The sequence below is a fragment of the Homo sapiens genome, chromosome 3 (assembly GCF_000001405.40).
Source record: "Homo sapiens chromosome 3, GRCh38.p14 Primary Assembly".
Classification (NCBI taxonomy): domain Eukaryota; kingdom Metazoa; phylum Chordata; class Mammalia; order Primates; family Hominidae; genus Homo; species Homo sapiens.
Window position 1 is genome coordinate 55,120,935 of NC_000003.12, and position 288,358 is coordinate 55,409,292.

At 40.9% G+C, this 288,358-nt stretch overlaps 4 long non-coding RNA genes across 16 annotated transcripts, besides 2 other annotated features; 2 read left to right on the top strand and 2 right to left on the bottom strand.

Moving 5' to 3' along the window:
* Positions 1 to 22,873: 22,873 nt before the first annotated feature.
* LOC124906243 (uncharacterized) lies at positions 22,874 to 230,019 on the bottom strand. 2 transcript variants are annotated; one of them, XR_007095916.1, is made up of 4 exons: positions 229,921 to 230,019; positions 208,947 to 209,204; positions 206,209 to 206,477; positions 203,997 to 204,689 (listed from the first exon to the last, which is right to left on the bottom strand). It is a non-coding gene; the product is annotated as an uncharacterized LOC124906243 (long non-coding RNA). The 2 variants fall into 2 exon arrangements; XR_007095917.1 differs by lacking the exons at positions 203,997 to 204,689; positions 206,209 to 206,477; positions 208,947 to 209,204 and adding exons at positions 22,874 to 22,988; positions 145,928 to 145,986.
* Positions 28,083 to 28,247: a silencer, noted in NCBI's record as "fragment chr3:55183044-55183208 (GRCh37/hg19 assembly coordinates)". NCBI's record gives its function as "represses an EF-1alpha promoter that drives an FKBP-Casp9 reporter gene in an ReSE screen in K562 erythroleukemia cells {active_cell/tissue: K562}" and the evidence as "EXISTENCE:reporter gene assay evidence [ECO:0000049][PMID:32094911]".
* Positions 39,239 to 40,438: an enhancer, noted in NCBI's record as "BRD4-independent group 4 enhancer chr3:55194201-55195400 (GRCh37/hg19 assembly coordinates)". NCBI's record gives its function as "activates an origin of replication core promoter dependent on BRD2, P300/CBP, MED14 and CDK7 cofactors, and independent of BRD4, by STARR-seq in HCT116 cells {active_cell/tissue: HCT116}" and the evidence as "EXISTENCE:reporter gene assay evidence [ECO:0000049][PMID:35650434]".
* On the top strand, positions 57,238 to 68,280 carry LINC02017 (long intergenic non-protein coding RNA 2017). The gene is made up of 3 exons (NR_147142.1): positions 57,238 to 57,482; positions 65,784 to 65,893; positions 68,162 to 68,280. It is a non-coding gene; the product is annotated as a long intergenic non-protein coding RNA 2017 (long non-coding RNA).
* LINC02030 (long intergenic non-protein coding RNA 2030) lies at positions 105,921 to 180,013 on the top strand. 11 transcript variants are annotated; one of them, NR_183741.1, is made up of 9 exons: positions 105,921 to 106,034; positions 109,825 to 109,919; positions 112,266 to 112,425; positions 122,849 to 122,989; positions 125,191 to 125,321; positions 125,498 to 125,628; positions 165,384 to 165,510; positions 175,268 to 175,382; positions 178,320 to 180,013. It is a non-coding gene; the product is annotated as a long intergenic non-protein coding RNA 2030 (long non-coding RNA). The 11 variants fall into 11 exon arrangements; NR_183745.1 differs by lacking the exon at positions 125,191 to 125,321 and adding an exon at positions 163,802 to 163,858; NR_183748.1 differs by lacking the exons at positions 112,266 to 112,425; positions 125,191 to 125,321 and adding an exon at positions 163,802 to 163,858.
* A 9,489-nt stretch (positions 230,020 to 239,508) lies between the features above and the next one.
* On the bottom strand, positions 239,509 to 247,210 carry LOC124909383 (uncharacterized). Of its 2 annotated transcripts, none has more exons than XR_007095918.1 (2): positions 246,566 to 247,210; positions 239,509 to 239,781 (listed from the first exon to the last, which is right to left on the bottom strand). It is a non-coding gene; the product is annotated as an uncharacterized LOC124909383 (long non-coding RNA). The 2 variants fall into 2 exon arrangements; XR_007095919.1 differs by lacking the exon at positions 246,566 to 247,210 and adding an exon at positions 240,785 to 240,894.
* Positions 247,211 to 288,358: the final 41,148 nt, after the last annotated feature.

Here is a 288,358-nt window from a genome sequence, read left to right on the forward strand (position 1 = left end):
CCGGTAAAGAAGAATGGGATCCTACCAGGCTGTTTTCTTTCCTGGGATCTTACAGCCTGAGTAATATCATTTAAAGTTAAAACAAAATGCTGAAGCTTAGTTAATTTATGTCAACTTCCTACAGTCTGTTTAATACATGAACTACTTCTGTAACTTATTGGGTGATTTTGGAGACTGGCCACAGAGTGTATTGTCCAGATGACATTTCAGCTTTTTATTACCAGTTTTACTTTGAAAACAAGCAAAAAAAATATGATATTAAACCAATCAAAGATGAAAACTTTTATTAGTGGAAAAGGGATAAAGAAACCCACACAAGCATCTTTGTGACTTTTCTGCACTCATGAGCTGGCTATTTCAAGTGTTAGTTGTATATAAATGATTTGGTCTAAGATGCTCTAGATGGACCTCAAAACTGATTATAGTCTACGAAACAAGAAACGTTTCTACATTCTCTGAGTCCTGAGAAATGGTGTGCATAAGTTATTGGCCACTGTAATATATACAAATTTCAAGAGCAGATGGCTTGGAGTTAACTGCCTTAGTATTGTTGTCTGAGAAAGGTGATATCCATCAAGACCAATGGGAGGATTAAAGAGCCAATTTGATGAGTTTCAGAAAGGAAGGAGGGCTTGGAAGGCAGGAGCATGTGAGAACAATATGACTGCCATAACCATAAAGTTTAATCCATGGAAGGTTCATGTTCCATTGTAAATGTCTTGGGAATTGCTACTGCTTCAATAACACCCAGATACAGCGCTGTTAATTCTATGATTTTGAGCAAATCACTTTGCCTCTTCATCATTTTAACTTCTTTGTCTGCAAAATGGGCACAATGATAGTATTAACCTCAGAGAACCATTGTGAAGCACAAACAAAAATGTGAATGAAGGCCGGGCACAGTGGCACACATCTGTAAACCCAGCACTTTGGGAGGCCGAGGCGGGCAGATCACTTGAGGTCAGAAGTTTGAGACTAGCCTGAGCAACATGGTGAAACCCTGTTTCTACTAAATATACAAAAACTTAGCCGGGTGTGGTGGTATGTGCCTGTAGTCCCAGCTACTCAGGAGGCTGAGGCCGGAGAATAGCTTGAACTCGGAAGGTGGAGGTTGCAGTGAGCTGAGATTGTGCCACTGCACTCCCAGCTGGGTGACAGAGTGAGTCTCCGTCTCAAAAAGAAAAAAAAAAAGTGAATGTAACATGCATATTTACAGAAAAAGCAAGTCACAAACCCCCCTTTAACACAAGCTCTTTTGACTCTTATTATTAGAAATAATATAATTAGCCTAAAGTTAAGTAGACTTCAACCCTAAGCATAGATGACACATACTCTAATTCAGATCCAGATTAGATCAGTATATACCAGGCAGTATTGAATGCATCTCATTAATTCATTCCTAAAGCATGAACTTTCCATATCACATGGCAATTAAAGGATTATATGAAAGAAACTGTTCAGATTAGGGTCCAACCCCAAGCAGATGGCTAAGTGCATCCTGCTGTTAGGGAAGTGAGTGTACCCTCACTAAGCAGTAATGATTGATCTGTCCCATGGAAATAGGTAGGTTGGGTCCAATGATGCTACACAATGCAGAGGCTCAGTTGATTAATGATCTACCAAAGCCCATGAAGGGACCACTAATTAATCTTGATTGTTTTCATTGACGATAAGAGCATTGCCAATTCAGTTGGAAAAGACGACTGCAAAGGGGTGTGAAACATTGAAACAGAGACAAATGTTACATGCCCAGAAGCCAGCTTTCTTCAGCAAAAGGAAGATATTCATCATAGGATTGCAGTCACCCCAAGAGAAAGTCTTCAGTATAAGGGTTAAGAGAAAACTAGCTTTCTCACAAGTTCATAAAGCCATGCCCAAGGGGACAATAGAGACAACACTGTTCTCTAAAAAGACAGGGCCAAGAATTAATGAGGGATTCAGCTAGGGCCAATGGATCCAAAATGACGCAGGAACCATGGCAGTTAATTGACATTAACAATGCCTGGGAAGCAGCTCTGGAATTATCATGGAATAAGCCAAGAGAAAACACGAAATAGGAGCTCTATGTAGGTCTAGGTCTGGGCACATCATAAAAACTGGGGTATGTGAGAAAAAAATCTTATTTACTATGCCAAGGACAAGAATTCAGAAGCATTCTAGATTTCAAATCTGGAAAATAAACATTACATAAGAATCAATGGTTGAGCCAGCTGCCTAGAAGAAAAGATCAGATTTAGGGATGTTCATTCCTTCCCAGTTGGGCAAGATCAAAGTCTATTCATCACCTCTTTACAACATGACTAGAAAGTAGTGAACGGCTCATGTGAAGTCAGTATTGTACTGGCCTCTGGGTACCAGTTCAGATGAAGAATAATGCATTTATATTCACCCATGGAATAAATACTCACTGAGATATTTCTTGCATTTATATAAAGTTTTATATTAAGAACAATGCAATTGGAGAAATAAAGGGCCAAAAATCTGAAGTCAGTTTGATTGGAGCTTTATATAACCCCCAAACATTCACTCCTGTCACATTTCTGAGTGCACATTACTGACATACCACCCAATGAACAGTAATATTTGCATTAAAAAATTTTCATTCACAATCTCTTTGCCACTGGGGCTTGGAAAATCCTCAAGTCTAATCCAGATGCCTGCTCATCTAACTTGGAATGGAGCCTTTGAATCATCTCAATTATTTTAGAATCATTTGGGTTTTCTTTAAGACTTTTGCTAAAGAAAAAGGTCGAGGCAGGATCTAAAACCATTGAAGTAGTCATAGTCCCATGTGTTAGGTGGCCCAGATAAAGGCTGGGATATTGCAATACAACATCAGCGCTACTCCAACATCATTAGCTGACAAAGATAACATTGCTAGTTACTCAAGGACTTTAGGTGAAATCCATCAGAACAAACCAACTAACCTAAACATCTGAAATCCACAAATGAAAAGTGTCTAAACTTCCTTTCTAACCTAGCTGTGGATTCTTAGGAAAAATAATTCCTATTCTTACTGGAGTAAGTCAGGTAGACTTAGGACTGCACAGATAGCTGGGTGGAGGGCAAACATTTCTTCAAAGCTATAGCTATATAAATTAAGTATTTTCTTTTGTGGAAGACCTGGGAAGGTTATATCTACACTAACAAACAACCTGAGCCCAAAAAAATCTGCAAGATGGGAAAATTATATATATACACACATATAAATATATATATTATATATAATATAATATATGTATCCTCCCTTCCTGATTTTTTAATTGGCTTTAGGACTAGAAAAAGATTGCCACACATGTTGAAGATCTTGGAAACAGCCTCTATTGCCAAATTGAATTTGTGTACATAGGCAAAGCACACCAATCTTTATGTTTGCAATTTCGCTTGAAAAATCTGGGTACTTCAAATTATACCCAATATTTCCTCATGAATTTATATCTTGATGTGTTTAAAATGAATTGCAAAGAACAAACATCAAGGCAATGAACAGTCTTGTTTATTAAACATTGCTGAATTATATTTAAAATAAATATAATGGGCTGAAGGTGGAGAACTGCAAGTCTAAATCGCCTGGGTGGCTTTCCCCGCAGGGTGGTCATTGGTTGAAGGGGCTGCTGGGATGAACTGTTCTCCCACAGTCTCATCTAGATCGACACCAGCCAACTCCCTTCCTTGCCAGTGTCCCTCAGAGTTGTCTGGTGAGCATTTCTGACACTACTAACTTCAAAGGCATTTTCTTGAAAGCATGGGGAAAGAAACTACAGTGAGTGCGACTCCCTTAAAGGAAGGAGTTGTGCTTTTATCCCTGAGAAAAAGTTTCTAAATACTCTCCCTGTATGCGCAAATGTTCTGAGTTACTATTGAAAAAATGAGGTACATTTATTTTCTCTGCCTTTTTTGTTGCTTTCCTACAAATATTGGTTGTTTCTAGAAATCCTTATCCTGGTCATCATGACAGTAACCCAATGAAGGACCCAGCTCAAATATTTTTATACGTCCTTTACAGAGGAGGAAAGCAGAGCACACCAAGGGTCCATGGCTTGCTGAGGTTTCGAGCCTGAGGGACCAAAAATTAGTAAAAGAATCGAGTCTCCTGGCTAGTATTTTATGACACTGGCACAGCAATGACCCATCAAGACTCCCAGACTATAGTCAGGCTACAGTGAGACTCTTAACGTTCTCAGTTGCCTGTGGCTACTTTCAGAAGAGCACAGAGAAATGCACAGACAGCCTGGAAACCATTTGTTCCCTGGCTGCATTCTTTGAACACCACCATGGATGGATGCTCTGAGATGCCGTGGAACAGGCTTCAAACTATTGGTGATCTGATAGCCGGACCTCCAAATGAACTCTAAAAATAGTGTAAAGGTTTTTAATGAACTGTTTTAAATGAATTGCTTGCACATTTTGCATTCAGAATCATATGGGAATTTCTACAAAGTTTGCTTGCTTGCTTGATTGACTGATTCACTGAGACAGAGTCTCACCTTGTCGCCCAGGCTGGAGTGCAATGGCGTGATCACGGCTCACTCTATCCTACACCTCCTGGACTCAGGTGATTCTCCCACCTCAGCCTCCCGAGCAGCTGGGACCACAGGTGCACCACAATGCCCAGCTAATTTTTGTATTTTTTGTAGAGATGGGGTTTCGCCACATTGCCCAGGCTGGTCTCAAACTTCTGTGCTCAAGCCATACTTCCGCCTCGGTGTCCCAAAACGCTGGGGTTACACATGTAAGCCAAGGTGCCTAGCCTCACTTCATTTATTTAATACTGCAGTATTTTGTTTTGGCAGTGGAGGGGATCAAGTGTGTATCACACTTTGTGCTTAGAACTGGTGTATAATAAGTGTATAAGAACTGATGTGCAAGAATTGGCATAAACAATGTGGACCTGGTCCCTGACTCCATAAAGCTTGCCTTCCAAACCAGCAATGTCCAACAGAAATAAACTGCAAGCCACAAATGCAAGCCCCCACGCCCCCATGCAATTTTAAGTTAAAAAGCAAAAAGGAACAAGATAAATTAATTTTAAGAATATCTTTTATTTACCCCCAAATGTCCAAAATACTATCATTTCAATATATAATCAATATAAGAATGTTTAATAGAGTATATTATATATTTTGCTAGTAGCTCTTCAAAATCCAGTTTGCATTTTGCACTTATAGCACATCCCAGTGTAGACCAGGCACATTCCCAGTGCTCAGTAGCCACATCGCACAACACAGGTCTAGAGAGGGTATGGACAAATTAATTCAGAAACAGAATACCAAATACCATACGTTCTCACTTCTAAGTGGGATCTAAACATCAGGTACTCATGGACATAAAAATGGCAACAATAGAAACTGGAGGTTGGGCGTGGTGGCTCATGCCTGTAATCCCAGCACTTTGGGAGACCGAAGCGGGTGTATCACGAGGTCAAGAGATCAAGACCATCCTGGCCACCGTGGTGAAACCTCGTCTCTACTAAAAACACAAAAATTAGTTGGGTGTGGTGACGCGTGCCTGTAATCCCAGCTACTCGGGAGGCTGAGGCAGTAGAATCGCTTGAACCAGGGAGTCGGAGGCTGCAGTGAGCCGAGATGGCACCACAGCACTCCAGCCTGGTGACAGAGCGAGACTCCATCTCAAAAAAAAAAAAAAAAAAAAAAAAAGAAAGAAAGAAAAAAAATAAGAAAAAAAGAAACTGGGGACTACTAGTGGGGAAGGGAGGAAGAAGGGAAGGGTTGAAAAACTTAATTCAGTACCTGGGTGACGGGATCATTCGTATCTCAAACCTCAACATCATGCAATATACTCAGGTAACTAAGCTGCACATATACCCCTGAATCTAAAATAAAAATTGAAAATAAGTTAATTTGTTCCCGATGAAGTGCCAAAGCCTCAGAGTTAGATGTTTTATGTTTGTATTAAATTATTATATTTCCATTTGGAGGATGGAGGACGGTTAAGGTTGAAACGTAAAATGCTCAGAAAGATCACTGGGAGGGACGACTAACTACTCCAATAGATGTTTTAAATCAATGACTTGTTTTGTGATTTGGGAGGCTCCTGAGAGATAAATACACTGAAAACACATTCTCCCAAAAACCTTTGTTTTTCTTTCTCATGTTTGAAATGCTGAGACTCTAACAACTGTATTCAAATTTCTCCAAACTTTAAGATGTTAACATTCAATTAGTTTTCTAAGCTATCAGAGTTTTCCTTCCATTCAGCTCTCGGAGAGTAAATCGTATTCTAGAGAAAGCGGGATGTTTGTAAATGAGTCACCGTTTAAGCCATATTGTCACTACTCGTGCTAAGTGTGTACTTTTTTCCATAGCATGGGTTCAATCTTTCTAAATCCTATGTCATTTTATGAAATTTTATTAGCCATTCATTCAGGCATTAATTCATTCCATCAGTGCTAAGCGAGCATCTTCTCTTTGTCATGTGAAGTAAGGATTAGAGGAGCAGAGCAGATGCCAGGCAAATCCAAGCACCGGCCCTACAGAGTCTACATTCTCCCAAGAGAGACAAATGTTATACCAAGAGTTACACAAACAGATGCCCAAGGACCAGCAGTGCTAGAAGCTAAGGAGGAAAGTCCCAGGCTGCAGGCAGAATCACAGGGACATAGTTTAAATTGTGAGGAGAAGTCACCCAGGTCCCAGGTGATATTTAGGCTGGGACTTGAGCTATGACAAGGACAAGTCTGGCAAAGAGAGGGTGGGAGAGCACCGAGGGTGATGCAATGGCAGGAGTGGAGGGAGGTCTTAGGCAGACTAGAGTTCTGTGAGTTGAAGTAACAATGGAAACCATGCCGCCAGGGCAGTAGGGGCGGAAGGAAGAGTAGGAGAGAGGTCAGGCACTGGGTCATTCAGGGTCACGGGGACATAAGAGGCTTAGATGCCCTGTAAACACAATGGGGAGCCACCAAGGGTTAATCCAACTGATGGTTTAAAAAGATGGCTCAGAGGACAAGAAGTGTCAGAGGCTCTCAACTCTGGGGAGATTTTTTAAAAATACTGATGCCTGGGACCTTCCCTAAACCAATTAAATTGGGATCTGTGAGATAGAGCCAGTGTTCTTAGATCAATACCCAGGTGTTTCTCACATATAGCCAGTGCTGGGATCCACGGATTTTATGTGCGAGAAAAAGTGGATCTCCCGCAGCACGGGAACTGTTTTTTGTTGTGGTGGTGGTTGCTGTTGTTGTTTCCTCTGCTGGCTGGGCTGCGTTTACTACAAAGAAAAACAATTAACTTCTCACACCTATGTGGGTGTTCAGTTTACGCTGAGTAATTCAACCACAAAAACATTCTAATCAATGGCCAGAAATGCGATCACTTTAGTCTGACGGAAGTCAAAGGGGGAAAAATGTCTAAGTAATAGAAACAGCTGGTGATATTAATTACATACCAGCCAAAAATAACATTGTTCAGCGTGCCACACCTCCGCTGTGTACTTTTGGTTGGAAATATGTCATTTGCTATGTACACATCAAAATATTCCTGCTAAAGCCCTATTAGGAAACTATTCCGGGCCATGTGGAATCAGTTAAGTCCCACAGTGCTGTGAACTACTGTGTTGCTAAGCTGCATGAGCCGTCCTCCAGCTAATGAACCATATCATTAACTACAGATACCTCAAATAAAAATGCCTAAAAGGCAGGCATGATATACACAATAAATAAAAAGGTCATGATTTGCAAAGTGGCCAGCTCATTCTGAACCAATTGTCTCTTGTTTTCCTGGGCTGTAATTGGAGACATTAATTTGATTTATCACACTGGGCTGGGAAAGATCTTGCAGTGTGCAGAGATTAGAGAGTTGTGAAATCCACGACCCCCAGGTGCTTTCACCAAGTGCAGACAATGCATTTCAGATCGGGTTTATTATTGAAGTGACTATTTCCAAAGAGAAAGACAAATTGCAGCGAATAACACTCTCAAAAATATTTTCCATCCATTTTCCAAAATGACACTCTGGTTTAAAGGGAAGAGCTAATGAAGCAACTCCCGTTACTGCTAACAAAATCAAAGGAAAATGCGTGAATTATTTTATTTAATGATAGTAGTTGTCAAGTTCTTTAAGTAATGCTAACTTTTTAAAAGAAAAAACAGGCTGGGCACAGTGGCTCACGCCTGTAATCCCAGCACTTTGGGAGGCCGAGGTGGGCAGATCACCTGAGGTCAGGGGTTTGAGACCAGCCTAGCCAACATAGTGAAACCCTATCTCTACTGAAAATACAAAAAATTAGCTGGGCGTGGTGGAGCATGCCTGTAATCCCAGCTACTTGGGAGGCTGAGGCAAGAGAATCACCTGAACCCAGGAGGTGGAGGCTGCAGTGAGCCGAGATAGCGCCATTGCACTCCCGCCTGGGTGACAGAGTGAGATTCTGTCTCAAATAAGTAAATAAATAAAAGTAAAGAAAAAACAATCTCCATTGTTAATATATATTTTTAACAAAGATGTATGGATATTTATCTTTTCTTCTTTTCTATGGCTTTATGTATGTGTAGTTGACTTTTGGCTATATATATGTACGTATGTAACAAGACTCCCAAAACCAATTAAATGAAATTCCTTAATTCCTATCTATTAGGGATTAATAGAATTATAGAACAGAATTTCTGTTCTATAATTTCTAATTCCTTAATTTATCTATCTAAATATTCATAGGATGAAAATTAGCCTGTTAAATGTATCAGTGTAGCAACAGCAAATAAAAAAAAACATTGTAGTAGTCTGATGATTCTCATTTTATAAATGAGCATCAGCAGTCAAATATCAATTATTTACTGGTCATAAGAAAAAAGTAAGAGAAACAATATTAACCAGTTTGTTCAAAGTCAAGAGGCAGTCTGTACTAATGTCGGAAATGAATAACATTAATAATGACCTTTTTTTTTTTAATGACTACAGTGTGCTGGGGGCTTGGCATCTGGCAGCACCTCCAAAGCACCTCTTTACACCCTGTGCTAGCCCAAGCCGGGAGTTCTGGGAGGGCAAGGACCAACATCTGCTTTGTATACAGTGAATCCTTTTGCCCGGCACATCGTACGTGTTTAATAATATTTGTTGAATGATGGACTGAATAAATATCTTGGGTCCAAGGCTTTCCAGAGGTTGAGAGTGAGCTGGGGTGTTTTCATTTTTTTTCAGATTCCTTAAATCGTGAAAAGGTAGACAAGATGTCATGGTACCTAAGAACTTTTCATAAAATCTCCTGCATCCTCCGCCCTAGCTGTGAGGTTATATTTGTCTATGGTGGCAAAACTCTAAATGCATTATGCTTTATGACTATGAGACCTGAGCCCAAGTCCTCATCCCTCTCTGTTCTCCCACTGCCCCTGACCTGCCCCGTGACAGGGGTAGGGAGACTGACTTGGACTCCACCCAAGGGAGTTTTAGAGCAGCTCAATCCTGTAAACAGTCTTCCCAGAGGCCTGCCTTTGACCCAGGCCCTGTGCCTGATGTACCCCGCAGGGTTTTATGATCTGATAATCTGGAGCATTATCACCATTTCGAGGACAGCTTTAACCAAAAAGACATGATCTGTTTTAGCAGAAAGTCCCATTAAGCAGATGGACTGGGAAAAGGATGGTATTGGTGATTTGCAGAGAGGAGTGGGAACCTTATGCCAATAGAGTATGAACCAGGGTTATAAACAGGGAGACCACCCAAATGAGGACCTTTTGGATGGTAAAAGAAAGTGTTACTCATTCCACTGGGACAGGAGGCTAAACCAAGGCTGTCATCTGAGGAGGTCATATGGTGAGGTTTATTTTGTGTTTCAGTTCCTTTCCATTTAGTGTGTCTTGCTGTGATTTCCTGGGCACTGAAAATCACATTAGTTTGTTGGGTCATGAACTCCTTTGCAGATCTGGTGAAAGTCGTGACCCTTCTCCCCAGGAAAATGCACAAGTGCAAAGACCCGCAAAACGGTGCTTATGATGTCAAGGAGTGTGTGAGCCATCTGACCCCCATTCATGGTCCTGAAATCAAAGACCCTGTGGACTCTGATGCATCTTTAATGATTTTCAAAACAAGTCTTTTACACCATAGTTTGGCACTCCACTTCCCCTGTATTTTTTTTTCCTTTCCTTTGCTAAACCACAATGTTACCTTTGCAGACAGAATATTAGACCAACATACTAAGCCAAGGGATGCCAAGCCCGTGGTTTTCCAGAGAAAAGAGCCACATGAAAGTCCCCTGAGCTGCATCCCCTGTATTTCTAACTGTTTAGTGGTTGGGGAAGTGGAGAAAATAACAGCCAATAGGTATCCAAGCTAAATTTACAGAGGGGATAAAAGCGACCAAAATGATAAAATCTCTCCACTTTTGGAAATGAACAAATACTTGAATCCACTGAAGAACCCAATTATATTCATTTTGGTTTTATTAGAGGATTATATAATTTCCAAATGTACAAGGAAGCTTAACAAATAGTAAAAAAAAAAAAAAAAAAAAAAAAATTTGGGAAAAGGTTACCATCTCAGGGAGTCCTCCCAAGAATGCAGGGAACATTTCCATCGAGTTGAATTGGAATCAATAATTGCCTAGAAAATGTCTCCTGGAAGCACAGTGGTATTTAATTAACAGAGTCTTCATTCAAAAGGATAGTATGGGGCAGCTCTGCCAAGAGTCTTCCTCACAGAGGAGGAGGCAGTGACATTGACTGGGTGCAGAGTCCATGAAGAAGAGGGATCATCTGTCAGTTCAGCTTTTCTTTTGCCTTTCACGGGAAATATTTTCAGTTGCCACGAGCAAACTCTGGAGTCCCAAATTAGAACTTCCTTCCTTGCCCATAACCTTAGGGCCACATGAATCTTCTACCCATCATTCCTCCTCAGCTGGGTGCGCCCCATAAAGCAAACAGGAGATGGGCAATTGACTGCCCTTGTGACAGGGCCATGCGTGTGAGAGGGGGCCCCATGGGGGCCTTAAGCTTCCTGCCACCTCGGACACCTCTGCTCTTGGAAGTTGGCTGTCTGGCTACAATTCTGTCAGTAATTGAAAGACAACCTCAGTTGTTGTCTGGGTATGTGTGTGTATATGCATGGGCTGCAGAGAACAGAGGTCTGACAACCTTGAACATGTCTCTTCCGGACAACACCCAGAGAAGCAGGATTGTAAGAAAACGGGGGACATTAGAGGTTAGCTGGTCCTCCAAACAAAAGAGTTGGATCGTTCTCATGCTTAGCCCATCTCTGGATCAAAAAGCACATGATCATTTTGCAATCTGTGAAATAACTCTATTCAAATAAAAATAAAAATAGACATAAAAACCTTTAGGCAAACCGTTAGTGGAGAACTAGGTATACACATGGTGCCAATGAATTATTTCCATAGACTTGTATCTCATAAGAAGAAAACCTCTCACTGTCATTGTCTTAAGTAGAAATTAATCTTGACATATGTCATGGTGGGGCCACCAAATATGACATGCCCCAGCAAGATGCAGTACGAAGTACCTGGCATCACTTATAAAATGAGCATACTGAAAATGCTAAGGGGATTCTAATCAAGTGTATATATTTAATCTCCAGCTTATTGGAAACAGAGATAAGGGAGCAGAGGAAGAAGTTTATCAACACCGTGATGAACCAGTTAAACAAATCCAGAATGTGGGACAGTCTACAGCAGGGGTCCCCAACCCCTGGGCTGTGGCCTGATACCAGTCCGTGGCCTGTTAGGAACTGGGCTGCACAGCAGGAGGTGAGTGGCGAACCAGCGAGCATTACCATCTGAGTTCCACCTCCTGCCAGATCAGCCATAGCATTAGGTTCTCATAGGAGCAGGAGCCCTATTGTGAACTGCGCATGCCAGGGATCTAGGTTGTGTGTTTCTTATGAGAATCTAACTAATGCCTGACAATGTGAGGTGGAAGTTTCATCCTAAAACCATCCCCCTCAACACCCTGTCCCTCCAACCCCACTACCCCCAACCATCCCTGGAAAAATTGCCTTCCACGAAAACTGTCCCTGGTGCCACAAAGGTTGGGGACCACTGGTCTATAGGACAGTTGGCCTGGCCCCTTTAACAAGTTTAAATGTCTTGGGAAAATAAAGTAAAGAACCAGGCGTGGTGGCTCACGCCTGTAATCCTAGCACTTTGGGAGGCCAAGGCCAAGGTGAGTGGATCACCTGAGGTCAGGAGTTTGAGACTAGCCTGGCCAACATGGCAAAAACCCGTCTCTACCAAAAAATACAAAAATTAGCCAGGTGTGGTGGCAAGCACCTGTAATACCAGCTACTTGGGAGGCTGAGGCAGGAGAATTGCTTGAACTTGGGAGGTGGAGGTTGCAGTGAGCTGAGATCACACCACTGTACTCCAGCCTGGGTGACAGAGCAAGACTCCGTGTCAAAAAATTAAAATAAATAAATAAATAAATAAATAAATAAATAAGGGTGGTGGTGAGGGTCTGTTGCCATTAAAGGAAACTCAAGAGAAACAATAATCTAATAAAATACACGACTTTGATTGAGTCTTAAATGGAACAAAGCAGTTGTAAAGACATTTGGGGACAGTGGGGGAAATGGGAAGATAGACTTGGCTTAGATTATATTAAGCAACTGTTAATCTTGTTAGGAATTATACTGATCTGTGGTATATAGAACAATCCTCCAGGATTCGTACTTAACCATTTTAGGATAAAATGTCTTGATGTCTGTAATTTACTGCAACATACTACTGAACAAAAATTAGATGAATCAAACATGGTAAAATGTTAACAATTGTCAGAGGAAATGGTCTGTGAGTGTGAGTAATATCATGCTTGACTTTTCTGTTTGTCTGAAAAAATTTATAAGAAGTAAAAAAAAAAAAGTGCAGAAAAGTATAAGAGAAAAGTATAAGAATAGTGCGGGCAGCCCTGCCAAGGGTCTTCCTCACAGAGAAGGAGGCAGTGACATTGACTGGGTGCAGAGTCCGTTAAGAAGGGGGATCATCTGTCAGTTCAGCTTGTCTTTTGCCTTTCACAGGAAATATTTTCAATTGCCACGAGCAAACTCTGGAGGCCCAAATTAGAGCTTCCTTCCTTGCTTGTAACCTTAAGGCCACCTGAATCTCCTACCCACCATTCCTCCTCGGCTGGGTGCTCTTCTTCCCAGAAGGTCAAGATGTAGAGAGGGATGGGGAAGCTATTACATCTATGTTATAACCAGGGAATACTGCCGGAGAGAACACAATTAAGTGTGAGTCCCCTTCCCCTTTAAACCTTTCATAGCTCCTCATTGCCCTTTGGATGAGGTCCAAACTGCTAGCACAGCCCTATGGACCCTACACCAGCAGGTCCTGCCTGCTTCCCCAGTTTCCCTTTTGCCACCTGCAGCCCCATCCCTGTGTCAGACTCTGTGGTTTCCTCTCATGTTCTCTGTGCCCATGATTTCTATCTTCATTACTGGGATTTGCACACATAGTTCCTTCCTTATGGAACACATTGTCAATGGAGCTCTGCTCAGCTCCACTAAGTCCTGCCTCCTTTCACGTGAAAGAGGCTCAGACCACTGTCTTTGAGATCTGCAATACATGGGAAAATGAAGAAATGTTTCAAAAGGGTGACAAATCTTTGCAGCATTTAAATGTTTAACAAGTTGGATTATTTCATACACACAGATGTACTCATATTACAATGATCATATGTACATATATGGGCATTTGCCAATAAAGTCAAATTTAAATTTGAGGATCTTTTTGAAGGTGAAGCCAGGGTTAAATCACTCATCTCCCCTCCCCCACCCCACAGTCATACCCTGCTGATTTGTCATGGGCAATGTATGTTTTTGCTCCCTCTTTGGACTCTAAGCTATGTAGGGTGGCATAATCATTTTCTATTGCTATCGTAACAAATTACCGCAAACTTAGTGGTTTAAAACAACATAAATCTATTATCTTATAATTCTACAGGTCAGAAAGTTTGCACGGATCTCACTGGGCTAAAATCAAGGTGGAGGCAGGGTTGCCTTATTTTTCTGGAGGCTCAATCTGTTTCTTGCTCATTTGGGTTGTTGGCAGAATCCAGTTCCTTGAGGTTGTAGGATCAGTTGCTGGCTATAAATTGAAGACCATTCTCGGCCTTTTTTTTTTTTTTCCTATAGACAGGGTCTCTTCCTGTCATTCAGGCTGGAGTGCAGCAGTACAATTATGGCTCACTGAAGCCTTGACCTCCTGGGCTCAAGTGATTCTCCTGCCTCAGCTTCCCAAGTAGCTAGGACTACAGACCCACACCATCATGCCTGGCTAATTTTATTTTTATTTTTGTAGAGAAAGGGTCTTGCCATGTTGCCCAGGCTGGCCTCAAACTCTTGGCCTCAAGCAATCCTCCTGCCTTGGCCTTCCAAAGCACTGGGATTATAGGCATGAGCCACTATGCCCAGGCCTATTCTCAGTTTTTAGAGATGACCAAATTTCTTGGCTGGTGGTCCCATTCTTGCATTTCAATGCCAGAAATAGCAGGTTGAATCCTATTCATGTTCCATTTTTCTGTGTGAAGCTGAGACAGGTTCTCTACTCTTAAGGACACTGTGATTAGATTCAGCCTACCTGGAAAATCCAGGATAATCTCCTCATCTAAAGGACCAAAACCTTAATTGCATCTGCAAAGTTCTTTTTGCCATGTATGGTAGCATATTCACAGATTCCAGGGATTAGGATGTGGATATTTTTGAGGGACCCTTATTCTGCCTACCACAGGCAGAGACCAGAATTTTCTTGTACTATATGATAAAAGAATTACATAGAAAAACAACAAGTACAATAGAATTTAAAAATCCTAAAATATTTCCTTGAGAAGACTGATAAAATTGAATAAACTGCTACCAAGAAGAACTTTGAAAAAGAAAGGGAAACTATCAAGAAAGAGAAAATTTTCACCACAGACCCTACAGATATTAAAAAGCAAATAGTATGTTACAACAAACAGCCTTAGGCCAATACATTTGGAAATTTGGTTGAAATGGACACATTCTGTGAGATATGCAAATTATGTAAGATGACAAAAGAAGAAACAGAAATCTGAATGCTTTGGTATCTACTAAAGAAATGGAATTCATTATTAAAAACCTCTCCACAAACAAAACTCCCAGCACAGAAGACTTCATTGGTGCCTTTTTCCAAAATTCAGGAAAAGGTAAACTAATCTTGTACAAAGGCTTCTAGAAAGTAGAAAAAAAGAGACTCTTGCCTAATTCTTTTTATGAGGCCAGCATAAACTGATTCCAAAACCGAAGGAGTTGTAAGAAAGAAAAACGACAAACTCTTTCCTTCATATAAATGTAAAAATGTTACACAATATTAGCAAATAGAATCTAGCAGTATATGAAAAGGATAATATAGCATGACCAAGTGGGGTTTATTCCACATATGCAAGAGTATTTTAACATGTGAAAATAAATCAATGTAAAGTCGGGGGAGGAGCCAAGATGGCCGAATAGGAACAGCTCCAGTCTACAGCTCCCAGCGTCAGCGAGGCAGAAGACGGGTGATTTCTGCATTTCCATCTGAGGTACCGGGTTCATCTCACTAGGGAGTGCCAGACAGTGGACGCGGGTCAGTGGGTGCGCGCACCGTGCGCGAGCCGAAGCAGGGCGAGGCATTGCCTCACTTGGGAAGCTCAAGGGGTCTGGGAGTTCCCTTTCCGAGTCAAAGAAAGGGGTGACGGACGCACCTGGAAAATCGGGTCACTCCCACCCGAATATTGCACTTCTAGGACGGGCTTAAAAAACGGCGCACCACAAGATTATATCCCGCACCTGGCTCGGAGGGTCCTATGCCCACGGAGTCTCGCTGATTGCTAGCACAGCAGTCTGAGATCAAACTGCAAGGTGGCAGCGAGGCTGGGGGAGGGGCGCCCGCCATTGCCCAGGCTTGCTTAGGTAAACAAAGCAGCCCTTAAGCTCGAACTGGGTGGAGCCCACCACAGCTCAAGGAGGCCTGCCTGCCTCTGTAGGCTCCACCTCTGGGGGCAGGGCACAGACAAACAAAAAGACAGCAGTAACCTCTGCAGTCTTAAATGTCCCTGTCTGACAGCTTTGAAGAGAGCAGTGGTTCTCCCAGCACGCAGCTGGAGATCTGAGAAGGGGCAGACTGCCTCCTCAAGTGGGTCCCTGACACCTGACCCCAGAGCAGCCTAACTGGGAGGCAACCCCCAGCAGGGGCACACTGACACCTCACACGGTAGGGTATTCCAACAGACCTGCAGCTGAGGGTCCTGTGTGTTAGAAGGAAAACTAACAAACAGAAAGGACATCCACACCAAAAACCCATCTGTACATCACCATCATCAAAGACCAAAAGTAGATAAAACCACAAAGATGGGGAAAAAACAGAGCAGAAAAACTGGAAACTCTAAAACGCAGAGCACCTCTCCTCCTCCAAAGGAACGCAGTTCCTCACCAGCAATGGAACAAAACTGGACGGAGAATGACTTTGACGAGCTGAGAGAAGAAGGCTTCAGACGATCAAATTACTCTGAGCTACGGGAGGACATTCAAACCAGAGGCAAAGAAGTTGAAAACTTTGAAAAAAATTTAGAAGAATGTATAACTAGAATAATCAATACAGAGAAGTGCTTAAAGGAGCTGATGGAGCTGAAAACCAAGGCTTGAGAACTACGTGAAGAATGCAGAAGCCTCAGGAGCCCATGTGATCAACTGGAAGAAAGGGTATCAGCAATGCAAGATGAAATGAATGAAATGAAGCGAGAAGGGAAGTTTAAGAATAAAAAGAAATGAGCAAAGCCTCCAAGAAATATGGGACTATGTGAAAAGACCAAATCTACGTCTGATTGGTATACCTGAAAGTGATGGGGAGAATGGAACCAAGTTGGAAAACACTCTGCAGGATATTATCCAGGAGAACTTCCCCAATCTAGCAAGGCAGGCCAACGTTCAGATTCAGGAAATACAGAGAACGCCACAAAGATACTCCTCGAGAAGAGCAACTCCAAGACACATAATTGTCAGATTCACCAAAGTGGAAATGAAGGAAAAAATGTTAAGGGCAGCCAGAGAGAAAGGTCGGGTTACCCTCAAAGGGAAGCCCATCAGACTAACAGCGGATCTCTCGGCAGAAACCCTACAAGCCAGAAGAGAGTGGGGGCCAATATTCAACATTCTTAAAGAAAAGAATTTTCAACCCAGAATTTCATATCCAGCCAAACCAAACTTCATAAGCGAAGGAGAAATAAAATACTTTACAGACAAGCAAATGCTGAGAGATTTTGTCACCACCAGGCCTGCCTTAAAAGAGCTCCTGAAGGAAGCGCTAAACATGGAAAGGAACAACTGGTACCAGCCGCTGCAAAATCATGCCAAAATGTAAAGACCATGGAGACTAGGAAGAAACTGCATCAACTAACGAGCAAAATCACCAGCTAACATCATAATGACAGGATCAAATTCACACATAACAATATTAACTTTAAATGTAAATGGACTAAATGCTCCAATTAAAAGACACAGACTGGCAAATTGGATAAAGAGTCAAGACCCATCAGTGTGCTGTATTCAGGAAACCCATCTCACGTGCAGAGACACACATAGGCTCAAAATAAAGGGATGGAGGAAGATCTACCAAGCAAATGGAAAACAAAAAAAAGGCAGGGTTGCAATCCTAGTCTCTGATAAAACAGACTTTAAACCAACAAAGATCAAAAGAGACAAAGAAGGCCATTACATAATGGTAAAGGGATCAATTCAACAAGAAGAGCTAACTAACCTAAATATATATGCACCCAATACAGGAGCACCCAGATTCATAAAGCAAGTCCTCAGTGACCTACAAAGAGACTTAGACTCCCACACATTAATAATGGGAGACTTTAACACCCCACTGTCAACATTAGACAGATCAACGAGACAGAAAGTCAGCAAGGATACCCAGGAATTGAACTCAGCTCTGCACCAAGTGGACCTAATAGATATCTACAGAACTCTCCACCCCAGATCAACAGAATATACATTTTTTTCAGCACCACACCACACCTATTCCAAAATTGACCACATACTGGGAAGTAAAGCTCTCCTCAGCAAATGTAAAAGAACAGAGATTATAACAAACTATCTCTCAGACCACAGTGCAATCAAACTAGAACTCAGGATTAAGAATCTCACTCAAAACCGCTCAACTACATGGAAACTGAACAACCTGCTCCTGAATGACTACTGGGTACATAACGAAATGAAGGCAGAAATAAAGATGTTCTTTGAAACCAACGAGAACAAGGACACAACATACCAGAATCTCTGGGACGCATTCAAAGCAGTGTGTAGAGGGAAATTTATAGCACTAAATGCCCACAAGAGAAAGCAGGAAAGATCCAAAATTGACACCCTAACATCACAATTAAAAAAACTAGAAAAGCAAGAGCAAACACATTTAAAAGCTAGCAGAAGGCAAGAAATAACTAAAATCAGAGCAGAACTGAAGGAAATAGAGACACAAAAAACCCTTCAAAAAATCAATGAATCCAGGAGCTGGTTTTTTGAAAGGATCAACAAAACTGATAGACCGCTAGCAAGACTAATAAAGAAAAAAAGAGAGAAGAATCAAATAGATGCAATAAAAAATGATAAAGGGGATATCACCAGCAATCCCACAGAAATACAAACTACCATCAGAGAATACTACAAACACCTCTACGCAAATAAACTAGAAAATCCAGAAGAAATGGATAAATTCCTCGACACATACACTCTCTCAAGACTAAACCAGGAAGAAGTTGAATCTCTGAATAGACCAATAACAGGAGCTGAAATTGTGGCAATAATCAATAGTTTACCAACCAAAAAGAGTCCAGGACCAGATGGATTCACAGCCGAATTCTATCAGAGGTACAAGGAGGAACTGGTACCATTCCTTCTGAAACTATTCCAATCAATAGAAAAAGAGGGAGTCCTCCCTAGCTCATTTTATGAGGCCAGCATTATTCTGACACCAAAGCCTGGCAGAGACACAACCAAAAAAGAGAATTTTAGACCAATATCCTTGATGAACATTGATGCAAAAATCCTCAATCAAATACTGGCAAAACGAATCCAGCAGCACATCCAAAAGCTTATCCACCATGATCAAGTGGGCTTCATCCCTGGGATGCAAGGCTGGTTCAATATACGCAAATCAATAAATGTAATCCAGCATATAAACAGAGCCAAAGACAAAAACCACATGATTATCTCAATAGATGCAGAAAAAGCCTTTGACAAAAATTCAACAACCCTTCATGCTAAAAACTCTCAAGAAATTAGGTACTGATGGGACGTATTTCAAAATAATAAGAGCTATCTATGACAAACCCACAGCCAGTATCATACTGAATGGGCAAAAACTGGAAGCATTCCCTTTGAAAACTGGCACAAGACAGGGATGCCCTCTCTCACCACTCCTATTCAACATAGTGTTGGAAGTTCTGGCCAGGGCAATTAGGCAGGAGAAGGAAATAAAGGGTATTCAATTAGGAAAAGAGGAAGTCAAATTGTCCCTGTTAGCAGATGACATGATTGTATATATAGAAAACCCCATTGTCTCAGCCCCAAATCTCCTTAAGCTGATAAGCAACTTCAGCAAAGTCTCAGGATACAAAATCAATGTACAAAAATCACAAGGATTCTTATACACCAATAACAGACAAACAGAGAGCCAAATCATGAGTGAACTCCCATTCACAATTGCTTCAAAGAGAAGAAAATACCTAGGAATCCAACTTACAAGGGATGTGAAGGACCTCTTCAAGGAGAACTACAAACCACTGCTCAAGGAAATAAAAGAGGATACAAACAAACAGAAGAACATTCCATGCTCATGGGTAGGAAGAATCAATATCGTGAAAATGGCCATACTGCCCAAGGTAATTTACAGATTCAATGCCATCCCCATAAAGCTACCAATGACTTTCTTCAGAGAAGTGGAAAAAACTACTTTAAAGTTCGTATGGAACCAAAAAAGAGCCCACGTCACCAAGGCAATCCTAAGCCAAAAGAACAAAGCTGGAGGCATAACGCTACCTGACTTCAAACTATACTACAAGGCTACAGTAACCAAAACAGCATGGTACTGATACCAAAACAGAGATATAGATCAATGGAACAGAACAGAGCCCTCAGAAATAACGCCGCATATCTACAACTATCTGATCTTTGACAAACCTGAGAAAAACAAGCAATGGGGAAAGGATTCCCTATTTCATAAATGGTGCTGGGAAAACTGGCTAGCCATATGTAGAAAGCTGAAACTGGATCCCTTCCTTACACCTTATACAAAAATCAATTCAAGATGGATTAAAGACTTAAATGTTAGACCTAAAACCATAAAAACCCTAGAAGAAAACCTAGGCATTACCATTCAGGACATAGGCATGGGCAAGGACTTCATGTCCAAAACACCAAAAGCAATGGCAACAAAAGACAAAATTGACAAATGGGATCTAATTAAACTAAAGAGCTTCTGCACAGCAAAAGAAACTACCATCAGAGTGAACAGGCAACCTACAAAATGGGAGAAAATTTTTGCAACCTACTCATCTGACAAAGGGCTAATATCCAGAATCTACAATGAACTCAAACACATTTACAAGAAAAAAACAAACAACCCCATCAAACAGTGGGCAAAGGACATGAACAGACACTTCTCAAAAGAAGACATTTATGCAGCCAAAAAACACATGAAAAAATGCTCATCATCACTGGCCATCAGAGAAATGCAAATCAAAACCACAGTGAGATAGCATCTCACACCAGTTAGAATGGCAATCATTAAAAAGTCAGGATACAACAGGTGCTGGAGAGGATGTGGAGAAATAGGAACACTTTTACACTGTTGGTGGGACTGTAAACTAGTTCAACCATTGTGGAAGTCAGTGTGGTGATTCCTCAGGGATCTAGAACTAGAAATACTATTTGACCCAGCCATCCCATTACTGGGTATATACCCAAAGGACTATAAATCATGCTGCTATAAAGACACATGCACACGTATGTTTATTGCGGCATTATTCACAATAGCAAAGACTTGGAACCAACCCAAATGTCCAACGATAGACTGGATTAAGAAAATGTGGCACATATACACCATGGAATACTATGCAGCCATAAAAAATGATGAGTTCATGTCCTTTGTAGGGACATGGATGAAATTGGAAATCATCATTCTCAGTAAACTATCGCAAGAACAAAAAACCAAACACCGCATATTCTCACTCATAGGTGGGAATTGAACAATGAGGTCACATGGACACAGAAAGGGGAATATCACACTCTGGGGACTGTGGTGGGGTGGGGGAAGGGGGGAGGGATAGCATCGGGAGATATACCTAATGCTAGATGACGAGTTAGTGGGTGCAGCGCACCAGCATGGCACATGTATACATATGTAACTAACCTGCACAATGTGCACATGTACCCTAAAACTTAAAGTATAATTAAAAAAAAAGAAAAGAAAATAAATCAATGTAGTTCAGCACATAAACAGAAAGCAAAAACTAATTTAATCATCATCTCCATAGCTGTATGGAAAAATATTTGACAAAGTTTAACATCTATTCAATATGAGAAACTCTCTGCAAACTAAGAATAGAAGGAACTTCCTTGATTGGATAGAAAGAAATCTACGAAAACCTATGGGAGGCATCATGCTAAATGGTGAGATATTGGAAACATTTCCCCTAATATTGGGAAAGAGACCAGGTGATAGATTCTCAATTAAAAGGAAGGTGATAAAATGTATATATGCTTACATGGAAAAGGCTCCAAGGCATATTAATTTTTTTAAAAAGTTAACCTGATATGTGTAAGCTATAAGTATATGAAACAGAAAAACAAAAACATAAATATTTAGTTTAATTGAAAATATTCTGGAAGTGTATGTCAAAAACTGCCAACAGCAATATTCTTCCTGGAAATAGAGGGGATCCATGTTTGTGTATATGGAGAATGGCGATGTTTGAAGGGAATCTTTTTATTATGTTTCATGTACCCTGTATGATTTGAAACAACAGTATATTCATGTAATGCAATTATAATAAAATAATACAATATCAGGTCTTGCTCTAAAAAGAATGTTATTCCAATTTAGGGACTTCCAGGCAATTAATACTTCTGTCATCTATAAAAATGTTTCCTTGTGAGTATTGACTTTGGTGGAGGAAATTGAGAAACCAGCTGCTAATTTATGTAAATTGAACAAACAAAACCATGGTTGTGATGTTTCCAATTGAAGACACCTCCCGTCTTATGGGCATCTGGAATATGTAGCTAGTTATCTGTGATGGTTCTGGAATTATTCTATTTTAACCGATACGTGTTTTTATTACTGGTGGCAGCAAAGGGACTATGACAGCCAGAGCAGAGGGTGCATAGAGTCAAGTATTTGGGATAACCAAGCAAAATAACCCAGCCCTTGGTCTGATTCATTATAACACAGAAACATAGTCCAGGAACAAGTTCTTTTCCCCTCCATGCAGGTACAGCTACAGTCTGATTGGTTCAGAGGAGAGCAGATTCTAGCCATGAACGAATGGGGCTGTGGTTGCTCATCTCTAATTAGATTTGGCTTCAGAAGCCAGGACCCTGACAAGAGCTTCTATAATCAATTTCCAGGGACAGCCCTGGGGCCGTTGGAGCCACAAGCATAAGGAATGCTGGCTATTTGTGTTCTACCCAAAAGGTCACATTCATGCCTCTTCTTCCCAGACAAGCATGGCAGGTACCAGCTTTCAGAGTCCTGCTGGACAGCCAAACAAATTTCTCCCTTTTTCCCTTTAATGACTTCTAAATACAAGTCCAATTTTTAGTTGACCCATATCCATTAACCAAATGATTAACACAGAGTAGAGAAGACAACAAGAAGAAAATATGCTTTGTCTTCAAAGTATGTTTGAACATTTCATGTTCCTGTGCCTTCAGGGTTTCTTTTGGATGGTGTGACCAGATTATGGGTGACATGTCTTAGGATCTTAGGTTCAGAGGATGCCATGGACATCAATCTTCCATCCCTTTAAATGGATTCTGCCAAGAAGACAAGATTGGATTAAAATACTTTACAAAATTTTCCGAGTATGTGTTTTGCCATGGACATCAAACTAAACAATGGAAACAGTGATCCAGGTAATTTGACGTGAAGTTCTTTTCATTCTTCGCCGTTTGTGTAGATGTGAGCATTGCATTACCCCTTACATTCTAATCTAATAACGTCAGTCTGGAAATCATAAGAGCTTCCCACATCCTCTGTAGCTGCTCTGATGAAATTCAGGAGGGTGGGAATAAAAAAATCTCACTTCCTGGATCAAAATCTACCCTCCAGAGCCAGAATACATCTCCTTGTAGATTGAATATCTCAGCATATGTCTGTGGCTTTTGCAAGATGTGTACAAACCTGACCCACTATAGGACTGGATTAGGCAGAAGCACTGTTTGTCAGATGACATCTCCGAGAGCCTTCCTAAGGCTAAGTGTTTAAACTAAGGGACAGTAGAGGAAACTGAGGGTGGTCTTCCTAGGCATGAGTCAGCTTTGTGGTGATCTAATTGGTGTTCCTAGGGATATGAGGTGGTCCAACCAAATTGATCTAGACAGTCTTTTCCCACTGGCAAAAGCACAAAAACTAGATGACATAATTCACAGGATAGGAAATTAGGAGCAGATAGAAAACGCACACCAGACTACTGTATTCCTTCCAAAGGGAATGCACATATTGAATAGATTACTAAGGAGGATCCTCGAAGTTGGCAGAGTCAATTCATTCAAGAGATAGCAGCAGAGGACTGGAGAAGATGATGGCCAGAGCAGAAAGGCAAGGAACTTAACGAGTGGAATATGACCAGGGCTCATTTGTTTCTCTCCTTGACTTTCTGTCTCCACTGTATGTTTGGTAATACTGTAATTCAACATTGACATGTAGGTTAATGCAGCTTGCTGTCTGAACATCCAACACTGGGCTAATGTCTTAATTATTTTCCATTGCCTGTGACAGATTTTTTTTTCCAAAAACTTGAATGAAAGAAATTAAGTTGAAGCAAATTACTTGTAACCACCCAGAAATTTGGGCTTATGGAAACACTTCAGAGAAAAGTGGCAAGAGTAGGTTTTGTCTTTGTCTGTCAAGTCCCAGCACTTTTCTAGTGCAGTGGGGAACTGTTCCCTTCCCTTTTGAACCAGGAAAAAATATATGTTTTTGGAGCTTCATGACTACACCACACTGGCCAAAATTTACTCAGCAGTGTCCACAGGCAGCCATGTCTTTCAACACATCCTCTTTTCCCCTTCTTTGCAGAAACATTGGAAAAACTATAGATAGCCTTGTAATAGAGACTTTTTTTTCTTGAAAGTAAGGATGACAGATGTAGCATTTCCGCAACTACCCCACACCAGTGGAAGACAAAGTGAGAATGACATCCATTGCACAGCTGGAATTGTGAGCACTTGAATTTCCCATAAGGATCCAAGCATTGCTTGCTGCTGGGAGGGCTGTGACACCAGGCGAGCATGATCGAAATTCCCCAAATTGTCTCCTTTGAGATTAGCTCAAGTGCGGATGCAACAGAAGCTTATCCTGATGTGTGTGGGTGAAAACTTATGCCTGGGGGACACCTACTCTCTGGTGTTGTTCCTAAGGAGCATATAACCATAAAAGAGGGGAAGCAAAGGAACTGTGATTTCCAAGTCCTTCAATTCTTCAACAAACCATGTTGGGTTGATCGCAATGGCTCTGTGAATCCTCTTTTACTTCCTGAATTGCTTCCAGAGCATGGCACGGAGGAGTGGATTGTGGCTCAGATCTGGAATGGCAAAATATTAATATGTGGACTCGACCAGTAGACTAATCCTGGTTCCATCTGAGAGAGTGCTCTTTTTTGATTCACTGCAGCTGGAGGGCTCACAGGGGAGAGAGGTGTGATAGAGCCTCATTGTCTCTTTGGAGCCAATGCCTAGCCTGGGAGGTATTAGCACGTTGTGGTTAAAACTGAGCTAGTGTCAAGCCAACTAGGATTCTCATGTGCTCAGAAAAAAGAGAACCCTGGACAAATAATCACTTTAAGATTGGTTCCCTATTTATAAAATGAGGGTGTTAACTACCTCATAGGATTGTTCTTAACGTTAAAAGAGATCATTCTTAAGTGCCCAATTCATTACTTGACACAGTAATCGCTCAAAAGTTCTCTTGATTATCACCAAACCAGAAACCTGGAGAAGAAGCTGGGCTTTTGAATGAGCAACTCTACATTGCTCAAGCCTATGGGAATCAGATATTTTGAGCCCAATAGGGATGCCTATGTTTTGATACTGGGAAGGTTTTCTAAAGTCAGGACGATTTGTACAGGATGGGTTCCATAAATAGAGTCTAATATTTGGAGGCATGAGGTGCACAAGTTGCAGGTGATATTTTTCAAAAGAATCAGTGGTGCAGTCCAGGGCATGATTTGTAGCCTGTCAGTTGTAAGAAGCTACAGAGTGTCCCGAGTGGAGTCTCTGATAAGAGAGTGTAGTTAGAGGCTCATGAACATGATTAAGCACCTTCCACTTACTCTCAATAGAGACTTAATTAAATACGATGTTTATTTCCTTGACCACCTTTGCCAAAGCTGCAGAGATTCTGAATTGTTATTGCTGCAATTATTAGCAAGAATAAATGATTCTAAGAATGATGTTAGGCATTAAATTCGCACTTGCAGAAGCTAAAAAAAAAAAAAAACTATTACAACGCAGACATTAGTTTTTCTCCCATCTTCCTGAACTGGTGGTGGAGGCCAACTATTAATAGCTGTACCTCAACTGTATAAAAAATCCTCTCTCTATTCTATCCACCCTGTAACGAAAAGAAATCCTCCTACAATATTAGAATAATATAAAGAGGATGAACAGCATTATGCCAAAAGTGAGGTGGTAGCCTAGAGTCATTACTGTTTATCTCTGTTTCAAATTTTCCATAATGAAATTTTGGGGAGGAAAAGCTGTGGATCACAAAGATGTTCATTTAAACCCTCTGTGTGCTATTTTTTGTTATTTAATTTTTGTGTCTTAGGTTTTGCATCTGTACAATGGAGGAAGTAACACTCCTCACCTTGTGAGGATGACATGAGACCACAAAGATATTAGAAGTGCTTGATACAATGCCTGGCACATGGAAATGTGGTCTGTAAATGGTAATCATTATCATGTTTCAATTTATTATAATTATTAATTTACTTGAAGAAACAAATCTAAATGAACAAAATTGGAAAATAAATGCACTTTAAAATGTCAAAATAAGAATACATTAGGATGTAAAATGGGAAAACATTTTATTCTCTGAAACGTAAATGAGGGATGGCTTATTCAACATGGATAGTTTTACTCCTATACGATGGTGGGCAATTAACCCAGCCTTTCCCCATGAGTAAGCTCATCTGATCCTTCCCATTGGAGTAGGTCTGATGGGCACCACTTTCTCAATCCGCAGGGGAAGAAACTGAGCTCAGAGAGGTGAAGATTAGTTCAAAAATTAGAATGGGGAATACAATCCAATGCTTTTCCCCCAGACATTTTATGCAGAATTCCAGGGGGCCGGTGGGGTCCATTGTGAAATGTATGTCCTACTGCAAGGGGACCGGGGAGCTACAGTCCAGCACTTAGGCAGGGCTGCATTTCCTGGGAGGCAGACAACTTTCCTTAGCTGAAACCGACTCTTCAGATGTCAAGCCACATGTTCAAAGTGCTGAATCCACCCAGAGGGTGCCTTTTGCTAATTCAGACCAGGGAATGCTGTTGGCTAGCTGGGTCCTCAGCCAGTCTGTGCCCCACACTTTAGTTCCAAGGTTCCTCTTGTGGAGCAAGCAGGAAGAAATTTACTTTTTTTTTTTTTTTTTAAATAGCAATACAACTTTTCCTTTTTATTTTTTTCTTCTTGTTTTCCCTTGGGATACAAAATGGTGATGCAGGTTTCATGATTATATATATATGTGTGTGTGTGTGTGTGTGTGTGTGTGTATAATTTTTACATCCTGTCTTTAAATATTTTTATTAGGTTTTATCTAATATGAAATGCTTCTCCTATCAATTAGGGTACTTAAAAGATTCATTTTCCATCCACATGGTTCTTCATTATTTACAATTCTCTATGACTTGAGCTTATTTGAAAACTTTATCTCACTTCTCAGACCAACATCCAAGTTGTTTCTATAAATAAAAAGCCTGAGTCACTTAATTTTGCAGACTCCTCTACATGAAGTTAAATGGAATAATCTGAAGTTTTCTGGTATTAATCCATGATTTTATTTTAAATAGTAGTATTACATTGCCATCTTATTTTAATTTTTTTTACTGTTCCGGGATCACTCTTGAAATGAGCAAGGTTATCATAATAAATGATAACTCTTAAGAATGCTAAGGCTTCTCTAATTTCTGCTTATTTTTATGAACACTGGGGCAGTACTGTTTGGTTTTCCCAACCTTATCATTTCAAACCAGCTAAAGCCGCAATAGGCTATTTGCGATCCTGAGTGATGAAGCCAGGCATCCCGGAGCCTGGCGGGTCTTGACTTGGCCAGGAATGGAGTTATTCTACACTGAGCTTTGCTCTTGTTGAAGGATGTTGATGTAAGTCAGAATTCTCTTAGAAAAAAGCATGAAGTAGCATTCCCACTCTGTAAATGTACTTTCTCTTTCAAGGATCTGAGAGTCTGACGAGGGAGCTCGAGTGCGTTAGAGGTGAACTCACCAAAAGGGTTTGTGAAAACGTAAAGTGCAGAGACTGGACTGGGTTTTATCCACTGTTGCATTCCCCTCCCTACTCAGCATGGAACTCTGCAATAATAAAAATGCAATTAATGTCTTCTGAGTTGAATTCAAATAGCTACATAATAGCCAATAGAATATAACAACAACCACAAAACGCTTGGGAAAGAATTAGGGGGACAGAACATAGCTTTTAGGGGAAAACACCATTTGCCTATCTCTTCATTCATTCATCCATTCATTAATTTCTTGCTTTGTATCTGAAAAGTTTTAAGGCAATGATGATGAAAGACTTGAAGGAGGTAGCACATGAGCTAGGATCTGCAGAATCGGTAAGATTTGGGGTAAAGAGGTAAGAAAGAAAGGGCAGGGGGAACTGCATTTGAAGAGGCAGAGGCTGCATTTTGCAGGCTGGGCTTGAGGAAGTGTGAGAGATGTCCTTTGGCTGGAGATTGGAGGCCATAGAAGGAAGCAGTGAACAGAGTTTGGAAAAGGAGGCTGAAGCCAGTCACAGCAGCCCTTGTACGTGGTGCCACCCCAGGGAACTGATGATGAGTAAGGGGTACAGCACAGTCTACTAGACTCAGTGGTCAGGCAGTCCTAGGTGCAAATGGCAGCTCTGGAGACATAATATCACTTTTCTGACTCTTGATGCATTTGTAAAATAGGGTGCTAGTAAAGATGCGAGAGCATCGTGTGGGTTAAAGTTGGGTGCCATAGACAGTGATGCCAGTCACTGGATGCTCGTTAAGCATGAGTTTCCTGTTGTTCCTGACCCTAAGCAACTCTGATCAATATAATTGTGTTCTTAAATACATACAAGCTGTTTATTAAATACATAAAAGGTGCATGTTAAAAATACGTCTTAGATATGTTTCTACATAGCAAAATATTTTATTTAATTTCTTACAACTACAACATGCAGTTGGTTATTCTCAGAGCTTTCTGGTTATTTCTTGATTAGTGGTATTATGTTTCTTTTCTTAGCAAACTCCTTGCTTTTCTGTTGTTTGTCCTGCACCTGTGATCTTCCAAATTTATCAATCTGATCCATGTATGCTCACCCATCCCAATGCCTTCTACACAGCCTCCCTGAACATGTACAAACTTTTTCACACATGTCAGTTTCATTTTAAATTGACTACTTATGTCTTCAGATAGAAAAGCTACAGGTACGCTTTGACTACTTACGCCTTCAGCTAGAAAAGCTACATGTAAGCATTACTTCCATGAAAATTCAGTGGGCAAAAGGAGAAACTGTCTTTGTTACATGGGTGCATTTTAACTTACATTTTAGCATTTCACTTTTTCTGAAGAGTGAAACTCAGGCCCAGTACAAAGTTTTATCCACAGTGACAAGTGTAATATTTATTTTTGTATTTCCCTACATTCAATTTATTGCTAAATGGAAGATGCTTATTTAATTGGTCACATGATAATGGCATAAATGTTAAATGCTTTGTAAGTATTTTAACCATTTATATAATCTTAATCAACAGCTGTGACTGTGGTGCTTTTATCAATATTTTGATTATTTTATTTTCAGACACATAGCAAGGCTGAACTTCCCTGCTTCCTAGAAGTTAGTAAAGCCAGAGGATTTGCTTTGACCAATGAAACATGAGTGGAAATGATGTATGTTGCTTATAGCTGGAAGCCTTTAAGAGTCAGGGAGTACAGTCGTCCTTCGGCATCCACAGAGGATTGGTTCCAGAAACCCCTGCTGATACCAAAATCCATGAATGCTCAAGGTGCTTATATAAAATGGGGTTGTATTTGCATATAAACTATGCATATCCTCCCAAATATTTAAAATCAACTCTAGATTACCTATAATACCTAATACAATGTAAATGGTATGTAAGTAGTTCTTATCTTATATTATATTATATTATTTATTTATTTATTTGAGACAGAGTCTTACTCTGTCACCCAGGCTGGAATACAGTGGTGGGATCTCAGCTCATTGCAACCTCCACCTCCCAGGTTCAAGCGATTCTCCTGCCTCAGCCTCCCTAGTAGCTGGGATTACAGGCATGCACCACCACGCCTGGCTCATTTTTGTATTTTTAGTAGAGACAGGGTTTCACCATGTTGGCCAGGCTGGTGTCAAACTCCTGACCTCAGGTGATCTGCCCATCTCGGCCTCCCAAAGTGCTGGGATTACAGGTGTGAGCCACTGTGCCCAGCCTATATTATTTTAAAATTTGTATTATTTCCATTGTTGTTATTATTTTTTAATATTTTCCATCTGTGGTTGGTTGAGTTGGTGGATGTGGAACCCGTAGATACAGAGGGCTGACTGTAATTTGCCAAATCTCCTTCCCCTGGTGAGGTGACGGGTGAAGCTCCAGATGGCAGAAGCTCCAATGGCCTGTGTTATTTTCATGGGCGGGACCCCCAGCCACACCAAGGAGGACATATAGCTTGAGTGAGGAGTAAACCTGTGTTTTGTTGTTGCTTAATTTCTTTTGTGAGATATTTATACACTCATATGCAAGGAGATCCTATTACTTTTTATCCAGTTTTCCCCAGTGATAACATCTTGCATAACTATAATACAATAAGCAGAAAATAGACATTGATAAAATCCACTGACTTTATTCAGATGCCACCAGTTTTACATGTGCTCCTTTGTGCATGTGTGCTTGTGTGTACTTAGTTCCCCGAAATGTTATCACATGTGTGATAAAGAGCAGAGCAGTCCCCGCACAGGATCTCAAGTGCTACCCTTTAGTAATCACAGTCACCTCCCTCCCTTCCTCCCTCTCCCTGACTCCTGGCAACAACTAATCTGTTCTCCATATCTACGTGTTTGCCATTTCAAGAACAGATCAATAGAATCATACAGTATGTGACCTTGAAATTTTTTATTGTAGTAAAATATATACAACATAAAATTTGCCATTCTAACAACTTTTTTTTTGAGGTGGGGTTTCACTCTTGTTGCCCAGGCTGGAGTGCAAATGGCATGATCTCGGCTCACTGCTACCTCCACCACCCAGCTTTGAGCAATTCTCCTGCCTCAGCCTCGGAAATATCTGAGATTACAGGTGCCTGCCACCACGCCCAGCTAATTTTTTGTATTTTTAGTAGAGACGGGATTTCACTATGTTGGCCAGGCTGGTCTCAAACTCCTGACCTTAGGTGATCTACCTGCCTCAGTCTCCCAAAGTGCTGGGATTACTGGCATGAGCCACCATGCCTGGCCATCATTCTAACCATTTTTAAGCGTATTATTCAGTGGCATTAATTACATTCACAATGTTGTGCAAAAAAAATATGTAACCTTTTTTCCACTTGGCACAATTCCCTTGAGATATATTGAAGTTGTCGTGTGTATAGATAGTTGATCCCTTTTTCTTGTTTAGTAGTGTTCCATGGTATAGATACACCACAGTTTGTTTAACCATCTACCCATTGAAAGACATTTGAGTTGTTTCCAGTTTAGGGCTATTATGAATGGAGCTGCTATGAACATTTATGCACAGAATTTTGCATGAATATAAGTTTTCACTTCCCTGGGATAAATGCCCAAGAGTGCAATTGCTGGGTCATATGGTAAGCACGTGTTTAGTTTAGTAAGAAATTGCCTTGCGGTGCCATTTTACATTCCCAACAGAAGCTTTGTTGTTTGAACCCCCAAATTTTGGGGTTATTTGTTACTGTAGCATAACCTAGCCTGACTAATATATTACTAGATCATGTTCTTTGCAAGGTCAATATCTAATCACATTTAATTTCAATTATAAAATAAGAGTGCCTTAATGAGATTTTCTTTTATTCATTTACTCATTTACTCGTTTATTCAATGAATGAGTTGTTTATTAAATACATACTATTCTTGGGAACATGCTATGTGCTGAGGATACAATAGTGGCAAAAACACTTTTGATAGAGCTCAGTGTCTACCAGGAAAAGAGGATGAAATGGAGACAAAGAAAGCAGAAGACAAAACAAGGGAAGTGGTGCTACACAGGAGCAGCACACAACACCATGATGGCATTACAGCGGCACCGATGGAGGGGCCAGGTTGGGAAGACAGGGTTTTGGCCGGCAAAGGAGTTTCCTGAGTAGATGATGGCTGAGCTGAAATCTTAAGGTGAGTTAGCTAGGTAGAGGAGGCAGGTGAGGAGGTGAAGGCAGAGGGAGCATCCTAGACAGATGGAATACCTGATAAATGCTTTTTGGGGTCCAGAGTCTGGATAATTCATGAATATAAGGACGAAGGTGGCTGGAGCAGTGAGAACATGCATCGGAGAGGGGTAAGAGCAGACCAGTGACCTGCAAAAGTCAGAGTGCCCAGGACCACAGAGGCCACACTGGAGATATGGAGCTTGAGGGTCAGAGCAATAGGAATCTCTGAAGAGTTTAGAGCAATGGGAATCTCTGAAGAATTTTAAGCAATGAGGGTAATGTAGGCATATGTGAGCTTTTAAAATGTCACTCTGGTTATTGTGTGGAGAACAGATGTATGGGAGGCCAGTGTGGATGCATAGAAATGGCAAGTGTCTGAAATTACAGGATGCCATAAAGACAGAAGGGAGATCAGTATGGAATTCTCTCACAGCTCCTCTCCTCAAAATGAATCCCACCCTCCAGGCATGTAATATAATAGATAATAAATCTAGAATGTAATAGGATAAAAATAAGATGATAATGAACAGGAGATGATCCAGGGAGAGAGAAAATGCCTTATGGAATAGACCTGGGTCTGTTGCTAAGTACACTGAGCATGAACAAAAAAAAAAAAAAAACGTGGAGTCTGGGAGAGGCATGTAAAATAATAGTAGGATCGCGATGAACAACTGATCTTAGGTGGAAGGGATTTAATAGACCCGATACTCATCCTATACACTGTAGAGCACATAGTGAGTATTGTGGACCGAATGCTGTGTACCCCCCAGACTCTTACGTTGAAATCTTATGCCCTAATGTGATGTTAAGAGGTGGGGTCTTTGGGAGGTAATTAGGACTAGATGAAGTCATGAGGGTTGAGGCCCCATGAATGAGATTACTGTCCTTATAAGAGTTCCGAGAGAGCTTACTTCCTCCCTTCCATTAGGTGAGGACACAGCAAGAAAGTGCCATATATTAACCAGAAAGTGGGCATGAAATTAAAACTGCCAGTGCCTTGACCTTGGACTTCTCAGCTCCCAGATCTGTGAGAAATAAAGTTATGTTGTTTCAAAGCTATCCAGTTTGTAATTTAAAAAAAAAAAGCACACTCAAGCTGACTAAGACAATGAGTTGAATATGAAGAAATAGAAAATATGAATGTCTGGATGTGTTTGTGTGGGAAAGGTGGCCTTATGTCCCCCTTATTCAATGAACTTACTTTATCAATTGCTTTCTTTTTGGTGTTTCTCATGGAAATGTCAAGGATCAGGTATATTCTCTCTGGGATTCTATGTTATTTCTCCCTCAGAATGCTTAACAAAGCCTAAGCAAGTCTCTTTTTTATCAAAGCTCAGGAAAAATACTGGGATGATAACACCCAGTGCTTGGGTGTCTTAAAGGAAGAAGAAAAAGAAGATGATGCCTGAGAAGTTTGCCACCTGCAGCTTGGCACTTCCTCATCCTAAAATTTGGCTGCTAATTTCTGCTGATGCTCATGGAAAATTTCCCAAAGACCCTGCTCCTGAATGAATTGAAAGCCTTTGAGTTGAGTTTGTATTCCTTAACCTGTACCCTGTAAAAGACGGTAGCCAAGTAATGGAACTGTAGTTAATAAAACAGGAGACAGTCTCTCTTCTGGATAGATGGAAGACATTCCTGTTTGCCTCCAAAATAAGCCTCTTTTCCCATCACTGCCCTTGGAGGTTTGACAGTTCATGCCCAGCACGCCTCTCAGTAAGCACCGAGAGCAGAAGAAGATAATCACTTGGCGGGAATTGTGCAGACTGCAATTCTCTCTTCAAGGAACAATTTGCCAGGGGAGCTGCCCATGCTGGTCACATTTTGTTAGTTTCTACCCACCAAGCAGCCGCTTGTGACAAAGAAGCTCCTGTCCTTCACTGGATTTGGTTTCAGGCAAATGAAATGATGCCTTGCCACTCTCTGGCAGACAGAAGTAGTTTCTCAAGATAGAAATTCAGGCTGTAGAAATGGATTTAGAGGATTTAGGGTATGGGGTGTGTGTTGGGCTTTTGAGTGTGAGATGGAGCATGAAGGGTGTAAGAATGTGCGGACACTCAGGGCATTGAAGCCACTTGGAGCTCTGAGACCTGAGTATCTTGACTCTAGGAACATCTGGCATTTCTTACCCACTCATTCAACAATGTTTACTGAGTATCTACAACGTGAGCCAGACACTTTTCCAAACAAAAGAGACAAAAACTGTACCCTCACGTAGCTTGCATTATACAAGGGAAAGAAAGATAACCAAATAGTATAATATACAAGTAACTTTCTACACTATACTAGGAGGTGAGAAACACTACGGAAAAAAGAAAACATAGTACAGAGTGAGTAGAAGAGGGGTGTTGGCAGGTGGGCAAGTGGTGGCATGAGGAAGATGGTTTCAGCAAACCTCACTGAGACTTGGAAGGGTGATGAATTAGCCAAGTAGCATTTGCAGGAAAAACACTGTAGGCAGAGAGAAGTGCTAGAGCCAATATTCGAAGGTGGGAGCCTGCCTGGCATGTTCACTTGAATAGCAAGGAGGACAGGGAGTAATGGGAGGAGTATCAAGACATAAAGTCAGAGGACAAGTGGACCCCAAATCATGCCAGGCCTTGGAAAGAATCTGGCTTTTCCTTGTAGTGAAACTGGGAATCATTGGAGGGTCACAATCTGATAAAATATGTATCCTGAGGTCAGGCGCGGTGGGTCTTGCCTGTAATCCCAGCATTTTGGGAGGCCGAGGGGTGCAGATCATTTGAGGTCAGGGGTTCAATATCAGCCTGGCCAGCATGGTGAAACCCCATCTCTACCAAAATACAAAAAATAGCCGGGTGTCGTGGTGCGTGCCTGTAGTCTCAGCTACTCTAGTTTATACAGATTCTGGAATTCTCTCACACCTCCCCTCCTGGAAACAAACACTCCAGCCTGGGCAACAGAGTGACACTATATCCCAAAAAATAAATTATATATATATACTATGTATTTTATGTTGTTTTCTTGAGACCATTCCATCGGGCATGAGCAGAAGCAGCACAGAGCTCTATTGGGAGGGTATAGCTCTAACCTAGGAATGAGGTGAGCATGGATTGGACTGGAATTGTAGCCAGGGAAGTGGTGAGAAATGGCTGAATTCTGGATATATTTTGAAGATAAAGTCAGCAGGATTTTTTATGGGTTGGATGTAGGAGAAAAGAAGTAGAATGTAGAAGACTGTAAGGATTTTGGCCGGAGCCGCTGGAATGAGGGCACTGCCATCAATTGAGCTGGGAAAGGCAGCAGGTAGAGCAGCTTTTTCGGAAAGATAAAGAGTAAGTATTGGACATATTGAACTTGTGAAGTCTATTAGACTTCCAGGTGGAGGCAGTGGATATATAAGTTTGGAGTTTGGGAGAGAAATCTGGTCTCGTGAAATTGGGGGTCGGTGGCATATAGTTGACGTGAGACCATCAAGAGTATAGAGGCAGAAGAGGTGAAGACCAAGGGCTGAGCCCAGGGCACTCCAACATTAAGAGCCAAAGGAGATAACACATGGCAGAACACATGTTGCATCTGCACGACACAGCGTCAGTGTTCAATGAATATGACCTAGGATGGCTATAATTATTAGAGTATTTATTATATCCATAATGACTGCTTGTTTCGTTATGATCTAAATTAGAAAACAGTGGTCTCAAATATATTTTTTTTCAGGAGTATCAAGAGTGACAATTCAGTTCCCCCAAATTCCTTGCTGTAGCGTAAATGGATAATTATTAAAATTAGGAGGAAGGTTAAGATTACCTAGAGTGTTCGCTAACCATTTATCAAATTTTTTAAGTGCAGCAGGCTCTGTGCTGGTCTGAGAAAGGGCACAGAGAAGATTGCTGTCCTCAGGGAGTGTACAGTCTAATGGGGAGACACAGAACTGTGTATTAAGTGTTCTGGATACAAAAAAGTACTTTCAGAATAAAAGAAAATAAAATTTAATTATGGGTTTATGGCTTAGGATAAGGTAAGTGCAGGTGGATATGGGCAGTTATTCATATGTATAGGTCAGTACATATGTGTGGTCACTTGCTTTTGGAACACATAATCACCTAAGGAATTTCAGGATCAGATGATGGAACTAATGGAAGCTGAATAGGGGTTGTAGAGACTGGGGTGGGAGCACAGGGGCAAGTTCAATGATGTGTCAGACTGAAAAAGTCTGGGAAACAATAGAAAAGAGTTTTCAAAGAAAAGACTCAGGTCCCACCCAATTGTCTTTGATGTTCTGCCAGCTTCCTTCAGAATCCCACACTCATTCACTTTGACCTGAACCTCTGGCTTTCACCAGGATGAGGAAAATACTTTGATCTACTTGAAAACGGGGTCTTGGAAAGGTGATGAGTTTCCAAGGGGGTTCTTGGCAGACAGTTCTTGTGGGCTGCCAACCACAAAGGCAATTTGGGGTCCTGCTGCTATTGGCCCCAGCAGTAGCACCTCGGTGTGGTCTGTATAGACTTGTGCATTATTCTCAAGCCCTGAATCAAAGGGAGAATTTGATATCAGGGGTGGAAAGCGGCATTCCCATTGGAAACTCTGATGTCACAGTCAAATGCGCTACCGTTCACAGTTGGGTTCCCCATTTGACAGCTGAGGCTTGAAACAGAATCCTTTTTGAAATGAGAAAAAAAGGAAAATGTTGGGCTGAATTTCAGGAAATGCCCTAATGATGAAATCTGGGAAATGGCAAACGTGTATAACCAGGGAAGTGGTATGCGTCCCAAAGCTTGAGTCATTCAAAACCATGTTGGCGATATCATTGGAAAAAAGTTGGGGGAGAAGGAGACTGTCTTGGTGGAAAATCTGTGAAGTCCCCCCACAGCGTTGTAGTGGCACTTTTCTGAGTATTTGACAGGAACTGGCTTCTAAATATGCCTTGCTTTCCTCTGCATCATGCACTATCTAGAGCATAAATAAGGCACGCACAAACTTTCCATTTCGCTCATGTCCCAGGCATCATTCTCTCTTCAAGTATTGAAAAAAATAGCTTCAAGAACACAATATGATAAATATGACAGATAAAAATAAAGTATAGTTAGTTACAGATCAATTTTACAAAGTCAGACACATGTATTATCTCAGTTAAACCACAGTTCATCCTCTTGGTGGGCATTCTCCGTTTGTGGGTGAGATCACTGAGATTTAATGAGGTTATGACTGGTCTGAACTTCTGACTTCCAAACCACTCTTGTGGTTATTCCTGCTCCACTCTACTCAGCCTCTCAAGAGAGTTAAGGGAGAAAAATCCCTCCACATTGATAAAAACTTATGAAATCTCATTAAATTATTAAAGGAAAATCTATAGTTTATTAGAAGGCAAAGGTACACCAACATGAACTCCATCAGCTACCAAAGTAATTTTTTTTGTTTGCCTTTAAACCTAATCTTTCTTCCTTGCTCTGGAATCCACATAAGATGAGGTCTTTGTTTGCTCTGAAACGAACATCCTTATAAATCTGTAATTCACACATTTTCCTGACTCTCCTTAGATCAACAATAACCTCTTTCCTCTGGTGCATCTTTAATTTTTCTCCAGTGGATGTTTCCTCTACTCTACAAAACTGTTCAAATCGTTTCTACCCCAAACTCACATTTGTTTCAACGTCCTTACCTTTCTCTCTTACATTCCTTTAACTTCTGAACTTCTTTACAATGAAGCACACACCACATTTCCCCATTATTTTCTCTTTAATGCCTTACAAACTAGCTTCTTCCCTATACTCTCCTGAGATGCTCATGGAAGGTATAATCAAACTAATGACCTCATCTTTGTTTGCTGCGCTGACTACCACAGCCTGTTTGACACATCCATCACTTGGTTTTAGAAACATAGTAACTGCCTAGTAGTCTTCCATTTTTTTTCCTCTATCCTCTCTTATAAATAGACATTTAATAATGTCCATTTCCCAGCAACATTATTGCTCTTAAAGACCCTTTCAGGACCATTTATCATTCCAAAGGCTTGACTTTCACTTCTAAAGGCATGATCCTCCAGTCTAAGTCTCTTGTCCTAAAAATTCTACTGAAATTTGGATATTTGCCTTTGAAATCCCCAGGAAAAAGACCAATCTGAAGGATTTACCAGCCACCTTTGATTCAATACAGCCCAAACTGAGACATTTTCCATGACCTGAACTTGGTAACACCATTTCAAAACTCCTGGTCTCCAGGTTCAAATCCTTAAGTCATCCTTGCTCCCTTCTCACTTCTCATGCCCAATAGCCCTATTCACTTCCCTATTCTGCCTCTGAAAGGTGCATGCATTCCTCCTTTTTGCTTGGCACTGTCCTACCCCAGATGCTCACCATTTCTCCCTAAGCTATTGCAACAGCCTCTTGATTGCTGATGATGACAGCAATGGCTAATATTTATAAGACTGTACCATGCCGAGGAACAGTGCTGAGCAGCCTGTGCACATCCACAGTCCTGTGAGTGAACCACTGCTGTGAGCCCTTCTTTCTAGTGGGGAGACTGTGGTCCAGAGGGTGAAATGTTTTTCTCAGGTCACACCATGTGCACAAAGTATAGCCATGACTCAAATACATTTCAGAGTCAATGCCTGAGCTTCTATTCCCAAGGCATATTGTCTCCCAATATAAATAACAAAATCCGAATCTTTCAGCCTGACCATCAAAACTCTGCAGAATATGGTCTTCTCCAACCTCCTCAACTTTATCTTCCAGTTTATTCCTTTAGTCTACTCTAGGCTACTACTGTTGCAAAAGATGATCCCTTTATCTACATTGTTTACCTCCTCTTCACATCGACATTTGAGGTTCATCTCAAAACACATATCCTCCAAGAAGACTTCACAGATATTCCCACTCAGAATCAGTCTCTCCCCATGTGCCTTGCATGTAGTTTGTTTCGGCACTGGAGCAATGATTTGCTGCATGGTAGTTACTTGAGTGTACATATATTCATCTCACCTGTTCATGTCTTGAATACAGGGCCCATGTGTTACACCTCTCTGTTATATTCATGCCCCCACCTCCCCACCATGCCAGTAGTGCCTGGCATGTGACGAGCCTTCAATACATTTTGGTAGAACTGAAGAGCAAGCTTGGGTATGGTTGGGGGTTGGATTATTAATAGTGTTTCCAAGTGGGAAGTGAGACTGTCACCCTGGCCAGTCTATTCCTGAGTTACCACAGATCCCAAAAGGTCTTTAGGCTTAATCATTCACAGAACACAGCCGGTATTAGGAGCAAGGCTCTCTTCCAATTAATAACTGAAGTCCAGTGTTCAACTTCCACAAAGCATTTACTCTATAATTGGTATTAATTCCTTCAGAAGTAATTTCCACTGTTCTTCAGCTCCCATCACCAACTAAACTTGAGTATCAATGGTGGTAAAAATAACAACGACAAAAGCTAACATTTACCAAACTTTACATTTATAAATCTCCATTTGATCTTCGAAACCACTTAATGCAGTAGAGACTACTATCATTCCCTTTTTCTGAATGAAAAGATTGAGGTTCAGAGGGGCTGAGGAACTTCCCAAGATCACTAAGCCAATAGGAAGTGATGAAGCCGGATGCAATCTGACACCCACACTCTTAACCACTGAGCCTCACCATCTCTCTAGAGGCCTGAAGTTAATAAATTTCAGTTTCCTCTCCTCTCCCCACATGACCAGAAGACTTGAGACACAGAAGCCTTGGTGCAGTGCTGCTGAGTGTTACCCCCCCCCCGCTTTGTTTTTGCTTGCCTGTGCACGGCCAGTTTTACAGCCGGGCTGCTTATGTGAAGACGTCCACTCACATCCTGGTCATCATTAATCCCCTCATTAAGCAACCCATGAGGAAGAAGCAGTGGGAACGGCCGTGGCTCTGCACAGGTTGGGCTCTGTTGGAGATGGGACGTGAAATCTTTGCACGCCACTGGCCATGAGTCATTGGAAGACTGAGCTGTGTCCCAGAGAGGATGACAGGAAACCGCAGGCTCTGGCTTCACTCTTGCGGTGACAGTCTTTGAGAGGCTGGATGACCATGGTGGTTCAGCTGTTCCCCGATGGCTGCCTCCCTACCAGTGCTGGGCTGTGTTTTTCTTGGCCAGTTGGAATGTGGAATGCTTCCTAGCTCAGTCAGTGCTGTGGAAGGAGACAAATCTACTTCCCAAGTCTCCACCCCCCTGCTCCAGCTACTACAATCATTTTGTACAACTCCTTCCTGCTGTTTGGAGACATATTTATGGGCAGTTGGGACACAGGGACTCTTCTCCTTGGCAACAGCTTCCCACCAAGCCAAGCAAACTTTGAAGTGGTCTTGGTTCCTGAGTGAGCAGAACATCTATCGTCCAGCAACATATGCCCTTTTGTTTGGCTCCCAGTTTCATGACCTCTGTGATATAAGATGGGACCTTCAACAACAAGCCCAAACAGGAGTCTCTCATTCTTGTGTTGACAAAACTTCTTTCTTGATTCATTTCTGTCCCACTTCATGCATGGATCACACTCACCATCTGAAAAATCTAGTATTCTGCCTTTTTCATTAAGAAAAAGAAAAGGTTTCATCATGCATTTAGCTGTTAGTATGTACATTGCACTGTGTGATGCCCAAAGAAGGGCAAAACACAGCCCTGATCATCTAGAACCTAGGGGAGACTTAAACAAATATGTGAAAAGCTGGAGAGAATTGCATTACTGTAAGAATGGCTGGAGTTTGGCCTTTAACCAAGTCCTGAATACAAGTCTTGTTTCTGCTGCTGAATAACTGGATGTCTCCTTATTCGCATCCATAAAACAGATGAACAAGCACCTCTGCCTCTCAGGGTTGCTTGTGAAGACTAAATGAGACAATGTCCTATCAAGCACTTGTCAGAGTCTCTCACATGTAATTAACACTCCGTACGTGGAAGCTGTGATTACTTCTCATATTTAGGATGTGGGGGTATGTACAGGGCATTGTCTACTTTATAAATGTCTCTTCTTCCAAAATGGAACTGGACAAAGTCAAGACAGAAAACAGTTTCAGATATCCATTCAAAGCAAGGATAGGTACTTAGCACTGAAGCAAAATCTTTGCTGAGATATCTATAGGAATTGGTAAATGTAAATCATTCAGGGGGTCTTTTTAAAACGTGGCCTGAGTTTATCCCCTTTTGGGTCAAAGACAGATGTCAGAAAGCTTCTTCTTTACCCAGCTTTGCAACCTCCCATCTGCCTTCAATTAGGCAAGCGGTCAGCCTCTCCACATTTAGGGTACACCAAGGCAAGGCCCTGAGTTACACTCTTGTCGCAAACCCACTAGGAATGACTTCACAGCTGGACACGGTTTGTCCCACAGAAATTCCAGACACAACATTGCCCAAAGCATTTAGGCCTTGCAGACCACGACATTATATTTTAACATGTCACTCATAATCCTGATTCTTCCTCTCTCCCTATCTGGAAACTCACGTTTGCCTCTCAGATTGCATCCTCTATGCTTTGAAAACACTGAGTGATAACCACACTGACTCATCTGTTCTGAGAGGAGGCTTGCTCTGGCCAGGCCAATTTGAACTCTGAGCCACAGGCCCTGACTTCTGAACCTTCTCTAATGAGTCTGTTTTGTGCCTTACATATTTTTACCCAAAGATAAGATCTGTTCTCATTTTCTCTAGATCTATTTATGCATCCCTAATAAGCAAGTTGTTATAAAAAAGCAAGTTTAGATGTAGTCTAAACACTTGAATGTGTAGCAGCTGCAAGATTACCTGTTTGAAGTCTGTTGATGAGACTTCTCCCAGGGAGGACATAGCAAAGGGAAAGGCATTCAAATCATGAGAAGAACATAGAGGTGGGGTTTTTGGTTTTAGTTTTGGTTTTATTCCAAGCCAAAAGACTAAGCTCAGAGAGCATAATATCTCCATTCCTCAAGGTCATGGCCAGGCCCAGATGTTTTTTGCTTTGTCCAACATTTGTAGGCTCCTCATTTCTGGCAGTAGGTGCATACAGTATAGACTTGACTTCCTTTGAATTTCCTGCCATTAATAAGGCCCAGGGTCAATATAAAATATGTATTGAATATCTAGTCACATTTTTTCAGGCAGCATTAAAATTCTTCTCTATGGAACATAATGTTTGATGTACTTGGAAAAGGCTACTTTGTTTTATAATATGTACCTCTGAGGAAGTCAAATATTTTTATTCCTTGATTCCTTCCCTCCCTCCCTTCCTTCCTTTCTTCCTTCCTTCCTTCCTTCCTTCCTTCTTTCCTTCTACTCTTCTATCCTTTCATCTATTCATTCATTTCTCCATTAACACATTTTTTCACATTTATGTCAAGTATCTACTGTGGGCCAAGCAGTGAGCTAAGTATTAGAGATAAAAATAAATCGAACATCCAACTTGATTTTTAATCTTGTAGGGGAGAGAAAGTTAAACTGGGAAAATGATGTAACCAAAGTATAAGTAAAGTTCACTGGGAGAGTCAATAAAGTTCACTGGGAGACCCATGGGGGAAGAATTTGCTTCTAGAATAATTAGAGCTGGGCTTGAAACTGGCTCTCTCCCTAACTAGCTGTGTAACCTTGGGCTTTACTTAACTCCTGTGAGCCTTGGTTTCCTCATCTTAAAATGGGGATTATAGTAGAATCTATTTCATTGGATTGTAGTGAGGATTCAGTGAATGAATGAGGTAATCATAAAAAGGGTTCAGTGCAGTACTTGACTTCTCTATGATTAGAATTAGTGATCCTGTCTAGGAAAACCTTACAGAAGAGGTAACATTGGTCTTAATCCTGAAGAATGAGTAGGGACTTGAAAAGGGGGAAGAACATTGCAAGTAGAGGGAAAACCATGTCTAGGCCTGGAGTCATGCATATGTGTGACGTGTTAGGCAGCAGATGGTCAGTGTGGTCAGACAGAGGGGATGTGTGGGATGGGAGTTGAGACTGGACAAGTAGGACAGCTGGAAAAGGACTATGTATTCGATGGTGAACTACATGCTTCAGACAGGAAACAATGGAACGTAGCATGGTAGTTCTCACTCCAGAAACCAGAGACTGAATCCTGGAAGGAGAGAGACGGATAAGAAGCAGTTTCTTAGCTGTCCATCGGCCTCCTAAGGTTCGCATAGAGCTTTCAGCTCTGTTGTCCATCCAGTAACCCTAAGATATTTTCCAGTTTAGGCTAAGGTATTTGGCAAAAGATTCGGGAGACCTCCTGCCTTCCTCTTCTTCTGCCACTGGCACACCCTCATGGTCCACTCTGATGGTGAAGGGCTGGGAAGTGGGAATTCTTGGGTCTCCTCATTCATCATCATGGCTGAGTCTAATGGGATAATGGTTGAACAAGAGGGTCTTCAAGGTTACCCCCAGTTCTGAGTCATGATTCCAAGTTACAGGGATTCACTTAACCTCATAAGATAAGTAATGGGCCCAAGGTCATACAGCCAGGGAGTATGACCAGCAGAACCAGGATTTGAGCCTAAGCTGCCTAGCTCTAGACTCTGTACTCTTAGTTTTTGCCTTACACTGTCTCTATTCTGTGCTCAACCATTTTGCCCAGGCCAATGATCACATTTCCCTACTTTCTGTTGTTCTCAAGTTTAGACTTAGAATTTAACTTGGGAGCAAGTGGGTTTTGTGGTCTGTTTAATTAAAATTCTAGAACACAGAGTTCTCAGCAGAGGTCTTGCTCTGGAAAGCATCCTGGGGGCTGGACCTTAAGCAAGGCATGGGAACACTTGCAACAAATTTTTCCCTGTACTGGCTGGCCTTTAGGAATGGGGCTCCTGGAGAGGAACTTGATTGGCCTCACTGCTCCTCTTGCCACATGTGGGGTGGCCAGATTCCATTATTTTGCAGCACAGGTGAGGATGAGGAAGTGTGCATGTGTGTGTATGTCTTGTGTTGTGTTTGGAGGATTGTCCATAATGGAAGTGCATAAACATCAATCAAGGCTTCTTTTTCTTTTTGGGTGTTCAAAGTGTGGAGGTGATATATCCTGTTCTAAATTGTGAATGGTATTTTCAAATACTTTAAAACAACGCTTATTATCAAAGGGCAGAAGAGATGTGCTTAAAGGTAATAACACCTTATTGGCTTAGAGGCACCTTGCTGGCTTTAAAATGCTTTCTTGGCCTGGAGTGTAAATGTTATTGGCTTTGAACTCACTCCCAAATTATACAAAGGTTTTGTCCCTCTCTTGACTGCCAAATGTTTGAGCCCCACTTCAGCAGTGTCTTGCTGAGAGGCCACACTGCCATAGGCCCTCAGACAGCTGTAAAATCTGACAGCCTGAGTGAGGGAATCCAAATCTGTTTCTTATTGAGTAGCCAAGATGGCTGGGTAACACCACAGCCAGCTGTAGATCACTTTTATGGACAGCAAGGGATGTGTCATCTCAGTAGCATCTGCACAAAGTATCTTCTTGGATGATTCCAGGCTGAGGAAGGGCCAGGTGTGGCTGTACATTTTTGTAAAACCCCTCACATGTGAACAAAGTCCACTGCTCAGCACATCCTGCGCTTTTCCAGCATCTCTTAGATAGTGAATTTGGTACCTCTTGATCATTGAAATTCAGGAATCAACTTAAAAGGTAACTTTCTGGTGCTAAAGCACATCTCTCTCCTTCTAATGCCGAATTCACTTCATTATCCAAGCCCTTTGGTCTCTGACTTACAGTAAATAATTATCCACAGCTGTTGCAAGTTGGTTTATCCTCCAATAAAGGTCAGGATGACTGACTAGACATCAGAGGAAAAACTTCTAAAATTTGGTGTTTAGACTAACTTACATCTATGTTTATCTCTTTTGTGTTTGTTGTAACTAAATAGGCGAGTGCGGTTTGTGGTTAAAGCATGACCAGGCAACCTGGATGTCATGGTTTTCTCTCTAGTTCTTTAATTTTGATGCATGTGGAATTCTCTCCTCCTTTGATGCCTCAATTTCCCCAGCTGTCACACATAGATCAGCATTCAAGGGTTCCTCTCATAGACTTCCTCGGGGGTGATGGGGAGAGTAATGGGGATCTGCTTGTCCATACTCTAAAAAACCAAATTCTAGAAACCAATTCTCTTTATAAGACCCAGGGAAGGCCAATCCACCTCCATTGCTTGACAGACTTCACCTAAAGCTGAAATAGTCACAAACTAAAGTTTGCTGGACCATGCAATGAAGCTGCAAGTACTCCCCAGGGGAGTTTACCTTCAACACCAGGAGGCCAAAGAAACAAAAAGGCCCCATGTCCCAGCAGGAAATGGGACACACTGGTGCATTTCCATTCACCAGGAAAACTAGAAGGAGAGGGAAACTTCTGCCACGCACATTTCCAGATGGGATTTGTGGGCTTGGCTCATGGTGGGGCCCACACAAGCTCTCCAGCTGTGTCCTGGGATCTCTAGGAAGAGGCCTAACAGCAGGATGAGGCAGGAGACGTACTTCCAGGGATAAAAATTTATTAGGATAAAACCTAATGCAAACACAATTTTCTCTGGAAACACCAACAAGAGGAGCAAAAGAATAAGCAAAGATGATTCCAAAGAAAATGAAAGCGATTGCGATTAATGGTTGGGGAGGAAGGGAGGAAACTACAGGCCAAGAACAAAGAACAAGAAACCTCTGAAGCTTGCTACAAAGGGAGCTCTTGACCCCCTAGTTGAAGTCATTATTATTTCATGCCTACTAGGGCTGCCAAACGGGCCTCTCTGAACTTGAGCTCTGCTTTTTTGAATAATACACTCCCATCATCATGTTGATTAGAGTACAGGCTAGGAGCATGGTATAAGGTAGAACCTTTTGGGATCAGACAGACCTGGAGCTGTATGAGTTATTTAACCTCACTGTGCCACAATTTCCTTGTCTGTACAATGGGGATATGATACTACCTGCCTTAAATGCAATCATGCTTGTGAGGTACCTAACACACTTATCCCTCAATAAACGATATTATTACTTCTCTTAGCACTATACTTCTTTCACACCACTTCCCTGCTTAAAACCCTTTCATGACTCCTCATAGCCCATGGCATGCATAAAGGGTGAGCAATTTTTTTACAGTCAATGGCTCCACCTTGCTTTCTGGACCAGAGCTGTCCAATAGAACTCTCCACAACAATGGAAATGTTTTCTATCTGTGCTTTCCACTCTGGCAGCTATCAAGTCCAGGTAGCTATAAAAAGCAGATAATATAATTGACGAACAGATATTTCAATTGTATTGAATTTTAATTCATTGAAATTTAAATAGCCACGTGTGGTAAGGGGCTATTATATTGGACAGCACAAGTCTTAGACTTTTATATCTGCTTCAGAAAGCCTCCACTCTAGCCAAATGGAGTTTTTCACTTCTTGTTTTTTTGCCTCTGAGTCTTCATGCCTGCAGAGTGCTGCATATGGCTGAGTGGTTTGTGCACTGGAAAAAAAAGAAAAAAGAAAAAAAGAGTGGTGAGGGTGGCCCAGAGAGCCAGAAAGTGGAAGCTGAAATTAAGCCAGCTCTTGCAGGAAGGACAAGGCATTTTTTTTCTAATTCACCCACCCAGAAGGGAACCTTGCTCTAAGGTGCCTTTAGGTTGGCAGTGTGCCACTGCACCACTCCTCCTTCTTATCCCCTCTCTGGATGAAGCCAGCTTGCCTTTTGGGACTAGCCCAAACTCCTGCTTGCTTACAAAGCTTCTCCTTCCTCTGACCTTCCAGAACTTTCTTTCCTCTGTGAGACGTGGCAGAGGCCAGTAGTTAAGAGTTCAGTATGTGAAGCCACGTGCCTAGCTGGAATCCCAGCTCTCTCACTTACTTGGTGTGTAACCTTGGACACCTTTCATCTCTCTAAGCCTCAGTGCTCTCAACTATAAAATGGGAATGACAACAATAGTGTTTCTCTCATAGAAAGGAACTAAAGAGTTCTAATAAGTACATGAAAATATGGTTAGGTTCATAGCATGGTGTCTGGCACAAAGTGAGCATGGATTGCATGTTTATATACTCATTCTTTCTTTCAATAAATATTTACTGAGCATCTACCATATGCCAGATGCTTTGTCAAGCTCTGGAGATCCAATAGTGACTAAACATGGATAAGATCCCTCTCTATCTGGAGGTGTATCTTAAATGATGACTCAAACTGCAGAGCTGCAGCTGGGACAAGGCCAAAGGGAAGATCCTTAGTGCTATGAGAGCCTGTTGTAGGTTTTATCTGACACAAGGAGTTCAAAGAAGGCTTTGCTGAGGATGGCATGTTTGAAGTGAGAAAGGAAGGAAGATAAATAGGTGTTGAGTAATTGAAGAGAAGAGAAAAGGGTGTTTCAGACAGAGGGAACAGCATATGAAAAGGCCTTTGCTTGGTGGGGCTGGAAATTTCCCAAAAGGAAAGCAACAGAAAGAATTGGACGGGGCATGGCATAAGACCAGGGTATAGCGGTTGGAGGAACGCCCCAGGCAGAATCTTGTAGGCATGCAAGAAAGAGCAGAGGAATGACATGGTCTGCGTTGCTTCTCCACAAAATCTCTCTAGTTTCAGTGTGAAGAATCAATCTGACAGTAGACAGGGTGGAAGCAGATCTGGAAGTCACTGCAGCTCTCCAGGCAAAAGATGATGGTGGAGGAAAAAAAATAAGTCTGGATTTGAAAGTAATATGTTCCTCTCATCCAAGAATTAATGACATGCTAGCTTTTGATGGCTAACACAGTTTTGTATTTCTATTTATTCAAGTATCTTATCACCATCTGAAATGCCCTGCCCTGGTGCCCCAATTAGAGAATAAGATCACTGTAGGCAAGGGTTGTTTTCATGTTTCTTTGTAAAACTTGCATAAACAAAGCAGACCATGCTGTTCCTCTTCTCTTTCTTCCGTGCCTACACCCTGCTTATAGTAACTGCAAAAGGAATAATTGCTAACCCATTTTCTAAATTTCATGAACCAGTGAGAAGGACAATAGTATGAATGGATGAAGACATGACAGATTGTGAAGTACATAATAATGGAAACCTCTTTTTCTCTTTGTTGCCAGGGAAACCAGCGCAAAAACTAATAAGGGGAAAGAAAAAGACTCACAGCATCACTAGAAAAGGAGGAAAACTTCTTTTCCAGGTGGGCAAATCTTACCTGAGGGAGGTGAGCAAAGCAAGCATAACAGTACTCACCTCCCAGGGGTGTGTATACATACAATGAAAGACAGGATCTAACACTAATCTTCATGCATGTATTCTACATGCAAAAGTTGCTATTATTGTTGATAGAAACAACACAAAATAACTAACTGAGCTTTCTTCCTTATTCTCTTCTCAACTTCAGACTTTCACCTTAGCTTTTTGTTTTCAGGAGAGAGCAACAAAAATTCCAACATAAGGTAACCAGAAGGAAATTGCTCTGTCAAACAACAAGAGTGAAATCTGGTCCAGCATCCTGGTCTTCTCCAGGAATGTCCAGGAGCTCAACTATGTCATCAAGAATAAGATTGTTTTCTGCTCTCTGTTTTACACAGGACTAGGCTCAAATCCAAAATGATTCCCCTCAAGGTCATAAGGTAAATGGGGCAGCCCAGGCAGGATCTTGGCATGGAAGGGAAAAGCCCTAGAGCAGAAATAGGGTGACATCCCTTGTCTTTCCCCAGAGAAAAAAAAATGAAAAACTTCTTCCCATGCCATGGACTTAAAACTCATCCCCTTTAATCTGATTGGGCCAACAGAGGTCACATTGCATCTTCCCAGACCAATCATAGTCTCCATGAAAAAATGCCATGTTCTGATTAGCTTAGACTAAGAGTTACCACTGGGATTGAGGATACAGAGGTTTCCTGAACAAAATTGGGTGCATTCAGAAGTAGAAAAGGTAATCAAGTATGCCCTTATAGTAGTGAGCTACTTTCTAGAAAAATGAGATGCCTTATAACTGACCCAAGTTCCACTTCCTTCATCCATCCATTCACTCACTCACTCAGGGAATATTTATTGGGTGCTGACTCTGTGCCAGGGACCAGGCGAGCTTATTCAGGCACCTCAAGAATTTTTCAAATACCTCTGCACATATTTTTCATTCACTGGCCACATATGGAGGCAAGTAGCCATATAAATAGACAGATGTATTCATGTGGCACATTTTCAAAAATCCATGCTCCTAACACTCAGTTCTCACATTCAGATCTTCATAAATCTGGATTCCACTGGGACCAGGTCACGATATCATTTTGGGCCACTGTCAAGGAGGATTTACGATGGTTGTTTGCATGACCCAACCATATGCTGTGGCTGGGGAAATACTCTGGTTAGCCTGCTTTGACGTATGTATTGATGACAAAGAAAGTTACACCACACCACAGGAAAAAAACAACATGAAAACACTCCCAAATCTGTCCGTAAGCTCCCTGTAGAAATAATGACCTTCCTGGTAAAATCAAGAGATGATTAAAAGTAATTAATGGATACTTCTCAAAAAAGACATAACAATCAGAGGATCTGGAAGCCAGCTGTTGTAACATTTCTTGAGAACAAGGTGCATTTTATTGGCTTCATGAAATGCATGCCTTCGGCCCCACAGCAGAAGGCCAGGAAACGCAGATCTGACCCAGGGATAATGCCAGTTTTCTGTTCTTATATCCTTTCAGCACAGAGCTCAAGTCTTAGAAAACAAGGGGCAATTTTCTGAACTGACTTGATGTTTTCTTGTGTGTGACCTGACAAATGTGAGTGCCTTACTTGATGATCTGAGGGAACAGGCCCCTTATCTTCACAGACAGAGCAATCACTCAATTCTAGAAGGAAGCCAGGGAAAGAAGGAAGACAACAATCCATTGAGCCTTGGTTTCCTCATCTGTAAAGTAGAATACTACTATCTATACTGCACAGGTAGATATGAAGATTAAATAAAATACTGAACATACAGAATATTAGCAAGGGCAGGGAGTGGGGAGAGGGGTTGATCACAAAGCAGCAGCTTGAGGGAAGTTTTTTGAGTGATGAAACTATTCTCTATTGTGGTAATGGGGGTGGTTATATAGCTGCATGCATTGTCAGAGATCATAGATGTCTACATTGAAAAGAGTGAATTTTAATTTATACAAGTGAAAAAGTAAATAAGATGCCCTAACACGTACTTTTAAATTAATAAATCCCTAATGGAAAGCTAAGTGTTCATAATTTAAAAAAAATTACAGTGCCTAGCTTCAAAGATGTAATAGTTTTGGGGGACAGATGTATAAAACGTCAGCTTTCTCACCATTTCCATGAAAGGTCTCTTCATATACACTCAGCTCTCTTGACTGCAGACTTGTCTTGCTCCTGCTCCCAGGCTGTACAGATTTGCCTTGTCCCCTCCTCACATGCTGTTCCCATTGCCTGGCACAATTGTCTCTGCTATCCCCTTCATTTGGTTAGTCCTGACTTGCTTCTTATATCTCAGTTTAGCCACTTCCTCTTGGAAGCCTTCCTGGAGACCTCCTCCCCAGGCTCAGGTTCCTGCCTCTTTTCTGTGCTCCTCAGCACCTCCCACCTGGGACTCTGCTTACCTGCCTGGCATCTCCATAGATTGTGAGGTGGTGAGGGTGAGGAGCTCAAGTCTTGTTTGCTGTTGTATCCCAGCATCCAGGACAGTGCAGGGGCCATATGAGGGAGTAGAGAAATGCCTATTAGGTGGATGGATGTGTGGGCAGGTGAATGAAGGCTGGAGAGGTTATAAGTGAGGAACAGATAAGGCCCGCTTTGAGATCTCAACTTAATCAGGATTCTTTACCTTGACAAGGAACAGGAGCCGACTTGAACAAGCTTAAGCAAAATAGAAGATTTACTGACAGGATATTGAAAGAGTTCTGGAACTCATCATCAATGTGTTACATAAGAACCTGGAACCATAAACTAGATCGCCACTGGAAACCCAAGTGAATTGTGAATTGTTTTCTCCATCTCTAATTTTCATTTTTTTCCCCTGGAGATCACCTTCATCATTCTCTCTGTCCCAATTTTGTTCTGTCTTTCCCACGTGTACATTTTGGAAAAAGATCACCCAACAAATAGTTGTCTTCTCTTCCGTGAAGGAAAATAGCTCAGACTAACTGGCTGTTTGTAAACTCCAGTGCCCTAATCCTGGAAGGCAGAATTTGATTGCTTCACTTTGGGTTGGGTCTCTGCCTGCCCATCAATCAACTCTGGTCAGGGTACGGGGTCCCACAGCACACACATGGCTGCCACAGTTAACCCACGTCTTAGAGAAGTAGTGTTGTTTTGGGGTTGAGCAGACACTCTAATTAGTGATCACTGCTTTCACACACAAACTCATTAAGGTAATCCCCCTCAGGGTCATCTGGGGGTGCGCATGCCCTTGAATGTGGGCAAGACCTGTAATTTTTTTTTCTTTTTTGAGATGGAGTCTTGCTCTATTGCCCAGGCTGGAGTGCAGTGGCACAATCTCAGTTCACTGCAACCTCTGCCTCCCTGGTTCAAGCAATTCCCCTGCCTCAGCCTCCCAAGTAGCTGGGATTACAGGTGCGTGCCACCACACCCGGATATTTTTTTTTTTGTATTTTTAGTATAGATGGGGTTTTACCATGTTGGCCAGACTGGTCTCGAACTCCTGACCTCAGGCAATCTGCCCGCCTTGGCCTCCCAAAGTGCTGGGATTACAGGCATGAGCCACCGTGCCCAGCTCTGTGATTTTCTTTTAATCAAAAGAGCATGAAAAAGGGGACAAAATGTATGTGATTACATGTGTATGATTATATAATATAAGATTGTAGCACCAGTCTTGCTGGGGTCTCTCCCCAACTTGCTTGCTTTGATGTGCCATGTGATCATGTTGGAAGACCCATGTCAAGGAACTGAGGGTGGCCTCTGGTCAACAGCCATAAAAAATGGAAGTTCTCAGTTCTACAGCTTCAAGAAACTAAATTCTCTCAACAACCTCAATTAGTTAGAAAACAGATTCTTCCCCAGTCAAGACTCAGATGAGACCGTAGCCCCGGTCAACTCCTTGAATGCAGTTTTATGAGACTCTAGGCAGAGGACCCAGCTAAGTAGTTTCTGGACTTCTGACTTACAGAAATTGTGAGAAAATAAATGTGTGCTGCTTTGAGTGGCTAAGTTTGTGGTAATACTGTTACACAGCAATAGAAAACTAATAAAATTCCACAATACTTTTCAACTAAAAATACTCTGAGAAGATTCACAGGTTCTCAATAAAACCTGTATGGCAACTTCTGAATCAAGGTCACACTGCTCTTGGTAGTCAAAGGAAAGTATGGTAGCTATACCCAACAGTAAGTTGAAGGGGTGTCCGAAGCCCTAGGCAGGGAGTCTCCACTTATACAGTTTAGGAGATTTAGCTTTGATCCTCCAGCTGCTGCCAGGATACTAATATATTCTGTCGAGAAACTTGCTCTCAGGAGATCTAGAGGTGAGCTCATCTGGGGGCTTTAGGGTATCATATTTAAAGCGTTGACCTCAGGAATTCAAAAGAGCAGTGAGCCCAGAGGCAGCAAGTGAGTGGCTCAGAGAGGAATGTGAGAAGAGGAGGTGAGGAAGGGCAAGCAGACATCGACAACTGTGTCTACAGTGTAGCTTTGCTCTACCTGAACTAATTATGCCCCTAAAGATAATGAACTTTGGTGCTGCTAAGTTGGGTGCAGGGTAATGGGTCCTCATCTCTCATCCTCAACTTTAGTTACCATAGGTGGCTAGTACACCAGTCATGAAAGACACCTGGCTTCTTCTTCATGGGTAGGGAGCTTTGGCAATGCTGGAAACATCCACACCGTTGTTCCAGACTTTACTGATAAAAGTTGCCTGTGATGTTGGTCAAAAATCCAGATTTCTGGACATTTCATCTAGAATTTCTGCTTCAGTATTGCTAGATTGATCCCAGGAATCAGTTTTTTCACCATCAGGGAAGTTTGGGAAACTGCTGTACATTAGTGTTTGTAGAATCTGTCCCCTGTGATTGTAATAGTCCTTGCCAATGTTAGAGAGGCCACGGCACAGTGGTCTAAGATTGGGAAATGATTCATAACTGCATACTCTGCATTGAAGGCTCTGAGACTAGAAAAAGAACCCACTGATGCCCAAGCAATCATGTGGCTGGGCTCTCCAAGACTGGAACAACCTTGAAATCTTATTTGCTTTAGGGTGTTGATCAAGGACAGGCAGAACTTGAGAGTCTCTCTCAAACAAATGGGCCAGCAAGGTTCCTGGCAAATAGGTGTTCCATACCCCATAAAACCACATGGTTTTTTGGTCTCCAAGGAGCATGACTTGCACAAATACAATCAGTGAGCCAAAAGTAATAATAGAGGAATAGAGTTCTTTTACTCCTGTATTTTGACAACAAGAAAGAAAATGTAGATCCTTGTAATACTTACTTCAATCTTATTGTCTTATACCTTCCCTAAACCCTGAAGTTACACTGGAACCACCCCAGCCCCCAACACATACACTCACACACACAGCACGCACTCGCAAAACACACACATGCATGTATACCCAACATACACACCCTACATGCACACATTTGCATGCCCTTGCTGTGTTCTGAAGATGGCACTTTGCTTTCCCCCCTCCTTTTTCACTTGATGTTTTATTGTGGAGATTGACCTAGTTTTTCCCACCCTCTATGTCAGATTCAGTCATCCTGCTGATGGTGGCTAAGAGATAGAAATGGAGGCGGTACCCATAGGATTCTCTCTACTAGGCTAGGGGAAAAGATGAGCCTGGGAATACTCCTCAATCCATTTATCCTATTGCATGAGTATCATTACAGGCAGATGAGAAATCTGCCTGCTTAAAGACAGAATTTTCTGATCCCTTGGAGAAAAGAAAATTAAAACTGTTGTTCTTCTTTCCATTAGACTGTGAGCTCCACAGTAGGTGGCCCTGGGCCCAGTGATCTGCACCTCACTAGGACTTAAACCTTGCCTCATACTTAGCACAAAATCTCCTAGAAGGCATTATTTATTGGGTAGTTACTATGTACAGCTAAGTAATTTATATGTATTAATTAAATTTTGCTTCAATCCATATCATTGCAGAGTATAAGTTCTAACATAATACTAAGAGCACTCTTAAATAGTTACCTAGTTCTTACCAAGCACTGTTCTGAGTTAACAAATATTACCTCATTTGATCCTCACAGAAGCACCATGAGGCAGATCCCATTATTATCCCTGATTTACAGTGGGACAAGCCCAGAGAGGCTCTGTTGCTTGGCACGTTTGCAGCCTGTAAGTGATGGGAGCTTGCGGGGATCCAATCCAGCTCACAGTCCCTGGCCTCAGCTAATGTTAGCCTGTCTCTCATGGTATTGTGTGTCAGAACACATTCCTTGGATCTAGACATTTTGACCTGACATTTGACTCTGCATTTCTAGCTATATGAGCTGGGGCCACTTACTTAACTCATTCAAACCTTAGTTTCCTCAACTTGGCCGGGTGTGGTGGCTCACGCCTGTAATCCCAGCACACTGAGAGGCCAAGGCGAGTTGATTGCTTGAGGTCAGGAGTTCAAGACCTGCCTGGCCAACATGGTGAAACCCCATCTCTTGACTAAAATACAAAAATTAGCTGGGTGTGGTGGCACGTGCCTGAAGTCTCAGCTACTTGGGAGGCTGAGGCACGAGAATAGCTTGAACCCGGGAGGTGGAGGTTGCAGTGAGCCTAGATTGTGCCACTGCACTCCAACCTGGGTGACAGAGCAAGACTCCATCTCAAAAACAAAACAAAACAAAAAACAAACAAACAAAAAAACACCAAACCTTTGTTTCTTCAACTGGACAAGAAGCTAATTGTGATTCTAAATTCAAAAGTTGCTGTGATGACTAAGTTAATACATCTTTCTAGAATAATCCCTGGCATGAATTAAATCTTCATGAATATAGCTATTACTATTATCACCTTTTTGCAGATGAGAAAACAGGACCAGAGAGGTTAGTTCACTTGCCCAAGGTCACACAGCTCATCAGTGGTAGATATAAAGTGGAAATCCAGGTTGGTCTGTCTTTTCTCCTGTGGACGAGAGGCAGTCTAACACACCTTGTCACTATATTTTTCTTGAGCTCCAGACTGTGAAAGCACAGTAAATTTTTTTTCATCGTTCATTTCTTGTAAGCAACTACCACTCCTGGGTAGATCCAGCTCCCAAGGACACTGGACAATGAAGGAAGTATATTTCCAAATCTGCAAATCATCAACAGAATTAAATCTAAATGTCACATTACATCCTGTCTGATATCTGGTCTTCCCTAAACAGACATAAAACTAAAATCTGTTTGGACTGCTTTGCCATTTTCCAAAGCATTTCCCAGACTCTTTCTTCTATCCTGCCTTCAAAGTCCTGCATTAGCCCCTCTCCCTCAAGGGCAGCTTGGCATGGGCTATGGTTCAACACATGTGGTCTTCAGTCTACTTTTGCGAGACAGGTTTCCTTAGGCATTCTCTGCAACATATGAAGCTCCAGAGGGCTGAAACTCAAGTGCAGGAAGCCAAGGCTCTGAGGGGCACGTGCAGCTCATGAAGTAGGTGGCCGATGCGAGCAAAGGTATGTCCACCCTGCCTCACAAACTCCAGATTGCACAACTAGGAACTGGAAGGAGATAAACTGAGCCCAAATGAAAGGAGCCCTTTATTGAATTTAGTGGAGTAAATTAATCTAATCTTACCTCCCCTAAAAGTGAGATGGATTAAATTCTCAATTGCTTCAAATTAATCTCTAAATTGCCTCAAGAACATATTTTATAAATAAGAAATTCATGGTGCATTACACAGAAAGCAAGAGATGTTAAAAAAATCAAACTGGCATTTTTGTATATCTTTGATTTTTTTGTTGATGTCTGTCTTAATCTGCTGCTATAACAGAATACATGAGACTGGGTAACTTATAAAGAAAATAAATGTACTCGGCTCATGGTTCTGGAGGCTGAGAAGTCCAAGATCAAGGGGCCTTATCTGATGAGGGCCTTCTTGCTGTGTCATCCCATGGCAGATGGGCAAAGAGAGGGTGAGAGAGAAGGGGCCAAACTCATCCTTTGATCAGGAGCTTACTCCCACAATAATTAACCCACTCCCATGAAAATGACATTAATTTATTCACAAAGGCAGAGCCCTCATGACCTAATCACCTCTTAGTGGTCTCACCTCTCAGCACTGTTACATTAGGGATTAAATTTCCAACACATGAATTTTGGGGGACACATTCAAACCATAGTAATATCAGAAAAAATGGCCATAGTTTCCAACAAAGTTATCTGACATTATTTTGGTAAAAGTTTTCTGGCTCAGAGCGATTGTTTTTTCCATTGAGTAAAATTTCAGTGACACTCTATTTGCATAAAATTATTCATAAATACCATCTGTTTATCAATTAAAATGAAAAATACTGTTGTTACTAGATTAGAGTATTTGATTTTGATAAGACATGTAATGTATACACTGTCTAGAGGCTAGGAATATATCTATGTGATTTCTGCACTCAGAAATCAGGGCCATAATAAAGAAGATCACCTTGGCAAGCTCCACAGTATGGTTTTTATTAGTATTTCCTATGTTTGTGGTATAGAAGGAAAATACATCTATGCCTACAAATCGAATCTCATTGACCTAAAATATTGCTTGCTTATTAAAAAGTCCAAATTAAAACAAAACAAATTGAATTTACAGACAATTTTCTCAGTCATAGATTGATTCTGCCTTATTTTTCTTATTTGATGTGTGTTTTAACAAACCATTTAAAATTCCTAACACTATTAAGATGTCTTTTTACGTGCCTGTGACATTACCTGGGAGAATTCAGCTACATGAACATGAAGCTCTAATATTTTATAATTCAAGAATCCAAAAACAATTTTTTTCCTAAAAACAACCAAAAAGGGCATATTTTAAGAATAAATAAATAAAAATATCAGTGCATCATTGGGATATTTTATGTTAAAGCTAGCCATGGCAGATCTTTCTGTGATGTTAATAATTGGTTTCTGATATATCTTGTGTGTGTGTGTGTGTTTTTTTAACTCATTTTCTTGTATCTAAAATAAACTTATTTAAGACACAAATGTCCTGCTTAAGCTTAGGCACTTTGGGTGTTTTGAGTCAAACGTTGCATTATCAAATATTATTTCTCTACATCTCTGATAGTTCAATATATTTTTAAAATTACCTTCCTTGTCTCAGAGAGAAAACTCTTTCTCCTTACATTCCAACAATTGTTCTGTGAAAGCTCAGTGTTCACTGGAGACAGGATAAGGGTTTCTGATAGATCGACCTGGCTTGTACCCAGCACTGCAGGCTCTTGCCTGCACTGCTGGGACCTAGGGCTGGTAGAGCTGTAACTGCACAGAGAAGACTGCCTGCTTCTTATAGGTTGGTTGTCGCTGTCTGGAAGAGTTTAGCGCTGCTCTGCATCTTCTGCCTCACCTGAAATCCTACGTGTATCCTATGCCGTTCCTATGAAACCAGTTTAGAACACCAAACATACCACCCACAGTTTAACCCTTTTTGGCACTCTTAGAAGCCCAAGCACAGAGTTCGGAGAAATGTGAGCACCTGTATGAAGAGAAGATGGGTACAAAGGAATGAGTGGGGGTTCCTCTTCACCATCCCTAAAACTGTGGCAGTATTTAGCAGCATCATTGATGAGGCTGGTCTCAGAACTGTGCAAACATCTGCCCTGCCTGGCCTCTCAATGAAAAAGCTTCTACCTCTTAACAGGTATTTCCACCAACTCGCTGGCCACCTCCCTGTTACAGGTTAGTAAACTGATCAAGCCTTTTATTTGAAAACATGAGGAGACACCTCCTTAGTTAAATAATAAAGAAAAGTCAAGATACCAAACACATGCCGAGGAATGAAATAGCTACATCAGCATAACAGATTCTGAGGCAGCATTAGATTCTTTCTGGGCATGTACGCAGTTTCAATTGAGTGTTCATTTTCCCTGCCACTCAATTTTCCATCCTGAGTTAAATGTCTAAAGGTAGAAGACAGACAAAGATGATTTCCCAAGGTTGCTTCCAGCTTCTAGATCTTGGTGCCTAGAGTTTAAATTATTTTGTTCTTAAAGTGGAACAGCTTATTTCTAAAACATTAAATGTATGATACAGCAGAAGAGTTAATAGTCCTTGAATTTATTACCTCCTTCCCCCTTTCAAGAAATATCTGACATTCTCTTCCAGAGCAGGGGTAATAACCTCATTCCTCTCAGGATCCACAGTGCTAGGCTTAAAGTGGGGGTCTAGCATATTCTGAACTGACTTGAAATCACACATTTGGATCACTTAATAGTTAAGTTCCTACAAACGTTTGGCATCCAAAGAGGGCCGAGGATACATCTTCGAAACAGATTATTTTTAAACTATGTGGATCTATGCATCCTGATGCAGATAGATCTCCAAGAGATCTTGAGGAAAAGAAAGTGTGGAACAATACTTTCTTCATATGATTCAGATTATGTTGTTTAAAAGAGAAGCAACCCCAAACTATGTGTTTCTTTAGGTCTGTATCTCTGGATGCAGATGTATTAGAAAAACAGCAACAAAAGGAATGCTATCCAACGCACTGACGGCAGCCTCTAGGAGAGGATGGACTTGGAACTTCATCTGACCTTTGTATTTTTAACAACCAAAACTTATTAATTCAGGACTTGCGTTCCTAAAAGTAAGCAAAACGAAAAAAGGAGGTATAACAAATTTCTTATCACCAAGAGAATTCAGAAAAAATCAGCAGATAGGTCAATGTTGCATAGTTTATGAAAGCAAGGTGGAAATGCATAAAATCAGAGTGCCGTGGAAAGGATAATGTTGGGGCATTTTTCAAATGCATCTTGTTCGAATGTACTCTGAAAGGTGGTATAAATTAGCAGAAAGTCACCCTAATGCACAGCAAATGCAAAGGCAGAGAGGCATTTGAAGGAGTCACTTATTTTAAAAACAAATCTTAAAGGAACACGTTTAAGCATAGAAGTTAACATAGATGTATAATTACACTGAAAAATAATTTTCATTTTTGAAATACATTTCCTTTTTGGAATTTAACAAACAGGTGAAAGAGATTTAGACTATAAAAGGAAAATTCGATTTAAGTTTTAAAAAGTTTGATGTTAATGGTTTTTGTGGGGATTTGAAAATTATCTAAAGATTTTGATGAAAATCTCTCCACATGAATATTTAACAAAACATCTACAAAGAGAAATTTTATGTTGGTTGAAAATGGAATTTTTCCACCCACTCTATCAATATCTTTTTTCTTTATGATTTTGTTTAATTAGTATATTATTTTATTGTGAAACATTTCATGGCCAGTACAGAAAATCAGAAAGTACAAAAAGCAAAAAGGAAAAAATGAAAATATTCATAATTTAACCAGAAATATCTATCTTGGATTATGTCTTTGGCTAACCCTCTTATGCATATATGTATTCATATTAAAAACGATATTTTTCAAAAACAATGTTAACTTAATGTATTGGAACATTTTTCATGCTATTGATTATTAAATATTTTAAAACTTGGGGACAAGAAGGCATCTTGTTTATCAAAGTTTTCTAGTTGAAAATTCACTCAATAAAAATCATTTGTGATCTCAAATCACTCACTTCATTTGATCCTCCCAAAATCTGGTGAGGGAGGAGGTGCAGGCACAATTGCAGGGAATGGAGCCAGAACTGTTAACATTCCTGGTGAGACAGCAAAGTCAGAGAGTGTCCACGAACTCCCCAAGTTCATACTCAGCTGGTGAGTAAAGGAGACGGGACCTGACCCCGGGCCTCCTAATAATAAATCCCAAATCCCACCTTCTGGACTATCACACTCACATGGCTTTCTCCCTTGTACCACTCAGGATTCTGCTCAAATGGAACCTCCTCAAAACCCCTTTCCTTTCTCATCTTGTTCCTTGCCGTCTCTGTGAGGACCATGACACTAAGTTGGTTTCCACCTGTAGCCTAGCACCAAGCACAGCATCCAGTATATAGTAAATGCTCAACAAAGGTTTGCTGATCGAACACCACACCATGGTGCCACTGGATCTCAACACGACCACAGTTTGGAGAGTTGTCAAAAGAGATGATGAACATAGGCTCTGACAAGCTAGCATATCTGTTTAGGTTAATCTGAGTAAACAGACTGAATCAATGTACTGGTTGGATTAAATTAAGTTCATTATTTTCATCTCTGGGGAAAATCAATAAAACAAAAGAAGATTATGCGAAGCAGATAAAACAACCATTATTGAACTAAAAACAAACCCCAAAATAACAGCAGTTGATTTTTTAAAAAAATTCTGTTTAGTGAAGAAGCAAAAAATTAATCAATACTTTTATACTATCTAAATAACCAGATGATAGGATAGCCAGACTCTTGTCACTTCCTAATCAGCTATTTCTATGTGTATGATAGAAAATATTGGAGTACATCTTTGCAGTTTGTTTATTATTAGTTACTGTCCTTTTTAAGAATGGACCAATAGGAAAGCCCCCTAGTGGCCAGTTACCGATTACATCGCTTTTTGGTTGGCACATTGAAATTTTTTAACTAAAAACAGTCCTGTACACGGCTGCATTTCTGTTTAAGCACTGTTTGTCAAAAGCACTTTTTTTAAGAAGCCAGCTTTTCTCACAAATGTCTAAAAGTTCTACATTTGAAACATTTAGTCTCTAAGAATTCTTTGTCTTTCTCATGTTTACAAGCATAAGTAGTTCCTATATAAAGCTAAAGGAGGGCAAAAACTGTATTTCTCTATCTTCTTGACTACTTGGTCTATTTTAAACGTTTTCTTTTTTCTAACTATTTTCCCCAGTAATATTCACCCAAAGAAATGTGCAGTCAGTCTCTACTAAAACTACAAAAAATTAGCCGGGCATGGTGGCGGGCGCCTGTGGTCCCAGCTACTTGGGAGGCTGAGGCAGGAGAATGGCGTGAACCCGGGAGGCAGAGCTTGCAGTGAGCCAAGATCGTGCCACTACACTCCAGCCTGGGTGACAGAGCAAGACTCCGTCTCAAAAAAAAAAAAAAAAAAAAAAAAAAGAAATGTGCAGTCACAGTATATTACTACACATTTCATACTGAAATGTCTTTATTAATTATAAAGTTAGTCTCCAACTTAAGTTAGTCTCACTAGAATAGTAGTATAGTTTTAAGTTGATACATTTGAAAATAATTTATTTGAATAACTTCATTTTCAAAAATACATATATAATTTGAATACTGTTGGGGTAAATGTGATGTCACCAGGAATTATAATACTGAAAGAAGTTAGTTCTCAAATCTTAAAAACAAAGCAACAAAATCTCAACTTACAGTTTTTGAAAATATAAGATATTTTTATTTTGAAAAATAATGTCAAACTGTATATATTTTAAATATATTTAATATTTATTCTAAAACCCATTTTCTTAAAAGTGAAATGTAATATCTGAAGCCTTTCCTGTAATGATAATTATTGCTATCTGCATTGAGCAGAAACATTTTAATGATCCTTTTAAAGGATGCAGTAAAAACAAAACATGCAACCTTCAACCGATTCCACCTTTGTATAAAGTAACTCTTCTTTCGAGATTCACATTTCATCTGCAGACTGATACGATGCCATGGCATTTCAGGAAATGTAAATGCAAACGAAAGACAGTGATGAAAAATGAACGACTGATGGGTTTTATTTTGTTATTCCAGTACTCTTCCTCCAGTTTATGCAGTTTATTTTCACTAAGCCTTGTTATCTCTTTTTGTGTATTGTATTCCTTTCAATAAATGAGTGGCTTTGATCGTTTTTCAAAAATGAAAACACATATAGGCCATGTGTACTCATATTTTTCTGAACCTGTACAGAACTATGCAAAACAAAAAAGAACACATCTTTCTCTTTCCAAAACATGGCTGTGTTTCATTGCTAAATTTTTATACATCGTAATTTCTAGAGACCTCTTCTTAAATTGTCATTAGTAGAAGGTCATTCTGGCCATGTGAATTATTGTGAGATTTTTCATATACATAAAAAATAGAAAAAGGCTTCCCATTCAGGTATTTCAGTCGCTTTCCTAGTTTTGGTTGATATGATATACTTAACATTGGAGCCATTTAGAGATCACCTGTGACTCAGTTAAGGCAAGAATGAAAAACATTTCTTTAAAAGTTTCTTGAACTCAATTAAATGGTATCCCTACCTCCCCCTTCTCCCCTTGCCCTTTTGTAGGAGATGGCATGTTACTATGAAATATTACTGCCTTGCTTGGGCAACTTTATTTTGGGCTTTAGTTGTGGAGGAAGTGGAAAATTTTAAACATTTTAACCAAATGGATTAAAGAGATCATCTCTGTGCTTCCTTTGCGTGGGGTAAAAGGTCAGCTCTCACGCACTTCCAATCTCCTACTTTCCCCCAGCCAGTTGGCAGTCCCCATGCCATGCTGCATGTATGGACAACAAGCCTTGAGGTCTTTTCTGTTAGAACATATAATCGCCCCGAGTTAGAAGTGGAAAATGGAAGCCTCTGATCATATGCTCATAAAAGGCAATTTCAGTGTCAGAACACTGGACTGAATAAATATAGAAAGGATTTATTATGAAGTTCTGTAGTGATGTTGGCACCAGCAGCAAACTGCTGGGCAACATTCTATAGCCAAAATCCAGGAACAAGCACAAACATTGAACCACTGTGTTCTTAGTGACAATAAGGAGAGTGACTTTATGATTGGCTGGCATGGCCACAAAAGACACATGCTGGCATGTTTCAGGACATAAATGATAGACCTGCTGCTGGGAGTTTATAATTATTTAATCAAACCCAGACTGCAGGACCTGGAGACACATTGTTGTCCTCCCAAGAGTGGAAAAAGGACAGAACTAAAACATTGACAGGCTCCAGGGGGATGTGGAGGGGTCTGGGAGTGTGGAGGTGTGTGCTTTCCCTGGCCAGCCAGAGACCAGCACAGGCCCAATAAAGGGTCACTTCCCTTGGGCTACCTCTCCCTTGCAGCCAGGGCTGGTAGGAGGTGAGTTACCAATCATCCTCTTGATGTGCTGATGGAAGTGGAATTAATTATGTTTCCTTTCATGGAATGAAACTTATGTCCTGCTCTGAACAGGACACCACTCATTTGATCCAACTCTTTCACACACACACACACACACACACGCACACTATTACAAAGGACTCCTGCCAGCCTCTTGCATTGTGTGTGCGTAGTTTTAAATTCTTGAAGACTAAAAAGCTCCACCCATTCAACCTTCATCACTGCATTTGGAAAGTAAGATGATGGACATGCTGTGGTCACGAAACATCCTGTGGCACTGGCTGTTTAGAGACAAGGGTCTGGGATGCAACTGGACTTTGTGCTTCAAATCAGCCTGTAATTCCATCCCAGACTGATGGAAAAAGAAAGTTGGGGATGGGGATGGGATTGAGGCTTTCACAAGCAATGATAGTGCATTTTGGTGGAAAGAGAAAAAATTACTAAATTAAATTAGCATTACATTTCATTCCTAGCCCCTAATAGATTTGGAAATTTAAATAGCGTAGTCTCTTGAATTTGGTTGTTTCATGTAAACTTTAAGTTTCTATTTTAATGCACCAAGAAATAGTGCATGAACTGATGATGTCATGAGGGCATGGATTTTTAAAAGGGATATTAAGTTAAAGCAAACTGGCATCAGAGAAAATGAATTCAATATCATCTTCATGTAACTAATCAAAGTATCAATTCTTTTATTTCTCTTTCTGTACAGAAATGCTTTAAAGAGTGGATACTACCAGCCAAGCAAACAGGAATTCCTCCCTATTTCTTTCTCTTTGCAATCCTACGTGTAATCTTCACACTTGGGATACCATAAAACATTTACAATTATCCAAATTGATATTTTTTCTCTAAATATGATTTTTTTTCATTAAGTAGCTATGAAAATTGTACAAGTGGCACATGGATACACTTTCATTGTAAATAAAATGGTGAAAGAAGTGAGAGCCCCCTCATTGCCCCCACTTTGTGGTTCTACTCCCTAACCCCAGAGGTAGCCATCATAATAGATTGGGTGTGTAGATTTCTTCCCCCCATATGTTCGTTCTTTGAAAGGAACAAATTTCAAAAACAAAGTATGGAAAATATTTAACCTTCTGCCACGATTATTAGGTTTGATGTTTAAGAGGGAAAAATGCCCAAACACATAAAAGTGGAAAATCCCCAAACAATTTGGTAAGATATGCATTGTAGATTTCTTCATTCTGAGAAGTCCTCCAAAGGTTTGACAGACATACTTTTGAACATATGTAAAGACATCTCCACTTTTAGAAAATAAACTAAAAATGAGGTCGATTTTTTAAAAAATACAAAATCTTTTATCGGTTTCCAAAGGGGGGAAAAAGAATCAGAAGGAAAAAAATTAAACCATACCATATTTCAACTACTCATGTATTATGTTCAACCAGTTTTGTCTTTTTTTTTTTTTTTGTCTGCAGTGCACTGGCATAATTCTCAAACAGCTTCAGGAGTTTGGGGATTTTTAACACAGTCTCTTGCCATGATATAAATGCACATTTAAAAAATTGTTGTTTGTTTTTAGCTGGCATTTTAACAGAATAATAATCTTCTTTTATTCCTTCTTTATATACCTTCAGTAATGCTAAAATAGTTTATATAGAATCTATAATTAAACAAAGATGTGGGCTTACTTTATAGGTTGCAGTCAACATTCTAATTTTGTTTTATAAATGAATTAAGAGGAATTTAAGCTAGCAGAAGAGGTTGAGATGATGGTAATGAACAGTCTGCTTAAGTATAAAATGATCAAGCAAACACAGTAACGAAATTATCCAGAGCATCTTGAATCTTCCCTTTCATGCCCTATGAAGTTCCATGGGAATTTCCGTGCTCATGTTGCAAGCACCTCCCCTGACTAATAACTTATTGTTTACAGTTGCTAGCCTGTGCTGAATTTCTGTAAGGGCATTAATTATCAAGAATGCCATTTTCTATTGCCTGTCTGAGTAAGCTCAGAAATAGGACGACATTTTAAATACACCTTTAGGCTATACTCTGTCTTCACATGATGCTAAATTCAGAGAACAAAAGACAAACCAAACTAAAAAACCACCAAGCCATTTCCTTGGCACCACATAGTCAACTAACCCAGCCAAAGTATTGAAGCCTCACGTTTTATTTGTTGTGTTTTTTTTTTTAAATGAGATCCAGAGAGAGAGAGAGAGAGAGAGAGAGAGAAAAGAGAGAGAACTCTGTAGCAAGAAGACACATGGTAATTCTACTTGAGAGGGTGCTGTAGGTGAAATGAAATACTCAGTCCTTGACCTTGAAGAATACATACGGTACGGCCTGGTACGGAAGACTAGATAAACTGCATAAGATGAAAACATAATTCTGACCACAGTCAACAGAATGAGAGTCATACAGTAAAGTTCTAAAGAAACTTCATGGAAAGAACTATTTCTATGTTGTGTGTGTGTGTGTGTGTGTGTGTGTGTGTGTGTGTGTGTGTGTGTGTGTTGTGCTGTCTGTCCATCTTTAACAGGAAAATGGAATTGAGTGATAGTTCAGTGATTTTCAACTCAGCCATTTTTCTTCTTTTAAAGAAAGGTTTCTCTAAATATTAACAGCTTCATTAAACGCATTCCTTCAATAAGCATTTCTTCAACAATTGTAATGTTCCAGCAATATACTGGTGAGAGAGTTAACAATAATCAATAGGACAGGGACAGTTTGAAGGACATTTGATAGAAAAGGAATCTGAGGCCCAGTAGAACATGTTCTGAGAATAATAATTTTAATCTGGAAATCTTCCTATGCATTGTCAGTGTTGAAGGGGAGTTTGGAAATAACAGGGCAGTACAGGGATGCAGAGGGCTCACTCATCAGGTTTGGGAGGCAGAAGGTAACAGAGGGGGACACTCAAATGTGGCAGTAAGTGCAGGAATTCTTACAGGTGGACAGGAGTTATCAAGGGAAGGGATGAGAGGAGGAGCCAAGCTGGGGCACATTTAGAGGAATTCCAGTACTCACATCAATGGGAAATAATGTTTGACCAGTGTTATTGTTTTGTTTGCTTGCACAGTGTAAGTCGTACTTCTTTGTCCTTTTCTGGAAATCACGAATGTGAATGTCATTTGCAGCATGCATTCGTGCAGTGGATGGAAGTTCTCCAGGGACCAGGCTTTCTTCAAGGTAAATCGCTGCTATAACTCCAGGATAGACAACCACATCTGGCTCTGAATGGGTGTCAGTAAATATAAATGTGGAAGTTTATCCACTGAGTACAGTCAAAATGTGATTCCCTTTAGTTTGAATTCATTGTTGCTAAGTTTACTGAAGTAAAGGGAAAGAATTCTCTAGAATTTTCTATTCTGGTACCACACGAAGTAATTAAAACCCCTACTTGAGGGGAATGTCTGTTTTTGGCCTTGATCATGTCATGTTGCCTAAAAGGAGTTTGGCTTCAGGACGAATTTCAGAGGCCACAGGCCAGTGAGTGTATCCAGTCCCGTTGGTGGCCCTGCCTTGGGTGGGTGAATACACCTGTGGAGCTATCAGTGGGTTCCTTAATATCACCGGGCTTTTCCTCAAATGGAGAGAGACTTGTTGGAAAAGATAAGAAATGTTTTTGTAAAATTCTCCTAAATGTGGCTCCTTTCTTTATTAGAAATATAGTAGTTTCATTTCAAAGGAGAAAACTTTGTTGCCTATTCTTCAATGTTGAAGAGCTGAGGTGGCATTTATGGGTTCTATATCAATATTATAAAGTTAAACATGAACACTGATCATCTTCTTTTAGCTTTAACCAACCAGTGCAGCTAATTGGCTGAACTAGACTTTGCACTGAGTTTCCTTTAAGTTAAAGGAGAGCTGGGTGAATCTTCCCAATAGAAGAACATCTCGGATTTCTCCCCAAACTCTGACCTACCTCACTGCTGGAGGCTTTTAAAAGAACAGACAAAAATTTCAACTTTTACAGCACGAACTTCCTTTAGGGCTTCCAGTAAGACTGCTGTGCAATACCAGCCATAAAGGAGAGGGGGGAGGAAATTGGAAAATAAGGGCTAAGAAACTAGATAGGGGATGGCAAGTAAATATCAACTCTGATTGATTAATGGTTGCTGCTAGGAGCACCGGGTTGGAAGGATCAGAAAGTTACATCTGGGGTCATTGGAAAGACCACCATGATTGATGATCATTGTCTGCCTTAGCTACAGAGCGGGATATAGGCCCGGATGCAATGACTTGCCGTCACCAATAGTTGATAACATCCCTCTGACTCACGTGTCCTGTGAGTCTACATAGGCAAAATTTTCATTTAGAAATAATAGATACTTTTTCAAAGATATAAGGATATAAAAGATTGCAGATTATAGAAAATTAGTGGCCTGGACCAAGCTCTTTCTTTAAGACTGCAGAGTCTACTGGGGAGGCCAATAACGCACATAACTAAATAGACTAGAAGACCAAATATAGGGGTCCAAAAGTGACTAATTCTCAGTAGGTTTGGATGTGGTTTGTCCCTGCCAAAACTCATGTTGAAATTTAATCACCAATGTAGTGCTGTTGGGAGGTGGTACCTTTAAGAGGTGATTAGGTTTCTTTGTTTTGGTTTGTTTTTTGTTTTTTGATTTTTTGAGACGGAGTCTCTCTCTGTCTCTAGGCTGGAGTGCAGTGGTACGATCTCAGCCCACTGCAACCTCTGCCTCACGGGTTCAGGCGATTCTCCGGCCTCAGCCTCCCAAGTAGCTGGGACTACAGGTGCAAGCCACCACGCCTGGCTAATTTTTGTATTTTTAGTAGAGACAGGGTTTCACCCTGTTGGCCAGGACAGTCTTGATCTCTTGACCTCGTGATCCGCCCACCTCAGCCTCCCAAAGTACTGGAATTACAGGCATGAACCACCAAGCCCAGCTGGTGATTAGGTTTTTAAGATGGATTTCTTGAGAGGCTGCATTAGTTTTACTGGGAATGGATTCGTTCTCAGGAGAGACAGAGCTTCTCCTTTCTTCTGCTTTCTGCCATGAGTTGAAGCAGCTTGACGCCCTCACCAGATGGACTGCCAGATCTTGAACTTCCCAGCCTCCACAACCATGAATTAAATAAGCCTCTTTTCTTTAGAAATTACACAGTCTTACTTTGTGTAAGTCTTATTCTGTTATAGTAACAAAAATAGACTAAGGTGGCATAGGGAAAATGTTCTGGAAAGGAGGGAATCAGACCTTGGCTTTAGAGGTAGAATAGTGGTCCAAAAGGCACAAGGGACAGAATTCCCTGCAGCAGGAACCCAGATGAGCAAAGGCCCTGAGATGGAGACGGCCATGGGACATTTGGAGTCCTGGATTTGCTGAAGCAGCAGAAGAAAATAGTGAGTCTTAGAGGGAGGACGGAGGTGGAAGAGGGAGCTGCGAACATAGCCAGGACGTTAAGAACTACAAGAATTTGAATTTTATTCTCTAGGCAATGGGGAGCCACGGAAATCTTTGAAGCAGAGGAGTGTCCTATTCAGAACTCTTCTATTAAATGATTATTGTGCAGCAGGGTGGAAGCTGGATTAACAGGAGAAACACTGGAGACAAGGAAATTCAATTTAAAGTCTACTGCAAGAGGTAAGGAGGGCTTGACCAAGGTCAGGGTCAGGGGCTCTAGAAAGAGGAGGTTGGGCACATGCCCCTGTGGGAGGGGAAGCTGGGGCAGCAGTGGCAGCCATCTCTTGTGTTCCAGGCCAGCAAGGTCTCTCTCTCAGTCCCAGACCCACACTGTTCTTCAGTAGGGGGCAGGAGGGCAAGAGATCTTGCTCTGGGGGAATAGGTCAGCAGGCTTCTGTTCTGAGAAAAATATGCCGACCTTTATCTTTTTCCTAGCGCCTTGACACCAACATGACCCTGACCGACATTTTCCTTTTTCGTCATGGCTGTACTTTTCCATTTAAATAAGATGCAAGCCCATTTCCATGGGGATTCCAGGAAGTCTGGAAGGGTGAGTCATCTCCCGACTTGGGATGCAGCAGGCACATTATTGCTCTGTTTTCAATCCTAGAATCTGGAAGTTGGGGAGGATCTTAAATATCCCATCTGACTTCCCTTAGGCAAGAAAGAAAGGTATGCAAACAGACCATCAACAATGCCAATGGGCCTCTGATGGTGAGGAAGACACAGAGGTTTGATGTGGGGAGCGGGGGAATAAAACTTCATGCCCTATCCGCACTGTGGCTGTCCTTAAACCACAGCTACAACAAAGAAGCCCATGTTTATTATGCTGTATTTGGGGAGGGAAGCAAATTGGCGCTGGATTGTCTCAGGCCAATAAAATATTAAATTGCTATAGAAATAATACCTTGTCACGAAAGGGATCCCCTTTCATGTTAATACTTGTGTATCAAATTAGGCTAATGCTATATAAGGCTGTTACAATACTGTGCTAATCCGGAGAGTGAATGAACTTAGATATGCATATTAGTATTTAGCTAAATTAATAAAACCCACAGCCAAATGCTCCACCAACTATGAGCCTGATGTTCCTAACATGGTTGTAATTTACTGCAAATGTCTCCTCCAAGTCAGTGTCCTCCTTAGGAATTTTTATTGTCATAGTCCCTCAGTGTCAGGTCTTCCTGCTATTGACTTAAATCATGGACATTTTAACCTATATTCAGATTCAAAATTAAACACATTTTGTAGCATGCTCAAATGATTCTGATGTTGTACGAGGGAATGTCTTTATTCCTTTGAGACATCTGGAGCAGGCCACCAGTCCATGTGGCCGATCCCTTTCTTGCCCTGTCCAGATGTTCCGCCTTAAAGAGTGTTGCTATGTCTGAAGCACACCAGCGTGATTCAGGAGCTTAGTACGTGAAAAGAGTCAAAAGGGCTCTTTTCACAGTTCCGTTGTTCACTCCCCTTTCCCAAAGATCAGGGAGAGGCTCTGAGGAAGATAGAGTGACTGAGCCTGTCTCTCTGTCTCACTGACAGATGTGGATATCCATCCAGGCTTTCTTTTCTAAGCCCTCTGCAATCCTTCCTGGGGTGGGGGTATTTGTAGTACAAGGACATTATTCTGAAATCTGTCAGTCTTCATGTTAAGTGGATTCTTACATGTTCACGCCTTGCTTATTTTAAAGTAAATTTATGTGTGGTCATAAGAGTGTTCTGAGACAGGGAGATTACTCCCGGAGCCATTCACTCTCTCAGAACGAATGGAAAGGGGGGCAGTTTGGCTTGGCAGTTCCTGAGATGACAGAGTTCCTTGGGGGCATTAGCCAGCTGTCCTGGTAGATGAAGGGTCTGGGACTGGTTAGACCAATCCTAGTAGCTGCAGTCCTACAGAGGATTCACCTAGAACAGCTCTACCTGAACTATGGACTGTGGACCAGCAGCATCAGCATCAACTAAGGCTGGGTTAGAAATGCCCTGTCTCTGGTTTCATCCCAGACCCCCTGAATCAGAGTCTCCAAGCATCAGACCCAGGAATCTGTATTTTAACAAGCTTTTCCAGGTAGTTTTATGAATGCTAAAGTGTGAGAAGCATCAATCTAGCATGTGGAGTGTGTCATACCCTCAAACCATGGTTCAAACCAAACTTGCCCATCGCCCTGATATAGTCATTACCATGACAGCCTCTTTCACTTCCAACCTGTATGTTTTAGAAACTTAACCATGAATGAAGCCCAAGTTCACATCCTTTCTCAGCTCCTGACAGTCTTTCACAAGCTGCCGGGATACTTCAGAATTACTAGTTTAAAATATAGGGCTGGGAATGTAATATGGAATTAAACATAAATAGATTTCATAGTCAAAGACTCATGACACCCACAAATGTGCTGAAAAAGATTTATATTCAACCAACAATATTTTACATTTTGATAAGCTGTTTGAAAAATGTTTCCAAAGCTTATTATAAGAGATCATGTCATTTTCTCTGCTCACACAGCGGAGTAAAGGGTAGAGCTGACATTACTCCCATTTGATAGAAAAGGAATCTGAGGCCCAGTAGAACATGTTCTGAGAATAATAATTTCAATCTGGAAATCTTCCTATGCATTATCAGACTTCAGATTGGGCATGGCGGGCTGGTCAGGAGTTCGAGACCAGCCGGGCCAACATGATGAAACCCTGTCTCTACTAAAAAAAAAAAAAAAAAAAAAATTAGCTGGGCGTGGTGGCACACACCTGTAATCCCAGCTACTTGGGAGGCTGAAGCAGAAGAATCACTTGAACCCGGGAGGCAGAGGCTGCAGTGAGCCATGATCGCACCACTGCAATCCAGCCTGGGCAACAAAAATGAAACTCCATTTCAAAAAAAAAATTTTTTTCAAAACCTTTCTGGTGGAGTGCGTTGCTAAGGTCCACAGTCAGGAGGAATGTCTATCTATTGAATCAGATTAGTCTGTCCTCTGGCATTCCATCTATGGGAACTTTCAACCCCACATGAAGTGGGAGGTCCAGTTCCCACACAGGCAACAGGGACAGAAGGGATACATTCTCCATTTTCTGGAGTTCCACCAGGCACCAGGACCATCTTTCAGTGGGCAGATGACCCAATACCCCACTGGAAGCCCAACAGTGTTTTGATTTTAATGACTCCTAAGCTGAAGATGTCCCACTTAAACCAAAGCTGGGCAACCACTCAGCAGTTGGTTAATACTTAGACTATTTAGTCATTTGAAACAATGCAATTAAGGATGAATCATGGCTCAGTAACCTAAACAAAATCAAATTAACAAATGGGAAGCACTCCCTTTGGTCTGGGAGGCTAATTCATAACCTCTCACCTCAAAGTTCCCTGAACCTTTTATAGATTTCAGGGCACCCAGACTCCGAACTCCTTCCCCATTTCAGCACAGACTCAGTTGTGGCTCCTGGATTTACAGCTGATGACTGAAAGGAGAGGGCACTCTGAAGGGGCTGGCCATGGGCACCGGTATTATAGGGAAGTGGATATTTGTGCAGACATTGGGATCATGCAGACTACAACATGAGTCCCAGCTCTACCCTTTACTACTAGCAAAGTGACTTTGGATGAGTTATTTAATCAGTTTTCCTGTCTGAAATATTGAAATAAGAATAGTAACTTGCGTGTGTGTGTATACATGTGTATGTGTGTATGTATATATATGTGTGTGTGTGTTAGTGCATATATATCCATTTATATATAACCACACACATATACTACACATTATCTAGTAAGGATAACTATTAATTTGTTATGCTTTTGAATCAAGTCTAAAATACTATTGCAGAAGCATAACTCATTACCAGATAGTTTCCTATATTAGATGTAAAACTCCAGTTTTCCAACATGGTGAAACCCCATCTCTACTAAAAATACAAAAATTAGCCAGGTGCGGTGGCATGCGCCTGTAATCCCAGCTACTCAGGAGGCTGAGGCAGGAGAATCGCTTGAACCCAGGAGGCAGGAGTTGCAGTGAGTCGAGATCACACCATTGCACTCCAGCCTGGGCAACAGAGTGAGTCTCCGTCTGAAAAAAAAAAAAAAAAAAAAAAAAAAAAAAAAAACTCCAGTTTTCCTCTTGATATTAAACTATGATAATTAATGTATTTGAAATTCTGGAGATTTCAATAGGATCATAGGAACCTGGAATGTAAAAGAAGTTTACCTGGTATTTTGGGTTTTTAATAATTTCTATATTTTAATTTTTGTGGGTACATAGTAGGTGTGTATATTTATGGGGTACATGAGGTGTTTTGATATGGGCATGCAATGCACAATCATCATATTATGTAAAATGGGGTATCAATCCTCTCAAGCATTTATCCTTTGTGTTACCATCATCCAATCATACTCTTTTAGTTATTTGAAAATGTACAGTTAAATTATTATTGTCTATAGTCACCCTGTTGTGGTATCAAATACTAGATCTTAATCTTTCTATTTTTTTTTTGTACCCATTAACCATCTCCATCTCCCTGGCATCCTCCCACCACCCTTCCCAGCCTCTGGTAACCATCCTTCTACCCTCTGTCTCCATGAGTTCAATTGTTGTGATGTTTAGATCTCACAAATAAATGAGAACAAGCAATGTTTGTCTTTCTATGCCAGGCTTATTTCACTTAGCATAATGACCTCCAGTTCCATCCATGTTGTTGCAAATGACAAGATCTCATTCCTTTATTATGGCTGAATAGTACTCCATTGTGTATAAGCACCACATTTTCTTTATCCATTCATCTGTTGATGGACACTTAGGTTGCTTCTAAATCTTGGCTATTGCCAACAGTACTGCAACAAACATGGGAGTACAGATATCTCTTCAATACACTGATTTCCTTTCTTTTGGGTACATACCCAGGAGTAGGATTGCTGAATCATATGGTAGCTCTGTTTTTAGTTTTTTGAGGAACCTCCAAACTGTTCTCTATAGTGGTTGTATTAATTTACATTCCCACCAACAGTGTATGAGAGTTCCCTTTTCTCCACATCCTCATCAGCATTTGTTATTGCCTGACTTTTGGATATAAGCCATTTTAACTGGGGTGAGATGGTATCTCTTTGTAATTTTCATTTGCCTTTCTCTGATGATCAATGACGTTGAACATCTTTTCATGTGCCTATTGGCTACTTATGTCTTCTTTTGAGAAATGTCTATTCAAATATCTTTCCCCTTTTAAATTGAATTATTAGATTTTTTACTATAGAGTTGTTGAGCTTCTTATATATTCTGGTTATTAATCCCTTGTCAGATGGATAGTTTGCAAATATTTTCTCCCATTTTGCGGGTTGTCGCTTCACTCTGTTTTTTGTTTCCTTTGTTTTGCAGAAGCTTTTTAACTTGATGTGATCCCATTTGTTCATTTTTGCATTGGTTGCCTGTGTTTGTACGGTATTGCTCAAGAATTTTTTGGCCCATACCAATGGCCTAGAGAGTTTCTCCGATGTTTTCTTGTAGTTTCACAGTTTTACAGTTTTTTAGAACTTGATCCATGGAAACATGCTGACTTGTCCAAGTTTGTGCCATTTGAGACAAAAGTGTGAATGGGATCTGTCCCCATCCAGTAATCAACTTCTCTTCAAAACAGAGAGAAGCCAGCTTTTCCCATCTGAAAAGATGTGTTCTCTATAGCAGTATAATTCAGCAGAAATATAATGTGAGTTATATAAGTAATTTTAAATTCTCTAGTAGTCACCTTTTAAAATGTAAAAACAGGTAAAATTAAGTGTAAAAATATATTCTATTAAATCCAATATACCTAAAATACTACCATTTCAACATATAATCAATATAAAATTTATTAGTGACATATTATACATTATTTTTTGTACTCCATCTTTGAAATCCAGAGTGTGTCTTACTCTTAAAGTACCTCGCATTTCAGATGCCAAGTTTTCATCAGACATATTTGACCTGTATTTAGATTTCATAAAATTTACAGGCAAAAAGATATATCTCCATACCCAAGTTATTCCAAACATACTTAAAGCTTTCCAATATCTAATTTAGTATTAATTTTTAAATGAAAATTAATTAATATTAAATAAAATTTAAAATTCAATTCATCAGTTGCACTAGCCATACATTTCAAGGCTACATTTGTATGGCTACATTTCAAAGGCTTAATAGTCACATGTGGCCAGTAGTTGCCGTATTGGAACGCACAGCTCTAATCTCTTCCAGCCCTAAGATTCTAAGCCTTGAGGAACATTGCTACAGTCTCCTACATAAAGATGATCTAAAGATGGTGATGGAGGCTGGGTGCAGTGGTTCACACTTGTAATCCCAGCGATTTGGGAGGCTGAGGCAGGCAGATCACCTGAGGTCAGGAGTTCGAGGCCAGCCTGGCCAACATGGTGAAACCCCATCTCTACTAATAATACAAAATTAGCCGGGTGTGGTGGTGCATGCCTGTAATCCCAGCTACTCAGGAGGCTGAGGCAGGAGAATCGCTTGAACCTGGGAGGCGGAGTTTGCAGTGAGCCAAGATTGCGCCACTGCACTCCAGCCTGTGTGACAGAGCGAGACTCCATCTTGAAAAAAATAAAAATAAAAAAATAAAAACAATAAAGATGATAATGGAGGAGGTAGATGGCTTGCCTGGAGAGATGACAGATTCACCATTAAGAGCTCTGGCCCTTGCTTGGGTGAACTTGGGTGAATGTCTTGTTTAACCTGCCTGAACTTCAGTTAGCTCGCACATGAAATGGGGATTATAACAATTACTTCATAAAGTTACCAGAATGGTGCACATGCTAGTGAATGTAAAGTGCTGAGTCCAGGACAGGGATAGTAAGTGCAGAATAAAATCTAGTCCAACAGTTTTTGAACAGGCAGCTCTACATTTCTAGTTGTTTCCATTTAACGAACATAAACACTTTACAAAGAGCTTGTGCTTGATAGTGGAGCCACTGCACTTGCCTCTTAATCTCTAGTCATGTTCCTTAGACCTTTGGAAACATTCCCCTGATATCTCTGCAGTTAGAAAGAATCACTACTAGGTGATGTGATGAGGCCAAATGCTCTTTTTTGACACCACGCTTTTGCATTTGCTGTTCCCTTTTCCTGGAATGCCCTTCCTGGTTCCCTCTTTTTTGCCTGGCAAATTCCTACTCATTTTTCAGAACCTAGTTCAAAGACCCTCTTGGGACTCTGTCAAACAGAATTATTCAAATCTTCCAAGCATTCTCTCATTTATATACTTCAAAGAAATGGAATTTACTTAAAAAAAAATGCAGTTTCCCAGGGGCAGGGAGGAAGAATAGTAGCAATAGTTAACAATAACGATGTCTGTTAATGTCTGGCACTTTACATGGATTATTTTATCCAATCCTAATAACAACCCTGAGAGAGGTTATATGATTCTCCTTCAGAAATGAGGAACCCTGGCCGAGTCAGTCCAATTTTAGAGTCCTGTTTTCAACCACTGTGCAGCACACACTTGCCATTTTGGATAATGTGACAGACCTTGCTATTGCCTCCCTCAAAATCCACTCTCCTTTTTTTCTCAATAAGAGAACTCCAGATTTGTCTGAGGTATCAGTGTGCCCAGTTAAAGAAATTCATTTCCCCAGACTCCCCTGAAGCTTAGTCATGTGACTCTCATCTGGCCAATGAAATGTAAGTGCAAAGTCCACTGTGAAAGGCTCCTGGGACAGATGACTCTGGAGAGGACTTTGTTCCTTATCATTTTTTTCTTGTTCTAGCCTAAAGTTTGCACCCGATGCCTGGACTCAGAGCAGCCATCTTGTGGCTGTGAAGTCAAAAGAGACACTAGAAGGATTACAAGACAGGGAGCTAGGAGGAACCATGGTCTTTGAAAGACTTTCTCTTAGGTTACCAATATTAAATCTATTTGATTCAGCCACTACAGTCAGATTTTAGCTACAAGCAGCCAAATGCAATCCGAGTTAATAAAGAGAATTTAGAGCCAGCCAGGAAACCCATCAGGCTACATTTGATTCCTTCCTCTTCACAGATTGCTAATTGTTAGAATCTCTTCTAATGTGGCATTTGATGCAGGGACTTAGCTTTGTCATTTCCATGGACTGGACAAGTATCTTTTCCTCTTTGTACAAACTGATTCTGTCACCACCAAGACATTTCCCAAGGAGAGAGATTTTCTTGGCTGACTGAGGTCATTCTTCCTGGACGACCTGCAGAGTTTCCCACAAATAGCATGGAGATTCATCTGGCAAAACTAAAACTTACATGACCAGAGTGGCACAGATTCCTGCCTATCCTTCAGGCCAGAAGCCATGCTGCGTGGAAGCCAGGGGCTCAGAGTTTCCAAAGCCATCAAACAGTCACCTACAAATGAAGTCTGTGACAGGGGTTGGCAAACTACAATCAGCAAGCCAAATTCAGCCTGCAGCCTGCTTTTGTAAATTAAGGTTTTTTTTTTTTGAAACACGAACATGCTCATTTGTTTCTATGTTGTTTGTGGATGTCTTTGCACTACAATGGCAGAGTTGAGTGGTTTCAACAGAGACTATACAGCCCATGAGGCCTAAAATCTTTGCTCTCTAGATCTCCACAGAAAAAGTTTGCTAATCCCCACCTTTGGAGCAACTAGTTACGGAAGAAAGACACGAAAGAGACTAAACAATAAGAAGAAATGACAACTCCAGCCCCCTTTTACCCATGGCAGCCATAGTGCCAATTAGATTCTTGCTACATTCTGGAAGGTGCATTTGAATGGTCCATTTTGTGAGTATTCTGAGGGCCCTTAACAACTTTCCTGAGGTGACATCTAGTGACTGATGAAGCCAGGATCATAACCCAATTCCGTCTGCATCTAAAGACCATGATTTTAATTATTAATCCTTAATCATTACATTATATTCCTCCTCTTAAGCTTAATTCAATCTCTACAGTAAATACTGAAGGTGAAAACAGAGAGCATTTTTTTATGTATGTATGTATGTTTGAGACAGAGTCTTGCTCTGTCGCCCAGGTTGGAGTTCACTGGTGTGATCTCAGCTCACTGCAACCTCCACCTCCCAGGTTCAAGCGATTCTCCTGCCTCAGCCTCCTGAGTAGCTGGGATTACAGGCACCTGTCACCACATCCAGCTAATTTTTTGTATTTTTAGTAGAGATGGGGTTTCACCATGTTAGCCAGACTGGTCTAGAACTCCTGACCTCAAGTGATCCACCTGCCTCAGTAACCCAAAGTGCTGGGATTACAGGTGTGAGCCACCATGCAGGCCTGGCCAGCCAGAGAGCATTTTAAATTTCAAAATGACTATGTGGAAGAAGAAAATTTACTTAGCTCAGACAGGTCCACAACATAGAAGGGTACGTGCCTCCAAAGATGAGGAGAAGAAAAAGAGATATGGGATCCCAAATGGGGGGAATAAAAGTACTTGTGAGAATAGAGGGATCAATTTCTCTGCTCAAACAGGGCTACCTTCAGTGTCAGCTCAGGTGGACGGGCTCCCCAAATAGTGCACCTTTCACTGGGTGACATAGCAACTGAAGTGCCACCATTAGCCCTTCAACTGAAGGATGTGCTATCACCAAAGGATAGTGCCAATCTAGTGGGAAGCCGCTGTGGGTCTGAGTCACAGGACTTAGTCTTCACTCCTCACCCTAGCTCCTTGCAAGATATCAGTGACTACGATAAGAATGAGATGACTTCATGCTTGAAAAAAAGAGAAGTATTCAACAGATGTTAAGACAGAGGATCTGTGCTGAGGCCTCGGAATTTGTAGCATATTTTTAGCCCAGGCAAGTCATACTGTAGGGGAGTACATGTGGAAAGAGCTGGCAGTGTTTGAAGACTTAGTGTTAGTCTAGTGTGAGCCCAAGGTAGGAGGCAGCCACTGGAAAAGGTAATTTAGTCTCTGGTGTGAATCGAGATATGGTATCCAGGGCATAGGAGATAATAACGTCATGAGGCAGAGCACACCTATTGTGTGTGTAAGTTCCAGGAACTAGCAGTTGAGAAGGTGGAGGTGAAGGATGTGAAGGGTCTGGAGACAAACAATTGTCCCTTCATCCCAAAATTTTGAGAGCAGGCTATATGCAAGGCATAAGGGTCTTTATTGGATATGCAATCAATTTGACTTTTGAGCAGGGGATACAGATATTAAACCAATTCTCACACAAGCGTAGAATTAGGAAGCATGGGCTGTATAATAAGGGAAAGGGCAGAGTGCTGAGGCAGGGGGTAATAGGAACCCTAAGAGAGACTAGTTGTCTGGGAAGGCCTCTGAGAAGGTGACAGTTTAAACTAAGACCTAAGAGGTCAGTGGGAGGCAGCCTCTCAGTAAGTGATGGAAGAGCATTTCAGGAAGAGGGAACAGCAAGGACAGAGGCCTGGAGGTGGGAAAGAGCCAGTTGGGAATGGAGAGGAGAGTGTAGCTGGAGCTTCGTGAAGAAAAGGCACTGTTAAATTTTCAGGTAGGGAGGAGGAGGACGTCTCAGGGCATTAGGCCAATTTAGAGAGTTGGGTTTCAATCCAAGTTCCATGAAGAACCACTGAAGTGTTTTAAGTAGGGACAAGATAGGATTATTTATATTTTCTGCTTTGGCTGCCATGGACATTAGAGGAGTCAAAATATCAAAGGCTAGCTATGAGGCTACTGCAATAATCCAGATGAAAGGGGATGACAATAGCACTGAGCAAAGGCTGGAAGGCCTGGAGAGTTGAGTCCTGGATAAACAAGTCTTAGGAAGGAATAGAGTGCTTGCCTTCTCATCTCCAAGGAGCCTGGATGTGAAAGAGGGACTTACTAGACTTACCCTCAGTCTTGCCCAGGAAAGAATAAGTAGCAGTGGCAGGAAGCTATTGAGGAGGAGGTTCCACTCAACACACAGAACTTCCAAGCAGGCAGGCATATCTGCTCACAGCTTGGGCTTCCTGGAGAGCAGGAAGTGTCCTAAGACTGGAGATCTTCACCCACAGCCTGGATCCTGCCTTCCAAAGCATATTGTAGGTTGGGGCTTCCAAAATCTTATTCTACAGCCTTACAAAATCAAGAAATGCTCTGGGAGCAAACAGTTCCGTAGTCAATTAAACATGAGACATATGGTATGCACTGTACCTGTGGTGGGTCACCTCATGCCTGATCACGTTCATCAACAGCACTGAGAAGTCCTGCTGCTAAGAAATTAACTCAGCAAAGTTTAAGCCACCATTTTTCAAACTTATTTGGCCATGGAACTCTGTGTGTACCTGCCTGTTAATATTCTGTGAAACTAGTGGTCCCTGGAACATCCTTTACGGAACATTACTGTAGAGAATTTATATGTAAGTTGAAGGGTGGATTCTAACATTTCTCCCAAGCCTACAGTCTGATGTTCTGTATTAGGTCTCATTGATTCTTACAGTTTCCTTTCGCAAGTCAGATATTTCTGATAGGAGAGGAGTTCCAGTGTGGAGAATCGTAATGCATGTAAACAGTGTTGTCTGTGGATTTAAACCTTATTCTCACATTGACTAGGTCAGTGTTTTGAGTACTCTTTAATCTCTGAATATCTGTTTCCTCATTTGTAAAATGGGAAAAATATTAGTACCAACCACAAAAGTTGTGGGAATGCTTAAATTAAATTAAAGGACAGCAAGCATTCAATTATCGGCAGCATAAAATCAGGAAGGCATAGCCCTGGGGGTTACCATTACCTAGTAAACCAGGCCAGTGATTTTGAAAATACAGCATGCATACCCACATCAGCACCAGCATCCTTTGGAGGACATGTTACAGTACAGGATGCTAGGCCCTCACCAAGACCTTCTGATACAATGGACCTGAGGTGGGGCCTGAGAATTTGCACTTCTAACAAATTCCCAGATGATGTTGATGCTGCTGCTGGTCCAGGGACCATACTTTGAGAACCACTGGACTAGATGGGTGCTCAAAATATCTGCAAACTCCTTTCCACTCTGGCCTACAGGATCAGGCTTAATTTATAGGTTAGTGAGACAAACCCAGAATGACTTTATTGTTATGTAATTTCCTTCTTGGGGCCCAAGCTTGTCTCTAAAAGAGAGCCCCTTCCCCACCCCACAGGTGCATTAGTGTGTATTGGGGAAGGATACAGGAAGTGCGAACACATTCTGGAGGGGGAGGATCATGCTGGCCTGCACATGGTGAGGCCCCTGTGGTACAGATGCGCTGAATCAAAGACCTGTCTCCCATTTTCCCTCCAGGCCTGGCTTGGCTCCTGGAGAGGCAATTAAACTTTGGTTCCATTTTGAGCCTTTTTCCACCCAGTTAGGAGCCTCTCTGGAGGATTTTCCTCCTTTCTGGGAGCTCCTGAAAAGACAAGCCCTTTTCTTTGGCTTGTCTCCATTATTCCCAGGGGTTTATGCATTGAATTTTTTTTTTAATACCCACCCTTTATTTGTGGATTCAAAGTGGTTTTGCAAGTTCTGACACTTTTCCTGGTACCATGTTGAAGACAGAGGCTGAGGAGATGATCTGAGGGGATGCAGTATTTATGAACTATGATATTTTCTAAAAACACCTGGCATTTATATGAACTAGGGTTTTTAATAAGGTAACCTCTCTGAGTTTGGCATTCAAATAGAAAACATGCGTATTGTGCTTTCCTTGCATGTGAGGAATCTCGTTGAAAGTACCCAGCACTCAGATAGTGTTTTTGTAAACAGTGATGATTTTAGTCTATGGTGAATCCTAAATTAGACACAACATATGCGATATTGCAATATTTAATAATTTCCCTCTGTTTATTTTCGTTCAAGGAGTTTAATAAATGGGAATGTCATCTTTGTATCACATCACCCCGAAGGACTTTGCTGTGACAGTTGTAATGTGGTGCCCGGAAGGGTGAAGGAACCACATAAAGTGCCCAGAGCAGATGGCTGATGGCCGGCTCCTCACTGGTGCATGCCCAGTCTCCCCAGCCCCCAAGTCCCTCCCCGCTAGCTGGATTCCTGTCCTACCATAGGAGACTTGGAGCTTCCAACAACATGCTAATATTTTCTTTTTAAATAAAAACGTCACTTTTCTGGAAGGCCTAATATAAACAGCTTCTACTCTTAAGTCTCCAAGAAGAGATGCTGGAAGAATGGTTTCTTCAAAGGCAAAAGAATCGCAAAAGGGTTTATACAGCAACTGTATGTAAACTTGGGCAAGTTGTTTAGACTCTCCACCTTCGTTTCCTCACCTGTTAAGTGGGTGGTGGTTGCAGTGGGGTTGCTCACAGAGAATACTTTCCTGCTGGGTCTCCTGAGAGGGATGAAATGAGATGTTGTCTGTGATGTGTCCAGAACACAGTGGAAGCTCAGAAAATGGTAACTTCTTTCCTTGGCATTTCATTTGGTTTCTCATTTCCTCACCATCCTCTCATGTGCTCTGAAATCATGGCCAGAGTTTTCATAAATGGTTTTCCTGCCTAGTTTTAAGAAACAGCTTCTTTTCTGAGCTTTGAAGTTCCCAAGAGACACACAATCCTCTAGCAAACCTCATTCACTAAGACTCATCCATATGAGTCATGGATTTTCTCTCTAGGACCTGAGCATGGTGAGTTCATTTCAACATCATCTTAATCCCATGTAACTAACAGCGGTAGAATCAATAAAACCCACGTGTAATGGGAAGACCACAAATCTATTTACCTGTTTGAATCAGGCAAGTACCTACCCTGTTGGTGCTCTCATTAAACTGGGAAAACACTTTCCACACCTGGAAATATGAACTGGAAATCTCATCATGAAAGATTTTCTCAATAAATCCCAGGCGTCACTACATTGTGATTCTCAGGAAAATTTGACCCTTCTTTGTTTTGGTCTGGACTAGAGTCAAAAGCATCTCATAAATGAAAAATCATTTTCAGAAGGCCTGAAAATGTAGGGCCATTCATTCCAATTGCCACTGGATCCTTTTCATTGTGCTAGCTTCTTTATCGGTAGCATTTTCTTAAAAAAAAAAATCAATGCTCAACTGACATGAGGCCAAGTTGGTTGACTATGGGAAAAGAAAGTATTGTGTGAAAGAAGAGATTACAGTCGTTGAGAGCTGAAAAAAGTGTAGGAACTGAAAATCAAGAAAACGGCCTGGAAATTATGCTTGTCTATTTTTTTTAAAGACAGGAATGAATGAGTTTTCCAGGCCCTTGAGTTTAATTAAAGTCAAAGGAATATTTCAAAGGTGAGTCAGAAAAACAGCAGGCGAGACATTGCAGTGGCCGGGATAAGAGACTATGGAGAGTGTTGTGGATAGACAAAGCCAGAAACAAGGAAAGGAATGGACAGGAAAGCAGGTGGAAACAGAGGGGCAGGGTGGGGGAAGAGGGAAGCAGAGAAGAGGGAAGGGGAGAGGAGGAGTGAGAGGAAGAGTTTAAAATGTTTTCATATATAATATTAATATATTTTTCTTCACACCAATGCAATCATAAAATATATTTTTAATGGACAAAGGGGCCCCTTATTAAGCTGATTGCTTCCTACCTCAAACCAACCCACACCCCATCTGCTTCCTCAGGACCATGGGCCTCTGTGAGAGACCAAAACCGGTACCAGACAGACTACTCCAGTGGTTCAGAGCCACTTGGCCCTCCAACTGCAAAACTTGAATCCATTTTAAAAGCTTTACCACACATTCTTTATACAACGGCTTTGAGAAATTCCATAATAGGCTAAAAAAATTGCTTTTATCTACTGATGCTTATAACCCGTCTTGCAAAATGACTCAACCTTTCTCTCGGGAGTAATTTATCCTCCAACCTTTTATCCCTGATAAATTAACCATTTTAATCAAACTATCTAGCTTGAGCATTTTGGGTTGCTGTGTTTTTTTAAAAAAGCAGAGGGAGGGGTGGGGGAGGACCAACCAACAAACCAGATGTGGTTGTCTCCAGTTTCAGTTGTTAATGTACAATAAGTTGCAGGTTTCTTATAGTTTCTCGGGGGTAAATCACAAACAAGAATTAGCACATCACCAGCCCAGCTTCCTCTCCCCAGCCTGTCTGTTTAAAGTTAAAGTGAACGACGGATTCAAATATCAAAGGCATATTGCCCCTAAATGAGCCAATCAGCTCCACATACAGCTGGAAACAAGAGCAGGGGATCATGTTTTTCGATCAATGGACAACTCTTTGAAAGTTTTAATTATACATGGTAACCGTTTATTTTAAGCTAAATAATTTTTGCCACTTCTATGTGGGTGACACACACTGCATGTCACCCAGCCTAATCTCTGTCTCAGTCTGCAACGGGTGGTATAAAAATTATATGGATACTATGTTCTAGCTTCTTTTCTGTCATTGTGTCCATCTTTTAAGGGAATGGCAAATGCTTGCTATATAATTGTTTGAAGAAATCAATTTTCTGAGAAAGAAATCTGTCTGGGTTGACCTGACAAGACAGATTAGAATTGGTGCCCTTGGAGTTGGCAATCTTGTTACTCATCTATGAGGACTGTTTTCCAGGGAAGAGGTGGGCAGTTTGAGATTGGTTTCAGGCATCAGTTGTGGGGAGAAACAAGTTTGTTATCTGTTCCTGTCAGGGAGATGATGGCCTGGATCCCAGGGGTTCAGGCTCTGGAGATCACTGCAATGAATCAGTTGTGAGGCAAGCCCTTGAAGCTTCTGCTCTGTGTGATGCAATCTTCCTCACCCATTTGATCTCCCACCCCCAAGTGATAAATCGCTTCCTCACATGGGGAGATATAGTGGACAGTGTGGATTTGTTGGGCCAGAACACAATCACCCTTAGGAAATCCCTCCTCCTTCCCTCTATCCATGTGCTCTACCCCTTCTCCCTACAGGATGAGGTGTGATGACCGGCCCAGTCATGGTCAAGAGCCATCCCTCAGGTGAACTTCTAAGTGGGATTCAAGGTGTAGCAAGCCTATCCTTCCACAGGACTCCTGTATCCTTTGGAATCAAGCCCAGGATTGGAAATCGGGGATACAGCTAGTGAGGAGATGTAGCCCAGCCTTTGAGAACAGACACACCTACCATTCAAGCAGTTGAGTGACATTGTGCAAATTACTCAACACTCTGAGCCTCACTAATCCTATAAGTCAAATGGGGACAATATCTGCCTGGCAAGGCTTTCTTTTTGAGATGGAGTCTCGCTCTGTCACCCAGGCTGGAGTGCAGTGGCATGATCTCGGCTCACTGCCAGCTCCGCCTCCGGGGTTCTCGCCATTCTCCTGCCTCAGCCTCCCAAGTAGCTGGGACTACAGGTGCCCACAACCACGCCTGGCTAACTTTTGTATTTTTAGTAGAGACGGGGTTTCACCATGTTAACCAGGATGGTCTCAATCTCCTGACCTCGTGATCCGCCCGCCTCGGCCTCCCAAAGTGCTAGGATTACAGGTGTGAGCCACCACGCCCAACCCTGGCAAGGCTTTTTTAAGAACCAAGTTACTGCATGTAAAGTTCTGGAAATACTGCAGTTAGAAAAAATTAATAAATGCAGATATAGTCATATACCAAATTAGTAAGCCTCCTCAGTCAGTGATGGTAAAATGGGGTCACGTTTATGTTTAACTCCCAAATGTCCAGGATCCTAATTCTGAGTACTGTGTTGATTCTACCTTTCCAAATACCCTAAAATTTTCTCTGAATTTCCCTAATTGCTCTCTCCTGTGTGTTCACAAAATGATCTGAGAACAACTCCAGTTGGGATCCTCATCAGGTAGAATCCACTACATTTTTCTCTCTTTCATTGTCACTGCCAAGGGTGCCCCTTCTTAGGTGACCAGAGTCCAGGCCAGGGATATTGTCCCTGATGTTCTCTTTATCATTGCTCCCTAGGGTGACCCAGTGATGCTGGGTCCTGGAGGCAGTGAGGAACTACCTGGGCCTCCGATTCATTTCTTATTTCCTAAAGCAACTCAGCAAACTCCAAAGAATCAGCAGCATTCAAGAATAATCCCATCTCCATTATTCTTCACCCTTCAGAAAACAGAATCTGCCCAACATGACTGAATAACACCAGCTCTAGAGATAGACAACATCTTCAAATTTGTGGCCATTTCTCTCTACACTCAACAAAACCTCCATGGCAGCCTCACATGTCAGAAACCTGAGACTCAGTCTCGGTCAGGTCACACATGGTATTTGAGCCAGCTCTTCATTTATCAAAACAAACACAGAGTGTAGAACCCACCCACAACCAGTGACCACATGCTTGGAGGACAGAGAGATGGATGACATATGGGTTTGCAGAGGTCAAGTGGCCTCCAAGGAAGAAGGTGAATATGATTTGTTGGAGAGCAAATAAATCAGCTTCTTCCCTCCTCCCTTTCTTACACATGTCATGTGATATATAGGTTTTTCTAACAATAAAAACAAATTATGATGATAACAAGGTCAAGGTATAGCATTTATTATAACTCAGTTTGGCTTTATAAGGAAATACAGGTATTAGGTCAATAAATAATTTGGGTATGTATTGAAATTATCATCAATTGATATTACATCTTAGTATTTAAAAATGTATAAAAATTCCTTTTTGTAATATCAAACTTTAGACACATGTAAATAATTAAGCCTCTGTTAATGTAGTGGGGTCAAAAGGTATGTGCTTTGGGAAACCTATTTAATTTTTACAAACAAAACACTAGCAATAAACACTAATACAATAATATATTAAAACTCCCTTGGAGTTATCTTTCCAGCCCTTCGAAGCTAACTTTGTGCTGTGGTTGAGAAAATCTGCCCACTAAATCTATCAGTAAATGGCTAGTTGTGTACCAGTAAGATTTCAATAAAATCTTGCATGAAATGGGTCTCACACTTACAGCAAAATGAATCTGAAACAATTAAGAAGGGATATAAGGTCCATGGTGCTATGAAAGGCTAATTTCAGGAGGCGGCAACCAGGCACCCAAGGAATATAAGGGACATTTCATGGAGCCCACCCCTTCCAGCCACAAATGGCTGCTCTGTGTAGATGCTGCTGAAGGTTCTCCACTCTAATGGTGAGCCCCAGACATTAATACCTCACCAAACAACAGTTTTTAATAAATTATTACTGCTTTTCCATTTTCTCTTAATTTTATTAGTCTTCCATATCCTTCTCTGCTAAATTAATACTTCTCTATTTGTTGTATTTCATCTCTATTGAGGATGTATGACTGCTGACTGCTTCACCATTTCAAATGAATGAAACTGGATTATGTCTGTTTCCTTAATTACCCCTAATTTTAGTAGAGAGGTGGCCTCCAGAATGCCCTCCAGTGCTGTATGATAAGGGAAGAAAGCTCTGAGAACTGAGTCTGGAAATCTGACCAGGCCTACTGAGCAGGGGAAGGCTGAAAGTGCCCAGGTAACTTTTTCCTGAAAGGGTCTAGGGTGAGGACAGAGTGGTGGAGAGAAATGCAGCAAGTCTGGAAGAAACCAGATGTCCTCACTGACCAACTCAGTTCAGAGAAATTATTTAGTAAAAGTAATTTAGGAAAAGAAGCAATAAAAGTTCTATTAATATTTTGATGTGAAGGGTCTATTGTGTTTATTGTTGTTTCAAACTTTTATTTTGAAATAATATAGATTCACATGTAGTTGTAAGAAATAATACAGAGTTCTTTTAGTACCCTTTGCCCAGTTTCCTCCACTGGCAACATCTTGCAAAACATCAGTACAAAAAAGCAGGATACTGCCATTGATACAGTCTAGATGCAGAATACTTACATCACTACAAGGATCCCTCACATTGTCCTTTTTCTAGCCTCACTTCCTTCTTTGCTGTTCCCTGGAAACTACTAATCTGTTCTCCATTTCTATCATTTTGTCATTTTATGAATGTTATAAAAATGGAGTCATACAATTTGTAACCTTTTGAGATTGGCTTTTTTTTTCTCTTCCACTCAGCATAATTCTCTGGGGAGTCATCCAAGTTCTGTGTGTTGATAGTTAATTCCTTTTAATTGCTGGTATGATATGGATATGCCATAATTTGTTTAAACCATTGAAGGACATTGGGGTTGTTTCCAGTTTGGGATTTTTACTGTGAATAAGAATGCTATAAACATTCATGCACAGGTTTTAGTGTCAACATAAGTTTTGATTATTCTGGGATAAAAGCCCAGGAGTACAATTGCTGGGTCAATGGTGGTTACATGTTTAGTTTCTAAAAAAACTGCTGTTTTCCAGGTGGCAGTAACATTTTACATTCCCTCCAGTAGTTTATGTGTGACTCAATTTCTCTATATCTTCAACAGCATTTGATTTCGGCATTATTTTTTATTTTGCTGATTCTCATAGGTATGTTGTGATATTTCATTGTGGTTTTGTGTTTTCCTTATGGAGAATGATGCTGACCACTGTTTTATGGGCTTATGTGACATTTGTATATATTCTTCAATATAGTGTCTTTGCATATATTTTGCCCATTATCTAATTGAATTGTATGTTTTTAGCATTTTTAAAATATTCTAGATGCCAGTCATTTAGTGGGTATGTAGAGTGGAAGTATTTTCTCCAAATCCATACCTTGTATTTTCATTATTTTAAGAGGGTCTTTTGAAGAAAGAAAGTTAAAAATTTTGGTGAAGCTCAATTTATCAATATTTTCCTTTTATATATTATGCTTTCAGTGTTCGATCTAAAAACATTTTGCCTAGTCCTCGATCTTGAAGATTTTCTTTTATGCTTCTATTCTGAAAGTTTTACAGTTTTACATTTTATGTTTAAGTCTGTGATCCATTTTGAATAAACTTTCGCATAATGTGTGTGGTTTACATCAAGGTTTTGTTTCTGTTTTTTGCCTGTGGATATTCAATTGCTCCAGTACCATTTGTTGACAAGGCTATTGCTCCTACACTGAATTGCATTTACATCTTTCTTAAAAATGATCAAGTTGTACTTATATGGTTCTATTTCTGGGTTCTTTATTCTGTTCCATTGATCTATATGTTTATTCCTTTACGAATACTACCAGTCTTGATTCCTATATCTGTATAATAAGTTTTGAAATTGAGTAGACTGATACCTCCTACTGTATTCTACCTTCTCAAAATTGTTTTGGATATTCTAGCTCCTTTGCCTTTTCATGTAAATATTAGAGTAACATTGTCTATATCTACAAGAAATCTTGTCGGGATTTTGAATTAAACTTAACATTAAATGGAGGTGGAGCCAAGATGGCCGAATAGGAATGGCTCCAGTCTACAGCTCCCAGCGTAAGCGCTGCAGAAGATGGGTGATTTCTGCATTTCCAACTGAGGTACCAGGTTCATCTCACTGGGGAGTGCTGGACAGTGGGTGCAGAACAGTGGGTGCAGCGTACCATGCGTGAGCTGAAGCAGGGCGAGGCATCGCCTCACCCAGGAAGCACAAGGGGTCAGAGAATTCTCTTTCTAGTCAAAGAAAGGGGTGACAGATGGAACCTGGAAAATCGGGTCACTCCCACCCTAATACTGTGCTTTTCCAATGGGCTTTACAAATGGCACACCAGGAGATTATATCACGCACCTGCTTCAGAGGGTCCTACACCCACGGAGCCTCACTCATTGAAAGCACAGCAGCCTGAGATCAAACTGCAAGGCAGCAGAGAGGCTGGGGGAGGGGCGCCAACCATTGCTCAGGCTTGAGTAGGTAAACAAAGCGGCCGGGAAGCTCGAACTGGGTGGAGCCCACCATAGCTCAAGGAGGCCTGCCTGCCTCTGTACGCTCCACCTCTGGGGGCAGGGAACAGACAAACAAAAGGCAGCAGAATCCTCTGCAGACTTAAATGTCCCTGTCTGACAGCTTTGAAGAGAGCAGTGATTCTCCCAGCACTCAGCTTGAGATCTGAGAATGGGCAGACTGCCTCCTCAAGTGGGTCCCTGACCCCCGAGTAGCCTAACTGGGAGGCACCCACCAGTAGGGGCAGACTGACACCTCACACAGCTGGGTACTCCTCTGAGACAAAACTTCCAGAGGAATAATCAGGCAGCAGCATTTGCGGTTCACCAATATTCGCTGTTCTGCAGCCACCGCTGCTGATACCCAGGCAAACAGGGTCTGGAGTGGACCTCCAGCAAACTCCAACAGACCTGCAGCTGAGGGTCCTGACTGTTAGAAGGAAAACTAACAAACAGAAAGGACATCCACACCAAAAACTCATCTGTACGTCACCATCAACAAAGACCAAAGGTAGATAAAATCACAAAGATGGGGAAAAAACAGAGCAGAAAAACTGGAAACTCTAAAAATCAGAGCACCTCTCCTCCTCCAAAGGAACGCAGCTCCTCACCAGCAATGGAACAAAGCTGGACAGAGAATGACTTTGACGAGTTGAGAGAAGAAGGCTTCAGAAGATAAACTACTTCAAGCTAAAGGTGGAAGTTTGAACCCACAGCAAAGAAGTTAAAAACCTTGAAAAAAAAATTAGACAAATGGCTAACTAGAATAACCAATGCAGAGAAGTCCTCAAAGGACCTGATGGAGCTGAAAACCATGGCACGAGAACTACGTGATGAATGCACAAGCCTCAGTAGCCAATGAGGTCAACTGGAAGAAAGGGTATCAGCGATGGAAGACGAAATGAATGAAATGAAGCGAGAATAGAAGTTTAGAGAAAAGAGAATAAAAAGAAATGAACAAAGCCTCCAAGAAATATGGCACTATGTGAAAAGAGCCAATCTACGTCTGATTGGTGTACCTGAAAGTGATGGGGAGAATGGAACCAAGTTGGAAAACACTCTGCAGGATATTATCCAGGAGAACTTCCCCAATCTAGCAAGGCAGGTAAACATTCACATTCAGGAAATACAGAGAACACCACAAAGATACTCCTCGAGAAGAGCAACTCCAAGACACATAATTGTTAGATTCCCCAAAGTTAAAATGAAGGAAAAAATGTTAAGGGCAGCCAGAGAGAAAGGTCGGGTTACCCTCAAAGGGAAGCCCATCAGACTAACAGCTGAGCTCTCTGCAGAAACTCTACAAGACAGAAGAGAGTGGGGGCCAATATTCAACATTCTTATAGAAAAGAATTTTCAACCCAGAATTTCATATCCAGCCAAACTAAGCTTCAGAAGTGAAGGAGAAATAAAATCCTTTACAGACAAGCAAATGCTGAGAGATTTTGTCACCACCAGGCCTGCCTTACAAGAGCTCCTGAGGGAAGCACTAAACATGGAAAGGAACAACCGGTACCAGCCACTGCAAAAACATGCCAAATTGTAAAGACCATGGAGGCTAGGAAGAAACTGCATCAACTAACAAGGAAAATAACCAGCTAACATCAAAATGACAGGATCAAATTCACATATAACAATATTAACCTTAAATGTAAATGGGCTAAATGCTCCAATTAAAAGACACAGACTGGCAAATTGGATAGAGTCAAGACCCATGAGTGTGCTGTATTCAGGAAACCCATCTCACCTGCAGAGACACACATAGGCTCAAAATAAAGGGATGGAGGAAGATCTACCAAGCAAATGGAAAACAAAAAAAGGCAGAGGTTGCAATCCTAGTCTCTGATAAAACAGACTTTAAACCAACAAAGATCAAAAGAGACAAAGAAGGCCATTACATAATGGTAAAGGGATCAATTCAACAAGAAGAGCTAACTATCCTAAATATATATGCACCCAATACAGGAGCACCCAGATTCATAAAGCAAGTCCTTAGAGACCTAGAAAGAGACTTAGACTCCCACACAATAATAATGGGAGACTTTAACACCCCACTGTCAACACTGGACAGATCAATGAGACAGAAAGTTAACAAGGATATCCAGGAATTGAACTCAGCTCTGCACCAAGCAGACCTAACAGACATCTACAGAACTCTCCACCCCAAATCAACAGAATATACATTTTTTTTCAGCACCACACCACACCTATTCCAAAATTGACCACAGTTGGAAGTAAAGCACCCCTCAGCAAATGTAAAAGAACAGAAATTATAACAAACTGTCTCTCAGACAACAGTGCAATCAAACTAGAACTCAGGATTAAGAAACTCACTCAAAACCACTCAACTACATGGAAACTGAACAACCTGCTCCTGAATGACTACTGGGTACATGATGAAATGAAGGCAGAAATAAAGATGTTCTTTGAAACCAATGAGAACAAAGACACAACATACCAGAATCTCTGGGACACATTCAAAGCAGTGTGTAGAGGGAAATTTATAGCACTAAGTGCCCACAACAGAAAGCAGGAAGGATCTAAAATTGACACCCTAACATCACAATTAAAAGAACTAGAGAAGCAAGAGCAAACACATTCAAAAGCTAGCAGAAGGCAAGAAATAACTAAGATCAGAGCAGAACTGAAGGAGATAGAGACACAAAAAACCCTTCAAAAAACCAATGAATCCAGAAGGTGGTTTTTTGAAAAGATCAACAAAAATGATAGACCACTAGCAAGACTAGTAAAGAAGAAAAGAGAGAAGAATCAAATAGATGCAATAAAAAAGATAAAGGGGATATCACCACTGATCCCACAGAAATACAAACTACCATCAGAGAATACTATAAACACCTCTACGCAAAAACTAGAAAATCTAGAAGAAATGGATAAATTCCTTGACACATACACCCTCCCAGGACTAAACTAGGAAGAAGTTGAATCTCCGAATAGACCAATAACAGGCTCTGAAATTGTGGCAATAATAGCTTACCAACCAAAAAAAGTCCAGGACCAGATGGATTCACAGCTGAATCCTACCAGAGGTACAAGGAGGAGCAGGTGCCATTCCTTCTGAAACTATTCCAATCAACAGAAAAAGAGGGAATCCTCCCTAACTCATTTTATGAAGCCAGCATAATCCTGATACCAAAGCCTGGCAGAGACACAACAAAAAAAGAGAATTTTAGACCAATATCCTTGATGAACATTGATGAAAAAATCCTCAATAAAATACTGGCAAACTGAATCCAGCAGCACATCAAAAAGCTTATCCACCATGATCAAGTGGGCTTCATCCCTGAGATGCAAGGCTGGTGCAACATATGAAAATCAATAATTGTAATTCAGCAGATAAACTGAACCAAAGACAAAAACCACATGACTACCTCAATACATGCAGAAAAGGCCTTTGACAAAATTCAGCAACACTTCATGCTAAAAACTCTCAATAAATTAGGTATTGATGGGACATATCTCAAAATAATAAGAGCTATCTATGACAAACCCACAGCCAATATCATACTGAATGGGCAAAAACTGGAAGCATTCCCTTTGAAAACTGGCACAAGACAGGGATGCCCTCTCTCACCACTCCTATTCAACATAGTGTTGGGAAGTTCTGGCCAGGGCAATTAGGCAGAAGGAAATAAAGGGCATTCAATTAGGAAAATAGGAAGTCAAATTGTCCCTGTTTGCAGATGACATGATTGTATATCTAGAAAACCCCACTGTCTCAGCCCAAAATCTCCTTAAGATGATAGGCAACTTCAGCAAAGTCTCAGGATACAAAATCAATGTGCAAAAATCACAAGCATTCTTGTACACCAATAACAGACAAACAGAGAGCCAAATCATGAGTGAACTCCCATTCATAATTGCTTCAAAGAGAATGAAATACCTAGGAGTCCAACTTACAAGGGACATGAAGGACCTCTTCAAGGAGAACTACAAACCACTGCTGAATGAAATAAAAGAGGATACAAGCAAATGGAAGAACATTCCATGCTCATGGGTAGGAAGAATCAGTATCATGAAAATGGCCATTCTGCCCAAGGTAATTTATAGATTCAATGCCATCCCCATCAAGCTACCAATGACTTTCTTCACAGAATTGGAAAAAACCACCTTAAAGTTCATATGGAACCAAAAAAGAGCCCGCATTGCGAAGTCAATCCTAAGCCAAAAGAACAAAGCTGGAGGCATCACACTACCTGACTTCAAACTATACTACAAGGCTACAGTAACCAAAACAGTGTGGTACTGGTACCAAAACAGAGATATAGACCAATGGAACAGAACAGAGCCCTCAGAAATAATGCTGCATATCTACAACTATCTGATCTTTGACAAACCTGAGAAAAACAAGCAATGGGGAAAGGATTCCCTATTTAATAAATGGTGCTGGGAAAACTGGCTAGCCATATGTAGAAAGCTGAAACTGGATCCCTTCCTTACACCTTATACCAAAATTAATTCAAGATGGATTAAAGACTTAAATGTTAGACCTAAAACCATAAAAACCCTAGAAGAAAACCTAGGCAATACCATTCAGGACATAGGCACGGGCAAGGACTTCATGTCCAAAACACCAAAAGCAATGGCAACAAAAGCCAAAATTGACAAATGGGATGTAATTAAACTAAAGAGCTTCTGCACAGCAAAAGAAACTACCATCAGAGTGAACAGGCAGCCTACAGAATCGGAGAAAATTTTTGCAACCTACTCATCTGACAAAGGGCTAATATCCAGAATCTACAATGAACTCAAACAAATTTACAAGAAAAAAACAAACAACTTCATCAAAAAGTGGGCAAAGGATATGAACAGACACTTCTCAAAAGAAGACATTTATGCAGCCAAAAGACACATGAAAAAATGCTCATCATCACTGGCCCTTAGAGAAATGCAAATCAAAACCACAATGAGATACCATCTCACACCAGTTAGAATGGCGATCATTAAAAAGTCAGGAAACAACAGGTGCTGGAGAGGATGTGGAGAAATAGGAACACTTTTACACTGTGTGTGGGACTGTAGACTAGTTCAACCATTGTGGAAGTCAGTGTGGCGATTCCTCAGGGATCTAAAACTAGAAATGCCATTTGACCCAGCCATGCCATTACTGGGTATATACCCAAAGGATTATAAATCATGCTGCTATAAAGACACATGTACACGAATGTTTATTGTGGCACTATTCACAATAGCAAAGACTTGGAACCAAGCCAAATGTCCAACAATGATAGACTGAATTAAGAAAATGTGGCACATATACACCATGGAATACTATGCAGCCATAAAAAATGATGAGTTCATGTCCTTTGTAGGGACATGGATGAAGCTGGAAACCATCACTCTCAGCAAACTATTGCAAGGACAAAAAACCAAACACCACATGTTCTCACTCATAGGTGGGAATTGAACAATGAGAACACATGGACACAGGAAGGGGAACATCACACACCGGGGACAGTTGTGGGGTGGGGGGAGGGGGGAGGGATAGCATTAGGAGATATACCTAACGCTAAATGACGAGTTAATGGGTGCAGCACACCAGCATGGCACATGTATACATACGTAACAAACCTGTACGTTGTGCACATGTACCCTAAAACTTAAAGTATAATAATAATAAAATTTAAAAAAAACATTAAACATATTTAAATTCATTAAATATGAATTAAACATGCATATAACTTTGGAGAGTATTGACATTTTCACTATTTAGTTTTTCAATTCATGAGCATGATCTGTCTCCTCTTTTATTTGAAATTTTTTTGGTTTATTTCATCAGTGTTTTTTAGTTCATTGATTTCTGCTGTTATCTATATTATTTCTCTGTTTCTGTTTGCTCTGGGTTGTTTTGCTCTTCATTTTTTACATTTGGGAGTTTAAATTGTTTACAGTTTTCTTGTTTTCTAAATTAAGTATTTAGTTCTATAAATTTTCTTCTCAGCACTGTTTTAGCTGTGATATACAAATTTTGATGTGCTGTGTTTTCATTTTTATTTAATGTTTTAAAAAAATTCCCTTGAGACTTCCTCTTTGACCCATGAATTATTTGAAGCAAGTTGGTTAGTCTCCAAGTGTTTGGAGATTTTCCTGTTATCCTTCTGTTATTGATTTTTAGTTTTATTCCATTGTGGCCAGAAAATAAACTATGTATTGTTTCAATTATCTTAAAATTGTTAAAGCTTGTTTTATCTTCCACAGTGTGATGTATCTTGGTATATATTCCATAGGTGCTTAAAAAGAATGTGTATTCTACTGTTAATGGGTGTTCTACACATGTCAATTAGATCTTATTAACTGATTGTTGCTGAATTCTTCTGTATCTCTGCTGATTTTTGGTCTAGTGTTCTATTAAATGCTGACAGAGGAAGTGTTGAAGTTTCCAGCTATAATTGTAGATTTGTCTGTTTCTTCTTTCATCTCTATCAGTTTCTTGCTCACGTATTGCAGCTACGTTGTTTGGTGGATGCACAATTAGAATTGCTATGTCTTCTTTGTGGGCTGACTCTTTTATTATTATGTAACATTCTTCTTTGTCTCTGGTAATTTTCTTTGCCCTGAAGGCTACTTTATCAGATATTAATATCTGATAAGTACTCTATCAGATATTAATAGAATTGAAGAAGCTACTTCTGCTTCTTTTGATAAATGTTTTCATAATATCTTTTTCCATCCTTTTAATTTCAACCTACTTAGATTGCTATGTTTGAAGTTTTTTCTAGAGAGCATATAATTGGGTCATAATTTTTCATTTTAAATTTTAAGATGATAATAATATATATATTTGTGGAGTATGTGATATTTTGATACATACAGATAATGTGTAATAATACAACTAGGATAATTGACATATTCATTATCTCAAATACTATTTTTTTTTTTTTTGAGGTGGAGTTTCACTCTTGTTGCCCAGGCTGGAGTGCAATGGTGTGATCTTGGCTCACAGTAACCTCCGCCTCCTGGGTCCAAGCCATTCTCCTGCCTCAGCCTCCCGAGTAGCTGAGATTACAGGCATGAACCACCAGGCCCGGCTAATTTTGTATTTTTGGTAGAGATAGGGTTTCTCCATGTTGGTCAGGCTGGTCTCGAACTCCTGACCTCAGGTGATCTGCCTGCCTCGGCCTCCCAAAGTGCTGGGATTACAGGTGTGAGTCACTGCACTCAGCCTCAAATAATATTTCTTTGTGTGAAAACATTAAAAATTCTCTTCTAGCTATTCTGAATTATAAATTATTGTTAACTGTAGTCACCCTGCTGTGCTACAGAACACTAGAACTTTTCCTCCTAACTGCTATTTTGAACCCATTAATCAAGCCCTCCCTACACCTACTTATCCCCCTACACTTTCCAGCTTCTTATAACTACTCTTTCACTCTATACTTCTATGAGATCAACCCCTTTTGGCTCCCACATATGTTAGAACACGTGGTATTTGTCTTTCTGTGCCTAGTTTATTTCACTTTACATAATGTCCTTCAGGCTCATCCATGTTACCACAAATGACAAGATTTCATTCTTTCTTATGGTTGGATAATATTCCATTGTGTATACATACCACATTTTATTTGTTTGTTGTTCTATTGATGGGCAACTAAACATGGAGGGCCAGATATGTTTTTGATATACTGATATCCTCTCCTTTGGATATATGCCCAGTGGTAGAATTGCTGGATGATATGGTATTTATATTTTTGGTTGCTTGAGTAACTTCCATACTGTTTTCCATAATGGTTGTACTAGTTTACATTCCCATTAGTGGTGTATAAGACTTCTGCTTTCTCTTCATCACCAGCACTTGTAAACTTTTATGTTTTCATAATAGTCATTTTAACTGGGATGCTATGATATCTCATTGTGGTGTTGATTCACATTTCCATGATAGTTAGTGATGTTGGGCATTTTTTCATATATTTGTTGTCATTTGTATGTCTTCTTTGAGAAATATCTATTCATATCATTTGTCTGTTTTAAAATTGGATTATTTATCTTTTTGTTGTTGAGTTATTTGAGTTCCTTATACATTCTGGATATTAATCCCTTGTTGGATGGATAGTTTGTAAATATTTTCTCTCATCCTGTAGGTTGTCTCTTCACTTTGTTGTTTCCTTTGCCATGAAGAAGCATTTTAGTTTCACATAACCCCATTTGTCTATTTTTGCTTTTGATGCCTGTGCTTTTGAGATCTCATCTAGAAAGTCTTGGCCTAGACCAATGTCCTGAAGCATTTTCCTTATATTTTCTTCTTATAGTTTCATAGTTTGGGGTCCTACATTTAAGTCTTTAATCACATCAAGTTGATTTTTGTAATGGTGAGAAATAGGGATCTAGTTTCATTCTTCTGTTTATGAATATCCAGTTTACCCAGCCCCACTTATTGAAGAAACTGTCCTTTCTCCATTGTATGTTCTTGGTGCCTTTTTCAAAAATCATTTGCCTGTAAATATGTAAATTTATTTCTGGGTTCTCTATTCTGTTCAGTTGGGCTATGTATCTGTTTTTATACCAGTACCATGCTGTTTTGGTTACTATAGCTTTGTAGTATATTTTGTGTGTGGTGCCTACAGCTTTGTTCTTTTTGCTCAAAATCCTTTGTCTATTTGGGGTCTCTTCTGATTTCATATAAATTTTAGGATTGTTTTTTCTATTTCTGTGAAGAATATTATTGTTATTTTGACAGGGATTGCATTAAATACGTAGTTTTCTTTGGGTAGTATGGACATTTTAACAATATTAATTCTTCCAATCCATGACCATAGGATGGCTTTCAATTTCTGGCGTCCTCTTCAATTTCTTTCATCAGTGACTTATAGTTTTCACTAAACAGATCTTTCACCTCTTCGGTTAAATTTATACTTAGGTAATTTTTTTGCACCTGTTGTAAATGGGATTGCTTTCTTGATTTTTTTTTCAGATGGTTTGCAATTGGTGTATAGAAATGCTACTGACTTTTGTGTGTTGATTTTCTATTCTGCAGCTTTACTGAATTTGTTTATTCGGTCAAACAGATTTTGGTGGAGTCTTTAGGTTTTTCTAAACATAAGATTATGTTGTCTGCAAACAGGGACAAGTTGACTTCCTCATTTTCAATTTGAATACCCTTAATTTATTTCTCTTGCCTAATTGCTCTGAGTGGGAGTTTCAGTACTATATTAAACAGAAGTGGCAAAAGTGGGCATTCTGGTCTTCTTCCAGATCTTAGAGGAAAGGCTTTCAACATTTCCTCTTTCAGTATGATGTTAGCTGTGAGTTTGCCATTTGTGACTTTTATTGTTTTGAGGTACATTTGTTCTATGCTTAATTTGTTCAGTTTTTATCAAGATGTTGAATTTTATTAAATGTTTTTCCTGTGTCTATTGAGAAGATCATATGATTATTGTCCTTCATTCTGTTGATATGATCTATCACATTTATTGACTTATGTATGTTAAACCATCCTTCCATCTCTGGAATAAATCCTACTTGATCATGGTGTATAATCTTTTTGATGTGCTGTTGGATTTGATTTGCTAGTATTTTTTTTAGAACATTTGTGTCTATGTTCATCAGTGATATTGGCCTGTAGCTACCTTTGTTTGTCCTTTTCTGGTTTTGAGATCAGGGTAATGCTGGCCTCATAGAGTGTGCTTAGAAGAATTCCCTTCCCTTCATTTTTTGGAAAAGTTTGAGAAGAATTAATATTAATTCTAAAAGTTTGGTGGAATTCAGCAGTGAACTATCCAGTCCTGAACTTTTCTTTGTTGGGAGTCTTTTTATTACTGATTCAATCTCATAACTTGTTATTAGTCTGTTCACATTGTATGCATACAGGAATTTGTCCTTTTCTTCTATGTTTTCCAATTTTTTGCATATAGTTGTTCATAAGTCTCTAACAATCATTTGTATTTCTGTGGTATTGATTGTAAAGTCTCCTTTATAGTCTCTGATCTTATTTATTTAGGTCCACTTTTTTATCTTAGCCTACCTAAAGGTTTGTCAATCTTGCTTATCATTTAAGAAAACCAACTTTCATTTCACTGATCCTTTGGGGTTTTTTTAGCCTCTATTTTGTTTAGTTCTACTTTAATCTTTATTATATTTTCTCCTATTTATTTTGAGTTTGGTTTGTTCTTACTTTTTTCATTTCTTGAGCTGCATTGTTAGGTTGCTTATTTTCAATGCTTTTTTGATGTAGGCATTCATTGCTATGACTTCCCTCTTACGATTGCTTTTGCTATATCCCATAGGTCTTGGTATGCTATGTTTTCATTTTTATTTGTTTCAATAAATTATTTAACTTTCCTTCCTAATTTATTGCCCATTGGTTGTTCAGGAACATGCTGTTAAACTTCCATGTGTTCATATAGTTTCCAAAATTCCTTTTGTTACATATTTTTAGTTTATTCTACCCTGGTCAGAAAGGATACTTGATACAATTGATTTTTAAAAATTTGTTGAGACTTGCTCTGTGGCCTAACATATGTTCTATTCTGGAGAATGTTCCATGTGCTAATTAGTAGAATGTGTATTCTGCAGCTGTTGGATTAAATGTTCAGTAAATGTTGGTTAGGTCCATTTGGTCTAGAATGCAATTTAACTCTGATGCTTCTTTGTTGGTTTTCTGTCTGGATGATCTGTTGATTGCTGAAAGTGTGGGTGCTAAAGTCCCCTACTAATATTGTATTGCAATCTATCTCTCCCTTTAGATCTATTACTATTTGTTTTATATATTTGATGCTTCAGTGTTGGGTGCATATATATTTACAATTGTTGTATACTTTTGCTGAATCGACCCATTTATGATTATTATATAAATACCTTCTTTGTCTCTTTCTACAGTTTTTGACTTAAAGTCTATTTTATCTGATATAAATATAATTACTGCTATTCTCTTTTGGTTTCCGTTTGCATGAGGTATCTTTTTCCATCCCTTTAGTTTCAGTCTATGTGTGTCCTTCAGGTGAGGTGAGTCTCTTTTTGGCAGCATATACTTGGGTCTTGTTCTTTAATCATTCAGATGTGTTATCATTTTTAATCCACCCTGCCAATTTCTGTCTTTCAGTTCCTGTTTTGCAGGCCACTCACGTTTAATGTAATTATTGATATGTTAGAGTTTAAGTCTGCCATTTTTTGTTTTGTTTGTTCTGTTTTTCATTTCTCTTTTTTTAAAATGCCTTCCTGTGGATTAGTTGACATTTTAAAAATAACATGATGATTTATCTTTGTTTTAAAAGTAAATTTTTGTATAGATTTTGAGTGGTTTCCTGAAGTTTTACATTACATATACATAACTTATTACAATCATTGTAACAGTTCTAGTGGAATATGGAAACCCTACCCCCTTTACCTCCACATTTATAATAAAATTGTCTTAATGTAAAATAATTGTCTTAAATATTTCCCATACAAACATTTAGAACTGCATTGAATAGTATTAGAATTTTTGCTTTTCTGTCAAGCATAATTCACAAATCCAAGAGGAGAAGGAACATTTACCCATATTTTTACTCTTGCAGTTGTTCTTTCTTTTTTCTTCATGTTTGGAAACCTCTCTTATCATTTCCTTTCTGTTAAGAGAATTTCCTCTACTTATTATTTCAGGGTAGGTCTTTTTGGTGACAAAATTCTCTTAATGCTGGCTTCCTATGAAAATGACATGATGTCCTATCCATTCCTGGAAGAGTATTTTTGCGGATATATAAATCTATATTGGTATTTTTTTTTCCTCCAGCACTTGGAATATTTGGGGCCACATCCTTACATCCTCCATGGATTCTGATGAGAATTTACAGTCATTTAAATGGTTTTTACTCTGTAGGTAAGATGGTGTTTCTTTCTTGCAGCTTCTACAATTTTTTTATCTTAGTTTTCAGAAGTTTTATGTGTCTTGGATTTCTTTGGGTTTATTCTCTGTGAGATTCTCTTAATTTTTGAAACTGTAGGCATATGTCTTATGCCAAATTAGAAAGTTATCAATCATAATTTTTGGGACTATTTTTAAGTCTTGTTGTATTGTCTTGTCCTTCTGGGACTCTGATGACACAAACAGATCTTTTGTTATAGTCTCACAGGTTCCTGAAGTTCATTTGTTTTAAGCTTATTTTTTCTCCATTGTCCAGATTAAGTAACTTACATTGTTCTACTCTTAAGTTTGCTGATTCTTTCCTCTGTGCCCGCTAGTTTGCTATTAAGCCCATCTGTTGAAATTTTTGTTGTTTGAAAATTTCAGTTATTGTATTTTCCAGTTCCAGAAGTTCCATTTGGTTCTTCTTTGTATTTCTTTTCTGAGACTTTTCTATTTCTTCACTGTGACTTTTCATTTTACATTAAAAAAATTGTTTATCAACATTTGTAATTGCTCTTTGAAGCATTTTTATTATGACTGCTTTAAAATCCTTGTGAGATAATTCTAATACCTCTGTCATATTCATATCTCTATCTATTGATTGTCTTTCTTCATTACAGTTGAGATTTTCTCAGTTCTTAGTATGCTGAATAATATTTTATTGAAACAAGGTCATTTTTGGTATTATGATTCTGAACTTTATTTAAACCTTCTGTTTTAGCTGTGTGTGTGTGTGTGTGTGTGTGTGTGTGTGTGATGCCACTTCAGCAGAGGTACAAAGGGACTGTCTTCTTAGTGCAAGGTTGGGTAGGCATCAAGATTTCCCACTTAGCCTCTGTTGTCACCTGAGGAAGTAAAGTCCCCTTATGACTGCTCCTGGCTCCTCACCAGGCCTCTGCTGATACCACCCTGGTAGGAGGAACAGGAGTGCTTCACTACTGCTCCCCATGTGCCCTCCACTGACATTGTGGGAGAGTGACCTCTTTGCTGCTGAGTGATGGTGAATGTCCTGATTCTCCTCTAGGCCTTCTCTGATACCACTCTAGTGGAAAGGAGTAGAGGTGCTTCATTACAAGGTTTTCTTTGACATCATGGCAGGGAAGAAGGAAGGTGTCACTGGCAGGAGTTCTGGCTTCCTACTCAGTCTTCTCTGACTTTACTTCTGCAAGGGTGTTGAGGTGTCTTGTTACTTCCTGGTAAACATCTAGAGTCCCCACTCAGTCTTTCCTAGCAAGAGTGGAGTTGGGGTCTCTGTTTTTACTGTGATGTTTGGCTAGAGTAGAACAGTTATTGTCTTAAAGTATTCTGTCTTGGTAGGCTGGCTGTCCCTTTTGTGATATCTTGGTTAGAAAATGGGGCTTTTGTTTAGAATTTTTTAATTTTTTGGGGGCTGTGTCTATTGATTATTGATGTTTCCATGCTGCTGGTTTCTTCAGCTACAAGTCCAGGCTAAATGAGACAAAGAGAAAACCCAGGGAACTCACTGCCTTTTGAGACCCAAGGTCTCCAGCTGGTTTGTCTTCTTATCTTCACCTTATGCTTATTTTACATTCAGTTTTTATTTGACTTAATTGGGGAAATAATGAAAAGTATCTATTCTTTTTTCCTGGAAGTGAAAGTCTCCTGATTTGTTCTAAAATAAATATCTGCTTTGCCAAATGGAAGGGTCACTTAAATGCAGATGGTGAAACTAAATTGGAAAACAAAACCAAGTTGAATAAAAACTTAGCTATAAGATGATTTTGTAAACTTAAATGCTATGTCTCTAATTTCTCTAATTTTAACATGCAATGAAGGACTTACTTTTTATTTTATAATCTTTTTTTCTGAGTTCTGATGGCTAAATTTAAAAGGGCAGTTTTTAGTGCTGAGATATAAATTGCATCCTGGGATTTAAGTAGTTCAGCTACATCCTGATTCTGGTGCTAGTCTTTCATTTGAATATTTCTTCCTCAAACCAGTATGTACTGATGGTCTATTTTGTGCTCAGCTGTATGGTAGGTTCTTGAGATTCAACTTTGAGATGGCCAGATAGTCACTGCTCTTCTGGACCTAAAAGTCTAGCACCGTGTACTTCTGAGCTCTGCCAACAACTTCCTGTGACATCCTAAATAAATATCTCTCTCTTTTTTTTTTTAATTTTTGCTTTCGGTTTAAAATCTTTAAAATGAGGTGGATGGATTAAACTAGAATCTGTTTTGGGTTATTAAATCCATTGAGCGTATGATTAAAGCCATGTTCTTCAGAAAAATGTTGCATGCCTGTCCAAATATATAACATGTACACATAGTGTTACATAAAATTCTGCAGGATTCACAGTGAATCATTAGGTTAGAAACTTCTCTATTATTTGTTGTCCAAGAGACCTTTGAATTATATCGTTTTATGTTTTTAAATATTATACAAATTTCTTGAGACCAGAAAGCAATCATAAGAAAACTTGCTGGAATTCAGGAGTTGTTCTAAACAATTTATATGAATTTTCTCACTTTATCCTCATAGCAAATTTTATTAAGCAGATATAATAAGTGAATAAACTGTAAAGGAACATTAAAGAGAAGATCTTTTCTCTTATATACTTAAATGAGTCTAAAGGGATATATTGTGCCTTATAAATTCAAAATTAACAAAATTCTAAAGTTGAAATTTCCTACAGGGGTGATATAAAAATAGGAATTGAGGGAGACTAAAGTAGGTAAGGGGATATTAGTCATTTGTAAAGGAGAAGATATAAATATTTATCAGCTTGAAGCATTGTAAGAAAAAATAAATAAAAGTGTGAGTCCTAAAAAGTTTGAGGCTTACTAGTGGGAAAACAGAAATAGAATTAGTAACTTTAAAAATAAACTGCTCATGAAAAATAAGAAATGATCTTTAAAATAAAAATTTTAAATGATACATTCAAGAATCATAATGTTAAATGGCAGAAATGTGCCTCAATTAATTCAATATTATAAATAATATGAATAAAATGAACATACTTAACAGAAGACAGGGATTCTCAAATTAAATTAAAACAAAAATCAAAACATCACCCAGCTATATAATTTGGAAAAAGATACACTTCAAATAAAAGGACAGAGAATTGAGAAAAATAAAGGATAGAAGAAGATATGCCACACAAATATGAATCAAAAGAGCATTTCAGATATGCAAGATTTTAAAAATCACAGGGAATGAAGAGAGACGCTGCATTTAAATTTAAAAAATAATCTACAAGCATTCACAATTTTGAGAGCAAAATGCACAAAGCAATGGATGACAGAAACAAGAGAGAGAAGTAAAAAGTTATTGGAGATTTTAAATCATTGCTCTCAGAAACTGACATACTATATCCAATCAACATAAACTGAAATGGAGAAGATGACAATAAAATAATTACCAAATTATACACACAAATTTATATAGAACTTTGCACCCAAACACAGAATATACATTTTTGTTCTAGAATAAATTTATCAGTCACAGAAACAGATCATATGCTACAGACCAAAGTCTCAGTATATTCCTATTGTCTGAATTCTAGACAATATTCTCTAACTTCAATGTAATACAATTTAAAATTAATAGAGTTGACTGAAAAAAAGATTAGTGTGTCTGAAATCTAAGAAAAAGCAAAACAAAACAAAATCTACTACCAGGTAGACCGTGGGTAAAATAGAAAACAAAAGGAGGAATTGCAGCAGACTTCTTGCTTAATGACAATGAAAGCCATTTATGTCAGCATTTGTGGGATGTAGCTAACACAGTTCTCAGAGGACAGTTTATAGCTTTGAATATATTCTCAAAATAAAGATTGAAAATTAATAAGCTAAGTGGTTATTTAAAGATGGTAGAAAAAGGAAAATAGAGCAAGCCTCCCCAAATAAGAAATATGGCAATATGAAGAGGCATAAATCGATAAAATGGAGATGAGTATAACAATAAACAAATACAGATCTTAACACACAAAAGTCAGACTTTTTAGATGACTACTAAATAACCCTCTCTGGTAACAGTTTTTTTCAAAAAACAGGGAAAAAGGGAGATGAAATAAAGAATACGGAATAAATATAGGGACAAGTTAAATAATATCAGTCATATTCTAATATATTTGCAAACCTAGAAAAAACAATGTTTATAAAAAATGTTAAAATGTACATAAACTTGTATTATTTAAAGAAATTAAAGTGATAATCAATTCGCTCCTACTCCAAAATGACACGCATAGAGGGTTTTAGAGATGAGGTAAGGAATATGCAGTTGTTATACATGTTGTCCCAAAAAGTCAAAAATGACGAAGTCTGGACAGATTATTTTGTGAGGCTAGTATAATTCTTTTTTTTTTTTTTTTTTTGAGATGGAGTCTCACTCTGTTGCCCAGGCTGGAGTGCAGTGGGACAATCTCAGCTCACTGACACCTCTGCCTCCCAGCTTCTAGCAATTCTCCTGCCTCAGCCTCCCGAGTAGCTGAGATTACACATGCACACCGTCACGCCCGGCTAATTTTTTGTATTTTAGTAGAGATGGGGTTTTGCCGTGTTGCCCAGACTGGTCTCAAACTCTTGAGCTCAGATAATCCACCTGCCTTGGCTTCCCAAGGTGCTAGGATTACAGGGGTGAGCCACCGCGCCTGGCTGAGGCTAGTATAATTCTAACAGCCAAGTCACACGAAACAAGTACATGACAAAAATAATAGCACAAGTCAGCTTCTAAACTTAATTTTTTAAATCTTCAATAAAATACATCCTATTTATTTCTGAAAGTATATTAAAATGACCATGACTCAAGGATGGCTTAAAATAAGAAAACCCAGCAATATAACTTCTTTTTAATAGACTAATAAAGTTTAAGGTTGCAATAGTAATAGAGAAAGCATGCAGTAAATTTCAACATGGAGAGATGAGGATGGTTAATGGGTACAAAAAATATTAATAGTTAGAAAGAATGTATAAGGTCTAGTATTTGACAGCACAACAGAGTGACTATGGTCAATAATAATTTAATTATACATTTAAAAATAGCCAAAAGAGTATAATTGGATTGTTTGTAACACAAAGGATAAATACTTGAGGGGATGGATGAACCATTTTATACGATGTGATTATTTCACATTGCATACCTGTATCAAAACATCTCATGTTCCCCATAAAAATATACACCTACTATATACCCATACAAGTTAAAATTAAAAATTAAAAAATTAAAAAAGCCAAAAATAAGTTCAACATCCATTTCTGGAAAAAAAAACTTTAGAAAACTAGACTATAAAGGAATTTCCGTAATCTGATAAAGTTTATCTATCAAAATTCATTGAAAACATCATTTTAATGAATACGCTTTACAAGATTTTAGAACTATTTTTTTTCAGGTCAGGACAAAGAAAAGAATTATCACCATAACAACCATTATTCAAAACATCTGGGGCTGCACGGTGGCTCATGCCTGTAATCCCAGCAGTTTGGGAGGTCAACATGGGTGAATCACTTGAGGTCAGAAGTTTGGGACCAGCCCAGCCAATGTGGTGAGACCCCGTCTCTACTAAAAATATAAAAATTAGCTGTTAGTGGTGGCACACACCTGTAATCCCAGCTACTAGGGAGGCTGAAGCAGGAGAATTGCCTGAACCAGGAAGGCTAACGTTGCAGTGAGATGAGATCATGCCAATGCACTTCAGCCTGGGTGACAAAGTCAGTGAGACTCTGTCTCAAAACAAAAACAAAAACAAAAACAAAAAAAAAATTTGGAAAACAATAAGAGAATAAAAATCAATAACACTACTAATGTGCACCTACTAAAGCAAATTTCTATTCAAAAGTATAAGATAATTTGAATTGTCAAATTTTCTACCTTGTGGCTGGGTCCGGTGGCTCACGCCTATAATCCCAGCACTTTGGGAGGCTGAGGCTGGCAGATCACCTGAGTCAGGAGTTCAAGCCCAGTCTGACCAACATGGTGAAACTTCGCCTCTACTAAAAAAAAATACAAAAATACTTAGCCAGGTGTAGTAGTGGCACCTGTAATCCCAACTACTTGGGAGGCTGAGGCAGGACAATAGCTTGAACCCAGGAGATGGGGGTTGCAGTTAGCTAAGATCATGCCACTGCACTGCAGCCTGGGCAACAGAGTGAGACTCCGTCTCAAAAAAAGAGAGAAAAAAAAATTCTACCTTGAATTATCAATTAAACTGGGATTATCTCTTAGCTAACTTAATAAAGACTACACAGGATCTTTATGAAAAATGTTAAATTTTATTCTAGGACATAAAAGGAGGCCTACATAAGGATCATGCCCAGGGTTGGGGTAATTCAACATTAGAATGTTATCAATATTTCTCAAACTAAGTTGAAAATTAATGCAATTCCAATTAAATTTCAAGGTTTTTTTTAAAAAATAGATTCTAAAATATGTATGGATAAATAAAGGTCTGTAGATATTAAATAATATTTTGAAAGAGAAGAGCACGAAGATTCTTCCTGCCAGGTATTAAGAAATATTAAAAAGCAGTAGTAATTAGGATAGTATGGCAATAAAATAGGGGCAGGACTGAAGACAAAGGTAGCAGATCAGAATACTCATGTGGACTCCCGGGTGCCTCCAGGAACTTGGCATATTACAAAAATGGCATCACGAATCAATGAGAGAAAGAACTGATTATTTGGTAAATAACCTCACTCTATGGCAAATTAAAATTTAATTGCTACTTCCCTTCAAATAAAAAATAAACTCTATATGCAATAAGAATCAAATGTGAAAGTTAAAAGTATAGAATTAATGAAGAAAGTGTAAATAATATCTTTATGACTTTGGAATAGGAAAGGATTTCTTAATCAAGACTCCAAAACATAAACTCTAAAGAGAAAAACCAATGACTTAGCTCGGGCATCAAAATTAAACATTGATTCTCAAAGGTGACCAAGTTAACAGGCAGGGGACACACAGCCACTCCAAGAGGTGAGTACTACCCTTACTCCCACTTTACAGATGAGGACAATGAGGTTAATTAACTTGTCCAAAGTCCCACAGCTAGTTAAGTATAGGGCTGAGATTGGAACCCCGATAACCCGGCTGAATCCAGTCTGTGCCCTTAACTACAGTTACACAGCCTTCTAGGATTTTTCTTGCTGATGTCAAAGGAAGAGAGAATGTCAGGGAAGAAAGGGTCAATGATGTCAGAATACTGCAAAGACAGCAAGGAGAGGCTACTGAATTGAATACTCCAGTGATTTCTGAAAACATCATTTCAGGGAGGGGCAAAGGTGAAGGCTATAATGGGGTTGTAGGGAAATGACCAGCCAGTGGGAAAACTCAACCTTGTAAACTCTAACTCTAGAAAGTTTGAAAAGGAATCATCTTTCTTCTTAATATGAGCCACTGTAGTGTTTTGGGGTTTGCATTGTAATAGTATATTTTAAAAATTTTTTGGATAATGCTATTGATTGTGAACAATACAACGCTTATAAAATTCATGATCCTTACTCTCTAGAACAGATTCTCCACAAATTCAGGGTGTCTGGCGAGTTATGGCCAAAGCCATTCTCAATAAATTAGTTTTCAAACTAGCATCTCCAACTAATATTTTCCACAATGTGCAACCCCCATTCTTCTTTGCAGTAAGGCGTTGGAATGAAACCATACTCTGTTTGTTCTCTAGCTCACATTATGACCTGCTATAAAAAGAATTAATATTCATAAATCTTTTTTACTGCACTAATCTCAGTGTTTTAAAGTGGTGATTACCACCTGACATGGGGGCAGGCCAAAGACTAAAGGAATCTTCAGAGAGCACAAGACCCTATTCCCTCATGAGTGTTCAAAGAGGAAAGTGATGGAAGGATTCACATGTTGAACCTGGGCATAAACATGAACATTTTGAGGAGGCTTTCTATAAGTTTTCTAGATACCTTGGGGTAAAAGTGTCCTGAAATTTTTTTGGTAATGTCTGGGAACACAAGCAGCAGTATTAAGCATGGGTTATGTAACATGGAACACACCACATGGCTAACCTTTCTGAAATTGTCCAGATGGGTCCTACAGTTTGAAAAGCTTAGAAATGTCGCCCGTGATATCCATGTTCTCTGTAATTAAAGCTTCCTCAGGCTCTGACAGCTGAGCAGTAGATTGGTTTTGACTATCCATAGCCAAAGCTACTAAAAGAGCCCACTGGCTTCATAATCCTAGCCGAGGAGAGGTAGACCTTGTCCAACAGGAAACTGAACATGCTGGAAACCAGAATAAAATGGCACATAAAAGCAGGGCAACTGGGGAGAGAATCATTACAGGCTTTGCATATGATTCTACTGGGTTAGTGCAAATGTGATTGCAGTTTTTGCAATTACTTTTAATGGCAAAAACTGCAATTATGTTTGCACCAATCTAATAATTAGAAGAATAAAAAAGTAGGATGGTGCATGTTGTTGAAGATCCTTGTTTTCAAGTTCAAGGTCCAGGGTTATCAAGAGTGGGGATGTCAACCAGGAGGAGGGCTCATTCATTCAATAAATATTTATTGAATTTCTATTATGTCAGAGAGCACCAGGCAAGGCACTGGGGGATGTAACGGTGAGCATAGCAGAGCTTAAAATTGAGTGGACAAGATGGATAAAGAGTGAGAAGAAAGAAAGTGCAATCTGAGATAAATGCTTTTAAGAAAAGCAATAGCTTTAGAGAACTAGTGAAGGAAGCTAATCATGTCTTGGGCATCAGGAAAATTCTAAAGAATTTGAAGGAGTTCAGAAGATGAGTGGGATCGAGAAGCCATTCCAGGCAGAGGAACAAAAATGTGCAAAGGCCCTCTGGTGGGAGGGCACAAAGAACTGGGAGGGAAAGGGAGTTCTCTCTGGGGTCAAAGAGGGGAAGGAGTTGATGAGTAGTGAGAGGAGGAGAAAACAAGGTGAGCATCTATATTTGCTCGGATCCCTCAACTTACCACAGCTTGAATTCTTCCACATCGCTTTTCTGACACTGCTGCCACCCAGTTTATCAGTGACCTCCACAATGCTTACCTTGGTAGGAGCAGTTCGGTTCTTATCTCACATGACTGTATGGCTTGGTGGAATCAGACAATGCTGCTCACTGTCAACTCCTGAGACTCCCTTCTCCCACTTCCTAGACTGAGCCTTCTTGGATTCCTTTCAAGGAATGTCTCAGCCCAACCCTTAGTTGTTGACCTTCTCCTGTGTCCTGTTTAATAGATTCTCTTTGTCTTTATGTACTCCACTGTGTCCACTGGAGACAGTGGGACAACCCCACTCTGTCCCACAGTTGTTCACATCCATGGGCTAATGTCTTGGTTTGAATTATTCCCCAAATAGGCCCTGATCAGGAAGTGAAGACAACATGACTGTGGAGAAGAGAGCCGGGAAGGGAAGAAGCTCAATAATGAGTGCATTCTAGGCCAGCTTCCCCAGTGAGTGAGTAGAGTTAATCCTGCTGAGGATCTCTGGGAGGGGGTGGAGAACACACCCTTCGGAGTGATCCTGCCTGAGGGGTGAGGGAGCCGGGGTATTTAAACACAACTACCAACCATTAAACATCACTGGTTAGGATGTGCTCCTGGAATATGTTAATTCCAGCAAGAGGAAAGCATCAGGCACAGCAATACAGATGTTGGCTATTGGGAGTTGAGTCTATGTGTCTTGAGTGATGAGGATGGGAAAGTATGGGTTGAGCTGAACAAATTCACTCCAGCCCTTTCAACCAAATGTTTTAAACATGGCATTGCCAGGAACACTCACACAGATAAAAGGACATTGGAGGAAGCAGCGTGAGAGCATGCTGCAAACTGCAAGCTGCAAGCACCAACTGGCTATCGTCACTCATGAAGATCAGATGGTTAATTCAGTTGACAGAAACGCAAGATCATGTCCCGCCCCACTCTCACCTGCTTCCTGACTTTCTATTGCAGTGAATAGTCCCATCCTCTCACAGTTGTCTAGATCAAAACTCTCAGTGACGTCCTTGACTCCTCCCTGTAACTTGCCTCTCACATCTATTCAGTTGCCAGATTCAATCAACTGTAGTTCTTGAACACTTTTGAAATCCATCCACTTCTTTTCATCCCCGTCCACCACCCTGGTGAGACTGCACTCATCTCTCACTTGGACCTCAACAGCTGACTCCTCTTCTCCCATCCCCATTGCTCTGTTTCCAAAAGTGAGCCTCAATCCATTCTCCGCTTGGTAGCCAAAACTACCTTTTAAAGTTCAAACATGATCAGATTTGTTCCTTGCTCAAACCCCTTCAAAGTCTGCATCCCTGCCTTTCCAGAACCCACTTTCCCTCCCTGGAACCCACCTCCCTTGTATGAGGAGTCTGCATGACCTGGCCTGTCTTAACTTCCTGGGACACACATCTCATTTTCTTCTTTGTGAATTCATGCTCCAACCAAAGGGAATTCCTGGATGGGCTCCTTCCTTCTGTCCTCTGGACCGGGTTTATGCAATTCCCTCTGCCTGGAATGGTCTTTTTTCCCCCTGGCCTCTCTGAATCTGGGTAATCCTACTCACCTGGTCAAAACTCACAAGGGACATCACTTCCTTCAGGAGGATTTCACTGATCCCAAGTTCTGGGCAAGGTGTCCCTTGTCCCTTTCACAAGTCTATTGAGTGTGGACTCTGATGAACAAAAGGGGCCATGAGATTCTCCCTAGGGAGCTCATTTCCTGATGCTCAAGACCTCTAGTGTCCTCAACCCAGAGACAGGTCTGTGGCACATACTTGAGAGTGAGAGAGCCAGCTGAGGGTAGGGTCAGCTCTGAGACGTTCTCAAAGCAGGGAGGAGGCCTGGGGTGCTGATTGAGGAGCTACAGATTCCTCTCCAGGAAAGGGAAGAAGGTGTTGTGATGGTTAATATTAGGTGTTAACCTGATTGGATTGAAGGATGCAAAGTATTGTTTCTGGGTGTGTCTGTGACAGTGTTGCCAGAGGAGATTGACATTTGACTCAGTGGACTGGGAGAGGAAGACCCACCCTCAGTGTGGGTGGGCACCATCCATTTGGCTGCCAGTGTGGCTAGAAAAAGCAGGCAGAAGAGAATGGAATAAGCTGGGTTGCAGAGTTTTCTGGCTTTTATCTTTCTTCGGTGCTAGATGCTTCCTGCCCATGAATATCAGACTCCAGATTCTTGGGCCTTTGGACTCTTGGACTTACACCAGTGGTCTGCCAGGGGCTCTCAGGCCTTTGGTCACAGAATGGAGGCTGCACCATTGGCTTCCCTACTTTTAAGGCTTTGGGACTTGGATTGAGCCACTACTGGCTTCCTTGCTCCTCAGCTTGCAGACGGCCTATTGTGGGACTTCATCTTGTGATCGTGTGAGTCAATTCTCCTTAATAAACTCCCTTTCTATCCTATCATTTCTGTCCCTCCAAAGAACCCTGACTAACACAGGGGCCCATCACAGTTGTGCCTCTATGGTCCCTGCAATAGTTCTACGTCAGGTGGCAGAGCTTCTGCAACCTGGAGCTTCTTTCCAGAATGCATTTCCTTGACAGACAGCGATGCACCTACTCTGACAGGGATGGGACAGGGCCAGGAGTGTTAGAAAAAAGAGTCAGGACAGAGCTGAGGGAAGCAGCAGTACCTGAGCCCTCTTTGCCAGAGAGACCCAAAAATGGCCATTCCCTCTGCAGTATCAGAGCAGAGGCTGGAGTGGGAGAAGCCGTGTAGTCAGGAGAGTAATAGCCCCAACCCCGCTCAGCACATTCTCCAAAAAAGATGTCTTTTCAACAAAATGTTTTAAACACTGCATTCCCAGGAGCATCAAGGTTGATGGAAGAACATGAGGGGAAGTGGCATGAGAGCAAGCCCGTGCTCTCCTCTACAGAGACAGAAGCCAGACATGCCTTTTCCATGTGCTGATCTCCAAGTCCCAGCTAGTAGGTCACATGACATCACAGTCCTGCTCTTCCTCAATGGTAAGTCCTCACTTGCTTCATTTTGGTAGATCTTCAATTTAGAGCTTCACCAAGCTGGCTTTCCTGGGCTACAGACTCAAAGAGCCTTCTGCCTAATGACAGTTTTATTTGCCCGTCTTGTAGATTTCAAATAGAAAAGATCCTACATTGGGCTTGTCTTCCAACACTAAGCCTGCTTCTCCTCTGCTTTGCCATTCCAGTGAATGTCTCCACCATCTACCCATTTGCCCAAGTGGGAAACCTGGCCAGGGATCCTGAGTGCCTCCTGTCTGTCTCACCTCCCCGTATCCAACTGTCCCCAAATAACTTCCAAACCACCCACTTGACGCTCTGCCTCTCCCCTCTTCCTGTGTTGAGAACACCACCTCCCCTCACCTGGAAGATTCCAATCACCTCTGTTCCCAGCCTGGCCTCTCTGTGGTGCCTGTGGCTCCCCCATCTCCAGGCTAGTCACCACCAGAGATCTGGAGGGGTCTTGGGTATGTGAACCTTCAGAGAGAAAGAGGGGGATGAGGGTGGAGAGAGAGGGAGAAAAAGAGTGAGAGTGCATTATTACTGCTACCCTCAGGGTGTCTCCGGGGACTGGGAAAAGCCTTGAGTGGCTGTTGACAAATGGTAGCAGGCCCACTCAGGAGGCTGGTTTTCAGAGGAGAGGTCATCATCACATGATGTTTAGTGAAGATGAGCTCTAAGAAGGAAAGCCTCAAGAGAACTGGGGAAACTGGTGTTTTGAATGCTCTAGAGCCTTGCTTTTCTATTATTCCAGAAGCCTCTAAAAAAAATAGCATACTAACCATGAACAACAACACTAATAAGCTGTGGCAGAGAAGGTCAGTGCCGTACCCGGATTTCTTAGGGCCTGTTATCTCTGCTGATCATTTTCTTGCACTCTGTTCCCACTGTGCATTCACTCCAAGCAACCTGAACCTGAATGTCTTTATAGGTGAGCCTGCTGGAGCCTACCTTGCCTGAATGCACTAAGAGCCAAGGTGTCTGGGAGTTTATATCCTCCAGGGACAGCCCTTAACAAGCCACCTCCCTCTGAGCTGGGTCTGCATTGTTTCCAGAGCTCCCTGGGGGATTCAGCCAAAGTCATTTTTGGTGTAACTTTCTTAATATCTTTGATTCCCTTCCTTCTGGCTTCCCTTTCTCTGGCTTTTCCTGGGATCACCTCCCAATAAATCTCTTTCCCACGAATCCTGGCCTCAGGTTCTGCTTCTGGAGAACTCAGCTCTGGGCACCAGGCACAGACTAAGCACTTTCTATTTTTTTAAAAAAAAGTCTTTTTATTTTTAGACTTTTTAAATTTCAATGGCTTTGGGGTATAAGTGGTTTTTTATTACATGGAAGAATTATATAGTGGCGAATGCTGAGATTTTAGGGCACTTGTCACCCAAGTGGTGTATGTTGTACCAAATATGTAGTTTTTTTAATCCCACATCCTCCTCCCACCATCCCCCTCCTGAGTCTCCAAAGTCCATTATATCACTATGTATGCTGTTACATATTCATAGCTTAGTTCCCACTTATAAGTAAGAACATACTGTGTTTGGTTTTCCATCCTTGAATAATATACTTCACTTAGAATAACGGCCTCCAGCTCTATCCAAGTTGCCACAAAAGACATTATCTTGTTCCTTTTTATGGCTGAGTAGTATTCCCTGGGGTATATATACCACATTGTTTTTATCCACTCATTGGTCAATGGGCACTTAGGTTGATTCCATATCTTTGCAATTGTGAATTGTACTGCTATAAACATGCTTGTGCCGGTGTCTTTTTCATATAATGACTTCTTTCCCCTTGGGTAGATACCCAGTAGTGGGATTGCTGGATTGAATAGTAGATCTACTTTTAATTCTTTAAGGAATAGCCTTACTACTTTTCATAGGGGTTGTACTAATTCACATTGCCACCAGCAGTACTTAAGTGTTTCGCTTTCACCATATCCATGCTAACATCTATTGTTTTTTGACTTTTTAGTGATAGCCATTCTTGGAAGACTGACGTGGTGTCTCATTGTGGTTTTAATTTGAGTTTCCCTGATGATTAGTGATGTTGAGCATTTTTTCATATACTTGTTGGCTATTTGTATATTTTCTTTTGAGAAATGTCTATTTATGTCATTTGCCCACTTTTTGATGGGATTGTTTCTTTCTTGCTGATTTGCTTCAATTCCTTGTAGATGCTGGATACTAGTCTTTTGTTAGATGCATAGTTTGCAAATATTTTCTCCCATTCTGTGGGTTGTCTGTTTACTCATGATTATTTCTTTTGCTGTGCAAAAGCTTTTTAATTTAATCAGGTCCCATTTATTTATTTTTGTTTCTGTTGCATTGGCTTTTGGGGTCTTAGTCATGAATTCTTGAATTCTTTGCTTGGGCCAATGTCAGAAGCATTTTTCCAAGGTTGTATTCTAGAATTTTTATGGTTTTTGGGTCTCAGATTTAAGACTTTGATCCACCTTGAGTTTATTTTTGTATAAACAAAAATGTGAGAGATATCTAGTTTCTTTCTTCATGTGGCTAGTCAGTTTTCCCAGCACCATTTATTAAATAGATTTTCCTTTCCCCAATTTATACCTTTGTATGCTTTGTCAAAGATCAGTTGGTTGTAAATATTTGGCTTTATTTTTGGGTTCCCTATTCTGTTCCATTGGTCTGTGTGCCTACTTTTATACCAGTACCATGCTGTTTTGGTAACTATAGCCTTGTAGTATAACCTGAAGTCTGATAATGTAATGCCTTCAGACTTGTTCTTTTTGCTTAGGATTTATTTAGCTATTGAGGCTCTTTTTTGCTTTCATATGAATTTCAGGATTGTTTTTTTTCTAATTCTGTGAAAAATAATGTTGGTATTTTGATAGGAATTGCATTGAATCTGTAGATTGCTTTGGGCAGTATGGTCATTTTCACAATATCGATTCTTCCAATCCATGAGCATGGGATGTGTTTCCATTTGTGTCTTGTATGATTTCTTTCAGCAGCGTTTTATAGTTCTTGTAGAGATCTTTCATCTCCTTGGTTAAGTTTATTCCTAGGTTTTTTTTTCTTTCTTGTAGCTGTTGTAAAAGGAATTGAGCTCTTGATTTGATTCTCAGCTTAATCATTATTGGTATATAGCAGTGCTGCTGAGTTGTGTACACTGATTTTGTAACCTGAGACTTTACCAAATTTGTTTATCAAATCTAGGAGATGAAACACTTTCTAGACATTATTTTCTCCACCGCATACAGCCTATACCACAAAGTATTCCCACTTTACTGATGGTGAAACACAGGTTCAGAGACATTTGGTAACGCTTCCATCTCACAGCCAGTGCTTGGGAGAGCTTGGGTTCGAACCCAAGTCTGAGTGAGCTCTCGGGCATTTTGTTGTACCACGTTTTCCCTGGGGAACTTCCTTCCACACACATACCACGAGTGCGGTTACTGTGGGGAGTGGTCCCAGGAAACAGGTAGGAGGAGTGGGGAGAGTGCCACAGGGAGAGGGTGGGTTCAAGCAGGCCTCCACAGTAGGGCTTGCCCACATGTTAGCAGGGGCTTCTGAGGAGTGTGTAGAGAGCATCTCAGAATTGTGTGCCTGAAGGACAAAGGAGGGGAGTATTTATCTTCCAGCTCTGTCTTCTGCTGGTTAAGCGATACCCGTAGGTTACCCATAGGTGTTAACTTCCTCTCAGTGAAGGGAGCATCCATGAAGGGTGTGTGCAGGAGCTCCCAGCAGGCAGCATGTGAGAGTGCTCTCAGTTACACCTGTGTTGCATGGCTGCCACAGTGGTGACTGGATTGTCATGTGGTCAAAAGGATCTGGGCCTGGACACAAAGGGCTTCCAGAACACACCTTTTTTTACTGTCTAACAAAATCATTGCCTTTTAAAAAGCACCTGCATTTTTGGATCACACCAAGCCCCGGACTAAACACTTTCCACACACCAGCTGGTCAATACCTGGGCAGGTACTGCTATTATTCCCATTGTACATCCGTGGAAACTGAGGCTCAGAATGGTGATGTGACTCGCTTGTGGCATGTGGCATTGCTGGGACACGAGCTTGGCCTGCCCATTCCAAGCTTCTTTGCCTCCCTGCCTCTCCCTGCTCCTCCGCAGAGGCCAGGCAGCCACTTTCACAGCCATGGCAGCCTTCCATGGGCTGGGTGGGCGTCAGCTCCAGGCTTGGTTCTTACATGGGGGAATCTCGCCAGAAATCCAGCCAGGGACCGGATGGCATCTTATAATTCTCTGTATCCCCCAAGCTGCCTAGCACTAAATAAATACTTGCTGACTGATTGACTCATTCCGGCCCTGCTTCCAAGTTTCCTTGGGCCCCTTCTTGAGGCAGCCTGGCCCCCACCCTGGCCTTTTGGACTCCCCTATTCCTACCAGCTCCCGAAGCCTGAATTGGCAGTGGAGGGAGTGTTGCGTTTTGAGAGATATGAGCTGGTGACAGAAGGGGCTTGGCAGTGAGAGTGGGTGGGCAGTTGAGCTGTGAGAGGGGTCTTGACATTCCTTGTCCCAGAGGCCTCAAAACAACCTGAAATCAAGAAAAATGTGTGTTGATAACTGCTGAAATATTACTGGGAGACCACATAGTGTAGCAGTTAAGGGCACAGGCTCCAGATCAGGCATCCTGGGTGCCAATGCTGGCTCCAACTATCCAAGTATCACTTTACTTATCTGTGCCTCGTCATCTTCAACTGTAAACTGATCATAATAATCACCTTGTAGGGCTATTGCTTGGGTTAAAAATGAATTAATATAATGCCTAGCAAGTGGTAAGTGCTCCATAGATACTAACTGTCATGGTTGCTATTACTGCGTTACCAGCATTTATAACCCTGCAAGGTCAATTTACCACTTGCATTCTACAGCTGAATAAACAAGGTTCTGAGAAGGTAAATGTCTCGTACGAGTACTAGAGTTTGAATTCCAATGAGGGTTGGACTGACTCTGATGTCCATGTACTTACACTAAATCTGTGCTTACATGTTTTAATCATTTATCAATTAGTTATTATTTCAGTACTAATGAGATCTATTTATCATTACTGTCCATCATACTTTTTTTTTTTTTTTTTTGAGACGGAGTCTTGCTCTATTGCCAGGCTGGAGTGCAGTGGTGTGATCTCGGCTCGCTGCAACATCCACTTTCTGGGTTCAAGTGATTCCCCTGCCTCAGCCTCCCAAGTAGCTGGGACTACAGGTGCATGCCACTATGCCTGGCTAATTTTTTTGTATTTTAGTAGAGACAGGGTTTCACCATGTTGGCCAGGATGGTCTCAATCTCCTGACATTGTGATCCACTCGCCTCAGCCTCCCAAAGTGCTGGGATTACAGGCGTGAGTCACTGAGCCCAGCCTTTCTTTTCTTGTTTTGTAGAGTTGGGGGAGTCTCACTATGTTGGCTAGGTTGGTCTTGAACTTCTGGTCTCAGCCTCCCAAAGTGCTGGGATTACAGGTGTGAGCCACCACACATGGCCCAATTGTCCATCATACTTTGAAAACAATCATCAGGAGAAGGCTTCTTGAGGGGAAAAGGAATCAAGCAGCAGGCAATAAAGAAGCAGCTCATCTCTGATTGGCTAGTAGGACACTTAAGTGGCATCAGTTGAAATCAGGTTGTTTAAAATCAGTTCAGATATTCCAGTATAGTCATTTCATAAACCTGCAGGATTGGGTATGATTGTAAAAATCTCATTTGTAACAGTAAAACTGTTTTGGCTTGAAGATCTATCAACATATAATATTTGAGTTCTTGTTTGAGATTTAGATAAGGTATGTCATGTTCAGGTCAAAAGTAGCTTGGTTAAACCAGCTGCTCCATTCTCTAGAAAGTAGTTGATCAGAGAAATGGCATCTTGTCGACAGTAGGGGGATATTCTAAAACTATAAAAATCCTGGAAGGCAACCTAGGCAATACCATTCTGGACACAGGCGTGAGCAAAGATTTCATGATGCAGACACCAAAAACAGTTGGAACAAAAGCAAAAGTTGACAAGTGGAATCTAAACTAAAGAGCTTCTGCACAGTGAAAGAAACTATCAACAGAGTAAATGAGCAACCTATGGAATGGGACAAAATTTTTGCAAATTATGCATCTGACAAAGGTCTAATATCCAGCATCTATAAGGAACCTAAAGAAATTTACAAAACAAAACAAAACCAAACCCACACAACCCCATTAAAAAGTGGGCAAAGGACATGAACAGATACTTCTCAAAAGAAGACATACATGTGTCCAACCAGCATATGAAAGAAAGCTCAACATCACTGATCATTAGAGAAATGCAAATCAAAACCACAATGAGATACTATCTAACACAATTCAGAATGGTTATTATTAAAAAGTCAAAAAAATAACAAATGTTGGTGAGGTTGTGGAGAAAAAGGAATGCTATACACTCTTGGTGGGAGTATAAATTAGTTCAGCCTTCGTGGAACACAGTGTGTCAATTCCTCAAAGACCTAAAAACAGAAATACCATTCAACACAGCAATCCCACTGCTGGGTATATACCCAAAGGAATATAAATCATTCTATCATAAAGACACATGCATGTGTATGTTCATTGCAGCACTATTCACAACAGTAATGACAAGGAATCAACTCAAATGCTCATCAGTGATAGACTGAATAAAGAAAATGTGGTACATATACACCATGGGATACTATGCAGCCATAATAAAGAACGGGATCATTTCCTTTTCAGGGACATGGATGGAGCTGGAGGCCATTATCCCTAGCAAACTAACACAGGAACAGAAAACCAAATACCACATGTTCTCACTTATAAGTGGGAGCTAAATGATGAGAACACATGGACACATAGAGGGGAACAACACACACTGGGGCCTATTGGAGGGTGGAGAGTGGGAGGAGGGAGAGGATCAGGAAAAATAACTAATGGATACTAGGGTTAATACCTGGGTGATGAAATAATCTGCACAACAAACCCCCATGACACATGTTTACCTATGTAACAAACCTGAACATCCTGTACATGGACCTTTGAACTTAAAATAAAAGTTTAAAAAAGAAACCAAAACAGCAGAGGTATATTATGATGGTTGCTTGGGATTTACAATTATGAGAGGTGCAGGAGTGAGTCTGTAGTGATACAGGAAGTCTCCTTGTAGTGCTCTTTCTACCCCTACTCATTGACATCCACAGAACATGCACGACTTTCTAAGTGTCCTACTTCATCTTCAGAACAATCCTGTGAAGAAGGGAATTATCCCCATTTTACAGATCAGGAAAACAAGGCACAGAGAAGAATAGTAATTTTCCTATGACCACCCAGCCAGTGAGTGGCACAGTCACTACAAGAAATCCGACTCGGCCGGGCGCGGTGGCTCACGCCTGTAATCCCAGCACTTTGGGAGGCCGAGGCGGGCGGATCACGAGGTCAGGAGATCGAGACCATCCTGGCGAAAACGGTGAAACCCCGTCTCTACTAAAAATACAAAAAATTAGCCGGGCGTAGTGGCGGGCGCCTGTAGTCCCAGCTACTTGGGAGGCTGAGGCAGGAGAATGGCGTGAACCCGGGAGGCGGAGCTTGCAGTGAGCCGAGATCCCGCCACTGCACTCCAGCCTGGGCGACAGAGCGAGACTCCGTCTCAAAAAAAAAAAAAAAGAAATCCGACTCCACTTTTGTGCCTTTGATGCCTACCGCCACTTTATTCTTCACGCTGAGGTTGAAAATGGACCTCCCTGTGGTCCCCAGCAGCTCAATGGGGATTACACATAGAGAAAATCTCCTAGAGTGGGATTTATAAAACTCGAGTAAGGAAGAACGAGATGCTTGAGGGAAGTAACATCAGATTTAATTTCCTTCCTAACACATGCTATGTATTTCATGTATGCAAACCCATGTGACCTTTATTGCAATGCCTCAAAATTAAAATTGTACATGTTGATGGTAGTGGAAATGTAACCCTAGCAACATCAAATGGTTTGGACAAAACACTTGTTATGCATCTGGTACAGTCAGGGCTGGGTTTCCTGACCTCCAATCTCAGGGCCACAGATCCATTCAGATCTGTGTTGAGGCTCTGAAGGAAGGTATATTGATTCCACCTGTTTAAAATATAGCTTTTATTATTATTGGTATGGTGAGGCCAACAGAACAAAAGCGAACAGCCATTGAAAAGATAGTTTGTTACTCACAGTTCTTAAGAGGAGGGGCATGCTGCACCACAGAGGGCCACACAGGAAGCACCAGGGTCCATCAAGAGGCAAGAGGAGCAAGGGGAAAATATGGGCAAGAATCTTTATTGTGGCTTTTGCAGGAAGCAATGTGGGAGGCAGGTTAAGCAGGTTTAGCACTGGCTGGCTTAAATAATTTTGGTAGGCTCTGGGGACTATCTCTTGGTACCCTGGTACCTGGACCTAGAGAGATTAGGGTAAGAGGATAATGGCCCAAGTTTGAGAACCCAGTGAGAGTCTGAAAAAGAAGTGGTTGTGTTAGGTTGGTTCGCATATGGAAGATATTCTCCTGGGGGTGATATTTGCTGTCTGTCGAAATTAACTAACCCTGAGGGGGCAGTTTTTTCCAGTTTCCACAAGGCCCCAAGATGTCAAATATCAAAATAAAATACATGCTTAATGCACCATCCTTGAAGAGAGTAGAATTATGGGTGTCCTTATAAGAAGAAACAAGCAGAGTACACAATAAGGATGGATGGATAGATGGATGGATGGATGGATGGATGGATCAATGCACCAACAAATATATAAGGTTTATCCTCCCTGACGTTGATCATACAAGTTTAACATATACGATTGTTTCAGAGAACACCTCCTATTTCAAGATGAGGGATAAAACACAGTCACAAAGCAGCCTTCATGCAATGCTGGACAGGCCTTCATCCATTGCTCCAAAATGAAGACCCTGCTAAATGATGTGCAGGGAGAGTTGTCAGCATGCAGCTGGCCCTCTGGGATTGCCCATTAGTCGTTATTCCCCATAACTCTACTTCCCAGACATCAGAGCACTGCTGGTTATACATGTGAAGTCAGTTCTTTTCCAAAATCAATAAGAAACTTTTGACCAGGGTATCCACATTGACTCAGAGAAAAGAATAAGGATGCTAACCAAAGCTAGAAAATAAAAATCTCTGAATGGGTGCTTTCATTCGTCTGTTGGCAAGAAACACATTTAAGGAAACCAGGTTGGTTCTCAATTCCCTTTTTAATAAATTAAAAATAGCTTCTTCTGATACTTAGACACGAGGGTCCCAAATGGCCCGGATAATCCATTAGCTCAGATGGAGAAAGCATATTTCTCCATCAATAAGTTAGACTCATCTTGCCATGACCTCCAAACTTGTAACTAACTCATAACTACACTGGAAAGAGTGTTGTGTTTAAGCCCAGTCCTGCTAAATTCACAATTTGAATCCCCCTGAACCTCTGCAATTGGTATTTTTCCTCATGGGGTATTTCTATAGAAACCCATCCCCAAGACTAGCTATTAATTGGAGAAGGTTTATTTATCCTATAGGTTTGATAATCAGTCATCAGATTTCAGCACTTGTTTTGTGGGATTCCATTTCATCACTTGCTACAGTATATATTATTATTCATTATATAAATTTGTTAACGGTGTATTTATTTGAGTGAGTCTCCCTCTAAATAAAGGGGCCTTATAAAGTTTTTTTTTCAAATAAAAGGTTTATTTTTACATCAGCTATTTGCTTTCCTATGCTAAACCTCCGTTGAAGGCTCTGAGCCGCATGCAAACCAAATTCCTGCCTTTCAGGCCAGGATGGGGCTATTGGAAGGGTGATAAAAGCAGCTGCATGGGCCCTTCAGCAGATTTGGTTTTTTTCAGCCCTGTCAGTCACTTTCTCTTTGAGAAGGGAACAAGACGGCTGGTAGAGATTAGGAATGGTAATGTAAAGGTTTCTACCTACTGCATACAATTCTTTCAAATTAATGCAAGCATTAAATTGTGAATGATTTTTCACATAAAGCAGATATTAAACTGTGCATGCCCGCTGGTGTTGATATAAAGTTTTGTCAACATTTTTGGCACATGGGGTCTGAGCCTGCGGGTCAAAAAGTGTTTTTAACCAAATTTTGTTGTTTCAGATGCTTTTTTTACACTTGTGTGTTATAACTCAAACGTGGATTCTTTTCCCAAAAATGAAATTTGGCAGGCCATTAGTCCATAATGTGGTCTAGTGCCTTTGGGTATTTTTTTTAAACATGTAAATGGCCAAGATATCTAGGTCTTTGAGGTTGAAAAACTGTGCATGCACTTTTAACAACTTCTTTTTCGTCTGTATTTAGTATGCATATTTACTGCACACATATAGTATGCGGCATGCCGATTAGACTCAAGATTAGTTGGGAAAATATACAAACGCCTGTTCACAGGGAGGACTTCTTCGAGGAGTCTGAGCTGATATGTCTCCTTGTTTTTACTAGGGACTAAGGGCTGAGGGATCAGTGAGTGCAGAGGTGCCAGCCCATTTCCACTCCTCCTTAGCGCCAGAAAACCCTGACTGTGACAGCCATCCCTGAGCCTGCTGGCCAGCTCCCTAGCGGGACAACATTGAAAGGGAAAGGGTGAGCATCCAGGTCTCTAGTCTCTGTCTCAGTACCGTAACTTGTACCGATGCCCTGTGAACACTAATCCTCGGCTGTTCCCTACACTGAAGGACCCACAGACAGAATCTGTAGCAAATACGTTGAGCATAAAGAAAACACATTAGAGCTGAATCCACCGTTCAGATCATTGAAAACTAGCAGTTATTACCTCATTTGAAAGTAATTTTTAACAATTAGCTTAGGAAAGTATTTTATAATTTTTTGCTAGCCTTACACAAACTAGAAATTTCTCATATAATCAATTAAATCTGGCAGCATAGCATCAGGCACTCATTAGGCTGGGCTGCTTGAAATTCATGTACAATTTCTTCCTTATGGTGATCTGCAGGAGTTTTTAAACTTGCACTGGGATGCTGGCAACATCCCCCAAACATCTCAGACACATTGTCTCTCTGAACCTGAACTTCTTAAATGGTGGTTAAACATGTTGTCTGCTTTAGTTTCCTGTCTATCTTCATCATGAGCCAGCACCTGTTTCCAATAAATTATACGCAGAACTGTATCAGCAACACCTTGGCAACAGCTGCCACCCTTAAAAGCAGAGTGCCCTTGAGGACAATACACCTGTGAACACACAGAGTGTTTATTTAGCTGAAAGCCAAAACTCTAAGTTACATAAAGCAATTATCTAAAGCCTAATGTATGCCCATTATTAACACAAAATAACCCTGTTCTTAAAAACCAATAAAAATCTATTTAAAGGATTTTTCCAAATCCCACTGAAATTTGTAAGCAACTAGAGACCTAGTTTTAACCTGGGACTTAAAATTCTAATGGTGGGCAAGGCAGAGGTTTGTGTGTGTTATAAGATGCTTAGCTCATGCTTGGAATTTGGGGCATGGGCATGCATGGGTGGCATAGCCAAAGCTTCAGACTATCGAGCAAGGACATGTCTATTTAAAATAATCCTTGTTACAAGCCACTCAAAAACATTTTTGACTATGGTCTAGAGGTTAAACAAAAGAAATGGATTGTTTCATTTTGTATTTCAGTAGGGGACTAGTTCATCTTAGATGGCTTTCTTTATTTGTACAATCCACCTTAAACATACAGTTCAGTACCTAATAGTATTACCTTTGGGTAATGGGGTTAGCACTACACTAAATGAAAATGGAACCAGCGTCAGGTAAAGACCTTCAGACTTCCATCCTGCCATGTGAAATATATGAACAATGCAAATACCAGCCCAACACAGTATCTACAGCACACAGTTCAGTTTCTAGAGTGTTTAACTGTGGCCCTTTCGAGAAATGGGACCACAAAGTGTATATTGTTGAGCAATAAATACGAACAGCGTATAGCTCTTGTCTCTCCCACCTTGAAGCCTCACGAAATCTGAATGATTTTTTTGCTTAGAGTCTATAATACGTTAATCCCTGTCTGATACTTCCTGTTGATGTTTAACTGATGGACCTATAGTCACTGAGGTGCAAATGTGTTTTAGCACTTCTGTTTGGCTGAATGCAAATGCTGTGGAAGTAACTGCTAATGAGTATTACAGCTTCCAGCTTGGACCATGTCACTGTCGGTTCACATATAGTACACATGAATAAGCAGATGCCTGAAGCCTTAGAATTGGACTCCACAGAAGAAAGTTTCCAAACAGCAGGTCTGTGTCTTATGACAAAGACCATCACATGCCAGGCTTTCCCAAAACTGGCCATATGGGTGACAATGGGTGAGGCCTCATAGGTTGGGGAGAGGCCTCAGAATGTGACACACCGTGGCCATAACTGGTTTATTCTCCTCTTTGCAACTTGTTGGTGCTTTAATTTATTTCCTAGCTATTTTCTTAGCTCCCATTCCACACTAAAAGCTAGGGATGCCGAGATGAATTAGACGAATGACTGTTTCTTCTTGCTGGATTCCAAAGACCTCTTGCATGTGTCTGAAGCATCGGTGAGGTGAGATCGAGGTCCTAAGAGTGACCTGTCACCACTGGTATAGTTAATCCGGAGCAAGTCACCCTCCCTCTTTCCGGCAGTTTTTTTTTTCCCCCTTGTAAAACATAGAGATCGATTCCTGTGGCATCTACATCACAGAATTGACGTGAAACTCAAATAAACAAATGCAAATATATCCTGCCCATTTCAAACTCTGAGTCCTTTTGGGAGCCCTTCACTTATTGAGCTGTAATAGCACTATGGTTCTTTCTTTAGGTGAATTCGCTTGTTGTAAGTTTGAAGACTCAACATGAAACTCACAAAACGCAGCCACAGCAGTGGTTTCATTATCAAAACTCCAGCAAGCATTCCAGCCAGACTAATTCCCCGCTGGATTCACTTAATGTGTAAGAAGATCTTTTAGCCAGACTTCGCTGGGGAAGAAAAAAAATATGTATATATATATCTGAAGAAAGTTAGGAAAAATGTGTTTTTCTTTTCTAACCAGTACTGTATTATGCAAATTCGAGGCTCTCTTTATACAGATTTAAGACTTCCTTCTTTGATTTATTTTCTTGATTAGAGATCCTCACAAACGATTACATGTAAACGTGAGAGGCACCCAGTTTGGATTCCAGACCAGAAGAAATCCAGGAATGGATTTAAAAAGGAAAGCTGGTTCCCATCTCCCTGGAGAATTTATCTTTATTAAAGGTCAGCAAATTTAGAGCTGCTTTGGTAATTTACCACGTGTATGGGAAATAAGTTGTGAGTACAAGTTTGCACAGAAGATAAGATTTGCTATGTTTTAGATAAACTGGTTTTTGATTATTGAAAGGGTAATTCTAAAAACATTTTAAAATCCTATTGGTTTCTCTGCCTGCTTGTCAGATTTCCCATTGGTGATGAAATCCTGCCAAGTGTAGATTTAGTGTTGGTCATGAAATGAGACCTGGCTTGCGGTTATTTGATAATAACTGTGATAATAAATTCATCCATTAATTTCTTTCCTGTTTCTCTACATGAGTAACATTAAACTAAGATGTTATGCTATTGGACGGAGAGAATCATTTTATTCATACGTGTGTGTGTGTGTGTGTGTGTGTGTGTGTGTTCACTCACATCCTCTTTGGAAACTTTATTAGGTTGATAACTCCCAAAGACTACATCTATTCTTCCTATATAGTATGTGGAGGATAATGCTAAGGTTTGAAATGAGATGCCTGATCTCAGATCAACAAGGGTTATTAGAGACAGTGACAGGTTCTGTGACCATGGACAAATACATTAAAACTGGATTAATAATGAACATAATAAACACAGTAGCTTGTAAATGAATGATGAGGCAAAACTTGCTCTCATCTTCAAACTGTCCCACAGATTAATGAAGCTGGGACCATAGAGTAAACAATCGCTAGCTTTGTTGTTATTGTTGTCTGTATGGTTTCTGTTTCTTTTCCTTTTTTTTTGTTTAGGTTATATTCATGTTTAAGAAGAAAAAAATAGATCTTTATAAAATACTTTGTTACTTTTGGCCTGAGAGAATTTATGCACCTTCTGAGGCATATCTAGATGGGCCATGTTCTTCTTCATGAATGGCTGAGAGGCTCACATGTGACACTTTATCAGATTTAATGCAGATTTATCAGCATTTTAATGCTTCAGATTTATTATGTCCCACACGTAGCAATGAGACGAGCCTGGCCTTTCTGCTTGCATGTCTTGAAACAGGTCAATGAATCAACGATGATTTGTTTCCTCCTCCTTTCTCCTTCTCTTTACCTTGAAAGGATGGAGAGGATCAAGAAGAACAGGAGTGATTTTTAACTGTGATCCTTTTGTGTGAGGGTGATTTATTGAAACACTCCAAGCTTGAGGTTCTCAATGCCTTTTTGCTCTACACAAAGCAACGAGGGCAAACAACAGAATGATCTTGGTGTGTAAAACTGTGCTTGTTTATGTGGGATTTGGTTTAAACTTGTTTTGAACTACTGGTTCATTGTTTAAAAATGCACACCTGCACAGAACCAGTTGTGGTTGAAAAGTTTATTAGCAAAGAACGTTGGTCAGTACCTGGAAATCCTATATCAAGAAGTGTCATGGTTTTTGTTAAGAATATGATTCCCCTTTAGTTACCAAAACCAGTCCGACATCCACCTGCAGCAAGGAGGTTTGGAGGAGAAAGAACTCAAGATGGGAAGAGTCCAGGAAAATACCCAGGAACACAGGGAAGCAAGGTCAGGCCCAGGCCTGTACTCTGAGCTTAGTATCAGTGTAGGGTTAGGGCATGAGAAGGCTCTAAATGTTCTCCCCAGGAATGAGAGCTGATGTCTCAGGTACAAGGAGATAATGAAGGTGGGAGATGGTTTTAAAAACTGAGATGTAGCCAGGCACAGTGGCTCACACCTGTAATCCCAGCACTTTGGGAGGCCAAGGCGGGCACATGACCTGAGGTCAGGAGTTCAAGACCAGCCTGGTCAACATGGTGAAACCCTGCCTCTACTAAAAATACAAAAATTAGCCAGGCGTGGTGGCATGCGCCTGTAATCCCAGGTACTCGGGAGGCTGAGGCAGGAGAATCACTTGAACCTGGGAGGCAGAGGTTGCAGTGAGCCAAGATCACATCATTGCACTCCAGCCTGGGCAACAGAGCAAGACTCCATCTCAAAAAAAAAAAAAAAAAAAAAAAACACTGAGATGCTTTATGACTGCAAACTAGGCATCCTAAATAAGACTCAGCCCTGATATTTTTCAAAGCTTGATGGGTAGAAATGGGGGAAAATGGCCTTTTTAAAGCTTCAAGCTGGATCCCTGTTACTATCCCCAAGTTCAGAGACAGTAGGCTTAAATTCATCTTTGTCTTGGTATAGGAGGTAGCATGAACTATTGCGGGATCTGGCCAGCAGCCTGCAATGCAACAGGGCTCTCTCTTTGTTCCCAGTTGAGTGCCAGATATTGCAGGATCTGGCCAGCAGCCCGCAATGCAATGGGGCTCTTTCTTTGTTCCCAGGCGGATCGGCAGGTCGAGAAATAATAGACACACAAAAGATAGTGAAAGCTAGGTCTGGGGGATCACTGCCTTCCGGTCCCATGGTGCCACTAACGCACTGAATATACCAGCATTTATTGTTAAGCTTAGTGAGGGCAGGGGTAGGTTAGTGAGGGATTTAGGGTCATTTGATTATGAGGTGAGATGGTCGTATGTGGATGAAGTAATTCTTTAACATAACAACTATATGCAGAAGTACAGTATACAGAGATAAGAATTTACAATATAGTGTGTGCATCAGTAATTTCTAACAGAGCCTTACAACAGAAACACAGTCTTTCCATAACCTATGATTAGCCAGATATTAATCAGCAGTAACAGTTGCAGCAAAAGCTGGTTACAAACAATCCACAGATACAGGACGTGAAGCTAGACAACCGGTTAGACCAGAAATTCTCAGAAGGGAGTATGCCTTAATCCTAAAAAGGCCTAGAAGAGCCGCGGCAAGATGAGGGAGTTTATACCCCTATCTTATCCATATGGACAGGTGCCCCTCACGCATCTGTTTATAGGCTCTCCACAAGGGTCGCATTCCATTCCCAGAGCTATGAACATCTGCTTTTCTGGGATAGGAATCTTGGTAATGTGAAACCTTCCTGACTGCATGTCCATTCATAGGCTCTCTGCAGGGGGAAGCACATCACATGGTGTTGGCTCATTCTGGCAGTCCAACCTGGCATTGTCTTTACACAATCCTGCATGCAATTTTGTATTTACAATAATCAGGAGCATTTCATCTTTTATTCCGTAGCAATAGTTTCAAGGGGTCTCCCTACAATGAACAATTGTTTAAAGGGCATTTTTTAAAAGTTTTATGTTCAGGGGTACACGTGCAGGTTTGTTACATAGGTAAACATGTGTCATAGGGGTTTGTTGTACAGTTTATTTCATCACCCACATATTGAGCCTGGTACCCATTAGTTATTTTTCTTGATCCTTTCCCTCCTCCCACCCTCTGCTCTCCAACAGGCCCCAATGTGTGTTTTTCTCCCCTATGTGTCAGTGTGTTCTCATCATTTAGTTCTCACTTATAAGTGAGAACACATGGTATTTGTTTTTCTGTTCCTGCATTAGTTTGCTAAGGATAATGGCCTCCAGCTCCATCCATGTCCCTGCAAAGGACATGATCTCATTTCTTTGTATGGCTGCATAGTATTTCATGGTGTGTATCTACCACATTTTCTTTATCCAGTCTATCATTGATGGGCATTTAGGTTGATTCTATGTCCTTGCTGTCATGAATAGTGCTGCAATGAACATACACATGCATGTCTCTTTATGATAGAATGATGTATATTCCTTTGGGTATATACACAGTAATGAGATTGCTGGGTCAAATGGTATTTCTGTCTTTAGGTCTTTGAGGAGTCACCACACTGTCTTCCACAAAGGTTGAACTAATTTAGACTCTCGCCAATAGTGTATAAGCCTTCTAAAGGGCATTTTGGTTCCGCAAAAAGCAACCGAGCCCTGCATCGGATGTGGGATGTTTAGAGACCGCATGGGGCCAAAGGCTCTGCATAACAATATCAAACTTTCTTCGGAGATGGAGTTATAGGAACAGATTATGCTTTCTTTTAGAAGATGATTTTGGCGTGATTTTGTTTGACATGGGTTTTAGCAGAGTAGGGGTTCAGGGTAGAGGTGCCTCCCAATAGCTGAGATGCACTGGCTCCTTCAACATGGTGACTTGCAGGAAGTCAGTGATGGGGGACCGTGGGAAGTCTGTGGATGGGTTCTGCCGTGTGCACTTTAATCCCCTTCTGTTTTCCAAAGGCTTTAGTAATCTCTTGTTAAATCACGTGGTCTGGACTTAGCTGTGTGTCAGGGAATGAGAGATGGGCCTGGCTTCATATTTGGGGGAATAGTAGGTGGGACAAGAAAAGTAATCTGGGCAAAGTTGGCTGCCACATGAAAAAGGAAAGTAGAGATTCTGGGAGAAATGTGTCTCTCAAGAGGAACCTGGAAAAAGGTGAGAATCCATAAGGTTAAATAAGATCCTCATAATTTCAGTGTGGAAGGGAAAAAGGATGCCTGATGCCGGGTTTATGAGGCAGGAGAGAGGCAGGTGGTTGTTATAGGCACAGACTAGAGGCAGATTTCCTGGTCCCCATCCTGACATCTCTGCTTCCTACCCGTGTGGCTGTGGGCAAGTCACCTAACCTCTCTACTCCAGTTTCTGCATCTGTTAAAATGGAGATCATGTAAGTACCTACCTCAAGAGGTTTAAATAAGGCTTAAATTAGATAATGTATGTTAAGTAGGCAAAGCATTTGGCATAGTATCCAGAATGTCAGAAATGCTCAATAACTTTTATTATTTTATAATAGAAGTTAATAGAATTTAAATCTTTACCACTGCAACAGAAATAGGCATGACTGTGGGACTTGAGAAGGGAGTTAGGAAGAAGACAAGGGTCTCCTACCCTGCACACAATGCCTGACATATAGTAGATACTCAATAAATTTTTCCCAGGTCATAAATCATGCAGAACAGCTCTTTAACATAGTGAGCTGGGACTCAGCTTCACTTACCAAGCCATTTTCCAACCATTTTCTGAAATACCCAGTAGAAATAGTTTGATTATCTCTCTAGGTCTGTTAGGCCAAGATATATAAATAGACATTCTAGAATACAAGATATAATCAGATCGATTCTAGATTGTCACTACACACCCCTCTTAATTTGTATCCTGACCTGTACCCTTGCCTAGAACCCCTACAGATACTGCTCTGGTTTGGCCTGTTTATGTCAGAGGGCACCCCATTAGCACAGAAGGATCTGTAATAGTCATAAATGAAAGTATCACATGCAGCTAGGGTAGCTGGCTTCCTTGCCAGACCCCATGTGAACATTCTGGGGTGATAAGGTCAAGGGAAAAATATAGAGATATAAGCAATAAACAGAGGCAAGATGCCACCATGTTCTCCACGCCATCCCCTGCCAGTGGCATGGGACAGGAACCAGAGGTAAAGCAAGGGCTACTCTTTAGAAGACCATGAAGATAAATTTGCACACCATCCAATACCATAAAGAAGGGAAGGGAAGAGGGAGGAAGCAAACTTACCTTTACAAAGCCAGGCTATCACTGAAACATTTTTATGCACCTGTTGTATGTCCTACACACTCAATTGTCAGGAAGGTATTATTGTCCTACTCCAAACGCATGAATAAATGGAGACTGCACACGCAGCCCAAGTCAGACAAGCACTGGGTTCAATTCATGTCTACCTGTTCCCAAAGCCAGGGCTCTCTCATTGCTCTGTGCTGCTGTCACAGAAATTTGAGTCATACAGACACCCTCATCTGGGCAGTCAATCTTTCTCCCACACTTTTCTCCCCACTCATCTATGACCCTACCTCTCACTGTCTCATACTTATAAGGCACACGTAGTCACATGACCTTATACTTTTGGCTGATTGTTATCAACCAAGTTTTTAACACTTTTTATGCCATAAACTCTTTGAAGGCGAGGACCATTCCTTACTGAGAGATGTGTCCCCTTGAGAGTCTGTCATAGTACTTTCAAAATAGCAGGTGCTTAATAGGTAATTGTTATCTGAGTAGTGATACATTCAAATAAGCAATAATTATTGAGCTAATTGTCATTTTATGCCATGAGATTTCATAAAACTGGATTGGATAATGAGACAGATAAAGGAATTATGGAACAGAAGCTATTCTCCCTTACCATGGGCCCCTATTCTGCATCTAAAATATATGAAACTTTGTCAGGGTAAAAGAGGAACAATCCTAAACCCCTCTGGGGAAGAAGGAGGGTGCCAGAACATGCAAAGTGGAATGTTCATTCTAAAGGGACTTGTCCAGGCCCTATTCTTTGGGAGAGGGTTGGGTGTGGGTCTTAGTTGACCTATGGGGAATATCTGGATTTTCACATGTATATTTGGTTCTAGTAAGGATCATTGTAGATCCCAATTAGAGTTATTGTGTGAAATTAAGTTGTATCTCTGAACCATACGTGTTAATTATATTATCTCCAAATGTAGAGCTTTGACAGTTAAGGAAAAGGAGTTAGTATATTTTAAGTATCTCTTGTTTGCTAGACACCAGGCTAGATATATCTCATTTAATCCATCAATAGCACTGGGAAGTAGATGTTATTTCCATTTTACATAGGAAAAAATTGAAGTTTGGAGAGGTTCTTGCTGCTAGGGAGTGAGTGGTAGAGCTAGGATTATGAACTGGCTCCTTCCTGGAAGAGTGAGTCAGAGATTGGCTGGATGGTGGTGAGGTGTTAAAAATAAAGTTGTGATCATTATGAAGAGCAAATGTGAAACAGGAATGTGGATAAATTGTGATTAAGCACTGAAAACAATTAGCCAATGATGGTGGGGCTTTTGTCCATATTGGAAGCATGTAGTTCATATATAAAATTTGAAAATACACATATACTATGATGCAGCAATTCTATTTTACATCTCAGTATTTACTGCAAAGTATTTATGGTGCAGAAAGACTTACAAATGAGCATAAGACAGTATACTCAAGGATTTTTGTGGTAGCATTTCTGCAAGAGTGAAAAACAAATCAACCAACTAAGCTAAGTCAACCAACCAAACAAAAATCCTTAAAGGTCTATTGATAAGAAAAATGAGAAGACAAAATTTTCAAGGAAATAACAAGAAAAATCTCTTAGTTCAGTAGGTCATGAGTTTTCAGATTGAAGGAGGCGTCAAGCTTCCAGCAAAATGAATACAAAATTACCCAAAACTAGGTGTATTATCATAAAAAGTTTCAGAATACCACTACATTAAACAAAACAACACACACACACAGAAACACACACACACACACACCCCTTCCCAAAAGCCCGTGGAGAGACAAATGAGTCTTTTATAAAGGATCAGGGTTCAAAATGGCATTGGTCTTCCAAAAGCAGCACTGGGAGATTACACAACAATTTAGCATTGCTGACAAGTGTGACCACGTTGAGATAAGGTAAACAGTTCTCTTGGAAAGTTTGGGAACAAATTATTGCTTGGTAGATGGAAGTCTAAAGATAGGAAAATGTGAGGCAATTATCAATTCCAAGAAAACCAAAAAGTTGTATAGAAAAAGTCATATAATTGACCAGGCATGGTGGCTCACACCTATAATCCCAGCACTTTGGGAAGCCCAGGCAGGCCATCATCTGACGTCAGGAGTTCAAGACCAGCCTGGCCAACATGGCGAAACCCCCTCTCTACTAAAAATACAAAAATTAGCCAGGCATGATGGTGCACACCTGTAATCCCAGCTACTCAGGAGGCTGAGGCAGGAGAATCAGTTGAACCTGGGAGGTGGAATTTACAGTGAGCCAAGAACATGCTGCTGCACTCCACACTCCAGTCTGGGTGACAGAGTGAGACTCTGTCTCAAACAAAAAAAAAAAGAAAGAAAAAGAAAACGTTATATATTCATAGTTCTATAAATGTCATGAATGAACAGCACTTACAATTATAATTTTAAAAATATTTAACCATACATTATTACTTTACTATATTGGTACACTGGAGAGAGGAAAATATTCACGTATAGAATGGGGTGAAGGTGGAAAGTGAACTAATTCTTTTTCTATTATAGAAAGTCAATCAATAACATCTAAAACTAAAAAAATCAAGCAATAGCAGTATATGTATATTATGTAGAACACCAGAAGAAATCATCTTTGTGGGAGGGGGATGCAGGGGTGAGGCGGGGAGCTGCAGAGAACTGCTGCTTTTATCTGAAACCCTTATCTGAAAGCCTTGCTGCTATTTGCCTTTTTAAACTATGTATGTCTATTACTTTGATTTAAAAAAAATTAAACTAAAATGAAAATCTATTCCATGTTTATTAGAAACATTTGGAAAATAAAGTATAAAGATGAAAATAAAAATCATTCATTATCTACCACCAAGACATAGCCACTCTTAGTACTCATGCATATGATCTTCTAGTCTTATTTTCTTTCTAGCTAAACACACTTTGATGAGCTCACAGCATTTAAGTTTTGTAGGCTCCTTTTACTATTTGTCATTATTAACACATTAACACATTCCTATACATTAAAACACGTTTTGTAGATACCAGTTTTGATGGCTTTATAATATTCCAGTTTTGTGGTTGTGTGATTATTTAATGATTAATTTCTTTGTTGGACAGGTGCATTGCTTCAATCATTCAACATCATAAACAATGTTGTGATACATATCTTTATACATAAATTGTTGCTATTTTTGTAATTATTTCCTTATGATATATCCCCAGAAGTTTATAAGCATTCTTAAATTAGTATTTTATTAAAGGACAAAATATGCTATCTTAGCAGAAAGAAGAAAGAAATATCCAAAGAGCTAATTAATTAAATTAACTCAGATTTCAATAATGGAAAGCATAGAAAAACATATCCAGGGACTAATAGGGCTTACTTTTTAGTGCAGGTTTTAGAAATATTGTTAAAGTACTTTTATGGTAATCTGGAAATAAATGTGCAGATTTTTAAAGGTAAAAAACTTACAGCTCATTGACCGCAATGTTTACCTCTGCAGAAGGCCTAGGACTAGAGATGGTCATCAAGAGAGCTTTGACTTTATCTAGAATATTTGAACGCTTTACAAAGAGAATGAATTGAATTGCTATGTTATGTAATTTAAAATATTTATTTCTTTATATAGATCTCTCTTTTAAATGAATAAACTTTATTCCCTCTAGCCTCTAAGCATGGAAATAACTACTCATATCCTAAGGTGATTTACGTAGTTGACAAAAGACTTTCAACTACCTTATTATTTGTCAAAGAATCCCTGTAAGTCAGGCATTATTATCTTTTAATCTGTAATGCAGATATACACCTTAGACAGTATGGTTAAATTCTGAAACTTCCTTCTGCTGTAGAGCCTGATATTCAAGAAAATGGCCAAACCTTTCTTTCTAAACACCTCCCCTCTTCTGTTACCATACAGCTTATGTCTCTCTCCCTTTTTTTGAGTAAAAACCTACCTTCTCCACAGGGCTGTCCCTGAAGACACAACTCAAACGGATCTCCACTCACTCCCTCCCTCACTCATGTCTTTTTGGAGTGCTTATTATGTTTCAGACCCCATGCTAAGAGATGAAAATAACTGCATGTTCAAGGCAGACAAAATCCCTGCTTTCCTTTGTGTGGCATGTATTCTCTTTAGGGAAGCAGAAAACAAAAGTTAGAAATACAAACAAAATGAAAATTAGTGCAATGAAGAATATAAGCTAGAGTGATGTGTTAGAAACTGATGATTTGGGGGGAAAATGACTTTAGATAACATGGTTAGAGCAGGCTTTCTAAGGAAGGGTCATTTGACAAGAGACCGAAGGATGAGAAAGAGCCAGGCATGAGGACAGATGTGGGCATAGGTGGTGGAATACAGAAGTAGGGAGCATGAAGACTAGCAGGCAGAGAGGAGCTCATGGGTTCAAGTGACCAGAAAAAAAAGTAGTGACAATAATTGTACATAAATCAGATAGAAATTGATCATACCATGACCTGTTAAATATTTGTGTTTGCAATTTCACATGTAATAATTTTAACATCAGAGGCAGGCAAGAATGTTTATTAAGTACCTACTCAGGGCTGCCCAACTGACAACCCCTGGGGATACCACTTGCCTTGTACTGATGTGAGTGAGGGTCCCTGCAGCTTTGTCATGTGGCAGTATTGCTGAACATTCTGCTAAACAGTTGACATGGATCATCTCATGGAATCCTTATAGCAACCCAGGGTGTAGATATTATAACTGTACCCACTTTAAAGAGAAACTGAGACTAGGTGAGCTTAGGTAACTTTCCCAAGGTTATATAACAGATTATGCAGCAGGCAAGCAGTAAAAAACATTTTTAACATAGGTGGTCTGACTCCAGAGCTATTCTGCTTTGTGGTCCCCATCTGCCATTGATGTCGCATCTCATGAAACTCATGTAAGCTCTGTAAAGGCAATAAACATGCATTCTACTGTTTGGTACAGCTGCAACACACTCAACAGAATGCTATACTCCTAATATATGCTGAATATTGCTTACTGATTGATTCTATGGAAAAAATTAAGTATTAAGTCACTCATAATGTACAAAATCCAGAGAAAGCAGAAATCCTATGGCAATGGGTGAACTAATGATCTCATTGGTATACACTTTTGGGAACTCAACTAGAAACCCTTCCTTAGGGTCACTTACAACTGCTTTCCTTAGGAAATAACTCTAGGTCTGAAACGCAATCATTCTAAAATGACCTTGGATATATGGAATAGAAATAACATCTTGAGATGTTATTCTAATCAATTCATTGAGAATTAGTTAAGTAAGAATCTGAGAAGAAGGTTTTTGTGCTGCATGTTAACAGGGAAAAGAAGTTAATAAGACCTAATATTTCATCAAAATCATTGGGCCACATCTAGGAAAGGTCAAGTTCATGGTGAACTTTTTCTCCATCTTTTAAAAGAAAAAATAGTAAGACTCATGCCAGTGATCCCAGGACTTTGAGAGGCTGAGGTAGGAGGAGCGCTTGAGGCCAGAAGTTTGAGACCAGCCTGTGCAACATTGTGAGACTCTGTCTCAAAAAAAAAAAAAAATTTAAACATAGCAGGGAATGGTGGTGCACACCTGTAGTCCTAGCTACTAGGGAGGCTGAGGTGGGAGGATCATTTAAGCCCAGGCGTTCCAGGCTGCAGTGAGCTACAATCGTGCCACTGCACTCCAGCTTATGTAACAGACCAAGACTCTGTTCCAAAAACAAAACAAAACAAAAAAAGAAAGAAATTAAGGAAAAAGGCACATGTACATTTTTGTGGCAGATAGATTCTTACGGTAGCAGCCCCACAATCTCTGCCTCCTGGTGTCCATGCCCCGTATGATTCCTTATCCTTGAATGTGGGAAGGAAGGATTCATGACTTGCTTCGAACCTATAGAATGTGGTAAAGATGGCAAGATGTAAGTCATTATGTGTACGTGATTATGTGATTATGTTATATTAGATTGCAGCACCTGTATTGCACATGTGTTCTCTCTTTTTCTCTCCCTCCCCCTTCCTCTCTCCCACCTTTGCTAACTTTGAGGAGTCAAGAAACCATGCTGGGGAACCCCACACAGCACAGAACTATGAGGCAGACTGTAGGATCTGATGACAGCCAGAAAGAAGCCCTCATCCTAGTTGCAAGAAACTGAATTCTGCCAACAACCTAAGTGAGCTTAGAAATAAATCCTTATCCATTCAAGCCTCAAGTAAGACCACAACCCCAGCCAAAGCCTTGATTGACATCATGTGAGACTCTAAGCAGAGGACCCGGTTAAGCCATGATTGAACTCCTGACCCACCGAAACTGTGAGATGATAAGTGTATGTTGTTTTGTTGTTTTAAGTCACCAAGTTTGTAGTAATATCACTACATAAAAATAGAAAACTAAACATTATCCCATTGAGGGAATTTAAATTCGAGGCACATCTTTGGAAACAAGCTTTGTATGAGAAGGTATAAAATTGGAACACTTGCCAGTGTATTGCTCATGCTGGAGATGAAGGTCAAAGGAAGCCCTGCCCCCTGCCCTGTAGGACAGCCTTGACCTTTCTGAACCAGGATCCTTTTGCTCTCACTCTATGGAAGTGTTGAAATGTCAGCTGTGTTTGCATGTGTGAAGGGATCTTACACAGAGGGCCCATGTCTCAGAACATGCACGTGATGTTTTTACAGCAAAAATAATGTTGGTTTGCAGGACCTACATACATAGGTTTTTACTGGAGCACAGAGGCCTTAGACAAACCTCCCAACCCAGCAAGGTTGTATTTTCTTTTCAAAGAAATACAAACCAAGCTTAATTTAAATCAATAGAGAAGGTAACAGTGATAAAAGGGGAAAAAAATTACCTAAGCACAGGATAACAAAAAAGAAAGTGGCAGTCAACATATATGAACCTGGGAGAGAGAAAATGCAACTAGAATTTAGGAGGAACTATTCCTTTTTCTCCTAGAAATGTGCTGATTTCCCTTCCTGTTAGGAGGTCCTAGCTGAGTGCCTTTTCATTGAAAGGGTAGCATGTACACTGTACACACCAATCACTTGCTTATTAAAGGTTCCTGTTCTCTTTCCAGCACCTGTAGCAAGAAGTGGGATGTTCTGGATTGGAAGAGAAACAGCAAAATGTTAGCAAAACAGTTTAAAGGAAAAGCTGTAAGAGAAGATGAAAACAGCTTACAATGATCCAAAGGGAGGCATTAAGGCAAAGAGGAAATGTTAATGCAGGCTAAAGACAAGTCTGGGAAGAAAATGAAAAAATTCCCCTAATGGGTGATTCAAAAACAATCATAAGAATAATAATAGTTGAAAAAAACACTAGTAGAATTAAGCAAGAATACTGAAGATAATTTATTAACATATTGGCCTGGCACAGTGGCTCACACCTGTAATTCCAGCATTTTGGGAGGCCAAGGCAGAAGCTCACTTAAGCGCAGGAGTTCAAGACCGGCCTGGTCAACATAGCAAGATGCCAACTCTACAAAAAAAAAAAAAAAAAAAAAAATTACCCAGGCATGGTGGCACACACCTACAGTCCTAGCTACTAGGGAGGCTGAGGTGGAAGGATCACTTGAGACCAGGAGTTTAAGGCTGCAATGAGCTATTATCGTGCCACTGCACTCCAGCCTGGGTGACAGAGAAAAATTGTCTGTAATAAAAAATTATATTGGCTTCTTCACTGAGCTAAGTTTTCATTCACTTAACCTATATTAGCATACACTAGCTTTTATATTTCCTTCCAACCCTAGAAGGTAAATAATGTTATTAATCCCCATTTTACAGACAAGACTGAAAGAGGTTAACTTGCCTAAGTCACATGGATAGAAAGTAGAAGAGCTAAGTTTTGAAGTCAGAACTCTCTGATCCTAGTTTTCTCACATTTAATGCAAGAAATCTCAAGTTCTATGGTATAATAGAAAGAAAATGCAGGGCACTGTCTATGTTAAGAAATACCCATGTGCAAATGGGAAGAAACGTAATGAGTTATTCCTGGGGGCTGAGGTGCCGGCAATTGCAGAAAAGTGTCCCTGTGAGATGAGAAGAACAAAGGTACCCAAGACATGAGCAGGAGAAATGCTCTCGGAATAAAATAGAATAGTGGAAAATGGATCCCTTGTTCTTTGATTTAAAAATTACTTTTCTAACTATTGTGCCAATGTTTCATATAGTGAATCAAAGAGATGGCCTGTGGCAGAATCACCTAGGACCTTTGTTAAAAGTGAGATCCCTGCACCCTGATTCAGATCATTTAGGTAATGAGTTATTCCTGGAGGCTGAGGTGCATGGCAATATCCCTGAGAGATGAGTAGAACAAAGGCGCCCAAGACATGAATGGGAGAAATGCTCTTGGAATAAAATAGTCAGAATAGTGGAAAACAGATCCCTTGTTCTTTGATTTAAAAACTACTTTTTGTAGTTTTGTGTCTGTGATGGTTAATACTGAGTGTCAACTTGATTGGATTGAAGGATGCAATATTAATCCTGGGTGTGTCTGTGTGAGTGTTGCCAAAAGAGATAAACATTTGAGCCGGTGGGCTGGGGAAGGCAGATCCACCCTTCATCTGGTGGGCACAATCTAATCGGCTTCTGGCAAACACAAAACAGGCAGAAAAATGCGAAAAGAGAGATGGGTCTAGCCTACCAGCCTATATCTTTCTCCCATGCTGGATGCTTCCTGCCCTCACACACCGGACTCCAAGTTCTTCAATTTGGGGACTTGGACTGGCTCTCCTTGCTCCTCAGCTTGCAGACAACTTATTGTGGGACCTTGTGATTGTGTAAGTTAATACTTAATAAACTCTTCATATATATAATACATTCTATCTATCTATCTATCTATCTATCTATCTATCTATCTATCTATCTAATCAGTTCTGTACCTCTAAGAGAACTCTGACTAATGTAGATTTTGGTACCAGGAGTGGTTCTAGAGGAACAGAATATTAAGGATAGAGTTCTTTAATTATTTTCGGGTTTCTGGAGTTGGCTGCTTAATATGATTAGACCCAAAAATGCTAAGGACTCTACTTCTAATAGTATAGAAAACACTGATAGTCCTTGGCATGAGCTGTTTAGAGAATTATGCAAAATAAATGCATTTGACACTCCTGATTCACCGCTTGTGAACGGCAAGGAGTTTAGTGACTCTATGCTACCTTTGACCATATGTGGAGAACCAAGGAACATAATGAAGCTGGTTGGTTGCTCCTAAGTTCAGTGGATAAAGTGATGAAAGAAAATGATAAACTCAGGGATTCTGTCTCTCAGCTTTAGAAGCAGATACTGAGCCTCAAATCTGCTAAGATTGCCCTGAGTGAGAGTCTTATCTCCTGTAGAGAAAGAGCTGAAATTGTGGAAAAACAGACACAAGCTCTTATCATGTGAGTAGCTGATCTGCAATGAAAGATGTATGCACAGCCTTGCCAGGTGTCTACTGTTAAAGTGAGGGCATTGATTGGAAAAGAACGGGACCCTGCAACTTGGACTGGGGACATGTGGGAGGACCCTGATGGAACTGGGAACACTGAGTTTGTAAACTCTGATGAACCTTTTTTGCCAGAAGGAACAGCTTCCCCATCCCCAGTAGTGGCAACATCCCTTCCCTGACCCATGGTGCCATCAGCCTTTCCACCTTTGTCTGAGGAGATAAATCCTGTGCTGCCTGAGGCAACAGTGATGGCCTCCCCTGAGGCACTTGCCAGGCAAGATAATGTTGATTCTCCTCAGGAGCCGCTTCCAACACCCCTGTTTGCTTCTAGACCTATAACTAGACTAAAGTCCCAGTGGGCCCCTGGAGGTGAGGTTGAGAGTGTGACTCATGAAGCAGTACACTACACTTGAAAATAACTGTTTGAGTTCTCTAATTTATATAAATAGCAATCTGGAGAACAGCCATGGGAATGGATATTAAGGGTATGGGACAATGGTGGAAGGAACACTGAGTTGGATCAGGCTGAATTTACTGATTTGTGCCTACTAAGTAGGGACTCTGCATTTAATGTTGCAGCTCAGGGAGTTAAAGAAGGTTCTTACAGTTTATTTGCTTGGTTAGCTGAAATATGGATTAAAAGATGGCCCACTGTGAGCAAGCTGGAAATGCCTGATCTCCCTTGGTTTAATGTAGAGGAAGGGATCCAAAGGCTTAGGGAGATTGGGATGGTGGAGTGGATTAGTCACATTAGACCTACTCATCCCAGCTGGGAGGGTCCAGAAGATATACCCTTGACTAATGTCTTGTTAAATAGATTTGTGAGGGCAGCACCTGCATCTTTGAAGAGCCCTGTAATTGCTCTTCTCTGTATGTCAGATCCAATGGTGGGAATAGCAGTCACTCAACTACAAAATTTAAATACGATGGGAATAATTGGATCCTGAGGGGGCAGGGGCCAAGTGGCATCACTCAACCGTCAAAGGCAAGGTGGCGTAGTTACCATAATGGACAGCAGAGGCAAAGTGGCAACCAGAATAGTCTGACTTGTGTAGAGCTCTGGCATTGGCTAATTAATCACAGCGTTCCTAGAAGTGAAATTGATAGGAGCCTACTGCATTCCTACTTAAATTATACAAACAGAAAACTTCTAGGTCGAATGGACAAAAGACTAATTTGAATTATAAAAACAGAGAATCACAGCCCCTCAATCAATTTCCAGACTTGAGCCAGTTTACAGACCCAGAACCCTTTGAAGGAAGAGGAGGCTGGATACCCTCGAGAAAGGACACCACTACATTACTGACAATTTATGCAGTGAATCTTTCTCCCATCCTTCCCCAAGGAGACCTCCAGCCTTTTACCAGGGTAACTGCATTGAGGAAAGGGAAATGATCAGAAATGTGGGGGACTACTGGACACTGGCTCTGAGCTGACATTGATTCCAGGGGACCCAAAATGTCATTGTGGTCCTCCAGTTAAAGTAGGGGTTTATGGGGGTCAGGTAATTAATGAAGTTTTAGCTCAGGTCTGACTTACAGTGGGTCCCTGGACTCATCCTGTGGTCATTTCCTCAGTGCCAGAATGCATAATTGGCATAAACATACTTAGCAGCTGGCAGAACCCCACATTGGCTCCCTGATTGGCAGGGTGATGGCTATTACGGTAGGAAAGGCCAAATGGAAGCCATTAGAGCTAACTCTACCTAGAAAAATCGTAAGTCGAAAACAATATCACATCCCTGGAGGGATTGCAGAGACTAGTGCCCCCATCAAGGACTTGAAAGATGCAGGGGTGGTGATTCCCACCACATCCCCATTCAGCTCTCCCATTTGGCTTGTGCAAAGACAGATGAATCTTGGAGAACGACAATGGATTATCATAAGCTTAACCAAGTGGTGACTGCAATTGCAGCTGCTATACCAGATGTGGTTTCATTGCTTGAGCAAATTAACACATCTCCTGGTACCTACTATGCAGCCATTGACTTGACGAATGCCTTTTTTCTTCATTCCTGTCCATAAGGCCCACCAGAAGCAATTTGCCTTCAGCTGGCAAGGCCAGCAATATACTTTTACTGTCCTACCTCAGGGGTATATCAACTTTCCAACTTTGTGTCATAATCTTATTCAGAGAGACCTTGATTGCTTTTTCACTTCCGTAAGATATCACACTGGTCTGTTGCATTGATGACATTATGCTGATTGGATCCAGTGAGCAAGAAGAGCAAACACACTGGACTTATTGGTGAGACATTTGCATGCCAGAGGATGGGAAATAAATCCGACTAAAATGCAGGGAGCTTCTACGTCAGTAAAATTTCTAGGGGTCTAGTGGCGTGGGCCTGTTGAGATAGGCCCTTTACGGTAAAGAATAAGTTGCCACGTTTGGCTCCTCCTACAACCAAGAAAGAGGCACAATGCCTAGTGGGCCTATTTGGATTTTGGAGGCAACACATTCCTCATTTGGGTGTGTTACTCTGGCCCATTTATTGAGTGACCTGAAAGGCTGCCAGTTTTGAGTGTAGTCCAGAACAGGAGAAGGCTCTGCAACAGGTTCAGGCTGCTGTGCAAGCTGTTCTGACACTTGGGCCATGTGACCCAGCAGATCCAATGGTGCTTGAGGTGTCAGTGGCAGATAGAGATGCTTTTTGGAGCCTTTGGCAGGCTCCTATAGGCGAATCACAGTGGAGGCCACTAGGATTTTGGAGCAAGGCCCTGCCATCCTCTGCAGATAACTACTCTCCCTTTGAGAGACAGTTCTTGACCTCTTACTGGGCTTTTGTGGAAACTGAACATTTGACTATGGGCCATCAAGTCACCATGTGACCTGAACTGCCTATCACGAACTGGGTGCTTTCTGACCCCATCTAGCCATAAAATGGGTCGTGCACAGCACCATGTTTCATCTAGTGAATCAAAGAGACGACCTGCAGCAGAATCACCTGGGAATTTTGTTAAAAGTGAGATCCCTGCACCCTGATTCAGATCCTTTTTAACAAGCACTGACCTGGATACACACTAAAGCTAGAGAAAGATTCTGCACTGGTATGTAAGCTGGGGAATGCTACTTACTAGGAGTGATGGCCATAGTAACGAGGTATGTTTTAGTAACACTGATAGGAAGCTTAGCTCACTGTGGGACCAAAATCACATATTTACCTGACCTAAATCCATGGCACAGGTAAAGTAAAGAGGAAGAAGAAGGAGGAGTAGAACAAGGAGGATGAGGAGAGAGAAGAAGGAGGGAGGAGAGGAAGAAGGAGAAGGAGGAGGAGAAGGAGAAGGAAGAGAGGAATAAGTTGACATCACCTATCCTTTCATTCCTACCATAAACGAATGAAGGAATGAATGGGACATGCTATAAGCTGACAGCATGTGCCCCTGGCCTGGTCTCCCTGGATGAAGCTATAGTGAGTGGAGGTGAGCACAACATCAGCACTGCCAAGCATCTACAGCTAGAGCAGGAACATGGCTGATGGAGCACAATGCATCACCAGTGACCAAGACAAAGGGAAGTCTGAATGGACTGTCAGTTTGGGGAACACCTGTAAGATGCCTGAAATTTGAGATTTCTGTAACCAAAAGATCTATAGTCTCAGGATCTGTATTCAGGTTTTTCTGCATACAGCATGACTTCTGGGAAGAATGTTAGAGGTGGGCTGCTCAGGAGGTTGTGGCTGCCTTCTCTGCATCTCTCAGCTAGACAAAAGGCATAGAACATTGGATTTCACTCTCTTTACTTTTACGCTTTCTGGTGAAAGGGCAAAAAGTAGACTGCAGATGAACCCAAGAGATGACTCACTATGGAATGCTTTTCCTTTCTATCATCTCTGGAGAAAGGCATTTTATCCCAGCATCTCTCTTACTGCAGACCATTACCCGAATACCTGCAGCCCCTCTACTTCTAAAGGCATCCTTGCAGTGTGTTCACTGTTATTACTCTTGACAACAGACGTGAGACTGAGAATGATATTTCTAAAAATAAAATGGCTCCACGATTGCACTACTTGTCCCAGAATCGCACTATCTCCTGAAACAGAGCCGGAACACCATTCATAGCAACTCCCTTACTGCCAGGAGATTTGTTTTCAATGCACCTGACAAGCCACATGAGATTCATCCTCAAAGCCTACTTGTCAGGGGAATAAATACCAAGAGTCAGAACTTCCTGAGAAATCTAGTGATGGAAAAGCCTTTAAGGATGAACAAATTAAATTCTGTTCTAACACCGGCAACAGAAGGAAAGCAAAGTGAAGTGGTGCAGAGGAGAAAGTCCAGGTCCAATTTTGGATAAGGCTGAAGATGAGTTACACTGTTAATGCAAAACAGATACACAAAGTTTTTTCAGACAGCAGATGCCCAGGAAAAGGAGGCTGGTCTGGGAACGTCTTGCAGCCAGGAGAGGCCCTTTGCTTCTGACAATTAGATAATTTTTCATGAAAACATCAATCCCTAGAAGTTCATTGTAGAATCATCTTTGCAACTACTTTTGCCACCTGTGTCCTGGGGTCATTTCTCCAGGCTTCCTATCCCAGGGCTAACATGTGTGCATCCTAATTTCCTCATCTTGTTTCCACCTCTGCATCTGTCTAGTGCTGTCAGACCAAACAGATATGCTCGAGATGACCACTCAGTACTTCAGGCTGGAGGCTTCTCCAAGCCAACACGTTAGAGGAGCTCTAGAAATCTAACAGTGTAATGGTTTCCATTAAATATTGAATATTGCCCTGTAGGGATGGAGCCTAGAAATTCATAAATTATGTAATCTAAGGGCTTTGCTGATGACTGATAAAATCAAATTAGCTGCTTTGGGATAAGGATGAATTTGAAACATAATTTCCTCCTTTGAAGAGACAGTGACAAATCTCTTTGATGGGTCTGCATGTCAAGGTTTTTTTTTTTTCTGGTAGAAAATTTAACAGGATCTTTTGTTAGGCAAAGTAAATGAGACTGGCTTAGGTTATGAACTAGTTTTTTTTTTCCCCAAAAAATGTTTATTTTTGTTATATTATTAAAGCCATACCCACCCATACAAATTTTGTTTTTAAAAGCAGGAAAAAAATTCACCCATAATTCTAACAGTCCAATAAAACCTGACATTTAGAGCATCTCCTTTCAGGCATGTTGTTGTATGATCATGCACATTTCTACAGAATTGAAGTCATATAATATGCAGATACACATATACACACATATATATGAATATTTATTTTATATATTCATTAAAACCTGATTCTTAATGGCTGTAAAATATTTCATATTCTGTTTCAATTTTTGATTACTGCTTTACGATACTTATTCCACCAAAGGGTACGAACAGTTTTAAGTAGCTTAACATACATTACCAGATGATTTTCCATAAATTCTGATTCAATTAGTAATCCAGCCAGTAATATATGGACTTTTAATTTTCTTTTTTGGGCTGGGCATTGTATTAGTCTGTTTTCACGCTTCTGACAAAGACATACCGGAGACTGAGTAATTTATAAAGAAAAAGAGGTTGAATGGACTCACAGTTCTATGTGGCTGGGGAGGTCTCACAATCACGGTGGAAGGCAAAAGGCATGTCTTACCTGGCAGCAAGCAAGAGAGAAAATTAGGACCAAGCAAAAGGGTTTCCCCTTGTAAAACCATCAGATCTCATGAGACTTGCTACCACAAGAACAGTACGGCGGAAACCACCCCCATGATTCAATTATCTCCCACTGGGTCCCTCCTGCAACATGTGGGAATTATGGGAGCTACAAGTGAAGATGAGATATGGGTGGGTACAGAGCCTAATCGTATCAGGCATTAAAAACTTATAACAGAATTCACTTAATACATGTCAATACTTTCCAAAATATTTACTAATTTGTTAGGTGAAAACAGTGTCTCATTGTTCTTTGAGCCGACTCATGACATTTATTGCTCTTTAGGCTTTGAAATTACTTTTTTATTTTTTAAATTAAAGTAATGCCTGAATAGTTTTGCCCTGCTCTACTTCTCCCTGGTTGTAGAATTTCCTAACTCACTACGTGAGTAATTATGACTGGTGTAACCAAGAGTGTGTGTTTTGAAGTAAAAATATGTTACTTGTTGTAACCAGAATAATTCCCTAGTCACATACAATCCAGTACTAGTGTGGTTTCTCATTAAACAAACAGGACAGGAGGCAAGATTAATAGTTTTAAAACATATATCTACCTTTAGTCTTCTCTCTTAGAGAACATTGTTTTAAAGATCCAGTTTGTAATCCATGCTATTACTTTTTAAAATTCCTTTGCTTTATTTATGTATTTTTCCATCATCACTGCTTAAAAGCTTCTTACTCACTTTCCCCTCTCTTCATCACACACTGCATCCAACATCTCACACCACTTAGTCCTTGCCTTGTGTGTCACAGCCCCTTTCCTCTCAGCCCTCCTGTCTTACATTCCTCTATCCCTACTTTAAATTTGGAGTCACTAAAGTCTAGAATCAGGTTGCCAAAGAATGCACTCTGGCTGGTAAAATGATCAGACACCCACATGCACACTGATACATCTTTTCATCACACTGGCTTTTTGAACCCTACTAGCTGTCAATATATAAATGAGGCTTTGCAGCTCACCATCATCATTTGCACAATATAGTCTTGACTCAAACTGAGTTAGCACTGGTCGATGCCCACAAGAGTAAACAGTTAAAAAGGAATTATTTGGTGCCCACCATGTTCAAGGTATTGTGCTACATGCTCAAGAAGCAGGAATAAGTTGCAAAGATGAAGATTATCTGGTTCCTACTTTCTAAGTACCTTCAGTTGGAAAGATGAAACACATAAACATGGGGAGAAAAACCCTACCTGTCAAAATAAAAGGTAATAATGATGAAATTAAAGAGAAATATGTTTGAAAAATAAGAGCCACTAGACTAGTGCAACCAAGACTGCAACACATATTCTGCCATCCTTTTTTTTTTTTTTCAAACAAGATACATCCATCCCAAATTGAAAGATATGGCAGTAAGGTCTCCAGCTTCCAACTTTTCAATGTAGTCTGGGTCTAGAGAAGGTGGCCTTAAATTTTGGATTCACCAAATGTGGTTTTGCTATCATGAATAGAGTTGCTACATGGTCTACAATGGAAGAAGTGCCCATTTCATCTGTTGTTTATTGAGTGTGGCAGGCACTGTGCCATCCACTGGGGATAGCTGTGCACACAACAGAGATGGCCCTTGCTTTCCAGCAGTTTCCAGGTGGTGTATTTTGTGAACTGGCCTCAATATTAGCTCTGGTTGACCTTGTTTTCCCTTTGCCTAATCTTTCTTCCTCACTTCTAAGTCTTTAACTTTTTCTGTGTTGTATGTTTCTTTGTAAGATGCCATAAATTCCTAACACAAAACTGAATATAAACAACGAATGAATGTTTCCAGTTAGTCATGTGCCAGCATTTCTTGCCTTGTACTTGATCAGCTACTTGAGGACAAGGACTCTGTCTCCTTCATTAGAACATAGTATTTATCTTTATGTTTGTCTTCATACTCAGCACTGGATGTGGTATAGTACTCAACAAATATTTGTAGATATAATTTGTCCCACTATAATACTTTCTTTTTTTTTTTTTTTTGAGACGGAGTCTCACTCTGTCTCCAGGCTGGGGTGCAGTGGCATGATCTTGGCTCACTGCAACCTCTGCCTCCTGGGTTCAAGTGATTCTCTTTCCTCAGCCTCTCAAGAAACTGAGGCTACAGGTGTGTGCCACCATGCTCAGCTAATTTTTGTATTTTTAGTAGAGACAGGGTTTCACCATATTGGCCAGGATGGTCTCGATCTCTTGACCTCGTGATCCGCCCACCTCAGCCTACCAAAGTGCTGGGATTACAGGCATGAGTCACTACACCCAACTGATGGGTACTGTCCTTGATTTAAAAAATAGTTCTGTAATCACTTAGGCAAGGGATGATGAACTAGCCTAAGTAAAGTATTTGCACCGGAAATGTTGGGTTTTTACAAATCTGCTGGATTATGAGTAGATAAAAGCCACCCAAAACTGATAACTGGACTTTCCAGGAAAAAAATACTTGCTCAATAGTTCATTATAATCACTGAGAGCCAAGATAAAAATTGTCTCACTGAGAGACACTTTTGTTACAGACTCTCACTGAAGCTCAGAATCAGCATGAAAAATAGGACTGTTGTAGAGGTAAACTGAGTAATTCTATCTTGCCCAGTTTACATTTGACACCCAAAGAGAAAAAAATTAGGAATAAAAAGGTTTGCTTTTTCTTTGGAAATGATCCTTCCCTGGTCTGACTTAGCAAGGAACACTGCTATCTAATGAAGCAACATGGAGTGGTCAGCAATGAAAGATAATGTCTATAAGACTCCTCCTTTGGGTCTGGCCCATGGTGGGCACTTTGTGATGTAATTACTGACAGTAATAGGGCGGTAGTTTACCCAGGATGTGATCACCACGGCATCCATCTAGTGAGTATGAGTGGGCATTTCTCCTGTCTGTGAGGGAGACAGAAGAATGCTGGGGAGGCACAAATGAACAAACACACCAAAGAATTCTGGCTCTAGAAACTGGGAAGGAGCTCATGGAGAATGCCTTGGAGGTTGAGTGAGTCAAATAGCCAGGCAGAGAGAGAAGGATGGGTGTTAGTGCAGGAGCGGGAAGCCATGAGTACCAAGGCCTGGTGATGGAAAATGTGCTCAGCTTTCGGTTAGGCAGGTTGTATGGCTGGACCATTGAGGTGACGTCGAAAGACCAAAGTATCAATGTATTTTGAGACATATGTGTGACTGAATTGCATGCTCTGGTTCGTCACAGATGTTTAGAGCCCCATATAGCCAGATCCAGGCCAGGGTGCTTATCTCATGCATTTCTTGTGGGCCCTGGGGGGAATCACATGGAAGTACGCTCCCTCCCCTGTCTTCCCGCCCCCCACATCCCCCTCCCCCCATCTAAGCTAGGACAGTTTCTACACACCTTCTGGGAATGGGAGAACTAACATTGTTATCTCATTCATGTGGACAAGTGGTTCGTAAGATACAGTCGCTGAAATCCTAAGGTTCCTTTGAAAATGCCTCATGTTCCTTTGAAAAACAGTGTAAAATAAAGTGGGGAGGGAGTGGGAGCAAACGCCTATTCCCCATGTCAAAGACAGCAGGTCAGTGTTGGTCTGTTTTATGTATTGGTCCTTTGTATAATGTTTTCTCTGGAAAAAAAAAGGATTCTATGCCACCAAAACAAACAAACAACAATAAAACATTTTTATATCTGAATATTTTGAAAACCACAGCAAACTTGTGGGGTTGAGGGGAGGGAAGAGGGAAGAGAAGAGACAGGAGAGGTGAGTGCAAAAAGGAGGGATGTGAAAGGCCAGGTATCCATATCAATTGCCAGAATGATTGCTTTTGTAAAACAATAGGAATTGTTTTAAATCTGCTTAGGCAGAGGAGGGAAGTTCCAAATCTATAGCTAAATGTAACTTGGAATTTTAAGACTTTCACCTTCTGAAAGAAATGGAAGAATCTACTACATGGAAATATGGGAGAGAGAAGACGCACTTCTCTTAGCTTGGGCAAGCTGTAAATAGGCAAACTTCAATAATAATAGTATCTATAATTTATTAAGATTATTATTTTAATCCATATTTCTTTCAAATAAGGAAACAAGTCTCAGAAAGTTAAGTAACATTCTACAAATCTCACAGTTGGTAATAATAGGGGTAATTAATAAACTTAGAGATGGCTGATGGAGATCATGTAACATGTTTCCAACTGCTCCAAGTCCAATTTCAAGAGCAAACACCGGCTATGGGACCCAAGATCATTTGGTTACATTGGAAAATTCCACAGGAAGAACATCATCCACCACAGCTACTGAAATCTTTGGATCTTTTGTTTTATGACTCTTATCTCCTGTCTCCTATCCCCCCGGTGGACTACCATATAGTTTTTAAAGCCTTGAGAGGAATGAGATACGCCAAGCTTTTATATGCAAAAAAGTGTGGTTAATGGGGTTGTAATTACATCTTAATTATTATCAAAAATTTATCTTTATGCCAATCACCCTCAAAGCTTCAAATAAATATATTAAAACTTTTATCTTAAAAAAGATTTTTATTTGTAATCAAATATTCTATTCCATATAGTTCAGAGCCAATATCTATTTAGTTCTTTTTTACCCCTAATCTCTTAGTCTCAGCTAACTCATTTTTTAAATGGACATAATCAGGCCAGCTTCAAAGAGTGGTACAGCAATATTAACGTACATGTCTTTCTCCTCTACCTGATTATAAAGTTCCCGAATGGAACAGTTGTCTCACTGAGTTAATAAATTATTTCACTAGATTGAAGTTGTTGTTTTACAGATACTGCCTGTAAGGTTGGCTCCCCAGGGTTTAAGGTCACAGCAGTTTCATAGCTGAGCACTGATGGGGCACACAGCTCTGATCACGGTAAGGAGATGTGGCCAACAGGAAGAAAGACACAATAGCACAACAGGGAAGGAGGAAGGGAAGCAGGAAGGAGGCATAAATACACAAGAACCTACATGGACAAACAGAGCAAAAGAGCAAATGATGACTGTCAATGGCAAGATCCTCTCTCATCTCGATTGTTCTTGTGCTGTTATCACCATGGAGGTTTCTCTGCCTTCAGCATCCTCCAGGCTCCTCTCAGGCTCTGCAGGCACCTCTTTTCCGTCTCCTCCTGCTGCCCTAGGCTGAGCTGAATTCAGCTTCTGTGCATTCTGCACTTTATATGCTTCCTTCTCCTTCTGATCTGTATCTGTGAATTCCTGCCACATGGAGGAAGCCCCATCAGTGCCTGCTCAAAGGTTGTGCACCTCACGCAGATTCAGGGAGTAAACAGGAGAATATACCTCCTGGGAGTGATCTTGCATCATCTAAGTTCTATGCAACTGACACACAGTAAACTGTTTGAAATAAGTCTTGGTAACATCTTTTATCATTGTTCAGAATAGCTACAAGTGAATGTTAAAAGCCTTCTTTTTGCTAGCTGCACTGTGAAGTGGTTTAGTCTGAACAGAATTGAAGCACACATCTCAGGGATGGTTGTGGAGAGTACTGAGTCATTTTAATGAAAGTCACCTTCTAGCTCCAAAGGCCCTTGTCCAACTGGTCTGCTAGTCCAGGAATTCTCTGCAAGTTGGCAAGAACAAAACCTCGATGGCCTTGAGCTGTAGTCCAGTTGAATCCCTGTGTGTTAATTGCATGTCAAACTGCAGCAAGGAAGGCAGACAGAGGGGCTGAGCACTGTTTATTGGTTGTTTGAAGCTGAAACACTTTTCATACAAGTCCTATAGATCTCTCTCTGCCTTACTGACAGGGTAGGTAGGACCCAATCAGGTCACTGCCTTCATTACTGCATCATTCTCAAGCACTTTACTTGTGACAATGTCCAAGTCTTGGCAATATTTGAACAGACAGCAGTATTAGGGCGGGGCCATAAAGAACTTGGCTCAAGTCTCCTTTGTATATGGGGGAGGAGCTTATGATGGGGGAGGGGGATTGCTAATCTGCAAGCACAGTGATACGGATATATTTAGAAGGCCCAGGGGTTATCCAACCACATAGAATAGAGTCTAAAGGGACTTTGAGCTGTTAATTGTCAAGTTCCCTTTCAGAGGAAAACCTTTAGGAATAATTTCCCTTGGGTTGCTCTTTAATGTAGAAAGTCTGTCTAGAACAGGATTTCTCAACCTTTGCATTACTGATGTTTAGGGCCAGATAACGCTTTGCTGTGGGAGGAGGGGGGCATTGTCCTGTGCATTACAGGATATTTAGCAGCTTCCCTGGCCTTCACACTTTAGGTGCCAGTAGCATCCCCACTCTTCAGTAGTAATAACCAAAAATGTTTCCAGACATCCCCAAATATTCCATGGGGAGCAAAATTGCCACCAGTTGAGAACCACTAGTCGAGAAAATAGCAATGCTTATGTCCAGCTATGAAATGAAATACAGAGCTCAAACTTCACACCAAATAGTTTGAGCTACCCTAATTCCCAGTCTAGTTGTGCTTTTATAAGACTTCAAACTGGTTACATTTATTCCTAAGTCTAACGCCAGATCACCAAATCATTCTAAGCTATCCAAGGTCATTGGATCCAACAGACTCAATGTCTCCCTAGGGGCAATGTTGGCATATATGAGAATAGCTTTTGCAGGCTCATCTACTAAATCAACAAATATTTATTAAACAATACGTCAAGTTGTGGGGTTTTGAAAAGATCTCCCTGAAACTTCTAAGGAGATAAACCCCCTTTCCCATCTAAAAGGAAAGAAAAACCACAGCAATATTTTTTTTAACTGCCAAGAAATTAGCTCTTCTGCACTGTTTCCGTACAATTTGGTCACCTATTATCCTTGGACTCAAATCCTCCCCCTTCCTGTTCAGGGGTTCACTCTCTCATCAACTTGATGCTTTGCAGTTATCATAATTAATAGCCTTTCCCCAGATAGCTAGGTCCAGAAAGCCAAAAACAAAGGGAAAACCACTGAGTGAATGCCTACCATCTGCCAGACACTCTTCCAAGCATTTCACACACACAAACAACACCTCTGATCAAAAGTTAGTATTAGATAAGCTCATAGACAAAGAAACTATAAATGCAATCCTGAGAAATAGGAGAAAAAAAAATACACGCAAACTGAGATCACCACCTGAGTTGGCAGAGGAAGGATATTAAATAAGGAGGTCAACAAATAAATTATTTTCCATATATGCCTACAATTTAGGGTTACAGTAGGACTTTGGGAACTCAGGGGAAGGGTGGGAGGTGGAGAGGGATAAAAGACTACAAATTGGGTGCCGTGTATACTGCTTGGGTGATGGGTGCACCAAAATCTCACAAATCACCACTAAAGAACTTACTCATGTAACCAAATATCACCTGTTCTCCAAAAACCTATGGAAATAAAAAATTTTAAAAATATATTTTAATAATCTGGGAAGTGACCTTTTGCCCTTAAAAGTTACCCTTTCCTCCATCCTTGTCACCCTAGCACTTTAGGTATAAGTCTTTTATGGCCTTTACACATGTGCCTTACCTCATCATGAGTTTTCCCTGGCTTTTCCTCCCCATCATTCAAGAGCGGGCTCCTGGTTTATCCATCCCTGCAGATCCCCAGTGGGTGTTCAGTCCTCTGCACACCACTGACTCTTGGTACGAGAGCTGCACTCCATTTGACCAGTAAGTGAAGTCCCTTCCTTTTGTCCTATTCATTATTGTGACTTCCCCACTGCTGATGGTGGAGTCTCAGCCCAGCTACTATCCTAAGTGGGGCTACTTCCTCAGCCACTCTCTTCAAATTGGCCCTGGAGGAGAATAAACTAGAATATATAGGTTTGATTCCTAGTTCCAGGACCGTATTACACCCCACAAGTGTTTCATCGTAACATGCTTCTCAAGCAGAGTCCATGTTTGTGTGACTGCGAGTCAGAGGGTCCTCAAGAGGTCCTCAGAGAAGGATGATAAATAAAGTGACAGACAGAAGACAGAATGCTCACACCTGGCCCAGGCCCTGGTCCGGTTAATATCCTGCCTTGTCTTTCACACTATGCTTTTTACTCCCAATAGAGACATGAAACAGCAGATGAGGGAAAATGCCTTGGGTCAAATAAAACAGCATGGATAAAAGGCTTCATGTGTGTAGACCCACTCTTCTCTGGGCCTTGGCTGCAAATCCAGATTCTGGCACCTGCATCTTCCCAAGGCAAAAGGAAGTTGTGAAGGTCAAGAATAAACTTAAGAGTTTTCACCTTAAGAGGCACTTGCTACTTAGGGTATTATTGTCTTACCCCTATAGTCAACAGTTATTTTTCAATAGGTGCTATTTGTAGGACATAGTGTTAGGCAGGCATGGGGGGACACACAGGGTTAACAAGACCTTGCCCTTGCCCTTGAGGGGCATATGGCGATGCTACTTAAAGGGGGCCTCATGGACCATGCCTGGTTGCGTGTTGTTTGAGATCCATCCTTAATGAATAAGAAGAGAAATTGAGAGTAAGCATTTAGGAACGCGAATAGTAGGTAATGTTTTATCTGTTGAATCTAATAACAAAAATTCAGATTTGCATTGTATGTCTTATTTTCACTTTACTTTCTGCAAATTCAATGCTTAGTACACTTCATAAAGGCAAGGGTCTACAACAGATTGGAAATTTTAACAACCAACTTGTCCTTAACCATAGACAATTGGAACAGCACTCATCTAAAACACATATGACTAAAATGAAAGGAAGGTAAGGATAAACGTCTTAAAAAGCTAAACTAGTTCAATGTTATAGAGGGGAAGGAAGATTCTAAGAAAGGTGGGTGCAAAGGTACAGGATGCTTAGGAAGTTGCAAAGCTCCCCCTTCCGTAGCTGAGTAAAATTAAACCAAAAGAAGTAAAAACAACAAAGAAATTATTCACACTAATAGCAGAAGTGGTCTCAATGGTATGGAATACATATCCAGATGTATCATTTGGGTCTGAAACTATTGGGACCAAATGTAGTGAAGATTCTAAAAATCAGAACAGGGTTTCCTTCTGCAAGAAATGATAAGCAATAAGCTTATCATTGAAAATAAGGAAATTCTCAAAAACACCCACTGATGTCTCACACTAGGCAGGGATTGGGACTGGAGTTATGGGAAGGTCCCAGAGTAAGTTCCTCAATGTGCCTTCTGGAGCCACCTTTCTGCATCCTGTAAACAATATTCTGAGGCTACAGAGGTGGAACTATAGGAGGAGATAAACTTTGTAATAGTTTAGCAGGTGGTCGAAGCCAAGTAAGTAATAATATCCTTGCAGCAAGTGTTTCAGTTGAAGCCTGGCAGCAAACGAGGAGGTTAAAAAGAGAAAAATGCCTGTAACCACACCAAATCAAATGCTTACTACATACAGGGTTTCTCTAAAGCTCAAATTCCATTAAAGAGCCTGCTTACACTACAGATGGGAAAAATTTAAATCTGGGGACACCTACCCTTTGAGACGGAATCCACTCTGTCTTGAGTGAGGTGGATTCTGATGCACGAGTGTCAGTAAAACCAGAGATGAATCAAAGAGTCCAAGTTACCAATGACAGGGACCACCTTTCCCTGGGAAGCTGAGAGACTATCAACATTCCTGGATCTCATGTTATAAGAGAAGAATTCACACATTTGAGGTGAACATCCTTTTTCTGGCAAATAGGAAGACCAGTTACCTGCCTTTTTAAAGATGAACAAGAAAAAAATAAAAGGTAAAGGAGGAAAGCAAAAGAAGACAAATTGGCATGTTTCCGATACGAACATTTTGTCTCCTAGTCAACCCTCCAAGCCCCACTAAAAGAAAAGAATACAGCATAAACAGTGAGAGAGGGTGGGCTGGGCAGAAGAGGGAAAGAAAGAGGGGGAGATCATTTCTTTTAATTTAATTTTTAAAATGACAACTAAATTCACAAATAAATTATAAATCACATGGATGAAATAAATGACCAAAATGTGGTAAGAAAATATGATATGATGAATAAGGATTTAGCAGGACTTAGAAAAAACTGAGGAGAAAAGAAATGCTTTTGTAGGACATAAAACTGCATCAAAGCAAGAAGCACAACTATTGCCACAAAAAAAGCACATTTGAAAAATACAGGAAACATAGCTGTATTAGTCCGATTTCATGCTGCTGATAAAGACATACCCAAGACTGGATAATTTATAAAGAAAAAGGTTTAATGGGCTCACACTTCCACGTGGCTGGGGAGGCCTGAAAATCATGGCAGAAGGCAAAGATTCTTACATGGCATCACATCTTACATGGCAGCAGGCAAGAGAGCATGTACAGGGGGGGACTACCTTTTATAAAACCATCAGATCTCCTGAAACTTATTCCCTATCACAAGAACAGCACGGGAAAGACCCACCCCCATGATTCAATTACCTCTCACCAGGTCTCTCCCACAACATGTAGGAATTATGGAAGCTACAGTTTGAGATTTGGGTGGGGACACGACCAAACCATATCAATAGCATATGAATAGAAATAAATTTACAAATTGTAAATAAGAATGGTAGATATGAAAGGAAATACTATATATATATATACACACACACACACACACACACACACACACACACACACACACATGCATATTCTGTATGTTTACTATATATTGTAATAATTTAATATATTGACCTGAGTCTACAAACTGAAAAGTCTCATAGGTCCTGGAAAAGTGAATACACATCAACCAATGCTGAGAAAAAAAATTTAATAAAATTACTGTACTTTAATAATGAAGAATTCTATAAGTGCATATATATAGTAGACAAGTCACTTCAGAAGAGAGACCAGGTACATTTCTCATGGAATTAGATACCAGAAGATAATGACAGCTGCAGGCTAAAGGCATGGGCTATAGGGATGTGCACTCCTGGCTTGGCCACTCACTTGCTATGTGACCTTGCTCTAGTATCAGTTACCTGAACTTTCTGCTTTGCAGTATCCTCATGTATAAGCAAGGATGACCCTTTCCTAAAAATAACCACTGCACACTTTTCTAACTCCAGAGAATCCAGAAACAGTAACACGAAAGACCATCTATCAAAAGAGAGCCAAAAAATTACCAAGACACCAAAATATACAAAGGAAAACTTGCTGGAAATATAAGGAGAATCATCGAGAAACGTAATAGAAGGCGTGATTTTAATACACCTCTCAAGCCTTTGTCAGGTCAAGCAGCAAACAAGTCAATAAAGCAGAGTGGAAATAGTATAATCAGTAAAATTGCCCTACTAGGTATATATCTTCTTTATGTTCTACAACCAAGAACACATGTTTGTGAACTCAAAAAACATTTTTAACAAGTTCAAAATTACTTTTAAAAAATACCAAAAAGCAAAAATAGTACAGGCCACATTTTTAATCATATGCAACAAAAGACAAAATATAAAAAAGAACAAACACTACAAACAACAAACCTCCTGACCAAGAAATGAAAATATTTTTACAAGCCTTTACAACATCTCTGATGTTAAAGAGAACATCAAAACTACAAATTCAAAACATATAGAAAACAAAATAAGAACACTTTACCCCAGATTTAATAGACTATAGCAAAACTAATAAGGTAAAAATTCGTCCTCACACATATTTGTTAATAAAATGAAAGTGTAGAAATAGTAAGATGAGCAGCCCCTCAGAAACAAAGAAAAAAAGCCTGTAATCCCAGCACTTTGGGAGGCGGAGGCAGGCGGATCACGAGGTCAGGAGATCGAGACCATCCTGGCCAACATAGGGAAACTCCGTCTCTACTAAACAATACAAAAAATTACCCATGCATGGTGGTGTGCACCTGTAGTCCCAGCTACTTGGAAGGCCGAGGCAGGGGAATCGCTCGAACCCAGGAGGTGGTGACTGCAGTGAGTCGAGATTGTGCCACTGCACACTCCAGCCTGGGCGACAGAGTGAGACTCTGTCTTAAAAAAAAAAAAAAAAAATAGAAAAAACATTACAAAACTAAGAGTGGAAAGGAGGAATTAATAAAGGTAAAATAGAAATTGATATAGGAGAAAACAGAAAAAAAGATAGAGACATGCCAGCTCCAAGAACTGATAATTTGTAAGCTCAATAAAACAGATAAACCAGTAGCTGTTCTAATCAATGACCAAAGGAGACGCAGCTCCATGCTCAAAATTAAGAATGTGAAACAGGAACTGAACACAAATTTAGACTAACAAAAACCAATAAGTATATGAAAAAACGTTCAAGACTACCAATAATTATACTAATACAAGCAAAACCAACACTGAGATAATATTTTTAGCCAGGAGATTGGCAAAGATATGGCAGTATCTAAGTCAGAGAAGGGTGTGGGGCAATGAGCCCTCTTTTGAACTCTTGATCAGAGTGAAAATCCCTAGATACTTTCTGGAGGGCAGTTTGGCAATATTTGTCAAATTTTTGAATGTGCGTGGGCTTTGACCGAATAACTCTACTCACAAGGATATGTTCTAAAAAGAAAAACACACACGTACATGTGCAGTACAAACAGCAAAACTCAATATTCAAAGTTCAATAAAATTCGTACCACTTTAAAATGATGAGCAGATTTACATTTACTGACTTGAAAAGATACCTACAATATGTTAACCATAAAATGAAGTATGTGAAATGTGAAATGGTAAATTCAAAAACAAATATTTGAGTACTTACTGAGTGCCAGACACCCACTGAGGCATTGTGAGAGGCAGCAATGAACAAGACAGAGGAAGTTCCTGCTCTCACCGAGGATAGAACAAAAGCATGAGCCCACACTACCTCGTGACATGTGTCTGGGGAAAATGGTGGCCAGGGGTAAACAATGTTATCTGCATTTAATAGGATTTGGGGTAATTTCTACTTTCTTCTTCACCCTTCTTTTTACTGTTTTAAAGTTTTTAAACGCACACGCATGGTTATTTTAATTAGAAAAAAAGTTATTTTCTGGGAGGTGTAGAAATCGTGTGTGGTGAAGGGCACAGGTGGACTTGGCATTTGAGTGGTGCTAGAAAATGAGGGTAGAATTTGCATTTATCAGATTGAAGTGGGCATTTCCCATTATGATAAATATATTATCATTAGTAATTGTGTTTAAAATAAGAGCAACATGATTTTCCATATAAACACACAATGAATCTCAGACAAAATTTCATTTCTAGATGTAGCAATTCCAGAAGTCATCTGAGTCCTCATCTTCCAAAGATAAATACAAAAATCAATTAACTAATTAACTACAGCTTTTGTGAATCATTCACTTCAGTGTTTCCCCAGCTGGGATGAAAGAGCCAACAGGAAACTCCTGTGTAGTTCTAGGTGGTGGCAACTTTACCACAACACTGGTAACTTCGTAGAGTTCCTAATGTCTTCCCATTTGACAAAGCCATAAAATATTTGAAAAAGAAAAGAGTGCATGCTTTAGTTCAACTTATTTTAATGTTTGACTTTAACTTTGAGAATAGACACTCAGTATTTTGATGTTGACATCTGTTTTATGTTTCGGTTTTTCTTTTTTTTTTTTTTTTTTTTTTTTGAGACGGAGTTTTGCTCTTGTTGCCCAGGCTGGAATGCGATGGTGCATCTCAGCTCACTGCAACCTCGGCCTCCCGAGTTCAAGCGATTGTCCTGCCTCAGACTCCCGAGTAGCTGGGATTACAGGCTTGCACCACCGCACTCGGCTAATTTTGTATTTTTAGTAGAGACAGGGTTTCACCATGCTGGTCCGGCTGGTCTGAAACCCCTGACTTCAGGTGATCCACTCGCCTCCACCTCCCAAAGTGTGGGATTGCAGACGTGAGCCACCGTGCCTGGCCATGTTTTGATTATTCTTAAATGTGCACTTCAATTGATGTGAAGTCCTCAATTTTTGGATGACATCTGTCATTTGAACCACAAAACTGTCTTGGCTTCCCCGGAAGCCCATCACAGAAATAATGGGGTTCATTGCCTTCCTCAACACCATATTCATTTGTGTTTTTTATAAGGTTGACATTAACATTAGAATGTCCTGCCTGCTACTGTCTTCTGAAAGCCATCAGAACATTTATGGCTTTATGAAGATTCTCTTCAGCACTCATGTTTCTGCATTACATTGGAGAACCTCTTTTCTATCATTTGAGAGCAAAGAGCTCATATTCAACCCATCTTCCCCCATTCAACATTAGAAACAAAAAGGGGGTACATGTCATAGGTTTCTTAAAGTAAAATTAGAGAAAGGCATGAGAACGCAAGCTTCAAAAATAATGAATTGTGCTCTGCTCTAATAGTTAAGCCTGAGGAACAAAACGAAGCTTAAACAAGAAAAAAATTTTATTTCAAAAAGATAAGAAATGGGAAGTGAGAGTCTAGACTGCTTGACATAATCATCACACACTCTGTTCACTAGGGTAGGCACTTGTCTTCATGGTAGAAGATGGCTGCTGGGGTTCCAGCTATCTCACTGGCATTCCAGACAGCAGAATGAAGGAATAGAAGGGGATCTTCTCTCCCTTTTCAGGCAACTTCCCATAAATCCCACACAATTCTGTCTAAATCTCAATTTAGTCACTTGGCTGCATCAAGTTACAAGGTAGGTTAGCAGAAGCAATTTTATTAACCAGGTGGTGATGTGCCAGATAAAAATCAGCATTCTTATTAATGAGGCAGAATGAAAGAACGGATATCAGGAGACAACATGTGGACACATGCAAGCACATGTTATGCATAATTTTAAGGACTGTTACCAAAGTTCTTTTTAGAGAAGGAGCTATCACTATTTAGTCACCACAATGTCCCACTTGTGTATGAAAAGACAGGGCCCAGGTCAGCATCTGGAAAAAGAAAGCAAATCCAAAGTAGGATTGAATTTCAGATAGGAAGAATCTGAGTTTTGTTGTGCCCAAGAAAGAGGTGGGGAGAAGGGCACTAAAAATATGGAAAGGAGCCAGAGAACTTTAAGAGATGGCACAGTGAGTTTTTAAAAGAAAGAGGAGGAAGTAAAGAAGGAAGGATAAAAAGAAGAGAGGAGAGAAGGAGAGGAGGAGTGCTAAATGGTAAAATAACGAAATAGATTTGTAGAACAGAGATGGCCACTATGCAAACCTCCTTCCATCTGCCCAAACTTAACTAATTCACGAAGGCCCTGTGGAGGAGGTGTGTGCTGAAGAGGGAGGGTAGAAATCTAGAAAGAGGGCTAGGAAGGCCCCTTAGCCAGGTTAGTATATCCAACAGAGGACAGTGTCTGTGAGACAACATTAACCAAAGCAGAAGTTTTAAGACGAATGTGAGTAAGAGAACAACAGACCCCTCAGGAAGGCATGGAAATTTTGGGGGCTCTGAAGAACAGATGTACCACCAGTCCCAAAGTGGAATTTTGAGCCAATTCTCTCTGGAAATTAAAGGGCACTTCCATGAGAGTTAAGTTGTTATCAAACTTCAACTTGCCTCTCCTGCCAATCTCTCAATAGGCTCGTGAGGAGGATGGAGAAATGTTTATTGGAGCTTTAATAAAATATAAGCTTTATAATATAAAACAGCGAAGTTAAATGCCATACAGCTGGTTAGTGATTCAACCAGAACCAGAGGCTGTGTTTCTCATGGCCTCTTTAAATTAGGAAGGAAATAGGTGTCATGATCTCATCAACTGAGAGACAGTTCTGAGCAATGCACGCAAATGCATGACTGAGCCTGCGCTTGGCAGAAAGAGCACCCTGATTGATTAGTGATGTCTGCTCTGTGCTTTGGCAGTGGGAGCTTCAGGTGACATGCATTAGATCTGTAGTCCCCTTTAGAGCATGATGACTCTCTAATCACTGAGATTTATGGCAATGCCATTGGGTGTATTCAGTGTTGAGATGTTTTTACTCACACCACTGACACCAAATGAGAGGTGCTTTCTTCCCCTGACACCAATTCCTCAATTCTTTGCAGACACGAACTGGGTATTTAACAATTCAATTCAATTTTGACACTATGTGAAATTAGCATGGACCCCACAGGTTAAGGGCTCAGTCCCAGAAGGCTACCTTCCACTTCAAATATACGTTGCAAGTCTCAGGACACCCACGCTTCTGACCAGCCAGCTATAAGTCAAGGGTTCCCATGACCCCCCTCCACAGGCTTGATAATTTACTGGAATGGCGTACAGAACTCATTTACTGACATTCACTTGTTTATTGTAAAGGATGCAACTCAGGAACAGCCAAATGCAAGAGATACACAGGGCAGGGTGTGGGGCTATGCAGAGTGTTCATGCTCTCTCAGGGCACACCTCCTGCCAGACCCCCAGTGTGAGACAGCCAAGTATAAAGGGATCACCGGAAAACCTCCAACTGGCCTGCACACTGGGAGGAGTGTGCACTGGGGTGGAGCCTCTGGAAGTTCATGCTGTTTGCAGGGGGAGGAGCCTGGCCTCTTTTGTTCCTGGGTGAACCTGGAATTTAATCTGTGAGGCAGGAAACTGGCCAGCAGGACTCTCTCTGCTGAGAGTTTCTGTTCCTCCCCACCTTTTTTTCCCTTTTCGCCCAATACGTTCCATTTTTCTCACCCTTCAAAGCATCTGCGAGCCTAATCTTTCCTGGTCGTGTGACAAGGACCCTAAGGAGAAAGTCCTACAACAGATGTGTGTGCCAACTCAGAAGCAATCTGAACCCCACCATTTAAGGGTTTTTATGGAGATTTCATTACGTGGAGCTGGTGGACTAAATCACTGGCCATTGGTGATGGACTGAATCTCCTGCCCATCTCCCCTCTCAGGAGGTAGAAGGGTGGGGCTGAAACTTCCAGTCCTCTAATCACAATCATGTGGTGTGGTCTTCCTGGCAACTAGTTTCCATCCTGGAGCTATCTTGGGGACTCCAGACACCAGTCGTCTTATTAGCATACAAAAGACACTCATCACTCTGGAGATTCCAAGGGTTTTAGGCACTGTGTGCCAAAAACCTGGGACAAAAACCAAATATTTATTTATTTTTTATTATACCACAGGCATGACTGTGGAGACTTGGAAAAGGAATTTTTTTAATTGCTTAGTTTTTAGTAAGCCCTTTCAAAAGTGAGACAAAAAATTAAAGAGAAGTAGAAGACATGGACTTCATGAATTGAAGATACTCTAGTTTATCTAGCTCAACCTGTGATGTGATACCCTAATCTTCTTTATCATTCCATAAAATATTCAACCATCCTCAGGATTCCCGCAGGGAGCTGGAAGAATAATACATTTGGCAATAGTATACAACATGAGCCAAGCTCCTCCTATGTGCCTCACATTGTGTTTAAACCCTTTACAGAGCACTGTTTTTTCTAATCCTCCTAGCAATACTAAAAGGTGCATGCTATCAGTAACCTCATTTTCTAGATGAGTAAATCAGCCTCAGAGGTTAAGTATCCTCCCCAAGGTCCTACAGTGGGTAGGTGTCAAGGCTGAGATACTAATCAGGAGGCCTCCTGACAGCGACAGCGGCTGGTAACTTATGTCCCATTGTCTCTAGGACTGGACACCTGGAGGCCAAGCAGAGCCTCACCCATTCACGGGAACAAAAACAGATTTTGATTCCATGTCTGAGTTCTTCCCAGGGACCCCATCAGGGCTAGAGTGAATTAACATCCTTAGAGGCAGGCAGGTTGGAAGTGAAATGTTCATTCTTTGGCATCTCATTGATTTGGTTCCTATTAAGAAGAAAATTTCATAATTGAAATCTAGAAGAAGAAATATTTTTCTGAAAGTATGTCCTTCTCCATAGCACTTCTCTAGTCCAGTGTCCTTAGACTACAGTTGGATTATATGAATTAAGGCCTCCAAACAGATAATCACTGTACCTTCTCCTTCATGGACAGACAAGACATATAATGATGCTTCTCATACCGTTTCACTCAATGGAACACCATTTTATCACTTATATTCTCGTGAAAATTTTCCAGAGTGACTGATGATGACAAATCCATGGACCCCAATCAATGGGAAGTGGCTGCTTTCAGGTAAGGGGAGGCATAAAGTCTCAGGGTCCATTTCTCATCTCCTCTGGACATTGGGCTGGGGAGATAAGAGGTGCCTGCCATCTATTTGCTACCACTATGCACTCATTCACTCACTCATGCATTCTCCCTTTCCCAAAATATTCAGAGTGCCTATTATGTGCCAAGCCCTGCTTTAGGCACTTGGGAGATAGCAAGGAATAAGCCAAAAAAAGAGTCTCCTCCACCCACTGAGTTTGCAGGCCTGTTGAGGGAGATGATGAACCATACATGCCAACCAATGTAGCAGCTAAAAATAATTCCAGAGGGTCAAGTGCCCATGAAAAGAGTAAGAAGTCACTCTCAGAGGAGCTCAGAATGCCTGTATAACAATCTATACCCCCAACCAGAACATACCTCAGAATAAACTTCAATAAGGCCATGCCAAGCCTGAGAATTGTGAAGAGACATGATCATCTTCCTCTTCAAAGTGGTTGCAGGCCATCCATGGTTTCACACAGTCTTTTTTCCACCCGTGACCCCAAAGGAGGAAAGCTTCCATCTGGCCCAGGATTTTTGTTTTAATGATGCAATGATGAAGAATGAGAAGACAAAAAATAATAAACTCCAGAGCTTGCCTTGAGAATAACGTTTTACCAACAGGATGTGTCATAAATATGAAATGGCAAAGAAAGATGTTCCAGGATTTGTACTTTGTCCTTTGTTAGCCAGACAGATAATGAGTTACCATCAGGGATTTTTTTTTCTCATTCAAACATGAGCTACATATAACTTCCATACTTCTGTGAAAAGCGAACCCATAAATTACAAGTTATTGTTTCTTAGAAACTGGGATTGTACAAGGGAGAGCCAAACAAAATCATTTGTTTCATGAGCTTGCAACTTTTTAATTAAATACCACTTTAAACTCATACATACATAAGCCAAATGTTCCCCATCCATCCTGCTCCAGAGCATGGTGCCCATGCTACCCCTTCCATCATTTTGCTGTGTTAGAGGTAGGATTCTTGCATTTATTTTTTTTCTAATTTTTTCCTCTATCAATTTAGGCGGGATTGGAAACATAGATAACACAGAACAGGGACTAGTTTTTAACAGTTTTTGTAGTTGTTATGACCAAGGACCAGGCTATACAGATTGATTATAAATTGATAAGAAAGGGAGGGAGGAAAAGAGGGAGTGAGGGAGAAATAAGAGAGGAAGCAAGATTGCAAAGGAGATAGAGAGGAGGGCAAGAGGGAGTGGGGAGACTCCCTAGCCAAGCAGCATGTGAACCTAAGACACTTTATCTGGTTAGATCCACAGACCATTGAGGCTGAAGCTAGCTTATTCTTCACCAGTATTCATGTTTCTTTCATCATTGGCATACCTCTAAACTGCATTTCCCCAGCCCCCTCACATGTAAGTGAGGACATGTGACTAGTTACTCCTCACAGAATGTTGGCAGAAGGGATGTGTGTTACTTCCAGGAATGGCCCCTAAAATCTCCTGATCTGTTCCTCATGCATGCTCCCCTCTCATCTGCTAGATGCAAAGGATCCAGTGGAGGTCTCTGAGGCCCTGGGAGATGGTAGAGCCACACCATGAAGGTGCCTGGGTCCCTGAATGACTGCATGGAGCTCACTCTACATTGGACTGTGACACAAGCAAGAAAGGTAAGACACCAAGATACAGGGATTGTTTCTATACAGTTAACCAGCCCTGAACTGTACACCCTTTGCTCTATTTTTCCATCCAAGGCAGGCAGCACTAACAGATACTTCATGGATAACTTTTCCCTTCAGTTGTCCTCAAACATTTCTGCCATGTCCCAGACAATCCTAACTTCACATTCAGAGGGCATTACAGAGATCTCATCCAAGCACTTTAAGTACTAAATTTATATTCTTAGTTAGTTTGCAATCTACCCTTCACTATAATTCCTATTTAAAAAGGAAGGATGAGTCCATGATTCAATTCAAGATGAGAAAACATTTCTAAATCAAGGGTAAGCACATTTTTCTGTAAAGGTCCAGATAAGTAAATATTTTAGGCTTCACAAGCCTTACAGTCTCTGTCTCAACGAGCCAACCCTGTCATCCTGGCACAAAAGCAGCCACAGGCAGTGTGTAAATGAATGGGCATGGCTGTGCTCCAATAGGCTGTGACTTACAAAAAAAGGGCAGCAGGCCAGATTTGGCCCATGGGCCATAGTGTGCTGACCCCTGCTCTAAATCATTCTCACATTTTCACTAAATATGACCAAGGGCACATGTAAATTCTAGTATCAATTCAATCCCTGTTACATTAGTTTATGCTATTTGTTTTAGACCTCATGGCTTCTCTTGAGTAGTGACAGATATGACAAATGAAGTTGCAAACAGTATTTGATTCTTCTTTCTGCCTCAGCACTGTACTGTGCCTGGCACAAAGTAAAATACAATACATTTTAGTTCCTTTTTACTTCCTTTGAAGCTTGCCTTTGAAGGTTAGACTTGAAGTCAGATCTTCACTTAAGTCCCATTTATTAGTCTGTGGCTTCGGTCAAAGCACCTTCTCTTTGTAAACCTTGGTTTCCAAATCTATAAAATGAAGATAACAATATATACCTCATAGGACTTTTTTGAGGGGTAAGGTGGTGAGGAAAAAGAATAACAACATATATATCCTGTGAAATATATTGTGTGATATAACAATATATATAGTATGAAATGTATAGCACAGTACAGAGGTAAGAGACTATTATTGTAAGCTGCCTGTCCCTTCCTGGATTCTGGATTTACTTTCTTTCCACTGGAAACATGAGTCCCCCGACCCCAATCCCAAGGAGGTCTACTAAATCCCCATTTAGCCTAGGCCAAGAGGCTGTTGGGGTGCATGGGTCGGCTCCACCTGTGTTCTGATTGACTGCCAGAAACCTGAGCCTCCTTTATAGCTACTAACTGGTTCCAGAGAAGCAGCTCCAGCTGCCAAAAAATGTTGCTGTTTTAAAGAGATAAAATGCAATAAAGATATGTTTGTAATGGGCATACTCAGTATGGTCTGACCGGCCAATGACACAAGGCACTTGGGCTTGGACCCAGTGCTATTTGAAATGAGCTCTGGAATCGAAGTACTATTCCCATCAAGAGTATCACCCTTAGCAGTCCACAGCTGAAAGCTTCAAAGTGCAAAATTCAAATCTCCTTTTAGTCAAGTATTAAAATAATGAAAAAGATTTGTGGATAGAATATTTATCCTGCAGTTGCAAATTTTTATGGCCATCCCATTCTACTGAGAGTTGTTATGTGTATAAAACTCCAGACTCCAGGGTCGGTCTGAGTCTTCCCTCCCCGTAGACATCTGTACCATCTGTACCATCTACTTATAGTGCATACTTACCACTCTAAAAGAAACAAAATGCTTTTTAGCTTCCTTGATGATGCTTGCATTAAAACCTGAAGGAAAACATTGCAATGGGCTCTTGTCAGCTAGTCATTACACATTCCCTGACAGTGTCTAGAATAGTGCCTGGCAAGAGAAGGGCTTTAAACAAGATTTACTAATGTTCCAAGTCCTATATCTGGTCATTGTCCTATATCTGATAGGGCATGGATGGCAAGTACCCAACAAATTCATCATTAAATTTGTGCTCAGGGCAAGCAGCAATAATCACTCAAGACACTTTTTTCTTTTCTGATGAGCCAAAACAGAGTAACAGTTACATCTTGGCTGGGGCAGCTTTCCTGCATCTCTGCACAGTCATGCCTTCAGGATGGGGGTCTCTCTGCTAGCACTTGGCGTCTCCCGCAAACCAGTTCCTCCTACCATCTTAGCTAATCTTTGTTAACTGATCCACATATCCACCCAAGACTTCAAACTAAAAATCTGAAAGCATCCTTAACTAATCCTCCAACATCTAATCAATCAACAAATCCTATGAACTCTAATACCCCAAATAAAATTTGAATTGCTTCTCTTCATCTCTATCATTGTAACCTAGGCCATCTTTGGTTGCAAGTATTTCCATAGCTTTTTAAGTGCAAGTGCTTTCTGGCTTCCATGGCAACCCCCCTCAGTCTGTTTCCCATACAGCTGCCAGAGGGCAATACTAAGGCAGAGCATGTCAATGGCTCACTGCTGAACTGCATAACCTGCCTGATCTAGTGCTTCCTGTCCTTTCCAACATCATCTCAGCTCACTCTCCTGTCCATTACTGCAGTGCAGTTGCAGCTGCATTGACCTTCTTGCTGTTCTTGGAAAGCACCCAGCTTTTGACCCACTTAGGGGGTCACACATGTGTTGTTGTCTGCTGGTAAGTCTGCTGCCTATGACAACCCCCACCCCATTGGCTAAGTTCTCATTCTTCAAGTTACAAACAAAGTACCACATCCTCTGAGAGGGCTTCCTAGATCACTCTCTGATATGGTTTGGCTGTGTCCCTACCCAAATCTCATCTTGAATTGTGGCTCCCATAATCCCCATGTGTCATGGGAGGGACCTGGTGGGAGGTAACTGAATCATGGGAGCAGGTTTTCCCATGCTGTTCTCATGACAGTCAGTAAGTGTCACAAGATCTGATGGTTTTATAAAGGAGAGTTCCCCTGCACATGCTCACTCGTCTGCTGACATGTAAAATGTGCCTTTGTTCTTCCTTTGCCTTCTGCCATGCTTGTGAGGCCTCCCCAACCATGTGCAACTATGAGTCCATTAAACCTCCTTCCTTTATAAATTACCCAGTCTCAGGTATGTCTTTATCGGCAGCATGAGAATGGATTAATACACTCCCTCAACCACTTTCTTCTCTATCAACCCAATGCCCTTATTCTCTGACCTTATTCTTTCCCTGAAGACTTGGACTTAATCGAAAGTTTTATACATGTAGAAGTTGCTACTTTTAGTAGAAAAGGAAACATCCGTGAAAACAGTACCTTGGTCATTTCTAAGTAGTTACCACATTTCACAATATTATATTATGTTTTGTTTCTATATAACTTCTCTTAACTAAGGTATTATAAGCTCTATTTGGGTTAGAGACAATGTTTGTCTTGTCATTCAGTACTAGAAGGGAAAAAAGATGATAGAAAACAAATATCCCTTTATTCTGTCTGGTGAGGAATTCTAAATGATATTCATAGACACCTTTTGTGGCATCTGCCCCAAAAACTCCCTTTCCAGGAAATCCACAAATATTCATAATGAACCCCTTATACACAAGGGTAGTAGACCAAATATCCATGTTTAGGCCATGAGACACTACCCATTTTTAATGTCTGAGTTTTATATTTGCCACTGTCTAAGGTGTCTAAGACACCTTGTGGGCAGGGATCCCATGGGATTTACCCATTTTTTAATCCAGCAACTGAGATCAGTGACTGCTACATAATTACACTTTGAATCCATGAAAGGACAGAGCCAATTAGTTTACCCAGGCATCCAAGTCTTGTTTATTGGGTGGCCTGGGTTGGTTTAAGCTGCAGGAATCTAATAAGGGAACACCCAGAAAGATGAAACCATATCCTTAAATTCCTATTCATCCAATAATCCTAAAATAATTTATAATAAAATTAGAAACAAAGGGCAATTGTATAGGATCTTTGTCTGTCTAGTCCCCCACTTCAGAGAGCCTCCAGGGGTAGTTTTCAGAGCCCTGGATGAGGTTTGGCTCATGCAAATCCCATTGTTTGTGGTTCCATTGGAAGAGTCAGTCTCTCTTCTCCCAGCCCCCATGCAACTCTTGGAAAATGGTGCTCAATGGAGAGCATCCTTTGCAGAGGAACTTTGTCCTTAGGGGAAAGTTCTAGATGACAAGTCATAAATTTAGAAGGCCCTGGTCTCAGAAGGCACTCTGAATGATTTCAACAAAGTACAGAAGGAGAAGGTGGTTTTAAAACAGTTGCACCATTGGGTTCAGAAAAAGGAGAGGTCTGTGTACAAATACAGACCACTTTAGTTCTTAAAACATCTGCATATTTTCTAGTCACCAAAGTCACACACAGCTTTACAGCAATAAAGAGGATATTATTTACCCACCCACTTGACAGGTAGGCAAACTGAGTTCGGAGTTGCTGAGTACAACACTAGAAGAGTGTCTCGTAGGAGAGATGCCCAATAGCTGCGCTCCATGTATCCCAATAGCCTTTCTTTCTCTTCATGCTTAGAAACTCACCGTGACTGATATAAAATGTGCTCAGTCAGACAGATGAAGACCTCCTGTCTTGGATAAAATAGGTGCATTCAGGGTGAGAACAGATTAAGTTAAGGCTGCCATAACAGAGAGAAATAGGGAACTCAGGGAGTTTGGGTGATTTGCATGGGTCCTGTTCCAGTTCACATTTGCATCAATCATATCAATATTGAAGAAAAAGATCTGACTTGACTTCCTTTAGATTCTGGTGGACAGACACAGGGATGGCTCAAATCATCTTACTTGTTAACTTTCTTCTTCTTTATGGTCAAGGACTTAGTTTTGTACCCCTACTCTATTCTTGGCATTCTGAGCAGTGACTGACACATAGTAAACTCTCATTGCTCTTAATGAATATACTCAATTTACCACTTTACTTTGACCTCAGACATTCTCTGACTTTCTGGGATGCAGATTACTGTTTCAAAACAGCTTATGTTTTTCTTAAGCAATAAATAGGCCATCATTTCTACCCTTGAAAGAAAATGCTATGTGAGACCACACTGGATCTCAACCTCAAGCTGTCCCTTGGCTTCTCTGAGGTGCATCGTGCAGAGGTTGAGCCTCCCCCCGCTGGATCTGAAGGATGTAGGTACAAACAGCTGAGTATACAACCAATGGACCCCAGCCCAGTGAAGTCACTACCTTAGAGGCCCAAGACTGTCATCACTGTCCTCACAAGTCCATGCTTCTGGACTAGTGGTGGACACCTGCAGCATCTGGCTTACTGTTGAGAGCTCTGACTACAAGAGACCAGATTCAAATTCAGCTTGGCGTGGGACTATGGGTGATGTATCGAACCTCTCTGGAGCTCAGTTGTTTTGGCTGTGAAATGGGAGAGAATAAAACACCTCATAATGCAGCAAATCACAAACTACAATGTGCACACAAATCACCTGGGGATCTTATGATGCTGCAGGTTCAGGCTCAGTAGGTCTGAGGTGGGGCCTGAGAGCTCAGAATTCTAATAAGCTACCAGGCCATACCGATGTGGCTGATCTGGAGACTGCACTCCAAGTAGCAAAGTCATAGAGCAGTAAATGAGATAATAGAATAAAAGGAGATTATTAACATGAACAAGCATTATAAAACAAATTATTAATAATCATGATCAGTAGTAGCATTTTGGTTAACATACATGAAATTACCACCAGCCAGGTTTGAATTAGACTGTTTCCCGCCCTGAGTCCTTTCAAACAAGTTTTGTGATTCCATCTGAAAGCTCCTTCAGACATTCCCATAAGCCCTCATGTAACTACAGAAGTCAAGGGCACAGTGAGAAGATATTTTATTACCCGTGTATTTATTTATGGGTTTTGGGGGTTTTAAAACTGGCAATTAAAACCTTGTAAATTTGTATTATCAACAAAATAAATGTAGACGGGTTAGTTACTCTTTGCTAATAAATTTGATCATTCATTTATAAAACGAATGTTCACCCAAGAATCACAGAGCACTCTATAAATATCGCTTCACGAAGCCGCAAACCACCTCGACAAGGAAGGCACACAGCACCCCTGAGGGGTTAAACAAACCCTCCCGGGCCTGGGGGATGGGAGGGCAGTGCCTGAATTCCAGCCCCCTGGTCCTCTTCCAGTACTCAGGTTCAGGCTCTGCCCCGGGGGGGCCTGACTCTTTGAAGCAAGATATCCGCTTGGATGCGTTTCAAATCAGCTTGCCTAGAGGCTCCAGCCCCAGATAGCCCCAGGAACCTGTCTGTAGGAGCTGGAGAAAACCATATTTCTCTCCTGTGAGAGGTTGAGGAGGACTAGCCTCCCCCATTTCCTCTTTTCCAATCATGCACTCTGGGTAGTTCAGCTACTGTTCCAGAGGTAACTTACAAACCGACTGGCCCAGCTATGGAACTCCAGCATGGAATTAATAAAACAAAACTGCTTGTTCGCTGATTTCTCAGCCAACGGCCCCCACTTCAAGACTTACTCAGCTGACGGTCCTCTTCACTTCTCCCCCATAAATGAACTCAGTAAAGTGTTTTTGTCTTTGAATCCTGGTGCCCTAGATGGACCAGGGTTTTTGTGGCTGGGTTTGAATTCCAGCCCCACCATGGTGGGGGACCACGGACCTCATGTTCCTTAGCTGTGAATTGGGCTTATTTTAGGCAAAGTCATCTGGTGCCTGTGAGGATGTTCAGAAATGATGTGTAAAGAGCCCCAATAATGGAATTTATCCCTATTGGTAGTGCTGGTACCAGTTGTGATATTAGTCATAGATGCAACACTAGCAGCAGAGTGTCAGGCCCGATTATAACTTTTAGGAACCTGAGCCCATGCTTCTCTCATGCACTTCATTTGTTGAGAGGAAAGGGAACAAGAGGATTGATCTCTCATTTATGAGTGCCCTAAGCAGAGCTTAGGCTGTCTCATCAGTCATCTAGCCCTCCAAGATATTACATCTTACTCCCTCTTCCCAAATTATTGACCCAGCTGATACAGACAAGAGACGAGGAAGTACTGGGTAGAAGTGGGTGGGTCCCCAGCAAAGGCCCCATCCTCAAGCCTGGAAACTCACGGCCCTAATGGGAACAGGCATTCATGTTTACACACCCAAAAGTTGCATTTGGCCTGCCAGGCTCCCTTACCGTGTACCCGTATAAACCCCAGACCCCAGGCTCCAGAAGCAGACGAAGATGAACAGAAGAGCAGAAGCACAGCAGAACGGCATGGCAGAGAGAAGAGAATGAGCATCTGAATGCTGAGAGGAGTTTGGCTGGGAATGGTCAGAGAGATTGGCTGCTGGACAGCCAAACTCCGGGAGAAGATCATCTCCCCACTCCATTCACTTTTCAGCTCCCCACCCAACCCGCTGAGCCCTACCTCCATCACTCAATAAAACCCCTGCATTCGTCCTTCAAGTTCGTGTGCAACCTGATTCTTCCTATATGCTTGGTACCTCAGTACCAAGAGGACACTGAGCTGGTTAACACTTAAGCTGTCTGTGGATGGCAAGGCTAAAAGAGCTCACCGTAGCACAAGCCTACACAGGCTTTGGGAGTTACAGGCGCCCACTCCTAGATGCTACCATGGGGCCAGAGCCCCAAAGCACTTGCCCCAGCTCCTTCACCTGCCCATCTGCATGCTCCCCCTCCCATAAGGGGTTTGAGCAGGTGCAGTGTCTGAACAGACAAGCCACACCCCTGTCGCACATCCTGCGAGGGGTGTCAGGGAACTCTCGCATTTCACAACCATCTTCCTGGCACACCTTTTTGCCACCTGCCCTCAGACCAGCTGGTATTATTCTTCTTCTTGCTGGTGAGAGGAACCAAAACCTCCGACTCACAAACACTGATGGGGAGCAGTGATATGCATTGCTCTTAGCCTAGGTCTACTGAGTGGTCTCACTCCTTTGGAGCTACCTTTGCCTGGGCTATGTGGCATCCACGTGCTTTTCTGCTTACACAAGGCCTCATGGACTACATGTTAGAGGTTTTTCATCATTTATTATTTGTTACTTACTGATTTCTTAACTACTGACTGTATCTGTATTCTGTCTTGATTCATTTTCTGAAAAAGCAGGACTCATCTTTACTTAATGAGCTTTATTCCAGTCCTAGAGAGAGGTAGGAATTTAATTTGACTGAGATATTCTGTTCCTCACTGCTGCCTTTACTTGATTAACATGGAGAATCATAAAATTTCTGAGCAGAGAACCAAAAGTAGATAACAAATAGGCTATGAAGCTTGCTGAGATATCTGTAGAGGGGAGATTGATAAAGATGTTTAATACATCTTTCTATAAATAAAAGGACTTCTGGTTTGCCCTGGACTTGGAATGAATCTTCTCAGGGCTTCAAGACAGTCATCACTCTGGCTACCTGCCATATGAAGGTTCTTTTCTCAGAGGGCAAATGTTGCTATAAGAAATGCCACGTGCCATTTTATCAAGCTGAGCGCAACTGGCTTGTGACAACCCTGCATGAGACACCCAACCAAAGAAAGATATTTTCTCTTTGATCAGATGATTACTGAGAGTAGATGTGCTAGCATTAAATTGGTTTTCATGGTTGATATTTTTCAAGTAGGCTGGGCATGATGGCTCACACCTGTAGTCCCAGCTGCTCAGGAGGCTAAGGTGGGGGGATTGCTTGGGTCTGGGAGGTTGAGGCTGCAGTGAGCCATGATTGCACCACTGCACTCCAGCCTGGGCAACAGAGCAAGACCCTGTCTCAAAAATAATAAAATAAAATGATAAAAATATTACTAGTAGCTCCAAATTTAGTAATTTCTTTTTGGAAGCTATTATTAATATATTTTGTTTAACAGAATACAGGTCACCTACCAGCATTTCTTATGAAGTGAGCTTCTGTCAAGTTTTTTGTATTTTTCTTTTCGACTCTTAATATAAAATCATCCAAAAGGTATTCATACCTGTGAGTATTTGTTAGCATGGTTTTAAAATGTAGTATGTCTTCTTTGTTCAATTTAAACAACGTTGGAAGAAAACAATGTTTTCCCATGTTTTCTGTTCATGTCTTTTCCCCTCTAGAGCTTGGCTCACACCATTCCTTGCATTTAGAATATCCTTTCTATTATGCCCAAATCTATTTCATTCTTTAAGGCACATTTAAAGGCTCTCAACCTTTCATGCTCAACTGCTGCTTTCTCTCGTCTTTACTGATTTGTTTACTGGAAGTCATCTCCCCCAGTTCTGCATACTTTCATACAGAAAATAGCAAATTTCAGATGTTTGTTCATTTAGTTTTCAAAAGAAGGGTACCTTGGCAAGTCAGGCTTGCATTCTCTTTTTTAAAATAGCTTTTATTAAGATATAATTCACATGCAGTAAAAGTTGCACAAAAGTGAACAATTCAGTAGTTTTGAGTGTATTCATAGTTGTCCAACCATCACCATAATCTAATTTTAGAGCATTTTCATTACCCCACAGAGAAACCCTATGAAGAGTACACATTAGCAGTCACTCCCATCCCCCCCACCCCTCAACTCTAGGCTACCATGAATCTACTTTCAGTATCCATAGATTTGTCTATTCTAGACATTTCATATACATAAAATTACACAGTATGTTGACTTTTCTTTGTTGACTGGCTTTCTTCATTTAGCGTAATGTTCTCACAAGGCATCTGTTTTGTGGCATGAATAAAGACTTCATTCTTTTTTATCCACTGTATGGATATACCATCTTTTGCTTACTTATTTATCAGTTAATGGACATTTTGGTTGTCTCCACTTTTTGGCTTTTATGAGTAATGCTGTTGTGAATACTCATGCATATGTTTTCAATTCTCTTAGGTAGACACTTAGGAGTGGAATTGCTGAGTCATACAGTAATTCTATGTTTAACATTTTGAGGAGCTGCCAAACTGTTTCCAAAATGGCTGCAACATTCTATATTTCCATCAGCAAGGTAAGAGGGTATCAGTTCCCGCACATTCTCGCTGACACTTTCCTTTGTCTGCCTTGCATTCTTATCAGACTTACATTCTTGGTCTGAAGCTTTATTTCAGAAAACAAATTTGAGGAGAAGAATGGATTTGTTAGACTTGCTTCAAGAAATGTTTTCTCCTAAAATGTGCCCAATGTGCTAGGCCTAATGTGCTGTGCCTGCACAGGGAGTTATTGAGCCTCTGACCCCCTGAGCAGGCACAGCACATTGGAAGAAGGATGCTGCTGTACCTCGGAACCGGGAAGCCCCTGAGGTCTCCTTCTCAGTGCCACCATTTGCAAACGATATGCCTTTGGTAGATTAGTGTCTAACCCTTAGTTGCCTCATAGATAAGATGAAGAAGATATTTCCGCTTTTCATTACCACAAAATAGGATGTGTGTGTGTCAATATATTGTATTAGTCCATTCTCACACTACTAATAAAGACATGCCTGAGACTCAGTAATTTATAAAGAAAAGAGGTTTAATTAACTCAAATTTCTGCATGGCTGGGGAGGCCTCAGGAAACTTGCAGTCATGATGGAAGCCACCTCTTCACAGGGCTGTAGGAGAGAGAATGAGTGCCAGCAGGGGAAAAATGCTAGGCACTTAAGAAACCACCAGATCTCATGAGACTCACACACTATCATGTGAACAGCATGGGGAAACCACACCCATGATTCAATTACCTCCCACCGGGTCCCTCCCACAACACATGGCAATGATAGGAACTACAATTCAAGATGAAATTTGGGTGGGGACACTGCCAAACCATATAACATATCTAGAAGCTCATATGGGCCATAACAGGCATTCTAGAAAGCTCTTTCTGAATGATTCTCCCTGAAGTCTTGTAGTTCTGTGGCAGTGCCTTTAAGTACGCCACCATAGAAAAGGGAAGTTTTGGTCAATTTTTGTAAATTCCATGTGTGTGACAAGAATGAGTGGTCTCTGTTAAGTACAAAGATTGTATACAAACATACACATATCAGGCGAATTACTGTGGAAGTCAAATCCAATTTATCTTTGTTTAATTTTGATCTCCTTGATGGACTGGTTTTTGAGAAAGTTCTGGACCGTTTCCCACACTGACTCTTCACTCAACCATTTATCCTCATGTTTCTGTCATATCTTTACACAGCAAATCCCAGCTAGTCCTCTCCTAAGTACACTATTCTGTTCCCAAGTCCTCTGGTGCCTGAAGCTTTCTCATTATCATGAGAGCAAAATAATGTGAGTGTTAAGGCCCACAAAGCAATAAAGCATGATTGTGAAGAGCAGAAGCTTTGCAGACAGACCCAAGTTCAAACCTTGGCACCATCACTTCCCAGCTTATGAACTTGGGAGGCTAACTGACTTTCTCTGAGCCTCAGAGTTCCTGTCTGTAAAATGGGAAAATTAACACCGGAAGTTAGGGTGGATTCAATGAGACCACGCATGTAAAGCAGTTATCACAGAGCTGGGGAGAGGAACCGGTAAGGATTTAGTAAATGCTAATTTTGTTAGTAACAATAGACAACATCTGCATGGCAGCAGATCTTCACCTTCCTGAGAGTGCTTAATATGTTCTGGGCACTAAGCCAAGTGCTTCAGTTGTATCAGCACATTTAATCCTCACAGCAAACCCATAAGAGTGATAGGACGGACATCACCATTTTACAGAGGAGGCCACTGGGGCACAGAGGGATGAGGCAGCCCACCCAAGGTCACCAGTGAGCGGTTGCTCCTGAACTGCACCTCCATCATGGGAGCATGGGAGCCTGGGCTCATCTTCTGATGACAAAGTCGGTCATGGAACTAACAAGAAGACACACCACAAAAAGGGACTCTTTGTCCCACATCCCTTTCTGTGACCTCCCAGAAGTGCCCCGCAGCACCAGACTCCACTCTGGGTGGCTACTGTGGTTCTTCTTTTGTGTCTGGGAAAAAAGGGTGCTCGATAGGATCCAGCTGCCAGCTCACTACAGCCCAGCCCTCCTCCGGTACTCCCAGAACAGCTCTTGGGTCTAGGACAACAAAGCCCTTATTGGTCTCATTGTTGCAAGTGTAGTTGGAAACATCTGAGATAAAGCTGGGATGGAAAACCGAGCAAACTGTTAAAATCTGCACAATAAAAAGGCACAATCAGGACACACTTAGGGATAACATGTTACACTTCCAAAAATTAACACTGTTGGATGAAAGCCCCAGCTTCCCAGTTTTAGTTCATTTTAGAAAAAAAATCTACAATACATAAATATACTCCCACTGTAAAAAAATAAAAAACAAAAGCCAAACAATCAATAAGTATGAGGAATAAAATGAGAATGTTGACCATTATGCCTCCGTCCACCCTGAACCCACAGCTTCCAGTGGTAACCATGATCAATAGAGTAGATATACCTCCTCCCAAGCTTTTTCCTTTGTAATAAATGCATATATATGTACACATAAACATGTTTCATTTGGAAAATATTGTGTTTCCACACAAATGGTGTCACAATATGTGCATTGTCTGCAAACTAGCTTTGCTTATTTTATTCACTTAACAATAGGTTTGGGGAGTGGGACTTGGGGAGAAATAGGTTTGGAAAATTTTGCCAAGTCTGTGCACACTTAAATTGACGTTATTCTTCATGAATGACCGAAGTGTTTCCCATGGTGTGGTGCTACCATAATAATTTATTTAACCTTGTCCTTCTGAATGGACATTTGGGTTGTCATGGGGGCAAGCTCTAAGATGACCCCCTCCCCATGATCTCTACCTCCTGGTATTCATGCCCCTGTGAAATCCCTTGCCCTTGAGAGTGGGCTGGCCTCATGACTTTCTTCTAATCAATAGAATGGAGCAAAAGTGATAAGATGTCACTACTGTGACTAGAGTACAAGACATTGTAACTTGCCTCTTGCTAACAGACTCTTCTCTTGCTGGTTTACAGAAGGGCCCATGTGGCAAGGAACTAAGGGCAGTCTCTGGCCAAAAGCCCACAAGTAACTGAATTCTGCCAATAACCATGAGTTTGGAAGTGGATCCTTCCCCATTCGAGTCTCAGATGAGTCCCCAGCCCTGGCCAACATCTTCATGTGCTGTGAGAGACCATTAAGCAGAGGACCCAGCTAAGCTCTGCCCAGATGCTCAATCCACAGAAAAAGATACTAAGTGTGTGTTGTTTTAAGCTGCTACATTTGCAGTGGTTTGATATGCAGCAATAGATAACTGATACTGCTGTTAATTGCTTTCTATTACAATCAGCTGGAATAACTGCCCTTGTGCCTACAATCAGAGATGTATTTTGGGATCAATTCCCAGACCTGAGATTGTTCAGTCTAAGGGTAAGGATATTTAATGTGGAAAAATAACACTAAATTGTCCTCCAAAAATATTATCAAGTGACAATCATGCAAACAGTATGAAAGTTCCTACTTCTCTCCATGTTCTTGCCAAATGAAGTGTCATTGATCATTGAAAAAATATCAGTTTGAGAAAAATCAGTACTGCATTGCTTTGATTGCATTTTCCTGATCACTTATCAGGGTGAGCATCTTTTTAACGAATCCCTTGGCCATTTATTTTCCTCTTTCTTTTGAGACTTCTCTCTTGATATTTTTAGCTTTTATCCTATTTTAATTGGATTTCAATTGGATTGAACAACTAGAATGATAGAATGATATCTGGGGGGCACACAATGGCCATTGGTGATGCTGCTGTTGATTACCCAAAGTGCTATCCCATTTCTTCCTGTGTATTTACTACTATTTCTCTTGCAGTTAATAAGCAATTTATGGGAAGATTCTTTGAGACCATTCAAATATCCTGCACCTCATTAAAATATCCCCCTGGATTTAGCAGCCTTTGATGATTCTTGCCTGAACAAAACTTTATTATGGTAGATGTAAAATGAAGATTTTCATTTCTAGCACTTCTTCCACATTTACCAGCTACATTCAGCCTTCTTGTGGATAAGACTCTCCCCTTTCTCCCAAATGTTTATTGTTTTTATTAGTATGGACTCACGATTTCCTGTTCTTCTCAATGGCCTATAATTTATTACTATCTTTAATTATATTAGTGCTCAAATTTTCCCAGTTTGGCCAGTGGGATCCCCTCCAAGTTGGCTATTATTTCCTTGTGACATACCCACTTTTTCTTTCTTTCTCTTTCTTTTTCTTTCCTTTTAAAACTCACTTCTTTACTTCCTGCTCCAGCCCTGGAATCAGCCATTTCTCTGAAAAACTGTGGTTCTTTCAAGTGGACAAAGGTATTAGAGACCAAAATTTGGGCACAAGATATGCACTTTAACAAGGACCCACTTTAAGTGCAGTTTAGTGAATTTGAATGAATGCATGAACTTCTGTAACTACTACCACAATCAAGATATAGAGTTTCTGTCACCTCTCAAAGCCTCCTTTTCTTGCTTGCTCATATGCAATTACCTCTGTCCAAAATGACCCTTTCCCTTTCCTCTACACACTTGGCAAAGCCATGATTGAACATTTATTCCTTCTTAGATTTTGTTCCATTTTCCTCAGCAAAGGTTCTTTGTTTCCTCTTCTTCATGCTCACAAAAGAGAGAGTAAAAGTGCTTGCTCAACAGTTCTTCAACTGCTCTAATAAAGATTGATTCTCTTACCAGTTTTGTGTCCTTGGGAGTTAATCAGCCTCTCTCTCTGTCCATTGATTTTCCATCTGTAAAATGGGTCACTCTTGAACTGGTCCCATATCCAACACATGTAAACCTGTCAATGTAACCTACAAAATATCTCTTGGATCTTTGCCCTTCTGGACAGCTCCACAGCCACCACTCCAGTACCTCTCTTTTGAAAATCTGTCTGGTCTCCCAAATTCCACCTTTGGGCTCATTCTAATGGATTCTCTACAACACAGCCAAAGTCATCTTAAGAAATGCCCATCATTTCTTGATTGAAAACTCTTAATGGGTTAGGTATAGAAGGAAAGTTCCTCAATATAACAAAAGACATTTATGAAAAACCCATAGCTAACATCATAATCAACAGGGAAAAACTGAAATCTTTTCCACAAAGATCCAGCACAAGGAAGGGATGCTCACTCTTGCCACTTCTATTCAACATATTACTAGAAGTATTAGCAAGAGTAACCAGACAGGAGGAAGAAATAAAAGCATCTAAATTAGAAAGGAAGAAGAAAAATGGTCTCTATTTGCAGATGGCATAATCCTATATGTAGAAAACCCAAAGAGTTTACAAAAAAACTGTGAGAACTGATAACTAAATTCAGTAAAGTTACAGGATACAAAATTGGCATACAAAAATTAGTAGCATTTTATACACAAATAACAGCAATGCTAAGAATAAATTTTTTTAAATCTTATTTAAGATAGCATAAAAAAGTGGAAATAGATTTAACCAAGAAGGTGAAAGATTTGGCACTGAAAACTATAAAACCTTGATTTAAAAAGTTGAGGACAACACAAATAAATAGAAAGATATTCTGTATTTATGGATTGGAAAAATTAATATTGTTTAAATATCCATAGTACCCAAAACAATATACAGATTCAACACAATCCCTATCAAAATTCCAATGGCATTCTTCATAGAAATAGAAAAAAATCTTAAAATCCATATAGAATCATAAAAAAACAAATAGCTAAAGAAGTACTGAAGAAGAACAAAATTGGAAGGATCACATTTCCTGATTTATATCACAAAGCTATAGAAAGCAAAACAGCATGATAATATCATAAAAACAGATATATAGACCAGTGGATCAGAATAGAGAGCACAGAAATAAATCCAAACATATATGGCCAACTAATTTTTGACCAGGACACTAAGAGGACACAATGGGGAAATGATAGTCTCTTCAATAAATGCTGCTGGAAAAACTGGATTTCCATTGCAAAGGAATGGAATTAAACCCTTATATTACACCATATACATAAACCAACTCAAAATGGATTAAAGACCTAAATGTAAGACTTGAAACCATAAAACTCTTAGAAGAGAATATAGGGGAAAAGCTCCTTGGCCCTGGCAATACTTTTTTTGATATTGCACCAAAAGCCCAGGCTACCAAAGCAAAAATAAATAAACGGGACTATATCAAACTAAAAAGCTCTGCACAGCAAAGAAAACAATCAACAAAGTAAAAAGGCAACCTACATCTAGGGAAAAAATATTTTCACAATTCATATCTGATAAGGAGTTATTAATGATTGGTGCAAATGGATCCCAAATTGATTCATTTAATACATTTGGATATTTAATAATATCCAAAATTTGTACAGAACTCTTACAACTCAATAGCAGAAAAAATAAACCTGATTAAAAAATAGGAAAAGGTCCTGATGGATACCTTTCCGAAGAAGACATAAAAGCAATCAACAGGTATATGAAAAGACACTCTCAACATCATTAATCATTGGAAAAATGCAAATGAAGACCACCATGAGATATCACCTCACACGTTAGTATGGCTATTATTAAAAACACAAGAGAGGCCAGGCATGGTGGCTCATGCCTGTAATCCCAGCACTTTGAGAGGCCGAGGCAGGCAGATCACAAGGTCAGGAGTTTGAGACCACCCTGGCCAACAAAGTGAAACTCCATAACTACTAAAAAAGAATACAAAAAATTAGCTGGGCATAGTGGTGGGCACCTGTAATCCCAGCTACTTGAGAGGCTGAGGCAGGAGAATCGCTTGAACCTTGGAGGCAGAGGTTGCAGTGAGCCAAGATTGCGCCACTGCGCTCCAGCTTGGGAGACGACAGCGAGACTCTGTATCAAAAAAAAAAAAAAAAAAAAAAAAAAGAGGAAATTCTGCTGTTTGCAACACATAGATGTACCTGGAGGAGATTATGGCAAGTGAAAGATGCTGGCACTGAAAGAAAAATATTGCATCATGATCTCACATATATGTGGAATCATAAGAAAAAAAGAGAAAAAAGTCAAATGTATAGAGAATAAGACAGTGGTTACTGAGGTTGGGGGCAGGAGAGAGGAAATGAGGAGAGGTAGATCACAGAATACAAAGAAGCAGATATAGAGGATCAGTGAGTCTAGATATTGAATGTACAACATGAAGACTATAGTTAATAAAATTATAGTGATTATGGATTTTTGTTAAGTAGATTTTAGCTGCTCTTTTCACAAAAAAAGCAGCCATGTGAGATGATATATGTTTGTTTATTTCACTGTAGTAACCATTTTACTATCAATACATATCCCATATTATATTGTGAACCTCAAATATACACAAAAAAATTTATTTAAAAAAAAATAAAGAAGGCTGGGTGCAGTGGCTCACGTCTGTAATCCCAGCACTTTGGGAGGCCGAAGCAGGTGGATCATGAGGTCAGGAGATCGAGACCATCCTGGCCAACATGGTGAAATCCCATCTCTACTAAAAATACAAAAATTAGCTAGGCGTGGTGGTGTGCACCTGTAATCCCAGCTACTCGGGAGGCTGAAGAACGAGAAATCACTTGAACCCAGGAGGTGGAGGTTGCAGTGAGCCGAGATCACGCCACTGCACTCCAGCCTGGTGACAGAGCGAGACTCCGTCTCAAAAAAAGAAAAAAAAAAGAAAAAAGAAGAATAAATACCAATCAGTGCCATGACCCGTCAGCTGCTACACACTCAGTGGCTCCTCAGCACCGTGGTGAGGATACCCTCCATCCCTCCCCACATGGCTTGTAAGAAAGGACCTTCTGGAACTGACCTCTCCTTGCACACGTCACACTGTACTCCCCCGACTTGCTTTCCAATTCTCCATGCACCATCCTGCCCTCTCTTGCTGGAATAGTTTCCCTATCTCACCTAGACCTTCCTATGATTCCATACGCAGAGAGGCTTCCACTGGCTTCCCTGATGAAGTCAAATCCCCCCACCGTGCACTCCTCTAGCTTTTGTCACATTTTTTTGGTTGCACTCGCTATAGTTGTACCTCTCTTTGGTATTTTTGTGATATACTTGATAAATATCTGTCTCCTTAACTGGAATCTAATCTCTCAACAGTGGGTGCTATTTTCCCAGGACTGACACTCAGTGGGCATTAGCTGAAAGAATGAATACCCCATAGGGTTGGTGTTGGGATGAATGAGGTAACACACGGCCTGGCCTGAAACAGAACAACACATGGAAAAGCAATGCCAGAGGCAGGGATTTTTCTACATAGTTTCATCACTCTAATTACCATTTTCTATTGTGAGTTCTCCTTTAGCAGTCTGTCTTCTCTACCATTCCAAAGATGCATTGAAGGTGGGGACTAAGTCACACTCTTCTCATTTCTCCACCACCTGGTACAGTGTCTATGCTTAGTAAGGGTTCAATAAGTGTGTGGTGAAATCAGTAAGTAACTAATGAACGAATGAAGTTATTTAACCTCTACATGCTTCTGTTACCCCATCTGTGAGAAGGGGAAAATATAAGCACCTAACTCATGGGCTAGTTGGGAGGGAAGTATTAACTTGGATTGATATTTGCAATTGTACATTCTCTTTTAAATAAATATGCAATGCATTGGGCAAATGTAAGGGATTTGGGTTATCAGGCCTACTACAGAAGAATCACGTGCAGGGTAGAGGGGAGTTTGTGGAGGGGTCATTTCTCTCTTCACACACACAAGACATCATCTGTCTCTATTTAGAAAACCCTGAAGTGCTCATCATATACCTCTCTTAAGTTCATATCACATTTCTCTAACCACACTTTACATATTTTGTATTAGCTATGGGATAGAATATATTTTCCCTTACATTGCTCTCCACTGCTCTTTAAAGACATTGCTATTCCCTCTTGTTCATTTAATCAAACCTTCATTGGATTGTGCAATATTCAAAGCAAACCAGATCTGAAAATGCTCAATTTGGAATTTTTTCCCAGTTATTGATGCTTATTTGTTCTGACGATATATATATGGTTTTTTACCTCATCCCTAATAACTCCACAAACCTAATACATGCCCTTCTCAAAACCTCAATATACATGAAAACAAAGGTCTGTCAATTCTCTGACTTCAAATAAAAATCTGACAAATGCCACATCTTCCCAACAGGCCTGGTGATTGACATTTGAACAATTTAGTCACACTGGTCATTTAGCATTGTGACAGTCACAATGTCTGGTCACTTGCATCTAAGAGGTTTGCCTCTGAAGACACAGTGTTATTTAATGTGCCTGGTATAAAACAGTGAGACCTATCAGTGACTATCTTCTTGGGCTGATCATTCTAGTTTTGAATTAGAAATTTAAGGACGGCAGCTGTCTATTTAGTATTCAGCTCATAGTTATGAAATCATCGACATTTTCCATTTAAATTTTATTGGTGAGAATCTTGTGTAGGAAACTGAATCATGCTTTCATTTCCTTACATCCCAGGACACAGTGCTTTTTCTTCAAAAGTAAATAGGGCACTGTCTTGGGCTTTTTCTGAATTTCTTGTCAAGGAAAAAACCCTTTTCTTGAGGGCCAGCATTCATCATTTGTGCCTGTTTTTTACTCTGACTGAAAAAGAAAATGATTCAGTCTTCCAACTGGCTATTCTCTGGTTGCTTTAATTCATGGGAAGCCAAGAAGGAGAAATTGGTAGGTTCAACAGTGTTGGACAAGGATAAACAGAATCATATCACATTAACTGTAATTTACAGCATTTCAACACATCCCTGCTTCTGCCAAAGCTGGCACAGATCAGCCCCCATTGGAAAAAAGAGAGAACAGGATGGGGCTTGGAGGGATCGAACAGAGAATCTAAATTTCTATTTTCTAAGCAGGAGTTTGAGAACTAGAGCCCCATCAGCACTTTCTTGAATATTTTGCTCATTCATGCTATAAAAATAAATAACACAAAATATTTTCTGGACTTAGCCTAGTCTGTTGCTAAAACCAAAGCCAGCCTGCTTTCAAACAGACTCACCGTTTCACAAGCATGGACATTTTCAGGCTGGCAGGCGGCCACTGGAGGAGTTATTGAAATTCAATTCAAAATGATGTACTCTCTGGAAAATGCCCATTTATGAGCATTCAAAGGGATGAAGAATTTCACAGGAAGATGACAGCAATGACAACTTCTAGGACCGACCAGTGTTGCCTGGAGATGATTACCCCTGAAACACACACGTGCTCTGAGAGTTTTGCTGGAGAGTCTTCTAAAGGCTGGGACTGTTTGTGTTCAGATGGAATCTCTGTATATGAAGCTATTTATTACAGGCTGAGAAAACAAATATATGCAACAGGGGATTGGTGGAATTTGTAGCTGAAATACCCATAGTGGGGTCAACATCATAGATCCCAAAAAGATCAGAGCCCAGGGCTGAGAGGACCATTTTCTAACCTGAGGGCTCCCAAACACATTCAGAGATGGAACATCTGGAAGTTATGTTCTCTCTGTAGAACCCCACGGAACACTGATAGCAATTTTTTTCCCAGCAGATAACCAAGGAACAATTTTTCTGGCTAAAACTATGGCTGTCGTGGGTATGCCATTTAACAACTCAGCCCTAAATATTGTACTTTTTAAAAACTGTCTTTCTGTCCTATAAGAATGAAATCATCTCTATGAGGACAGTGACTTCATCTTACTGCTGCCTTCCCGGATGGAGCCTGCACAAGCATCCTCAGAGGCAACATGTGGTCCAAATGAATACACCTGGTCATTCTAGAGTTCTTCCAAAAAATTCATCTGCCACTACTAAATCTGTTAGTGACCTAGGTAGACAGCAGCACACATTTCAGAAGGAAATTATGGGCAAGAAGAATGCTCAGTAGTTAAGAAAAGTCCAATCCACAACATCATTTCATCCTCTCCATTTGGAGAAGACCCCCATTATAACAGTTTAAAGGTGGTGATTCCTTCAGCATTTCTGAGGTCTACCTCTATTGAACAATAGCAATTGGTAAAAACGAAGTTGAGAACTACTGGCCTAACCTATCCTGACATTGCTGAGAATTTATGCTTAGAACGCAAGTCAGATTAGAAGACCTCATCCTCAGCTTGACCAGCTAATGTTAATTAATGATCATAGAATAAAGTTATTGCATGAAGTGATTCCATATCATTGTGCAATGTCCTGAAGTCAGGGATGTCCAATTTCCACTTCCACAGAGGAGTCAGTACAGTCTGTGTTTTTGCGGGGTTAGGGGAACATCATTCGTTTGATAAATAGTCACTCATGGCCTTCCTATGTGCTAGGTACTGTCCTGGGTCCTGGGTAGATAATGGTGAATAAAACCAAGCTCCTGCCCTCCTGGAGATTATTTTATTCTCATGGAAGAGAAACATGGTTAAAAACAAAAGTATAATAGAAGATCAGTTAGTGCTAAGAGCTGTAAAGAAAAATAAATTAAGGTGAGGAGACAGAGGGGAAGGCAGTGATGATATTCAAGAAGGTTTCTCTGGAGAGGGACCATTTGAACCAATACTTGAATTAAATAAAAGCAGACACTAAGTGATAATAGAGGTGACTAACATCTGTCAAGACCCCAAAGGACTTTTTGGTCTGAAGTAGGATCACATGATGACGTAAAAACAATCAGACAAGGACATTTGTTGCACAACTATACTTGAGTGCTGAAAATAATTGGAAACATGTTGTTTCTTCCACTAGGCTGTCAGAAATTTAGTGAGGTACACAGAAAAGTAGGTTTAAGGACATATAATTACAGCAAATTCTGAAATATCCAATCCTGCCTGGTCATAATAAAAATCTATGGAGAAGTTACTACGTGAGACCCAAGTATATATTTGCAAGAAGTCTTTATCCTTAATTCCTATCTTAGTCTGTTCAGGCTGCTATACCAAAAATACCATAAACTGTGTGGCTTAAAAACAACAGAAATTTTTTTTCTCACAGTTCTCAAGACTGGGAAGTCCAAGATCTAGCAATCGAGAGACTGTGTCTGCAGAGGGCCTGCTGGCTGGTTCATAGATGACAGCCTTCTCACCGTGTCCTCACAAGGCAAGGGGCAAGGGACCTCTCTAGGTCCCTTTTATAAGGGCACTAATTCTATTCATGAGGGCTCCACTCTTGTGATCTAATCACCTTGCAAAGTTCCCACCTCTAAATACCATCACATGGGGAAACAGGTTTTCACAAATGAATTAGGGGCAGGGGTTGCATAAACATTGAACCTATAGCAACTACTAAATATTATTTGTTGAATTATTTTCCATAGTCAACATAAAAATGGAGACAATATGAGTTCCAGCCGAAAAAGTGCCAACTTTGAGGAGAGAGACGTAACAGGCAAAGCCTTGGTTCTGCAATGGCCCAGCGTGTCATCTTGCACATATTGTCTCTCTGTGTATTTTTCACATTTGAAACATGAAAGTGGTCACGTCTGGTCTGTAGAGTTGTGGGGAAAATTATTGATGATAATGTTTATAAAGGCCTGTCCTACCCCACTGGCGGTGGAGAGGTAGTAATATATAGAATATTATACAGAAAATCAGAAAGGGAAAATACTTCGTCCCAAAAGAAAAGAAAAGTACCTAAGGATAATTTTTCTCCACCCTCCCCAGAATCACTGTCTATAAATCTTAACTCATCGGCACTAATGCCCACAGTCCAGTCTACTCATAGATTGGGTATATGTGTTACAGAGCTCTTTTTAGGAGTATATATATTGTTTAAACTTCTATTTCAAAAATGAAGTCTGTGCACATAGTCTCTTAAAACTGTGGGACTTCTGCATTGGTAGCCAAAACCAACTCAAACTAATTGATGACAACTCCAACCTGAATTACTGATGTTATAATCCACAGATGATTTTAAGAGTTTAGCCTTATGAACAAACTTTCTAACTAGAACAACCTAGTGCTATCTAGGGGAGGATGAGATTAATTAGTACAAACAAATGGATGTAAAACAATTATTTTTTCAGCTAAACGTTTATCCTCCATGCATTCATCTACACATCTATCCAACCAACAGACATTTATTAAGTGCCATGTGTCAGACATTGGTTTACATGGTTGGGATTCAGCAGTAAAACAGACAACATTGCTGCTGACCTCATGATGCGTATATTCTAGTTCATAATACAGATCAACACAAATAAACAGATAAATTTATAAATAATTTGTGGTGTTGACAAGTGTTATGAAGAAATGAATGCATACTCAGGATAGGTGAACACGTGATAGCTCAGGGGAGGTAGGGTGGTCAGGGATCACTTCTCTGAGGATGTGAAGTATGAGTCAAGACACAGATGGAATGAAAAAGTGAATCATGTAAAGATCTGGGAGAAAAGCATTCCAGGCAGAGGCAACAGCAAGTGCCAGGGCTCTGAGGCAAGAGTGAGCTAGACATTTTCCAAGCCTTGCAAGAGGGCCAGCACAGCTGGAGCAGAGGGCAAGGTGAAGAGTAGTCAGAAACGAGATTGCAGAGAGGCAGGGCCAGATCACCTAGGGCCTCAAAGGCTATATAAGAGTTTTCTAGTCGATTCTAAGTGCGATGAGAAGCCTTTGAATTTTATTTGTTTATTTGTTTTCTTGTAAAAGAGTGATTTGATCCTATTTTCTTTTTAGAAAAGAGTTTAATTGTTATGGGAGAATTACAACTCTGCTCTATCGTAGGAGATAGCAGGTTCTGGAGATGCAGAGGGGAGAAGAGGAAAAAAATCAGATCGACCCATTAGGAAGTTACTACAATAGTGACCCTAAAAGAAATGGCAGAAGCTTAGACCAAGGCAGTAGTAAGCAGGAGCTGTAAGAAGCAGTCAGATTAGGACCTATTTTAAAGTAGAAGGAACAGACCTCCTAGTGGAGTAGATGTGAGAGTGAAGGAAAGAGAAGTTTGAGGCACATTTAATGTTTTCAGCCTAATGAGCACCTGAGGTACATTTACTGAGATGGGAAGACAAGAAAGCAGCAGATTTGAAGGGAAAATCAAGAATTCTTTTTGGGGTGTGCTCATTTGAGATGCTAATTACACATCTAGATAGAGATGTTCAGCAGTCAGATGGAAGTGAAACAAATATCCATGATTTGCTGCTGAGGAGTTCAATGTCAAAAATTCCAGGAGTAAGCACTCAGTAAATGTGGTTCTCTTATCACTTAAACTTCGGGAAATACTTCATTTTCTTCTCTCAAGAAATAAATTCTTACCAACTTGACTGAGTGAATATACCTAGAATTCTACACTTCCAAATTATTGAATATACATTCTTTTTAAAGAGCATATGGAACATTTACCAAAATAGACCATATACTGGAGCAAAGAAGTCTCAACAACTTTCAAAGGAGAATTTTTTTTCACCTCAGTGGAATTAAACTAGAAATCAATAATAAAAAGATAACTAGAAAATATCCAAATGCTTGGAAATTAAGCAACACACTTCTACCTCACCTATGAGTCATACTCATAGGTTAATTAAGTTAATTAAAGAGTTAATTAAGATGTTAATCAAAGAGTTAATTAAAATGGAAATTAGAAAATATTTTGAACGGAATAATAGTGAAAATATATCAAAATGTGTGGGATGAAGCTCAAGCAGTAGTTAGAGGCAAACTTGTAGCTTTCAATGCATATATTAGAAAAGACTGAAAATAAATGCTCTAAGTTTCCATTTCAATAAACTATAAACAGATTAACACATTAAACTCAAAGGAAATAAATGATGTAAATTTGAGCAGAAAGCAAGGAGAAAACAGACATTTAATAGGGAAATCTAACAAAGCCAAGAGTTGATTCTTTGGAAAGATGTGTAAGTTGATAAATTCCTAGCAAACCTGATTAAGAGAGACAGGGAGAGAGAGAGATGGGGAGAGGGAGAGAAAGAGATGGGGAGAGGGAGAGAAAGAGAGAGAAAAAGAGAGAACATAAGTTACCAATATCAGATTTTAAAAGGCCACATCACTATAGATCATATAGACATTAAAATGATTATAACGGGCTATTTCAAAAAACTTTGCCAATAAATTCAACAGCTTGGATGAAATAGGTAAATCCCTTGTAAAACATAATTTATTAAAACTAAAACAGAAATAAGAAATCTGTTAAAAAATGGAATATTTAGTTAAAAACCTTTCCACAAAGGAAAATTCAGGCCCAGATTGTTTCATGAGTGAAATCTTCCAAACATTTAAGAAGGAACAATAGCAAACTTAAATAAATTCTTTCGGAGTTTAGAGAAAGAAAATGTTTTTAAACTCATTTTATGAGGTCAGCATAACCCTGACACCAAAACATGATAAAGCCCTTACAAGAAAAGAAAACTACAGGCCAATCTCACTCATAAATATACATACACATATATATGTATGTGCATACACACATATATATGTATGTGCATATATATGTATATGTATACACATACATATATATAAAAGAATTTGTTTTAAAAATCAAATATGCCTTTGCTTCAGTCTATTTTGTTCAGTCAGACTAACTTTTAAGTATATTTGAGACACTTTGATGGCCCTAGAAAACATTCCGGGGTTGGAAATTTTTCAAACTGCAATCTTGAGGTAGAAAGTACGTGTCTATAGTTCACCTGATGCCCCCAAAGAATATATTTGTGTCCCTACAACAAAATTAATTATAATTCCTCTTTTGGGGACAAACTCATCTTTTGGTTCATTTAAAAAATAATTAAAATGAACAAAGTCCAATAACATCAGCCAAGCTTACCACAACTCATTAGCATGACAAATATCGGCTGACATAACTGATGATAACATTGAGATCATTTCTTATTGTCTTCTTATGATGAGTGGTGAATGAAAGCAGGCACACAATCACATATTAGGACATACTTGTACATAACACTTTTGTAACCACTTGGCACCAAATCATAGTGATGAAGAGCTGTGATTTTATTAAACAACAAAGAGCAATTCACTGTTTCAAGTTAATTTTATATAATAAACTATTACATAAAAAGATAGTGGTTTAATATTTTGTTCTCATAAACATTTTCAAATGTCTTCATGTGTCATTTTATGAATCTCAGTACCCCTGAAATACAACCACCTGATCTGGCCATTTTGGAACACACACCAGTGGGGCTAAACTATCAGCAAGATACCTAAGCAATCCACATGGCTGATTTATTAATTGAATTGACTGGGTGTTTCATAAGTGCTTACAAACCAGTCAGCTGCAGTGGCTGCAGAGCAATGATTCTCAAAGTGTGGTGCCCAAACCAGCAGCATGAACTTCACCTGGGAACTTGTTAGAAATTCAAGTTCTCTAATTCCAGTTCAGACCCATAAATGAGAAACAAAATCACAGCCCTCTGTACTTCAATGAGCTCTCCAGGGAGTTCTGAAACCTGGCCCCCTCATGTCTGAGAATTGGCAACAGATCCACTGAAGATCCTATGGTTAAATGGTTATCAATGTTATCTATCTATCTACCGATCTATCTTCTTGCAATACATATGTCATTCAGTGCTCACATATATAATAACATCTTCCTCTAAGAAACAGTTTTCAAAGAAAGAAAAGGAAAATGTTATGGAGAAATTAAAGGTCACAATAATTTGAAAATCACTTTAAATATGGATAGGAGATCAGTAACTGTCATTCAGTTTTGGCAATGGCATAGATAAAATTGTTTATGGACTTCGGCCTAATTTCCAGACACTTTAACTCCTCTCTTTTCTCACTCAAGAGTCCTTACCGGAATTATAAGTGAATGGGAGGATGCTACTTTCACCACCATGATTGACATGTGGGATGTATAGATTGATTAAAAGAATAGGCTCTGGAGCCTGAGTTTGAAGTATACTTCCTCCTTATTACCAGTGAGACCTTGGTCAAGTCTCTTAACCTTTCCGTGCCTCAATTTCCTCATAATTCCTCATAACTGCTCCTACCTCCTGGGGTTGTGAGGATTAAACAACATGATATACATCTAACATTATTCAGCTAGAGCTTGGCACATACTAAATCCTCCATGTTAGCAATTATTATCACTAGCTTTAATACTATCAGACCAAACAAAAGTAATCCACTCATAAATTACATTTGATAACTGATGACCCAGACTGAGCCCTCTGAGTTTCTGAGTGACAAACTCAAGAGCTGGATTAGTCAAAAAGGCTGGAATTTACTGGTCTACTTTCCCAAATGATGGAAATAGGAGCATGAATTGTCCTCAAGGATGACTGCAACCAGGGACTCAAATACACTTAGGACCATCCCCTCTGTCTCTGTCCTCTCTGCTTCTCCCTGCATCACCTTCATTCTGTTAGACAAAAAGTCTAGCTTCTTTCGCAGGGCAGAGAGCAGGGTCACCAAGTCATTCTAGTTTTAAAGCCTCAGGTGTGACCAGAGAAGATGATCCAACTAACAGACTCAAGGGATGGCCATGGCCTAGCTTGGGTGATCACCCTTATTGGGACCAATTTCTCTGGCCAAGGTCAGGCTCCTTCCTTTTGCACATCCCTTCCGCGACAGTGGCACCAATCCACCGTGAGTTTTGCCAAGGATTTATATCCCTTTAAGGTAGGCCCTGAGCAGCCTTCCTGAGCCATCTGGCTTGAGAGAAGTAACCAACCATTTTATTCCTTCTTCCTGTTGTTGCTGTCATTCTGGCCATTTCGCAATCTGGTTCTTGATGAGTGTCCCATCTTTCATGGCTTTTGTTGAATTTGACCCCAGGCTGGAAACGGGACGTGTGTTTATTTTACCTGACAAAGTACCCATGGCTGAAAAGCTTGGAGCACTCGAGTACTGTATTTTTTCCCCCTCCAGATGGGGCTGTAATTGTAATTTAACTGTCTGGGTCCAACTTAAGGTGAGGAAAAGATATATTAAGTTTGCACACATGTTATTCGCCTACCCCCACCCACATCCCTTCGGCTCTCCACATTTCATAGGCAACCACCTTCTGCGGGAGGGGTGTGTGTGTGTGTGTGTGTGTGTACACACACGGTCGTGTTACAATTCTCATTTTGCAAAGTTTATGCAAAAACCAAACACCTGGGTTCAGAGTTTCCTAAAGGAGTCATCTGAAGTAGGTGCTTTACGCCAAAACGTCACAAAGATTTATGTGCTTTCATTTGTGCATTAAATTGAGGACAGGTGGGAGAATGCTCAGGCCTGAGAAAAACTGATAGCTCATTTCTCCCTTCGAAGAGAGATGGCTGTTATGACTACTGCTGGTTTAGATAAAATAGATACAGACTTTGTTTAAAAAAAAAAAAGAGGGCTCATGTTTGAAAAACAGTATTTCAGCAGTCAAATAATTACCTCTGCGATCATGTTTCTCACAAATGGAAAACCCTGGACTGAGATCCCACAGTGAGTCCTGCTCCTAGTTCAAACAACAGGCAATACCATGCCCAACAGCCAAGAAAATGGCCGGACCTCCCTTCACACTTGCTGAGGAAGGGTCCCTGGAATTGAGGCAAATGGTGGCCTCAACACATTCCATTTTAATGGCTTGCAACAGAGTCAGTTACACATATGTAACCACTCACTTTTTAATTTGATTCTTGTTTCAAACACCTTTTCAGGACCCAATACATCTAAAAAATGTCATCACTTGATAGGTCGCTACTCTATCCCTGGCCTTGAAACAAGTGATTCGATGTGCTGAGTATTCACCAGGATTTGAAATAAGACTGTGAATTTGCATTTCAGAAAGGGAATACTATTTGGAAAGCCCAGTCTGCCAGACTTTTCACAAAGGGAAAGGAGAGCTCCACTGGGAAAGCCTGCTGGTCAGCCTCCCCCAGGCAGGATGCTGCTTGTCCCCCTGATGACCTGGAGGCATATTGGAGAAATCAAAATTATTCTGTACACTTGATCCTTTTGAGGTTCAAACTGAGCTTCTGAATCAAGTATTTATCAAACCATTGACTGATTTCCGAAGTAAGAATTTTCTACTTGGAAACCAGAGCTATATTCACATTGAAGGGCAAAGGACATACAATTAGTTCCTGTTTTTGTATGACTTCACTCAATTACATGGATACACATGAAATCTGAAACCACCTAATGATTTCTGATCTTTTCTTGTGTAGGCAGTTTCTACAATTCTAGTGATCTGTTGGTCATTTAAAAGAACCACTAAATGTGATAATCAGAGAGTAAGAAATGCTCAAAAAAGCAATGGGAAAAGCTTTCAGATAAAATACCCTATAACTCCCAGACATTTTTGTATAAGTTTATTTAGCAGTTCAGCTTGAGATATGTATGTGTTTGTGGGGGTGATTACTATGACTGTTGAAGGGAGGTAGATAAAGGAAGACATTTTATAAATTGGAGAAAAATGGTGCTAATAGTTCAATAAGATAAATGCCTACCTTTTAAAGTTGAATTCCAGAAGAAATTGCAACACAGAAACTGACGCAACATTTTTTTTTCCACGTCAGAAAAACATGCTATCTTGCACCCAGAGTGGAAGCTGTGTGTTACAGCTTGAAAATACTGGGATGGTGCTCTATTTAATTTATATAATTTATACATTTTTTCTTTTATTACTTTAAACTTTTTTTTTTTTTTTGAGACAGAGTTTCACTCTGTCACCCAGGCTGGAGTGCAGTGGCGTGATCTCGGCTCACTGCAACCGCCGCCTCCCAGGTTCAAGCGCTTCTCCTGCTTCAGCCTCCCAAGTCGCTGGGATTACAGGTGCCTGTCACCACACCTGGCTAATCCTTATATTTTTAGTAGAGTCAGGGTTTCACCATGTTGGCCAGGCTGGTCTCAAACTCCTGACAGGTGATCCACCTGCTTTGGCCTCCCAAACTTTTGATTAAAATTCTGCTGCTTAGTGAAAAGAGTCCAAGGTTATTTTTTCATCTAAAAACAAACAAAAAGAATTTTATTCACTGTGATTTAAAAAGCATGCCTAGAAAGAGCCCTACCTTAAATTTGCACCGTGCTTCATAACATTGGTTCTTATTCATTTTCGAGATACTCATCACCAACATATCAATAATTGCTTATAATGTCAGTGGGTCTATGGACCATCTAATGCCCATTCCTAGATCTCTGCAGTGTGTGGAGTCTGGTCACCACACCCAGCTCTACCCTTTACATTGTCTCACTTGATCCAAACGACAGACCTTTGAGGGTCTTATCCATCAGGCTCGGGTCATGCCTACCTCCAGCCAGTCTCTCACAAGGCCTAAGAACACAGATCTGGCCACTGTCTGCTAGTCCAGAAGGGTTTACTTTCTCTACTCCTGCTCCCTCCACCCCGACAGGTAGGATCCAAGTGAAGGTTAGACTATGTCTTGCTAGGTAGGCTAATCGGGTAGGGTGTGAAATACATTCTTCCAGGAAGAAATGACCAGGGTTGTTTAGGTTCCCAACCTGCATCTCCACCCTGCCTAGTGGGTCGAGAGTGCTAGCACTTTAGCTCCGTGCTTCACAATGTCTCCATGAAAAAATTCACTGTGGCTCCTTTAGGGGGAATCTCCCCTTGCTGTGGTGATACCAGGAAAACTCTGTCCCAAACCTCTGGGGCAAATAGCTGCCCTGTTTCTGTATCATTGGCAATGAACCCACCGTGACTTAAAATAACAAAAACAAGAACTGACATTGGACTGACTTTGTTCCAGGCACTGTTTCAAGCACTTCACACATAGTGACTTATTTAATACTTACAACAATCCTATTAGGCAAGTGCTATTATTCTACTTTTTTCACTAATGAGGAAACTGGGCCACAGAGTTGGGATTTTTTTTTTTTTTTTTTTTAGTTTGCTTATGATCACACAGCCAGTAAAGGTTGGAAACAGGACTCAAACCCTCCCTTTGGGTCCAAGCTCTGACCACTTGACTCCACTTAGCAATAACAAAAGAAAATGCACATACTTATAAATAAATAAACATATGTATTATCTGAGGTCTTGACCAACATTTTAATTTCTTTGACCAATGTGAATATTGTCATCAGGAGGATTAGAACTGCCGCATTCGGTTGATGAGCCCTACAGTGTGAGGAGGAAGCTGTGAGGTATAGAGGTGAGGAGCACCAGAGCTGCTGTGGACTCAGGACATGAAGGAAAGCCACAGAAGCTCCCTTCTCCTCTTTGGCTACCACCAGCAAAACAAGGTATTGTGGGGTCACATAAGGACGAGGATCTGGATGAAGGTAAAGGTGGGTTTCAGAGGGTAAAGAATGAGGAGGCGAAAGGGAAACACTACGTGATTCCACCCAGAAAGTCTACAATTGCTCACAACACTTGGCTACTGCCTACTGTGGGGACATAAATTAGAGATTGTTCCTAGTACATGCTCACGACCTATTGTTATTCTTCCTGCATGCCTGTATAGTAAAGCTCACATTATGAGGGTTTGGTTCTAAAGTCAGCAAGGCAAAACTAACCAAGAGTTGACCTTCCCCGGCAAATCTCTGAAACTGTCCAATAGTAGAGGACACAGACATATCTCTGTCAGCAAGTGCAGCACAGCAGATCCTTCCGCCAGTAAGGAAAGAGATTTCTGTTCTCTCAGTGGAGCACCTGAGGAAGAAGCTGGCTTGAACATAGAGGCCCTGTTGTTCAAACAATACAGTTTTTAAAGAGCAGAATTGCCCTCAATATAGGCAGATGCTCATGCTAGGAGATGCACTAGGGAACCAGGACAGAAAAAGGAAACATCACATTTCCATTTCCCATCTCATGCCAAGGCATAACTCAATGGAAGAAAATGTACCCAGAATTGACCTGCATGGGCATGGCTTCATTTGACCAAGTTAAGCATGTGCGAGAGGGATGCCACCGTTAACTACAGGCAAGGCTGGTATTAAGTCATTACACATTGGTATGCTGATCTGCCCAGTGAAAGCTCTAATCAGTTAGTGCCCAAAGTGCCAGTCCTTAAAGTTTTTACTATAACCACTCCCGAATGTACACGTGGACCCACATACGTGGAGCCACACATGCCCGCATAGCTTAATCTCCCTCACTGCAGCATGGGCGTTATGTCTGGGATGCCCTAGATTTAGGGGTACTTTTATTTACCCTCCAAAGAAAGCCCTGCTCAAATCCTACCATCCCTGGGCAGTCTTCCTTGCTTTTCTCCAAATGGGTGTGATCTCTCCTCTACTTCTGTCATTTCCTTTCCTTATACCCTACCTTTTATTATAGGTGGTCGGAGACCCTATTTCCCACCTAGGAGGTGAGCTCATGGAACCTTAGTGACCTCCTTTTCAAGAGTATTAGAAGGCTGCCTTTTACAAAGTTAGAGGTCAATGGATGTTTCACAGAAAATAAAATATCAAGCAAATGCATCACGTAAAACACATATTCACTCATTTATGTGGGCCATACAGAGCCATGAAAACACATAATGAATTAAGTCTGAAAACATTAGCTCTATTAGTATGAAATGCATTACCTTCTGAGGGTTTAATGTGACCAAAGCATTCTTGTCCATGTCCCAGTCTCTCCTTGCAATTTCCTAATTCCAACCACCACCACTGGAAAGATGGAATAGAAAATACCAAATGACAAAAGAATTATGAAACTTACGACTTGGACTCTTATCCTGGTAGAGATGGGTGTTGAGTCAAGAAGGCATCTACCTATGAGCTTTCCTCTTTACAGAAAAGACTGTTCAAATGTCTGTTTCATTCTCTCTGTCGCTCTCTCTCTCTCCCTGCTTGCTTGTTCACCCTCCATTTTCTCCCTAATTTATAAATTCCCTAATTACCCTAACACCATACCAGGAAGTAACCTCTTCCCATACACCACTGTGGATCTCTTGGAAGGAGTGTAATTCTTGTATCACCTCCCTCTGTGGAAGTCAAAGGGCCAGAGCCAGACCCACCTTTCACAGATTCAGCATAGGCAGGGAAGGGCTGTCTCTTGGGACCTTGAACCTTATCTCAGAGTTCAAGGGGAAGAGGTCAGGCTCCAGAGTAGTGGCAACACTGTTCCAGCTGGCCTGGCTGTGGGCTTTTCTTCCCTTCCTGCTCCTGTCTTCCTGGCCCTCACACTAGTCTTGATGTCTGCCCACTTTCCCAGCTTCCCATTCTTCCCTCTGTGAGCTCCCCAGTAGCCTTCTAATAAAATTTCCCACGCTTCAGCTAACTCAAATCAGTTTCTGTTGCTAGCAGCCAATACTTCCAACCAAGAGGAGCTTCAGAAGAATTTTTTACATGCTTAGTTCCAAGCACACTGAGATGGGTTCAACCACTGCAGGCAAGAGCATTAAGCTGGTAACTAGTCTTGTTCATATTGAAAAACCAACTTCTGTAGGTGAGTGGTTGTTACTTCTGAGGAAACACCCCTTCCTGCCTGTCTGAATCCAGTGGCCTCTCCATGTCACCTGCCTATCTTGTGGGGTGTCTCCTTGCATTTAAAAGCTGACTCGAATTAAAACATTCCAACACACACATTCAACGGCTACTTCTGTTGTATCAAAGAAGGTTTTTGCATCATGTTGTCGTGGACCAATACATTCATTAAAGATAATTAGTTTGTTTCCTTTACTCCCTCACTCAATCCCCTTGGGAAAGCTCCATTACTATTACTTAACTCTCTTGGGGGACACTGAAAATGACTCCATTCCATTGGCTCTAACTAGTTAAAGTAGCCAAATCAAAGCTTCAGAGTTCCAACCCAAATATTTCTTTTTTTGGTTTGTATGCACATAATTACATATGATTTACAGTGACGCACAAAATTTCCGGAAATAAAAACAGGAATCATTGTTCAAAATTTTATTCAATCCAGAAAAAATATACCCAGCAACAGAAGACAGATGTCACGAACATGGAACATGTGAGCTTGGAAAAAGTTTGCCAAGTACATCTTTACTATCCCCTGAATTCCCATACAGGGCAGGAAAGCAAACAAGATCTTGGTGGTGCTCAGGCAGGGAAATGAAGTTCTGAGAGGGTTCGAAAACTTTTGTATTGCTCTAATAACTCCCCCTCCTGTGATCCAGTGATTAGAAATATTCCCCAGAGTAGGAAGCTCTCTAACGAAGAGAAAAACTGGAAGTAGGGGGTCCAGGTGGAGACCAAGCTATGTGGGGTCTTAGAGAAATATTCAAGGTAAGCAATGCAGTGGAAACCATAGGGCTACTATTTGGTGGAACTAGAATTGCCAAATGTCCTGAGAAGACCAAGGGATTAGTAGCTTAAGACTCGGCCTCTAGGGCAGAGGGGAAGGTAGGAGTACCATGTTGACTCCTGAGGGAAGGTCAGACAACCAAATATTGAACTGCTTATTGGAACTGAACTTGTAAACTCCTGAGGTTTCCCCACCCTGAGTAGTAAAAGCTGTGCACAATGATCAGCTCGAAACAACAGGTCATCATTGAAAGGAACCTGTGCCAAAACACCGATTGGAATTTTGTGAGGATTTATGGATAAAATCGGATTCATTCAGTTGACCCTGGGCTATATTCTTCCCTATCATCACCCTCTCAAAAAATGGGGAGATGCCCCCTACAACCACCGAGGGACAGATTGGCTTCTGTGGGTCCAGTGGAACCCTAGTCTAGAAGGAGCTCTTCATGCCCATCTGCCAATCTAAGCAGAAGGATGAGAGGCCTCTGTCTTTGTTGTGGGGCCTATAAAATGCCCTGTGCTTGGGCCCTTGCCTACCTCCTCAGCCCATGTCACACTCTCTTCCTCTCACACCTCTCATGTACCTGTCACTCGACCTTCAGCCACTTCCCAGGACTTATTCTAGTTGCCACCTTAGGATCTTTGCCTCTGCCATTCCTCTTTCTGGAATGTTCTTTCCCATGACCAATTCTTTTCTTAGCTCTCCACTTAAATGTCAACCTCCACAGAGAATACTTCCCTAGAGGCTCTCTTGAGTGGTTCCCACCTTGTTCACTTCTAGAGCAGGGGTTGGCAAATTATGGCCCAAGGGTCAAATCCAGTGAGCCATCTGCTTTTGTAAATAAAGTTTTATTGGAACACAGCTGTGCCCCTTCATTTACAAGTAGTCTGTGGCTGCTTTCACACTACAGTGGCAGAGTTGAGTGGTTGTGACAGAGACCAGATGGCCTGCAAAGCCAAAAATATTTACTATCTGGCCCTTTACTGAAAATATTGACTGACCCCTGTTCCACGGATTTCAGACATTCCATAATTATTGTTCTTTACTCTCTTATTTCCATTCAAGCCTGTATGTCCAGGAATGCAGATATCTTGTCTGTGTTATTCATGTTCTTATCCCCGGCATCCAGCACATTGCCTGGCACAAAGGCAACATACAACATAGACACTAAGCAGGGATTACCATTTCCATTTTCTAGATGGAAACACTAAGGGTGAAAGGAAGGAAATGTATCTGTGCTGGAGTGAACTCATTGTGGGGGGTGGGCTAGTATTTCTTTTGCTTTCTTTTTTTTAAAATTTTATTTAATTTTAATTTTAATTTTTATATTATACTTTAAGTTCCAGGGTACATGCGCACAACGTGCAGGTTTGTTACATATTGGCTTTTATCCAGATTGATTAACTTGACTCTTCTTTGAATGGTCTCTTTCTTCCCTTCTGTAGGTCAAGTCAAGGCCAGTGACTAGACTCTATTAAGGTACAGAATCCAGCCTTGAGACTCTCTTGTCCAAGTTTTGACTGAGACATGGATACATCATCCATGTTTTGGGTATTCACCTGTCTTTTATCAACCTGAACACTAAAATCTTGGGTACAGTAGAATGGATTTTTCTCCATTCTCCTGGGATCCACTTAAATCCCTTTAGCTTGAGTGACACTCCTGGCAAGTTTTCATGAGTAGGACAGAGGAATAATGTTCCTGAATCATGTGCTTAATTACAGTGTGTATATACGTGTGTATATATATATTTTCATTTATCCTGCCATAAGCCTTTTTTATTAATATATTTAGCCAGCATGAGGATTATTATTAGATACTCTTGTTTCTAAAACTTCATCCTAAGGATAAGGCAAGCAGGAATTTCCTTCTAAAGCAACTTACTGTTGCTACTTTTAATAATCGAAGGTTTTAGTACAGTGATTTCTCCTTAATCCTCTTGATAATCCCAGCAAAATATGGGTATCAGAAAGTGGAAGGCAACTCTCCTGCATTTTGCTGGGTATCTAAGACATGGTGCTAACGGGGTCTAGCTAAACTCAAGACCATTTCAAAACAAGAGACTAAGATGCGGGTAAACCAAGAAGCCCACACAAATCCTTCTGTGGAACCAGGAAATGAGCATCTAGTTGAAAAATGTGCCTGTTTTTCTGCCTCCATACCTTTTTCTACCATCTCAATGTTGCATTAAGATTTAGCCCTAACTAACTGAAGCATGGGATGGAGCCACAAAACACAGGCAGCAAAAGATCTTTACTGGAGTGCACCAAGAAAGCAAATCCCTTTTGTGCTGAGGATGGCACCTTTGCTGTCACCAACCCCTTCCAGCCTGAGAGAGACAAGGAGCAGGAGATAATTCCAAAAGCAAGTAAAGACCCCTGTTGGATGTAAAAAGTCAGCAGCACCAGGCACTCCTGAGGCTCCCACCCCAGGAAAGCTGGGAGAGACAGTGCGCATTTTTTCGATGGGGTACTCCTTTCACAGGCAGTCAGAGCGTAACTGCCTGTTGCCAGAAACCATTCATCAGACTCCACAGAAAAGGCTGTCAGCTCGGCCTACAGGCCCCACGCCAGCCTGTCAGGATCCAGGCTAGCAGCCAGGGTGTCAGGGGCTGCGGCTGGTAGCCAACCAGGACTTTGATGTCTAAGGGTTGGCTGGCTGGGATGTGAGGGTGGCCAATGGGCTCTGAAACCATATACCCTGCTCAGAGGTCATGGGTTCTGAAAGCAAGCTGGTCGTTAGAGTATCTCTAATAAAGATGGAGGTAGGCATTTCATATTGTTAAAAAAAATTGTTCAAATTATTTCAGTATTTGTTTTGATTTAAATTTCCATTACACATGCTTTTTATTATGCAACTCAATTAGTACATAAAAGATTTTTCTGTTTAAAATGTTTAAATGAACATAATTGTACAATTTGGAAAGATTACAATGCTTTTATTTAATTAACACTGCAATAAATACATTGCTCTGTAATGAACCCCATACTTTTAGGCCATTAGCCATTCAATAAATTTGCAATATGGAAGGTCCTTTATGGAGAAGAAGATAAATAAAGCTATTTAAACGAATGTACGACAGCTATGATGCTAAGCAGCAAATTATAGCTTTTTGCTTCTCATCTACTAGAGTTGTACCTTGATTACAAACACATGCGAGTGTAATAAACAGCATACATTTCAATTACTATTTTGAACATGAGGTACACTGGACGCTAAAGAAAAATTCTGCAGCATTGGTGCAGCTCCACTCCATGGCATCTTCCCAATGAGAAACTCTTTCAGAATTTTTCCAAAAGGTTCATCTGTTGTCTGCCTTATCAAGCCAGGTCTGGACCTGCCAGACAAAAATAATGTCCCTCACGCAGCCTCTCAGAACCGGCTGGTTCCATGGGTGATCACAGAATTAAAGCCACTCCCCTCGTGTGACACTCTCTGACAAAGGACTATCTATGACAGGTCTAGCAGCAGCAGAGGTTATGTCCAGGCCCTGCTCTCTGTCGTCTCGTCACCGTCACACACCAGTTACAAGCAAAATGATGAACCCCTCCAGTCCCATGGCCCTCAGTCCTCATCCAAACACCTTCTCCTTCCATTACTGAGCCCTGCAAGGATGGCACACACAGCTGGTGCCCAAGAGCCCAGATTTCAGATGAAGCTTAGAGAGATTAAGTGTTGGCATAGGGTCCCAGAGCCGAGGTGAGGCTATAATTTTGTCTTCTACTTAATGCACCTTATTAATATTGGTAGCTGTAATACAATAATATCAGTGACTAAAATGTATTGATATCAGAAACAAGGACTGATATTGAATGATTATTATTTCCCAGGGGTTATACTGCATTTTATAGATGAGGAAACTAAAGCTTAGATATGTGAGTAATCTGGCCCAACATCACAGGAAGTAAATGGTGGAGTCAAGCCCAAGCTATGTAGCTGCTCCCAGGATTCTATCTTCAAGTGGTAACTGGGAAGATCCCAAAGTCCTTCCTTTGGCTTACTCAGTGTTCTTTCCTTTGCTCTCCTTCATAGTCTATTCATTTTCTTTTTGGAGACAAAGAGTCTTGCTCTATCGCCCAGGCTGAAGTGCAGTGGCGCGATCTCGGCTCACTACTGCAACCTCCGCCTCCCGGGTTCAAGTGATTCTCCTGCCTCGGCGTCCCCAGTAGCTGGGATTACAGGTATGTGCCACCATGCCCACCTAACTGGGGCCTGCCTCAGATAAATTGTAAAAGAATCACAAATGGGATCTCCTTTTTAACCCTTTTCTCCCTATACATCAGGAAAGATGGCAGCCCACAACCATTCAATAGAAGCCTCCCTTGGTATTCAACCAGCCATATTTGGCTTGCATGGCAAAAAGCTTTCAGGGACGGGAAACAAAGAACATAGTGGGTGTGGAGTCAGGCCTGGTTTTAAGTCCCACCTTTGGTATCTACTAGCTGCGTGGCTTTGACCAGGCTGCTTATCCTTTCTGTGACTAATTTTTCTTAACTATAAAATGTAAATTATGATAATTCCTATCTTCATATGGTTATTCTGACATATGTATCAGATAACCAAATTTATCTAAGTTAGCTTAGTATGTAGTATATGTAGTAAATGCATAGTACCTAGCATATAAAAAATGCTTAGTAAGACTTTGGGTTCCTCCTTACAAGTTTAGAGGAAATCTAAATAACTCAACTGATCATTCAGCCAATATTTATTGAGCATCTATTGTTTTCTGGAGAGTGTTCCCAATATGTGGGATAGATGAAGTTTCTATTCCTGCTTCTGCACTACTTTATACTGTGTTTATGGGGTGGGGGTGCTCATAAAATAAATAAGTAGACAAAAACTGTAATATTTCAAGTGACAAAAATAAGGCAAGATGAAAAAGCTGCATGATAAAGATGACATGAGGGCTATGCAGAAGGTGATATTTGAATCCGGTCTGAATTCAGACAGTGGCGCACATGCCAGGGTGCCTGACACACAGCAGGAAGTCAACAATCACGCAGTTGGAGACTGAAATATGGACTGCCGAGCTCACTAACCCCAGTCATGCAGTGTGTGGCTAGATGTTCATTTCAGTGTACAAAAATTTACAATGACCTGCTGTGTGCCAGGCACTAGGGGAGACAGTGAAGTTGCCTTTAAGTTCGAGCCAGCTTGTGGACCTTCTGCATCATGGCGCTGTTGTTAAAGGGTGGCACGGTGTCCTTTTCTGGACTCCAGAACATTCCAGTACCCAGATCTCTCTTCTAAGAAGGTAAGCATGGAGTATACAAGTAAAAAGAAAGCAGGATTAGAGCCAGGTGATGGGTGTAGCAAAGGACCACTTGTCAGAGGTGAAATGCAAAATACCTGAAATGGAGGAGACATTTGACAGATTGTACTTATTTTTATTTTTTCCTTCAAAAATAAAGGCTCAGTTCCTACATGGCACCAAGTTCTAGCTAAGAACCAAGATGAAAATGATACCCTCCTTGTCCTTGAGTTCAGTCTCTTATACTCATAACCATTACCATTATATGTCTCTTCATATTTTTCCTAAAACTGATTTCCTATTTTTACTTCAATGTTATCATTATTTCCTTGTATGTGTTTATGTCATAAGCCAGAAATAATTTAAAGACTCATCCAGGATGTAACCGGACAGATGGATGGATGGATGGATAGACAGAGGGATGGACGGTCATCCAAGGCAAATCTAAGACTGCTCAGAAACCTAAGCCTTCGATTAAAACAAGAGTAGAATAGCTCAGCATTTCGATGGCTGGATGAAGCTTCTCTTCTTTTATGAAACTGATTTGCAATTGAGACTCAATTTCTTCATAAGCAGTGAAGAACTCTCATGGGTTGGGGGTAGTGTTGCCTGTAGGTTCGTATTTGGAAGCTTTCTTTTCCCCAGTAACAATCATACACTTCACACATGTCTAATGTTTTTAAAGGGCATTCATATCTCTTAGATCATGTAAATGGCAGCCCTATGTGACAGATAGGATAATTGTTTTAGTGTTTATTATAGAGTTGAGGAAACAAGTGGAAAGGCTTGCTAGAGTCTAGTAACAATCTTGGACTGGAGAAACCAGAAGATTAGAACCAAAATATCATGACAAGCAATTCAGAGCTTCTTTTCAAGGTATTAGAGGGTTGCCTTTTACATAGTCAGCGGTCAATAGATGTTTCACAGAAAAGAAAAGAACAAGTGAATGAATCACATGAAATCACATACTCATTCATTTGTTTGTGTGGACCATAGAGAGCCATTAAAAAACATACTTAATTAAGTCTGAAAGCACTTGTTACACGAGCATGAAATGCATTACCTTCTGGCAGTTTTTTGTGACCAAATCATTCTTGTCTGTGTCCCTAATCTCTCCTTCCAATTTCCTAATCCCAACCACTACCACTGGAAGGGTGGAATAGAAGACACTAAATGATACAGGAATTATGAAACTTACCACTTGGAATCTATTCTGGTAGAGATGGGAGGGGTTAAGAAAGAATCTACCTATGAGCTTTTTTCTTTACAGAAGACTGTACTAAAGCTCTCTCCTCTCTCTCTCCACATTTCTTCTTTCTCTTAATTGCTTTCTCTCTTTACTATTTTTCTTTCCATCTCATTCTCTTACTTCACTTCCTTTTCATCATTTTTTCTTTAACTTCTTTTTTGTTCTTTTGTCACTCTAGCTTTACCATGAGTCTATCACATTCTACTGCAAACAGATCTTCCGGGGTCTTATACCTGCCCTCAGCATTGTATTTCCTCATTTGCAGCATCTTAGCATGAAGCACACACATAAACCGCCCCACCCCCACCCCGCCCCCAGTCCCAGTGTCTGCCTGTAGTGGAAATCTATCATTTCCATTCATCCCTTACCCTCTTTTTGGAAAGAGCATGCCAATGCTCCTTGGAAGAACCATCTCTCCCCTGGTTTCCATGTATCCCTTCCCTTCTCCAGCTCCAGGGATCTGCACACATCTGGCAAGTGAGAGCACTCCATCCCTCAAGCTCAGTGACTGGTTCACAGATGGCCACATGAGTCAACCCAGGCCAATGAGATCAATCCCAGGATTTTTTTCTGCTGAGTTGTGAAGCTAGTGTGATGAGTCTAGAATTCATCTTTGCCACCAGTTGGAGATAGACTGCTTGAAAAAGAAACCAAACAGTGGTAAGCAGAGCTGAGGGATTATAACAGATCACTAACCATGTTATTTGAGCACCTGCATCCAGCCACGGCTGAAGCTGGACTATTTAGTCTTCTGAATTTCACAAGCCAGTAAATGACTTTCCAAAGTTAAGCCAGTTTGAAGTGTTATAATAGATTAATCTGGTACTACTCCTTAGATGCATGCCTTTGCCTTGTGAATTTACAGTTTCTCTAATAAAGAGTCAGAATCTATTTCCCCTCCCCTTGAATCTGGGCTGGCCTTGTGACTTTCCTTAGCGATTAGGATGTTAGCCAGCAAAAATAGAGGTTTGAAATGTGTTTATGTGATAGAACTTGTTCATTCACACACTTCTGTTATTGCCATGGGAATATGCCAGAGCCAGCCTGCTAGAGGATGAGAGGCACAGGGCCCAATTGCCAATGTGACCCCAGCCAATAACCAGCTGACCCCAAGACATGTGAATGAGCTCAATCAAGAACAGAAGGATCACCCAATCAAGCCCAGTATAAATTTCTTTAAAAAAATAGAGACAGAGTCTTGCCGTGTTACCCAGGCTGGTCTCAAGCTCCTGGGCTCAAGCAATCCTTCCATCTTAGCCTCCCAAAGTGTTGGGATTGCAGGTGTGAACCCCCAAAGCTGGTCAAGCAGTATAAATCTCTGACCCACAGACTCATGAGCTAAATAAATGCTTATTGTTTTAAGTCACTGAATTTTAGAGTGGTTTGTTAAACAGACAATGGTGTCAATAAATAGCTGAGAGTGTTCTTTTCCCATTATTTGCAGCCAAGGGAGTCTAAATATATTAGTGCCCATATGGGATCCCACACAGCTGCTGGTATTTCTCTCATTATCACATTTAATGTGCTCTTTTGTAATTGATATTTACCTATCTGTACATCCTTCCAAACCAGCACTGTCCAACAGAACTCTTACAAAGATAGAGACACTCTATTCTGGCATTGTCCACAATGACAGCCACTAGCTACGTGTGGCTACTGAGTACTTGAAGTGGGCCTGGTATGATTAAGAAATGGAGTTTTGAATTTCATTTAATTTGGATTAGTTTAAGTTTAAATAGCCACCTGCAGTTAGTGCCTAGCATATTGAACAGCACAGCCCTAATATCTAAACTCTTTAAAAGCAGGAGTTGTATCCATCTTGTTCATTATCACATGTCCAGGGGAAGAGATGGGGTTAATAATTTTTTATGATAAGGAAATATATTCTTCTAACTTCCTTAGGAATTTCTCACTCCCTGGTAAGTAGACCCATCAAACCTAATGAGGTAAATAACCTTAGATGTCACCAATTTTCATAAGCACCATAAACCACTCAGCAACATTTTGTCTGGGGGACAATACTATCCTGGTCACAACACCCCAAACTCCAAAGATTTAGTACTGTTATTGGCTAGTGTATTAGTCTGTTTTCACACTGCTGATAAAGACACACCCAAGACTGGGCAATTTACAAAAGAAGAGGTTTAATTGGACTTAAAGTTCCACATGGCTGGGGAAGCCTCACTATCATGGTGGAGGTCAAGGAGGAACAAGTCGCATGTTACATGGATGGCAGCAGGCAAAGGGTGCTTGTGCAGGGCAATTCCCATTTTTAAAATCATCAGATCTCTTGAGACCCATTCACTATCACAAAAACAGCACAGGAAAGACCCACCCCCATAATTCAATCATCTCCCACTTGGTCCCTCCCACAACACATGGGAATTATGGGAGCTACAAGATGAGATTTGGGTGGCGACACAGAGCCAAACCATATCAGCTAGTAAGCAAAAAGGAACTTTCTGGATAAATCCTAAGCAAACATGAAAGTACAGTTGTTCCTACCACATGTGTTTCTTTTCAATGACAAACAGACCCTAAGATGTGTCCTGCTTCTGGTTAGAGGATAACCTCCAGGAGGCCCAAAGGAGAGGGAAGCAGCAGGATTAATTCTTAAGTAGCTCAAACACCACAGGAATTAGAACTCTCAGAGAAGCACCTGCCTTAATCCCTTCCAGTGTTGGGAATATTGGAGCAGATGCCTCTACAAGTGCTCAAGGGTGTGGTACGAAGTGGCTGGGTGGAAGGAAAGATGAGAGTTAAGTTTCTAAGATAGAGTGTTCAACCTCACAGGTGACCAAAGGACCTCACAACCAGCCCAATTCCTGATTTGTGCCAGGCAAAAGCAAGAGGACTCTGAATTGCTTTCACATATCTAGAACTCTTTTTGTTCTTCCTAAGATGTTATTGGTTTTTTAGAAAGACCTTTCCATTTCTGTGATACAGAAGTAAGAGTCCAAGGTGTTAGCTGAAAACAGTGCTTACCATGTAAAAGAGGCCCGAAAAATACTTAAATAACTGCTATAAAAATAAGTACTGTTGTTTGCAATACTTCATATTAAACAATGGCCATCTCTCAAGAAGGCAGAAAGGAGGTTGAACTTACTTTTTTGTGATATTGAGTTGCCCTCTTTGTGTCTTCTGCATATATATTAGAGGCGTTATAGAAAAAATACTTTCTAAGCCATATGTTGCAAGTCATAAGTACAGGATGTTTTTCTAGCCAAATCTCATCCAACTCAGAAATGCTTTCAGGGTTCTTCAGGCTCACTTTTCATACCATGGTGTGTCTCATTATTCAAGATCAGCTGGAGCCCAGAAGTGACTCAGTCCACTTGAATCACTGAGATTTGAGGGATTTGAGCTGAGCATAAAAGGGCAAAAAATTAACTGTGGCCAAACAGAAGGTGACAAATTCTCATAAAGGAATTATATACCTTTTAAGTTTTGATTAAAGAGATGGATGCTGAATATACTCCCAGAATAATAACAACATGAATATCACTGATCACAGTACCCATATTAACAATAACTTATTGCTTAATATATGCTCAGCACTTTAATAAGTACTTTACAAGTACTCTCTCACTTGTTCTTCAAAAGAACCTTTGCATTAGGGACCATCAACATATTCAGTTAATGAACGAAGAAACTGGGGCTCAGAGATTTAAAAAAAAAAAAAAATTGTCCAAGGTCACACTCCTAGAAAGTGGGAGAGTCAAGATTCAAAGCCAGGTCCTCTGGCTAGGAGGCCCAGGCTCTCAACCACTGAGTCATAGGATTGCTGCTTGGTAACTGCCTTAAAGCCTTGGAAAGCCAAATACCGCAGCAACGTGAATCCCTAGGAAGCTTAGTCAATGTTTTCTTAACAACCCTAACTGCACCTGAAAACAAGTAAACATTAAAAACTGCGTTTTGGAGGGTTTTTTTTTTTTTTTTTTACACACCAGGAAGTCTAGACACCTGCCTTTGTATATTTTCTGGAGGGGGGAAAAATAGACTCATTGTATGAAATTTATTTCAACCATTTAGGGAGATTTTAGTAAAGATAGGTTACATTTGCTATTCAGCAGTGAGACATAAATGTTTAACACAAGGTCTTCCTCCTCACCCACCCCTCCCCTACGGATGCTTTGAATAATGCAAAGTCTGTTTTAAGCTCTGCTGATTTACTCAAGAAAAGGGTCAGAATATTTTGAAATGTTGGTCATACAATCTGGCATACGGAGCATTAAAACTTAGGGTAAAACTCAACAAGCTACTTCCTGTCTGCTGCTTCTCGAGACTTCATGGGCTCATAACACTTAATAAAAAAAATGAGCTGTAAATAATACCTGATTTAAACTGCATGTCTCATTAAATGAACTAGACATTTGGAAGATCTTTTCATTCTTGCCGGAGAGTATATAAGCCTTTTGTGCATAATATGTTAACTTCCTGCTCTTTGAGGACTATGTGCTAGACACTTCACTCTTGGCTTGATTCCGATGGACTGATTGATAGTCAAACATCTTTGATCCACAAAACTGCAATTTCATATGGTCTACCTAACAAATGCTTTACATGTTTTATCTTCTAATCCTTACAACAACTGGTAAGGTAAGTCCTCTTACTCTTCCAAGTTCATTCATATATCAACTCCAGGAGGACAGAAACTCATGGGCTTTATCACTGCCAAGTCTTAAGTGCTTAAAATGGGACCTAGCATATAGTAGGTGCTCATTAATTATTGGATGAATCACTATATGCATGGATGGATGGATGAATGGGTGGATGAATGAATGGATGGATGGATGAGTGGGTGGATGAACATGTGAATGAATGGATGGATGGGTGGGTGGGTGGGTGGGTGGGTGGATGGATGGATGGATGGATGGATGGATGGACGGATGAGTGGGTGGATGGATGGATGAGTGGGTGGATGAATAGCTGAATGGATGGATGGATGAGTAGGTGGGTGGGTGGCTGGGTGAATGGGCGGTTGGTAGGTAGGTGGGTGAATAGATGGACAGATGGATGAATGGGTGGATAGATGGGAAACTAAAGCCTAGGTAGATCATTCAGCAAGAAATTGGCCAAGCCAGGCTTTGAACCCAGGTCTGCATGTTCCTGTGATTGTCCTGCAAAGCCTTTCATTCACTAAGCATGCAACCGGTTAAAGAGAGAATGCACCAATTGCAACTCTCATTTCTAGTCCCATGACCTTTCTCTAAAAGTCACTCCCTGTGTATGTGGGCAGAGGAAGAACCTGGGACATCCTGTGGCAACACAGCCAACTGTCTGCTCAGGCCTTTCCAGGCCCTAGATATTTGGGTCAAGAGGGACAGCAGAGGGGCAACCGTGCTGCAAAGAGTTTCAAATGCCCTTGATACTGAAAAGATGGGAAGGGCGTGGGAATAGCCAGAGGTTACATGGAAGGACAAACATCACAACTGGAGGAGACTGAGGTGGAGAGGAGGCCTGAGATTGCACGTGCAGACCTGTGGAACTGTTTCCACATTATCCACATCAGGCTGCAATGCTTCATTAAGTGGGGCCCCCAAGGGTTAACCAGGAAGGTGGAGGGGACAGAACAGAGCAGGGGAAAATAAATCTTGAGGAGGAGGAAGAAGGGGAAGAAACTCGGGCTGGAATCACTTTGTTTTATGAATAGTTTATGAGGCGTATCAGGAGTCACCCTAACGGGCAAGGGCTGGAATGTTTTCTAACTTTAAAGTGAAAGCCGCCCACCAGGCTGCGAGAGTGGGAGCGGCAAAATATGAAAAACACGGAGGCCCCTCTCTGCACTGCCCATCTATCTTGTAAACCATGGATCTCCAAGGCGCATATACTAGCAAATGTGTCTCACTTGGGATGCTAAAACCACCTTGGAGTTTTACACAGCCACTGTGCCCAGCTAAATGTTTTCAGGCGACTTCTCTCTTGCCTGGAAAAGTATCATGGGTGGACCCTGCGGCTGAGGAGACATTTGGAGGGGAGGACCACAGAGCCGGGTGTGGCACGGGGTGGTGGGGGGGCAGTGCTTACATCTACACCAACTGCATATACACTGGTCACCATGGAGCAAGGAGGAAGTACAGCCAGGACTAGGTGGTCTTGCTGTGGAGCTAAAGAACACACAAGAAGCCTCAGAAAGAAATCTTTATTTGTCCAAATGAGCTTGATGCCTTTAGCAGTTCTCTCTCCACCCACAGGCAAAGCCACAGGCGCCCCATAAACTGACCCCACTATCCAAGGCCTTGGGGAAACATTTCCTCCATGCCTTCCCCAACCCCTGGACTCCAGGTCTCAGGATGGAGCCCCACACCTCCGTGGTTGACCTGCCTTTGTCTAGGCTGCTCCTATGCCCTTGCCCATCCCTACAACTTATCCCAGCAACATCCCTTGGGTTCTTGAGGCCAATGTCCAAGATTCCCCTTTGCCCCACTGTCCAGGCAGTGTCTGTGCTCACACTCACTTCTGGATTCAAGCCACGGTCTGACCCTGAGCCTCCTGCTTGCTTGGAATGTGAATTCAGACTTTAGTCAGCAGGCTAATGCAAGGGACACCGCTGGTGCACAGGCTGCAGATTAAGGGCGGGGAGACATCCCATTATTGGGTGCACATTCTCAGCCTCCACCCTAACACACTGCCCTCTCCTCTTCCATTCACAAGCCCTGAAAATCTGGCTTTCCAAGACATCCCCCTACCCAAGCTGCTCTAACTCAGTGGAAATTCAAGCCAACGTTTCTTCTTGATAAGGTTTTCTCTTATGCTGAGTTGAAAAGGTTTTTGTCTTTTTTTTCCCCCTTCCAGAAAGGTTGGAGAGTTATTCGGAAGGTCTAGTATGTGCTGGTGTCCTTGCAATCACACCTGCTCTGCCTCAGAACATGCTGTTCTTTATGTTGGGGTAGAGTCTGTATATCTACTTGAGAAGACCCTGCTACCCTCTGGCACTCTCATGGCTCATCCTGGAATACGAACTATTCCTCATAGGAAATGGATAATACAATATCAGTGAAGATATTAAACATAGCACCTGGCCAGGAAATTCATGGTGTCCAATGAATGAAGCTTGTTTCTTTGCTTCATTCATTCATTCATTCATTTGAAATTAATTAGTGCCTGCCATGTATCAAAACATGGTCAAAGTCCTCAGAGTTCACAGTTTAGTGAGGGGAGAGAAGCAATACAGAAACCCATAAATAGATGAACATGATCATTTAACATAGTAGCAAGGCTATGGAGACAATACTGGAATTGAGAGTGAAAAGCAGACTTAGAAGGATGGAAGTGTGGTGGAGATCTATGTATAACCCCCCACAGAGAGCAAAGCAAGGTTAAGCAACCCTACTATCTGGAAGTTTTCTCCAAACCCAACAGATTCCTAAAGAGTTAGTCTGAGCTCTGAGAAAGAAAAAAGTAAGAACCCTTTTTCTAAACAGGGCTGGTCTGACTGTACAAAAGCCATTCTACTACAAAGACTAAACCCAGGTTCTGATGTTGGCATTTCAGTGTGAGGAAAGAAAGATTCCTGGCTGGAAGCAGCAGCAAAGGTCACTAAATGAGAGAGTGCATGGGTGGGAACACCCAGTCAACTGGGCTTGAACACATAGAAGATGGTGGTGAGAGGGAAAATTCCCTTCTGACTAGTTCTAGGCCTGGACAATGGGACCATCCACAGCAGCTGTTGGGCACCTTCCTAAGGTGGAGAATCCAATAGCTCCCCATTGAAGCCAAAAGACACATCGATCCTCGTGGGCAGGTGCTGCAAGTCATAAGCTTAGGAATTTGGGGGCTATGGTCAAGTCTCTCAAGGCATTCCTATTTGCATCCTACTTTAGGTAACTGTGGGTGCCACGTGGTCAAATACTGCAGGGGATGGGGGTTGGAGCAAAGCAGGGCGATGCCTGGGAAGTGTAAAAACGAATCCTTGGCTAGTGTCAAGGGAGTTGGCCTGGCCTCAGGTGAAAGAGGCTGAGAGGTTGTTAAGGTCATACCTCTCTGTGTATTATACAAGTCTGTGCCCCTAATGAAAATTCCATTTCTTCTAAATAGGCTAATTGAAGGACCTCTTCTTTGAAAAGGCCAGTCTGTGTTCTAAAAAGGGCTTAATGAGGACACGGTTATGACAAACCTCTTAAGAGACAGAGCAGAGAGATTTATAAAAACCTACAGAAAAATAGCAGGTAGTCAGGCCACTTTAGGAGGAGGGAGCACTAAGGAACCTACAGTACTGGAAGAAATAAATGGGAATGCTGAGAATAGGAGGGTGGGCTTCTAAATAAGTATACAGGCTGAGAGCAGGTAATCAAATGAACAGTTACAGTATTACAATGGCAGCCTATGGCATTTGTTAGCACTGGGTACCTGGTGCTAGGTAACGTGCTCATGTCAGTCCTTGAAGAGAGGTGTTATGATTTTCATGATTCTTCTAGAAGGAAAAACTGACTTTCAGGCAATTTGAGGAACCCCCCCCCAAGACTTAAGATTTCACAGCTGTTAGACAATGCAGACACATATAGACCCAGAACACCTGGCATTGCACATCCAATAGGGCATTGCCCCATCCAGTGAAATCTGGTGACCACTTATGCCAGAATCACAGAAGGGCCTAATAGATTGGCCTTTCCTAGGCTTTGGTGGACATGCAGAATCAAAATCTGCATGTGGCCCCTGGAGATCCACGTTCCAAAAGCTCCTTGGGTGATATTGAAACACACTCTTGTTTAAGAACCAGGCAGTTAGGGGCAGTGAGTAGATTGGGTTGTTTGGAACAGAGGGTTTCTAAGAATCCAGGGGCTTGAGATCTACAGGAATTTTTTTTTTAATCAGCACTTCCAGAAGAGATGAGGGACAAAGCCCACTCTGTAGAGTGCTGGGAGGACTCCATCTATGCACAATGTTAATGGTTATTGATCTGGATGTGATGGAGTAAACCTGCTGCATCCTGCCTTCCTCAGGTACCTGGTTTAGCACACTGAAGTCAGGAGGGAGACTGGAAAGAACTGTGTACAGATGAATGCAGAAGATCCCAGCTTCTCAGAATGAAGATCGTGAACTCAACAGATTTTAGCTTCAGGGAGCAGAAAGTAGAAATGGAGATGGGGCCAGGGACCCAGGAGTGCCTACTCCAAAGGTTGGCCATGGTCCTGTGATAGTCCCATACAACTTCCAAGGTCTAAAATCAGCGTCTCCATGGTAGAGTTGTCACTGATGAAATAACAGCATTACCTGTCAGGAAGAGAGGCCCAAATATTTTCCATGGTCCTGAGGACTCATTCTGAGAAAGGCAAGCTACTGAAAGGGCTTCTCCAATTCCTGGCATTTTCTTATTCCCAGGCCCTGATGACAGAGGGGTCTTGGCCCTGAATCTGCCCTTGTGAGTCCTGCACAATGTCCTTTGTGCCACTGGCTTCATCAAAGAACTGAGCCTCCACCAAGCGGCTGTAATCTGAAGGCAGAAGGTACAGTGGGGGTGAAAAGGAAGTGAGCTTTCATCTTCCTACGGAGGGATGCCTATACTTTGCTCCCACTGGCCCTTCTGTTGGACTTTGGATGGAATAGTGGGGCATTGTTGGGGACAGTCTGCCACCACCCAGCCCCCATGGGCCAAGGGCTGGGAGGCTTCTGCACATACACTCTTTGGCACTAGTCAACAGGCCCCCAAGCTGCAGCCCTGTGAAGGCCCCTCCATAAGGGTTTGGAGGGCTGATGGTGGCAGGGCAAGTATCCTTTCTGGAGGAGGAGGAAGCAGGACCTGCAGGCCCTCACCCCTGTCCTTGAAACACGGAGGCTCTTTTCCTGGTTTGCCTAGTTGGAAGGGAACATCCCAGTTTGCAGGAGACATTTTGCAGGCTTGGCCACAGACATACTTTTACACCTGGTTGTATAAAATATGCAACATTGCAGAGGAGTTCTAGCCAGAGCACTTCAGTGACAAACTGGCACAGGGACACACACAGTCAGGCACACTCATGCACCCTGCCCTCAAGGGGCGTTCCATGTGACACAGGCCAGTTAGACGCAGGATGTGCAGACCAGACAGACACAGACCCAACGGTGAGACTGAATGTTTATTGGTGGGATGAGGTGTGTGCAGGTCACTCTGCAGGACCCAGTGCTGGTGTGGGCATTTGGTGGAACAGCCTGCTGAAGGAGGGGCAGATTTCCCCAGATCTGGTCCCAGCCCCTTGGTAGGCACACTCTAGCTGCAATACATTAACAGAGGAGAATGCAATGAGTTCTCCAAACTACTCTGCTAAAATGCCTCAGCCCATAACCAGGCTCAAATATTTGTCCACTTGGACTCAGTTAATTCTGCAGTGCAGCAAACTGCCCAACAGATGTTTTTCAGATGCAGCCTCCTCTCATTATATAGGGTGCACTAATCTCCCCTAAGAGGCTGAAACCATCCTTAAAAATAAGTGTGTGTATATGCGTGCATGCATGTGTGTGTGAATGAAGGGGAGAAAGAGGCAGAGAGAGAAACAGAGGCACAAAGACAGAAGGATGGACACTCACCACACTGATCTTCCCAGAAATGGCCCACACTCTAACAAATCCAGCACAGCAAATTGAGGCATTTCCAAGGAAAGAAGCACATGTGGTCACCACAGAAACAAAGCTGCACACAGCAGGGTTAATCTTCGTGCAGCACACCTGCAACTTCTCCACAGCAGGTGGTGTTGTTTGGTTTTGCATACCCATCCCCAAACAGCATTTGAATTAATATAAACGTATCCTAGCTGGTCTTTATGGCAACAGCAGCAATATGGTGGGAGGGACCTGCTCAGATGGAGGTTGGCATAATGCCTCCTTTGTGTCATCCTTCCCAAGGGAACAGGGATGGCAAGGCCATCCAAGAGGGCCCTGGGATGGTCCCCCAGTCCATCGGTGGCCTGCACTTGGGTAAGATAGGCGCAGGGGACAGGGGTGTGGTCAGTGACTCTGTGGCTGTAACACATGCGAGGCAAGTGGGCTTTAGAGTGACAGAAGTGTAAGGATGGCCAAAAGGAGCTTTGCTTCTTGCCAAAAGTGATGCGTTCAAATAAAAGCAGAAAGAACCTGCAGGGGGCAGGGGCGCTGGGCAGAGTTGGTGTGGGAGTAGACCGACTGCAAACCCAGGAGGAAAGCAAATGTTTCCATCAGCAGGGATGAGGAGGAAAACTTGGCATGGAAAAATACAAGCTTAGTGATAACCAGCTTATGAGTTTTTGCCGTGGCTGCAGAAGAGGGAGGTAGCAGCGATAAGGCTACAGACTGTAATGTTTGCTTATGAACGAATGAAGATGGCTAAGCTGCGTGTGCAGCTGAGCTCCTCTCTTCCACTGGACACAGAAGATCCTAGGGCTACACAATGAGTAAGGCAGACATGTAATCTCCCTTCCCTCTTCTGTTTTTGACAAGTGAGAAAGCTTTACAGAAGCACACATTTCAGACAGTGGAAAAAAAAAAAGTATGGTATAGCCTCAGGATCCAGAGTTATGGCTTCTACCACCATATCCATCTGCACCAAATAAACTTAAAAAACACATTCCGTTCAGTTCACAGAAGCAATGGGAACCATAGCTTTCTCTCAATCCAGTGGCCTTACAAAAAAGTTAGCTAGTAAAGTGGTCAGTGGCCTTATTAGTAAAGAGTTCCTTTAGGGCATAGACTCCTTTCACTAGCAATTTTGTATATACACTTGTAAGAATATTAAGGTAAGTGAATATCAGAAAAGGATCAACTGGTCAAAGAAATGGTGTGCTAAGCTTTAGGATCATTTTGATAAGAAGTACAGAGGGATTGGGAATGTGGGGTAGAAGGTGTATTTACTTCAGGGATGTGTGCCCAGGTGGTGGTGGTCAATGAAGGCTTCCCACAGGAAGTGAGATGTAGCTCAGTCCTAAAGGATAAGTGGGTTTACCGAGTAAAACTCAGGGGAAGGAAGTGGGTTCAGTTTTGACATAAAAGGAAGTATTCCAGGTGGAGGGGGAATTGGACAGCCAAAGGCTCCAAGATCTCAGAGAACATGGTATGTTGAAGAAAGAACTGAAGGAAGTTCAACGAAGGGAGGTGGCAGCGACGCTGAGAGGTGAAGGTAGACCAGGTTCTAAAGGGCGCTGTCGGCTATCCTAAGGCATCCGGACCTAGTCCCAAGAGAAGGAAATGACTTTTCTAGCTTCACTGGTAGCGATGGAGATTGAAGGTGTTCCAAGTAGGCTGCATGAATGGCCTTGGAGAGGAGGTTACCAAGCTAGAGGAAGGTGGAATTATCTAAAATCATGATTTCCTCTACCCTTTCACACTGGCTGTCAAAAGATAGAACTTTAGGCCAAAGAAAAACGGACCAATTGCCTGAAGGGTTGTTAAGTGGCTGGCATTTTTTGTCCATTTCATTTTTGGGAGCACTGCAGGAGAGGGAAAGGATTTATGCTGGAGAGGAGGCATGGGTCCCCGGGAATTGCAGGTGGATGCTGTCTTGTGTAATAATGTGGAATACCTGGCAGGGTGGCTGAAAGTGTGTGTGATCAATGGATTGATGAGAGTGGCAGCTTTTGGGCAGACAGGCTGGCTCTTTCTGAGCTCTATTCAATCTCACTTTAGGGGGTGCCAAGAGGCAGCAATGCTGAGGTTTTTTTGTGGCTTAATGGTAGATTTCTTGATCCTTTCTCTCCCATTCCCTCTGCTGACTCGGATACAGGCCTTATAGACTAAATGGAAAATTATGGTGGGGAGTGAAGGTCACCTTAAAGTATGTGCCTCATCATTAACAAGCCTTGGGCCAAAAGGGTGAAATTCTAACTCAAAATCTGGAGTCCCAGCTATCTGCATTGCAATCTCAGCATTGCCCCTTCCCAACTACGTGACCCTGGGCTATTTACCTCACATCCTCATCTATGAGATAACTGCAGATTATCATTATGCTACTTCAAAGGGTTGTGTATGGTGAGGGTCAAATTTGATAAGGCATATGAAATGTTTAGCACAGGGCCTAGCACAGTTCACACTAAATAAGTGATCGTTGCTGTTAATTTTAATACTAATACAACTATTACTAGTAGTAGTAGTAGTGTTAGTGTTAAAATCTTCAGGGCATCTTAAGGCTGGGGAGACCCACGTTTACTAATAACTAGAATTTTGGCTGCCCAAGAAAATGCTGATATGAACCATCACACATTTTGCCTACAGGACGCCAAGAGAAATTACAAAGCCACTGTAAAACCACATGCCAGTCACATGGGCAATCAACACCAATAGGAGGGGTGAGGCTGCCAAAGCTTGAGTTCAGTTTTCACTTTCTAACTAGTGGCGGTGGTGGTATTAGGGGGCAGTGTGAGATAGAGAGTTGTGTGAAGTGGTATAAATAGAATACGTCTTTTCATAAATCCTGGGCAACCACATGCTATAATGAATGACAGAATAAAAAGGAGCCACACAGGGAGGTGGGGGAGTTGTCTTCCCAAACACATCAACATAAAGCACTTTCCACACATTTCAGCACCCGGTGAGATCTTTACGTGCTGGGAACTCCACATACTTTGTGTGTCATGAGACAAGAGTAAAGATAGGACTTTTATAGGCTTTGGCTTCCTGAGTATTTATAATGTTGTACCAATTAGGCGGCTGAGAACCCAAAATCATGAAAGAGTCCACCTAAGAATCGGTGCCCTGGAACAGCCTGCAGAAAAGCTTGTTCCAAATGCCACAAGCAGGAAGGTATTGTGCAGTCCAACTTTTAAACACATAAGGCTACCTACAGTTTCCATGTGTGACTTTACCAAACTGGGTTCATGCCATGCATGCTACTAGAGGTCTTTTCTACTTGAAAATGTATCTTGGAGAATGGGATGGTTAATTTGATGTGTCAAGCTGACTGGACTAAGGGATGCCCAGATAGCTGGTAAAACATTATATGTGGGTGTGACCATGAGGCACTACTAACACTACGCTCATTTCTAGATGAGATTAGCAGTTGAATCAGTAGACTGAGTAAAGATCCCTCTCACCAACATGAGTGGGCATCATCTATCCATTAAGGGCCCAAATAGAACAAAAAAGGCAGGAAAAGGGAGAATCTACTCTCTGTTTGAGCTGGGAAATCCATCTTTTCCTGCCTTCACACTTCGTCCTGGTTCTCAAGCTTTTGGACTTGGACTTTGGACTGAATTACACCACTGGCTTTCCTGATTCTCCAGCTTGTAAGTGGCATACTGTGGTACTTCTTGGCCTCCATGACTGCATGAGCCAATTCCAATTCTATTGGTCCTGTTTCTCTGGAGGACCCGACTAATACAGAGAGTCTTGCATATCAATAAGTGTAAAGAATCTTCTTATTTTAGATCTACAGAGGGATCTATTGTAGGATGCAAACATTTTTTGCCTAAATGTAAGTCATTACCTACTGTTTCATTCTGGATGAGGCTAAATTATGTTGCAGTAACAACTCCAAAACCCTAGTGGTTTACCATAGTCAAGGGTAGGCACCCATCTCAGGTTGTGCTATTTTGCCTACTTGCTCTCCAGAAAGATTATGTCAATCTATAATCCCAATGATGATGCAGGAAGCCTCACACTCCTATGCTTTAGGAAAGACCAGCAAGAGTGGGTCAATAAAAAGCAAGGCCCTGGCAGAGCCATTTGGTTGATGTCCCCTCCTCTGTTCCTCAGCCTCATGTCATATCTTCTTCCCATCCACAGAATCTTAGACATTCTTTAAAGAATGCCTCTTTGCAGACACTGGCTTTCTTGTTAATTATTCTGTGTCATGTTGGTTCCAAACTCATGGGCTTATGAGGGATGATTCCCAGACAAAATGCAAGCTCTTCAACTCCATCCCCCCGCACCATGCAAATATGTGCCTCTTGTAGCCAGCAAGACTTTTATTTTCATAACTTAGTCATTAGCTCTGTGCAAAACTATGAGTGGAGAAGATGAAGAGGAAGAAGCGGGAGGAAAAGATGACAAAGAGAACATTCTTCAGAAATCACCTCCTTTCATTCTGAAGTTTTAATCATCCCTGATGACTTTTATCTTAAAAAAAAAAATACTGCCTCAGAACAGATGTTCCCAGCCTCATTTGACCTGCACATGGCCATGGGATAAGACAAAATGCAGGGTCTAGGCTACTGAAGAGCCATAAGGAAATCATTTTACCAACAGATAGCATCTGTCCACATCAGTGCTTGGGATGCCCCAGCAACAGTGACATTCTCCAGGAACATACAGACATAGACTTGTGTTTTCCAGTGGTCGTGGCAACTGATGTTCCTCTGCTGTGTTTCTTCCAACTGCTGCCAAAGCTCCTCTGACTGGGGCTGGTAGGAATCTCACGACTACAGCTGACCCTCACTTTCCCTTGTAATGGCCTTCACGTCCCCTGTAATCAGAGTACATGGGTTTGAACCCCAATTTATTAGGGGCCAAGGAGCGTAGACGGAAAGAAACTAGGGCTCCAACCTCAGCTCCTCTGCTTCTTAATGGTGAACTCAGTGAGTTATTCTTCCTGAATTACACTCTAAAAATGATGGGTGACAGAAGCTCTCCTGCTGAGATGTTATACAAATTAAATGAAGTTATAATGTAAAGCTCACTTAAGATGTGATATTCTGAATGTACCTGACACAGAGCATAGCATTGAACAATTTTTAATTATCTCAATGTCTTACTGTGTCCACTGTCTCTACTCTAAGCCTGGCATATCACTTCACCCCAAAACAAATATAATTGACTCCTACAGGCTTCCCCTCTTGCCTCTTGAATTCCACACTGCACACCCAGTGGAGACATCTGTCATGCATTCATTCATTCGGTTTTATTCTATGGGAGCCCATCTAGCCTATTAACTGGCATCTGGAAGGTCTAGCTTAGTGTCCTAGACCCCTGAGTTATCCAATGTGTAACCTTGGGGAAGTTACTGAGACCCATCAGCCTCAGTTTCCTCATCTGTAAAACAGGAATAATAAGATCTACCCTATGAGAAAGTGATTTTAAAATCTAAGTTTGCATAAAATCTATATAGGAAGCTGTTTAAATGAAGATTCTTGGGCCCTGCACATTCAGCAAGATCTGGGGAGTGCCCAGATAACTTTATTTGTAATCAACCCTCCATGTGACTTACCTGTCATACTTTGAGAAGCCTGCTATGAAGATGGAATTGGATTTTTTCCTGTCAAGGGAAAACTACAGTGCCTAGCACATAGTAGGTACTTTACTAGTAAATGTAGCATTCTACAGATCTTTGGACCAATCAAAACTGCTTTACTATGTTCTAGGCACTGTGGTAGATGCTAGGACACATCGGTGACCCAGAGAGATGCAGTTCTGCCATGGAGTCTAGGAGGGCAAGCAGACAAGTATCAGAATACTTGAACAAGTATCCTAAGTACTATGAACAAAGAAACACACGGTACTCTAAATCACTGGGAAAATGATTCCGACTTTATACTTCCCCCGAAAAGCCCCCATCACTCCCACTCTCAACCTTAAGACCCACTTCCTGATCCACGCAGGCAGTGGTGTGCTAGAGCCAGCGCATACCAGCTAGGAAAGGCTGATTGTTTAATATTCAAGAATTTTGTGAGCTGAGTGACTTCCTGTTGTTAACTTGCAATTACCCATATTGGGAATCTTTACACCACAGAAATCCACAAACGCTGCAAATCAGAGTTCTCTTTCCAACTCCAAGAGCCAGTTATTAAACATGTGTTAGCACCCCACAGCATATAGGTTATCTTGCCACCCCTTCCCTGTTCTTTGCCTTTTTCCCACAATATTTGTACTGGTTTGAACTCTACTCACACCTCCAAATCCAAAACTGTCTTGGAACCACTCAGATGAAATCTCATGCCATGTTTAGATTCTTTCCCTGGGAGAGTGGTTGAATGCCAGGTCACCAGTCCCACTGGCAAGGATGCTCATCTTCATAATGAATTCCACCTGCTGGGCACACCCACTGCCTCTTGGTGGATAAAGGAGGGAAATTTCCCCTCAAGTAAAAATGACATCTTCTGGAATTTTTCTCATCTCTCTGAAGTCAACTGCCTAACTCCCTCCACCACTGCATTGGTCTCTTGGGTCATGATGGCAGAACAAGCTGTTTCTAACAGTCCCTTCAACAGGGGTGATATCACCAGCCAGGTATGTCCCTGAACCCTGGGAGGGAGGAATGGTCAGCTTTGGTAGCCCCTGCATGAGGTCTTCTAATCAGATCACTGGTTGGCCCCACTATGGGAAATTCTTTTCTCTTGTACAGAACATTCTCTCCTTCCCAGATTCCCTCTGATAAAAACTCAAAAGGAGACATGCCAGGCCAGAGAATTTAAACAGAAGGGCCTTAGACAATTTATCTCACACTTCAGCAACTTTGCAGTTTATATTTGTAAACCTCACTTATTTACTTGTCCTGTTTTTGTTAAAGTAAACTCATTTGGAGTCACCACATAAAAGGGTTTTGTTTACATGGCCTCTGCCTTCAGTTTAGATTCCTGGTTTAGTCTATTAAAATGAGCCTGATCTTATTCTCCCAAAGAATAAGGAAACTCTAAATAAAGTTTTGAGTCTTCCAGACATAGATACCAGCCCTAAGATTTTGTACCAAATGCTCAGAGTGTGGCAAGAGAAGGGTGGGGAGGCAAATAAGGAATTTGTGAGAGGCCCAGAACTGGAGTCTTTAGAAATCAGTCTTGACTGGGCTCTGGAGGTTAGGATTTGGGGCTTGTCAAAGCTTTCTGGCCCAGAAACAATGACAGGCTTCCTTCAGGATGGAGCTGTGAGTTTGTGACTTGTGTTCTTTCAGTGGGGTCAAAGGAGGGTTCTCAGAATCTCACTTCCTCCCTGTTACCTAATATTCAACACCCCCCAGAGTCAGTGCTTCATCACATGCTTGCTGGAGAGGGTCTTAATCCTACGCAAAGGTCAAAAGAAGGCTGATTGGCATTCTATCACTTGCTCCTACCTCCCTTGGGGGTGTGTGTGAGTGTGAGAGAATGTGTGTGTGAGAGAGAGAGAGAGTACGTTTGTGTGTGTGTGTGTGTCTGTGTCTGTGTGAGAGTGTGTGTGTGCAGGATGTCTCTCTGGAGCCTCAGGGGCAGAGATCACTGCCATGGGAATTGCCATTTACATGAATGGGCAACTGGAGATAACTGGTTTATTTTTCTCCTCTCCCTCTGGCTTTATTCATTGGTCTGGGTGATGAGAAGATAAGCCACCTCTTAGGGAAAGAGTTAAACAGAAGAGACTCAAGAGCCATGAGAACTTGCTGATGAGTCTTTCTTCAAGCTTTGAGACTCCTTCTGTGGAATCTTTGGGGCACCTTCTCCCAAACACCATTTTTTCTGCTTTTCACATGGCTAAGTGCAACTCACGGGTAAGGACCTCTGTGCAGAGGAGCTTGGGAAAGGGACTGCTCTGTAAGCAGCCCCTTGTTGGGGACGGGGGAAGAGTTCATGGACAACAATCAATAGGGGAACTTAAGAAAGTATGATGATCTATTTTATGGAGCATTATATGACAGTTAAAAAGAATCAGACCCATCTGAGTATACTGAAAGAGAAAGGTCTCTGGGACATACAGTTCATTTCAAAAGAATACATGCAACACAATGTCATTTATATTACAAACAAGAACAGACTCAAATTCCAAGGGCATTGTGCTGAGTGGAAAAAAACAAGCTTAAAAGATCAAATATTGTATGATTTCATTTATGTAACATTCTCAAAACGACAAAACTATAAAGATAGAGAACAGATTAGTGGTTGGTTGGGTGAGAGAGTTGTGGAATGGAGAGAAGAGTATAAAGGGATAGGTGATGGAATAATCTGTTGATGGAATAATCCTGTATCCTGATTGTGGTGGTGGTTATACAAGTCTACATATGTGATAAAATGGCATAGAACTATATACCCACATTTTACCAATGTAACTCCCGGTTTTGATATTGTATAGTTACATAAGATGTAATCACTGGGGGAAACTGGGTGAAGGGTACAAGGGATCTCGTTCTACTATTTTTGCAACTTCTTGTGAATCTGTAAATATTTCACAATAAAAGGTAAAAGTCCCAAAACAATGCCATATATTTCTATAGATATATTTGTAAGTAAATGAAAACAAAATAAAAACTGAAAAGATGTACACCACACCAATTGCTGTGATCATGTTGTCATTAGGAGAGTATTTGGAATTAAGGGCTGGTCAAAGGGTGCTTAGCCTTATCTGTAATGAGAGATACTTTTTCAACAGAAATGCATTTGAGTATTTTCTGCATAGTTAACAGAAAGTACTATTAACTTTGTAGAGTCAGCCAGAATCAACAAACATTGACTGATCATTTACTATGCGCTAAACACTGGGGCTGGAGTAGTGAAAAGCCAGCTGCAGTCCCTGTCCTCATGGAAGGATGCCCCAAGCTATGCAAACAGCCATTAAGCAGATGGTCACACCTGTGATGGTTGCCAGGCCCAAGAAGCATCATGAGCTGTGAAAACGTGGAGCAGGGAACCTAGAATTTATTTCTGTGCCTCCACAGCCAGCCTGTTCCCAGCAGCTACTCACTCAGTCACTCATCAAATGTTTGCTGTGCCTTGTTGGACCACCCTGAGGAGGTGGAGATGAATGAAAGAGCTTCCTGCCTCAATTAACAGAGAGCACATTTAAGAGATTGACCATTTATCAGTCTAGGCAATGCATCTGCCTTGGGGTGAGACTTCTAAAAGATGAGGGAAGCAGGCTGAACCTCTAGGACCTGGGAGAATGATGACAAGGCAGTCATGTGCTGGAGCCAGCCAAAAAGACTCACAAGAGCCCATTGTGGGCTCCTCTGGAATTCTGTGAATCAAGTATTAAACATAGTCATTATTAAAAATTAACTTTTGGCCGGGCACGGTGGCTCACGCCTGTAATCCCAGCACTTTGGGAGGCCGAGGCGGGCGGATCACGAGGTCAGCAGATCGAGACCATCCTGGCTAACACGGTGAAACCCCGTCTCTACTAAAAATACAAAAAATTAGCCAGGCGAGGTGGCAGGCGCCTGTAGTCCCAGCTACTCGGGAGGCTGAGGCAGGAGAATGGCGTGAACCCCAGGGGGCGGAGCCTGCAGTGAGCCGAGATTGCGCCACTGCACTCCAGCCTGGGCGACAGCGAGACTCTGTCTCAACAACAACAACAACAAAAAATTAACTTTTATATATATACTTAAATAACTTATATTAAATACAAAGATAAATGCTAAAGAGCCATCCCTTTCTAAGTATTTTACTACATTTTGCTGTTACCTATATTCTTGAGGTTATTTACATCTTTAGCATCTGTACAGTGAAAAGACTTATAATAGTGGGCTACTGTGTAGCTCTACCCAACTCCAAGTTCAATGGTGTCATGCTAGTAGCTTGAAACTAATCATGGTGGGAGCATTTACGCCACAGATACTAGCAAATGCCAGGAGTCTTTACCCCACCCCCAAAAAGTTAGTTGTTAAACACTTGGCCAGATCCCTATTGCCTTCTTGGACCCAGGGTACATTCTGTGGAGGGTATCTTGAGTCCGAACTGTTGAAATATTCATGTACGTTTCGGATCTTCTCCTTTAGTGCTGAGCACTGGGCCAGGAACACAGCAATTGTTCAAGAGCTCATTAATGGGCAGGAAAGAAAAAAGCCAGACACCAGATATTCCCCTCATTCTTTCTAGTGGCTTCAAATAATACCTTGTGTTCCTCTTGCAGGTAATATCCTTTTGCCCTTCATCTTTCTTTTCCCTGGTGGCAGGATGCAGACATAAATTCTTTAGGACCCTAAGACAGATCTCTTGAAACTTGATGCAGATGTTACCAACCATGGCTTGCTGGCCATGTCTTGAGCAGGGACTCCCACCTGAGCCAGCTGGTGACACCCAGGGTTTGCACCCTAGCACGGATGACTCCCAGTTATGACTTTATCTCAGCTTCTGCCACAGATCCCCCCTCTCTCAGCTACTCTGCTTCTCCTTTTGTAAACCCACTGCCCAGTCCTTGGCATGTAGGACAGATGCTCCCTTCTCCTGCTCACAGATCTCTCTTCTGCCAGCTTCCCAGGATCCCTGCATCTCCACTGTTTAACCTCTTTAAGTTAATACAATATTTTTCAAACTTTATTTAATTATTCTATGGTGGCCCACACAAAACTGACAAGGACTGAGTTGGTGTAACTAAAATGAGACTTGAGCACATGGGCTGTTTACATAGACTCTACCATGTGAATAGAACCATGGAGTTGTGTGACTCAGAGGTTCTTAACTTGGGTGTCTGGGCTCTACAGCATCCTTCCCATCCTGCTTCCACACCCTGTCCTGTGTTCCCACCTCTCAGAGCCTTCAAGGAGGATTCCCCGGAGTTCAATGTGGAAAGCATCCTTCTTTTTGACTGCTCAGCATCCATTTCCCACCTCCTAGATTCTGATTGTTCTTGGGGAAACTACCTTGCATTCTCTTTCAATTTCCTTTGATTTAATGTGAGCAGACTCCCAACCAAGGCTCTAGGAGTGGGATAATCAGAGCCAATAAGAAATTCAACTCCAAACCTTGTGGGAGAATTGTTGAAAAGAGTCATTGTTTCCACAGGAATTGCAAGGGGAGCTGTGGGCTTGACAATGCTGGCAGCCATTGCAACTGAGGATGGAATTAACATGGAACACAACAGAGCTGGACGTCTGAGCCCTAAGGACGGCTTTTGGGATCTCAAATCCAGCTATGCCTGAAGACCTAAAGCTAGAAGCTCCTGTGCTTTTCAGTTACAGCCAGTAAATCCTCTTTTTTGGCTTAAGCCAGTTTGAATTGGGTTTCTACACAGCCTGAAACTGCTATGAAGTCAAAGGTAGTGTTAGTGCTGGAAGACACTGCATGGATAACCTCCTCAAGGGGCCACTTCACTTTCACCACCAAATGCCCCTTTTCACCGATCCTTGTCTACTGCTACCTTGTTTGATAGATTATGTCTACCAAAAATAAACAAAACCCGCATTGAGAATCAAGAAAGGCATTATTCCCAATTTTCCTGAACACAATGGTAGCACCTATCATTTATATGGCTCTATATGGTACATGCAGCAGAGTTAGAGGTTTAAAATCATACACTTTGAGGGAGGCAGACTTAGATGTGATTCCCGCCTGCCTCCCCCTCCCCATGGTGGGTGACTTTAGGCATGAAACATAACCTCTCTAAAACTCATTTTTCTTAACTTTAAGATGAGATGTATTACCCACCTCATAGGGCTATCATATGGAATAATTAAGAGATGGGATGTAACATACAACATGATTCAAGACCCTGTAGGTGTTAATTAGCATTAAAATCGTCATTATTATCATGTCTAATCTTCCAAATAATCCTGCAAATTGATATTGTTATTCTCACCTTACAGGGAAGAAAATTGAGCGTCAGGGAGGTTACAGGATTTGTTTGGCTTATGATGGAGCCAAGAATGGAACCCAGATCTCCTTGTATTGTTAGTCCATGCTTCTTCCCCATACTCAGTGTCCCAAATACACACACACACACACACACACACACACACACACACAAACACACACAATTAAAGTACTCAAAAAGCAGCATCAAGTTTATGCGTATCATATGTAATCTCCAAGTATTAGTTGAGTACTTACCAGGTTCCAAGCATTATTATGGGAACTGGATAATGCTTTATAATTAGGCTATTATTTCTAATTAGCCTATTTGGCTTTAGCATGAACAACAACAATTTCTGATAGAGTTGTAGAAAAATATGTTAAATAGCTCCAAGGAACTGCTGTCAAACATGAGGGCCTCAGCACACACACATTTACGTCCATGCCCCCCTTTCCAATGGTACTCTTCTAAAATGGCAATCAAGGACATAAAAAAGGAGCAGTAAGTCTGCAGGACCATGAGAACAAGGTCTCTGACTGCAGCAAACAAGAGATGTCAATAAAATTGAATGACATGAGCTTGAAGACTGAAAGAGCCCACCAAGTGTCCAATACAATGAATGAAAAAAGATTCTCCCTAAAATAAAGAGAAGGTCCTAAAAACTGCCAGAGAGAGAGAGAGAGAGAGAGCAAAAAAAAAATAGCTCATGTAACAAAGGAGAGGGAGACAGAATGGCAAATACTAATAGATTCTCAGTGGATGTTTTACCAAAACTAGGAAGTAAAACCAGGAAAAAGAAGCTTAAGAAACTCTCTGAGCCCCAGTCTCATTCATCATCAGTAAAGTGATGATAAAGGGGTAGAGTGTGGATTAAAGGAAATTATGAAGTAGCAAGTGATGTGGCAAGTGTTCAGCAATGCACTGAATGGGGAGTTTCTCTAAGTACTGATTAAAGCCCATCTTGCCCAGGACATAGCTTCCAAAGTGGTCTGTTCTCCCTTGGGAGGGGCCCAGGACTCCAAGTAAAAACCAGAACAGCTAAGAAATCTTGATAGTAGAGCTCCAAAGTTTCCAGTACCACCCTCCCACGGATGGTACCAGACCTGGGGTGGGGCCCAGGTGGAAAATTCAATTGTGCAATCCAGCCTCATTCCTCAGATGTCTCAGCTTCAGGGGGAGGTTAAAAGGAGGGCCTGTTAGGGCTCTTAAGGTTCTTGGAAGCCATTCCTCACAAATATGGGTTGAGATGGTCATTGAGAGGCTTTTAAACTAGGCATGGCCATCAGCAACTTGTCCCCCTTACTGACCAAAACCCCTGCCCTCCCAATGACGCCACATCAACTAATGTAATCAATTCTTGACTTCAATATTGTCAATACATCTCTGCCTAAAGTAATACAGACACCACAAATGGCTGGTCCATGCCAGCCTCTCCCTCTCCCATCCCACCTTCCACACTTTACACCAGTTTTTATACCAAAAATTCAAAATCTGATCTTATCATCTCATGCTTAGGAACCTTCTATGGCTCCTCATTTCAAAAGGCAATAAAATCCCACTGCCCACCCTGGCATTTGTGTCTCATACACACCTCCTAACATCCTCCACTCCACTTCACACTGGACTCCCCACTTCTCACAAAGCACCCCCTACCCATGCCCATCTCCAAAGCTTTGCCTGAGCTGTTTGCTCTGCCTGGAAGGCCTTTTCCTCCTTTTCCAGGACTCAGTTCCTACCTCTCCTCCTGTGCTTTGAGTGTTCACCCATTACACTTCCTCTGAGTCCAGTCTTTAAGTGAGTTAATTGTGAATGGAATGCCTCTCTCCAAGGAGACTAAGAGAAAAGAGTGACCGCTGAGTATATAAGCTTGAATTCTTCAGAACACTCTGCACAGAGGTGAACATTGAACACCAGTCCCAGGGACGAGTGATAAGTCAGTACTGTGCAACTTATGAGGATAAATTCCTGAGCACTTTGCTACCCTTCCCTTTGCCTTCAGGGGCTTGGTGAGTTCTTCATTCATCAAGGTCACTGGCAGGGAAGATGCTCTAATATTAAACATGCATTCATCTGCACTTCAGTCACATTTCCCATTTTTAGTTAAAACTTTGTCCTGTTCATTTTTTTTCCAGTAGAAAAATGAAAAGCATCCTGCCTCAAATTAATAAATCAGGAGCACCAGCGAGCAAAAGGAAGGAAAATTTGAGGAATGAGAAGGTCCTTGAACACAGTGTGGGTGGCCCCTTATTTCTTTTAAATTGGAAGTAGCTTTGTTGATAAACATGAACATACACCACACCATTGCCATCATCTCCAGCTTGTTCCCTGCTGTAGAACAAGTGGTTGGCATTTAGCAGCATTAACAGTGGCCACCACTACCTTCTCACCCACCTGCAAGAAATGTGATGTTCACACTATTTGAATCCAATTAGTTTTAGCTGACATACCTCTTTCTACCTCCTGTTCCTGCCTTCTGGAAACTGCAAAGTGAAATGGTGACTACCTGGACTGAGGCATAAATGAATTGGTACCTGCTTTGTGAGTCCTCTTTTACAGACAACCATCATTATTAATTCCTCCCTAAATAAAAATACCATTAATAATACATGCAAAACAATCATCATGGAATCCCAATGCAAAGAGGCATCTGGAAGACCCATTCGAGAGCAAAGATTAAGAAATGCAATACAAGGAGAAATTAGCACCAACCCGACTTTATCCTTGGTAGTGATGTGTATATGTGCGCATGTTTCTATCTGCCGTCTCCCTAAGCCATTCAACTCTCCTAAGGAGAAATCTATTCAAACATCTGTGTCCAAATCATCCCATTTATTCCCTCACTCTCCTTTTTGGATCTTGGCTGGGGTCAGATCTTGGCTGGTCTCTTCAGAGAGAGAGAGTGAGTGTGTGTTTTTTCAAACGCAAAGTGTTTTGGATGAGGCAGAAGATGACTCCAGAGGAAATGCGCTTCTCCTCACATCTTGTTTTGGATCCTGGATGGTGTTTACCACAGCCTGGCCCGGAGGCTCTCTCCAGTCACAAATCCCATCTCGACTCACCCATAGCCTTGCGTGATGTGTTCATACCTCCATGCTCTTACAGTTTACCTGGGAGACCGTGGATTCCTTGGTCACCTGGGAGGCCCTCCTTCCAGTTCCTTTGAGGCAGAAAGCCATTAATTTCAGCAGACAGTTCCAGTTTCCTCTGCCCTCCAGGGAATGTGTCTCTGCAAAGGAATCAAAAGGCCTGGGCTAGCATGACTAGAAGGGGTTATCCTGTCCTTCTAACTGACAGGAGAAGGTTGTGGTCACACAGAAACTATGTGCATGTGGACTGGACTGGTTCTGGGCAGCAGAGAAGAGAAATGTCTTTTGGTGTGTTTGACACACATCAAGAATTATAGCCAACCGGAGAATTCTCCACACTAACATTCTAATGAGAAGACCCTGCCAACATCACTACCAAAACAAGTTCCGACAGGAGAACAAAGGAAGCAAGAAGTTTCCCCCAGATGTTAGCAGGATGAGCAGTATGCGAGGGTCCTGAAGTCTTCAGCCTAATTTATGCAATGGTCAGGTTTATTTTAAGACTTGAATGTAGACCTTCAAGTCCTTCAAGGTGGTTGACTTCACGGAACACCTTTTACTGCTCAGTGAGCATGGTTTACCATGGCTGCCTTTCCCTATCAGAGATCTCCCTGGCCACTCATGCAGATGTCAACACAGCAACAACAATGATATGATAAATCACCCTTTGCTTTTATGTGTTCACTCCTTGACTCACACATGCACACACACACACTGAAGATGTTAGAAACTGGGCCTTGCACTAGAGGGAGAGGTGCCAGGGCAGAGTTATGAAAAGCACAGCTTTTCCCCTTGCCCAGCTGTAAACTCCAATCCCATTGAGGCAAGGAATACAGACTATCACTTCATTATACAGAGCGGTGGGTCTCAAACTTTGGCAGCATCAGAATCACTGGGGTGCGGGTGAGGGTCTGTTCAACACAGATTGCCTACCCCACCTACAGAGTTCTCAGTGGAGCTGGGGGTGGGGGTGCTGAAAATGTGCATTTCTAACAAATTCCCCAGTGATGTAGAAGCTGCCCGTCCAGAGATCACACTGAACACCACTCTCTAGGTAGTACACTGGGGCCCATGAGAGCCAGTAAAGGGCCCAATGTATCCCTAATTAATGAGGGGGAGCATCAGTCCATGTTGAGAAGGCCACAGTGCACAGGCGAGCTCCATCAAAGCTGTGGAGCATCCACCCAATTTAAGGAAAGTCTGTGCTTCATTCAGTGCCGTTGTGCCCTGCCTCATTTCTGCTCAGTCAGACCTGAGTGCTAATTTGTCCCTCTGGTTTCAAACCTGGCATGAAATATCCCTAGCAGGTCATGATTTAAAAACTATACATTAGATAATACATGCTGTGTTCCAGGTACTTTCATGCATTATTTTATTAAATTATTCACAGCAATGCTGCATAGGAACAACAATATCTAATATGTAAATATCACTGATTCTGTGCCCAAAACTGTTCTAAATGCTTTGGATGAAGGATCGGCAGACTAGTAACCCATGGACCAAATTTCATCCACTACCTATTTTGATAAATTTTATTGCAATATAGCCACACACATCCACCTACGTTTTGTCTATAAGTATTTTTCTCCTAAAATAACAGAATTAAATAGTTATAACAAAGACTATATGCCCCACAAACTCTGAAATACTTTCTCTCTGGTTCTTTACAGGAAAATTTTGCCAAATCTTGCTTTGGACTTGCTGTAGATCCAATAATTTATTTAGTTCTCCTAACAACAGTAGGGGTAAGTGCTATTTTTTGTTGTGGTAAAATACACATAATATGAAATTTACCATTTTAATCATTTTTCAGTGTATAGCTCAGTGGCATTGAGTACATTCACATTGATATGTGATATGGTTTGTGACAATCTTGAATTGTAGCTCCCATAATCTCCACGTGTCATGGGAGGGACCCAGCTGGAGGTAATTGAATCATGGGTATGGGTTTTTCCCATGCTGTTCTCGTGACAGTGAATAGGTCTTATGAGATCTGATGGTTTTATAAAAGGCAGTTCCTGGCCAGGCAGGATGGCTCACACCTGTAATCCCAGCACTTTGGGAGGCCGAGGCAGCCGGATCATGAGGTCAGGAGATAGAGACCATCCTGGCTAACACAGTGAAACCCCGTCTCTACTAAAAATACAAAAAATTAGTCAGGTGTGGTGGCAGGTGCCTGTAGTCCCTGCTACTCAGGAGGCTGAGGCAGGAGAATTGCCTGAACCCAGGAGGCAGAGGTTGCAGTGAGCCAAGACTGTGCCACTGCACTCCAGCCTGGGCAATAGAGCGAGACTCTGTCTCAAAAAAATAATGTTTTTTAATTGTTATTTGTTTTTTTTTATTATACTTTAAGTTTTAGGGTACATGTGCACAATGTGCAGGTTAGTTACATATGTATACATGTGCCATGCTGGTGTGCTGCACCCATTAACTCGTCATTTAGCATTAGGTATATCTCCTAATGCTATCCCTCCCGCCTCCCCCCACCCCACAACAGTCCCCAGAGTGTGATGTTCCCCTTCCTGTGTCCATGTGTTCTCATTGTTCAATTCCCACCTATGAGTGAGAAGATGTGGTGTTTGGTTTTTTGTTCTTGCGATAGTTTACTGAGAATGATGATTTCCATTTTCATCCATGTCCCTACAAAGGACAAAAAAATAACTTTTTTTAAAAAAGGGCAGTTCCCCTGCACACGTTCTCTTGCCTGCTGCCATGTGAGATGTGATTTTGCTGCCCCTTCCCCTTCCTGCCTGCTGCCATGTGATATGTGACTTTGCTCCCCCTTCCCCTTCCTGCCATGATTGTGAGGCCTCCCCAGCCATGTGGAACTGTGAGTCAATTAAACTTCTTTCCTTTATAAATCACCCAGTCTCTGGTATTTCTTCACAGCACTATGAAAATGGACTAATACAATGTGCAACTATCACCACCATCAATCTCCAGAACTTTTTCATCTTCCCAAACTCCCTCCCCTACCCCCAGCAACCACTATTCTACTTTCTGTCTCTATGAATTTGACTCCTCTAAGTAAATACCTCTTAAACGTGTAATCATACAGTATTTGTCGTTTTGTGCTGGCTTATTTGACTTAATGATTTCAGGTTTATCCATATTGTAGCATGCGTCCGAATTTTTTACTTTTTAGGTGAAACAATATTCCATCATATGTATATACCACATTTTGTTTATCCATCTGTTGATGGACATTTGAGTTGTTTCTACCTTTTGGTTATTTTGAATAATGCTGTGATAAACATGGGTGTACAAATATCTGTTTGAGTCCCCGTTTTTTATTGTTTTGAATGTATAGCCAGAAGCGGAATTGCTGGATCATATAGTAATTCTATGTTTAATTTTTTGAGCAACTGCCATACTACTTTCCACAATAGCTGTCTCATTTACATCCTCATCAGCCACGCACAAGGCTTCCAATGTCTCCACATCCTCACCACCACTTTCAGGTTTTTGTTTGTTTTAATAACAGACATCCTAATGAGTATGAAGTGATATCTCATTGTCATTTTGATTTACATTTCCTTAGCGATTAGTAATGTTGAACATATTTTTTTTCATGTGTTGATTGGCCATATGTGTCTCTTCTTTGGAGAAATGTCTATTCAAGTTATTTATCCACTTATAATCAGGCCATTTGTTTTTCTGTTGTTGAGTTGTAGGAGTTCACATGTTCTGAATAGCAATCCCTTATCAGATAAATGATTTGCAAGTATTTTCTCTCATTCCATGGGTTGCCTTTTCACTCTGCTGATGGTGTCCTTGGATGCACAAAAGTTTTAATTTTGATGAAGTTGAACTTACCTATTTTTTTCTTTTGTTGCCCCTACTTTTGGTGTCCTTTTCAAGAGATCATTACCAAATCCAATGCCACGAAGTTTTTGTTTTCCTGAAGAGTTTTATAGTTTTAGCTCTTTCATTTAGATCTCTGATCCATTTTGAGTTAATTTCTTATATGGTGTAAGGTAAGGGCCCAACTTCATTCTTTACATGTGGATATCCAGTTTTCCCCATATCATTTGTTGAAAACACTATCCTTTCCCTCATTTCATGGTCTTGATGCCAATTAGAAAATCATCTGATCATATATGCAAGGGTTTCTTTCTGGACTTTTTACTCTATTCCATTGGTCTCTATGTCTGTCATCATGCCACTACCACACAGCATAGATTACCATAGCATTGTATTAAGTTTTGAAATTGGGAAGTGTGAGACATTCAATGTTGTTCTTTTTCTAGATTGCTTTGGCTATTGGGGGTCCCCCGAGATTCCATATGAATTTTGGGATTTTTCTATTTCTGCAAAAAAAAAAAAAATGTCATTGGGATTTTAATAAGGATTGCAATTAATCCGTAGATCACTTTGGGTAGTATGGACATATTAACAATATCAAGTCTAATCCATGGACACGGGATGTCTTTCATTTTATCTGTATCTTTAATTTTTGCAGCAATATTTTGTAGTTTTCAATGTACAAATCTTTCACCTCTTCAGTTGTTTATTCCTAGGTATTTTATTCTTTTCGATGCTATTACAGATGGAATTGTCCTCTTTTCTTTTTAGATTGTTCATTGTTAATGTATAAAAATGCAAATGATTTTTGTGTGTTGTTGTTGCATCCTACAACTTTGCTGCAGTTAAGTGCTGTTTTTATCCTCATTCTACAGATGGGAAAACTGTAACACAGTGTGGTTAAGTGATTTGCCTAAGTCACTCATCTAGAAGTAGGGGAGTTGAAGTTGCAACTGGGCATTCTGTTTCCATACTCCCTTCTCTTCACCATTAATTTTCACTGACTCTTTTGAAAAAGTAATTCACAATTACTTACAGCACGGGGTAAATCCAGAATCCAAACTCAGGTCTGACTCCAAAATTTTGCTTTTAACTACAACTGCATTCTGACAGCCCTAGGACACCCCAAACACAAATCCATCAATTAAATACCTTGGCTAATCAGCAAAGAAGAAATTCAAGCTTTTTAAAAAGTAAATTGATCTATGGAAAAGGTGAATGAATTCAGCCAAAGGTGGATAGGACACTAGAGGTGGGGTGACACCCATCCTGGTTTTCCTCTGAATCATTCCAGATGATGCATATGGTTTAGATTAGGAGTCCCCAACTCCAAGGCCATGAACTGGTACCAGTCCATGGCCTGCCACACAGCAGGAGGTGAGCGGGAGTGAGCGAGCCTCACCACCTGAGCTCTGCCTCCTGTCAGATCGGCGGTAGCATTAGATTCTCATAGGAGTGCAAACCCTATCATGAGCTGCGCATGTGAGGGATCTAGGTTGCACATTCTTTATGAGAATCTAATGCCTGATGATCTGAGGTGGAACAGTTTCATCCCTAAATCATACCCTCCACACCCCCCAGTCTGTGGAAAAATTTGTCTTCCATGAAACCAGTCCCTGGTGTCAAAAACATTGGGGCTTGCTGGTTTAGATGACATGTTTTAGACCAGCCTACGTGTCCTCAGTTGGTTACAATTCTAAGATGAATTTTGAAAGGCTACAAAGGAAGGTAACACCTAAACAAATTTCTCCGGAATCCTCCCCGCATGTATTTTACAGCCTCTCTCCTCTAAAGAGCCATGTGGAGTTGGCTGCTTAATGAGGACTCTGAGCTGCAGGGTGAAGGTTCCAAATCCTGTGAAAAGCCCAGGGGTGGCTTCCAACCTTAAGTGCCAATGAAATGACACCAGCTGGCCTTATTGGAATCCATGGGACTCCCAAGCTGCCCAAGAGGTGGTCACTGTACCTTACAAAGGAATGCAATGGACCCGTCCCAAAGGCCTTGGGCATCAATCCCAAAAGGCAATGAACTTGAACTACACAAGCCTCCTCATTGGCTGCTGCTGTGGATGTTGTAAAAGACCCTGCCCAGTGGCTTTGGGCCTGAGTAAATTTTGGCTTGGCTGACCCAGTCCACTAAAATGAATTGGGCATGACCAAGGTGCAGGGATGCCAGCCCTTCCATTAACAGGGAAGCCATGCAGGAGCAGCAGAGAGGGTCAGCAAAGCAAGAAGGCAAACAAAGGCTCTTCTCCAAATGGGCCAGTTACAGGAAGGAGAGGAGGAAAAGGGAGAAGACAAATCTGGAGATCCTTAGGGGATGGGTTTCTTTACAAATCCATCTTCATGATTGCAACGAAGCCTAAGGAAAGGGCTCGTGATGCCACTAAGCAGATGTGAGCACAGCATATGAACACTTCCAGAACATCCACGAGCCTCAGCCTCTCACCTGTAAAATGGGGTTAACACACCTCTTTGCTCCTAATAACTACAAGGAATTACTGCAATGATCAAATGACAGGATGTGGGAGGAAACAGAAAAAAGTTTACATTGTTAAATACCCTTATAGGAACATGGGTATAATCTCATAGCACTGGCCTGGGGTCATGTGGAAGGTTGGTGAAAATGGGGGTAGAAATCAAAGGAGCCTTCAGCTTTGAATGCAATGCTTTAATTTTGTTTTAGGGTAGTGAATTCATATATAATCTCTATAATTGTAAAGGCATATATATAAGTACATTGGGCTCTTTGTTAAATGGGACAGAAAGGGTTCTCTTATAAATTCCTCTTGTAGAAAAAGACTAGAACCATACATGCTGTGTTAATAGGAGTTAATTCCAAGGGCTGTAATTGTTTTACATTGTACATCACTATACTTTAAAAAATAATAATTTAAAAGGAAGATAAGGCACTCTTCTTAGGAAAAGGTGAAAAGGTCTAGAAGATGGAGATAAATGAGAACATAGAAGAAAAGAAAGAAGGAAAAAGAAAGAGAAGAAGGGCAAGCAGGAAAGAAGGGCAAGAAAGAGAAAAAGAAAAGACGATCTCAAGTCTTTTTGTCAGAGGTGTGTAAACCTGGGCAACTGCATCTTGAATAGGAGCTGGGTAAAATAAGGCTGAAACCTACTGGGTTGCATTCCCAGATGGTTAAGGCATTCTAAATCACAGGATGAGATAGGAGGTCGGCACAAGATACAGGTCATAAAGACCTTGCTGATAAAACAGGTTGCAGTAAAGAAGCCTGCTAAAACCCACCAAAACCAAGATGGCGACGGGAGTGACCTCCGGTCATTCTCACTGCTACACTCCCACCAGCGCCATGACAGTTTACAAATGCCATGGCAACATCAGGAAGTTACCCCATATAGTCTAAAAAGGGGAGGCATGAATAATCCACCCCTCGTTTAGCAAACAATCAAGAAATAACCGTAAAAATGAGCAACCAGCAGCCCTCAGGGCTGCTCTGTCTATGGAGTAGCCATTCTTTTGTTCCTTTACTTTCTTAGTAAACTTGCTTTTGCTTTGCACTATGGACTTGCCCTGAATTCTTTCGTGTGTGAGATCCAGGAACCCTCTCTTGGGGTCTGGATTGGGACCGCTTTCCGCTTTCCTGTAATATTTTTAGAACAAAGCTGTGGCATAAATAGATGATAGAAGCAGAGATCATAATTTTCTTTAAAAGTGCTTTTGAAGTGCTATCAGTCTTCGCATGGTAAATGCACATGCCAATTTAAAACTAATCTTGCAAATATCCACCTCTTTACAAGGGGTAAGAAGGTATGTTAGAACAAACTGTTAACTGTGTTGAGGAGAACCGACTGATACATCTTCGCATGAAACCCAGTGACAAGCTCAACTCTACTGATGGAAACAAATTCAGACTCAGGATCATTCTTATGGGACTGGGGTGGCATTCACATTTGCACCAACCAAGATAGAGGAGATGTCGGGATGTTAAGAGAAAGCAGCTACAGGAACAAGACAGCGGAGACCATCTAGAAGCTCTTTAAATAACAATATAACAACATCCATTTGAACAATGTGCTAACCTCTGAGACTCTTCTAAAAGGTTTGGCAGCATCTCATTAGCCATCAGCTTCTTACTGTAGCTAGGAAAAGTAAGAAAACTACAATTCTTTTTTTCTTTAATTCTAACACATTGACTTCTATTTGAGATAGGACAGTAGGCATTAAACCTCAGCGCAGTGGGGTACCATCAGAAGGGTTTCGAGCAGAGGAGCTATGCATGGTTTATCATCTGTTCTGTGTGCCCCCACCAGATCCACTCTCTGCCCTTCTCCATCCTTCTCTCTATCCCAGGAGGCCGACCTCTATAAAGTTCATTCCCTGGGCCTTCCTGCTGTCTACATTTGAGTTGGGTTTAGTCAATGGAAGGTGCCAGAGGACATGGAAACAAGGAGAGGACAGACAGGCTGCGGTATTTATTCTTTATTCATTCATTCATTCATTCATTCTACTGCAGGCCTACTCCTTCATTGATTCCACTCAGGGGCTCCTGGCAGAGAGCCCTTTCCTACAGCCACAGCTTTTCCTGGGGACTGGTAACTCTTCCCTGTCTTTTCTGATCATACTAGCTGCAGCACAGTAGAGGGTCCAGGAGGGCAAGAATAGATTTGGGGACAGTAGTTGAAAACTGTTCTATGTCCAGGAGACAGCTGGTGATGGTTTGGTCCAGGGTTTTGTAGTCTGTAGTGGCAGAGACAGAGAGAAGTAGGTAGATTATGAAAACATTAAGGAAATAAAATCTCTCAACCCATGGTCATCGATCAGACATGAGGGTGAAGAAGACTCCTGAGTTTTAGGTCTGAGAAATCTGATGGATAATGGCCATTTGCAGAGATAAGGAGCACATGGATTCCTTAACCTCTCTCATGCAAACTTACTTCATGAGTTACTGAGTTGTGGGGAAGGACGGGAAAGATCCTCATTTTCTTTCTGCCATTCACTGTGAGATGGCAGAGGAAGCAGCACCTGGACCTGGGTAGCGGAGGGCGTTTTAGGGGGGTGTGGCTCCATGCAGTGGAAAGGACTATTTCCTTAGCATGTATTTGAATAGCAAGAGCAGCTCTAGACATCTAATCTGCATCTGCAGAAAAGTCGCATGCTATTTTTCTTACAGCTAATGAAGACAGATCAGGCAAAGCAACTTAAAAATTTCATTTTTTTTCCTAGCCCTCTTAAGTACCAGAAAAAAATAAATGTAGATATATAATTATTGTGCATTTTGAGAAAGAAAAATCTTATATGCAAAGAACGTTTTCATAAATCACGTCTATGATTTAAAAAATATGTTTTGAGCAGACACAACTGTGCTTTATTCTGCATCTGTTTCACATATACAAATGTGTCAGGTTTACATAAACCACACTGATACAGATGAAAAATAAGGGAAGAACAAGATAAAAATAGCTCTTATGGTATCAGTAACACGTCTTTTATTATTATAATATATGATAGCATTGCAATCAATCACACTCTTACACTGCATTGGCTAGTGACCTCGAATACCACAAAGGAAGAGCTAGCCAACATCCAGGAATCAATTCTTCCAGCTTAAAAAAAAAAAAATCTTCAGTATCATATATTTGGGTAGCTGGTGACTATTTCAAAATTGTGAAATGAATCAATCTCATCTCCCAAGTGTTCCCAGGTCCTGCTTTCAAATGTGTTCTTTTTACATGATACTCACCCAAGGCAGGAGTGGTGAAGGGAACGACAACCTGTCCCTTTTCTGATGCTGCTACACATAGATCATCTATAAATGCAACCACCAAACCAGCCACTGGTAGCTTCCTAGGCCTGAAAGATAACACTGCTGATTTGTACTTTTATCAATCCTTTCTCTTACTATCCTTGACTAGCTGAGCAGATTGCAGCTGGAAAACTCAACTCATTTTTTTCCTTCAACTGAAGAAATATTTAGCTTTTATATTATGATTGTAAAAGTTGTAAGCTCTCAGGAAGATTTTTAAAAAATATATGCAAACGATTCTAGTAAGTGAAACTCTGCTTTCTTACTCATTGACTAAAGGATGCATTTTTTTCTCATAAACTTGGATTATTTCTATTTCTCCTAATGCTTTAGCTTTACTTTGTGTGCCCCCATTAGCTCCAACCTTGAAGTCTACTGATCTATAAGAAGACACTCTACTGTTTCACCAAGGGCAAATTTACCTGGGGATAAAGGATTGTTCTGTAATGCAAATATTTACCCCAGATGATATAATATTTTACCAGTTTTGATTTTCAAATCTTGGGGTTGCTTAAAATTTTCCTGTCATCTTGTTGTCTCATTGTAAAGCCTTTGGCATTTTGTACATATGAATCAGAAGATTATTTTTCTCATTCCTGAAGGGTGACTCCACGTAAGCATAAGATATTCCTTTGTTGTGGCTCTGTTCTAGGTGTGACACTTATCCTTGCAGTTCTAGTTTATGTTTGTTGATTTCCCTTTGCATTTTCATGATGGTCATGTGAGGCCTCCCTGGCTAGAAAAGATGAACATTTGAACTCCCTAGCTCCTGGTTGGGCCTATTTCCTCTGACTTTTTTGTATCTACTATAGCGCAGTTCAGTAAGAAATAGGAACAATCTCATGGAGACATAAGCAGGAAAGAGAATTCTGGAGAATTCTCTTCCTTACTGCTTTCATTCCAGTCTCCCAGGGAATGCCCTCTTCCCATCTAAGAACTTACTCAAAAGGCAGTTGCTATAGAGAAAACTCCCTCCAGACCCAGCTGCTCCTGGTTTCCTATCAGTGGTTAAGAGCTCCTTCCTCCACAGTGCATTTGTAAATCACAAATGCTCTCCAGTAAGCCAGATAACAAGTTCCTGGAGGCTGAGGGGCTCTGCGCTTGTCTTCTTGAAGGGTCCTTCCTCATGATTGAATAAACATTTGGTGATTAACTGCTAGAGTTTTTATTTTGGTTTTTCCCCCTTTTAATATCTGCTCATCCATGGAAAATGTGGATAATAAATGGAAATAAAAATTTAAAAATCAACACTGAATCTCATCACCAAGATATACTACCTTGTATCCTCAGTTCTCTTATTAGGGACATTTTCACACAATAAAATACAACAAAATATTTTTTCCCCTCTGTGCCATGACATATCTATAGATATAAGGTGCCTAATTTGAGTTTGGGTCTACTGTATCTGGTTCCACTGTTAACAAGGTGAGGTCTAAGTCTACAGTGTAGCAAGATAAGTCAACAGACTGAGGAGTTCTACCAATTTCTAGTCTTTCTCCTGCTTGTGCCATCTACCATTGACTCTATGCTCCCCTAGAAAGAAAGGGAAGTCTTGAGTCTCTGAACATAAGTGAGTTTCTTTCAGTTCCCTAAACATACAATTCTCCTATTCCCTGGCTCCCAGGCTTTTGCACCTTCTATTTCCTCTGAAATGCTTTTCTCCTTTCTGATCCTCCCTCTATGCCACAGCCCCTGTGGAACTTGGCTATTTCCTGCTCAAACTTCATCCCTTCAAGATGGAGACGGGTTTCCATCTTATGTGCTTTCCTAGCACCTTATGCTTCCCCACTCAGCACGTTACATACTGATTATAACTTGGCCTATACACCAGCTTCCCTGCAAGGTTGGGACATTCATAAAGACAAGCATTATATTTTTCTTGTCCACCATTGGATTTTTAGCACAGTGCTTCTAAATGGTGGGCATTCAATAGCATTGCTAAATAAATCAATGAATGAAAGCACAGAAATAAAACAATAAAGTTGAAAGATTTTCAAAGTCTTCTTTGCTTTTCCAGGAAGGCAATAGTCATTGTGCATAAAGTATTTTTCAATTAATTTGATTTAAATGTCATCCACTCATTCCTTCTTCTTCCAGACACAGAAACCTAAGGTTTTGATTAGGAAATCATTGTTCCCTTCCTCTCAGGCCATGTGGATTAAATAAGGCTGACTCCATCCCTCACTTCCACGGGTATAAAGAAGACCCAAGTCAAATTAAAAGAGTGAGCCTTGAGATTTTTGAGGGTACTACTGGAGAAAAAGGATTTATCTTTCTATTGGGGTTGCTGAGTTGGTAGAATGAGGCCTGAAGCTGTTGATGGCCATCTTACTTCCACATAGGGAGAGCTTTCCTGAGAATGAAGACAACACAAAGAAAAGCAGAGCCAGGAATTACAGAGGTACAGTTTCATAATGTCTCCATTCAAATATGTTTTCTGAAGCAATACTACCCTTGAGCTTTTGTTACTTTTATAACTTGCGGTTATAAACCTCATTTGCTTAGTTCAATTTGACTTGAGTTTTTATAACTTGATATAGAATCTTACCCCTTTTATTCCATTCCATGCAGTATGTGTAGGAGGATTGAGGACAAGACTCCAATTAAGAGATCCTTCCTAGACTCTCTCCAGCCATTGCTCCATCCCATAAAGCCAGGAGGAAATTGATCGCTTGGCACCTACATTCACGATGACCCACTTCTCCAAAAATTTCACCATTGGATGGCCTCTCTTGTCACGACACCAAGGCCTCAGAGGTATGAAAAACACAGACCTCACCCAGAAGAAAAAGCTTATCCTCTTTCAGAACGCATGACTATATGTCAAGATAATGATCTTCAGCTCTGCTATGAGGAAACATTTACAAGCAGCCCCTCCAGAATCACAAAATCTACTTTGCCAGACATTCCTGGTCAGGGAGGGAACTGGAGAATCTCTTTCCTACATGACTTTTACATTCTTTTGGTTCTGAAATATGAAACTTACAAAATTTAAATTTCATCCCCAAATTCCTAAATGCCTGTGAGGTGGACCCACTGGGTTGACTTCTTATGGGCAGTACTGGCCCTTTGGCAAGAGCTGAGCCACCTTCAGGTGAAGCTGCTCTCTCTTTGAGAAACATGGATGTTCCACTTGGATGGGAAGCTCTGGGAAGATATTGTAAAACTTACTTAGGAAATAACCACAACCCTAATACCATGGACACACAACAGTCCACTTGGCAGAACACCTACCTGAGGAATTACAGAAAAAAACCTCCTAATATTCTGCTAAACATTTGAAAACCTAGCTCTATCCAAAAAGATCCTATGAATATATAGACACACTTTTGCACACAGACACAGACACACACACACAAACACACACGTATTTCTTCAAGCAGAGTAGAAAACGGCAAAGTGAATTTTTCTGGTCTGGGAATTTTTACAAAAATTCTTACAAAGATGTAAAAATTAAGTCCCATTCAGTTCAACTCATCCAGAATTCTCTTTATTGAAAATAAGAAATGTAGAGGAAATTAGGACTGTCCTAGAAGTCCTTGGGATACATGCACGGTTATATCCATGGGGTATTGCATCCCATATAGGAAGGATGAGAGGCATAAAAATGAAGCCAGGGCTTGGGTCCTATCCTCTTAAAGCAAATAGAAATCTCACTAGACACTTAAAAATCCACAATTCATTAATGCTCAATCAATTATTTGAGCTACAAAATGCTTTGACTGTCTGCAGGGCTATTTGCAAAATTAATGCCTCATGACTAGAGATACCCAGTATACACAATAGTCTTCTCTTAATAACCTATGAGATAACTTTAATCCCAGGAAAAGGAAGACACAAATACAGTCATGTGCCTGTGATCAAAGACAGACCGCATAGAAGATGATGATCCCATAAGATTATAATGGAGCTGAAAAATTCCCATCACCTAATGATGTCTTGATGATCCTGACCCTGTGTAGATCTCGGCTAATGTGTGCGCACGCGCGTGTGTGTGTGTGTGTGTGTTTCATAGTTTTTAACAAAAAGGTTTAAAAAGTAAAAAATATAAAAATGTTTAAAAGTAGGAAAAAGCTTTTAAACTAAGGATATAAAGAAGGAAAATTTTTGTATAACTGTACAATGTGTTTGTGTTTTAAACTATGTGGTTACAAGAGTCATAAAATTAAAAAAAGATTAAAAGTAAAATGGTTGCAGTAAGCTAAGGTTAATTTATTGAAGAAAGAAAAACATATTTCAATAAATTTAGTGTAGCCTAAGTATACATTAATAGTATTTATAAAGTCACAGTAGTGTACAGTAATGTCCTAGGCCTTCACATTCACTCACCACTCACTAACTCACCCCAAGCAACTTCCAGTCCTGCAAACTCCATGCATAATAAATTTTATACACAGGTATAATATTTTTTATCTTTTATATCATATTGTCACTATAATTTTTCTGTGTTTAGATACACAAGTACTTACCATTCTGTTACAATTGCCTACAGTATTCAGTACAGTAACATTCTATACAGGTTTGCTAGGAATAGGCTCTACCATATAGCCTAGGTGTGTAGTAGGCTATACCTTCTAGGTTTGTGTAAGTACACTCTATGTCATTTGCACAATGATGAAATTGCCTATCGATGCATTTGGCAGAATGTATTAAGCAACGCATAACTGCGTATGAAATCATTAATGACTATGCACTTAAGTCTCTCTTCCTCCTTCCATGAAACCCATTGGGGCTGCATGTGTGATTAAACCATACCACCTCTGTTCCCAGGTCTCATGGCATGGTGGTACCTAGGCATGGCATGCCTAGTGGTTAGAAGCCTAGTTCCTAACTAGGATTTGGATCCCAGTTCTGCTGTTTGTCACCTGTGTGCACTTGAGAAAATCACTTAACTTTCCTAATTCTTGGCTACCTTTTTGCATAATGATGTTGTTAATAATAGTACTTGTCTATTAGGATTGCTGACAGTGTTACATGGGATAGTGTCTATAAATTGCCAGCATTACCATTAACTTCTAAATGGTGGCTTTGTTGAGGAGTATCTTCTTGGAACTGATGTTCTCAAGGACACTGGGGAGAAAAGGCTGGTCTTAGCCACCTGATGTTCTCTCCCAACGTTAGGAGTGGAGACATTTCCAGACAGATCTGATGCTATTTTCACTGGGCTGGAATGGAATGTACCTGAACATGGAATCTTTGAAAATGACAAACCAGGAATAAGAAGAGACATGATAAGAAGCTATAAGCCAGCAGGGCTGCTCTCAGAGGGCTGAGAGCTTCGCAGGAGAGGGGCCAGATCTGTTTGGCCCACCACTGTTTCTGTGGTACCCTGAACAGTGCCTATCACAAACTGGGGCTTGATCAATATTTGTTAAGCAAGGGAGGAAAAGAACAAGCAAGTGATTACTGATCAAATGCTAGTCTCCATCAGGGCCACATCCTGGAAAGTCTTGGCAATGCCACCAGTGAACACAGGCAGGGTTAAATGCCACTTTGCCTCAGCACCACAGAGGGACATTGAGGGTGACAAGTTACCTTGTTAATTAGAGCCCCTCGCTTTGTCCTGACTGGGTGGGTGAATAATAATGCAACAAGAACTTTAACAAATAAACTCACTGCAGGTCTCAGGAGTCACCACAGCACAGTCATCACTTTCTATATATTTTCATTTATAATGATTTCCACTGGCTAATGCCCAAATAAAGGAAAAACAAATACCTAGCAGTCAACAGTTTTGTAGCACGTGGCAGACATTTCTAATCCATTATGACACTGTATTTTTCTTTGGCTTAGTCTCAGACACTTTCTCAATGTGACATTCCAGAGAGCCACGAGCAATCAACTGGAGCTGGCCTTTGAGGTGGGGACATTCTGTCATCTTTCTTCTCTATGGGTTTCCTTTTACACCATTGTAATAGTCATTTGTTATCTTTCCTCTGCAGCATCCACTCTTCCTTTCTATGATAACATCCTAATTTTCATTTGAGGACCACTTCTCTTCCCTTCCTTATTGTCAACCAGTGACACTGACTCCCTACCCGAGTCTGGGGCTACAGCGCATGACCAGTTGGCTTCCTCCACTCCCCTAGCCCCCGGGATTGGTTCGAGGATGGGATGAGTCAGGCCAATCCAAGCCAATGCTCTTGGATTTTTGTTGAGCTGGTAGGGAAACTCACCCTCATTCTGGACGTGTCATAATCATGAGAACTTAGAGTAGCCAGTCAAACACCAAGGAGACTGGGAATGAAACCAACGAGGCAGCAGGCAGAGCAGAGGGATGGGGAGAAGCGAATTCTAGTGATATCATTTAAGTCCCTGGATCCAGTCATAACTGAAGTTAGATATTCCTGGACTCAAGGGTTATAAGTAAAAATGCCTTTTTTTTTTTTTTTTGGCTTCAACTGGTCTGAACTGGATGTTCTACAATCTGAAACCACGAGAATAAGACTTAAAGAAATATCTATTCTGGAACATTTCTCCAATTCTTCCAAGTTGTGGGTCCTGGGAAAAGACCCTGGAACTCCCCCTGCCACACACACACACACACACACACACACACACACACACACACACACACACACTCTCTCTTTGGCAACTTCGACTTGGCCTAGCTGAGGAAACTAGGCCGTCAGGGGAGGCCATCTCCTCCCAGGAGCGGGGGAGGGCACCATCTAATGCACAGAGGTGATGTCCAGATCCACAGAGGTGGATTGGGCCTCATAAGCCTGGAGTCTGACTAGGCATCTACAGCTGGGATTTCCTCCCCATCCTCCTGGCCACATGAATGTCATCGGTGCTTAGAAATTCCACCTTCCAGAAATATCGTTTCTAAATCTGCCAACTCCGACTATTTAAAATTCTTCAACTAAACCCTTTGGGAAAGTGAGAGCAGAGCTAAACCTCAACTCTACATCCTGAACTACACCCATGAGCAAGCAGCATTAGCCCATTTCCTTCTCATTTGTTCATTTCTCATATATTCAGAAAATACTTTTCAGTGCCTCTGGGAGTCAAGCACTGGTCTCACTGTTTAGAAGATATCAGTGGGCAAAATAAAGCCTCTGCCTCATGGAGCTTACGTTCTAGAGACAGAGATAGGCAAACAACAATAAACATGACAATAATTCCATTATGTAGAGTATTGGAAGGTGACGAGTGTCACCGGAAAAAACAGAACAGGCTAAGAGCCATCGATGATGCAGTTTTAACCTTTTAAACAAGATGTCAAGGTGGGCTTCCCTGGCAGTGTGACACTGGATTCTAACCTGAAGGACTGATGCATGCAGAAAGTCAGGTCACCCAGGCAGAAAGGGGCCAGTTTCTTAGAACTGTATCCCAAGTTCTTGAACTTCTGAACTTCACACTTTGTTTCTATCAGCCAGTATTTGTCAGCAGTTCAGGGCTATATCTAAATACAGACCAGTTCAACTCAATTTTTTTTTTTATGCTTTAAGTGTTTAGGGAGGGGAAAGGTGAAAACTGCTTAATTTGGCCTCGAGCAGCTGGGGAGTGAGGCTGGTGGGAGGCATGCCAACCTCGCAGTTTGCCTTAATGCCGCCCTGCTGGGCATCGATTCCATAAATGTCTAGAAAACAGTCAGTACTAAAGGATTCTGACAAATGAGGGAGCCAGCAGCAACACCTAATAGGAATTTTTTTTTCTGTATTTTCTATATTTTCTTTCTCAGTAGCAGCTGGAGACGCTGCCTCTGTCAGGGCCAGAGACTGGCAGATCCTGGAGTCCTGGGCCTGGGGATGCCCACTGGGAAGGGACCTCCTTGGCACTCAGTGGCCAGAGGGCAGGGGTTCTGTGAGCTGGGCATCCTTCCCATGTGTGTTTAGGCTTTTTCATTCCTGAGCTGTCCTCCCTCTGGCCCTCCTACTTGACAGAGATTTATGTGCCCGCGTCACACTCACTCCTTAAAGGATTTATGGATCCTTTAAGGAAAACATAAAACAAATCTCAAGGATTTGGGAGGGAGGGGCCGGTCCTGGGTTCCTGTGGAGAAAGTCAGAGGCATCTACAAACAACCTCCGCTGGCTCAAGGTGCATCTTGCGGCTGGAGGCCAAATCCCTGCCCTGTCAAAGCCAGCCACAGCCACCAGACTGGGACTCAGTCAGAGGCAGCTTTGGAGTGTCCCTTCATGAGACTCTAACCAAGGAGGCTGCACACCTCCCATGTGTCTACCGAAGGTCCAGTGAGGGAGTAGGGTGGGAAGAAACTGCCCTGTGGCCAGTGGGGCTGGACCTCTGGCCTCAGAGAGGTGCAGGTTAGAGTCAGCTCCCCGTATCCATGAGACCTTGGGCAAGTTCACTACCTCTTCTGCCTCTCCCCATCTGTGAAATGCAGTAATCATAGTTACAGAGAGAATGAAATGATCCAGAGCTTAGAAAGTCTTTTGTCCCCTTCTGGGCATATCATAAGCACTAACATATCATTTGCCAACGTTATGGTTATTATTAGATAACAACAGATGCATGCACACACCAAACACACAGCACTGCCCGGAACCTGCAGGCTCGCTCCGTCTCTGAAAATTTTTCTTTGGAGCAGTCCCTTTGGAATGCGATGAATAAAACCCTCCGTTTTATTACTTTATTTTTATTCTGCGAATCTGTTGGGGTGATGTGACTTGTACCACCAGTGCTGGCTATAACCGGGCAGTTAACCTGTCTCTTCATGGAGAGTATAAACTACGCACGTTGGCACCAGCCCAAGGCCTGGGAGAAATCAGGTTGTGAAAACAGTCTTTAATAAAAATATTCCCCTTCTCCTCCACATCATGACCTGGTCCTCATTCCAGCACTAAGGACACATTGATTTTTTTAACCAAGTCCAGTGGGAATTATCAAAAGATAAATCATGTAGGTCCGTGCTCGACACCGTAGGATACAACACACAGACACATCACACATCACACACACACACACACACACACACACACACACACTCGAGGAATGGTACCTGCCCTCAAGGAGTTTAATGGCTATGAGAGAGGGAGATGAAACAAAGAAATTAAACATAAAGTAGAAAATAATTAGTTACCTGTTCACCTCCATATGTCTCACTTTTGGGACACCATCACTGTGGAAGGGATATGTCTTCATGTGTTATTCATTTAACACTTAGTGAGCACCTACTGTCCACAAAGCACAGTGCCAGAGATTGAGGGGAACTCAGATGAAAAGCACACAAAACAAGATTTATCACCCACAAGGAATATAGAAAAAGGGCTGTGGAAGATCAAAAGGAAGAGGAATTGTTCCCACCTGAGGCCACGGACGGGTGGTTTCCTAGAGGACTGGCATCTGAGTGGAGCTGAGAAAGTGGAGCAACACTGGAAAAATGGGAGACACCCTCAAATTTAGGGAGACACTGCAACGAAGTCCTGGCTCTGCCCAAAGCCACAGCAGTCGCACCATGACACGCTGCCCTTGGCCCTTCAGCAGCATCAGACAGAAGCAGGAGTTCTGATGCCTACTAGAAATTCATTTCACAGGGACTGACCACATGGTTCTCATCCGAAGGGCAAGATGGCAGTAAGTCTATTTCTTTTCCCTTTAGATTGGGTCAGTTCCGTTGTTCTGTTTTCACTTTCACTAATTCTATTCTCCGTCATCTCTATTCTATTAATGAATCTATACAGCAAGTCTACAATTTTCTATTATTGTATTTTTGGTTGTATAATTTCCATTTTATAACTTCTATTTTTTGTTTCAAAAACATTCAAAGTTGTGTATCAAAACATTTTTTTGATGGCTGCTGAAAATCCTCATCAGATAATTCCATCGTCTGATTCTTCTCAAAGTTGACATCAGTTAATTATCTTTTCTCACTCAAGCCATCATTTCCCTGGCTCTTTGTATGATGAGTGAGTTTAGATTACATCCTGGACATTTCGCTGTTATGTTAGAAGACTCTGGATCCTGTTTAATTCTTTTAGTTTAGCATGAACTCACCCTGTTTGGGGTTTAGCATGCAGGCTCTAGATTACTTTATAGGTATAGGGCTATGGTTCCAATTGCAGTTTAATTTTGAGAGTCTTTGAGGTGCTATTTTGCTCTAGGCGATTTATCTGGTGCTTTTGGGGCTCCCACTGGTCCTCCCGGTGCTGCCTGAGAGGGCGGAGTCTCCCCAAGCTAGGCAGCCTGGTATTCTAGGTGGGGAAAGGGATGCTCTGTTCCACAGGGATGAAGAGTGCTTCCCAGGCCAGGCCAGGCCACTGAATGAGGCGAAACTGTGCTTGCTAGTACCACCAGCCTCCCTGATACCCTTCGGTGGGACTGACAAGGAGGCTTCCTGCCTGGGTCACTTGTGGCAGGATCCATCTTGCCAGTGCCCCTAGCCACCTGCTATCTCCCAGTGAAGGACAGGAGCCCCAGTAGACACAAGGAGAGCTTTCCCTATTCACATAGTACCCATGCCAGTGCTTCTGGGTTTGCCTAATGTTGGCAGGACTCCCATTCCATCTGGTGGGAGAATGCACCCACTTGGGGCACCTCCTGTTGCTAGGTTGTAGGTCAAGAAAAACAGGGCCTAGGCTGCCTTCTTATCTCAGGTGGGGGGCAGGTGTAAGACAACCCCTTCTATGCTGTTCTTCCAGTCCTGGGATCCCTCACCAGTTCACCTTCACCCTTCCAGTGTTCAGGGTTCTCCTCTCAGAGCCAGGGTTAACCTCTCCTCTCTCCTTTTCTGTTATTCCCAGGGTTTATAGTTGTGCTTAGCAGAGAGGAGCAGGGAGAAACAAGTCTACATCCTCTTGAATGAAGTAGAAAGTCTCATGCTGCTTGATCAATGTTTGAGTCTTTGTCTGCTCACCACATAATTGGCACCATAAGCTGAACATCACATCTTTTCTTACTCTTGCTCCAGAGCTCAGCACACTAATTTGCATGCAGGAGCTGCTCCATGACTATTTACCAAATAAATGAATGGATAGATGAATTTGTAAAAGGGATCTAGGCTAATTGTTGTCCCTTACTGAACTGAAAAATCAATGAATTTACTGTCTCCCCCTTTCCAGTCCCATCTTTGCTTAATCTCACGCCCCACGGCACATAGACACATAACCCTCATAAGCCCATCCGGATTCTCCCCATCCCATCCCACTGGCCTGTCCCCCATTCCACACCCCTGCCCATTTCTGTCTTCTGTCCCTTGAAATTCTCAACCACCGTTCACTGAAATAAAGGCTTTCATCATCCTTTGATGGGCTCAGCTCTCCATTGGCTTTGTCATTTCCTCCTACCCAGCTTCCTTCAATGCCCCCTTTCCACAGTAGTACATTTGATTGTTTGCTTATCATATAGGACACAATATGATGGTCATTTTTATATTGTATGATAAATATGATATAAATATAATACAAATATTTTATATATTAATGACAAATTATTTTCATGGTCTCTCACTCCCCCCATCCAACCGTGACATTAGGAGAGAACTGCATGAATTTTAACCATCCCTGGAATTTTGCTCCATCGCAGACCCCACAGCCCTGACAGCATGGATATGGTCAATTTATATTTGATTAACTGTAGACACAAAAGGGTCTCCATCAGTTCCAGCAGAGGGACATCTGAATGAGAGGGAATCTATCTATAGACATACACAAAGTCTCCCTGTCTGGACACAGATATGCTTCTCATAAGACATTAAACCCATTCAGAAATGGCAGTGAAACATGCGTAGATGGGAAGCAAGTGAGACCGAGGTGGTGGAAGATTTCATTGCTTGGGAAGAGTGGCATTAAGAAGTGGAGAGTGTCATGGAGGTTTGTGAAACTCCACCTAGATTCATCCGGAACACAATCTGTGCTCAATTAATCATGTCTGCCTTAGTTTGTGGGTGGAAGGTGGGAGGTGTCAACAAAACAGCCCTGTAACTGGTGAGTGATTTAGGAATGCATGCATCTGTCTTTAACTGAGCAGTGGTCTGTAAATGAACTTTTCTGTAATAAACAAGGCAAAGAGATTGCCTTTGGAGAGCACGTAGTGTTACTGGTGAACTAACCAAATAGTCGATGGTGGGCTTGAAATCCTTAGTAGGCCTTGCCTTGTCTCAGACAGAGAAACCCAAGGTTCCCTTCCAGGACAAGTTCCATCCTCATAAGATGCCAGGTAAGCTAGCAAAACAAAATCCCCTGTATGTTTTCTTCAGGGCTGAAGATTTGAAACATCGCTTTTAGTATGGAAGTGCCTTTTGTTTCTAGAAATGGGCTGGAAATGAGACTATTTTGGTGCCAACAAGAAACAAATGGAGCCAGAAAACTAGCCGAGTGATGCCTTCTTTGCCACCTGGCTTAGCCTCACCCATCTTTCCACTGCACTTGAGTCCCACGTCTTCTGGGAGGTCCCAGCTTCCATCCGGCTCACAGTGAGCTCTTCCTCTAAAGTCATCTATTACCACCCATGTCAGGGGTTACCAATTGCCATACTGAAGGCTGAATTTGGCCCACAGCCATGACTGGGTTGGATGGGACTGTGTTTTTAGATTTGTTCAATTTGAAGCTAACTTTTTTTAAGTGGAAGAGTTTATATTTTTTAAAATCCCATTTTTCAGATTTCTTTGAAAAAATCAGAGGCTGTAACAGCATCACTGGTGACACCAGGCTAGAGGAGAGGAGTGGCTGATGGAGCCCTTAGGTGAAGCTCAGACTCTCCAACTTGCCACATCATCTTCTAGGCCCTGAGGGTTTTATTCTATTTCTCCCCTTCAGGTGTCACCAAGGATTGCCTTGTCCTGTAACATATATTTTATTTTTTCTCTCTTTTTTTTTTTTTTTTTTTTGGCAACAAAGCCTCACTCTGTCACCCAGGCTGGAGTGCAGTGGCACAATCTTGGCTCACTGCAACGTCTGCCTCCCGGGTTCAAGCGATTCTCATGCCTCAGCCTCTTGAGTAGCTGGGATTACAGACACGCACCATCATGCCTGGTTAATTTTTGTATTTTTAGTAGAGACAGGGTTTCACTATGTTGGTCAGGCTGGTTTCGAACTCCTGGCCTCAAGTGATCCACCCACCTTGGCCTCTCAAAGTGCTGGGATTACAGGTGTGAGTCACCGTGCCCGGCCCTGTAATATATATTTTCTTATGTGTTCATCTTATCTCCCTAAAAATATAAAATGCAAAAAGGCAAGAAGAGTATTTAACCCCCCACCTTTGCATTCTGCCCCTTTCCTACCCTATCCAGTGCACCGAAGCTCCTCTTCTCATCCACATGCCTAAACACTGGGTACAGTGACAAAAATTCCTACCATTTATTGAGTACTTACTATGTGCCGCCTCTGAGCTCAACACTTAAAAACTCACATCTCAGTCCAAGTCACCATTTTGATTAGGGAATTATTATCCCCATTTTACAGATGAGCAAACTGTAGCTCAGTAAAATAAAGCAGTTGCCCCACATGTCCCACCTGGCTATATCTAGGATCTGAACTCAGCTCTTCCTGTTTCCCGAGCTCATATTCTTTTTGATGCATGACACCATCTTTCTATAAATATGTAGCATGGACCGTGCCTGGCTACCTGTCAGGACCCACTAGGAGTTGCATTGCCAGTACAGGCCTAGTTTGCCATCTAGCTTCAGTTGGAGAGTAAAGGCAGGAGAATGTTGGATAAAACACTTGTTCTCAAATTGGGGGAATTTTCCTCCAGAGAACATTTGACAATGTCTGGAGACATTTTTGGTTGTCACAGGCAGGGCAGGGAGTGCCACTGCTGTCTAGTGAGTAGAAGCCAGGGATAATGCTAAACATCCTACAATGACCAGGCACAGTGTCTTGTACCTGTGATCCCAGCACTTTGGGAGGCCAAGGTGGGCAGAACGCTTGAGCCAAGGAGTTCAAGACCAGCCTGGGCAACATGTCAGAACCCTTTATCTACAAAATATACAGAACTTAGCCAAGCATGGTGTTGTGCACCTTTGGTCTCAGCTAATCAGGAGGCTAAAGCAGGAGGATCGATCACCTGAGCCCGGGAGTTTGAGCTACAGTGAGCCATGATGACACCATTGCACTCCAGCCTGGGTAATAGAGTGAGATCTTGTCTCCAAAAGTAACCCAAAAAAACAATGGGACAGAGAATGATTCTGTCTCAAGTGTCAACAGTGGCAAAGCTGAGAACCTCTGAGTAAGAGATCCCATTCTATCTGCAGGTTAGCTCCCAGAGTTCTATACTGGGCTTGGGTTACAGACATTCTGTCAAGAATTATATGTTCATTTTGTTCCCAGAGCCTTGGCATTCTCCATCAATTTTGAGGCCGTCTTTGAAATTTCATATTATTCGTCAAGAGCCATCTACTAACAATTGCTAATTTTCTCTCTCTTATTTAAGGTAAAATTAGAGTCTTTCTGGGGTGAGTGTATCCATAGGGTTATCATGGTTGATACTCACCCCAAAACTTTCTGACTTCCTCCCAGAAAGGGCTTTTTAATACCAGCCAAGAATAATAGCATTTAAGGAACATAAACCACCTCTTGCTACTCAAAATGTACCCTTCATTTTAATTCGCTTGAAGCATTTTCTCCAGTTACTTTATTACCATGGGACACTTTCTAAATAGACCAAGGGATCATCTTCCAAACAGGAAAATATTTGAATAGCCCCACCAAGTCTGTAGATCATCTAAGGCTGATACTATTATTAGATAAAAGTTAAGCAATTAATCCCTAAAAACTTCCTAAGAACTGGGGTCACATGGGTTCCTTCATTAGAATCCAGGTATGGCTTAATCAAAACTTATCAGGACTCTTGAAGTCAAGGGTCCCCAACCCCTGGGCAACAGACTGACACTGGTCTGTGGCCTGTTAGGAACTGGGCTGCACAGCAGGAGATGGGTGGCAGGCCAGGGAACATTACCACCTGAGCTCTGCCCCCTGTCAGATCAGCAGTGGCATTAGATTCTCACAGGAGCACAAACCCTATTGTGAACTGTACATGTGAGGAATCTAGGTTGCAGCTCCATCTGAGAATCTAATGCCTAATGCTTGATCATCTGAGGTGGAACCGTTTCATCTCAGAACCATCCCCCTTGCCCCAACTGGTCAGTGGAAAAATTATCTTCCACAAAACCAGTCTCTGGTGCCAAAAAGGTTGGGAACCATTGTGCTAAGTCATGATTCAACTGCGTCATGAAACTGAAAAGCTTAGAGGAAGGGTGACTTCAGGCATGGCTGGATCCAGGTGTTCAGAAAGCATCACCAGGATCTGTTGTCTCTTAATTTATCTGCCCTACTTCCTCTGTGTTGGCTTCACTCTCAGACTTTATTCTCATGGCTGCCCTCATCAGTGTAGTAGTTCTAGTCCAGTGGGGAAAAGGCAGTGACAGTCCTAATAAAAGTCTCAGTGTGCTTCTGATGGAATCATATGCGCATTCCTGAGCCAATTACTGAGGCCAGGGGAATGTGGCACTCCACTTGGCTGGTGCCTCATGGGTACTGTTAGTGGGGGATGGGTCCTGGCAGCCAAAATCTGTGACCAGTTAAGAGCAAAATCAGTAGCACCCATTCAGCAAGGGTTTCAGCCTGAAGAATCAAGCACTTAGCAGGAGTTCACCAGGAGGGACAGGCCTGGCCCTGACTTGCTGAGCGACCCTGAGGAGGACACCTGTCCCCCAAAGACCCTCAAAGTCCCATCCACTGCAGAATACTTTCCTCCATGGATGCCCTCAACACTGGCTTCAGTTAGAGACCAAGTGCTCCACCAAACACAGCAAAAGAAGAAAAACAGGACAAGGGTCAGCAGAACCTTCCTGCTGCTTTATGTCTTTTCTGGCAGTTACGACCAGCAAATCACTCAGGAAAATCTGCTGGGTTTAAAATTTCATGGTAGCATAAACCACTCATTTGAGTAGATTCTGATTAATACCCTTTAACACCAAAAGGGTCCTGTGGCAAGGAGAACAGCCTGAGGAAGAAGTCCTCCAGGGTCTGATGAAGATGGATGGAAAGAAGAAACAGACAACAGCGTGTATACTGGGCCAGAAAGGCTTGTCTTTTCCCCATGGGATAAAATCATTTTCTGGTGGTCAGATTGGGTGGAGTGAGGAACTGTTATCAATATTATGATAAAATTATGTTCTTTGCTGAAAGCATGCAGCCTGTAATTATTGATTTCATCCCCTGACGTGGCCAATTATGGGTACATATATGGGTAGTAACTCAGTTGGGCTCTTGGCATTACCTACCAAAAAGAGTTGGCTAGAAATACTCGGGTGGCTATTAGAAAAGTAGGATAAGCACGAAGTCATGTGGTATGTGATGCACTGAGGTTGTAATTGCATTACCCAGCAGAGTCTGTGGATCTCTTAGTAAATCCATTGTCTCTAAGCCTAAAACTGAAAAGGCTTGATTTCCATCTAGAGAGTGACAGGGGATTAGATGGTAAGGCCTATGATTTCTTCCAATTGAAGCGCATTACTCAACAGTCAAAGGTGACAACATGTGGTCACATTTGAGCCAGAGCCTCAGAGCTGAAGAGGGAATTAATAAATGGAAGACAGGAAAGCATTCCAAATGTAGTCCAAAAATAAAGAGATGGATGATATGCACAACAGGTTAAGAGACATGGAAAATAGAGTGAGAAGGTTTAACATAAGTTTAATCCAAGTTCTGGAAGGTGATAAAAGACAAAATGGGAAAGTACTATCAAAGAGATAATGTTACCAATTTTCAAATTTAGCATATACCATAGATGCTCCATGGTGAAGCTGCTGAAAACCAAAGAAAATGAAACCATTTTAAAAGCCGGCAGTGATAAAACACAGATTGCCTACAAAGGAGCAGCCTTTGGAATGGCTGCTGACTTTTCACCCACAAGGATACCCAAAGGAGTGGATTACCTTCAGAGGGCTGAGAAAAGTTGCTGTCAACCTAGAGAGATTAATACCAAGTGAAACTCTCAACAATGATGGTAAAATAAAGATAGAAACAAAAAAATGGAGAGTATTTATTCACAAAATAGAAACCTACAAAATAATCCTTAAAACCTAAATTCTAAAGGATATATGTTGGGCAGAAGAAAAAATTATGCCAGATGCAAATGTGATGTATGAAGGAAGAAAAAGTAAAGACATGGGTAAATTAGTAGGCTGATCTAAACAAATATTAATCTTATAAAGTGATAATAAAAGTAATATCAGATGAAATGCAGCAAAGCAATAACACAAGCTGAAACAAAGATGCTGGACTATATTAGTAAAAGAACTCCAGCTGAAACCAAACTAATAAATAATAATGAAAGAAGGATGATCTGGAAATGAAATCACCCAAAAGTCTGTGGATTATTCAGGAGGATGAAAACCATATTAATTAAATTTGGATTTTGTTAAGCTAAGTATGCTTATGAAAACTGTGAGTGTAACTACTAAAAGAATGAGCTTGGAACATACATCCACTGAAGAAGTAGCAACTAAAGATGAAATAAAGAAAAGAAGTCAAAAGAGGGCAAAAAGAAGAATCAGAAGACGTAAGATAAATCAAAAGCACATAATGAGGTTGTAGCAATAAACTTAAATGCATCAGGATTCACAATTTATACAAATGGATTGGTATTTCTAAATAAAAGACAAAAACTTCCAGGCAGAGCTGGATTTTTAAAGCTCAATTGTATGCTGATATAAAAAAAACAAAAAACTTAGACATGGAAGAAGTAGACAAATCCACCAGTATAACAGAAATTGTTTTAACGTAACTCTCTCAATAATTGACAGATCAAGCAGACCAATAAATCATTCATAATTCAAAAAAGACAATTAAAAATCCTGATTTAATAGGTTACATAAACATTGAGCCAGTCATGGGGGCTCACACCTCTAATCCTAGCACTTTGAGAGGCTGAGGCAGGAGGATCACTTGAGCCCAGGAGTTCAAGACCAGCTTGGGCAACATAGGGCGATCCTGTCTCTACAAAATATAAAAAAATTAGCCAGTTGTAGTGGCATGCCTACGGTCCCAGCTACTTGGGAGGCTGAGATGGGAGGAGAGCTTGAGCTGGGGAGGTCAAGGGATGAGCCAATGCCACTGCACTCCAGGGTGACAGAGCAAAACCCTGTCTCAAAAACAAACAACAAACCAACACTGAAACCAGCAATTGGAGCATACACATCCTTTTCAAGCACAAAAACTTGCCACATATTGTGCCACAAAGTGAGCCTCAAAAACTTCATAAACTTTATATCCTCTGCACCATATTCTCTGACCAATATGTGCTTAAGTTAGAAAATGTGGGGGAAAAAAGAGAAAAACTGCATATATTTGGAAATGTTAAAAAAAACCTAATGTGTCAATGAAGAAATAATCATGGAAATCAGAAAATGCTTACAATTAAATATATAGGAGGCAGCTAATGCAGTATTACAGAGGAATTGTACTTTCAGTGTTTCATTAGAAATAAGAAAGCCTCTGATTTAGTGAACTAAGCTCACTGATTTAGTGAACTAAGCATTCAACTGAAAGAATTAGGAGGGAAATGCCAAAAGAAAAACAAGGAGAATAAAAGGAAAGAAATAATGAAAGTAAAAATCAACAAAATAGGAAACAAAAACATATGAGTGAAGGTCAACAAAGCTAGAAGTTGGTTCTTTGAAAAGACTAATAATACACAGAAAATTATTGTTAAAAATTAATCAGTAGAAACAGAGAATGTGGAAATAATATTACAAGTGAAAGAGAACATTACAAGTGCTGCAGAGATTAATAGTTAATAGGTTATTATGGATAACTTTATGCCAATAAACTTATAAGTTTTCATAAAATGGATAAATTTCTAGAAAAACAAAACCTACCAAAATTGATTCAAGAAAGGAGAAAAAGTGGAAATAGTCTGATCACTGTTTTTAAGATCATATTAATAGCTCAACATGTTAAGAAAAGAAAACACTGGACCCAGATGGCTTTACAGGCATGTTCTACCAAACAGATAGGAACAGATCATTTCACATTTACACAGACTTTTACAGAGAATTCTTTTTATTAGGCTGATTCCAAACAAGACAGGAACAGTACAAAAGGCCAATTGCACTCATGAGCATAAATGAAAAAATGTAAATAAAATATTGGCAAACCAAATTCAGAAATATATAAAAACAATGAAACATCATCAGGTTTTACTGAAACACAAGGTTGACATTTGGGTTTGTCTGTGAACTGTAACATTTATTGAATATAGAAAATAAATTAATACAATTCATTGTATTAACAAATTAGAAAAAAAACCATGATTATCCTAGTAAATAAATGCAAAAAAGGCTTTCTATAAAATATAATCCAATAAAGTGAACCTATAACGAAACTGCTGCAAACAAAATCCTTAATGACAATAGTTGAAAAGTATTCTGTCTAAAAATATTTTTAGAAATCAATATAAGAGAATAACTTTATTATCTGAGTGAAGAAAACATTTTTAAAATAAGATACAAGCACAACAAAGTAAAAGACTAAAGTTTTGACAACGTGAAAATTGAGAAGTGTTTCATGAAAAACAACAAACAGAGAAGATTTTTGCAACACAGAACCAACAGGGAATTAGTATACAGAAAAGACAAGGGATTCCTTTAAAAATCCATGATCAGAAGTCATAACTCCATAGAAAAAATTCATAAACAGGAATTTAATAGGGAGGAAATAAACCATAAACATCTTAAAAGTTGATCAACCTTGATTAATTATTAGATAAATGTGAATTTAAATCACATTGGGATGTTACTTCAGATGGGGAATAATTTAAAAATCTGACCACACCAGAAGCAGGCAAGAACGTGGAGCAATGAGAATTCTCATTATGTTGTTAATGGAAATATGGATTGGTATAGCCACTTGAAAAGCATTTTGATATTAATCAGTAAACGTGGCTATGCACAAGCACCAAGACCCAGAAATTTCAACCTTTGGTTGAAAAACTCTTGCAAGAAACTCTCTCTCAGAAAACTCTTAAAAATGTGTGTCAGGAAACATTTACAAAAATGATATGGCAAGATTGTTCATCAAAGTGAAAAACTGGAAACAATGTCCATCAATAGGAGAAGAAACAGGTCAACTGTGGCCCATTTGGACCATGAACACAGAAGTTAAAAGGAATCAGCTAGCAACTGATGCCTTGACACCAATGAATCTCAATGCAATGAAAGACAAGTTACAAAAGAATGCAAATAAAACTGATTTACGTTAAGTTCAAATTCAAAGTAATGGTTTAATTATTAGGGGATTTGTAAATAATGGAACAACCACAAAGAAAAGCAAGGGAATAAGAAATTTACAATTCCGAGTATTGGTCATCTTAGATGGAGGTAAGAAATGAGATGCAATCAAGGGGATGCCCAAAGAGGGTTTGGAAGGTATTGGAATTTTTTAAATTAACATGGGTACTCAAGGTTTATTCTGTTATTCCTTCTTAAACTGTGCCCACGCATTTCACAAGTTTTGTGTTTGTAATATTTTCCACTTAAAATAGCACTTAAAACTAAACAGCATTTTCTCAACATTAGAAAGACTCTAAAAATAAGCAGGACTTTGTTTTAATGTGTGTTTTCAATGTCCTTAAATCAACTGGCAGTACTGTGCTCTTTGAAAAAAAATGCTGTAATTCCCAATGAAATGAAGAACAGGATAGTGATATCATTACTATTATTTCACAGTCTTTACAATGTAGCCAGTGAAATTGGATGACAATATTAAATTAAAAGTATTGGAAAGGAAAGAGCATAGCTATTAATTTTCATAGGTTTTTACTTGGCCTTGAAAAGTCAAGAGAATCCGAAAGTTAGTTTTTTAAAAAATAAAATATATTTAATGAAAAATTAACAGAGCCAGGAAGATAATTAAGTAAATTGCTCTGGATTAAAATAAGTATATAAAAATAAATAAAATTGTATGCAGTGTCTTATTAAAAATAAACCAGAAAAATATCAGATGCAAAACATACTTTAAAAACATAAGATACCTAGAAATAAACAGTACAACATATTCAGGAACTACCTAAATAAAACTACATAATTATATTATAAAACTATATAACATAATTATAGGCCACGTTCAGGACCTAGCTAAGTAAAACTATATAATTTATACAAATAAAGACAAATAAATTAAGAAATGTACCATATATACTTTTGTGTAGGAAAACATAATATTATACCTACTTTCTTCAAAACTAATCTAAAAAGTAAATACAATCTCATTATCTAGGGACTTGACAAAAGTGTTCTGAAATTAGTCTGAAAAATAATCAGTGAATTTTGTAAGGAAAAATTTGTTTTTTTATTTTCTTTTGCGATGGAGTCTCGCTCTGTAGCCCAGGCTGGAGCACAGTGGTGCTATCTCGGCTCACTGTAGCCTCCACCTCCCAGGTTCAAGCGATTCTCCTGCCTCAGCCTCCCAAGTAGCTGGGACTACAGGTGCGCAACATGACATTTGGCTAATTTTTGTATTTTTAGTACAGGTGGGATTTCACCATGCTGGTCAGACTAGTCTCAAACTCCTGATCTTAAGCGATCCACCAACCTTGGCATCCCAAAGTGCTGGGATTACAGGCATGAGCCATGGCACCCAATGGAAAAAATTCTTAAAAAGAAGAGTAATGCTACAGCAGAGATTTATCAAACTCCTAGATATTAAAATACATCATAAAATGCTGGTGTCTAAAACAATATGACATTTATTCAGTTTATAAGGATATTGTACACACATTAAAACTACAGGACACAAAAACAATGAGAAGAATCTTAGATGCAAGTAGGCAGAGGCCATTTCATGTACTAATGGGTGGCATTTTAACTGGCAGCAAACTTCTCAAAAACAACAGTATAGGTCAGATGTAAATTGAATAATGTGCTAAAAATAGTGAGCAAAAGTAAATAGTAAGCCTAGAATTTTCTCCTCAGCTAAATTGCCATTCAAGAGCCATAATAATAACATAAAAATACTCTCACACAAAGTCTGCAAAAATTTACCATTTAGAGACCCTTGCTGAAAGAACTATCCAAGAGTGGATCACTGAGAAAAGGAATCTAAACTTCATAGAAGAGAGTGGGATTAAAGAAGCAATGGTGAGCAAATCATGGAAATCTAAAGCAAGAACTGAGTATATAAATAATAATTAGTAGTATTAATTCTGTAGCAAAAAAAGGGTAAGACAAAACATGAGACCATACTAATACATAATTAAAGCAAGTTAATGAGTAAAACATGACATATGTTTTGATTTTAAGTTAAGCATTCTTGTTACAAATATTTATTGATTCCTGAAACTATATAAGAGAAATGTATAACTTGCCAACTAGAGGAGAAATTTAAGAAATTGTAAAGAAAACAGATCAAACAATCCAACAGAAGGAAGAAAAGGAGAAAAAAAGCATAAGGAATAAACAAGGTAAAGAAAATACCCAAATATACATAACTTTTACTTCTGTTTAAGTAGAAGGATATGATGCACCATTTCTCTTATGTTGACAACAAGGAAACAGCAGAAAAAAATAAAAATCATACTATTCTAAAAGGCTAGTAAAGAGCAGTTAGAAGCCTTGAATAACTGACTTGCAAAAAGGAAAGAGACCTTCATAAGTGAACAGAAAGCCTCAGCTTCAGTTTGGGTACAGACGGACAGAGGAGTGGGCTTCAACCATACACAGAGATACTTTGTGCAGATGAGAAAAAATCAGCCAAGCTTTAGTTGAAAACATGGACAGATGCAACTGAGTCTAAATGCAAAAGCAAATCACTTAGCCCAGCAATTCTCACCCATCTTCTACGCCCTCAAATTTTGCCAAGAAAGCTTCAATACAGGAGGGGCAAGAAAATAGGATTCATGAATCCTGCCAGAGTTGAATTCAAAGATAAAACAAAAAATATTTGAAACCACGATCCAACCCCCTCCCAGCTCAAAAACTGGCAAAATCAAAAACAGTGATGACGTAATGAGAATAGCACTCTACCTCAGTGGTTTTTCTCCCCAAAACCCAAATCCAATCATGAGAAAAACATCAAACAAATCTCAAATGAGGTGTATTCTATAAAATACCTGACCAGTACTCCACAAAATTGTCAAGATCATAAAAACAAGGAAGTTCTGAGAAATGGCCATAGACCAGAGGAGACTCAAGAGTCAGGATGACTAAATGCAATATTGTATCTTGGATGGGATCCTGCAACTGCACAGGGACATTAGTGGGAACACTGGTGACATCTGAATAAACTCTGGAGTTTAGTTAATAGTAGTGTACCAATGCTGGTTTCTTAGTTGTGACAAATGTATCATGGTAACGCAAGATGTTAATAAATGATGAACTGGGTGAAGGGTGTACAGGACATCTCTGTACTATCCTTTCAACTTTTCTATAAATCTGAAACTATTCTAAAAAACGTTCTTTTTTAAAAAAAACCATCTATTTACAAAATACAAAACAGTTGTGAGTAAATTAAATAAAAGATACAGATAATTGGCATACTGATAACTAGAAAATATAGCTTGGAAGAATTTTGAAAAGACCTAAGTAAAGAGAAATACTGTGTTCATGGATTCAAAGTCTCAATATTGTTAAGATATCGTTTCTCTCCCAAACTGATCAACTGATTTAATGTAATCCCAATCTAAATCCCAGTGGGCTTTTTTTTTTTTTTTTTGTAGAAATTGATGGGCCGATTCTAGGATTTGAAATAATATCCAAAACAACTTTGATTAAAAAACAACAAAGTTAGAGGACTTACACTGCCTGATCCCAAGATTTCCTTGAAAGAGTAAGAGTAATCAAGACAGTATGATAATGACATAAGTATAGATATATGGAAATAGAACAGAAATAAACATACATATAGATGATCAATCAATGTATAGCAAAAGGTGGCGAGGGTGAATTAATAAAGGATGGTCTTTTCAACAAATGGTGCTAGAAAAATTGGATATATTTATTGTAAAAAATGAGCATCAACCCTTACATATAACCTAAACAAAAATGAATACAAAGTGGCTACAGAACTGAAGGTAAAAACTAAAACTATCAATTTTAATTTAGGACACAATTATTGCAAGTTTGAAGTAGGTGAATATTTTTTTGCTGGGAGAAAAGTAGTATGAGTTATGGGAATAACTCATAAAATGGAGTTCATAAAACTCAAAAACATCCATTCTTCCAAAGTTACCAATAAGATAATTAAAAGATAGGATATATACTGGGGGAAAATACAATACATACATCTATCAAAGAGTAAAGAGCCAGGTGGAATGGTGCACACCTGCAGTCCTAGCTACTCCGAAGGCTGGGGCGAGAGGATCACTTGAGCTCAGGAGTTTCAGGCTGCAGTGAGCTATGATGGTGCCACTGCACTCTAGCCTGGTTTGCAGAACAAGACTCTGTCTCTTAAAAAAAGTTGTTTAAGTATAAAGAACACATAAAATTCAATAATAGTAAGATTAGCAATCCAATAGAGTAAAAACTTCAAAATATAATTCACAAAAATAGATATATAAAAGGCCAATTAGAACATAAATCAATATCTTTTGTCACTAAAGAAATTCAAATTAAAACTACAAAGGGGGCCAGGCATGGTGGCTCATGCCTGTAATCGCAGCACTTTGGGAGGCCAAGGCGGGAGGATCACAAGGTCAGGAGATCAAGATCATCCTGGCTAACATGGTGAAACCCTGTCTCTACTAAAAATACAAAAAATTAGCCAGGCGTGGTGGTGGGCACCTGTAGTCCCAGCTACTTGGGAGGCTGAGGCAGAAGAATGGTGTGAACCCGGGAGGCGGAGCTTGCAGTGAGCCAAGATCGCGCCACTGCACTCCAGCCTGGGTGACAGAACAAGACTCTGTCTCAAAAACAAAACAAAACAAACAAAAAACTACAAAAGGGTATCACTACCCACTCCAGAAATTTTAGCAACTTGACATTGATAATACCCAGTATTAACAACAATGTGGAGAAATTGCTGGCAATGTAAAATGATGCAACAACTCTGAGAAACAGTTTGGTAACAACTTATAAAGAGGTAACATCCACTGATCATATGATCCAGTGATTTTACTCCTAGATAATTATCTGAGAGAAATGAAAATACATGTTCACAAAAATATCTAGGACACAACTTTTCATAGAGGCTTCATTTCTAAGAGTCAAAAATTGTAAGCAACTCTACTATCCATCAAGAACAGAAGGGATTAACACACTGTGGTATATTCATACAATGAAATATTCCACACTAAGAAAAAGAATCTAACTCTGATTCATGCAACCATGTGGACAGATTTCAAAAATACTATTTTTTGCAAAAGAAGCAGGCACGATAGAGTATATACTGTAGGATTTCATTTATATGAAGCTTGAGAACAGGTAAAACTTATCTATGTGATGGAAATCAGAAGAGTGGTTGCTTCTGGATGGAGAAAGAATTAACAAAGGATCATGAGGAAACTTTCTGGGGTAATACAAATATATCTTGATTTTGGAGTGTAGATTACAGAGGTACACTTAAGATTTATCTATATTACTCTATGTAAATTATACCTCAATAATAAAAATCAGTGAAGAGAGAGCATGTTAAATTCAACTGTACTTGTAACTGAAGTAAATGTAAACGGATTAAACTTGCCCATTAAAAGGCAGAGACCTTTAGTCTTGATTTTACAAAACAGAAAATTTAGCGATACACTGTTTACAATAGAAATGTTTAATCTATAAGGACAAATAAAATTTCAACATAAAGTGATGTAAAATTAAATACCAGGCAAACATTAATCAAATACATTTAATGTATTTCTATTAATATCACACAAAATTGACTATAAGGTCACACTATGAGGACAAAAGAAACAATTGGCTGGCAAATTATAATAAATCTGTACACATATGCACTTAATAACAAACAGAATAATGTATAAAGCAAATATTGATCATTACATTAAGAAATTGAAAAATCCCACTTTGGGAGGCTGAGGCAGGTGGATCACCTGAGGTAAGGAGTTTGAGACCAGCCTGGCCAACATGGTGAAACCTAATCTCTACTAAAAATACAAAAATTAGCTGGGTGTGGTGGCACGTGCCTGTAGTCCCAGTTACTTGGGAGGCTGAAGCAGAAGAATCACTTGAACCCAGGAGATGGAGGTTGCAGTTAGTCGAGATCATGCCACTGCACTCCAGCCTGGATGACAGAGTGAAACTCCATCTTAGAAAAAAGAAAAATTGAAAAATCCATAATTATAGTATGAATTTTAGCATACCTCTTTAAATGGCTGGGAGATCAAGCAGATAAAAATTTTTAAGTATATAGTAGTCTTGAGCATCATTGTTGTAAAAAATTGTTCTAATGGAGACATATATATATATGGCATCTGCCCCCAAGATTATTTTCAAGCACACATTATATCAATATAGATAGAAAGGTAAATAGATAACGAAGCACAAAACAACGAATACCAAAGTGCTGATACCTACAGAACACATCGCCTGACTAGAACATAATTAGCTCAGATACCATTGAGAAAAATAAAAATACATTTATGTATTTTGAATTTTTTTTTTTTTTTGAGATGGAGTTTCACTCTGTTGCCAAGGCTGCAGTGCAGTGGTGCGATCTTGGCTCACTGAAACCTCTGCCTCCTGGTTCAAGCAGTTCTCCTGCCTTAGCCTCCCAAGTAGCTGGGATTACAGGTGCCTGCCATCACACCTGGCTAAATTTTGTTTTTTTTTTTTTGTTTTTTTTTTTTTTTTTTAGCAGAGATGGGGTTTCACCATGTTGGCCAGGCTGGTCTCGAACTCCTGACCTTGGGTGATCCACCTGCCTTGGCCTCCCAAAGTGCTAGGATTACAGGCGTGAGCCACCGGGCAAGGCTATTTTGAAATTTAAAAAGAAAAGACTTTCAGAGAATTCATGACTTATATAAAATATTGTAATAATATAAATTAGAAAATGAAAAAATGTTTAAAAATTATACATATCCATGTGGCATACATATAAATTAGGACTTAGTGGGTGGAGCCAAGATGGCCCAATAGGAACAGTTCCAGTCTACAGCTCCCAGCGTGAGCGACACAGAAGACGGGTGATTTCTGCATTTCCAACTGAGGACCGGGTTCATCTCAGTGGGGAGTGTCGGACAGTGGGTGCAGCACACCGAGCGTGAGCCAAAGCAGGGTGAGGCATCGCCTCATCCGGGAAGCACAAGGGATCAGGGAAATCCCTTTCCTAGTCAAAGAAAGGGGTGACAGACGGCACCTGGAAAATCGGGTCACTCGCACCTTAATACTGCGCTTTTCCAACAGTCTTAGCAAATGGCACACCAGGAGATTATATTCTGCGCCTGGCTCGGAGGGGCCTACACCCACGGAGCCTTGCTTATTGCTAGCACAGCAGTCTGAGATCAAACTGCAAGGCAGCAGAGAGGCTGGGGGAGGGGTGCCCGCCATTGCCGAGGCTTCAGTAGGTAAACAAAGTGGCCGGGAAACTCGAACTGGGTGGAGCCCACTGCAGCTCAAGAAGGCCTGCCTGCCACTGTAGACTCCACCTCTGGGGGCAGGGCATAGCCAAACAAAAGGCAGCAGAAACCTCTGCACACTTAAATGTCCCTGTCTTATAGCTTTGAAGAAAGTAGTGGTTCTCCCAGCACGCAGCTGGAGATCTGAGAATGGACAGACTGCCTCCTCAAGTGGGTCCCTGACCCCCAAGTAGCCTAACTGGGAGACACCTCCAAGTAGGGGCCGACTGACAGCTCATACAGCTGGGTGCCCCTCTGAGACAAAACTTCCAGAGAAATGATCAGGCAGCAACATTTGCTGTTCACCAATATCCGCTGTTCTGCAGCCTCCGCTGCTGATATCCAGGCAAACAGGGTCTGGAGTGGACCTCCAGCAAACTCCAACAGACCTGCAGCTGAGGGTCCTGACTGTTAGAAGGAAAACTAACAAACAGAAAGGACATCCACACCAAAACCACATCTGTATGTCACCATCAACAAAGACCAAAGGTAGATGAAACCACAAAGATGGGTAAAAAACAGAGCAGAAAAACTGGAAACTCTAAAAATCAGAGCACCTCTCCTCCTCCAGAGGAACACAGCTCCTCACCAGCAACGGAACAAAGCTGGATGGAGAATGACTTTGATGAGTTGAGAGAAGAAGGCTTCAGACGATCAAACTACTCTGAGCTAAAGGAGGAAGTTCGAACCCATGGTAAAGAAGTTAAAAACCTTGAAAAAAAATTAGATGAATGGCTAACTAGAATAACCAATGCAGAGAAGTCCTTAAAGGACCTGATGGAGCTGAAAACCACAGCAAGAGAAATATGTGACGAATGCACAAGTCTCAGTAGCCGATGTGATCAACTGTAAGAAAGGGTTTCAGTGATGGAAGATCAAATGAATGAAATGAAACGAGAAGAGAAGTTTAGAGAAAAAAGAATACAAAGAAACAAACAAAGCCACCAAGAAATATGGGACTATGTGAAAAGACCAAATCTACGTCTAATCGGTGTACCTGAAAGTGACAAGGAGAATGGAACCAAGTTGGAAAACACTCTGCAGGATATTATCCAGGAGAACTTCCCCAATCTAGCAAGGCAGGCCAACATTCACATTCAGGAAATACAGAGAACGCCACAAAGATACTCCTCGAGAAGAGCAACTCCAAGACACATAATTGTCACATTCACCAAAGTTGAAATGAAGGAAAAAATATTAAGGGCAGCCAGAGACAAAGGTCGGGTTACCCACAAAGGGAAGCCCATCAGACTAACAGCTGATCTCTTGGCAGAAACTCTACAAGAGAGAAGAGAGTGGGGGCCAATATTCAACATTCTTAAAGAAAAGAATTTTCAACCAGAATTTCATATCCCCAAACTAAGCTTCAGAAGTGAAGGAGAAATAAAATACTTTACAGACAAGCAAATGTTGAGAGATTCTGTCATCACCAGGCCTGCCCTAAAAGGGCTCGTGAAGGAAGCACTAAACATGGAAAGGAACAACCGGTACCAGCCACTGCAAAAACATGCCAAAGTGTAAAGACCATGGAGGCTAGGAAGAAACTGCATCAACTAATGAGCAAAATAATCAGCTAACATCATAATGACAGGATCAAATTCACACATAACAATATTAATCTTACAGGTAAATGGGCTAAATGCTCCAATTAAAAGACACAGACTGGCAAATTGGATAAAGAGTCAAGACCCATCAGTGTGCTGTATTCAGGAAACCCATCTCACGTGCAGAGACACACATAGGCTCAAAATAAAGGGATGGAGGAAGATCTACCAAGCAAATGGAAAACAAAAAAAGGCAGGGGTTGCAATCCTAGTCTCTGATAAAACAGACTTTAAACCAACAAAGATCAAAAGAGACAAAGAAGGCCATTACATAATGGTAAAGGGATCAATTCAACAAGAAGGGCTAACTATCCTAAATATATATGCACCCAATACAGGAGCACCCAGATTCATAAAGCAAGTCCTTAGTGACCTACAAAGAGACTTAGACTCCCACACAATAATGGGAGACTTTAACACCCCACTGTCAATATTAGACAGATCAACGAGACAGAAAGTTAACAAGGATATCCAGGAATTGAACTCAGCTCTGCACCAAGCAGACCTAATAGACATCTACAGAACTCTCCACCCCAAATCAACAGAATATACATTCTTTTCAGCACCACACCACACCTATTCCAAAACTGACTACATAGTTGGAAGTAAAGCACTCCTCAGCAAATGTAAAAGAACAGAAATTATAACAAACTGTCTCTCAGACAACAGTGCAATCAAACTAGAACTCAAGATTAAGAAACTCACTCAAAACCACTCAACTACATGGAAACTGAACAACCTGCTCCTGAATGACTACTGGGTACATAATGAAATGAAGGCAGAAATAAAGATGTTCTTTGAAACCAACCAGAACAAAGATACAACATACCAGAATCTCTGGGACACATTCAAAGCAGTGTGTAGAGGGAAACTTATAGCACTAAATGCCCACAAGAGAAAGCAGTAAAGATCTAAAATTGACACCCTAACATCACAATTAAAAGAACTAGAGAAGCAAGGCAAGAAATAACTAAGATCAGAGCAGAACTGAAGGAAATAGAGACACAAAAAACCCTTCAAAAAATCAATGAATCCAGGAGCTGGTTTTTTGAAAAGATCAACAAAATTGATAGACCGCTAGCAAGACTAGTAAAGAAGAGAAGAGAGAAGAATCAAATAGACGCAAAAAAAAAAAATGATAAAGGGGATATCACCACTGCTCCCACAGAAATACAAACTACCATCAGAGAATACTATAAACACCTCTACACAAATAAACTAGAAAATCTAGAAGAAATGGATAAATTCCTTGACACATACACCCTCCCAGGACTAAACCAGGAAGAAGCTGAATCTCTGAATAGACCAATAACAGGCTCTGAAATTGAGGCAATAATTAATAGCTTACCAACCAAAAAAAAGTCCACGACCAGATGGATTCACAGCCGAATTCTACGAGAGGTACAAGGAGGAGATGGTACCATTCCTTCTGAAACTATTCCAATCAATAGAAAAAGAGGGAATCCTCCCTAACTCACTTTATGAGGCCAGCATCATCCTGATACCAAAGCCTGGCAGAGACACAACAAAAAAAGAGAATTTTAGACCAATATCCCTGATGAACATTGATGCAAAAATCCTCAATAAAATACTGGCAAACCGAATCCAGCAGCACATCAAAAAGCTTATCCACCATAATCAAGTGGGCTTCATCCCTGGGATGCAAGGCTGGTTCAACATATGCAAATCAATAAACATAATCCAGCATATAAACAGAAACAACGGCAAAAACCACATGATTACCTCAATAGATGCAGAAAAGGCCTTTGACAAAATTCAACAACGCTTCATGCTAAAAACTCTCAATAAATTAGGTATTGATAGGACGTATCTCAAAATAATAAGAGCTATCTATGACAAACCCACAGCCAATATCATACTGAATGGGCAAAAACTGGAAGCATTCCCTTTGAAAACTGGCACAAGACACGGATGCCCTCTCTCACCACTCCTATTCAACATAGTGTTGGAAGTTCTGGCCAGGGCAATTAGGCAGGAGAAGGAAATAAAGGGTATTCAATCAGGAAAAGAAGAAGTCAAACTGTCCCTGTTTGCAGATGACATGATTGTATATCTAGAAAACCCCATTGTCTCAGCCCAAAATCTCCTTAAGCTGATAGGCAACTTCAGCAAAGTCTCAGGATACAAAATCAATGTGCAAAAATCACAAGCATTCTTATACACCAATAACAGACAAACAGAGAGCCAAATCATGAGTGAACTCCCATTCATAATTGCTTCAAAGAGAATAAAATACCTAGGAATCCAACTTACAAGGGATGTGAAGGACCTCTTCAAGGAGAACTACAAACCACTGCTCAAGGAAATAAAAGAGGATACAAACAAACGGAAGAACATTCCATGCTCATGGGTAGGAAGAATCAATATCGTGAAAATGGCCATACTGCCCAAGGTAATTTACAGATTCAATGCCATCCCCATCAAGCTACCAATGACTTTCTTCAGAGAATTGGAAAAAACTACTTTAAAGTTCATATGGAACCAAAAAAGAGCCCACATTGCCAAATCAATCCTAAGCCAAAAGAACAAAGCTGGAGGCATCACTCTACCTGACTTCAAACTATACTACAAGGCTACAGTAACCAAAACAGCATGGTACTGGCACCAAAACAGACATATAGACCAATGGAACAGAACAGAGCCCTGAGAAATGAGGCCGCATATCTACAACTATCTGATCTTTGACAAATATGAAAAAAACAAGCAATGGGGAAATGATTCCCTATTTAATAAATGGTGCTGGGAACACTGGCTAGCCATATGTAGAAAGCTGAAACTGGATCCCTTCCTTACACCTTATACCAAAATTAATTCAAGATGGATTAAAGACTTAAATGTTAGACCTAAAACCATAAAAACCCTAGAAGAAAACCTAGGCAATACCATTCAGGACATAGGCATGGGCAAGGACTTCATGTCTAAAAGACCAAAAGCCAAAATTGACAAATGGGATCTAATTAAACTAAAGAGCTTCTGCACAGCAAAAGAAACTACCATCAGAGTGAACAGGAAACCTACAGAATGGGAGAAAATTTTTGCAATCTACTCATCTGACAAAGGGCTAATATCCAGAATCTACAATGAACTCAAACAAATTTACAAGAAAAAAACAACCCCAACAAAAAGTGAACAAAGGATATGAACAGACACTTCTCAAAAGAAGACATTTATGCAGCCAAAAGACACATGAAAAAATGCTCATCATCACTGGCCATTAGAGAAATGCAAATCAAAACCACAATGAGATACCATCTCACACCAGTTAGAATGGCAATCATTAAAAAGTCAGGAAACAACAGGTGCTGGAGAGGATGTGGAGAAATAGGAACACTTTTACACTGTTGGTGGGACTGTAAACTAGTTCAACCATTGTGGAAGTCAGTGTGAGGTGATTCCTCAGGGATCTAGAACTAGAAATACTATTTGACCCAGCCATCCTCTTACTGGGTATATACCCAAAGGATTATAAAACATGCTGCTATAAAGACATATGCACTCATATGTTTATTGCAGCACTATTCACAATAGCAAAGACTTGGAACCAAGCCAAATGTCCAACAATGATAGGCTGGATTAAGAAAATGTGGCACATATAGACCATGGAATACTATGCAGCCATAAAGAATGATGAGTTCATATCCTTTGTAGGGACATGGATGAAGCTGGAAACCATCATTCTCAGAAAACTATTGCGAGGACAAAAAACCAAACACTGCATGTTCTCACTCATAGGTGGGAATTGAACAATGAAAGCACATGGACACAGGAAGGGGGACATCACACACCGGGGCCTGTTGTGGGGTGCGGGAAAGGGGAAGGATAGCATTAGGAGATATACCTAATGTTAAATGACGAGTTAATGGGTTCAGCACACCAACATGGCACATGTATACATATGTAACAAACCTGCACATTGTGCGCATGTACCCTAAAACTTAAAGTATAATAATAATTTAAAAAAGAACCCTATATAGAGACATGAGAACTTGCAATAATTTCAGATGTAGAATTTCAAATATTATGGAAAAGATGAACCATTCATTAATGGGTGCTGGAATCACTGGCTATCCATAGAAGGAAGGATAAAATAAGGTCTTTATTATATCGGAGTAGGGAGAGCTTTTGAAAATATAATACAAAAAGTATAGGCCATTAAGAAAAATATAATGAAGTACATTAAAACGTATAACTTCAGGATCGAGCCATCATAAACAAAATAAAATGAAATCCACAATCTAGCAAAGGATATTTGTAGTTCATGAGACAACGAAGTCTGAATATCCAGAATATATAAAGAGTTCATTTAAACAATAATCTTAGAGAAAAATAAACAATGAAAATTAGCAGGCACATCACAGAAGAAAGTACCTGAATGACCAAAAAATGTGAGAATCTGCTTTCATCTTCATTAATAACAAGAAAATGCAAATTAAAACTGCATCATGGCCGAGCATGGTGGTTCATAGCTATAGTCCCAGCACTTGGGAGGCTGAGGCAGGAGGATCACTTGAGGCCAGGAGTTCAAGACCAGCCTGGGCAACATGGCAAGACCCCATCTCTACAAAAAATTTTTTTTTATTAACTCAGCATAGTGGTACACATCTGTAGTCCCCACTACTGGGGAGGTTGATGGAGGAGGATTGCTTGAGCCCAGGAGTTTGTGGTTACACTGAGCTATGACCATGCCACTGCACTCCAGCCTGGGCAACAGAGCAAGACCCTGTCTCTAAAAGACAAAGAAACAAACAAAAGCACTGCATTATACCATTTCTAATTATTTAAATGCTTCGAAATCTGAAAACACCAGATGTGGAGAAGGACACAGGGAACTGGGAACACCTACATACTATTATACAAGACAAACATTTTGTAAAGGAATTTGGCAACATACACTAAGTGTAAATATGAAGATGGCCTATGACCAGTCTTTCTACTTTTAGGTATATGTCCTGCAGAAATTCTGGCAGAAGGTCAAAGATATTCTCTGCTTTATCCTTCTCCCCTTGACCATCCATTATAGCAAAAAATAAAACAAAAATAAAAATAAATGGAAACAACATAAATTGTTCCTCAGTAAAGAACTAGAATATCATAGGAAATGTGCTAAAGCCACATGTATAAATATGTCATTTGGAATATGTCTTTTTGACATATTTCAAAAAGATATTATTGAGTGAAAAAAAACCCTACAAATTACAAGGATATGTATACCATGATGTATTTAAATAATTGTGATTATATATTACATATTACACAAAAAATATATTTGGGATAAAATATATTCCAGAATCTGCATCAGCTTAAAGATATCCATTATCTGGTGAAGAAATGAGAGGCAAGGGATCAGGTGGGTGCCTTTAGCTATAAATGTAATTTTTAATTTATAAAAACATTAATAATTTCTGAAATTCACATGTCAATATGTCAACATCCCCATGATCCCTAATATGTGCCAGGCACTGTGATAATATGCCAATAATGTGTCAGTAATATGACAATTATTAAATAACATGAGAATACTCTTTGTTAACCTTTAATAGTTGTCTATCTTGCAAAAGCACATTATACATTACAGTTATGCTTGTGAAATACTGACAGTCATATTGCAAAGTAACGGCCCGCTCAGCTGCAAAACTTTAACCTGTAGTAATGCCCGCTTTTTAGGGCATGGTTCTAATTCAGTTCTTTATAAAAAAAATTCAATGGTCTGGTTATTGAAAATTAATAATCAAAAGAACATTCTGATAAGCAAACGAAAATTATAAGAAAATTCAATGTTGGCTCCAAAAACTGGGCACTTAATCATATACTGCCTTACATTGTTTGCTTTTTAAGATATCTGAATTAGCTAATGAACTAGACTGTTAAAGATCATAGTTAGTGGAGGAAAGCAGCAGCCCAGGAACCAGGGGAAATACAAAAGAAACTTTGCCCCCAGAAATCTAAGCCTCTGGGAGAAATGCTAAGAACAATGGGAGGAATGTCTTACCTCTGTAACCTTATTTCAGAGCAAGATGCAAAAAGTTTATCTCCAGGTTCTAGAAGGATAATCCAACGTTCTTCAAGGAAAAGAAAATTTACCCAGTCCTATTTGTTTTATTTTCTTCGTTGTCAACACAATAACTTTAAGCCAAAAAACACAAAGACATTGTCTTTTTAAAAGGACAATGAAGATGGAAAAAGAATGACCAGTCACCTAAATTGAGTTCAGATGTCTTCATTAATGCAATTAGCAAATATATATTGAACACGAACTATGTGCCAGGAACTAGGATACAGTAGGGAACAAGAGAGGTAAAGCTCCCCTTCCTGGTTCTTATATTTCAGTGGGGTAGGTACTAATTAAACAAAGAAATACGTCATGCTAATTGCTAAGGAGAAAATCAGACAGGATAAAGGGATAGTGAAGACAATGATCAGAACAGGAACATTTCATGATCTTTGAGCAAAGGCATGGATGGGGAGAGAAAGTTATTCATGCACAGACCCAGGAGAGAAGTATTCCAGGTAGAGGGAACAGCTAGTACATAGACTGACATGAAAATGAGCCTGGCATATTTAGGTCCAGAAAGGAGATCATATGGCTAGAGGGTAGTTATTCAAAAAGAAAAGTGGCAGGAGGTGAACTGACACGGGTAGGTGGGAGTTAGATCCCACAGGCCCTGGTAGGGTATCACAATGGGAAACCATGGAGAGTTTTAAGCAAAAGAGTACAGGACCTCACTTCCATATTTGAAAGATTACTCTACTGCTGAGCAAAAGATAAACTGCAAGGAGACACGAAGTGGGAAGACCAGTTTGGGAGGGGTGGGGATATTGAAATAGACTTGGCAAGAGTTGACAGCAGTTTGGACCATGAAGGTAACAATGGAAAGGTAAAAAGTAGTAAGCTGTACTGCAGAACTAGAGCCAATGAGACTAGTGATGGTTAAAAAATGGCACGGGGAGGGCAAAAGAAAAAAATCAAGGTGACTCCAAGGTTTGGCAATTTGGAAGACAGTGGTGTCATTTACCAAGATAGGAGAGAGTAGGGGAGAAAAGAGAAATGGCCATGGGGCCAGAGAGGCATGAATACTGTGTAGGACACATAAAGTCTAAGACACATATACAACCAGTAGTCAAGTTGAACAGGCAATTCATTGAAATTCATTTCATTCTCTCTGAGAGATGGCAGAATGGAAGATTTGAATTTGGGAGTCACTGGCACGTAGACCGTATTTATAGACATGGGCTGGATGAACTCTCCTAGAGCACAGTGTAGAGAACCCAGGAAAAGTCCTAAGGCACTCCAGTGATGGAGACTCAGGATAGGAGGTAAAGACGCTGACAAAAAAGAGTGAGATTGAGGGGTGGGTGAGAAAAACAAAAACAAAAATAGAACCTACTATTCCATCATAATTCAGAAATTTGTATAACACTTTATGTAAATTTTCCAATTTTTTTCCTCATAATTTATTTGACTTTCTAGCTTGGATTAAGTGGTTCCTGGAGTTTGGGAATAATTTGTGCATGCAGCCATGGGCTCACTGTACACAAATCTGCATTGAGTAGAAGATGGGTAAGAAGAAAAAAAATAATAATTCCTGACCCCTTTTTAAGAAGGAAAGTGATGTGACACTTGGAATTGCAAACTGGCTCTAAAAGTATTCTCTAGGTGGCTTGTATGCACTTAGAAAAGAAAGAGTTTCCATTGGTCTATGTGCCTGTTTTTGTACCAGCGCCACGCTGGTTTTAGTTACTGTAGCCCTGCGGGATAGTTTAAAGTTGGGGGTAATGTGGTGCCTCCAGCTTTGTTCGTTTTGCTTAGGATTGACTTGGCTATTTGGGCTCTTTTTTGGTTCTGTATGAATTTTTAAATAGTTTTTTCTAGTTCTGTGAAGAATGTCATTGGTAGTTCCGTAGAGATAGCATTGAATCTGTACATTGCTTTGGGCAGCATGGCCATTTTAACGATATTGACTTTTCCTACTCATGAGCATGGGATGTTTTTCCATTTGTTTGTGTCTTTTCTGATTTCTCTGAGCAGTGTTTTGTAATTCTCATTATAGACATCTTTCACCTCCCTTGTTAGATGTATTCCTAGATATTTTATTCTTTTTTGTGGCAACTGTGAATGGGATTGCCTTTCTGATTTGGCCCTCAGTTTGGCTGTACAGGAATGCTGGTGATTTTTTGTACGTTGATTTTGTATCCTGCAACTTTGCTGAAGTTGTTTATCAGCTGAAGGAGCTATAGAGAGCCACAAAATAAGGTTGCACACCTACAACCACCTGATCTTCAACAAAGCTGACAAAAGCAAGCAATGGGGAAAAGACCCCCTATTCAATAAATGGTGCTGGCCATATGCAGAAGATTGAAGCTGGACCCGTTCCTTACAACATATACAAAAATCAACTTAAGATGTAAGTTGATTTATCCTTCTCCCAAATGTAAAATACTTAAATGTAAAACCCAAAACTACTGAAAAAAAAAACCCTAGAAGACAACCTAGGCAATACCATTCTGAACATAAGGGTAAAAATTTCATGACAAAGACACCAAAAGCAATTGCAACAAAAGCAAAAATTTACAAATGAGATCTAATTAAACTTAAGAGTTTCTGTACAGCAAAAGAAACTATCAATAAAATGAACAGACAACCCACAGAAGGGGAGAAAATTTTTGCAAACTATGCCTCTGAGAAAGGTCTAATATCCAGAATATATGAAGAACTCAAACAAATTTACAAGAGAAAAACAATCCCTTTAAAACATGGGCAAAGGAAATGAGCAGACACTTCTCAAAAGAAGACATACATGGGGCCAACAAGTATATGAAAAAAAGCTCAATATTGTTGATCATTAGAGAAATACAAATCAAAACCACAAGGAAATATCATCTCACACTGGTTAGAATGGCTATTACTAAAAAGTCACAAAATAACAGATGCTGGCAAGGTTGTAGAGAAAAAGGTTTTTGGTGGGAGTATAAATTAGTTCAGCTATTGTGGAAAGCAGTATGGTGATTCCTCAAAAAGCTAAAAGCAGAACTACCATTGGACCCAGCAATCCCGTTACTGGGTATGTACCCAAAGGAATACAAATCATCCTACCATAAAGACACATGCACATGAATATTCCTTGCAGCACTATTCACAATAGCAAAGACATAAAATCAATCTAAATGCCCTTCAATCACAGAGTGGATAAAGAAAATTTGGTACATATATACCAGGGAATATTATGCAGCAATAGAAAAGAATGAGATCATGTCTTTTGTGGGAACAAGGGTAGAGCTAGAGGCTATTATCCCCAGCAAATTAATGCAGGAACAGCAAACCAAATACCTCATGTCCTCACTTATAAGTGGGAACTAAATGATGATAAGTTATGAACACAAAGGAGGAAATAAGAGACACTGGGTCTGCTTGAGAGTGGACGGTAGGAGAGAGAGGAACAGAAAAGATAACTATTGGGTACTGGGCTTAACATCTGGGTGATGAAATAATCTGTACAACAAACCCCTGTGACATGAGTTTACCTATGTAACAAACTTTCCTATGTACCCCCAAACCTAAAATAAAAGTTAAAAAAAAAAAAAGAAAGCAGTGACCAATATGAACCATCATGGGTCCATGAAGAATTAATGTTGATAACTTCAATTTATTCCTCCCTTCAAAGGTGCTACTAGAGGTTGGGAAAAACCACATGTGATCTGATGACCTCCATGCCAACAACAGGAAGAGTACCATTCATTCATGTCCAAGGGTCTTTATTTTTTCCCTTAAGAGGTCCACTGGATACCTCTATAGAAACCAATGAGTATTGGTAGGATTCTGTCTCTAAGGGTCATAAGCTATCATCTGGGGACCATGAGCACCTATTAAGCCCTGAAGAGTGCAGATGTTAACCTACGCAGGAGGGTTTAGGGTAGGAGTTCTTACAGTCTGCTTTTAGGTACTGCCTCATCTTTCTGAGAAGCCAGACCATTCACCTAGTCAGGCAGCCAACTCCTCAAGGCATGGTGAGCACCAACTGGGAGGAGGCGGGCAGAGCGAGTAGGTGGAACAGGGATACAAGAGCTTCCCCACCTGTGCCTTCATTTCATAGTCCCTCCAGACTGCCATTTGCAGCAGCTGCCTGTCCCAAGCTGCTTCCCAGCAGTCCCTGAATATCCTGATGCCCCTGCAGTTAATTCTCAAGCTCACAGATGACTGACACTCTATTTCTGTCATCTTCTCAATGAACTGCAGCTTTTAAGTGCAAAAAATACATCCACCAAGCCTTCCACAGGTGTTCTCTCTGCCATTTGCTCTGTGAAAACACGGCCATGGCCTGTCACCACAGGAAGCTAGCAGAGAGCTGCTGGACGTGGGACCTTCCAGACTGGGAGCCCAAAATACGCTTTTCTAAGGTGTGCTGCTGAGACATTCTATGTGACTAAGTCCCCACCTGCAGAAAGATACCGCAGTGGGGAGGCTATTTGTGCATTAAGTGCTTGAGATAAAATTCATCTCTCAGGGCCTCCATTTCCTATATCTTGGAGCTGCCAAATGGTTCTTATTAAAGTTATCTCTTGCTGCCCCTATTCCTCTATCTTCCTAGTAGGGGACATGGTGAGATTTTGTGACAGCAAAGCTGAGTCTTAGACTACTATTCATGTGCAGTGGGTTTAGGAATATATATTAATACTGGTCCTGGCATACAATCAGTCTGGTTCAGAAATTACAAAGAGCACAAATGATGCTCAGCCACTCTCCGCTGAAACCCCAGTTTACCATCAGTAAAACTGGGGCCTAGATAGCATAGCCTGACGTTTCCTTTTACTCCCTGGTCCCATGAATGCACATATTTCACTTATCTTCAACATGCATTCATTTATTCCACAAATTGGGCACTGCTCTAGGTGCTACGAATATAACCCTGAACAAATTAGTTAAAAATCCCTGCTCTCCAGACTAACACAGGAACAAAAAACCAAACACCGCATGTTCTCACGCATAAGTGGGAGTTGAACAATGAGAACACATGGAAACAGGAAGGGAAACAACACACACTGGAGCCTGCCAGGGGTTGAGGGGTGAGGGGAGGGAGAACATTAGGACAAATACGTAATGCATGCAGGGCTTAAAACCTAGATGATGGGTTGACAGATGTAGCAAACCACCATGGCACATGTATGCCTATGTAACAAACCTGCACACTCTGCACGTGTATCCCGGAAGTTAAAGTTAAAAAAAAAAAAAGGATCAATGTGCTATACAAATGCTTCAGTTACATAAACCTAATAGTTATTGAAGACATCTTTTATTGCAGCAGAAATAAAAAAATACATCTTCATATAAAAAATTAAATAAATAAAAATCACTGCTCTCCTGGAGTGCACATTTTAGTGAAAGAACAAATGAACACAACCATTTCCGATTGTGAGAAATGCTGAGACGGAAACATGGTGAAGGATTTTAGTGTGACTTGGTGGGAGGGACACTTCCTTAGCTAAGGAAGCCTGGGAGGTAAGTCATGTTTTCTTCTCCTCTTTTATTGCCTATTTTCCTAATTGCACAGCCGAGTACCCCAGCTCTCAAGAGATTTATATTCCTATATTTTAGTTCTGTGCCTATGAAAGCAGCCTTTGAATAGTGTTTAGGAACACAAAACTTCTACCTCTTTTAATTGCTTATTCATTCAACAAATTATAGAGGTCCCATTAGATACTAGGCACTTCCTGGAGATATGAGCCCTCTTCCTACTTCACCTGAGGGAAAGATTAAATGAAACACTAAAAGAATCTAAACCACTAGTCCTCCACTGGTGAAGATTAGAAGGCACCCTTTCCCTTAAGACCCTTTACTTCTACTTGTCAGAAAGATGTTGTAATATACCACCAAAGGCTGCAGTCTTGACCTAATTTTCTTTATGACCTCGGAGTTGTAAACTGACCTAAGATCATCATGCTTAAATAATAGTTACTTTTGGTAACCAAGTGTCATTGGTTAAATGTGAGTAAGGGTTAGCCCCACTCCACAACCTTCCTACTAAAAACAAGTTTCAACCTAAATCCATCCCACTGGGAGACCTTTCTTAAACAAGCATTAATTAACAAGGATGCACAGAACAGTGCACACAGGCTGTGCTATAAAGTTGATGAAATCCCAGCTCTGTGACTTCTCAGGTGCACCGACTACAGCTCTTTCATGAAAGATTGACTCAAAGCAGATGTGTCAATAGTCCAGGGTCAAGTTTGTGTTAGCCATACAGTCAGCATTAGACAAACAAAAACCTGTGCACCAGTGACTAAGCAGTCTCATTTAAGGTCACGCTTCAGGGTCCAGCCCCAAATGAACAGGCTATGGGTTTAATTAGAAAATGGGTGGTTGTCAACCCATAGTTGACAACAGTAGTTCAATCAATCCACATATACTGACTGCGTTAGTGTCACTAGTGACAGCCCATTCCTAACATTCATCATACTAACAGATAAGCCACTCATTCAGCAAGAAAAACTCATCTCTAGCATCCCTTATGCAAATCCTCAGAGCCTATGGGATAGAGGGAGAAACTAAAGAGAGCCACAGGGCTCTCGGATAAGAATGCTGGCTCACTAATCCTGGGGTGTGACTTCCTGATGAGGGAACTGGCTGCCTGAGGGTGCCACAGCTAAGCACTGAGGGTGCCACAGCTAAGCATACAGTTAACATCCCACTGCCTAACATGGACTGAAAAGTGTAGGCATCCTCACCATGAGAGCATCCCCTAACATGACTTGTCTGTTTCCTCCGTCATCCACCCACCTCATTAACATTTGTCACATACCCATTGTGATAGAGGACAGAGATATATTCTGCCCTGCAGAACTCAAAAGCCTAGACATCAAGTAAGCATAATTTCTTATTGCCAATTCATTGGTTGGCACTGTGTGGAGTACTGCCTCAAAAAAAAAAAAATAATGCTCAGCAAGAAAAAGAAGTTAGGATAACTAGTAATGTCAGCCATGGCAGGAAATGGAAAATGGCCATACATATGTATGTGATATCCCCACATTAGACATGCCATCATTAAAACAATCTTATCAACCTTTTTGGATACTTTAAATAATAAAGTAGATTAGTTAGCTGTAAAATTACATTGAAATAAACCTTAAAACCCTAGGCCAATTTGAGGCATCTTTACTACCAGACTGCCAGAAGTAGCTGCCAATTTAAACAGAAAGATGGTATCGGATACCCATCTTCAGGGCTTTAAGCACATGAGAGATGAAAGGAAGAGGAGAAGAGAGAAATGAAAGTGCTGGAAAGCTTTCCTATGACAATTTCCTGTGAAGAAGGGTCAGTATACACCAGACTATGCCAACCATGGCTTCTAGTTAGCTGCTCTGAGAAACCAAGGAAGGATCCAGTGAGCAAGAGCCCTGTCCAGGCTCTGCAGAGAATGCCCATTCTGCTGTTCCATTAGCACTGCAGACTTGGATGCCAGTGACCCAAATCAAACTTCAGCGGCACAAGTCTCCCACTGAGCTGCAAGCCCCTTTGAGAGCAGGTGCAGTGCTTCACAGATGAGTAGCAAGAACCATCAGTTCTGCTATAACACAGCATACGTGTTCCTGACAGTCACCACACTTCACAAAAGCATACAATAAAAACCAAACGACTTACGGCTTTGGGGTACACTCAACATCTTCCCCAGTGACACAGTAAAATACAACAAGAGGAACCTCATAAAAATGGTAGCACGTTTTTACATATGTTAAGTAGCTGACAAATGCATAAATACTATAATAAATATGGCCCTTTACCTTGAAAAAGATCTGAAGTTTCTGGAAGTGGGTGTCAGAAGGGTTGCGACTTGTGAGTTTTTGTGTAGTGGAGGCTTATCTAAAATCAGATGGAAAATTGTAATGTCAGATGTGGGTGGCGTGACTCACAACGCATGTGCAGAGCTGAGGTAGCTGGTAGGTGTTTGAGCTGTGTGCAAACGTGTTGTGTATATTCCTACATGTCATTGTTTAGCTGTGTACAGTTTTCTGCATTCACCTAGTGTTTCTCCCAGGCAATATTGAGCATACCCAAATACAAAATTTGTGTTATGCTCAAATTGTTTCCTAATATATCAATCACATTGGAACAAACTTGAATTTACACAAGTGTTATGACAGAATTAACTTATGAAATTCTAGCCTAGAGCATAGAGGCACTAATTAATAATAGTTATACTTAGTAAAACTTACTAAGACCTTATGCAGATTATCTATGCAAATTATCTTGGTCAAGCACTATAACCAACTCATTAAAAAGTTAATATTTACAAATGAGGAAACCTGGGGCTCAGAAATGAAAATATTTGCCCCAAATCATACATGCTATGAGTGGTGAAAATAAGATTTGAACCAAGTTGGCAAGCATCAAAAGCCCATACCCTTCACCACTGCATCTACAGCCTCCCTAAGAGATTATTCCACGTGAGGGATAATCTGTCCACCCGTTGATGCATTCTGTGATTATGTATGTCTCCTTTTTAGCACATCAGATACCATAAGATTGTGGTGTGGCTATCCATCCCAAATGCAGATAGATAGATAAAATACCATCCAGCTAGTGTAGTAGACACAGTGCCTAAGAAAAGAAATTCATGAGACAGGCTGAGGAATTGGGACTAGGGATTACCTAAGGCCCCCCAGAGGAGAACTGGTTTAGCTCAGTATGTAGCTGATGCCAAAATCTCCCAAGGACATCACTGCAGCTGGAGCCAGGAAGTGGACCAGCAAGAGCATCAGAGAGCCGTGGGAGAACCTTAGTCAGACCATACAGAACCCATCTCCAACAACGGCACCATGTGGTAGCACAAGGTAATTGCAGATGGGAACCGCGCAGGACAGAAACAATGAGTTCAGCTGGCATCTAAAGAATACTGAGGCTGGGTGCGGTGGCTCACGCCTATAATCCCAGCACTTTGGGAGGCCGAGGTGGGTGGATCACTTGTGGTCAGGAGTTCGAGAGCAGCGTGGCCAACATGGTGCAACCCTGACTCTACTAAAAATACAAAATTAGCCGGGTGTGTTGGTGCATGCTTGTAATCCCAGCTTCTCGGGAGGCTGAGGCAAAAGAATTGCTTGAACCCGAGAGGTGGAGGTTGCAGTGAGCCAAGATCGTGCCACTGTACTCCAGCCTGGGTGACAGAGTGAGACTCTGTCTGAAAAAAAAAAAAAAAAAAAAGTAATACTGAGTGGCTAACATGTTTTTTGGTCCCAACACAAATTCTGCCCATCAGGATACTTAGGTGAGAATCACATGATGAAATACTACTGACATGACTTTGGCAAGTGAAATTGCTGCTAATCAAAAGAGGCGCAACCAATTAGCATTTATGGAAACCGCAAATGTACAGGCTCAGGTCTATAATTATATTGATAAGTATATTTGAAAGGCTGGTCTGGGTTTGTAGCTTGGCTACATCTCTTCACAGGTGTGTCACCTTTGGAAATTTATCTAGTCTCTCCAAGCCTCAGCTGTAAAACTGTGATAACAGGGTGAACCTAACAGAATTGTATTGAAGATTAAATAGTATATGTAAAACTCTTAACACAAATGCTTAATAGATTGCCATAGACCAAACATTGAGTCCCCCCAAAATTCATTTGTTGAAAGCTCATCCTCAATGCAATTGTATCAGGGGGTGGAGCTTTTGGGAGGTGATTATGGCATGAGGGTGGAGCCCTTATCAATGGGATTAGTGGCCTTATGAAAGAAACCCCAGAGTTCCCTCACCCATCTTGCCACATGAGGTCAGTGAGAAGATGGCCATCTATGAGAAAGTGGGCCCCCAGCAGACACTGAATCTGCCAGTATCTTGATCTTGGACTTCTCTGCTTCCAAAACCATGAGAAATAAATTTCTGTTGCTAATAAGCCACTCTGTCTATGGTATTTTGTTACAGCAGCCCAAAGAGACTAAGAATAGATCATAACTTCTGCTTCAGCTATATCCATCATTGTCATCATTATCATCACTTCCTCAGCCAAAAGGGTTAGACAGAGTGGGAGAGAAACCCCAATCCATTTTGCACAGGGTTGATGTCAGAACTTCCCACACAATGAGAAGAAGCTGGATAAAGCCTTTCCACAGAGGAGGAAGTAAGAAGAATTCTCATTGGTCCAAAAATAGTGGATCTAAAAATGCAGTTACCCCTTCTCATTAGCACTCGCCTTATGAAAAGCCTGACTTTACTTCCTCAACTTTGAGAGACCAAGTGCCACCAAAACACAGAGAGCCAATTCCAAAATGACTCAAAGAACCAAGGGAATCAGAGAAAATAAGTTAGCTGCAGTCTTGAAAAAACTTTAAAGCAGCAATTATGGCCTGTTCAGTCATATCCTGTCCCACGTATTATAAAAAAACAAAGTACTATTAGGAGACCAAGGGGACTATGGTTTGCCCTGAGGTAAATCCAGTATTACTCATTTTGACCAAGACAACCATTCTCAATTGTACATTTGTTTTAATGTAAAAGGGTACAGAGACTTAAACTCAGTATTTCCAAGTTATGAAATAGATTTTTCCAATTTTCAGATTATTATAAATCAGATATAAAATTCAAGAGAATACTCCAGACCAAACAAACACACTCTTCTGGTAAAGATCATTACTCTCCATAGGAATTCTGCCCTTGTCCACTACTGTGAGCAGCTGTTTCCATTTTGCATTGAGGATGCACCCTCTCTCCACTCAGATCAACTGACTGTTACCTGGGACTGAGTCAATCAGACCTCAATCCTCCCTGGCCAGAGTGATTGGCTTACGGCTAAGCACCAGGTCCAGTCAAAGTCAGTGAGTCTCAACAAGAACTTGGCCAGCATTGTTGGGATAGGGACAGGAAGTCATTGATCCATGCCATTAAAACCAGAAAGGATGAAAATGATGTTTCTGTGGCCAGCTTGCCACTAGGAGAGGTGATCCTTTCTGAGAACTGAAACTGGATCCTGGAGCCATCTTTAGAGCATGTAGATCTATCTATGTCTGAAGCCGCACATTCTCATGGAACACCATTACATGTACCATCAAATTTACTTCTTGCTTACACACAAACCTTGACTAGCCCACCCCCCGCTGATAGAGTTTCCTTTCTGGAGTGTCTTCATTATTCCTCCCCACATGTCTAAAATCTAAACACCCATTAAGACAGAGATCCCTTTCTCAGTAAAGTCTCTGCTGACCACTCCAGCCCCTGGCCACTGCTGTCTCCTCTGGGCTGCAAGCATTGCTGACCGGAGCCATTGTCCCATGACATACAAGCCAGAAGACATGATGTACACTCCCCATTTGTCCTCAACCACATTGGAAGCATGTTGAGGTCCCATGAAGTCCCTCACAGGTCCTTGTATAGAGGTAGTCTCACAAAGTATTTGATAGATGAAAATGAGTTTCCAGAACTCAGAGAATGATATTTAATAAAATAAATCTTTTCTTACCTGACAAAGAGATCAGAGCAGTCAGCTACTGTTATAGATTTCACTCCCTTTATTGCTTTTCAACAGGAACTGCCACCACAGCAGTGCCAACTGCAATAAACAGGTGGTGGGGACTGAGTGCTCATGGCATGTAACTCCTTTACGTAATATTTTATTTCATCTTCACCACAAATTCATGATTTTAGCCCCTTATTAACCTCATCTGATCATGAGAAAACTGAGGCTCAGAGAAAAGATGTGATTTGTGTAAGGTCACAAGATGAATAAGCAGCTCCAGGCCAGTTTGGCTGCAAGGTGCTTGCAATCACCGCACTGCACTACCTGGTAAAACCACAGCCTGTCAGCTAATGTGCTGCTGTGACTGGATCTCTTGAAGTCATGATTCGTGTATCTCACTAAATGCTTTTCATGTAAGTAATCCACAATTGCTAACACTGATAGCACAACAATGTTTATTGATTAAAGTTATCTTTCAAAATACTTTGATTATGATAGAGATTTAAGCTAATTTTAAAGTAATTTCTATGAAAGGGCTGAATAAGTGCAATGACGACTCTAATATAAAAGACCATTGCAGTGATGTAATATCCTCCATCATTTCTTTTTTTTTTTTTTTTTTTTTTTTCTGAGATGGAGTCTTGCTCTTGCTCTGTTGCCCAGGCTGGAGTGCAATGGCACGATCTCAGCTCACTGCAATCTCTGCCTCCTGGGTTCAAGCGATTCTCCCTGCTTCAGTCTCCTGAGTAGTTGGGATTAGTGGCACCTGCCACCATGCCCAGCTAATTTTTGTTTTTAGTAGAGACAGGGTTTCATCATGTTGGCCAGGCTGGTCTCAAACTCCTGACCTCAGGATCTGCCTGCCTCAGCCTCCCAAAGTGCTGGGATTACAGACGTGAGCCACCACGCCCAGCCAATATCTATCACTTTCATATGTGATGCACAGAAAGTATATGAAATCCTACAACTCAAATAATAAAGATTAGAA